Source organism: Oryzias latipes, chromosome 3 (assembly GCF_053564925.1).
Source record: "Oryzias latipes strain Hd-rR chromosome 3, Olatipes_Hd-rR_3.1".
NCBI lineage: Eukaryota > Metazoa > Chordata > Actinopteri > Beloniformes > Adrianichthyidae > Oryzias > Oryzias latipes.
The window spans coordinates 33,130,623-33,361,591 of record NC_136239.1 but is presented as its reverse complement, the minus strand read 5'-3'; the positions used below and the strand labels follow the sequence as shown (position 1 = coordinate 33,361,591).

The window sequence follows — 230,969 nt, the reverse complement described above, 5'->3', positions numbered from 1 at the left end:
TTAAGTAATGAAGTGTATTTATATGTTTCTTCTTTCTGATGGGTGTTTACAGGCTCGTTCTAAACTCTGGGAAAGACAGTGGGGCTCCAGGAGTTCTTCATATCTCCACTTTCCCCCCTTCCAAATAAATACTCTCCCTTCCCTTCATATTGGAGATACATTTGAAACCAAAAGGAGAAGTTCATGCTTGAAGCAACAAACTAATCTCCCTCCTGCCTGTTTCTCTCTTCTGTGTTTAATTGATAGAAATTGCGTGCATCAAAGAAAACACACACTGAGATTTAATGGGCATAAAATGGACATTAGCATTTTAAAGAGATGGATTAACACATTAATCCAGTCAGTTTTCATCCAGCAATGAGATTGGATCCCCCCACACTTTGATGGAGGTCTTATGGATGGCACCAAGACTTTTACATTTTAGGTCTTTACGGGGATGATGAGGATTTCTTTTTTTTTTTTTTTTAGTAACAATCTGCTTCCAGGTAAGAAAGGGACTTTATACAAATTCCAAAAGGGCCGTTCTCTGTTTGTGTGCAGCACGAGGGTTTTCAGTGTTGAAAATTACAGCCCTTTAAGAGCAGGAATCAAGCGAGCTGGATGGAGCTGACTTTTCCTCCATGCTGAACACATGTGGCTTTTCCTCAAAGGGTCACGCTGGATTCCTAAGCAAAACAACTGTACATACGCTAGAAGTCAGTTTATTACCACCACAATATGGTCTTTCTTTGCGATCAAAGTACATCCAGTGTGCTCACGGTTCGTACATGTGAAAGTCATTTGAGCTCATTCTCTGTGAATCGCATCTCCACATCCGCATTGGTTGAAAACTTCCACACCCAACCTCAAAGGTAGAAGATGCTCTCTTACTGCTGTGGATTGTTTTGACATACAACTTGTCAAATCTTGTGGAAGGAAGTGGCTGCTAGTTGGTCCCAGAGGAGCGATAGCTATTTTATGTGGGAGGGACGAGCTCCCCAGCAGTGATGAGTACACTCGTCCTATTTTATGTGCTCTCACACACACACTTATTGTACCAAGGCGAACCATCAAGAGTGACAGAAACCCCTCACTGGTGGTGTTTATACTACACAGAGCTCACTTCATGCCATGTGTGTCCCCTACAGAGGAGCAAGCTTTCATTTCCATCCCCAAACGGCCGCTCCCCCCTTTTGTTTCAGTCATTTACTCCGCAGTTTATACACACAACATGTAAGGCCGCTGTACCTCCATGCAAAGAGAATGTAATGTAGGTCATCAAACAGAGCCGACTGGGAGAGTGCTGTTGTTTTTGAACAGTGAGGCAGCCTCCAGAGTAATGGAGTGATGTTAGCGGAGCAGGGGGGGGGGGGCACAAGCAAAAAAAACACAATGAAACAAACAAAAGCTTCTTCGACAAACTGTTAAGACGTGGAGCGCGCCTGTTTTGGGTGTTGTCACTGGTGGGTAGAGGTATGGAAATGCGAAAACACTGTTTCCTGCCATTCCCTTTTCACCTGTCTGCTGCTCTCTGGTGAATAGTTTATGCGGCCTACCTTCTGTTCACCTTTCCTGTACTTTCTGTCCCATTATCGCTCCAACATGAGATTGCACTCAGGATAATGTTGGAATTTTTGATAACACGAATTGTGAAAATGAAACACTGTTCTGAATTAATAACACAGTCTGGAGCTTTTAGAGCAGACCCCACCCTTTACCCAGATGGAGTTTTATTATTAGTAATATTGCTCTTTCATTCTCTGCCCATTGTCCTGTGCCATCTGAGCACTATTAGGGAAAGCTCTTAGCTTCCTGGACTGGAATCAGGGATGGCTGTTTGCTGAGACGCACTCTGTCAGGATGCTGTGATTTGACGTAATCCCGAATTCCAAACATGAAGGACATCTGAAACAGCACTTAAGGCATGCTTCTCCTCTCTCTGAGCTCCCACTGCTGACATCTTCATACACCTTTGGTTTGCTGTAAGTGTTCAAGTTGAACTCTGGCCTAGGCCGGGCTCAAACTGAATAAACATCATATCCCCCTCCAGGGCAGAGGATTTTCTGTTTCTTTACAAACATTTATGGGCTTCTTTTAAATGTCTTATTTTTCTGCCTCCAACTCACGCTTTTACAATAAATACAGTAACTTGATCAGCTTTCCATTTCCAACACATGTTTACCAGATAAAGAAACCTCCTCCACATCCTCTGCGAAAGATAAAACTCAAATTCCTGTGGCAACCGCTCTGTCATGGTCAGCGGTTTCTTGCCAGACAATAAAAGACACTCTCTCTGCGAGTAGATCCAAAATGGCAACACAAACTCAACATGCCCTCTCCCAAAGTTAGCAGCACACTGCAAAAAGAGGTCGCCTAAAAATAGGAGAACACTAAGTAAAACGCTAAAAAGTAGTAAAATATCTGTCCATGCAGCAAATCGTTTATTCTTAACAACAATAGTTCCAATAAGGGAAAATAAACTGAAAAAAGCTAACTGTTAGATAGAATTGAATGTTCTAAGGCCTAATAATTGTTTAGTAGGCTAGTTCCAAGCAAGAAAAAATTTCAACATTTTGCTTGACTTTGACTTGAAAGGATCATGTGAGGTATACTCTTTTTTTTTTTTTTTTTTTTTTTTTTTTTTTTTAAACTTGTTCTGTCCAACAGCTGAGCAAACAGATTAGAGCTGAAGGCTTTTTGTGTTGGACAGGTTTTACTATCACAAAAAGAGGTTATATAGCTTCAAGAAACTAGAGTGTAGATTTGTATAAACCCCTTTTTGTCGTATTATTTTTTATTTATTTGTTACATTTAGTGTGTGTGGGGAGGGAGAGGGGAAGAATGTGAGGGGAGGGTGGAAGAGAGTAAAAGGAAGAAAGGTGAAAAGGTGGGGGATACAAGCACTGATTTGACTAAGTTATTAATTTAAGCTGTAACAATTATACCAGATCTGCTGGAAAGACGAATGTTACATCAAAGGTGAAAATCTGACACTAAGATGAGCGAGAAAAAAAAAAAAAACTGTCCATCAATACACTGTAGGTAAGGAGGAGGGATGAAGCAGACAGGGAGCAGTGTGGAGTGTGCACGTGCACGTGCACGTGGGGGTGGAGATACATGCATGCTGCCGACGTGAACCGTGTGTTCATAAAGGGAGCCAGATCCTACCCAGCCAGACAAGCCAGACCAGGAGAGGGGAGGAGAGCCCCCCAGGCCAGAAGCCCCCCCAGCATCCGGACCCAGGCAGCCCGGGAGAGGGAGGAGGAGGGGACCGCCCACCCCACCAGCCAGGCACAGAGAGGGCCCCCCTACAGGGGCCCCCCCAATGCCCAGAGGCACAAGCGAACCCAGTGTCCGGCCCCCAGGCCACAAGACAGGAGCGCTTAGCCGTACCAGGCGGCAGCCATGGGGGCCACCGGGCGCCGGACACCGAGACAAAGGCCAGGGACGAAGCCAGGGCCCCCGGAACCCAAGAGCCGGCCACCACCCGACCGGCGCCCCGTCCCCGCAAGCCAGCCCAGGCCCGCGACCTTAGCAACCCAGGGATCGCCACGCACCCACAGCCACAGCCACCCCCCTAAAACCCTACGCACTACCACCCCCCCCGCCATAATATCTGACCCCCCCTCCCCAACCCTCTCAGTGCCCTCCCCTCTCTGTGATGGGGAGGGAAAGCCCCAGAGGGTCCCAGCGAGCCAGCCCCCAGGTCGGTCCTACCCATGCACTCACACACACATACTCACAATCATCTGGTTACCCTCCCTACCCCCGCCGCCAAGCAGCAACCCCCCCCCCAGCCGGCCGACCCCCAGCGCCGCATGCCCGACCCCTCCCGCAGCCGACAGGACACCCATAAGCCCGGCCGCCCCGAGAGGACCAGGCGGGTGAAGACCGGCCGCCCCCCCCCCGACCCCACCCATGTATGGAGGTGTGGGAGTGCTGTGTGTGTGCTGCAGGTAAAATAGGAGGTCACCAGTGTGGGGGGATCCACCGCTGCCAAGCCGCAAAGCCCCCCACTCCGGAGTCCCTCTGTGAGTGGTGTGTATTTGCTGTGTGTGTGCTGCTAGCATGCAGTGTGTGTGTGTCTACAGAGGAAGTTAAAATTGTGGGGGGGCCAGCGAAAGGTGAGCACGGATGTTTCACCGTGCCCCCCTCCACCAGACCCTCTCCACAAGGCCCTAGATGAATCAGAGTGTCTAATATGCAAGTAAAAAGCGGGGAGGAGGGCGGGTGCCAACGAGAACCCAGAGAGGGGCATCCCCAGTGAGCCCCGCCAGCATACCCCTCCCATCCAGATCCCGGGGCCCTATGTGCCTGTGTGCAATATTTGTTTGGGTGAGAGCGGGGAGGAGCGGGCGGATGGGCACAACCGGGGGAGAAGGCTCCCCCGAGCGACCGGCCCCCCAGCCGGCCGCGGTAGGCGCCCCCCCTCCCAGAGCGGCCGGGCAGCCAGAAACGCCAAGCCAGCCGCAGTTGGAGGCCAGAGCCTCGCGGCGCCGAGAGACAGCCAGCAAGGAAGGGTCCCGGTGCCAGAACGGGGGGGCAGGGGGTCCAGCCCCACCATTCATACCCTGGCCCCCCCAAGGACTAGCACACTGCCCCCCCAGGCCCCCCCCCAAAAATAATAATAATAATAATAATACTAATACTACTACTACTACTAATAATAATAATAATAATAATAATAATAAAATAATTAATATAATAATAATAATAATAATAATAATAATAATAATAATAATGAAATAAACCCACCCAAGTGAACCCATTAACCCCTGCTGTGACTGCGGCGCCGACCCCCGGGGGGCCAGGCCACGCGCCAACTACCGGCCACGGGCGAAACACCGGCCACGGGCAGGCGACCCCAGGCCCCAGAGCCCCAAGCCCCCCCCCCAGCCCCCGCCACGGCGACCAGCCACCCAGCACGGCACCCGGCCGCCGTTCCCGGTCAGCCGCACTGCCTACCCTGCGCCCAGCAGGCACCCGCCCAGGAACCCCTGCCAAGTTGCCGGCAGAGTGTGCGCCCCCACCACCACCCCACCCAGGCAACCAGAGCCCCGAGCCGGGAGAACGACAGGCCCGGCAGAGCCCACCCCCCCAAACCCACCCCGGCCCACCCAACCAGCCAGGACCCGGCTCAACCTATCACCATCCCACCCCCACTAGGTGATGTGACTAACCAGCTGGAGCCAGGGAGAGTCTGAAGCCGACAGGTTTTTTGTGGAGGACATTATCTCTGAACTAATATGCTCTGACATGAGGTTTCTGTAGTGGTTGATGCTAAGATTATTTTTAGATTTCCAGTTTAGGAGGATAGTTTTCTTTGCGATACATACAGCGGTGAGAACCATATAAGCCTTGTTAGATTCCATGTTGATGTTATTCAGGTCACCTAATAAGCAGAATTTGGGGCAAGCAGGAATCTTATGATTAAACCAGATTGATAAATCCTCACAAACCTTACGCCAGAATGATTGGACAGGTGGACAGACCCACAGGGCATGCAAATAGTCGTCTATGTTGTTACCTATGCACTGTGTGCATGTAGCAGACTGATTGAGACCCATTCTAAATAACCTCTGTCCGGTGTAGTGAGTTCTGTGGAGAATCTTGTATTGAATAAGTTGCAGATTAGGGCTTTTGGTCATATTAAAGGCATTCAAACAGATCTGTAGCCAAAATTGATCACTAGAATTCAATGATAGCTCAGACTCCCATTTTGTCATGGGTAAGTAAATGGTTTCATCTATGTCTGATAACATCTTATAAATTTTGGAGGTGAGTTTGGGATTTTTAAGGTCCATGAAATGTATTACTGTAAGGGGAGGGTCTAGGTCTATTTGGGTCAGGCAGTATTTAGTGCTTATAGCTGATTTAAGCTGCTGATATTCTAGAAATTTGTTTATATTAATTCCATAGGTTGAGGATAACGTTGAGAGGGACATAAATTTTCTATTCTGAATTATATGCTGGAACTGCTCGATTCCTTTGTTCTTCCATGAAGCAAAATGAAACATGTTATTGTTAATCAAAATGTCAGGGTTATTCCAAATGGGGGTAAGTTTACATGGAAATAATGTGAGGCCGTTTTTTTTAAGAAAATCCCACCAGGCTGTTAAGGATGAGCTGATGTTTAAACTTCTGAAGCATTTGTGTTGTTTAATTTTAGAACTGAAGAAAGGTAAATTAGAAATATCTAGGTTATCACAGAGATTTTGTTCAATGTCTAGCCAGGATTCATCCAGCACACCAGGATTCAGCCATTTTTGTACATAACACAATCTGTTCGCGGAGTAGTAGTCCTGGAAGTCTGGAAGGCCTAGTCCTCCTCTATCTTTAGGTTTTTTAATAGTTTTTAAACTAATCCGTGGAGGTATACTCTGACGTCATCCTTAAAGCTACTTTGTAGTTTCTTACAAATTCTCTTAAAGCAATGCCGTAATACCACAACAATGATACATAGCAACTCATTGAAATGTGATCGGAAGAATTCAGACATGTCAAAATAATTTTTAACGTGATACACATTGCTTCTCACTGTTTTCCAAACAATCTATATGTCATTAACATTTATCAGCACACCTTCTTAGCTGTCTTCTTGCTAGTAACCGTCCTGCAGCGCGCCTTTACAGGACCAAAAACGTGAGTAAAAAGTGTTGAGCCTGACGTTGACACCGACCTTAAAAATTTGTGAGCGAAATATAAAGTTTGCCTCTAGTTGCTTTGCCCCGCCCTCGTAATTCCTGACCAATGATGGAAGAGATCTTTAGTCACATGGTTTTGTTCAGAAGCTTTAGTCCCGACCAGCAAAGTCCCCTTCACGGCATTCTGAATAAAGACCAAATGCAAGGTTCCGGATTCGATCTGGACCAAATTAAGCGGACCAAACGGTTTGAATGCGCCCTTGAATCAAGTTTTTCTGTGACCAAAGGTGTGGAGAAATAGATTTGGACTCATTTGAATGATAATTTCTTTATTTCTAGCTCCTAGCTGGCAATGAGACACAAAATGATATTGAAAAAAAGCTTGAAAGGGTGTAGCGCAAAGAGAAGTCCAAACAACTTAAAAAGCTGTTAAAATATTTTGAATGTCGAAAAACAAGGTTTTAAAACTTTGCAAATATCAAATAGTTTCCAGGTCATGAAATATCATGTCTCAGATTGGAAACACAAATCAATCAGGGTTTACTTCTCAAAAAGGAAATGTTACCAGCGATTGGATGTGATGACTAATAGAAAATATTCGCCCGACAGCAGATAATGGCGTGAAACGCCCTCAGAGTTCAGCCTTTCTCTCAGTGCTGGGAGAATAATTACACTCATTGTATCTGCTGCCTTATCTGATTCCCATTAGCAAACTGAGAGGCAGCCAAGGCTCTTGGACGAGAAGGACAAAAATTTACATCGCAATGCTTGTCTCTTCGTTCTCCTCAACCCGACTTTCAACTGCCTAAAAAAGCTGCTGGTGAGCTCAGATGCTTCTGAACCTCATGATAAGGATCAGCACGAGTCAGACAGACGCTGGGCTGAGAAAAATCCAATTTTACACGAGAGCTTTCAAAAAAGCACGACATCTGTAATTGAATGTAGAGTACACAGATGAAGTGATCAAAGCAGAAAGCTTGCAACGTTAATAAAAATAAACAGAAGTGCATTTCTGTTTACTGCCAGACAGGTTGAAAAAGATGTTTTATCCTATTTTTTAATTGGAATCATAATCAGGGGTTTCCCCTTTAAAAAAAAAAAGGATAAAAAATTACAAGCCTGCAAAGGAACAGAATATGATTAGAACAGTCATTGCTTGATGTGTATGTGTACTGGTGTGAATGTGCATGGAATAGATCCATCCATTCCTGATGCGGCTCCCAGCAGTCGACAGCTCTGCCAGCCGTTGTCATTTTCTGGCAGCCAGATTACTCTTGGGGTGGCATTTTCACAGTTGTCAAGTGAGGATTTAATGGCCAATTATCCTCAGATAAATATATCTCTGCTGAGGAGAGGGAGACATCGCAGGAGTGGGAGACTATTCCTTCTAATTGTGGGCTAAAGAAAGAGGAAAACATGTCTGGTCAAAGCCTCAAGAGATGGGCTGACTTCCTGCCACTTCATCATCAGCCGAGAAGGCAGTTGGATCCTTGGAATAAAATCCAGCACACAGAAAGAAAAAAGAAAAAAAATCATGTGTTGAGCTTACGGCACAAAGCACACTGTCATCGTTAAACAGGGTGTCGCCATCCTCACTTTGACCATAGCCATGCTGCTGATGGCTTTTTCTTTTTTCCACAGTGCTGTTCATGACAGGAAAGGAAATTACTTACTGAAGACAGTGTTTCAAGTACAATGGCTGAAATATGGGAGTCATAGGGATGTGGAAAGAAAACACAGAAAACCAAACTTAGCAACTCGCTGATGAAGTGTGAAGGTGACACCAAGGAAAAAGACGGCAGCAGAGCTCTTTCCTCCAGCTTTCCATAAGCAGTATTAATAATTTTACCATCTGTCATTGAAAAAATTAAAAATCTACAACTTCTAAAGAAGCTTAAATCAATTAATGAGTTTTTGATATCAAAAGAATCTTTTATTCTCAGTCTATTGCTTAAATTATAGTCAGAGAAGCCTAATCTGTTAGATGAGAACTCCAGTTTGTGCAGCTCTCTGAGCATTTGTTTTTCTTTAAAAGTGACAAAAACCTACCAGTTTCAGATTCCACTACTTTACAGACATACAAGTCAGTGTTGCTGGCAGGTTAGCAGTACACACTGTCAATCGGGATCATGGCTTAGAGGCTGAGCGGCCTGAGCCAACATCAACTCAGGTTAATGACAGTGACATTTTCAGTGGCTGGACAGGAGCAGAAGATGTAATGTTTCCCTGTTGGCACCAGGGTGTAGTGATTATCATGCTTGGTGGCATGGATTGCCCCCCCGCCTCTGACACAGGGAATAATTTAAACTCCTGCAAAGGTGAGTTTATAGACAGGCAGAAATAGAAGATGAGAGTTACTCTGTTCAAAGGATGCATCTTTAAATCCATTGCCATTGTTATTTATGTTTTGTCATTTTAGATATGCAACAAACAATAAGTACATGGATGGCAGTCGTAATAACCCTTTCCAATTCTCCTTATAAAACATCTTTACACATTATACACATTCTTTCAACTACTGTAATTCTTCAACCCTTTACTTGATCAACATTAATCAGCTGATTCTGTCGCAAAGAAAAGCAAGTTTGCGCCATTATGCAACACTTTCCACTGATATACAACACATTATGGGTGTAGAGACAATATGAAAATTAGTATTTCTCTGCGTGAGAATCTGATGATTCACGTTAAACGCGTAATCGGTCAAAGAGTTACGGTACGTCAAAGAGCGTAGAGTTAAAGCGTACCATCCCACTGAAATTTTTGACTTATAACTGCTGTTTTAAATGCATTATATGTTAATAATTTTTATTTATTTCCTTGGACCTGTAACCTCTTTGCAACATTTTTCCCAATGTGCATAATTTCAAATCAAATCAAATCAAATCAAATGTAACCAAATGTTACTGAATGTAATCAAATTGAATGTAATGTAAACAAATGTAAATTAATGAATTTGAATTTAATGTAATTCAATGTTACGTGAAATAGCAGAACATATAATATAATACAATACAATACAATAAAATACAATGTAATGTAATGTAATGAAATGTAATGTAATATCTGAGATTTGGCAAAAAGGAAAAAATAAACCACTGGATTAGACTGCACACACTATGACTCACAAATGTTGTGAGACTAACTGTACAGGCTCCCTTTAATAGTTTTTTCGAAATAGGTTTGTGTTTTTTGCATTCTCTGTCAGCTAACAAGCTACATTGCTTAGCGGCTGTGATACAACCACACACAATTTTCTCTGCTGCGCATGCCACAGTCTGAGCAAGTCAGAGCAGGCGCCAGACATATTTCATTCACATAGCTCATCATATTTACTTTGTAAAATGCAATTCTGTGGCATTAAAGAAAATTGAAATCACTGGCCAAATGTAATCTTCCTGTGTACTTTGCCTTTTTTTTTAAAGCTTTTTATGCTTGCGATGCTTTCATAAAGGCTGCTTGGTGGTGTGGTGGTTAGCACTCTCGCCCCACAGTGAGAAGACCCAGGGTTTAAAAGTCCTTTCTATGTGGAGCTTGCATGTTCTCCCTGTCAAATCAAAAATTGCTTCATAGGTTGATTGTCAACTCAAAATAAATTGCTTCTTGGGAGCAAATGTGGGTGTGTCTGTCTGTGTGTGGCCCTGTGATGGACTGGTGAGCTGTTCAGGGTTTATTACCCCTAAATAGCTGGGATAGGCCCTAGCAACCCCCGTGACCCCATACAGGACCAAGCAGAAATAGAATATAGACACAAGATTTCATAAAATGCTGTTTTGATTTATGCCGTTCCTCATTAGGAGGAAGACCCTTTTCTTCTAGGGGTTACTAGTTAATTGAGTGAGGTCAGAATGACTAGGAGGAGACAAACTGTAGCAATAACATGTTTACCCTGTAAGAACATTTTCACTGAGACGCACTCTGTGATGCAAATGGGAGGTGGCCTCAGTGTAGCTGATTATAATCAAATCCAACACTTTCTGTGCTTGCTGCTACATGGACTGTGCAAGCTGAACCATTCCTGGGTACACTCCATTTCCCTTTCCCCTCCTGCCTCCGCTCTTTATATTTGCATTATCATCATTGACACTGTAATGATTGGTGTGATTATGCATGCAGACGGGGCTGCGCACGGCTGTGTTGACACGGTGTTGACAGGCTGGCGCGGTCACATCTCTCCCACCGTCTCAGGTGGGAGCTCTGGTTATGCACAGTTTTCATTTAGATTCGATTACCGTGATGCACGCCTTATGGGTGTCACTTCTCCTCCGCTTCACAATTTGGAAATATGGAGTGGGCAGTAATTGTGCTACCTGGATGCAGAAGCCCTGGTGGCAAATCAAGCAGTGGGTAACAAACTGTCTGTCTGCTTGTCCCTAGCTCATTTGGTTAGCCTCCAGTTGTCACAGTGTGCAAATTAGCTGGCTGGGCCTTCAAGAAACCTTGCTGCCTCTTCCCGCCCCCTCTGTGCAACGGATGCCTGTTATGTCCAATTAGACACCCAGTAGCTGTGATTAGCGCATATGAGTTCCAGCTCCATCACGAACACCCCATGCATTTGCTCCTGACGTCCATATCCGCATGCAGAAAACAACTGGCTTCATTACCAAGGATTCTGCTCACTCAGTAGTGTCTCCATCGGGATATCGTCTTCTTTAAACCTCCCATGTGCCTTCATGCTGTGCAATAATAAGCTAGAAGCTATGGGCTAACAATTGAGAAGAGCTGTATATATATATCATCAAATTAGCATCACCCTTGATGTGCATCAGCCTTTCTTAAAGGTAAAACACTCGAGCACAGGTATCATTCTACCAAACGCTGTTGTTAATATGACGCATGGAACTGTGACACATATTCCCAAAGTAAAAGAATCTGTTGGGAACAAAGAGATCACAGTTCCCCCTCTACGGAACAGAGTGGATTCTCTTCTTACCAGTTTCAAAGCCTTTGGGTATTGCATATTGCAAATAGCCTACAGCAGTGCAGTTATGCGGAACAGAATGGAAAAGCACACTGGTTTTGGTTGGTTAAGTACAAAATGTCAGATGTGTAGTGTTTACAGTCACACAGTTGTTGTTATTTCAGTTAGTGGATATTTGTGGCACATCCTTCGACATGGCCTGACCCAAAGAAGCTGCATTACTCAGGATCTGGCCACATGTGAGCCACACATTACTCCAAGCTGTGCCGGTCTGTGACCACCGCTGCTCTTAAACTGCGGCGAAAATAAAGGCAGCAGAAAGTTCAACGTGGTGTCTGCTTTGTGTGCAGTCATGGTGGCCTGCTGCTGGATGCTTTCATCATATCTCTTGCTGATGCCACAGTACCCAGAGGGGGCGATGTCACGGCAAGGTCAATGTCGAATATGAAAGAAGAGGTGGCGGGTGCCAAGAACTTGTGGGGAGAGACAAATTTAACCAGAAGTGTTCTGAGGTTGGAAGCAAGAAAGCACCATGTGGCAAATTTGCCTACACTCTTCCACATCAGGGCTGTATTTTATGAGCCAACAATGGACCCCAAGGTTTAAAGATGTAGAACCTCAGCCACATGCTTCCGTTTATGTATCTGTCACTCTTTTGTTTCGTCTCTCTGACTATCTGGAACGCAGTCAAATGGACAAAGTGATCTGTGAACAAAGGCAGCACGGGGATCCTCAATGTGACGCTTACTGCTCAGAGCAGCTGTGGAAATGTCAAACAGGGCTGAGATGAGAGAAGTGTTGCAAGTAGGATGAAACTGCTGACACCTCATTTCCTTTCATTCCCAGTTTTGAAGCTACTTTTGTCGCAGAATGTTTTATATATGTGTGCAGTGCAGGCCCTATCTCTCGTCACTTGTGCCTTTCACCTAACATCAACCGAAAGAACCAACACATACTATCACGCAAACGGCTCCTTGTGAGCCCTTTTTGCCGCCTCGGAAGCATGATCTTTGTTTGAACCTGTGCCGTCTGGATCTCTCCAAATTTACTTTTTACTTGGGGTACAGAAGTAAACGCTGTTTTTCCGTCTTTTTCACGTATGAGTGTGTTGCGATTGCCGTCTCTGCTACCTCTATTCTTTCTTCCTGAAATGTAAATCTCATGTTTTAAAGATTTCTTTAATGGGAATCAAAGTCTAAATATTTCAATGCATCTATTTTATTATTCAGGAGACTCACAGGCATTTCCAGCCATCTGACTGTGAGGAATCCATGTGCCTCACGTCTTAGTGATGCAGGTACATGGCTTCAGCTGGCAATATTACAAGGATTAGCATGGCATATGAAATATTTAGTGGATTTCTTCTCTCCACCCATCTAAAACCCAATAAATCAAATGACTGCCAAATGTCATTAAAGTGACGGTCTTTGACTGGAAGAAGAGAGAGTCCCTTTTCATATTCAAATTTGGGGTGAAAGAAATGAAAGAGCAGAGAGGTTACTTGGTTTAGCTGACAACCCCAGTGCCCTGATGTGGTGGTGAAGGCTCGTAGAAGGGCAGATGGAAGCAGGAAGAAGTAATAGCGGGGCGCTGTGACAGGAAAGGTATTGTCTGACGTGCCAGTTGGGCGTCCTTGTGGCATTGGTCTCTTGTTGGCACCGGCAGTGCGTCTGGCCTGCTGTTTTGATTAGTCTGCGTTGCTTTTTTTCCCCCCTTTTCCTCTCTGCTTGCTTCTTCATTTTTTGGCTGAGGTGTCAGTTCACGCCGGATCACACGCAGAGGCCGGTGGGACAACCAGCTGTCTCTGTCACCAACTGTCACCGGCATTGTCTCTCTTCCCTCACTGGCTGAACAGATGATGGACATCTGAATGGCAGCCACCATTCCACCCCCACCTCACGTCTGCCTCAGCATATAGAGGAAACATCGATATTCATCGTCTGGCCCACCCACCTCTACCTTTTTCAGCGTTTTGACTCATTCATATGTAAACCCAACGATAAAACATATGGTGTTAATTTGCAACAAACCAACAGTGACCCGAGCAGCCTCTTTCACCATAGTGAGAGTTAGTAGAAGTCCAGCACCTGTCTGTGTTTAAAGCCCTGCCTTATTCATTACCAGCGTGTGCTGGCACAGAGTGTCAACAAAAGCACAGCAGGCCTGTAATTTGCATTCCTGCTACAAGGTGACATAATGATGTAAATTATCAAAGAGAACTCATTTCTTCATGCACAGGTTGTTGTAAAGCCATTTGCGTTAGTCTCTTGAGACCATATAAGAAAATCCTGATAAACGCTCAAGGGCGCGTTTCTAACTGAACCCCAAAGGCAAATCAGCATCAAATGTGTGGGAACTCAGTGATTGGCAGCTGTCACAGTGTCCACGCCTCATCAGGAGTGATGACGCTGATCTAATAAGTGGAGCAAACTTTGATTTCTCTTTGCTTAGATCAGTGGAACAACACGTAAGGTCACAGCGCAAGAGCAAGATAGAAGAACAATCGTGGAAAACACAGCTGGATTAAAAGAGAACACTGTTGACAAAGTTGATATCCATTATACATCAAACTGATAACACTCATTTGGAACAAGTCAAAGGTGTAAAATATTCATGCGGAGCTGTCCAAAGTTTTTTTTAAGTTCCTTTTCTTTCCTCCTTCTTCTTCTCTTCATGTTGACTTGACTTTCTTCTCCATTAATTATCATGCCCAGGAGGTTTTTCAGGGAGAGGAGCAGCCATCAGGCTGAATCATCTTGACAAGGCGGCATGGCCCAATTACACCAGTGCTCCGCCGGGCTTTGATGTGGCGGAAAAGAAGAGAGATAGGGGCAAATTGCACAGCCGTATTATGGTAATGATCTGATTTAATCCTGCCACTAAACTTTATGTAGCTTGTTTAAAGAAGATGCTAACGCTAATTACAGAGGTGCGCAGAGGTGCGGGGTGGGATCGGGTGGAGAGGACTGTGCCGAGGGGCTTGCGGCTGCGGCGCTGCTGGTGGGAGTTTTGAGCCAACAAAGTGCAGCTCATAAATGTTGTAAATGAAAATGAGACAAAGTGGACTTATTTCTGTTTAATTATAGATTCAGCGCCGGTGAAAAGGTCAGGGGTACGAAAGGGCACGTGTTCGTGCTCAAAACCGTCCGGGCGACTGTTGCTAATTAACTCATCCGAAGATGGGAGGTTTGAGAGTAGTGGTAAGAGAGTGAGACATGAGGAAAGGGAGACACAGGGAGGGGGCAGAGAGGGGTGTTACAACGATAATATCAGCCTGTAATTAACTTGTCACTTCAATTAGAGACCCTCAGATTGGAATTGTCCTGGGTTGTGGCGCCGGGCCTTGTCTGTATGGTTAATTAGACTGACGAGTAGCCTCTCAGCTCCTCACGGCTCTCGACGCCGTCACGCCTGCAGCAACTTGGTTGATTGTTTCTGATGAGTGACTGGCAGGAGGAGTGCATCAAACTTCAGCGAAAGGTGCATGACTGATCAGAAGAAAACAGACTCCTTTTGCGTTGTCCGCAGCGGCTGTCGTAGCTTTAAGCTCGCGGCTACATTTTCTTTATCAGCCTTAATGGTTTGTGACTCCGAACGCATCAGAAATCCTAACAAGATGATAAAATTATCCTCAAACAAGATGACAGAGGAGCAGCGGCACCGCTGGTGCCTGGTGAAATCAGTGTTGATGTGAGCACACCTGTAGACGCCTCCAAAACGTTGGACAAGTAATAAATAATTAATAACGAAATGAAGCGGGACGGTAAAGAGAAGAAAAGCCAGTTTGTCAGACCACAAGCCTTTAGTGCCAGTGGGGATATGAAAGCGGGTATAAATATCACACTGACAAATTACAGACTAGAGAGCAGCCACAAAGCTTCCTTGTCGGAACAAGCCTATCTTTGATACTTTCTTTTATTTTCATATGGAAAATCGTGTACACATCAATAGGCAGAAAATAGTAAACATAATTAGCAGGTTTGCATTAGGCTAAGAAAGACATCAAAGACATTGAGCAGACTTAAATAGCGGTTAAAACTTGTTAAATGTGCGAGCTGAGCTATAAATACACAACAGAGATGGTTGCAGTGAGCGGATCGGTGTGTCCTCTGTGTTACCTTTCTCCTCCGTGAACATGAGGACATCTCCTGGGATGCTGAAGGCCTCTTTGTACAGATTCATCATTTACACAGACAGTTGTGTATACTATCACAGCTCCTTGTGTAACTCTTTGAAATTTCACTGTTAGGCGAAGCTTGTTCTCGTGAAGAACTTCTGAGGATGTGTCAGGCATTTTGACACAGGTATCAGCCGCACCGGGCCAAGGTGGATCGTTGTCTCGCAGTCTCAGAGGAAACTTTGACAGCTGCTGTTCCACTACATACTAAATGTAGTCATTTATTTCACAAAACAACTCTAGATGTTCAAAGTGCTGCTAAAATATTCAAATTCTCATGCAGGGCTTTACTTACTTTTGTCGCAGCAATTCCATCAGATGAATCTTTTCTTTTTATGTCACTGGATTCAAGTCCCAGTCAGTTCCATTGTTGTAGTGACTTTACATTCCGGATGGACTGGCACTGTGGAAGTCCAGTTGGATTATTTAGTGTTTAAATTAGGGGTGGAACGATTCATTTCAACAACGATTCAATTCATAATTTGTGGTTGCCGATCCGATTCATATGTGATATTTGTTCATTCTAAACTAAAGTCCGTCCAGGACATCTTCAGCCAAAAGTTCAACAGTGTGACTCATACCTGCAGGTACTGAACGGTGCGGGCAAATTTTTCCAGATTCCTTGATTTTCTTGCAAGACAATCAAGTGTAAATGAACTATGTGTGCAAACAAACAAGTAAACAAGAATTACTGGCAAATCCAGTCATATTTTAGTTTCAAGAAGGTCAGCTCACTGCTGTTTTTTCACATCGAAATGATACAAGGAGAACATTATTGGAACGTTCCACCTCACTGTATGGTCACGTCTTTGCAATCCAAATGACGTTTTCCAATATTGGTTATCGATTAATCTCAGTTTGAAAAGATTTTTAATGATTTAGGTCAATTCAATTTGATTCGATTAACAACTTGCCTCAGACAGATCGATCTGGTGGGATCATAGAAATAGAAATTTATTCATTGAAAAATTGTTACACCCCTAGATAAAATTCTTGTTTTCTTTATCCTTCCAAAGTTTTTCAATCATCTATCTGTAGCCCTGTCGTGTTTTCCAATGAGATCAAGGAGTAAAGTATTAGAAACGTTTTGAAAAACGGCATTTTCATCTCTAGCTATAATGCTGCTTTATGTTATGCATTTACACATATTATATACGTATGCACTCACATAGAGGAAATTCATAAATTAATACCAACTTGGCTTCAAAAGAATGATTTGAAACAAACTAAACTAGGAAAAAATGTATTTAAAAACATACATACAGTTACAAATGTCAACCAGTGCATCACAGGATACTAGTAAGAGATGGTCAGGTGTTACGTGGAGAATTTCACCTAAGTTGGTTAAAAAAAGCTGTTATGTTTGCCAGGATATCAGCTCTGTGTTCATCTAAACCGGTCCATGTTTCAAACCGAGTAGGTAGAAATATGAAAGCTCATAAAACATTTTTTTTATTTGATTCTTCTTCAAGACACTTTGATTAGAATGACTGCATAGCATCAATTCAGATGAGAGGGTTGGGTTTTGCTTATTTTCATGTTGGGGCTGTGATTTTTATCAAGAAAAATGTGTACTTTGACTTATAAAAGGGACTCAGTTTCACACCTCAAAAGCATGTATTATTCCAAAAATATTTACATTTTATTTTGATTGGTGCAGATCGATGTAGAATAAAGAGACATGTTGATGGATTTCATTTTTCAACCCCTTATAACCACAAAATAAAACAAACCAGGTAAAAAAAATAGATAAACAGGTGGGACTTTTTCACCAATGTCCTGCTAGAGACAGTTGCATTGCATGTGCTCTTGTAGAATCATATATGTTTATCATAATCGTCTCAGAAAGGCCTCAGGTAAATTTAGGGTTTATGTTAACATCGTATCATCATCTGTATTGATTTTGATTTGCCCAAAAAATTGAAAAGGTAGCAAAGGTCTAAAGTTTTGTAATTTTTTGTTAAATGGAGAAATGTTTCATTTTGAGTGTCTTTTAAAGGGGGGTGCATGGTAGTGTACTGGTTAGCGCTCTCGCTTCCCTGGTTTGAAACCCGGCTGGAACCTTTCTCAGTGGAGTTTGCATGTTCTCCCTGTGCATGCGTGGGTTTTCTCTGGGAACTCCTGCTTCATCTCACAAAAAAATGCTTTATAGGCAACGGTGTCCCTAAAATTGCCCCTAGGTGTGTGTGTGTGTGTGTGTGGCCCTGCAACAGACTGGTGAGCTTTTCATGGTGTTTCCCTCCTTTATCCAACAGTAGCTGGGTTGTGACCCAACAGAGATTTAGCAGGTTTTTAAAAAATAGATGTCTTTTAAAGGGCCAATCAGAAATTAAGCTTAAAATGTTGCAATTGTCATGTTTAAGTTTATTTCATGGCCAAAATTTCCAAAAGCTTCAACTTTTCGTTACTTTTTACATCTCTTTTTATATCAGTAATCATCTGCATTGTTTGTGACTCACCTCAGATAAACTGACATATGTTATCTACAAGAGTTTTTCATGAATTTTTCCTGGACTGATATTGTGAAATTCCCCTGCTGGACTGTGTTTTGAGCCATTTACGAGCCTGGAGTCACTAAAAAGTCCAATATGTGAACTTTTATGAATTAAAAGAAATTTTAATATGAAAACTGGTGTTTTTTGTGCTGGCAAAATGACTAAAAGAGAGAACATCAAAAAATAAAATTCAAACATCTGACATAGGGTTCTACAATTCACCATCATTTGTCAGTTTAAACTGGCTGCAGATTCGTGGATTGATGGACTGCTCTCCCTGCTGAGCAGCTGGAAAAAAAAAAACAGGAACTAGCTACACTCGTGTTTAAAGCAATGTGAGCGTCTGCCATCAAAACGTGTCATCTATTTGAGGTTTTGTTATCCGGTCAATGAAAAAGTCTTGGCCTTGAGGGCAGGGGTGGTGGTTGCACCAAGCCATGATGAGGCTTCCTCTCCTCTGCGTGTATGTGTCAGCCTGTGGCCTTCAGAACTAAAGCCCAGCGGGCCTCTGGAGACTTGTTCCCACCAATGCTGTCATTACTGGAAAAAACACAAACGTTGTGGTTTACAACATTAAAAACACACCAAAAAACAATGTTTTTTCTTCTTGTTAAAGCCAGACAGGGATTGTGTTTGTACACATCTTGGAAGTTATCCTAGAACTGAAATGACCCATGAAAGAAATTGCTGACCAATCAATCAAATTTGGCAGTAACAAGTGAGGAAAAACATCCTGTGGATTTGGTTTCAACACAAAAAAAATAAATGATTCTTTTGTCTACCATGGCACAGACTGCAGGAATTCATTGTTCTTTTTTAAAATTGTTTTTCTTCCCTTCAAATCTTTGTTATTTTTCTCCATAAGGAGGGCTGGAACTTTTAGAGGTTGAGATTAATTGTCAGACTTGTGTGTTTGCGATGTAGCGGCCATTTTTTCTGCTATATCAAACAGAGCACAAGTGACACAATCAAAAGAGAAAATTGGCTGCTGAACACTGGTGCCAACCTCCCACCAGAGGCAAGGTGGGTTTCAGTGTCTTGCCCAGGGACACCTTGACTCATGGGTGTGCAAGGTGGGAATTGAACCTGCAATCTTATGACCGTGGGTTGACCGCCCTACCGCTGCACCACGGCTGCCCCCTTTTGCATTTTGTCAAAGCAGGGCATATTGCTCATTTTTATTTCTGTTATGGAACTACGGACATTAACCCTTGTGGACTTGGGTCATCTAGACCCACAAAACAGTGCTCTGACCCTTTTTCTTCAATGATTTGTGATCTTCATTGGTGTCCATGGATTACATGAAATCCTCTCCACGTTTATCCACCTTTGTCATGGTAGGAATAACACGTCAATGTAAGGATCGGGTCATCTGGACCCCATAGGATAGCACAAGGGTTAGAAGTATAAAATTGCGGAGATTAATTAAAAAAACAAATAAAAGTTACAATAAGCATTTGTCAGATTTGCAGCATTTCAATTTTTTTTAGATCTGTAAAGAATCTCAATAATCCATGTAATGAGATGAAAATGTTTTTTGATCCAGTCTAATCCCAACACATTTCACTGATTGCAACGAAGTAAGTGGAGTATAAGAGGACAGTAGACAATACTTTGAAAAAAATGTCAGCAGTACATATCTCATTAAATATATTTTCCGTACAATAATAAAAAACTGTAGCAGGCCAGATACTGCTAATCAGATGGAGAACGTGAAGTCATCTTTAAAAAGAATTTCTGTAGCTGTTACACAATCAAGAAATACAAAAATAGCAGAAATGTATGTAATGCAAAAAAAAAATGCTAATACATTTATTTTAGAGGTCAAACCAAACATTAACCGGTAAGTAGAATCTGTGTTATTTGAGCCACTCTAGTTTCAACCCCCACCATACTTTCCTTTGCCTAATCCATGTATAATTCAAAAATGAATGTTTTTAGAAAACGAATTGAATTATTTAATTTTAGGACATAACTTACAGTACAGAACTTCAGATTTGTTTCTTTTCACACGTTCCTTATTATTTTAGTAGTTAAGCCAGTTGCTGTGGCAACAAATACAACTTTGTCCTAGCTTTTGGCAACTTATGCAGTCAGTCTAAAATAAATGTAAAACGGTGCACAAAGAAAGTCATTCAACCCTCCATATATGTCACTCATATTTTAATAAGTTGTAAAAAGTATTTTCAAATATTCTTTTCACTCTTAAAAACATCAAAGAAAGGCACTAAAAACATACATTTTTATGTGATTCTTTTACGTTTTTCTGTAACCCTGAAGGTTGGTAAGAGCCTGAAAGAGGCGGCGAGTCAAACAGCTTATTCTAGACAATAACTGGAGTGATGGGGAGCATAAAGGCTCAAAATGAGATCAGCACAAATGTTATTTTAAACTGGGGCTCACCCTAAAGTTTTGTGGGGTCCCGCAAAAATATAGAGCCGCAAATGAGGCGTGCAGCGACCATTTAAAGCAAAGAGGCCATTCAAAGTGCTCTGAAGACTGCAGGGCATTAAAACAATAAAATCCAAAACTACAGAAGAAGAAATACGTTAACTTTTGGCAAAAAAAAATATGGGGACAGAGCTGGCTATTTCAGGCCTATTCCAAGGTCTGTTTATCAATTTTTCATAATAGTCATCATAATGCATCCATATGCAAAATTATTTCAAGAAAGTATAAAGATAATCCGAAATTTGTCACAGATCACAAACAGTGCAGGGAGACTTTGTGAGTTGACGCCCCGCGTGCAAACTCTGTCTGTTCCTGCAAATGTCATTGTCAGTATGCACTGACACAGCATTCCTGCTCCAGCGAGGCATAAAACTGTCCCACTAAACCTGCAACATAAACACGCTGATAAATTGCATTTATATGCCAACAAGCTGCGACATTTGCTGACACCAAAAATCTTTCTCCAGATCTACTGAAGCAACCGTTCTCATTATCAAGCAGACAAATGAGCTGCACTGCATTGTTGATGAAAAATACACAGACACTGATCTTTGTAAAGTCTCTGCACTTGACAAAGTTAAGAAACTCCATTAAGGGAATGTGGAAACAAAAGGAATTGCATTGAATGAACTGCAGCAAAGGTCAGAAAAGGTCAGTTTTTCCTCCGTTCCTAGAGGCACACCTGCGGGGGGTGAAAACTTCAGGCCAGGGCTCTGCCAAAGCTCCAGGGGATTTGGAACAAATGAAAAGACACTCTGAGAAGAGTAAGCAGGAATTTCTATAAAGGCTAATGTCCTAATTAGACCACAAGAGTTAATGGAGCTGATGACTGAAAGTCAGACCGCCAAATCATGACAAAATGACATGAAGGGGTTCACTCAGAGTCCCAAAAAAACGCAGCTCATTAAGCATGAGGGTAACAAGCTCATTTCCTAAGTTTGGAGACAAGGTTTATTGCTAAAAAATAAACTCAGAACTTTATTAAACATAGGTGTGTCCAGCAGACGGCACATAAAATTATATTTTGTTTCCTTTTATGTATTCAGATATGCAAGCTAGTATTTTTGCGGTGTTATTGTATTACTGTGAAGGCGCACTGGAAAACAATTAGAGGATTTACTGCCTACTGTCAAATAAAACAGCCTGTGACCTCTGGGTTCACTCTGACATTTTTATAAATCTTTGCTGAGACTGATTTATTTGAGGACCTTCAAACGGGTCACCAGACAAACAGTGAATTTGCTGAGTTAAAGATGGCCACAGTTCTTTTTTCATACACCAGCCTATATGGCTCCTTTGGAGTTAGTTAATCAGTGCTGATAATGAGGTAAACACAAAAATCGTTGCTGCTCAAGAAGCAATCAATCCTAAAAGTAGGATCAGTTCATAAAATATGTTCATATAATAATTGATAAAACTATTTCTATTTATTTTAAAGATGTTCAGAGTGGGACTTTAAAGGTAGCTCAGGTGTGTCTTGCAGTTCCCTCGAGGCTCGTGCGGCCACCTTAAAGGACGTCATGAAAATGCAACTCCCGATTGTCATGTGAGTGGTAACTGTATCGTTAGGTATTTATGTAGGACAATAGGAGCTGCAGACACTTGATGATGTGTGGGTGATGCTGTCATTTGGTGTCGCCACAATCTAGTCATTAATAAGGTGCGCGTACTGCTCCTCGGTGACTACGCACAAAGGCTGCACACGTGGGTTGTGCAGGTAAAATCAAGGTGCAGTTAGGATACTCGCACAAACTAATTTGTCTAATTTCCTGATTTCTAACAGCCAGACTGCGTGTAAGGAGCACACACTTATCACTGGATCAGCACTAATGGGCTTCCTGCACAGTGCAGAGCATTCAGGTGGGTTAAAAACAAAGAAAAATCTGTACTACACCCCTGGGTCCCACCAACTTCCCCCCTTACGTGTTGCTTAAGTGGTCTCTGCAACTTGTCACCCTCAGCATGCCCGTAGAAAAAGATGTGCATGAACATTTGAGCCTCACCGGGGTTATCTACAATCTTAAAATCCATGTGCGTAAAGAAACCTGAGGTCAACAGGTACAGGTTTAACTATTCTCCAACAGCCGGTATTCAGGGCAGTTGTGACTAAGGTATAAGAATTAACAATCCCAAGACTGGTCATCATCCTGCACAGTAGTTTCACTTGCACACAGCAATGACAGCAGACTGTGCAGTGAGATTTATGTGAAGGCAAGACAGTGTCCAATAGCCCCACTGACCCAAATTCTGCTTCAAAAACACATCTTTGCTTTGCAATTTCAGTCAATGTAGGGCGGCAGGACGGTTTAGCCAAACTCAAAATACTGTTTTAGATCCTAGCTGCCCACATATGCGCAGTGATGCTGGTTCTAGAGTTTAGAGGAGTTGCTTCAGCTCTTTGTTGAGGCTTGCTTTTGCTGCACAGCAGGTGCCCTTTCTCACGCTCTCACCGGGACCATATGGGCCCGTCAGGGTCTTAGCTTCAGCCCGCAACAGACCCACTCTGTGCCAAAGCCCTGTCACACCTGAGTATAGAAGATCAAAGAGCCCCGCCGTGCCTACAACCACACAGCCGCTGCACGTGCCAAACGTTCCTTCTCTGCTCCGCTTCCTTTGCTCACAGCACATGTGTTTCCAAGGTTGACCATAATCCTTCGTTTGCGAACATCATCAGCATCAGAATTTATAGGGAGTGACAGTTCTGGGAATCCTCTGTTGTTTCATCGTGCCTTCTTGTTGGTTTGACTGTTGGTCTCTTCCCGTGTTTTGTTTTTTTTGTGTTATTTTCTGCTAAACAGCGAAAAGTTGCACTTTCCGACTGGCAGCTTGAAGAGAAAGCATCAGCGATTCCATGCAGCCAAACCGTAACCAGTTAGGCATAATTGTTGTTGTGGTTTCCACTTGTAAAGCGATGGCTTTGGCCTGCGCCGGAGGCAGCTTTCCATACCAGCAGGCCCAAACAAAGGATGGTTTTCTTTGCAATGCTGAATTAAAACTCCAAATTGGGCCTGTTGGAAAGATTCCACTGATTCAGGAAGAAGTAAAAGAAAATGCCCGTATTAAAAATATCATAAATTTGTGTTGTATCTCAGCAGCAAACACAAAGCAGATAATTTTTCACATGCTTTCACTTTGGGATGCTCCCTACAACTCAATGGAAATGATGCTGGTTTGAGACACAACCCAAAATCTGGTAATGTGGAATACATTTAATCCAGATTAAGGCACATTTTACTGATCTGCATCTGATACTAATCTCTCTTTATTCACAAACTGAATGGGCCTAATCAGGCTAGAAACAGGTCTCTGAAAACCACTGTCTTCAGAGAACTTAAAGCACAAACATGCCTGGAGCAGATCATTTAGGATCGTCTATGAGCTGTAACTGGATTCTTGGTTCCTCCGTCATCCTTTGGCCGCCATCCATTTGAATTGTAAAAATCCGAGTAGGAACCCTGTTTGCCTATTCCAGATGCAGCTGTGTGCCCCGAGTAAACTATAATTCAGTTGAAAAATAATACATAAAAGCTTGCATAACTGATCTTCACTGTACCATATCAGAGACGAGAGCGAGGCCACACTTTTATTTTATGATGCAGATGTTTATCAGAAATGAGACGCAGCTCCTTGGAGCTAGAAAGCAGCAATGTGCCGCTGTTGTTATCTGACTGCCAGATGCAGCGGCCTCAACCAAATGCACTGATGACAACTGTTCAAGATGGGCAAACTCACCGCTAACATGTCCCCGAGGTCAGAAGTGAACCAGTCCTCCAGAGTTGCTTTCAAGATGTTGCTGCATGTGGGAATCGAAATACAGATCCGGTCTACCAAAGCTTTGACAAAAGGAAGTTCAGATGGACTGTTCTGGAAAAGGTCTGATGCTACGTGTACACTACACATGTGTAGGGCGTTCAAGAATGCGGTGAATGTGAGTATGTGGATGTGTCTTTTGCATTTGGTGTTAACGCAGGTCTGTCGCTACCCGATACCAGCGCATGTGCTCACAGTTGGAAGAGGTGAAATGTCAAAGCTATGTAAATCCCGAAAATCTCGCTCCAGGCTTTTTCTTTCACAACCCTATTCCAATATGAAAGACTTGGTGTCATATAAAAACTGTAGCTATTAATTTTGCCTCCATGATCCATTTTTTCCAACGGCCAATACTTTTGTGTTTGGAAAGGACGCTATGCATCGCTCACTAGCATATCAGAGTCCCTGATTGGTCAAAGTTCAACTGGTTTTGCATGTAGATCTCAAAGACGGCTTAATAACTTGTGTAGGGAGGTGTGAATGAGAGAGTATTGAAAACGTGCATGTGAGAGCATTTACATAAACTTTTCAAAGAAGTCGCTCTAATGCGCGTTTCCCAGTCAAGTGCGAACGTAGCATAATAGTAACAAACCAACAGGATGAAATGGTTTGATTCTTCTGATTTTGTTTTTAAATTTCGGAAAATAAATAATTAATGTTACACTTATTAGAAGATAGCATTTAAAAATGTATGCCCTTCATGGTTCGTCTGTTTAACTGAACCACAGGTCCCATCTTGCCTCAATACGATTTTTGTTTGGTTTTAACTAGATTTAAAAAAAATATTGAACACTATATTGGATGTGGATTTTCTTGTGATGAGAAAACAAAAATAAAAAGTTCCAAAAAAATAAAAATTGTTTGCACTGAAATCTGACTTTCAACTGGTATCGTGAGGACCTGAAATGCTTTTTGGAAAAGAAGAACTTTCCGACAGCACGGTCACTTTCTTTTCATCAAGCTGCTTTCATCCCCTTTATGTCCAAATTATATCGGTCGTATTTATAGATTCCAGAGGGCAGACCAGTTCAAACACCACAAACCTGGCTGGCAGAAAGGACTCCGAAAATTAACTTGTAAAACGTGGACATGGAAAACGAACACGGGGCCTCTTTCTGTGGCGTTTTAATTAGACATTCTTGAACCTAACACGACAAAAAGAAAGCAGTTAAAAGTCTCGCACTCTGTAAATTGAAGTCATGTAACCATGAATGTACTTTATATTCCATGCAGTGAAAAGCAGCAATATGAGGAATTATTGTGGAAAGAGCTTTTTTATGCTATTGTTGTTTTTTTTAATTTTTTTTTATGGAAACTATTTTACATCATTTATGTCTCAAAACACAAGCAGCTTTGCTGAGTGTCGGGGGAGAGAATTAAAAACTTAAGAAGTCTTGCACAACAGTTTTGCTTGATATTTTTGTTATTTTATTTTATTTTATTAACATATAATAAAAAATAAAACAAACACAATAAACAAACAGTGATAAAGTGCTAGAAAAAAGAGTGGGAAAGAAAAACACTTATTTATTTACAACCCCAATCTTACTAAATTGTATGCATACATTTTTATACATTAAACATATGATCGTTCTTTACAAAAACAAAAAATGATTAAAGAAAAAACAGAACAGAGATGAGCATCAAGATACCAAAACAACTTCACAAATGACATAATGTCCATAAATTGTCCCATGAGGCTTCTCATTTTCTAATTTACACATTTCCAAGATTATCAGTTTGTAGCCTATATATTTTTTCTAATTGTTTTACATTTTTACTCATTTTGATATGTTCCTCTATATTTTTCCACAACCTCCCCCCGACGGATGCGGGTTGTCTTTACACAAGACCATTTAATGTCATTTTTATTAAGGTGTTTTCAGATGGGAAAATCTGTTGGTCCGGACTCAGTTCGCTTAATTTGGTCCGGATCCATTCCTGAACCCTGCATTTGGTGCAGGGTTTGGTGGAGGCACGCTGCAGGACGGTTACTGTCAAAAAGACAGCTAAAGAGGGACGCTAATCAGTGTTTATCACATGTAGATTGTCGGGAAAACAGTGATGAGCAATGTGTATCAAGTAAAAAATTGTTTTGATGAGTCTGAATGCTTTATATTTGGGCGCGACTTATTTTTTCCTTCCTTTCTACTCTGATTATGTCGGCTACGGTGGCTGTTTTGGTTCAGTCATCGCACTCCGGAAACAAACCGAGAGCACCTCCAAAGATGGGTCCGAGAGCGGTTACTGATCCCGGACCAGGGTGCGCTTGGATTTATTTAGACAGAAAATTTGTTCCGGATTATCGACGGAAACAAACTCTGGTCTGCTTTTTTATTGGACCAAATGTGTCCAGTCTGAATACACTTAGTAAATATTCTCCTTCTCTTTCCGAAAACTGTTTTTGCAAGTTCTGTGGGAGTAATTTTCTTTTAGCATTATAAATTATTTAGTTATATTATATTTTATTATATATTTAAGCTTCAATCATTTTGATGTCTATAATAAATTACTGGTGTGTTCATAATATCCCACTTAATGAATTCTTCTTATGACTTGTTTTGTTGATATGGATACCACACCAAAACAGGCCCTGTGAAATAAGTCAACAATTCTTACAAATTGAAACATTTTCTTTAAATAAGTAAAAAATCTTCCAATGGGGTAAGAAAATGTGTCACAAAGACACGTTTTCTTGAACTAAAATTGTTTTACTTTTAGGCTTTTTTACATTGGAAGGGTGGCAAATGAGAACCTCAGAGTGGGCCACAATACAGGGATGAAGCAAATAATTTGAGGGGATCAAAAATTAATTTTAAAAAATCACTTTTGTTATTTTTGCAATGCCTAAAGAAGTTTATATTGACGAATTATTACTTTGTATCAACAATGATGCTAATATTGACTCCAATATTGGGGGCAAGTTGGAGTGGAAGCTTTTTGCTAGCCCTCCTTGACCCCCTACAGGTCCACCCCTGGTAGGGTTGTTTGTTGGTGTCTTCCCATACCTCAATATACTCAATACTTGAGGTAGGGCAGTACCAGCACACAATTTTCTTTTCAGCAAATATGATGCAAGTGTCAACAGTTACATTTTTCATGGCACGAGCAGGAAAATCAAGGAGTCCGAGTCAGAGTATTACCAGAAAAGGATTGTATCAGTTGTCAAATAACATGTAGCTTATGTTCCTCTAGGAAAGGGGTTGTCATCTGTGCCGTACCAATAAGAACCAGAAGTTTTTAAGGGCCGTTTTGCAATAGTGACAACATGTCACTCACTGAATCAGCTCTAAGTCTCTTTAATGTAAAAATTAACCATTCTCTTCATGCCAACCACAGTGGATTTGAGGGTGACTGGGCTACATGGCTCTGCAATGCTTCCTTCATAATTCAATAAGGATCAGTTTCACTACAGAGACTGCTGGCGTCAGGGAAGGGAAATCTTTAGAGCAACACAACTCAGAATGAAGTGCAAATACTGAGGCTTGCCGAAAGACTTCGATTTTGCTAGTCATGCGCTCCGTGTTAGACTGGGGTTGAGAGGCATTTGGGTCGCCGCCTAATGTGTTCATGTTGGCACTCGCCGTCTCACTCGAATGGGGGCCAGATGTCTCTTTTTTAGTTTTTTTTTTCTTTAGCTGAACCATAGACCTTAGCACAGTGGCTCAAAGGGTGTTTGAGCTGCTCCAACAACCACAAGAAGTGCACGCACAAACTGGCACCACTTAATGAGTCCCACAATTGCTTCAAAGAGAAATTACATGCATTTAAACCTGTCTTACACATCACACAGAGAGGTGCAGGAAAAAGTGTCTATCTTCGGCGTGTTGCAGGATAGAAACCACAAAGACAAAAGTCAGCCATGTGTGAGTTATTATGTGCACATTGCATTCCCGCTGATGAGAGCAGCATGTCCAACAGGAGGGGTGAGGTACTCTTTGACCAGCATATTTGTATGATACCACACTTTGGAATAGAAAAATCAAAGGAAAACTCATGAACAGCAAAATGTGACTGTAGTCTGTCTCTACAGGACCAGGCATGGTAAATAATGGCGGTTTCAGTTGGCGGTTGGAACCATCAAAGCCTTCATCCCAGGTGATCACTAATAACTCGGGAGACTTGCTCAGTGCATGAAGCAGGCGAGGAAAATGTCTGAGGTGCTGAAAGAGAACAAAGAGGGCAGACTGTTTTTGGCATGTAAAGTACAGGGCTATAAAGCCCCAAGTACAACACTTTTATTGTAAAAGTTGCTGCATGGCTCATAGTTAGAACAGAGGGCCACCATGTCCCGACAGCTGTCCACAGCTGCGTGGGTGGGTAAAACAGTGGCAGTGACACCAGCTATGACATTCGACTTAGCTGATGTGCTTGTCAGAGATGGACTATAGACACAAGTGCTCTGGTTCCGTCAGAAGATGACATACATGTCTGTGTGTGCTGTGGCAGGTCGTGTAGCATTTGTCAAATTTAATTCCTAGAAACTGAATACATGCAATGTGAATTTAAATTAATGGAGCTGCCATACTTTTTTGACTGGGACAGTATACCCCACAGCCTTTTTTTTTGTCATTTCCCCTGCTAAATGAAATAGCTGATTGGAATAAATCCTTAATTAAATAGATCTTTTTGTTTTGCTTGACAAAAGGCCTAATTCTGTCTCTTTTTAGTAACTGGATGAGTTGCAGTCAATGTCAATTATTTTGCAAACTGAAAAAAGCTTTGTTGCTGCCAATGCGATATCAGATGTAACACGTCCCGTCTACAGCAGAATATCTGTTAAAACTGTCTTTGTAAATGTGTTTTTAAGGAATTTCTGACATATATTTGATGTGAAATTATTATATGGACTATAATCCATTGTATTGTCTTTGCTCACAGTGTTTGACAAACTTGACAAAAGTACTGTTTTTGTTCTGTCAAAGTTTAAACTGACCTTGTTGCTGCTTTAATCACAAAAAGAGTAAAACAGCTATTAAGAGAGTTTTTGGAAAAAAAAACAAAAAAACTTTGGATTTCCTGTGTCTTGCCATGCTGTCATATCTACCAGCTGGCTCAAAGATTTGACTTCAAGGCTGCAGATGGACCTTAATGACTTCCATTCGTCCGGCGTGAACAGTCACTTCCATCGGCCTGGAAAAACCGAGGAGCTTGCTGGAGGAAGTAACACCTGGCTCCCTGGAGCCCCATTGTGGCCCCTGCACAGGGACAACTCGCTTAGTGCCACGCCGAGCTGCACGCGCAGCACTTAGCTGCAGCCTGACGGATGTTCAAGTGTGTTACCATAACGACCAGCTACGCAGATGATCTGAGGCAAGTGGCGCTTAGCTGTGACATTTAAACGTGTGTGTAGGTGAAAGTTGGGGCAAGATGGGAAAAATGGCACGAGTGTGTGTGTGTGTGTGTGTGTGTGGAAGAACGTGCTTTGATTGTGTGTCAAGACTAGCAGGGTGAAGTCAGGTAACCTGCCACTAATAAATCATTTTGGACTTACCATATGCTTTACAGACAGCCCATCTTTCTTTGGCTGTTGTTGTAAAACTAACAGCCCCGTGAAGAAAAGTCCAGCCAACACGTTCAGTGAAACCCACACATGTGACATGCTAGTTGAAATATTTGATCATGGAGGTGGTGCCGTCTCACACACACTCTAGCACGCCGCATCAACTTCACAGACCACCGTCCTCTCCCACTGTGTTAAAAGTGCAGGCACACATCTGGAGGGGCTGCTTCAGAAAAGGCCTTCCTCATCATCCTCAGCTCCACTATAAACTCCCACCTTGCTCCATCCACAATTATTCCACACTTTTTGTTGCTTATGCAACAAAGCAGTAGCCAAGCCAGATGACAAACAGACCCAAGCTGTAAATTAAGGCGTATTCCTTTTTTTAATAGCTTGCACTCTCGTAATGTTTGCCACTAATTTTGTTCTGAAAAAAAAAATGGCTGCAGTGCTCTTTTCCCAGCTCATCACTCATTAACACTAAGTTTCTAAGCAACACAGAAAACATTGTGTGTACCCAGAACAAACACAAGCGTTTCTACTTTGTAAATCAGTTTATGTAGTGCAATTAAACTGTCAGCTGTTCACACTTTAAATTTATAATTACGCAACATTTCTATTGGTGTTGTGCATCTTCATGACCTAATTTAGTTATCTCAGCTAGCACTTAGTAAGTGAAAATACTAGTAGGAAAAACATTCAAATATTTACTTAATGCAAACTGTTTTTGTTGTAATACAAAAAATGCTGTTCAATTATTTGGTTAATCTGTTTTATTTTTCACTGTAAGAGAGAAACAAAAAAGGAAAGTCTGAATTTCTTCAACAGTAAAATCTGGCATGAGACAAACCAGAAGGAGAAGGACAAGAGGAGAGGAGTTTTCCCCCAGCCCAGGGCTTGTCACTCAGCCATACCCAGCACTGGTTTAATCAAGCAGGCATGCGGCCTGGTGTGGCAACTGCCTGGATGCATAAGTAGCTACACATCTTGTGGTTTCCCCTGGTTTAAAGCAGGACGGATGCGGCGTTGGTGGCAGCCTGTCTTAGCTTGTTGCTGCTTTGTTTGTTTTGACAGTCAGCTTAAACCCCATGGGCAGGCCCTGGATGCCCCAGCTGATTCAGAATCATACAATCTTTGGTTTGCAGGGACGGAAATAAAAGCAGCAATATTATCCATGTGTGCAACTTTGGTGCACAAAGGAATTCAAAAGTGATAAATATTTTTGAACATGAGGATTTCCTTCTCGTATGGCATTAATCAAATGTTCCCGGGTTTTGTCTTTTTCCACCTTTTTCGGTATAACAAGTGTTCCTCCAAGCAGCATATCTGTAGAGGATGTCAGTAAAGGACTTTGTAATGTTCGTGAACATCAGTACTTGGTAGACAAGGAAAAGCAGGCTTTGAAACGGCTCCCATTGGAGGTGCTAACTGAAAGCGGACCAGCAGGGTATTGAAAGCTGCTCATTTCTTCAACTTTTTCCATATGTAAATCCACGTTCCCTTCGGGTTCCATTTCTCAGCGAGGTATCTATATATGGAGCCACTTTATTAAGGACAAATCCTCTTTAATGTTCTTGTTGGCACAGAAACGGCTGGAGCAGAGATAAAAATGGGGAAGCAATCTGCACCAGCTGTTGAAGTATTAATACAAAAATTAACTACTGTGTGTTGGTTAATTGCTTTCTGCTTAATGTGCTTTCAAAAGCCTTGAGTCCTCTTTTCTGTTACACAATCGCGGAAGCGGCGGGGTATAAAGAAGCCTGTGAAATTAAAGATTCCATTTAAAGGAGAGCGCCCTCCTTCCCCCCAGTTCTTCTCACGGCTCAGCGGTCATAATGGACTCATGTGTTGAATAACCAAAATGGTCACATTAGACACCTGCTACTGTGGTGGTGGCAGGCACAGATAGAGAACGCTCTCAGCCTGCAGCAAACACAAGTGCCGCTCATCCGTCAAGGGCTCATGCAAACATTTCCACAAGAGAGACTGCAAGTTTATAACGCTCCTATCCGGCCCATTCCAGCAAACCCTCGCCCACACAGCCGGCCGAGTGACGACCGGAGTTCAAACGGCACAGCTGGTGCACCCGCTTTAACTGCCATGTGTTTTATTTGCTTTATTATCTGTTACCACCTCGCTCCTCAGATCTACACTGACGGAGGCCACATGGAAACAGTTTAGATCAACGTGTCCCTTTACAGAAAACAAAGGGAAATTTTTTCCTGGCCTTCTCTTAAAAAGTCGCAGCTCTCCTCTTCTGGGGCCCATACATGCTTGGGTCGTACACCCAGAGCACTTAATTCCACGCCGTAAAACCCGTAATCAGAGTCAGATGAGGTGGGAAAATTCTGATGCATTATGTTTTTATGGTTAATTTGAGGTTATTTGTGCATGATAAATAAGAAAAATAATGAGCTCCAGGCGAAAGTGCTGAGGACACCGTTTGATGTATGGACACTTTGCAACAATGACTTCACTCCAGAGCACTAATCTCTACACAACTAATAAAAAGAGAAGGATTTGTTGCACAAACATTTTTTTCATCGTTTCTCATTAGATGGCCTACTTGTACAACAAATATTGAGGACAGGACTAGAGTTCATTGTCAGGCTACAATCTGGATCTTTTGTAAAGGAAAATGCTGCATCAGAGACCCAAATGACATGTGAGAGGTCAGTTGGAGGATCGCAATGCCAGAGCAAGGAGACAAAAAAACAAGGAAAAGACAAAGAAAAATTTCAACTGTTTACACAATTAATGTCAATTCCAGTGGATTCTGAAGCGGAGAAAAGCAGCTTTGTGCTGATATGCAACACTTTGCAATAGTGAAGTGCTTCCCATGTGTGTCCAATTCCAGGCCTTGATGGCTGATGTCCTACATGTTTGCCAACCAGCCTGCCATTGAATGTCCTTATTGGCTAAACACACCTGATCGAGGCAGTGAACACCAGATGAAGCAGAATTTCTTGAAAACCAGCAGGACATCTCTGCTGTGGGTTTTGACCCATAATCCAACCCTTTATGTTGCATAGTGGGTCAATAATAAAAGCAGCATCTCTCTGTGTCAGAATCAGCAAATCCGAATTCTTTCCCTACCCTACTGCTTCTCCATAACCCTACATTTACTTACATTTAGCCCTCCAAGTAGAGAATTATGGAAAAACAGTGTCTTCGAAATCTGACGACACTACCTTACGATGTCGTCATGCATGGTCGCCGGTGAGCTACGTCCGGAAAGAATTTGGATTCAGCCTCAGAGTGTGTGCTATTTAGATGATGCAAACAACAGCTCAGGTGTTAAAGACTCATTCCAATGAAAATAAAAACGTTTTTCTTATAATGAAGGACATAAATTACGCTCAAAATTGCATTTCTGGGTATTTCTTTATTCAAGTTCCTGCCTCCCTGCAGAAACTATATCCTAGAAAATGCCACAGGTTTTTTGATTTTGGCTACAAATAGCATTACTCTAATTAAAAAAAAAAAGAGCAAAAGATGATCAGTGTGGGACTTTAAAGCGTTATGGGCACAATTGAATCCTGTTGTTCTCCAGCAAATATTCATATTTCCAAAAAAAAAGAAGTGAGTTATCGTAAACACATAAAAAACTCCAAAAATATATTGTCGAGAGAACAAAAAAAGTAAACAAATCATGAATATCAAGTAAACATCAGGACAAATGACCACTAAACCGATTTTTAAGAGTTAGAAATTCCAAAAAATATTTTAAAAAAAAGGTGTCTCACCAATCCTTTTTTGGTTATTAATAAGATAGTGAGAAGTTGCACCCCCTCAATACTCCCCTAAACTTTGATATAGCATATGTAGCAAACATGGAGTCTGTATCTTTGGTGGAGCGTCACCTCCTCGAACTGTCATTAAAGCTCATGTCCTCAGGAGGCAAATGTTTTCTGTGGAGGAGCTCCTCCGATCAGAACATGGATTTGCTCTAAAATATGCTGCTTTTCTTGGAGCATCATGAATAAATAAAGACTGACGAAAACCTTTTGCGTTCTTTTTACCATCTTTCCTAATGCTTGTGCTCTTAAGATGCATATTGTGGCATGCATAAAACATCCTTTACAACCCCCCCACACACACACACACACACACACACACTGATTCTGCAGCTGCAGTGAAGGATGGAGGAACTGTGTGCTTCAGAAAAATAAAAAATAAAAACAACTTTTGATGCAAAAAAACAACACAAGTTTGCGTGAAAGTACGTTACTCCTTAGTTATATGACACCCTTTCCCATGGTGCCTTGCTGGATAAGCTGCATTGGCATCATCAGAGTTTACGTTGATTGAACCCGACTCACCTGATCTTTTATCCATCCAGTTGTCACAATTGCCCTTACTGTAATTTTTTTCTCTGGCATTTTTCACTTAGCATTCAAAAGATTTAATTAAGTATGTTTATTCTGCATTTATTGCTTGCATGCCAGCAGTTGTTTGTAATTAGCTTATTGCTTTTGATCTGATGTAATGTGATAAAATGCCTGGGAGCGGTTCTGGGAGCCCGCTTGGCTGGAGCAACTGGGGTGGGCGCAGCTTCTAGGGCCTTACTAAAGCACATCCCATTGTCCAAGCGAGAAAGAAGGAGGGGTCAGTCAGAGGGGGAGTCGGGCGACTCGGGTGAGTGGCTGCAGACAGAGGAGCAGGGGGATCGCTGTCGGAGCAGAGGGAGCGACCACCCCCCAAGATGCCAGCATCTTCCAAACCTCCTTGCCCTCCAGAGACCTGTCCTTCACATGCATTTGTAATTACACCCCTGCTAGCCCTGCCCCAATCCCACGAAAACTCCCGCAACACCTGATACCCACAGGTAGAGTGCCACACCAAGGAGCGCGGGGTGTGGAGGGGGGGTTTGCTTTGGAATGACAGAGCTCCAAAGCCCCAGGGTCCGCTCAGAGCGACTACCATTCTGGCTTGGCCACCCACATCATTCAAAGAGCCCGAAAGACAGAGGCTGATGATCTGTTTCAGACAGAAAGAGCTGTTTATTCATGGAAAAAGCTGATTGTTGTGCCCAGCCACTGTTGTGCATCCAAGTCTAAACAATAAAGCACAAAGAGCGCAGGAGCTAGCTTAAAAAAGCTCAATAAATTTGGACCAGCCTGAAAGGATGGATGCTGCCTGATAGTTTAAGGACAGGCAATCCTTTTCAAGTACCTTCTCTCATCAACAGAAAGATGAAGTATTTGGCTTAAGTATTGTAACAATAGGCTGAACAATTAGTCTCAAGTGCTGCCCATCTCAAAGGGAAGGGACTCAAACATGACTTTCATCCCATCAAATGGACCCCTTTTCTGCCCCTTTCTTCTGCTTTCCAGGCGGGTGAAACAGGCCTTCAGTGCTTCACAGGCTGTTCTGTTTATGAAAGAGGTCACGGTGCCACATATGGCCAGCGCGTTAAAATACACAAGGCTCTTGCAGCGGCTGCTAAAAATGTATTGCGGCTGTCTGTACATGCGGGGATAAAATAAACTCGGAATGTTTCAGCAAGCAGCGCTGAGAATTTAATGATTGAGTATTTGGAACTACGGTCAGATTTTCACAGGAAAAAGAAAGCAGAAAAACACACATCTTCAATAGTCCAACGATATTGGGTTAGACGTCAGCAATATGCACAGTTGTTTGACTTGGCAGGGCAGGACGGGCAGATTTGCCCAGGATAAGTGTGTGTCACACGGCATCTGACAGGATAGCCGGGCCGCAGTAAAGCCGTAGAAAGGTAGCGGTAAAACTAAACATATGCTATGACAGCCACAGGCGGCTCACTCGAGCCCCGAAGTCTTACCAGGAAAGGGTTGTCCTGAAAAGTGGATTTAAGAAGGAAAAAGAAAAAAGCATTAGCAGCGTCCCTCTCAAAGCAAACCATTAAGCGCCACTAATGTCTGATTATTTTTGGTGCAACTTCGGTGCTTATTTCTTTTGGCTTTGTGGAGCTCCTCTTTGGCTCTGTTGCACATTTGTGGTTCTATTTCACCTCACCAGCAAGCAGACTCTGTGTTTAATAAAACAGAGGTTAGAGATTACACCGTGGATTGGATGGCATTAGGAGCAATGCCTCTTGTGGGTTTTATGATCATCACATCATAAATAAAACCTCTTCCGACTCTGAGAAGCAGCCTACCTCGGTACAAAGCTTCTGAAGGCACAGAGAAGGTCAAAGAGTGATAGTGGCATGAATTTGGGTGTTTTTCTTACTTTTAAATCTGTAAGTCAATCATCTTTTGGTCTTTTAATAATAATTATGCAGTTTTTAGAAAACAAATTAAAAAAACGCGTCGTTTTCTAGGATATAGTTTATGCAGAGCGGCAGGAGTTCATTAAAAATTTGCCCCTGAGTTGTGGGTGGGACTGTTGCCGTGGAGTAAGTCCTACCCCATTTCCCATCATCTATCCATTTACATGATCTTCCACTAGCTTACAGCCCCTCATAACTTCAACCTGACATTACCGGTGCAACAAAAATAGTGAGCAATCTTGGAGCTATCCAGCTGTGCAGTTTTGAGCCAGATGCCAGCTCATATGAGGAAAACAAAGACGTACAAGAATCAATTTCTCTGCAAGTGGATGCATCAGAATGGAGCTGAGCAGGGAGCTTGTGACCCGACGATTGTCGCACCTACTTTACATCACGACTAGAAGTTTTTTCTAACTTCCTTTTTTTTTGGCTACTCCTGATTCACAACTGTTTTAATAAAGAAATACCCTGAAATGGAATTTTAAGTAAAAAAAAAAAATTCCACAAGTACACCGTAAAACACCAAAAACACATTTTTTTTCATCAAGTCTGGTTTTCTGTCACTGCTGTGACATGTAGTTTGAAGCCCATTAAGATGACTGTTGTTGTAAATTTTGGGTTCTATAAAAAAATGGAATGAATTGAATTGCAGCAGAAAGATGGTGTCTACTTTTTTAGAGATATGATCCTTTGTTACACCGAATAGTTGTGGGCAATGACCAACCATAATTCCATCTCCTGCGAGACAATTAAAAACCCCTCCCACTGGCTTTTCTCTACTAATTGCAAGGGCATGGACCAGCAAAACATCGTAGAAGAAGAGGGGTGACAGAGTTGGAGAAAAAAAAGACTAAAAACACGTGTAATGAGAAAACACGTGGTGTGTAACTATTGGAAGTCATCAACAACAAAAAAATAATAATTAAAGTGCAGGATGAAGAAAAAAACTCCTGAAGCTGTCTTTTCGTGGCTTGGAGACCACTGTCATCATGTCTCAGGAATTAGGCAAACATATGCTGGTCTGCTGCTGTTGAAACCGAGGCGCCTTGCTCAGGCTGCGGTTTGGGAACATGAAAGGCTTTGTGGGATGAGCAGGAGGACTGGCTCTAATTCAGGGCCTCATTGCCAGGGAAGCTGGCAGTGAACTCCGATTGTGGGACAGGGAAAGGAATTTAGTTACATATTCCAGCAAGGACCACAGCTCCAAACAAACCAAAGCAACAGGCTGCTTAGAAAACCATTCTGTCCGCATTCAAACCCCCACCACCACCGCTGCTGCTCTGCAGACGCGGGACTCACTCAAGAGCACCTGAATGAACCCAAAAGGAGGCCAAGGAGGGCAAATATGGGGCAAAGGAATGTGGAGCAACACTGAATTGGAGCTTTTCTGATGAGATCCAGCCCCGTGCAGGGCTTGGGATGCTGGCAGTGGACTCCCTTATTTGGACGCAGAGTTTGGAAAACAAAGCGTGCTTTGTGTTTTCTTATTGCAGCCACTCACTCTCCAGCATCTCTCTCTGCAAGGATGCTCTGGGGTCAGTGTGAGATGTTAAAAGGAAACAGAGACCAAGCAAAAATAATAGATTCCCAAAAATCTCCAGGCTGCAATTTTCTCTGGGCTTAACCCACCATGCCATAACTGTAACCTGATCAACTCAGCAAATTGGATAAAACCGTTTTGCTTCTATCTTTACGCAGACGATGCAACCAAAGGCAAATTCATCCCAATTGCTCTCTAAGAAGGTTTTTTGGGGGATTTTCAGGCAGGCGGGGATCAGATTAATCATGTCTCCGTTAAGAGCACATGTGATTATGGTTGACTGTTTACACGTTTTCTCAGATGTGTTTTCTGTGCCAGGACATGGTGGTAGACCCTGAAACACATTCAGTCACTTTCTGTCAGTGGGAAATACAGATGTGAGACAGCTTCTTAGTGTGTATTTAGCTTCTTTTTTTTTTTCTAGCTCCACTTAGTTGAGGCTTAGCGTGTCACATTTTGCAAATAATGCATCATTCACTACATTAGAATTGTGCAAATGAGATAAATGTAGCTTTCCTCGCATTAAACCTTTGCTCATCTCATAAGCAAAGCTTGATGTGATTGTTGATATCACACCCAACCAGTGGGAGGCAGCACAGACTGGAGCATAATAGGATTAGGAGTGCAGAAGCTTGCATGCAAGTTTACATGGAGGGTGAGTCACTCAAGTGGTAAAAGATGACCATATCACACATCTGGAGTGCAGTCCTAAATGGTCTGTGGCAGAGGGAAGGACCGGGATCGGTGGCCTGAAATGTTGGGACATGTGGCATGCAGAGCGGATAGCAGACCGCATCTAGTTTCTGCCTGTAATCCTCTGCCTGAGAGAACTGTTTGGTTTTGGTTAAAGGCACTGTTGTCCCACATTTTCATATACTTCTAATTACAACATAGCTAAAGCTGGGCTGCAGCAAGCATTATTGTTGTTCCTGTTTGTTGACATTACATTCTCCTCCCACACAACTCACTTGTCACACAATAACACACACACTCGCTTTAGACACATATAATCAAAACTAAGTGATTTACACCCACCGCTGCATGAGTCCACACACAGGAACGCACACAATACATTTAAGATCCCTTCAACTCACAGGCGCAAACACACATGCGTTGGGAAAATACACATCCGTCCACAAACTGATCAGCAGAGCTGAGCGGTAAGCTCAATTTAAAGACACAAATGTGTTTGGTGCCACTCACAGATTAGCAACAACCACACTGGAAACCAAAAAGCACCATGTAGACGTTTGGATGAACCGGAAATCACAACTTGTCTTCGTGTGAGAGAAAGTCAGTGCGGTGAAAGGACGGGTATGTGTCACTTATGCGTCGCATACCAGCTGCACCTTACAAATAAGTTACCGCCAACTAACTGCTAGCAGACATAAACAACTTGGTGAGATGGTTTAACAGTATTAGAACAGTTAAGTGAGAAGCTCTGAGGAGTGACGCAGAAATAAGGTTGTGTCAGGTGTTGCACTTCTTAAGACATACTTAAAAAAAATCCTCTTGTCTTAATCTAAAACTATATTTTAAATCATTTGGCACAAGATATATACTCACCAACCTCTCTGCCACGAATTCTACATCAATAAAAGTAGCTAAAATATCAGTTTAGACTCTTTCAAAGTTGAAATTCTCAAATATGATATTTTTGATTGTTTAGGTCATAGTGGGTGGTGCGATGGTCCCAGGCCCTAACCTAACTATTTAAAATAAATGTGGGTGTCGATGACACTGACATTTATGAGAACGGGTCTAAATACACACTGTACTGTGTGTGCTGCAACTTCTTAGTCTATAATTTAATGCTTGAAATTAAAAACCCCACTGCTGTCTCACAGAGAGCACAATTTACTGAATCAACGTCTTTAAATCAAGATCTTGCTTTTGTGACAGACTTGTGTCTCCCGGAGGAATCTGCCGTTCCAAACCACAGTCTGCGATCCCCGCGTTGTTTTCCCCTCCCAATCACATGCTTTATCTCCAATTGCTGACTAATTACCAAGACCAGAGGTTTATGGGAAGGGCCCCAAAATGGCAGTCTGATGTTTTTGTGGTTTTGAATTCTGGATGGCTCTTATTTTTTTTTTTATTATTCTGTTTTATTGTCTGGTACATTGTGTGAAACTGAGGTCAGATGTTAGATAGGTCAAAACCCGGTCATGTTTTTTTTCTTTTCGTTTAAGCGTTTCTAGAACCACTATAAAAAACTAAGAAACGACATTTAGATCCATAATTTATGACATTAGATAACATGGCATCCATTAACAAAAAGTGTTGCAGGATTATAGAATACATTTTTGAATTTGAAGGACAGTTGTATCCTTTTGAATTAAATATCACAAAACCACATGTTTTAAAGTCTAAAAGGAATTTAGAGAGCCCCGAGAAACCCAAGTTCTATTAAAAGTAATACTTTATGCCAGGCATGTCCAAAGTTTGGAACATGTGACCCGTGTTAAACTTTCCACTGACCTAAAATTAACAATATGCGACCACCAGAACAAGTCTACAGTGAGCATTAAACCGTGAATAATATGTAACATTTTATACAAATCCAGATTTAATGTTGAAGAAAGTTTTTTCCAGGTAGACATTTTACTAATTTTATTTCTGGTTGGCAAATATGAAATCCACAGTAATTTTTGGTAAAAATGTATACAGATGTATTTTTGTTCTATGTGGAAAAATGCAAAGTATCCCATTGCAATAAATAGTTCATTTAATGTTATTCAAAAAGGCTCTGAGTGGTGGGTTTTGAATCTAGAAGCTTTTGTCTCAACATAAAAGTTAACATTTTTCCCTTTACTCTGAAAGAGGAAAGCCTCGAGACAAAGTGAAGCCAAATCGTCCACATAAATCACAGGTTTTCTTCTGTGATCTCTGACGCCGTGGATGAAGTGATCTCACGACAGCCATGCTGCAGTTGATGTGCGTGCAAAACACCACAGGTGACTGACTCATACAGTGAAGAGACACAGTGTGGTGAGGTATCGCTGATTCTCTCAGACAGGGCGGGAGAAAGAAGGGGACAGATAAAGGCCTCTGTTCAGGATAAAGCAGCAAATTATGAAGGCAGAGTGTGTCATCTCATTCTCTGCTCCTTTCATCATAATCTTCCCCGCTAGGATCGGAAAAAAAACTTACTGAAAGACATCGAACCCGCAGCCTGAAACATCACACTGAGATCTACCTTCTGCCTGCTATAAAGATTAAATATCACTATCTGAAAATGAGACGAGGGTGAAGAAAATCAGATGTTTGGATGAAGACTTTCCTGCACACATGTGAGACTTTGACCACTCAGGAGTGGCAACTCTGCCGTGCAGCTGCTAGTTTCTAGTCTCTCTAGTGACTGATGGGATGCATGCAGGAAGTCACAAACTGAAGAAAATTCATGTGAAGCACGGCAAAAATGAATGAGGAAAAGCAAGAAAACTAAGGTCCCCATATTTGACTCTGTTTATTTTAAATCATTGTTGGGGGAAAAAATGAAAATAAGCTCTTTTAGAAGGTTTTTACTGTGGAATTAGTGAGCTAAAACACAGTAAAATTAAAATTCATATACTTTTAGAAAAACAACACAATAAAAAGACCATTTCTATAAAAAATATAATGATATATTTAGCATTTTCAAGCGGTGGACACAAAAAATAGTTTTCAAAATTTAAAGTATTCTTGTCCGTAAGATGAATGGCTTTAAAGTTTTCTGTACTTTACAGCTGTGTTTGAGCAGCAGTCATTTTTCTGAGTGGCAGGACAATTATTTGCCAGTTCGGCCTGACACTTGGCTACCATCCATTACAACAAAATTGTTGCCTGCCTTTAACATAATTATATTTCTGTTGCTTTGATTCCAGTCTAAAGTAATAAAACACTTCAAGCCCAAACCCCAAAATCTATCCTCAACTACAATTAAAGTTAAAAGTGCAGTTGTTTTATGATAAGAGCTGCAGGGTCTGTGGCCACCAAACCCACCTGCTTCTGATTGGCTAGCAGCATGTTATTTTCTTCTCGCACATAACCCAGCATGCATTGGAGTTTATTTATTGGAAATTAAAAAAGAAAAGAGAAAAAGAGTCACTAATCTGAGTTCGGTTCAGACAGCGGACTCCCTCTACACTCACACAAACACACACACACACACACATCTGTGTACCAGCTGAGCAGGGAGCAGTCCCACTGTTAGGCTTTCACATATCAAAGAGCCTGGGGTACTTTGGCACTGCTGGGATAGTTGTCCTTTTTTACAAAAGACAAACAAGCGAAGAGCTTGGGATGTGGTCCAAAGCCGTCTTTGACACAGTGCTGAAATGAGGATTTGGCTCTGTGACATACAGTGTGATCTACATGTGTAAAAAAGCTGTGGCGCCCTACTTTTAGTATTATTTTGTGTGTGTGTGTGTTGTCTGTTGGCTATGAAGACTAACTTTTTAATGAATTTAAACTACCTATACACCACAAGACTGAATCAGATTTAAAACCATTCTGTGACTTCACACTATGGGCTGCAAAACACAGAAAATATTACTCTACTAATGCGATTTGACTGATTTCAGAAGTCCGGATGTTACCCTGGAAGATCAACAAAACATCAGTGTGTCACGAAACACTAAATTATCCCACAGTTGTTGGAAGCTACATTAGATTTGAACAGATAACGATTAGTTTAGCATATTGCAGCAACAGAATCCATCATCAATGGTGGTATGGTAGCAAAAGTTGGAACGTAAACAAGTACGGCGAAAGATCAATGCACTTCTGTGCATGTTCAAATGATCTTGAAAGACATTGTATGCAACACACAGAAACAAATCACGTCCATGTAATCCGTGCACCGCAACACAAAAGCAAAAGCACTGCTTTCAGCAAATGGAAACAAGGCCCATCTGGGATCAAAGCGTCGAATGTGTTTCGAACAAGCTGAGGCCGCCAACCCAAACAGACACGCAAACATATGTTGCTCTCCATGCAAAAGACATTTCATGTTGGATAAAGAATTATCGCAACATTTAATCTAATCTGAATCCACCCATTGAACAGTCCTCCCAACCAACAGCCCATTTGGGACAATAATGGCAAACAGCCTTGAAAAGTTGTTTGCTGCAGTGTAACGAATGAGATGTGCAAAAAGACATTATTTTGATGATAAACACGATCTATTCATTTGTTTTGAGAAAAAAATTCACAGGAATTTTGGCTTTTTGCACTCACTTAGACAGGACCTGAGCTTCCATTCCCTCAGGGAAGAAACGTGAGGAGAGCAACTCTGAAATGAAGCAAAGTGTGGAAGACAAGACACTGTCGACCAGACTTAACCTCAGAAAGTGGACCTGGAGCATGAAGCGCCTCAGCTCTGCCATTAACCACTCTGCCATTCAAATCGTATTCCAGTAATTAAAAAGGAAGGCGGCCTCAAAGCGAATATAAGGAGCTATGTATACAGGAAGTTGGGTGTGAGTTCAACTTTTCAACCAGTGTTAAAAGCAGCTGTCACCATCAGCACGTTTTGCGATGTCGGCTAATGTAGAAATGAGGAAAAATGTGAATGGATAAATAAACACAGGCCGGCGCTCGTGTCAGCGGTCAGACTGGTGGGTTTGGATAAACGCTGGGCTGTCAAACCAACTCTCAATGGCCTGCCAAACTCGAATCAGTCTAGCATTCATCAGTTTCACGTTTATTAGTAACAAATGGACAGAGTAATGCAGCAAATGTGCATGTAGCCAATAAGATCGGAGTTCAAAACAATAGATCTTCATTAACCCAACAAACGCTTCGGCGGCTCTTATGTGCTGTTTTCCCAAAGTATTACCACTGTATCACATGTCATCGGCCCGTCCTTACTGTCAATGTTGAATGCTCGCAGTTAATACGCTTTTGACTGAGCTCAGACACAACAGTCACACACACGAGACCCTAACCTGGAAACACTGACTCAGGAGGAAAACATGCACATGAAAGAACAGAAAAGCCCATATAAAAATCCTCTAATGTAAAACAGCCTCCATCAAAGGGATTCTTTTCAATATTTGCTGAACTCTTACATATCATATTATTGCCTTATAAGCCATTGTTGGTCCAGGCACTGTTTGATCTGCAGGGCAGTTTTAACTCGGGGTAATCAGAGTGCTAATGAGAGGAGTTGGCACTTTATAAACACTGCAAGAATCAGTGAGAAGGAGGGGGTCACCCTGGGTCATGGTGTCCACCTCAGCTAGAGGTGTTTTTGGAACATCAGCATATTTCAGACAGTCGTCTTTGTTCAAAGTGACGTCCATTCTGAATAATTCTATCAAGATGAACAACTGTGCGATGAATCTGCAGCACGAAGCTGAGTGGGAGGCTTCTTATGACAAAAAGGTCACGTCTCCCTCCACAAAAGGCTTTTGCTCCAGATGAGGACGAGGACGCACGCAGAGATTGTATGCTTCCGTATAGAGTTTTATGATGTCTTTCAGCCTGACACTGGACGTGAGATTTAAACGGGGGCTCTTTTGTGCGTGAAAAGCTCATTTTTAATGGGTTTCTTATAAAAGTTCTTAGTGATCATGGTATTCTAATCACAGCAATAGCAAAGCTCTTCGTCCTTTCGATGTCTGGAAAAGATGGCAAAGAAGTGTACTTATTTTTAAACTTAAACTAAGGCTATCACTATTACCATTCACTAACCCAGATGGCTCTTTGCTGTTGTGATCATTTACTGAGGATTAATCAAAATTATTGAACAGGGTATGGATTTTACTGAGCCATTTAAAAACCTTTTAAGCCTTAAATATGAGATTGCAAAAGTGAAAAGAAAAAATACTTAGAAATTTTAAGTCAGCATGAATATAAATGTACTAGAATGGTAACGTTTTGTTATAAATAATCTTGCTTTATGGAACGTGAAAACGAAATTATATGTTTTATGTTTGATTCTTTTTATTTTATCTTAGGGTGACTGAGTTATTTGTTTGGACGTCAATATAAAAATACCATGTTTTTTTGTTTTTTTAATCAAATAAAATATTGTTATGCTGTTTAGTGGGTTGCCTGAAAACATGTTTTTTACAGTTAGATTTTTAAATTTTTATTTTCTAAACCTAGCATATGACATGGAGAATTCTCAATCATAAGTGTGGTTTTTTGCTGTTTAAAGGCCAATCTTTTCAGGTTCTAGATAATTCATAACACAAAGTTAACATACTACATATATACTGTATGTTTTTATGCTCATTTATACTCATTAGTATTATTTTTAATTGTGTATCTTCAAGTTACTGATACCCTCCCATTATCTTCAACCTGTTTTCCTATTATCCAGTGACCTCTGACCTAAAAAACCAAGAGTTCATTGAGCTCAGAAATCCCATAGTTAAGTACTTACAGAAGCACCAATAATTATGTCATTATGTTCAAAATCACTTCAAATCACCCTGTTTGTCCAATGGTGTATGGTTTAACCAAAGCAGGTTTGTCTATGTGGGTTAATGTGTTGAATTGCTCACGTGTGATTGGCTACAACCTTTCACATATAGAACAGGTGAGTGTTTTTGTGTGCTTCAATATTGCATCTAATCAGGCTGCGAGTGATAGTTTGATTTTTACTTTAAAGTGTTATATCTGTAAAATTCAAGAAAATTAAAAAAATTAAATTAAATTTTTAAAAAGTTCCTGGAAATTCCAAAAATAATGATTTAGGGTTCATATTTAGATTGTTTTTAAAACAATTTATAAGAGAAAGCAACATTTGAAATGGTCAGTCGAGACATTCCTACTTCAGCAGATTGTTAAGTTTGAGATGTAAGTCCAAAATGTCAATAAACAAAGAAATAAATAAATAAGTAAATATAAGCTTCATAATTAAATACAAAGTTTCATATTTCTTTCTGTTGTGTTACCGTCTTTGCCTTCTTTTAAAATGTCTCATCGCTGTTGGTGAGCCACAGTTTTACACCGGTAAAGCAGTGAACCACCATGTGTGAGCCACTCAAATACCCCTGACACTGCCCAGGAGTGACGTGGGAGTGCTAAACGTGATAAAGGGGATTGACTTAAATACAGCAGTAAAAAAGAAAAAGCCTTTCCTGAAAAAGGACATATTTGTTTGGTGGGCTTAAGCATATAACTTAAATAATAAAATTCCGGTTTTGATCTAACTAATATTGCCTGCAAGGACTTCTTTGATGTTAACTCAAAGCATCGGGCAACAATCTGCTTTAAAACACTGACAAATAACAGCTTCCTCGGGCAAAACCTCGAAGGTTACCACGCAGAGAAGGCACATACCTGCTCCATACGCTCATTCAGCATGAATAAAAATCAAAACCAAGCTTGTCTTTAAAGAGGGGGGGAAGCAATGCTGAAGACAGGGATACTGGGATTGGAACGTCCTGTTTGAAGTTCGCAACAAAACCTTTGGTAGGAGTCTTGCACATTGCAAGGGAATGCTTTTACGGTGCTGTTTTCAGTTTTCCTATTAGTTGGCCTCCTTTTCTTTATAACCACAAACTGATAACGGAATAATAAAGTTTACGGGGTGCAATTGAACCTCCTGCAATGCATAGATCTTCTCAAAGGAGCCCTTTGTTTTGCAATTTTTTTAAAGCATGTAAAATAGTTTGAAACATGCGGAAAAAGATGATCCCAGAGCTCTGGTTTCAATGTAGACACAACAAAATGGTCTCTGTTCCCGTCTGTTTTAATGTACTCTTGCACTGTTTTTTTAATGTTCATTATATCACTAAAGGTTAGCCTTGTCAGACGGGTCATCCAGAACTGATGCAGAGCTCTGTAACAAAAAACATGCACCCATTGTGAGTGCAAACACATTTTCCAGATCAGTTGAGAGGAATATTTGATGACAGAAGAAGTTCAAAGTGATTGTGTTGCCTCTTCATCACAGAGGATGCCACATCAGAGTGTGTACAGGCGTGACCTTGTCTTATGCCAAAGCCCACGGGTCAGCAATATGGGAGAGGTGCCTTCTTTACAGCCTGATTTACTGTAGGACAAATGGCAGGCGCTGTGTAAAGAGCCTGTTCCTTATGATTGCTCACAGATCCTCTGAGGTGAGCATCAAACGAAAATGATCCAAAGAAAGTTCCTTCTATTTGACATAATCCCTTTCATGATGATTGGCAGTGGGAACATGTGAATAATAGTCTGATTCATTTCCAATGGTAACAAGCTTATAACAGGACATGAGCTGAGAGCAGTATTTAATCACACAGACAGACGTAGATTTTGATATCATATCAATATACTTTGAAAGGCAAAAAGAAAATCAGGCCAAATGTGGTCTTATCTACATTGTTTAAAATTGTCAGATGAAGTGGTTTAGTTCTTCTTCAGAGTGAATGTGAGAGAATCTAACATGCATTTTTTTGTTTACTTTTTTTGTACCAATTGATTTTCAAACAAATCCACATATTAAGGTAGGTCTATGGTATTTGATGAAGGAGAATTCTGTTCTTTTTGTTGTGTTTGTGAACAATGACTTTTCCCATTTTCGAGGTGAAAGCCTGTTATTCAGTATCTCATGTCCCAAAAGCTTCAGTCAAAGGAGGAAGAGATTAAAAACTGATCATTTCACTGGCCTTCACAGACTAAAATAGCTTTATTATGAAAAACGGTCTGGTAAAACCTTTTAAACAAAGCAGCAACCTATGGTACATCTTTGGATTAAGTTAATGGTTTTAAAGTTAGGATTTGTCTCTGAAGTTGAAACATTAATTACTAAATAACCATCTATATTACGGTAGTTGTTTTAATACTTTGGCTTATCTAAAAAAAAACACATGGTGTTGGTAAGGACACAAGTGTTTCATCTACGTTCAAGTCTTTATGCCTCTCTTATGACTTGCTGCTGGATGCATCATCAAAGCCTTTCCTTCTATCCTAAATCTGAAATTTGAAATCGTTCCACATACCTTTGTTGTTGAGCTTTTAAATGGTCTGAATGATATATATTTTGTGGGGGGAAAAAAAAGCTTTCGAAACGGCAGCACATATGATTCTTCTATGAACACAGACACTTTCCCATCAGCAATGAAATGAAAACGTTTCAGCAGCGACGACTGGACATAGTAGGATTCTTGGCTGCCAAAAAAAAAAATCCCTGTACAGTACGTTCACTCAAAGAACTTCAGAGGTTAACATGTGAGCCAAAGATGATATAAGCATACAGGTGACTGACAGGAGAGATATGTGAATGATAGCTTCAAGCATAAGAGAGACCCAGAGTAATGATGTACGGAGGTGACAGAGGTTGGATGTTGGCAGATTTTGACGTTGTAAGATTATAGAAAAGAAACTATTTACAACATTTCCCCTTGATAGTAGCTCTAAAAAAGTACTATAGTAACATATGTTGCTGCTAAAAAACACAGACAAGCCAGCACATGGATCTAGTTTTCAGAAAACCTTTCTTAGAATATTTTTCAAACACATTCTTCCCTTACAGGACAAGGGAAGAACAGAGGAAATGTCCACTATAAATAGGAATCAAAAGAACCCCCATATGTTATTAGAAAAGGATGGCGGACACGCTGACATCTAAAAAGCCGGAGAGCTTTTGACCATTTTACAAGACAGGTGAAAGAAACACGTGTGTTAAATCTCTGTACTCCTTCACTTGGGTCAGCTCTACCATAAAAGAAAAGAGATTACAAATGGAACTAATGAAGACATTGATCAAAGTCTGTAATGGTAATATCCAACAGGTGTTTTCAGCCCCCTGCAAACATAGCCAACATCGTTTCTTCTGTGAAATTCTCATGTAATTCACATGTGCTCTGATGGGAACAACTGACAGGACATATTCCAGCACTATTCAGTTTGAAGTTTTAAGCAGTCTGGTTCAGCTCTAGGGGAGCATGTGCGTGTGAGGCAGAAAGTCACACAGGAACTGAGAATTTATGGTGCCCTTTGACAATCTGTGGTGAGTTGAAAAGGGCCCACACTACTGACACATACTGATGGAAAATCAGGCACCTGGATTTGAGATGCAATCAAATTATGAAAGACGAATGCTGGAGCATGCTCAAAGCGTATGTGCTGCCCCCCCCAAACCTAAATTGAAGGGATTGCTTCCTTTCATTAAAAAAAAGGTGTAGAAAGGAAAATTAAATTAAAGAACATTATAAAAGGATCATAATGAAACAGTGCACTTTATTCAATAATTTTATTATAATAGCCATTACAACCAAAAGTATTAATACAATAATATACTTTATTTACAACTACAATAGACCCATATGAAACAATTTTAAAACAATAAAATAAAAATACTACATGACAGTAACATGTAGCTTCTAACTTTAATATTCAGAAAAAACGTTTTATTAATTACTGGAAAGAAAACTATAAAAAAAAATACAATAAAATAATAATAATAGTTAAACATTTTTCCAACCTAAGTAGATCCATTCAAAAAAACAAACAACAGACAAACCTATTTATTTTTGAAAAACCTATTAAAAAGTAAGCAAAAACAAACACACACAAACACATTTTTCGCTCACTGACCAACCTTTTTTTTATTAAACATTTGCAAAATACAATACACAAAATCAACAAAATTTATAAGAATTTAATACAGTTTTGCATACAGAATAAAATTGTTTGACAATCTAAACTGTTAACTTTATTTTTCTTCCAAAACTAGTGTTCAATTATAACCGAATAAAACAAATCACAAAAGAAAATAAATAACTAAAAATAGAAAATTAATAAATCAATAAAAGGAAGAAAAAAATGTGAAATGCGAGAGTTAACTTATGTCACTAAACCCATAGAATTACAGATGTTAAACGTTTTTACTCACTGACCAACCTATGAGTTATGTGAGGAGTTGTTTTTTTTTTTAATTTTTTTGAACAATTGCAGAATACAAAAACACAAAAATGCAGCAATTATACAAATATAATGTACAATGCAGTTGTGAATTCAGAATAAACTTGTTATAACAATGTGAGGAGTTGTACCCGCGCCGCACCTGCGCAGTGCAGCATCTCAAGTTTAGGAAAGCTACTTCCGCCGCGAGCACTGGCTCACTCTGGGATTTGTAGTTTACTCTGCTCCGCTTTTCCGATCTCCTTTACGAATCGTCGCCGGACAGAAACTTTACAATGAAACCCAAAACGGTTCGCTGTTTTCTGAAACAAACCAAACCAACCCAAACGACCTGCTTTTCTTGTAGGGTGGAAAAAGTCGAAATCCTCTTTATTCGTGTACTACAATAACCAATGTCTCCCCAAATGAAGGCGAAGCAGTGTAAACACAACTCCAGGAACATGAAAAGATCGGGTGACAGTGAGGGGGAGAAGAAAACAAAGGTATTGATAGCGTTTTTCTCCGTAAGGTGTGGCAGATTTCTGAGCCCCGTCGCTCGTTGAATGTCTAACGCTCCCGGTGTGATGCTGCTGGCCGCATTTTGAACGCTAGAAAGCCCCAAACGTCAGCGCATACCTCACCTTGCCTGTGTTTCCTTTTTATTGTGTTTTCCATTTTTCCCCTCAGTCCAGCACAATGAAGATTTACAGTAACAGGGGGAATTGTGTTTATATCACGCACGCACAGGCTGGGAGGTGCAACATTATAACGCTTTGGACACATCTTTTCTTCGACATGAATCGTTATTTGGCAGAACATGAAACACATTTGGATTTCAAAATAAGACGACAAAATAAAGACACGACTATATCAAGTTGATGTGGGATGCAAGTTCAGCCAAGTGAAGGATGAAGATAGTAAGTCTTTAATTGTGTGACAGATTAGTTAAAGCAGCACTGCAAACAGTAGTAAGTTTGTTTGGAACGGATTTGTGCTTTAGAGGTAACCACACATGCAGGGATTATGCTCATATTTTGCTGTCAACGTGGAGATCAACCAATAGCTGTCATAATACTCTCAATTCCTCCTCATATGCAAACAGCAGTTGTCTATGGAGTGCAGAAAGATGCATTGGAAACCTTTGAGACTCCAGGATTTTTGCGCTGACTTGATTTCAAGCTCATCTCCAGTGTTGACCCCACTTCTGTCGCTTATGGAGACAAGGTGCACTTTCTGTGCACGTCTCCCCTGCACTTTCTGGCAGAAAAGTCGTCTCCGTTAGCGTCTGCCTGTCTGTTCCTCCTCTTATCTCCCCACTTGGATGCTGTCTGCTGTGGCACATGTGTATGGATCATGTTAGACAGCAGTGAAACTATGTAAGACGTGGTTCCTCCTCCTGTTTACGAAAGCAGCTGTGGCGGCCAGATGAGCGGCTCATAGGAGGAACTCATTCCAGCTGGCCTCCAGGCCATCAGGAAGCACAGCACAGACCCAAAGGCTTATCTTCCCCTCTTTCTAGATAAATAAAGGGAGATATATTGCAAAATGTCGTTGAAAAATAACAGTATGACTGTAGATTAGCCAAGGAGCAGCCTGCATGGATTTTTGGCACTTTTCATAACATTGGTGGTTAAACATTTGGGCTCCCAAGTTTACACACCTGGGGTGAATCTGAGGAAAAAATGTCTGCCCCGACGCTTTTAATAAATTCGGCTTAAGATGGAAGGTGGGCATGAATTAATTTAAAGGAAAAATATATCCCTTTGTTCGACCTTTTCTGTAAAACCCAGCTGCACAGTGGTTTGATTCAGCTCTCTCCTGACATTTTTATGTTGTTTTTTTGTGCAGTTTGTTTTAAAACAGACTGTTTTTGTGGTAACGATTTCGTGGTTAAAAATGAATTATCATGAATTAATAGTTAAAAACAAAACTTCAGCTCTTCAATGCAGTTCAAACAAAACTTCATCTGGTTTTGTGAATATTGCACATTGCACATTGGACCTGAAGGTACTCACTTTCAGGTCCTTTTCAGTCTTTAAAGACCCACTCTGGTGCTTTTAACGGGTTCTTGTGGCGTTTTTCTTATGAAAAAAATAGTTCTGCTCAAAACTGCATTTCAGAGTAAGTCTATTTCTTTATCAAATTGATGTGAATCAGGAGCAGATGAAAGAAATGCAGTTGGAAAAGGAGTTTTTTCGTGGCATAGAAAATATGCTTGGTGGGCTATAAGCTCCCTGCTCCAAACTCTTAGCCACACTGAGAGAAATGGGGGGCGGGGTTAGTCCATGCCAACAGTCCCACCCACAACTCTGGTGATTTTTTTAGTGAAATACTGCCACTACAAAAACTATGTACTTAAAAAAAGACTTTTCTTTCGTATTTTTGCCTAAATTGTTTTCATTTATCTTCTAAACCCATTTTTGTCCCTTTCGGGGTCCCTATCCCGGCCACTCATGGGCGAAGGCAGGGGACATCCTGGACAGGTCGCCAGTCTGTCGCAGGGCCACAATCACACACCCATTCACACTCACATTCACACCTATGGACAATTTAGAGTAACCAATGAACCTATGGGGGTGGGAGGAAGCCGGAGTCCCCGGAGAGAACCAAAGCATGCATGGGGAGATCATGCAAACTCCACACAGAAAAGGTCCCCCATTGGTGATTCTGTTTCAGAGAAGCTGGGACTTGAACTGGGGGGCCTTCTAGCTAACCACTGTGCCACCGTGCAGCCCAAAATGGTATAATTATAAAAATAAGAGTGCTGAGAACACTTTTAAAGTAGATCAAATCATGATCAGAGTGGGTCTTTAAACACAGTTTGCTTGTGTACATGTCACTCTGACAAAAGCATTCATAATTCATTCATCTAAAAACTTGTGCATACTAAGAAAGTGTTATGTAAAGTGTATCTATTTATCTAGTTAACTATTTATTTTTACCTAGTAACTATATACTTCAGTTTTGCAGTAAGGAGAGGAATATGAGCTCCAGTGGCTAAAGGCCTAACAAAAAAACAAAAAAACAGTCTCTTTAAAATCTAATCATGGTTTTTTTCACAATAGCAGCAATGTTTGATGCCAAAGAAAGAGAGAATTGTTTTAAGTGATATAAGACAGAAGTAGTCTGGATGCCAAGGGGTTGGTAACCATCACGAGTTTTTTTCTGCAAGTTTGGTATTTGTTAAAGGTTGAACCTATGAGCCAAAATTCAACACATGCAAGAGTTTTATGTGATGTTCAAATCATGAATAATGAACTCATCCTTTTTACTTTTACCTCCCCTTCAAGATCTTCCATTTTTGTGACAGTCCCCACAGTTTTGGTTCAACTGAGAGCATTTCATTATGTTTGATGTTTTTTTTTTTTGTCATCACAGGATAAATTCCCACTCATGCCTAGTGTGGAAAAAAAAAATAGCTTTGACCCTGTCCCTTAACCCGATGTTCTAATGCTGTCTTTGATCCAGCCTCACCAGTTGGACAGTGATGACAAGTAAGAAGTGCTGTGTCGAAACAGGAAGTGTGTGTGTAAGAGGCATCTTAAGTAATGATCGCACAGGGTCACCAGATGTTGTGAGGTCCTGGGCTCGGCCCAGTCCATTGCTCAGATCAGCCTCATTGGTTTTCTCTAGCTGTGGCACCTAGTGCAAGCTGTTTATGGTATTTAATTTCTAAACACTCATTAAAATGGTTTGTGTTTCCCTTGGCAGTCCTGTTAAATTAACAACTGGTGAGGTAAAAGCTGATTATGTAGCCACACACCCAGACATTGTTAATCAATTCTCCCCCCTCAAGATGTTAGCTGGTGAATTAGTGTAAAGAAAACGATTTATGGCAACTAATGCGTATGTCCTGTCATGTCAAGCCTGGTGTTTTAGCAAGAGGTGGGTGTCAGATTCAGCACATTCAGCAACTTTGCTGTCTGCCGGCCATTTTTTCCTCTCTCCAGGCCCAAGCTACTTGCTGCTTGTCCTATTAATGAGTCAATAATGGAGAAATAGTGGTCAGTACTGACATAAAACATGGCAAATGTATACCTAAGGCTGGGAAGCCCATAAGCTCCAACAGAGCCAAATTTACACCTCATCTCGGTGTCGAATGGTGAAAAGGGGAACACGCGGCATGGGGGCTCTCAGAGCTTCATCAGACCCCCACAGGTCAAGCTGCGGCTTCGAAAAATACCGCTATGGTAGATAATGATACCATTACACTAATGGAGCTGGCAAATGAAGGAGAACCCAGATGCCCTGCTTTATTACCAGAGGGGGTCATTTCCTCGCTGCATTCCTAATGGCCTGAGCACATAGTATTGATCAGGCTATCATGCTGCTAATCCTCTACAGAATTACTTATCACCGGCTGGGTGTCGATCCTTCGCGTGCCCTGTGCTGTCGTCGCCACGTGGCGGCTGCTGCTTGTCCAACAGGGACCCACTGGACCACTCACGCCGTCGTGATTTAGAGCCAAGCAGGGATGGCGTCTGGGAGGTCTTCAACACTGAGCTGCTTAGTTCATCGTGTAAAAAAAAGGAGGCAAATGAACCTAACAGCTTTCATTTAATTAAGGAGCACACAGTGATGTGGTCCCTCCCTCTTTATGGCCCCGCCGGCCACTGTGGAGCTTGGAAAGCTGGGAGGTCAGTTGATGTTCTCTCTAATTGTGTTGTGCTGTAAATAAGAACATCCAGCTTTTCTGCTTTCAGCAGCAGCAGCAGCAGTAGGACACAATGAGTGCTTGCTCAGATATAATTACCACAGGCTCTACAAATGTAGTTGGCCATGGCACACCTGCTTACTTCCCGATGCCTAATAGCTTCTCAATACCACTTCTGTACACAACAAAACAGCTCAAGAGGAGATTTTTTAAATTATTCACAGTTTGCATACTTTGAACATGACAGGGAAAGGTTTGCCCTCGGCCTATCGTTAGTTTAAATTAATAGTTGGGTCAAGACTAATTGGCCTGGGTGTGTGAATAACCATCTTTGGTTTCTTTAGGAGGCCCCAGTGTGCATTAGCATCTTGAGGCCATTGAAATTGTGACATCCCAGCATCAACCACCCCTTTTTGTCACCTCTGGCCTTGGCTAATCAAAGAGTTTACCTTAAGGGTCGTATTTAGCACCGTTAGTTAGTGCTGCTCAAGTATCCATAAAGAAGTATTTATATATTTCCATCTGGAACAACCATTGTAGCTAGGAAAACGAGCTATTGATTAATATATTTAGTAATTTCTTTCTGCATGTGCCATCAATTTTGCGGAGACATCCATAAAGGGACCCACGTGATAGTTGACCCAAGCCCTGTCCTCCATTTTTGCTCCCATTGGAGCTCAATGATATACTATTATGAAAAGTAAAATCAATAGATGAATATGAAGTTTTGGTTTGTAATGTAGCGTTGGCCTTAGGCTCCAGGTCTTTCATTGATCCACTGTGTGAGCGTTGGAGGGGGCTGATTTGTCTGCTTCTCGGCTTTTCATCTACATGCCTTTACCTCATCCTGCCCGTTTGATCTTTGCACATTTATGTGAGGTGGCACGTTTACACGAGTTGTACTCGACACACCTTTCTTGGACTCATATCAGTCAAAGCTGGGTTAAAACCTTAGTCTGGATTGCAAGCCTAATGTCAGGATTCAAATCCTTTGCCTTGTCTTCAAATCATTAATTTGAAAGGCTGTAATTTAAAACGAATTCTAAAAGGTGTGTACATCTTACAGGCCTTTTTATGTCTAAAATTGCTTCTTAAACTCTGTAATAGCAACAATTTAAGGAAGTGTCATGTTTAGGATCCTCTCATCAGTAGATTTTTTTGGCCAGTGGTAGTTTAATAATGCATCTTTCTTTTTTTTTAATCTTTGCTTTTTGTTATTTTCCTCCAACATTATGTTTGACTGTGCTTATGGGTATACTATGCATTGTTCTACCTCAACTCTCTGCTCAACTGTATGAGCTGCTTTACTGGGTTATTATTTCTTTTGATATTTTTTTTTTTTTTTTTTTTTATAATTTCATGGCATGCAACACACCACTGCATGTTTCTGATCATCCTACCTGGATGGAACAAGGATGAGCAAATAGTACCTTTGTCCTGAGAGATAGTAGGTACTGGCATCCTTCTCTTTATTGTTGTTTTCAGATGTGTGTTATTTTGCATTACTTTGCTGCAGTTATCTTAACCTTTGGGACAAAGGTAAAGTTGAGCTGAACTGAATTAAAGTGGAAATGCTGAAGCATTGTGATTGCTTTGGGATAAATAAGCCTGGAGTAGATAACTAGACCTTAAGCTACATTTACAACGGGGATGTGTTGCGTGTTCACGATAGTGCCATACACGGTTTCATGAACTCATATGAGAGACTTGATGTCATATGATTCCAGCTGGGCACAAACCTCAATTACTAATTTCTTCTTTATGATTATGTTGACAACAGTTGGCTCTTTCAAAAACAGAACACTACCCACTCTACTCTTTGATGTTCAAGAACGAAAGGTTAGCTTTTTGACTTTCAGGGTCCGTTCAGTATTTGCCTGGTTTGTATGAAGAGCCAGAGAATGGACTTATAAATTTGCGTAACCATGCCTGGATGCGAGGGTTTCCAACGGGGAAGCCCGAAACGCGGGTTTATGGGTGTTTACATAGACTTTACATTGAAAGTGCATTGGTTGCTTGAACGTGAGTTGACGCGGCTGTGTGAATGTATCTTTACGCTGTCTACCATGTCATAGTCTACTTGGATATTTTTGCCTGACAGAACCAAAGCCTTTCACAACTACAAGTAAAGTCATTTAAGTAACATAAATTGTTGGTGACAAAATATTTAAAGTTTGTTTCATCTGACTTTTCTGATTGTTCATATTCATCATGCATTTCTTATAGATTCATGATATCCAATCTGAAAGAAGCCACTTTTATTCAGTCGGTATAACAAAGACACACTTTAAGATTGAATACTAAATACATTTATTCCAAAAGTACCAGATTCCCCACGGCCTTCAAATTTGTAAAATAAATTAATTTCTCTAATGAAAGCAATCACCAAATTTACCCAAACTGTCCTTGACAGTTTCCCTGTCTGACAACTTCTAGTGAACACCTCATATTAGTGTTGAGGCGTAACCCACAGATGTCAATAACAAACAAGGCTGTAGCATGGATCATTCAAACCAACAGCACCAGCCTGCAGGTTCAATGAGGTTACATCCACTATGACCTGCCCAAGTACGGCTCGTCTGTCATGCATGTGTCCTGTCACGAGCAAGACATATAATCATCAGTTTAATCAATAGATGGCGGTGGCTCATTGGACTGGTACTGAATAAACATGGGGATGACCCACTAACCCCTTGCTCAGAGGCTGGAGCCTCCAGGGGGTTCATTAGCTGCTCAAGGCTATGATCCACATGTATTGTTAGTTTCATGTGGCAGTCTTTGGTATTGTGATGATCCTGTGGTTGTGTATGTTTGTCAATATGTCCTTTGTAGTCCTGTAGAGTGACAACTTGATTTTTGAATGGATGGTACCATTCCAGTAACCATACCATGCCTGTGTACTTTTCTTTACATCTGGACAAGATACAATTTAGAGGTTTTTAGACTTGTTTCGTGTCACAAAGCCAAGTGCATTCTGTAGTAAATTAGTTAACTGCTTCTCTGTTTTAGTGAAACATTTACAACAATAATAAATAAACAAATCGAACTTTTCTCTTTTAGAACGACCTACCTCGCTGCTCATAAAGTCAAAGCACCGACCGGTTACACCTGGTTTCAATGGAAAGTCCAAAACCTTTAATTTACAAAAGCTGCAGGAGATCAGTTTCACAAGAAGCTGTAAATAGTAAATGTTAATTTAGACAAGATGAAATATGTTCTATAAATGCAAGCAGTGAAAGTGTGTTTAAATCTACGGCACAGGAAGAGGGTCATTTTTCACACATAAAAACAACAGAAACCTCTTAAACACCATCTCTCTTTGTTATGACAGTTAATAACTCATGACAACTATTTTCTGAGAATGGAAAAAGGGATTAATTGGGCTTTTTTTTTTGGTTAATTCTATTAAAATAGTTTAAATCGAGGTAATGGGTTTTGATATTTTTACTGTAAATAATTGTAGTACATTGGACTTCCTGTTGAAACTTGCAAACTGAAATATTTATATGTTTCTTTTGAGCAACAGTGTGGGCCCAACCTCTATTGTGGAGGGTTTTCTTTGCAAACCTTTCTGTGTTGAGGTGGTCTGTTCATGTCTCAGTGATTTCTTCACTGAGCCTCTGTGTTTTGTTTCTTCTTCATCAGTCTAACTTTTTCTTGCATATGCGAATGAGCCAACGACAGCTTGAGTGGCATGCTGTCAGACAGGCGATGCCTTTCCAGTGGTGGAGCATCAGCCCTTTCCTCTCAGCTTGTATGTGTGAGGGTGTGTGTAGAAAAGTGGGGGGGTATTGTCAGGACGTGACCGGCACACTTTGTATGTTCTTCTGGAGACAGGTGCTCCTGGGCGAGCACTGGTGCATGACAGTTGCCTTTCATCGCTGTCTTCTCTACACTTAACCCCTGACCAGCCCTCCCTCTTTCCCTTTTTTCCTCTTCTTTTCTCTCCTCCCTCCATTTTTTTATTTTATTTTTTTTATCTGCGCCTGATCTCTTCTCACGGCACTTTCTTCACCCATCCTGAGTGATGGACTGGGAAAGCTGGTAGGCGGCTCTTGTGTGTGGTGGTGAGGTACCGCAGACTCGTCACAAGCCTAACGCTGTCAGGCCTCGGAAATCCAGCTGTCCGGACCAAACAGAACAAACACGCTCTCGTTTCCACACACGCTGAAGGCCCACACCGCAACTTTTTGTGCAGCAGTCCGTAATTCCATCCACCGGCGCTGTCAAGCACTTGATCAAACGTGCATAAAGAAAGGAACCCCTTGGCTGATTCCCATCCTTTCTCCTCCTATCATAATGTAGGCAGATTTTCATTCCTCTGCCTGCTTCTTCAACTGTGTTTATTCAGATGAGCCTGTCTGGGGGGCAGGGGGTCACATCCACTTGGCTGGCTAAAATGGTCCTGAATTGAGGGTTGTCTCAAGTGAGATGGAAAGAGGAAAAAAAAAACACCAAGAGGGGTTAGGAGGTGCTGCAGAGTGGTAATGTCAGGGCTGTTTTCAGGACTGTTTGTGTGTGTGTGTGTGTGTGTGTGTGTGTGTGTGGGTGGGTGTGTGTGTGTGTGTGTGTGTGAGTCATGGCTGGGGTAGGGGTTAGGGAGTTTGAGGGTTCACTTGTCAACCCCTGTGTCATGCTTGCCCTGGCCCTGTTATGTAGAGGGCATCCACTGTCATTTGTTTCAGGACTGTTTGAAGTGCTGTGAGCCACAGAAGCATAAAAAGTAGTCGGCATACCGTGAGCCTTTTGGTGCGTTGATGTGCCACACTTAAAAGTGGAAACTTCCACTCTTTAACAGCTTTTTAAATTCGGCATTCTAACCATTTATTTATCTGATTTTTGCTTTAGTTTTTGCATTTTTGTTTCTTCAATAAAGTTGATCCCCTGGTTTTTGAGGCACACTGTATTTATTGAAGATTCAATAATTCCCTTTTCCCACGATTCGGTTGTGATTTCACGATGTTGTTTCAGTTTGATATATGATTTGTTCACTACAAAAGAAAATACAAATCAGAAAAAAACATTTTAATTTGACGATAAACAAGAAACAATTAAAAATCTTTCAGCTGGCTTGTACGAAGCCTGGTTTAATGTAATAAAACAATCATTAAAAACAACATTTTGCATGGGGTTTCAGTGTAAACATACTGGTGCAGTAGGGATGCAACAATTCACCTTCCCCACAATTTGGTACCAACCTCATTTTTTGGTTCGATAAATTATTTGTGTATTATAAAGCAACAACGAAAAATTTGGAAGAATCTGTTAATAAGTACGTATCAAAAAAGAAAAACTTCTTTTTAGATTTAGCGCAACACATGTTTGACACTCTCAACGTTAACTTACTTAGCAGTAAGTATGCAATGATACACTTTCCCCATAATTTGGTTCAATAACATATAGTTTAGTTTTAAACCAAAGCTTTTGAGGTTTTTATAAAAGTTCTTCTGTAGTACATGAGTACAGGTATGCGTGTGTTGTGGCTGACACTGAAATCCCGCACCCTAAACGAAGGGTTAAGGCCCCTTATACTTGTTGTTAGTTTGTCAGGGAAGACGTGAGCGCCGAGCACGCCATGACTTTAATCCAACAACAGCTCATCAACCAAACTGCACTCCAGCTATCTGTGAGCGAGTGGACCCCTTCCTAGCTGCCATTGTCACATAGGAAAGGGGGGAAGCATTGTCACATATGAGATGGACTCATGTAAATGCAGTGACAGGCTAGTGTCTCGGCTGACTGACGGCACAGAGGGATTGAGCTAATCTGAGTGACTGATTTGAGGCGCGCAGCGGCTCGGCTGTCCCCATAACTCCTGAGAAATAGACAGCTTCTGCAGAGTTATCTGTGTTTGTAAGTCCTTCTGCTGCACTGGGATGACAATAGGGATTAGTGCCAAGGTTCTTTAAACTGTTTTCTTTTTTTTATTTGATTTTTGGGAGGGGGGAGGGCCAGTCTTATCGGTGGCTCAGCAGCATGCTGCCACAGCCAGTTTTCCTTGACTGTCAATTAAAGAGGGGATCATTAACTTCAAGGGTATAAATGTTCTAACACTGGTATTACGTTGGGAAGCTAAGTCTCTGACAGATGTTCCAACTTTAATTCTCCACTTGTTTTTTTGTACTTTAATTAATTTATGTATCACTATTCGGGTTTTAAATATTTTTTTCTCCTGTCTGCTCTTTGTTAGCCTGTAATCTCCGCTACCATGGTAGTCGCAAAGACGTTGGGACTTGTCACTCGCCAGTGTTTCTTATGAGGTTCAATCGGCTAATGCATTCAATATCGTCACAAGTGAAAGGTAAACAGTATCTAATGGCACATGTGTTCCTGCCCTGCCTCCATGCAGCCTGAAGGCATTAGGAGGAAGGAGCAAAGGATGCCTGCCGCCGGTTCTTCATGCCTTTCCGGAGGACCTAAACCACCAGAATGGTGCTTGATAAAAACAAAACAAGCTCAGTACACGTGTGGTTTTTTTGGAAGGTAAACAAGAACAGCACACCACTTTGGGGTTTTCTTTTGGAAGCCTTGTTGGTGGTTGTGAAGCATCTGCTTGACAGCTGCAGTGGGATACTAAAGGAAGGTGTACGCTGTTGGTAGTTACATAGAGAAAGAAAGAAAGAAAACTAGAGGCGGAGAGACGTTAAAGGGAAACTGGAGAGAGACAGACGACAGAGACTGCTAATGGGCAAAGTCTCTTCAACCATTGCCATCACCACCGCCGCCCCGCTCTTTTATGACAGCTATTTTCCTTTGTTCTCTCCATCGGCCTACTCTCTGCTGGGGATTTGTGACAAGTTTTTGCGGGCTGATCAAACGCCGTGGTGACACCTGATTAGGATATAGCGCATGTTTACAGTTGTGCTCGGCGAGGACTCCCCCTTTCCTCAGACAACAAGGGAGACTTCACCTTGACTAATTAAATTTGCACCTGCAATGCCAGCTGTGACAGCCACTGGAGGGCTGCATTTATTTATGCAACTCCATATATGCTTCCTATGACGTTTATGAAGCCTGAGTGCTCATCTGTTTACTCTCCGTGTGGCTTTCCCCAGAAGCTGGCATGGTTGGGTTCATGTCAGCCATGATGTTAGGGCGACGGACCAGGCTTTATCCTCGGATGCAGGTGTTTCAACCTGCAGTTGAGGAGCCGATCTTGAATGGAAGTTTGGGCTCAAACTCAAAAAACCGTTAAAACTCAGATATTCCCTATGTGTAGAATCCCATATGATTAAAGGCTATATGCATCATTTAGCTATAAAGATCACAGGCTTTGCAGTAGGGTTCGGTTTCGCTGGCAAAGTATTTAATCAGTTGAAAGGTTTTGTTTTTATTGTCAAAACCTTCTACTGATAACTCCTGATTTCAGCTGATCAAAGTGGAAAATGTCATTACAAACTTAATGAACTCTTACATTTAGAACAAACATAACATTTTCTTTGCCAAACCCCTCCCAAAAAAACAAAAAACAGTTCAACACCACAACGTTAGCATATTCACCAAAACACCCAGCCAAACATTTTGACAGAGCGCTCTCTAACAATCAGTTAGTAATATAAAGCACGCTGTCATTTTTAAAAAATAAACAAATAATAATAAATAAAAAAAGGCTCTTAGGTGTGCCTTTTAGTGCGTAAAATACTTGTTTTTCAAACCTAGCCTTACTTTGGTGAGACGACATGAACGTATTAGTTACTTCTTCTTTGTATTTTCACATAAAAGATAGAAACAAAGTTGACTCTAGCTGTATTCACTGTTTTCTGGTATTTTGGCAGAAAACGGTGAAACCTGTTGGGCGTTAATGCAGTATTAAAAAAACTTTCTGTGGTAGCCGGTGAGTGATCTTGTTTTATTACAGCAACCTCTGTGTACTAATTAAAACAAACTGAATTCTCTACCGTCTCTTGGATCCTTTTGATCTCATTTTGAAAGGGCTTTGAACCCTTGTCTAAAATAATGTGATTTGTGTGTTCCGCGCTTGACGCGTTTGTGCTTAATAATGCATTAATGTGGATATGGAGGACGCGTGTGCTCCTGCACAGTCTGCCTTTCGGAGCCTACGTGCTTGTATCTATGTGAATCACTGCTGAGAGTGGAATAGGCCACAGAGGAAGTGAGCAGGTCATCAGTCACCCAGGAGCCCGCAGAAGGCTGGTAATTTGTGGCTCTGCCCCCTTTTCTCCCCACAACTACTCTCTACCTCCACTTTGCCCCCTCCCTGCCTGAAATTGACCAGGCTCGACTGCTGGTCATGCTGTATTACATAGGTTAGATGAAGTAATTATTTCTAGGCCACTGACTACAAGCAAGATTAATAGTTTTTGAAACAGCCATAATGGAGGGCTGACCTGCCGTGACATAAGCATTATTTCATGCTCACCTCCACTCTCATCCTTCTCACCTTTGGTCACCAGCAAAGTGTGATTTATACCTGGCCTAATGAGGGGAGGAGACCCAGAGGCTCTGGGCCGGAGATTTCCAACAAAATATTGCAGTCCTGAACGCAGACATACGGCACGGATAGTGAAGTCACCTGAAGATGATCCGGCGTTCGCATTGTTCTTGTTGTGAAAGCCACTTTCTATTATTAACCCCCCCCTCCGGCTCTTTGCCCCCAACCGCTCCACATCTTGCAGACTAGAAAAGGGGGAAGAGTTGTCACTAGGTGGCACTTGGACATCATAATATCAGATCCTCCACTTCTTCCTCCCTCTATCCTGCATTTTTCACATCCCCCCCCCCTCCTCCCCTTTGTTCTAAGTACACCTCAGATGTCAGTGGGATTTATTTTTACTGGATGAGGGCTGTGTGTAATGCATTCACCTCAGTTCCAGCCAGCTGTTAAATGTGGCGGATAATGGTCTGGCCAGGCTCGGCCCTGTTAACTCCTCTGATTGGCTGTAATAATTAGCAGAAATCAACAGAAACTGTGGTGCAGAGTGTTTGGGACGTTGTGACCCACTGATGCTCTGAGCTTGAGTCTCTTCCAACTTCCTTACATCCCCCCTGCATCTCCAGGCCTTTTGTCTGTTTTCAGCTTTAATATTAACCCCTAATTTAAATGCATGCAGACGGTGTGGAATCTGCAGTTAGACTTTTAAATGGGTGGTTTGTAAACCTCCAGAATGTTAATCTGTCACTATTCAGACTACGAGGAATAGTCAAAAGGATTAAGGCGTTCAGCTCCTGGTAGAATATTTCCTTTTGTTCAGAATGAGTGAAAGAAAATAAATAAACAAAGAAGCGCCGTCTGTTGCACTTCTGGATTTTTTTTAAAGCTGTTATACTAAACTCATCCACCTTGAAATTCCAGGAAGACTGTCTGGCTATTGTGTAAACAGCCACACATGATACTGAGCCCTCAATTCAATATTAATCTACCATTACATTATAATGTCATTTTATCTGGGTCAGAAACTACATGAGAAAGGATTAGACCTGTCCCAGATGTTTTGATCAAATCTGTTTTAATCCATATGTTTTTCGAGTGGCTTGAAAGATTTTTGCAATTTTAACTTAGACCATCGCTTTAGCTTGGTAATAATACCATATGCAAAAAATCTGTTTTAACAAATAGGCCAACAGATAAATCCAAAGGGATCTGTAGGATGCACCCCTCCTCTGCCCCTCGCCTAACGGGTCATTATCCAGCTCTCAGCAGCAGAATCAACAGAAACCTACATAAAACAGGTGAAATGATTCGAAGAGATATTTAACTTTAAATTCTAAATATTAACATCAAACAAGGCAAATTTCCAGCAGCATCAGATTTAAAGTCAATAAGCATTTTTTTTCAAATAATAAATATTGCACCAAACAAATTTTCTAACCTTTTTAGCCAAATTTTGGATACATTTTCACAAAGTTCGTTAGCAAAGCTTTAACCTTTTAACTGCATCACAGTGATAATATAGTTACGGTAAAATTTATAGCATTTCGAAAACTAACTGTGGTTGTTTCTAGCATTATATACTGTATGAAAGAGATGTACCTCAGAGTTATGCTAAAGTACAGCTGTAGCATTTTTGCAGGCAACTTTGTATGAAATCTCATGCTTAGCATAAAGTAATAATAAATCATGCGCCAATTGTCACAAGTGTCAACCAATCAGACCTGATTTTGCTGTCTTAGCACCTCAGTTACTCGTCTCTTCCAACCCATCAGGTCGGATTGCGCCTCGCCTTCATCCCAGTTGATGTACCAGACTTGGTCGTGTCAGGAGATGATCTAATATGGAGTGGAAAGGACACAGAGCTGAAAATCGTTGTTATTTGAAGAGGTTCCTTGTCAAGAGATGGGTTTGATCAGACATTGCAGCTGTACACAGAGCAGGGTCTTTGCACTATCTAACAGTGGTACTGGATTAGAGACACAAGCCACTTTTCCTGTGATCAGTCACTCACACACTGAGACATGCGCTGGGACTGAAATCCTCCTTGTGCTCTCGATCCGCGTCATGTTCATGCTTCTTCTGCATTAGGGACTGTATGGAAATGAAGAGCAGTACAGTTAGAAATGATAACACACCCATCCATCTTTTTTCCCAACTCAATGAATCCCTTCCGGAGTTGTGGGTTTGCTAAAAGTCAGAGTACACCCTGGGCAAGTTGCCAGTCCAATGCAGGGCAACACAATCACACAAAAACTCATATGCACATCTAGGGACAGTTTAGATACACCATTTGGCCTATGAAGCATGTTTTGGGACTTTGTTTGGAAAGCAGAGTGCCCGGAGATACCCCACGCATGCATGAGGAGAACATCCAAACTCCAAACATATAGGTCTCAGTTGGGATTCAAAACCTGGGCCTTCTTGCTGTGAGACGACCGTGCTAGCCAATACACCGCCTTGCAGAAATCCATCCAGTTTTCAAAATGTTGGTAACTAGTGAACTGTCCAGGGTGTACCCCGTCTTCGCCTCACGATGGATGGATGGTAATCTTTGCTCTGTAAATAAAGATGTTCAGCTGCAGGAACACAAAGACTGTCTCAGAATAAAAATAAAGGAGCACAATGTGTTGATTATTTTCTACAGCTGGACCACCAGGAATCCCTCTGATTTGTGACGTGTTTAGACAATGGCGATGTGTGTGAAAGCTTTGGCCTTACACCTTTTATACATTGTGAGCTGCTAAATGCTATTGAATTGTTTACTGTCGCGAATCACAAACCATTCTGTGACCAGGTGTGACCACCAACCACCCACTCATCTATCCATGCTGCTGCACCGCCCTGAGCGATGTGTTGGTCTACTGGGGTCTAAAGAGCCTATCGCCAGCCTCTGGAGCTGGGGATTTTAAACGCTCCACCTGAATATTGATCTCTTCTGCCTCGCTGAGCCAGTCAAGCCCAGTCTGCAGAGAAACACTCTGAGAAAGAGGGCAAGATGGAAAGGGGAAGGGCAATCTGGAGGCCTCGGCCTCTGGTTTTCTGGTCTGTCCTTGACACTGCCTGTGGGACAGGTCCAGAGGACGCCTACCGTTGTTGCTGCAAATGCTGCATCCAGCTTCTGCAGTTGGTTGGCCCTCCCAATGGGCCAAGCTGCACTTTGCACGGATATATTGATTTTTTTTGGAGAGGAAATGAAAGTGTGGCCGGGTGGTGAGAGCGAAAGTGGGAGGGAGGGAGAAATGGAAGAAGCAAGGGAGCTTCTAAAGCACTGACTTCTCCTTGACTGCACCTCGGGATGCGACAACCCTGTTAGAACAAGTCTCTGGCCCTCTCTGGCTCTGCTCAAAACTGCTAATCACAGTCCTTCAATCAACACTCCACTCTTTCACCCATCTCTCCTCTATTCTTCATTTTCTCACTCTTTCTTTTGACTTCCCTCAGACTGATCTGGACCCGGACTGAATACCAAGGGAATGCGTCTACATTAAAACTGGCCATTCCACATGGAAAGCAGCTGACCTCATGAAAGCATGTTGTAATTTGAAGGTGAAAACTAAAAAGCTTTTTCGATCGACACAATCTTAATGGAAACCTTATGGCCCGGCCACAAACTAACAATTAAAGCAAAATGGGTATCAGTGGTCCTTGCCAAGTGTTCATAGTCATGTGACATTGTCTTTTGTGCCAGTGAGGCTGCTAGTTGAAATCCTGGAAAAGTGACCACTTAAATATACCCTTGATCATTTTCTAACATACTATCTTCTTGAAGTGTTTATGACACATTCACACCGGACACGTGATGTGCGTTCAGGAACGGGCTAAACACGGGTTTTTGAATGCGTACGTTTAGGCCACAGTGTTGACACTAGAAAAGCAGGAACGGTATTCTTCTTTTCTTCATTTTCTTCTGTACTAGCACAGGTCTGCCACCTACAGTTGGAAGAGACTTGGTGCAAAGTGTTGAAGTGGTGCAAATCTCTTATTCTTACTTTTTCTTTCATAGTCATATTCCGTTATATGAAAGACTTGGTGCCATATAATTCCAGCCGGACACAATTATTAATTTTTCCTCGATGAACAGTTTCAAATTTGTTGGCCCTTCCTTAAATGAAGATGGACACTATCCATATGTCACTACCAAAACCGAGTTCTTGATTGGTCAAAGTTCAACGTGGTTTAACTTTTATTATGCGTTCAATGGCGTGTTTTGTCGTAGAGCCAAAAAACAGTCATTGAAACTTGTGTTTCAACGTGAACATGAACGCAAGAGTTTCAAACGCAGAAGCCCGGAACTTGTATTTACAAGCATTTGCATTGACTTTCCATTGGAAGTGGTCGCTTGAATGTGCTTTGCTGAGGGCAGTGTAAATGTAACTTTAGTGTGAAGGAAGGAGCACATTTTCAGTCCATCTCTTCTAGATAAATTTAAAGGTTATGTAAGGCATGCCTCTGCAGATCTCTGAAATCTCCACTCTCTCTTTGTCTTCGTTCTCTCTGCTTCCCTCCAGATTTGACACCAGCTAAAGGTCACAGAAACATCTTTTTCCCCCTTTAAGGTGTAGATAAGTGTGAAATAGATGTTGACACCACAGACACAATGAAAAGCACTTAAACAGAGTGGCCATGTGCCAACCTGCCTGAGTCGAGCTTCGTGCATGTGTAAATACTTTTAAATGAGCCTGTCAGATGAAGTGAGAGAGATGGGAAGTAAAAAACAAAAGATGAGTCCAATACTTCTTTTCCTCTGTCTGACACATGCACCCTCACACCACTACATGTTTGGAGAAAATATTGAAAAGTGATTTTCAGGGAATAGGTTCTTACAAAACAAATTGCTTCATGGGCTGTTGGTCTGGTTCATTGACTGTATATGAAAACTGGATCGAGTGACCCCTTCCGTCTTGCGTTCCAAACTGGAAGTGTCTGTTGGTCCCAAAAAGCCAAAATCCCATAGACTTCTATTAAGAAATAAACAGCTATTACTCAATCATTATAGTTTTCAGAATAACCATTAGCAGTAACCTCTGCTTATGGAGTCCCAAACTGTTTATAATTAAATAAATAAATATGACCTTGTGCAATCACACAATCAACCAATATATGTCTCATAAATATATAAAAATATTGATTTTGAAATCTCAGGTTCTGAAAAAAGCCATAGAATTATAATCATATTCAATAGGATTAAAAATTAATATTTTAAAATGGTGTTTTCAAATTATGAACAGGTTTTTAAAGCAAAATGAAATATATTTAATAATATACTGGCTAATTTAAAATCTGTTTGCAGGTTTTTCACAATTTCATGATCTTTTTATATATTTATGAGAGATATATTGGTTGATTTTGTATTGGCACAAGGTCATATTTATTTATTTAATTATGAACAGTCTGGGACTCCATATCTGCTAACTTTTCTAACATATCCTAATTTTTGTACGATATTTTTTCTGTGGTGCAAATTATTCCAGTTATAAACTAAGCAACCAGATGGATCAGTGACAGTATGTGGTCACACTTAAAGTATTCTAGGTGTTTATTGATTCCTACTTTTAAATGGTTGGGGTGTGGCCTTCCAGCAGGCTTTTGCCTGACAAGGGAGAGTGGTTACCTTAGAAATACTGAGTCAGATTAACTTGAACCAATCACTGCCTAATGACGATTTCCGGTTCCAACATCTGTATCATGAAAACATTGCCACTGAATTTACTTAATTTCTCTGAAACCGGAAGTAAGTTATTTTCTATGGGTGACGTCTCCCTCACTCAGTCTAGTTTTCATATGGTCTGGTTGCAGTCTCTCTAAAAAGCTGATGGTGAGACAGTGGGGTGCAAATAAGTCCAAAATCTTACCTTCTTTAAGGGATAAAACCTGGAGTTCATGTTGCTCCATTTCTGTTTTTTCTTTTTCAGAGGCTGCTATTTCGTTGTCTCAGCAGTGTTTTGTAATCCACTTTTGTGTGTCCATGTTTTGTTAATTCCTGTCCACTTGTCTGCCTCATCACCACACTGTTTCCAGCAGTGTCATGGACGAGTGCTTTTAAGAAGGTTCTTGTACTCTGGGGGCACATACTTGGTGACAATGAAAGTTGCCTTGTGCATCTATGTTTGTAGACCTGATTAATGACTGGCAGTGATTCCCCACAGCTCTGCTAATGTGCTGAGATCAGTCCTATAAACAGACTGTGAAAGGGTCTACCAGCGTCAGCCTTTGAAATGACGGGCTTCTCACTCAGGTAGATGGATGGAAATCGTCTTATATTAATGATCATGTCTCCTGCCGCCCTGTCATATGGTGAAATGAACAATGCAGCCTTTAGCCTGCAACAACAATTAACGTGTTGGAGCCAGCCTGTCTGCCATTTGTCATCACTTACCCCACCCTGGCACCGACGCTGAACATATCTTGAGCATTTATGTTAATATATGTTGAAGGTTCACGCATTTGAAATGTATGCTGGCTGGGGTTAACTGCATAGCATTGGTTTTCACTTTCCTGTGTACATTTGTTTTTGTCTGTAATACCTTAAAGACCAACTGTGATGAAAATTGTGTTTTCAACATGTTCTCATGGCATTTTTTTTCATGCATTTCAGTGTATTTCAAATTGTTGTGAATCAGGAGCAGATGAAAAAATGCCATTTGAAAAAGCTTGTAGTTATGACGTAGAAGCTGCAGTCGGCAGGGCAGGCCGCATGCTCTTTGCTCCGCTCCATTCTGATGCATCTGATCTAGGCCTGCACAATAAATCGCAAATTTATCGTTATCGCAATATCATGCTGTGCAATACGCAAATCCCAAAAGACGATGAAAATTGCAATAAATGGTTACCTTAAATGTGCTAAAACAATCTTATGGCGGCTTGAAGCATTTAACAAATCAAATAAATCCAGTAATGCACTCGACCAATCGGATGGAGCCCTTTTATCTTAGATGTTTGCCTCCTATGTAGACCAAGGTTTTTTGGACTATAATTTAAGTTATGTTGAGTCTTATTTAAATTAAGGTGTTTCAGTAAAAAGGAATTCATGTTTTTGGTTGTTTTGCTATTTGTTCATGTATCGCAAGTTATATCGTCATCGCAATGTTGATAACTAATATCGCATATCGTGCAGCCCTACTCTGATCCAATGACTAGATCCATGTATGTCTTTGTTTTTCTCGTCTGAGCTGGCATTTGGTTTAAAACTGTACATCTGGATAGCTCCAGTATTGCTCACCATTTTTGTTGCACCGGAAGTGTTTGGTTGGGGTTGTGAGGGGCTGTAAGCTAGTGCTGTTTAAACAGTTGGATGATGGGAAGTAAGGGGAGGCTTACTTTGCACCAAAAGTCCGCTAAGTGCGGCTACTAAGACGCAAATTTCGACTGAACTACTGCCGCTCTGCAGTAACTATGTCCTATATTTTTTGATTTTGACAAAAAACGGCACAATCCAAATTTAAAGACTGCTGGGAATGCTTTTACAATAATTCAAGAGATAATTGGAGTTGGACTTTAAAATGAAACAAAACAAAGCATTGAATCGACAATTGATCAAGAAAACATTTTCAGATCAGTTTTCCATGAGAAAGACAGAAAATGTGAATCTATTGTTCCCCCTGACAGCAGTTTGACCCATCATGACACTGAATCCACAGGCGGAGGAGAATATGCAACTTCAAACCCCAGCTTTATCAATTCAACAAAAATTAACTTTAAATCACATTTTACCTGAAGCAATTTTAAAAATGGAGCCTTACGGCTGAACTTTGCGCCCTGGAGTCCAATTCAAATTCAATGTTTGGTTCTGAGCCGAAGTAAGGCGATGAAAGGTTACACATTACCAAGGCCCCCTCTCTCAGGTCAGCTCCCACACAGTCCAGTTATCCATTTAGCCCTTTGCCCAGTTAGCCATCACACTGAAGGCTCTCAGCTGATGCTCCGCAAATAAATGAAGGCCTCAAGCAGCAGCAAAATAAAACTTCTAGCCCGGGTTGACGTCTCTTTATTGTTATTTTGTTTTTGTCTAGAGTGATTTAAATCAAATGAATTAGCACAAAACTTAACACTATACAGCCTGGGTAGTTGATCTTAGTATTAAACCTTCTATGTTTTGAAATAAAACTCCAAAACCCCAAACTTTTGTTCAGTGGAATTGGTCAATTGTGCATCATTTTAGAGACTACTCACTTACATCACAGATAAGACTTTAGGAAATAGTTTCATGTATTATTTGCTGATCCTAAGACTTTTTGTGCATGACGCATGCAAACTTGAGGAAAGGGGCGGGGCCTTGTCTGTCTATGCACCCAATGTTGCCTCACACAAGGTTCCTATATTCCTCTATCTGGTACCAAACAGAGCGTGAAGGAAGCACCTTTGATGTACGCGGGCAGCCTGTCTTTTTGAATTTGATGTTTTATGGCCAACTCGTCAACGTTGTTGATTTAAGCTCTGTTTTGCAGAGATTGACCAGTTCTGAAACCGGTGACAAGCACCTATATTTAGCTGTTGAAACGCAGCGCTGTGTTACTCCGTGGTGTCTTATCATAATTCCTACAATTGCAGGATGTTTGCACATTTGGTTTTTAATTCTTTTAGGATTTACGAAGGTGCTTGGCAAGTTAGAGAAATCAAAATAAAAACATTTGCTAACATGGCTGAGTTGGAAGAAACTTGATTAACTGCAGATACTGTTGTAAATGTGACAACTAGATTTAAATTGGTGTAGCGCTTAGTATTTAGAACTAACCTCCAAAATTCTGGCATCTAGTGATTTTTAATATTAAGTCTTGACAAGTCTAAGAGCTTCTGTTGTCTCTTAGTAATCAAAGCAGACATATTTTTTAAAAAACCTTTGTGGGGTCTAAAGGCATGAGACTGCCGTCTTTTTTCCCCCCTTCAGCTACTTTAAGTCAAATTCTGGACATTACTCAACTCCATAAAAATCCCTTTGAAGAAATTGTCCAGTTAGCTTTTGCCAGATGTGAAATAAATTTAATTAATAAATACTGCACATGGTACAAGGTTTGATATCTCTTATTGGCTGAAATCAAAAGAAGCCAATTGAGTTTGACTTCAGCAAATATGTATTTTGTGTGATAAAACAGTCCATCTGAGGAGAATAATCCCATCAAGGAAGAGAGAGATTAAAAAAACAAACTTCAGATTTATCCCCCAACACAGATAGACTTACATAGCTGCAGCGAAGTATTATAAAATTCCTAATCTTATTTGTGGGGTCTTGAGTGGAAACCTTTCTTGCACCTCTTGAGTTTTCCTCAGAATTAAAGAAGGCAGCACAGCACTGATATTGGAAAGTCCATCTGCTTCTAAAGGCTCTGACAACGTCTTGCCTTTGTCTTTATGTTTTTTTTTTTAACCCAGAGGAATTTCTTAGTAAGCTGATGTATTTGACACATGTGTGACAGCTTTGGTTTGAGGCTGAGGCATCACACATGCTACACTAGCAGCATATTATTCAAAAAGGACATATACAGAATGTGTCTTGGACTTCAGCCACCTTTTTTTCCCTTCAAAGCAGATATCAATGGCATTACCTATTTGCAAATTTTCATAGTAAAAAAACAAACAAACAAAAAAACTTGGAAAGTCTGCATACACAGTAGATTTTGCTGTAAAAAAACACACACAGATGTGTTGCTAGAGCAGACTTTACCTCCATATCTCCAGCTCCTGCCAGATTTTGACACCAGTGGATATGTCAGCTTGTCAATTTTCTCCCACTGCCTTTGACTGCAGTCTGACCATGAATAGTTTATGTTGTTATGTTTTCCAGGTTCCAACTGTCTGGTTGTGTTTGTTCCAGAATAACTTGGAAGGGCCTTTACACTCTTCTGCATTCTTTCAGAAAACTTTCAGCAGGTGTTGGGTTGTTTAGCCTAAGGTAAAGAGTGAGCCCTGAAGGAAAAACTGCCTCAAACCAGACACCCTCTTACTTCTACCTTCTCTGATACAGACCTGTTGTTTTTTTTCTTCCTCATTCCTGTCTTTAATGCAAATGCTTTCACTGCTTGCCATCTTTTTGATCCATCCTCTGTTTAAGTCAGGACGCACAGCCTTTTATAACTGGAGTGTAATGTTTTATGAGCAGGAGGTTTTGTTGAACTCTAAGAGTCAGAACATATTTTGGCAAAGCCGACTTCCATATTCCCTGCAGCGCGCCATAAGAGCTCTTTGGCAATTATTAGCCAGGAAGAATGTGAGGATGCATGTTATAAACGTCACGAAAATATACACACTGCTTTTTCATCGTAAAATGTTACAACTGCTCAGCTTGTTGATGCTGGAGCCATCTATCCAAAACTCTAAGAATGAAAGAAAGACACAGGCGTTTCGGGGACACTTTACGTTCCTCATGCTGAAACAAGAAAGTTTGTGAAAATTAATGTGTATCTATGCAGATCACAGAGCTCAAGTTTTCTACGTGGGGTTTCATATTTATTTCAATGATGATGTGCGGAGAAATGAAAGACATTTTGATACTTTTAAAAGGTTAATATAAATGATCAAAATATGAGACATTGTTAAACAATTTAGCCTATGGTGTTCAATGGACTGTGTTATAAAGACAAGAAGGTAAGTGTTGGATACTTGTATAGTGCTTTAAAGTCCCATTAGCTGTCATTAACCCCTCAGTCTGAACCCTTTAGTACTGAGCAAGGCATTGGGTTCCATTTGGGTAGTCTTTGGTATGACTCGGTTGTGGATTTGAACTCACGACCTTCCAGTCTCAGGGTGGACACTACCAAAAGGTCACAACCTTTGTTGAAAAGCTTTACAGTCACATTATCATTCACTTGCCTACACACACATTTACACACTGATGGCAGCCAACAATGGCACCAACTTATAACTACCAGGAGCAATGTGGGGTTCAGTGTCTTGCCCAAGGACTCTTTGACACATGGGCTGCCAGGGTTTGAACCCAACCTGCTGTCTTCCGATCAGAGGTTGACCGCTCTACCTCTGTATCATGGCCTTTATGTGAACAAAGCTCAAGCTAACTCCATGGACTTTAATTGGAGTCTGTCTTTTCCCTTTTTTTTTTTTGACTGACAAATTCTTTTAAATGTTTTCTTCTATGAAGTTTATTTGTGTTTTAAAGGTTCAGGATAAATAGACCCTTCAATCAGGTGACAAAACCTTTTCTGCTTCTTAATCTATTTCCATGTGCTGTGTTTTCACAGAGGCGTAGGCTATTAAGGGAGTTGGGAGACCACAAAATCCCCTATCTGGGGCCTTCAAGTCGAGGCTTTCAACAACTGGTGAGTCAGTTTTACATCTATGTAAAGCTACATCTGTTTTCTTGAAATAATTCAAGTTTTTCTTTTACTTATACTTAAGGATACAGCCAAGTGAAACGTTTTGGCCGAAGCTTAATAATAATGAAAACACTTGGTTGAATACTGAATAGTGACCGAATATCAAATGAGGATTTTGAGTTTTTTGGTATTTTTTAAATATCGCAGTAGTGGCCTAGGATAAATTTTACACAACTTTTCCAAATAAAACTAATGTTTATTTTCTATTTTATCTTTCAAGCCATTCCAGTAAGTATGCTAGTGCATTTCATTTATATAAAGCTATGCCTTCACAAACATCGATTCCTTGCAAATTCTTTCCTTTTTTCAAACACGTTGGACGTGGAAGGAGTGCTGCTAACACTGCTAGCCTTCTTTTTTAGCCCACGCAGACGTATCTTTCTTGCATTCCTCATACTCTTCCAGGTGTTTAGCTTTGAAATGCTCAATTAACGCAGATGTGGTTAAGGTTTTGACCGAGGAACCTCCTTGGGACAATTTCGTTTAACAGCCGGTGCAAACTGCAATCTTCGATTGCTGTCAAGCACTTTGAATTATTTCCACTCAGCTGACATTTTGAAGTAGGCTTTAGATTGCAGATGCACGTTGATTGCGTCATTGCTCCACGCGCCACCATACTGCCTCATTCCCACTGAAGCCGAACATTGTTTTTTAGCAATATTCGGCCAAATAAATTCTGTTGCCGAATATTGGGTGCATCCCCAACCCTTTAACTACTGTGCCCCTTCAACCGTTGATGCAATTATTTCAATTCTAGTGGATTTTGAAGGGGAGAAAGACAACGTTATGCTGATATACAACACTGCTCATCAGTGAAGTGCTTAAACAATCAAGACGAATAAGCTGATTGTATAAGGGGGAAAAGTGACTGTGCGCTGTTATGCAACACTTCATGTTCGTTAAGTATTGCATAACAGTGGAAAGCCAATACGAAAAGCCAGTTTTCTCCGCGTCAGAATCAGCAGATTCACGTTGATCCCGTAAATGGTCAGAGTTACAATATGTCAAAGAGCGTGTGTTATTTAGGTGTTATTTAGCAACATCTTGGATGTTAAAGGGTTAATAATGATGTTTTTTTGGGGAGGGGGGGTTTCTTGTATGATGTTTGGACATGAGTGTACTATGTTTCCCAGTGGGATTCCAGTTATTCCGGCCTGGTGTTCCGGAGATCATGCTCATTGCCTACTGAGCTCCACTGCCGGGTGCAAGCTGCTCTTCTCACCCTCAGAAGGAAAGGCTGCCTCCTGAAGGATCTGGTCCGTGTCCGTGAGCGCGATGTGTTCACCGCCGTGTCGAGAGCGTTGTTTGGAGAGCCGGGACACACCTACCGTTACCTGGAGACCCGGTTATTTGCTCTCCCTTGGCACAGTGAGGACAGCGAGGTCAAAGGACACAACTGTTGTGACCCTGATTTAAGAGCTGCCTGCAAAGCATTATGGGAGCTTAACAACTTTTTCTGCTCAGATGTGTCCCAACTAAAAGAAGGTGACAAGCTAACACAATGCGTGAAGGCAGAGGCGAAACTGGGTGAAGAGATAGACACAGAGTCTAAACACAGTGAAGACTCCAAGAACAGTGATGGAGGGGACTCTGAGTCCAGGCAGAGTGAGGAGGGGGACACAGAGTCCAAGCACAGCGAGGAGTGGGACATTGAGTCAAAGCACAGCGATGAAGGCTGCTCTGTTTCAAAACAAGGAGATTGGGAGGCAGAGCTCAAACCTGGCAGTGAGGAGGGAGAGAGCTCAAAAGTCAAACAAAGTGAAACCAGCACTGCACCAGTTTCAGAACACAGAGAAGGAAAATGCCCCAGTTGGGCAGATGAACCTATCAGTGGGAAAGAAATGAAACGTGTGGAAATCGAGGCTCAGGAGAGGCCTGTGGCGCAGCTCAAGCACAGCCTTTCAGATTACCACATTCAGGATGTAGAGGATCCTGTAAGTGGGCAGGGCTGTTCTCAGTTGACTCCCCCGCAGGTGTGCACTGGTCCAGCCAAGTTTAATGTCACCTTACTGAACTACATGGACCCAGCAAAGACGAGCCATCTCAAAGAGGAGCCATACTACGGCATGGGGAAAATGGCAGTTGGATGGCACCATGATGAGAACCTGATCTCTAATTCGCCAGTGGCTGTTTACAATTATAGTTATCATAACGACAAAGGTAAGGCCATAAATTTGCATCTCAACTCTTCAAAAACCTTCATTTAACCCTTTAGTCAAAATTTAGGTTGCTAATCCTTTGGTTTTTAACTCTCAAAATGAGGACTCACCTTCTCCAATATCCCTCCCATCAACTTATCTCAGCTGCTTGATGATGGATCAAATGCAGCTAACCTTGTGTGTTTTGGCCCTATAGCTTTGCTGCAGCAGATGTAGACATGGCCTCTAGTGAGGCAACCATCAGATCCATCTTTGCGATAGTGTCTGGGTATTATCAAATGTCATCACCGGTTCGCTGCTGACAACCTTATCACCACCAATACGTCAGGAGATCACAGACATTTGAATCTGAGCTCTTAACACCCCCTCAATGGGCTAATCTAACAAACAGACCTTATCGCACACACTGCATCTCATCTAAATCATTTCCCCAAGAAATGATCGATGTGCAATTATCTGATATGAAATAATGAGCCCTTCTTTGATAAGTGTTCCTAGACTGTACTGTATGGATGATACGATGTCTCCTAATTACCGAATTCACTCTCTGTTTCCAGAGAGAGCTGATAGCATTTGGTGATGGACTTGATAGAGAGATTAGGAACTTTGCTTTCTAGATAAAACTAAAAAGGAACTGCGTGACTCAAGGCAGCTCTATGAAAGTATTTATTTTAACTGATGGCACACATTTCACAGAGGTCATTTTGGATGTTCACAGCTTCAAAATTTATGTTTATATTTATTGTATTTATTTACATGATAGAGATGTCAAAAGGTGAAACTCTCAGCAGAGATTTTCAGAAAGGCCCTATGTTTCATCCCACCTTTTATGAATCTTTTAGATAAATTAATTTAAGTCTTGATTCATCAAAAGGCTAGATTAAGAGCAAAACGCATTTGTTTTATGGATAGTGCTACATTTATCATTTATTTCCGGTCCAGCTCAACCTTCTTTGTTTGCTCTTCTTAAGGAAAGCACCTGCTAATGAGATATGCTTTGGAGAGTGTTCACAGTCATTTTAGCTCTGATTCTGTGAAAAGAGCCTGGAAATGCTTAATCAGTCTAACAGCTCTCTCTTCCATTGATTGATTGATGATTGATTGATTGATTGATTGATTGATTGATTGGTTCATTCATTCATTCATTCATTCATTCATTCATTCATTCATACACAAAATGAAAATAACCCCAGGATTTATAGATAGACAAATACATGCTGTTGACCCAAGAACCCGTTAGGTTTAGACATAGATTTATGTTCCAGTTCTTTACTCTGAGCATTCCCAGAGGCAGGATCTGACTTTTAGCAGCCTCTTACATAAGACTTAAAATTGCAACTGGTTAGGAATTTTGAATACACCAGTCCCTCTACCTCAGGCCTTAGTCACAACTGTCCTGTGAATATGGGGTGTCTGGGGACAAAAAAAAAGGAAACTTGCATGGGGCACATAGGTGGCCCACAGGAAATGGCAAAGTCATAGACCCCTCTGTGAGCCGTAGAAAGAAAATGTTTATGCACATTTTTTTCTATGGGCATGCTGTGAGTGACAGGTTGGAGTGAACACTCATCATGCACGGGTAAGCAAGAGTGAACTAGGTTAGATGCAGGCGTGTTGTACAGATTTTCATTTCTTCAACCCCCCAAACCTTGTGTACTGTGCAAGGGGCTCATTAGTATTGTTCAACTGATAAGTGTAAGCTTCTTGAGGACATTAGACAATCAGCATAGTTTGTGTACATCCTACAAGCACTTACATGCCATCTGCACAGCCCATGCGTGCAGCATTTGCAAGTGGTCAATGAGTAGCTGGTGCGCACACTTTACTAACGACAACAGCATGACATAAGAGAACCACACAACACCTTCCCCCGTAGGTCCTAAGTGCGCGCAAAGAACACAATCTTTACAAATGCTTTACAACACACTTACCACATGCAGCCACAGCAGCCACTCCTGTCTACGACCCTGTACGCGCTTGGACAACCCAAACACCTGCAGCACTCATATGGATCAACCCCCGTTGTTGGTGCATGTCTAAGGCTTTACCTTGACCCAAGAAAAAAACGTTGGCATTTTTCTCAGCTGCTCTGATCTAAAGGAATCTGCAATAGATGAGTGTTTTCTGGAACATATTATGGTCCTCCACCATTGGTCTTCCACCTTTGGGAGTGCTGTCATTAGCTAGCTCTCTGAGCACAATGGCTGGAAATTAAGTTACTATTTATCCGTGCTGAGCAAAGGAAAAGGCAACCACGGGGCAGAGAGGCCCAGAAAGTCTTTAGTATTGATTTTGCTGAAGGGTGTTGGCCAGCCAGACCAAATCTTGTTTTCTTAGTATTCCATGTAAGAGTGGAGGGAGAGAGAAGATCAGACGAGGTGGTATCAGTGAACAGGTTCTTCAACAGGAATATCTTAGATGCTTTCCAATAGCACACTCTCACACACTTACTAAACAACATCAAGGGCTTTTATCCAACTATTTCCTCTTGCACAGCATAATGATACAGCAAGGATCCTGTGCTAACAGCCGATTTAACCACAGCAACACATATGGTCTTTGCTCCAACACTAAGTGATTCTCACTTTCTGGAGACAGAGGGATGAAAGGGGGATCAAATTAATCGCTGCTTCTTAAACTTAACTTAAACTTTTAAATTGTTTTCTATCCCTTTGTTAATAAACAGCTATCAGATTAGTCCAAGATTAGCAGACATAAAAATAATAATAATAGAAAAAGAGTATATATTGTGTATGCCTTTCCAAAATGAAGTAACAATATCGCAGCACAGAAAATGTAAGGTAAATACAATACAAGTGCACTGAGCTGTGTATGACTGACAGGGGAGAGCAGTGAAGGAGGCACCGGCGAGAAAACGTGCTGGAGGATTGGGCTGAAGGTAGCCTGGGACATCCACACACCTGGCCTGATGGTGCCGCTGGAGTCTGGAGACTGCTACTACATGAGAGGTACCGCCGTTTCACCATTAAAATGCACACCGAAAATACACATGTTAACACGGTGGTCACATGGCTTCGCCGCGTTCGACTCCGTGTCTGAATATGGAGGAGGGAGCACTTACATTACTCTGTGTTTTAGTGTTTCTTGTACTTTGTCCCAAATGACCCGAGCCATCAGGATGCACTTTACTTTCCCTTTCATGCTCTGCCCTCATGTGCTAATTGTGTGTGCAGGATGAATGAGACTCAGGCATGTGTGTGAGTAAGAGAGAGAAAAATGAGAGCTTACCTGGCCCCAACACAGAGTTTTAAGGTTCCATGAAATTGTGTGCATTAGAGAGGTTAGAAAAACCAAATGTTATTTTTTGAAGTCCTGTGACCCGTTGCCAACGACTTCTCTATGGGGAGAACAGACAGCAAACCACGGGGGTGTAAATCATAGCTTAATGCTTTTGGCTGCAGCAGACACCTCCACCCTTCTCTTTTCTGTCCCATGGGTCCTCCCAGGCTTTCTCATATTTTCTTAGTGCGAGGACATTTATCCACATCACAGCAGAGGTCTGTGTTCAGAGGTACTACGAGTGAGAACCCCTGGCTGGATAGATGGGGGATTTATTACTTCAAAAAGGCCCCCTGCTTTCTTTAGTATTTAAGGATACACATAAAATACAACATTATGTTAACCCTGCCTTTAGCTGGAACTGTTGGAACTATATTTTAAAGAAGGAAAAAAAAACTGATGTCGTTTTTTGTTGAAGATAATAATGTGTATTATTTAGTTCAAATTACATGTTCAAAGTTGTTGAAGAACATGGTTGTCTAACTGTAGTTACACATACATCAATATGTATGCGTCAATCAAAAATATTTAGTTTGAATATCTAAAATTTTTCAAAAAGTAATTTTTGGAACAGTTTTAAACCTTTTTGAAGACAGACAACTTGACACGTAGGACACAAGGTTTTTACTTAGGAATTTAAATTGTTTAACTTAATTGATACACAAACGTGTTGATATTTACACACTTGACGCACTAAAGACGCACAAAATTGACCGCACTAATTAACTTTAATTTTTTTTGTTTAAAGCTTAAAAATGGAAGAACTTAGCTAAAACAGCATCCAGACAGTTTTATTTGCATATTTAAATTTTCTATAGATTTATTGCATTTTCTTTTTTACAAGTTAAAGAGCTAATTTAGACCAAATTTGTTCTATATCTATCTATCTATCACATATCTAATCTTTTAGATTAGATATGTGATAGATAGATATTTAAAATCAAACTGGCAGGTGAGGCACATTGAGTGCACAAATCCTCAGGGAGCTTGAAAGTAAGTACTATCGTGCTTTTTATAATTTATATTAAACTTTTTTTTTTAACAAATAATAACATTTAAAAAAAATCAGTTAAACAAAAAAAAACAAAAAACATAAGTTTCCATGCTTTTTTACGGGTCTTTTCTTCAATTTTAAGTCAGATATTTAGAGTCTTACAGCAGCTGTCAGACAGGCCACTAAAAATTAAGTAGAAATAGGAAGGTTTTAATGATTCCCAGAGTGTGACCCTTTTTGAAGAAGCTGTTTTCATGGCAGAGCAGCAGAGTCTGTACCAAATATTCAGCTTGGCGGGGCTTGAAGCCGACCTCCTTTAGCAGGATAAGATTTACAATAGAACCGTCAGTTTCGGGCCAGCCATGATAATAGAGTGATGGGCTGTTGTGCAGACCATTCTAATGGGACTTGACTGTCGCGGATCAGTGGGGATTTATGCTCCACTTGGTGAGTACGCCCTTGAGAGGCCAACTGCTCTGCAACGATAGCAGCTCTCACAGTCCTCGGCCGTCTGTTGCTTTGTTGGTCCACCTGAATTAAATACTTGGCACAGAGCGCAAACATGTGCAGTGAACTATAAATTTACACAGCTTGCGTGCGCAAAAATATACATGCTTTTGCACGAGCACTTGCTCAAACTTTTTCCATCATCCTAAATACTCCAAGACAAAGCAGCCAGGACGGAGCAAAGTGTGAAAATGTATCGTCGCGCCGTTTTTTGTTACGCACGCCCTACGATAAGCAGTTTTGTGGTATTAAAAGGGAACTACAATGGTGTATAACCACAGACACCATTATGTATTTTCAGCACCATTTGTCGGCGGCTGGCCCTTTTGAACTGCTAATGTCTGAGCTGCTGGAGGCAAATTGAATCACCATCATTTCCACCCAAATGGAATTTCAGTGGTTAAAGAAGAACAATGCAAGTCTTGACACCAGGCCTGTTCAATAATCTGATTTCCAGTTCCCAATGCACAGGGGGACCGGAGAAAAGAGTTGACCCAATATATTTAAAAGCCTGCTTCCTGGAAAAGGAGGACAAGTGGCAGCAGGCACAGGGGTTGAAAGAAAGATAAATATTTATTACAGTTATCGAGTTTGCCTTTACTCCCCCCTGATCCCACTGACTGCCTTAGACGCGCCAAGAAAAGAGCAGATTGATGGAGATAATTTGTTATTGGATATAAACAGTTTTAAAGACGCAGAGTAATTCTGCCCAGAGACCTAATCCTTCACGATCTCATCAGGGTGAAGAAAACACCGGCAAGTTGTTTTGTTTGTCACTGCCTTTTTTTTTTTTTATCCCCTCCCACCAAACAATAATATCTTCCTCCCAAAGCATTTGGCTGTTTGACTTTCAAATCACAGGCATTAGCTGGTGTACTCTTGCTCAAGGCGGGTGTAAATATGCACATGTGCTGTGAATGACAGCTCTGTCATGGCTAAATTAATTACTGGTATGAGGCAAATAATGGCAGAGCTTGGAAACATCTATACACACAAAGAAACACATGGAGGGATACACAGAAAACAGCACAGAGGCCTCTTTGTAAAGCTTGTGTGATATTGGACAAATGTTTGTTGTTATGGCTCTTCCATCTTGACAGATTGAGCGAGATCTGGTTTTATTTGCTAATTAAAATTACAGTAGAGAGGCGCTCATTCACTTCCACTGGGTGCTGGACCGAGCGAAATCTGTCCGAGTGTACAAGCTGATTCAGTCAATTTCACTCCGTGCTTTTCATCTGTTTTCCTGTTGTCGTGTTTGCTCTGTGAGAATTATAAAAAAAAAATGTAAATAAAAATCGCACAATCAGTATGCAATTGATTTTGTCCTCTTTGCTGGTTTGAGTTGTGATGGTGGTCTCTGTTTGCTAGATAACCTGAACAGCACCCACCAGCATTGTGTCCTGGCTGGAGAAACTGCACGCTTCAGCTCCACACACAGAGTGGCCGAGGTGAGACCGGAAGGAAAAATATGTTTGGATGCCAATAAAATGCTGTATAGTGTGAAAGCAGCTTATTTTGATTAGTAAAAGTATTGCTACTATTTACTGAAAGGGGAAAAGAAACAATATTTTGAAAAAGAAAGTTAGCTTAACTTACAATATCTTGTCCTTCCACCGCACGTTTTTGCATTTTTTATGTATAGAAAAATCCGACCTTTTATTTTTAAAGGTTTTTTATTTCCACATCTAACTTCTTTTTTTATTCCCTTATGGTGGTTTAGTTTCAACTGTGGTTCTGTCCCACTCCCACTAGTGTTCCCGTGGAACTCTGACCTACATCCAGTCCCGATGCCAGGAGGCCCTCTCCAATCTACAAACAGACCCGGAGACAGGATCCCACAGCCTGCTGACCGTGCAGCCTATAACTCTACAGAACTGTGAGGAGATCCACAATGAGGTGTGTGTTTTGATTTTATTTGCTTTTATTTGACTCACGTCTCCAAACTGGCATTTTTGTGGCACATATGAATCTTTTTGCAGTCAGCTTTTACTGTTTATTAGTACGCCAAAGCTACATTACCCAGGTCCAGACTGTATTTGAACATACCTCCAGCACATCAGACAAGGGAGGTGGGCCACACACGACAGCTGAATATGCATCAAAAGGGTTTTATGCGAATGCACGGCAGTCTTTGAAAGTTTCCATGTATTAGTTTGTGTCGACGAACCTCCGTGACTCTATCTGAGTTGTCCTGATGCTCTAATCCTCCTCCATCTGGTACTCCAAGGAGGTTAAAAACAACTAAGAACCATCTGCAGATATGAGGAGGACTTAATCCAGACAGCATCCCAGAAATCGTTGAATACAAAGAAAGCCTTCTCCACATATAACATGGATAAACATCTAATTAAGGACATGGGTGTATTAGAGCGAACATGTATTTGTGCTTTTTTCATTACAGGGATTTGCACACCTGTAACGTTGCAAATCCAGTGCACATGCAAATAATAAAGCCGGGCGATTGACCTTTGGAAACAAAGACCATCTACATAACGATCGCATGAATCTGGCTCTAAGTGAAGCTTTTAGTCTGACAAATGATCAAACTTTAGATGAACATTTCTGAGAACCACACAATGTTACAAACTTTAACTGTTGAAATGTTATGGACGGCATTAATCATAGTTTAATTTGAATTAGAGACTCTTCTCAGAGCAGATTGATGGAAGCTTGCCAGTTTCCTGCCCTCCACTTATCTTGTTGTTTCTGCACTCCTCTATCATCTCCAATGTGAAATCCAGGTTGTTCTCATTTGTCCTGGTCTGTGATGAATCGTTCAGCAGGAGCTTCTCCATATGTTTCTAAAAATGGAGTTGTGCCCCCATCTTCCTCAATGCCCCTCTTCAACCAGAACAATGAGTGATGCTGGTTTGGGGAACAGAGGGATAGAGTGAGGTCAACGTGAGGAACGTGGGGGGCTTGTCTGCTGAACCATCAGCTCAAAATGTTTGCGTGCCGCAGGCCAACAGTTAATATACCATCTCACCTCTTCCCCGGTTTACACCATGCAGAGAAAGGGCTCACCGTAGTCAGGACGCTCAGCAGGATGCCATGACAGATGTTTCTGCCGTGAGGTTGTTTAAAGGTTGCTGACCGTATTAATTAAAGAGACAATAGGGCCGTCTGCGTTGGGAGAACTGAGTGTTTGTTGAGCTAGCAACACCTGCTAACTTGCCACAATGCGGCGCCGGATTACCGAGCGTAGGCCTTCGCCAAGAGAGCAGGTTTCTTCAGGAAAGAGGGGCGCTATTTATACGAGCGCTGATGTGTGTATGTACGCTTTAGCGAGGAAGGGATGCTCTCTGGGGCTCTCGCCGTGCTTGGCATTCGTTATGATCGATGTGGCCATTTGTTTGGAGTTACCCGCGAGAGCAGAACACCCACTTAAATGATGTATTGTTGGCAGAGTTATTTATGATGACGGCCCACTTTGGTGCTGGGCGGCTGCATATTGCACAGGTCGTGTTTGACATGAACGACCGAGGAGTGAACAAGCCTGAGACATGCGGGCAGTCTGACCTGAGCCCCGCCTTTCGGGTCTATGTTTAAAAAGTGCCGCACGGCACGCTAGTGCGGTCTGACTCTCCGCTGATGTGGTACAATGGAAAAGTGACGGGGGCCTGACATCTGGCAGAGGAATCAGCGAGAGACACGATGATGAAGTGGAGCTCATCTCATTAGAGAACTATCGCTTACTTTCAGTTGGGTTGAATGACAGAAAATCAAGAAGTGAGGTAATTTGAAATTGTATTTCTTAATCGTGATCTCCTTCAGTGTCTCTTAATTTGACCTGCTGTCTTTGTCACCGGCTCTGGCGTTCCCAGCATCGCCATGTGGCCCCCTTGCATGCACCTCTTTGGCTTTGAAGTGCTAATCCTAGACGCAAATGTCTTGTCTCATATAAAGCCACTGTGTCTCTTCCCAGGTGGGTGTGTGACAGAGTGCCTTGAGGGACCCCCTTTAATGATGCTGCCCCCCCCACCCCCACAGTAAATATTGAGGGGAGGGACAAGGTTTTCCCACATGCTCGACCAGAAAGTAAACTGTGCAGAAGCAGGTGTGTTTGACCTTCCAGTGTCCTGTTTTCAAGACCAAAATGCCTCCCCAAGGCTCTCGGGTCTTTTCCTGCCTTTGAAAACCCTTCCTGGGGGGCTTAAGGTGGTGCTATCATTGTAATCTTCTAAATGACCTCTGAAAACATTTTCCCATTGTAGAAAAATGCCACATGCAGTTTAGACATGCCATTTCATTGACCCATTTGTTTACACTTACTTCAGTATCAAAATGCTTTATTTTATTTTATTTCTTTATAGAAAAGTGTTTTTTTTTTTTTACTTTGGTAGAAATGGTTGCTAAAGCTCCTCTTGTCAGTACCGTAATCACATCTAATGATCAGGCGGGGATAAATTAAGAAATTGAATGAATGTATAAAACTTTATTAATACAGAAATTTTAATGCAATCAGGGTACCAAAAAACTTCACAACTAAAAGAGAGATTACAAATAATGATTAAGAAGAAAATTTAAAAAAAAGCGTAAAATTGCTAAAAATTCTAAAATACATAAAAGACGGAAAATAATTAAATAAAATGAGTAAAAGAAAATAAGATGCCACCAACTACTGAGTATTAGAAGCCATCCTAAAAGTTTTTAATAGCCGTTTAGAACTGTCTGATGTTATGCTCAGTTCTGTTGGAATATTATGCTAATAAAGAAAGGATTTTTAACCCTTTTTTGGTGGTTCCAGTGTTACCTAGCATATATATTTCCTTTAGTAAGTGTGTGACCAGGAAATCCTGGCTGCTGCCAGAGGAGGCCTGGACAGGTAGACAGAGGACGGCAGAGTGGGATCGATCACACTCTCATCAGCTCCCACCTCAGGGCCCTGGCGTGGAAATTGATTGGAGCCGCTCTGGGAATATTGTGAAGGTGTAGAGAAAAAAAATTATGCCTCATTAAAGGCGGAAAAAAAGTCTTTCTCGGTTTTAACTCCAGAGTTGCCACGGTGGGTGGCCGCTGCACTAATGTGGAGCTAATGTGCAGTTAGTGTCTCCATTACCTGGGGAGATGACAGGGACTGCCGCAGGGGGAGTCACAAGCTCCCCTCTCACCCCCCACCCCCCACCCCACCCACCACCATCTCAGAGACTTCTGTGTTTTTTGAGCCGACTTTCGATCTGTCTGCCTGCATAGGTGGCATTTAGTCAAAGCTTCTCTGCCTGGCAGCTCTCAGCTGGGTGGCGGGACTCCAAATACCAAATAGCCAGTTGCTTTAGATGGCCTGCTTTGTGGCTGTCGCTGGCCTGCACGGTGGGGGACAGGCAGCCATGTCAGCTCAAAGCAGAGACACAGGTTGGTTTCTTCTCACCAAAAGGGCTAGAAGGAGGGACGGCCTGAGAGAAAAAGGACGTCCGATATTGCTCTCGTGGCTTTGTTGTGTGTTTGAGCTGTACTGATCGAAGCGGAGTGGATTTGGAGTGTGTTGAAGGGGGCCATAAAGGATGACATTTCTTTGAAGGGGGGGTTGTATGGAGTGAGTGAGGGGCTGCTGAGCAGTGCCACTGGCTGTGTATTCTCCCTGACATGCCACAGTCCTTCCATGTCACCCCTGCTGTGATCAGAGCCCTTACAGAGTAAATGGCAGGATGAGTCTGTGCACGGCGCCGAACCCACACAGTTTGTGTAAATAATTTCATCCCCCTTTTACAAGCACAACTCACTTTAGCCGGAAAAACAAAATATGCGAACACTTGAGATGTACTTTCATAAAAGAGAATCTGGACGTCGAAGCTTGGCTTATGTTCAAAGTTATAGACCGCTTTGACTTCATTCGAGTCAAAAGGTTTCAGTCATGCTGGATGTTTGAAGTCATTAAAGACTCACTCCGATTGTGTTTTTAAAATGTTCTTGTGGCATTTTTCTGATGACAGAAGACACAATTTAACAAAATTAAGCTAAAAATGCTTTCTGAGTAGTTTTTCATTCAAATTGTTGTGATTTAGGAGCAGATGAAAAAATGCCAATGGATAAGAGCTTTTATGTTAAACATAGAAATACACTGTGCGGGCCACTAGCTCCCCAATCTGAGGTTTCAGCAACATGGATGGGAAGAGGGGATGGAGTGGTCCATGCCAACAGTCCCGCCAAAAACTCAGGGACGAATTTCTAATAAACCCTCGCTGCTCTGTAGAAATTTTGTCTTAGACAACAACTTTTGATTTGGACTAAAACGGCATAAATGTAATCAAAAGAGGACTGGGAATGGATCAATAGGTGATTGGAGTGGGTCTTTAATTGAGTTATAATAACTCAGGCTCAACGAGATAAAATAATAAATAATTTATGTTAGTCTGCAGCAAAACTCCTTTGTCACACAGATTTAATAATAATAGATATTTAAAATGTAAATTACATGGATAAAAATAATTTCAAAGTCAGGCAAGTTTTTGTGACCCCATAAAGTTTTAAAGTGTAATTAGTCCAACCTATCAATAATTGGGAAACTATTTGAAGTCAAAATTACCACAGTTAAAAAAATGTTTGTTTCCAAATAAATATTTTTTATTTTGCTTACCTGCTGAATAGTGTTTAAACCTCACTAAAGGTTTCTCAGATTTAAATACTGAGTAATGCACTGCTAGAGGAACAATGAGAAAAATAGTTTTAGACAATAAACAAAATCCCTATTTGATGTGCAACTCCATTGTGTGCAGCAATATTTTGTGTTGTACAGTTATCTGCGTGGAGCTCAGGTGGGGAGTGCATTGTTTTGCGTGGATGATGCTTTGTAGGACGTTTTGAGGGAGGGCAACTCAGCATTCGGGGCAATCTTTGACACACACCCGCACTCGCGTTACAATTTTATGCAGAGGCATTAACAAAGCTGCTCACGCTCTTCCAGAAGCAAAAACGTGCAGGGACACAAACGCACAGCTGCATTTACAATACAGGTCCAAACTCATCAAACACACGCTCAACAACACACTTGGAAGTGGCGGCGTTACACCTGGCTACATGAAGCATCCTTGCGAGGATTAAATCAGCACTTCAAAAGAGCGGGAAACAAAAACACTCCCAGCGGAGGAGAGGGGAGCGGCTCGGCGGCAGATACTGTCAGCTCCAGACGGAGCAACAGAGGAGGGGAAAAGGGATGAGAGACGGAGAAGAGGAGGAAGAGGGTGGAGTTTTCAGGTGTGCTGACTGGATTGAATGTGTTGTGTGGAAGCTGACACATTTGTATTATTTGGGTGAACTTGCTTTCTTGCAGGTTCCTACACTGCCAACTGCACTGCATTTTCCATCGATGCCATAAAGTCTTAAGTCAACATTTTAATGTTTTTATGGCCTTTCTGCTTAGGAAATGTAAATGTTTTTGAGTGCATATATGTATTTGCCATACAGAGAAATACAAATACTTTACCTGGTGATTTGTAAAGTTGTCCTGGTTTCTACTAACAGCAAGAAACGCTGTGTCTAAGGGGCCTTTTTGTCTTGTGTGTTTTTGTGTGTGTACGTGCATGATCGCGTGTGCCTTTACGCAGGTGGAGTTCGAATGGCTGCGACAGTACTGGTTTCAGGGCCAGCGTTACACACGCTTCTGCAGCTGGTGGAGCGGACCGATGGAGCAGCTGGAGAAAGACTGGAGGCTCATGGAGAAGATGGTAAAACTCTTCAGACACACAGCCGCCTTTCCTCTAAATATTTAAAAACTTTTTTTTTTCTGTGCAGTTTAAATTCAAAAGGCATTTTTTTCATAGATAAAAAATATATATTATGTTAGCCACCTTGATAAAAAAACGACAGTCTGCAAATATAGAGGAAAAAAAAAGTGCAACTTATAAAATCAGCTTTAATATTTTTAAAAGATGTACGGAGAAATATGAGTGAGTTAATAAGATGACTAGATGAGGCAGAAACATACAGTTAATATCATATTTTAATCCTAAAACAAATAATTAATCATGACATGAACTTTTGTGATATTTAAAGAAAAAAAGGATGTATTTCTTTTTACCCAAAGCACTTATTGCTAAGATGAAGATGGGTTTTATGATTTTTCAACATTTTCTCCAGTTGTAATAAATCCTCTCAGATTTCAAAACACCCAACGTGTCTAAACTTTTGCGTCTTGCTTAAACTAGATTCATGATCAGCCTGCGCTTTAACTGACAGTATGGATTTTGTAACTTCTCGTCGTGTTGCATCAGTGAGGACGTGTAATCCATTCACCTGCCTTCTATGGATATAAAAAATTATGTATATGCATTGTAACTCACGGTCATAAAGACTTCCGCTGAAATATCCAACTCATAAACAAGTCACAGATGTTTTCGGAACATCGATGTTGCAGATTCCTGCCTGATCTAACTGTCACTCTCCACCCAAAGGCTCTCTATACATTCTTTCCTTCTTGGTGAATAGGTGTCAAAGAGTTTATGCTCCAGGGCTTATGCTGAGAGGAAACAGGCCGTGTTTGAACAGCTAGGAAGTGGGAGCAGCAGGGGGCACTCTTGTACCACTGTAGCTGCAGCCGGGGAGAGAAGCTGCTCTCCTCTTCCTCCCTCTCTGTCTCCTCGCACTCCTGCCGCCTCTGGGAGCTCTTCGTCTCTGTCAGTGCCGAGCGCTGAGCAGTAATCACATCTAATGCTCAGGCGGGGATAAAGACAGGGGCTGCAGGAGAACAGTGCCGCTGCTGGCGACGCTGCTCAGCTCCAGTCGCAGCCTCTCTCGCGCACAGCGGAACAGCCTGGTGGAGGGTGGCGGCGGTGGTGGTGGTGGGGGGGGGGGGGGGGGTTAAGTAGACACAGACTAAACTCATCTTGAGCTCCACCTCTGGGCCCAGATGAAGGCTGCGATTCGGACCTGTTTTTAGAAAAAGAGCTTCAGTAAAATGTTTTCCTGTGTCCGTCCTTTCTCTTGTGTGAGTGCTGTGCACTTTTGTGCTAAACTTCTCTTCTTCAGTTTTGTGTAAACTTGCAAACACTAAACCAAATTAAGAATAAACCCTTTTTTTTGTGTTTCCCATTACAAAGTCATCCATAATTTATGACTCTACATGTAACTTAAAAAAAAATACTTTAACCCCAACCCACTTTATTAATTTAGTTAACACAAAAAGGTCATTATCCAAAAAAAGAAACTGTCTTTCGGACAAATTCATATTGAATTGATGCAAAAACAATGGAGTGCTGAGCAGAAAAAAAGAATGATGTACGATGTGATGAAAGACAACGTTATTGCCTTTGCTGGCAATATTTACATACATGCATCGACCTCTGATGTGCTGATGAAAAGCACTTCGCAGACACGACTTATCGATTTCCCTTTTTGCAGGTTCTGATAGCTTATTAGATGTTAGATTAAAAGACATTTTTCCAAATGACTTTGAGTCATTCAAATGAAGCGACTCTCCCCTCTTTGTGGTCTTTATTGCAAAACTGTTACTTCTGAAGCCGTCAATTGACAGCATAGTGTAATTTAGTGAAATACAAGTGACCCGCTGTGTGCAGATGCTGTTTACCATTCATTCATTTTGATATTTCCGTTGCCTGCAGAGTTTATTTTAATACTGCCTTATTTTTTTGTCAAATCTGATATCTGCGTGGGTATTTTAAAATAACAAATATATGTCTATTTAAATAGGCTTTATAAAGTGACAATGTATTGTTTCATATGGTGCGCTGTAGCAATAAAAGAGCCTATTGTTTTATCCTGCTAAAATAGTAATACAAACCGCCAGGCTTCCTCTCTTTATTGTCATATTTAGCAGCAGTGCTGCAGAATGCGCCGGGCTGCGTTTGTTAGTCCGTATGAAGAATATTGCAATATTGGGGGACTAGCTCCTGTTTATAGATACTGTCTCTCCCTGGGGCTGGCTCTCTGCTCCTCATGCTGTTGTCATGCAAATGTTCATCCTTCCATTTGAATGACATTCTGATAAAATACATAAATAAATATAGAAGAATGGGAAACACTGGCTTGCTGGCATCTTTACGGCAGCTCAGCTCAATCTTTTTTCTTCTCCTTTTTTTTCCTGATTTTCTTCCCTTGAAGTAAACAGTAGAGAATTATCTCCAAGTGGACTTTGTTTAAATGTTATAAAGGTTATAAAGGTTGCTTTCTGTCAGCGGAAGAGGAGTGGAGAAGCTTTAGGATTCAGGGTTTTGGGGGGTTCTCGGAGTTTTGCGCTCCCCCAGGATTCTGCTATCAAGGCTATCATACAATAGTGACATTTCTTTAAACTAGCAACGCTGAATATCTTCCATCTGGGTGACAATAGAGCGGGAGCCTTGGCTTTATGCAGAATATTTTAAATGCAGCTGTTTCTTTTTCTTTTTCCTGTTTTTGTGGTGGGGGGAAAAGCGACAGCACTTCTGTTAGACCCCCCCCCCCCCCCCCTCCTCGTCCTGTGTGTGTGTATGGGTGTATCTTTTGCATCCATGTGTGTGCCATTGATGTTAATGTATGCACTTGCCGTGACTTTAATTGATTTAGCAGCTCTGCTTGCACAGTACAGCTTTTTCCCTAATTTGTCACTTTCCTGACTTCTGTGGTTGCTCATCTCACAACTTCAAAAGCGGCAGAGGCAAAGAGATTTCAGTGCACGCCGCCGTCTTCTTCTCCACTCATTCCTTATGTTCTTCCTTTCTCTTGTTTGCAGCCTTTCTAGCCCGTGCCATCTCTGTTTCTTTCTCCCACTTTCTCCCTCATTTGACAGGGGAGCGTGCCTCGTAGATGGAAGTCTTTTCAACGTGTATCAAGGAAATTAATCTATTTCATAAAGAAATGGGATCCACTCAGCTGAATACATTTGTATACTTCAAGATGTACAAAACAGGAAGTGGTATCAGGGCCACGTCTTCCTCTGCTTCATTCACCCAGCCTGTCAGTCCTTGTTTTGGTCACACATGGATGCCCATAGTACAGATACACTTCCAGACAAAGTTTCCTCTCTCTGGTTCATAATAAAGGCTGGCTTTTTGCATGCCTGCCGGCTGGTGCGTTTGTGTGGAGATGCGCTCGGTGACCGTTTCATCTTCTCCCCGTCGCTGTAATAACAGTCCTCGGAAACAATCTGGGCACCGCATTGGATGGTGGCACCGCAATCATACGCCGGCTGGCCCGGTCGCCATCAAGAGCTGATTAGGTTATCGAGCAAATGCGTCGGAGAAGGGTTGGAGAAGGAGCGATGGGAGGCATTGAGCTGTAGGGAGAGTCAGAAACACCGGCGGGGGGAGGCAGAGAGATGCAAGAGAGGGATTGTGTGTGTTTAGGGGGTGGGGGGGTCAATGTAAATGTTATTGCTGTGTGAGCTCATTTGATCAAAGTCCTGGAAAGGTTAAGCGAATCCAATCTGGTTTTGTATGGCAGAGTGGAGACACAGGCGCTGGGGAAGAAACCCCCAGGACGGAGAATGGATTATCATATTGGCTCTGGAGGAGCAGGGGCCTCCGTCGGACAGTTTACTCTGCCCGTAATGCGTTTAGACAGCAATTGGCCTTAATAACCTTTATTGACTTCAGCGGGTCAGTGCCAAGAATCTAATTATCAAAGTGTATCAATTTCGTTGGAGTTTAGAGTTGCACCGCTCAAAATAATTATTTTAAGGTCGGGTTGGGGCAATTAATCCTCTCTCCGCTTATTTGATGGCTTTGTAAAACATTATAAATGTTACTGTTTCCTGTTGTGCATGTGCCCCTAAATAATTTTAGGGAGTCTGTTCTGAGAGTTTGCTGATCCAGAAGAGAGAAATGGAGATTTTTTTTTTTTTTTTGAAAACCAGAGGCTCCAGCTAAATACAGTTGGATACTTGCAGTCATTTTTCTCCTTCGCTCTGAGTTTCACTTGCACAGCTGGGCAGAGTTTTATACGCACACATGGAACCAAGATTAAAGTGTGAACTAAGCAGTAAACTGTTTAAAGGGCAATTTTATTACTCATTATGAAGACATCTATTATCTCTTTCATTAAATCACATTCCAATTCTGCATGGCGTTGTCTTAGATTTAAAGCTCATTTTTACTTTAATAGATCTTTACATTTATTGTATTCTCTCTTTCTTTATATATATATATATATATATATATATATATATATATATATATATATATATATATATATATATATATATATATATATATATATATATATATATATATATATATATATATATATTTATTTATTTATTTATTTTTTGCACATACTATACAGGCATCCACATGCAAGTGAGTCATTTGTTTTCATCTGAGTCCAGCAGGTGAGTGTGTGCAAACCTGCAGCTGCACAGTATCCTCACCCCTGACAGTCAGTGTTTGCTATTACCTGGACGGAAGCAGCTGTTTTAACATTATCGCTGCACATAGACGAGAGGGCTAATCCACACCTTCATTATCGCACGGCCTTGTTTACCAGCAGCTCTGTTTAAGCCCGGCTTGCTTTGCCCTATTTAGGCAGAGCTGAATAATAAAAAAGAAATTACTCAGAGATTATTGTTATTATTCATTTAAAGAAGAAATATGTGGCTGATAATACATTTTTACATCGTACGGCAGGTCTGAAATAAAAATTGAAAAAAAAAAAAAGAAGCAGGCAGAGACAGAGCACGGAAGTGAGTGAGGTAAAGTTAGCAGTGCAAAGGTATTTGCGATTCTCTTTGAAGTCCCCATTCAACAGGGTAAGCTGAATTTTCGGCGGTGCCTGATAGTGTTTCTGTGTAAATGCTTAAACCCCTTTAGAGAATTTTCATGGGCAGATATGCGGTGGCTTGAAGGGAGCGTTTATGTTACCTGGAGCCCGTGCAGCCCGCAGCTTTGTACCTAAAGATGTTCACTAGTGTTGAATGGAATCCCTCTGAGGTTTTCTGGGACAGAATCTAACTGCAACATCGCTGCAAGCCAGAGAAGGTGGAAGGGTGTGTGTGTGTGTGTGTGTGTGTGCACGGGTTTAACCCTGTCAGTTATTTGTTACAACAGTTGCATCCACATACATGTGTGAATAGAGATCTAAAAGGAGAAAAACACAGGAAAAATAACACACTGCTCGGATACTTTGACTCGGAGACATGCATTTCTGAGACCACTATCTCTTTAGCATATTTAAAAATGTCCCTAAAAGCCTACTGTATCTAACTTGATCAATGTTTTCTGCCCTGTAGTTCATCATCATTCCACTAGAGGCAGTAGAAGGACTTTTCCTACTCATCAAATTGGCCGCTTCCATTTAATCTCAAAAACACTTTTGTCGTTAATTTTGCTAATTCACAAAATTTTATGGTAAGAAAAACTAATCTATTGTTTTTTCTTTGTTCTTTTACTTTCTACAATTACCTACCTAAACAATTGAGCTATAAGTTATTAAATCACCCAAAATATTATACTTGTGCTATCTATATCTCATTTAAAAAAAAAAAATCATAGGTGGTTGTTGTTGTTCTTTTTTTGTGGGGGGGGGGGTGTCATCAAAGGGTTGAAAGAAATAACTAAACTCTAGAAAAATATAATTTACTTTGATGAAGTAGGCTTTACAGGGGTAGTGAGTTAAATTTTGGAGTTCTTACTTTTTTGTTTTCAATATTCCATGTTTAGTTTTATTTCGATGCGCTTTTGCTTAATAGAAGCTGCTCAGAACCAGCCAGTAAAGGTCATAATTGTGTGTCAGTGAACTAAACATGACCTCAGCTCTTTGTTTATTGATTTTCTGTCTTTCAAATTTATTACATTCATTGTTCACTTTTATTTATATTTCTTTTTTGTAAAGTAACAGTTTTCTTTCAAACCTTTCAATGGTTTGTTTAGATTTGGGTCTCAATGACATAAAATAAAAACTTATTACAAAACTGACATTGCACCACTTCCTGTCAGCTACAGTGCTTTTTAAGGTTGCTTTTATTTATTTATTTTTTTTGCTCTGGCATTTATTGACAGCAGTTTCGGTAATTAATTTTGTTTGTCAGTGAATTGTGATGTTGACAGTGTTTTTTCTATCTCGGTGGGCTTTGAAGGCAGCTTGTCTCGTCCTTTTAGAAAACAAACGAGCACTTTACAGAGGCTGATCTGCCTTATCCTCTTAGCAGCTCCTTCAATCCCCGCATTTATTTATTTACTTACTTATTTACTTCCTTATTCATTTACTTACCTCTGTATGGATTCAGTTTGATTTCTCCCCCTTCTCAACCCATCAGCGCCCCTCCTCTTCCTCTCCTCATCCTTGGCCCCGATCAGCAAGATAAGCCTTCAGAGGAGGAGAGATAACATCCATTAAAGTGGTAAAGAGGAATTATGGGGCAGCCCAGATTAATCACTGCTCAGTTTAATCGCATTCAGTGTGGACGGCGGCGTTGGCTGCAGGGCCCGGCTTCTTCCCGTGTCACACCAGTAGAACGGGAGAGAGGGGGACATAAAGGAAGAGATGCATGCATGAAAAGTTATTGTTGAAAAGCACTTTGATGGAGGATAAAGTAGAAAAAGATGAAAGACAATTTTCAGAGCAAATCCTGCCCCTCTTCTAGCTGATGAGAGGCATTACTGCTAACCAGCATTTGACATGTAATGATTCCAGCACTTTGATCCAGGTGTAATTGTTTACTATTGCAGGCAGTCTTGTCACAGACATTTAGATATTAGCACATGCAAAAGAAAATACTGTTTTGTCAGTAAAAGCATTGAAAAAAAAAACCACTTTTTTTGTTGTATGGAAAATATGACATTGGATTATTTAAATATCTCTCCTGTTCATAAATCACAATATACATATTGAGACTTGGTTCCTCACTCAGTAAATCAAACTGAACCAAAATAGAAATACCATACTTTGAACTGTGTGTATATACTTTTAATAAAGTCACTGGAATCTGAGTCTGGAGCTTCACCAGGATCAGAACTCGATATCGTCCTTGTTTCTTTTTTATTCTTTCTTTTTATTTTTATTTTTTTTAGATTGCTAGCTTCTTTTCGCATATATTTGCCCAGTTCATAATCAAAGTCATAGCATCACAGGGCTCTACATGTGCCCACACATAGTGAAACAATAAATGAAATCAGTGAATGAAAATGACAGCTCTACCCTCGAACCTCAAAGAAAACAACAAAATAAATTTGAGTTGAATTCTAATTAGGGACAAAAATAGATTACACCTTTTTAAGGTTTCATTAAGGCAATCTGCTTTTCTTTTGTACCCTTTTTCTCAAATGTAGTAAAAACCCTGCAGGATAAATTGATAGAAAACGGCATGTGTTATAATTGAAACAGAATGTGTCATGAATGAAGCAGAAAAGGTGGGGGGCCCGCTGGTTAAACGGTTCGGTTGGTCCTGGGCCCCTCAGTATTCTGAACGCAACACTGCTGCCACTTCTGTGATCATGTGGGTTAAAAACATCGTAAAGCTCTTTGTATAACCATGAAAAGGTTAAGAGGACCTGCACAAGGTCAGAGTGTTCTGTTTATCTCTGATGTGTGCATAATGAAAATTAATTCTATGAACAGTTGGTTTGAAGATTTCACTGCTGATAATACACTGGAGCATTGATTTTAAGCCTCCTATAATTCAGGAGATAAACAATAGAGATGTTCTGATGTAAAAACTCTGTTTTATTGACAAATAGAAAAAGGAAGAAGATCCTAGATGATAATAGGCTCTTTTTTTGGAGCTGACATGGAGAGGATTTGGGTTGTTGGAACAGGGAATTGAGATAAGGAAGTGAGGTTCTGGCATTGCCACGGATCCAGAGGGAGACCGATGACAGTCAGGATTTCAGTTCAAATCAGGGTTTGTGAGATAAAATAAATAGAAGATATGAAAAGCTGTTGCTGCAAACAAGAGGCTGCGAGGATGGCAAGAGCATTGAGGAAAGTTTTCAGGTCTTCAGGTCTTTGGAGCATTGAGGAAAGTTTTCTTTTTGCATTACTGTATTCTAAAGAAGGCATGAAAAGTAGCAGAGCTCAAACATGAGGTGTACAAAAACTTTTATTATTCTTGAAACCACTGCTCTACTGTTTCTGTAGATAGAGCGATTTAATGGGTGTCGCTAAATGGGTGAGATGTAGGACAGTGTAATTAACGCAAGTCCTTTTGCAGGCCCCGCCTAACTCTGCTGGGAGTGCCAGATATAGCACTCATTAATTCCTATTTGTGTGTAATGAGAGGGTCATGTTGGATGTAATAAATGGCTCTTTTATTTGGGCGAGAGCTGCAGGGCAGCATCCTTTCTTGGCTAACAGTCTCATAAACACCCTTTAGCTGCTTTCATCAGCCTCCCTGGGTGAGAAACAATCACACACACATCGCAGTGTAATAAAAGTGGACTCTTTTCTCTAAAGACATGGACAAAAAAAAAAAAAAAGAGAAACTATGAACTTGTTTCTTGTTTTTTGTAGCCAAATCGTCATTATTTGATAGAAGTCTGACTCTTTCGAGGTTTATTTCTAACATTTAATAAACCACATTCTTGATTAGAAAAAACAGATAAAAATCATATTATCTTTGACTTTTTTTGCACTACTATCAATAGATAAAGCAGTTGATCTTCTTTTGTTTTTGCCTGGTTATGTTTTTCAAAGAACAGATTGTTTGAAAAATCCTCCGGGGCTATTTTCAAATGCTGATTAAACACAGCACACTTGCAATAAAAGTTGGCTACTGAGCATCATGGTAATTTGAAAGCTCTTTTGAGGAAAGATTAAGCTAAAAATACAATCACCCAGCCAACACAGTGTCATTAAAAGAAGTTTACGCTGCTGGAGCTTTGGACGTGCAAAGTACAACCAAATCCAGATTTTTGTTTCATTCTAGTAATCAGGTCCATGCTGTAACTCAATCCAAAGTGCACTATATTCACTCCTAATTCCCTTTACTTAATTAGATTGTATCAATGTACTCCCAACATGTAAGAGTGTATACAGCTTTGTTGCACACGTATTATTGAATATAAAAGCTATTAGAGTGTCTTTGACTTTCTTGCCAGACTTGCATAGACAGTATCTTATGAGCATGAATCCATAATCCAGTTATATGTAACTACTTCATGCCATTGTCTTTTACTGTACAGCCGATTGCTATGAAGAGATTTCTTTAAGGCAATATCGATGCTAGGCTAATTATACACAGGAAAGCCTTAATTACACTTTCTTCAGTGTGAAATAAAAGCTCCAGGACTTGACATTAAAAGATTCAGAAGAGGGTGATTACCCGTAACTTAATGAGTTTTACAATAAAAATGAACCACTTGAATATAAACCTAGAGTAAAATCAGAAACTCCTACACCGATGTCACATAAAATAAAACTGTGGAGATTGTTCCAACCTTAGCCAGCCACCTTTGACTTTAGGGATATATGTTTTACTTTATAATACTTTTTCTCCCCTCTACAGCCTTGTTGGTGATTCCCATTTATGGTACAACATAATTGCAAAGCATCACCATAGTTTCCAGACAGAATATAAACTTTTTAATCATCTAGAAGTCAATTAAAACTGTGGCATTGATGTCTTTAAATCCCCCAAAATCATAGCCAATCCTCTAAAACAAAATCCTCCTTTGCAAGCATGTCAGGATGGATGGAAAATATTTTTATTACTTTAGCCTTTGAGTAGATCTGGGGTATGATGCAGTTGTGCAGCCAGGCTTTGGGTCCCAGTCAGCAGAAAGCCTTTTACTGCCAGGAGAATGAAGCACTGATTACAATCTAGCTTGAATCCAGACTCAGCTTTCATATATTGAAAAGGAGAAAGGGGGTTTTTAGAGTGCCAAAGGTGCTTGAGTGTCGCGCTCATCGCAAACATCTCTGTCCAGCTCTGTCTTCATTGTTCTGAACTAGTCAAAGTGCCTCTCAAAGGTCCCTTGTGATGGATGGATTGTGCATTCATGGCAGTCTGCTCAAGAGTTTGCACAAGTGCATCTATAGCCCCTGTCCCTGTGAGCTCATTCAGGCTGTGTGGTTTAGTCATTAAGCCAACTGGGGCCACACTCCCTATGATGAGAAAAAAAAAACCCATGCACACAAAACAGGTTGGTGAATTTTGAAGTGATATTGGTCGGTCTATTGGACGATGACCGGACAACAGATTTTCCTTTTCTTCACATCACCAAAGCAGAGCAACAATAAAAAGTCTGTGAGTTCTGCTTCATTTGACCCTTAGCAAAGCATATGTCCATCTTTCCTGCTTGCATTCAGAGAAGAAGATTTACTGCCCTAAAATCCAAAGCAAGCATCCCTGCCCACTTCTGCGTTACAAAGCCTTCAAACAAAATCACTTGTCGGGTTTTTTCCGTCTCTATTTCTCCCAACCTTTTGTCACTTCAAACATGTTCCTCTGATGTTTCAGACACATTTTTCTAATGTTTTACACTCCATATAATCTGCTGTGTGCAGCAAAGCCTATTTTACTGGCTGACATAATTGATGGTGCCTAAGACCTTTCAAAGGTCAACCCAGCAGAAAGACCTTGGGCTCTGTCACCATGGCGATTGCGAGAACACATCAACACACCCACATTTACCCTCCCTCCCAAACACAAATGCATCTTCACACAACAAAAGTAGAAGTCTTTTTAATGACCATCAAAGAAAAGGAAGGAAACTGTTTTTTTCTTTAAAAGAAAAAAATATTTTTACATTTAGTGATTTAATAGAAATAGTAAAATGGGAATTCTTTAGAGGGATATTTAAAAGAAAGAATTATTGCAAATTTTTGTTTTCTTCTAACCCTTTTTAAGAACTCTCTGAAATCAATCCTCTATAAAAAAATTTAATTGTGAAAATTACTCAGTCACAGAGATCATTTAGAAAACACAAAAACAGACAAAGAAAGAGCTTGCTTGTATCATCTTAGAGGAAATATTTTTATGGAACCAGCTTCTCTCATTTTCTGCTCTGTTTCCTCTGATAAATCAAAGGTGGCGCCGCTTCAAAGTCTGGAAGACAACCTTTACCTGCAGTGTTGATGCCATTCATTCCTTCCACATACACATCCCCTTGCAAAAACACACACAAGTTTGCACATGCACACTCCCATTATCAACCAATCTCACATAATGGAAACTGAGTAAATTTAATTTCAGATATGCCTCAATTTTGAGCAATCATGTGACAGCCGGCAGATTGCAACAGCAACGTGCACGCGGAAACACACACTGTTATGACTTTGAGTCTATTGCCACCAAAAAGTTAATGGGCTCTGGCATTTTTTCTCCCCAAGTTAATATAAATCCTCAGCGGGTAAAGTAAAAAGTAGCTAAGGTGGCGCACACCACATAAACACAGATCTCTGTAAGTTACCTTGGCAGTACCTCAATTCTTCTGTTGTTCATATCAAAAAGCACAAGTAATCCATTACCGAGAGCAAGATGCATTAACCCTTTAACCTCCAACGGTCAAACTGAGGCTTATTTGTTTAGGTATTAAAAACTCCAGAGAGATGCACGTAAAAATATGTCGATATTCACTTCCAAGGCCATACAAATCAGATCAGCTGAGTTTAAGTTGGGACAGATGTCTGTGTTTTCAGAAAACTGGTCTTTATGGGTTGAGGTCTGATGACATGATTCACTGGCCTCTGTGCAGCTGGATGCCTGCACTTGTTTACCTGTCAAGTTTCTAATTCTGTTAGATATTCCATATCTCTTTTTCAACATCAATCAATCAGACATGACTTTGATGTAGAAGATGCAAGAGATGTGATTGAAAATGATTATTGTGACACATGCAGCCACTGTAAGTCAAGAGCTGCCAGCCATGGCTCAACAGGCACAAAAAGGGGATGGATTACTAGTTAGCACCATGCCTTCCTCCATATGGGCACAGGAACACGTTGGCAAACAGAAGGACGGTGTGTATGTGTGTGTGTGTTTGTTCGTATGTGTGTGTTTGGTGTGCTGGCTTGGTGCTTGGTTACACATCCCATCAGCAAGGAAAATGCCAGTCTGTTAGACAGAGGTGCTCTGTGGGAGGAAAGACACCATGGTGGCAATTTAACACCAATCATGAGCCACATATCAGGACTGTTTCTGTGTTTGTAGTGACTTTGTTTACCTTAGTTGGCTGATGGTGGCCATCTGCCATCATTGGTCTATTATGGTGCAAAAACATCCGCTGTTTACCAAACCAGTTAATAAGGGGAGGTCAGTTTTGGGATTTATAGCATTCGACTGTAGAATATTGTCTCTTTTACAGTTGACTAGTAAGCTTCAGAGTATTTTAGGTCACCCGTTAAAGTCACTTAGACATTTCAGGGTGTGGATTAGTTTTACTGAAGCTCAAGTGGGCAAGAATTACCTCAGTTATATGAAGTGTAAATTTGTTTTTACCTTCCTGCTTGTAGGATTCATAGCTCATGCATCCAGAGGCAACCCTTCGGTGAAGTTATACACCCTAATGCCCAACAACTTCAGATTTTATTATTCTGTGTTGATTGAGTGACATGTCGTTATGTGATAGAATAGACAGATGCTTGTTGGTGTTAGGATATGGTCGAGGCGCGAGGTGTTAGTGAGTTGCCCCAGGCTGCCCTAAAGCCAGCCTTTGCTTGGAACACTATCATCACTTCAGTTCTCCAAAAACCAAAACACACCTTAGCCTGGCTTCATTTTGTTTACCTTACCTGCTTTAGCACAGCAATCAATTTTTTTATGCCAATCTGAGGCCAAATTGACAGAATTTGGGTCATGAAGAGGGGGGATCAAGGTTCTTGTCCTCTGTTTAACCTCGGACTGCAGCCAGGGTCAGGAGGACATCTGTGGTCATCATCAGGTTGATAGAGGTGGATACTGAGGACAGCCACTGTCATCAAGCGGTAAATAAAAGGAATGAGGGACTGAATCATGCTAACACAGGCCCGGAGATAAAGGACCGTGGTCAGGCTGAGGCTGACCAGTAAACAACCAGTGGGGTGCGTAAATGGCCTGGAGAACAGCCTGGGGCTTAACCTGAAGGACTCTTTCACCACTGGAGCTTCCAAACACAAGATACACACATTCTGGCACGCAATCTTCCCCTCACATGTTTGCCATTGAGAGCACGCACATGGTTTTAAAGACACATGCATTATCAAAGATTTTTAAAATAAACTGCTTTTGTATACATCATTTGCAAACGTGTTGACATAATTGAATCTATTACATGTATGACCACATTCTTTTTTGCTAAGCATCATCAGGCTTGGGTAACACCTCTGTCAGTGGAGCTGCTCGAACCCCGACTTGTAACTTAAGAGAAAGCTTCAATGGAAATTATGTTTTTGGTGTTTACATGTTCTTGTGGCATTTTTCTTATAATAAAGGACATATGTAAAGAAAATTAAGCTTAAAATTGCATTTCTGAGTATTTCTTTATTCGAGTCATTGTCCATCAGGAGCAGACAAAAAAATGCAGTTTGGAAAAAGCTTGTAAGTGTGACTAACCTGTCATTGAAGCTCCTTATTGGATTAACGCACCTGATCCAGGTAATCAGCAGCATATGTGGCAGGGTTTCTTAATAAAATAGCAGGATATCGGCCCTCGAGGCCTGGATTCTGTGACCTCTGATGTACATCCTGGTGTTTCTTGTCCAAGCTGACGTGTGGCTCAGAACTGGACAGCTGGTTAGCTCCAATATTGCTCGCCATTTTTATTACACCGGTAATGTTAGGTTGGGGGTGTGAGGGGTTGTAAGCTAGCGGGAGAGCATTTGAACAGAGGGATGATGGGAAATAAGGGTGGACTTACTCCGCGCCTTCAGCCATCAATTCAAAGGTGAATTTTGAATGAACTCCTGCCGCTGTGCAGAAACTATGTCCATTTTGGCTTCTTTCATTTTGAATTCTTAATCATAATTAAAAGATAACTGGGAATGCTTTAAAAATCGATCAAAAGATGATCAGAGTGAGAAGATATATTGAAATAATATATCTACAGGTTTTAGCTTACCTGCAAATCACATGCTTTTTCCCGTGGTGCTCTAGACATGGGTAGTTCTGCATTCATAACCAGCATGGCAACATGATGTAAAGCAGCTGAGAATGTGATCCAGTCTAAATCCACTTCCTGCTTCTTTCTGTGCGTGTCACTCATCCCAGGAGGACAGAGTTTGATCCAAACTGAAAGACACAATTTCCAGTGGGAGTACAGCTGGCCCTGCCTCCTCCTCCTCCTTCTGGTCACTGTAATCTTTGGTGTCTCCTCAGAGTCAGGTGTAATCAGTCACACGCGACTACATGTTTTGACACCTGTCCTGAGTGCTGCAGAGAAAGTAAGCATATTACTCTCCTCCTTTGGAAACGCACAAACAGATAATCAAAGCTATCGTCACAAGAATTAAGACAGACAGGTGGATTGTCAGAAAGGGATTAAAAAAGTGGGAAAGGGAAAGAAATGAAGGTTCCTTTATATTGTAGGACTTTTTTTTTTTTTGAAGAGGAGGCTGCATGACTGGGGAGGGAAGTCACTGTTAATGGGAAGAAATGAACGCGCCTGACTGGTAGATGTGACAGGAAGAGACTGTTCTTAACAAGGCGTCAGAGTCCGTCAGTGTTACAGATCCATCACTTCTCAGAGGCTCAGCAAAGGAGGGGGGAATGGGGGGGGGGGGGGGCATTTAAGGATATCCAGAAAGGGAGAGAATCTGTGATGGGTAGAGAGGAAAAGGGAGACAGTGAGAGGGAAGAGGGATTTGAGTGTGGCTGACAGTGCTGCATTTAATTTGGGCTGCCAGATCCTTTTTCATTTGACTCCGTCTCAACCAGCTTAGAGGCTGCGGAGGACTTGGAGGCGAAGGTTTTCTAGGATGTCTACGATTAGCAGTGATGTGCCACGTCACACTTTAAGCTGGCCTGTAATTCATGTTCAACAGGGGGATACTCACACATTACACTGTGCTGTGCAGGACGTGATTAATTGACTCACACTCTAATATTGGGTGTAATTTGCCCATCCTCTGATGTGAAACTGACTTTATACTTTAAACTGACTTTACTACGCTTGCTGTGTCCCGCCGTCTCAGGGATGCTAGAACTGAGTTTTGACTTTAAAAGCTGTTTTATTTTGTCTAGGTTGCTTTCATGATAACTTCAGGTAGTTTTTTTTAACCTAATTATATGGTCTTTAAATACTTCAATTAAGATTAAGTCCAAGTGCATTTAATATTTTAATATCCTTTTTTTGGTAATTTGGGCTTTTTTTGAGTTAAAAAACTCAGAAAATAATTTGATATTTTTTTCTCCTCTTGAAAGAATTTTTTAAAAATTCGACTTTCCATTTATTTTTGTTCTCCACCGTACAGACATTATCGTAAGTTCTGCCGTGTAAACCTTCTCTCCATCTCCCCTCCTTTTTTTCAGACTAAGCTTTTCCTGGCCACAGTGGAGGAGGAAGGCCAAGAGGGGGAGGGAAGAAGGGAAATGGCAGAAACCCTGCTGTCTGCCTTGACGGACAGACACCAGCAAAGACAGACATGGAGAGACAGGTAACACATAGTACCACCAACTTTGTTTCCGCCGTTACTCTGTGACTGATGCTTTAGACAGGCAAAGAATCACTAAGAAAACTAAGCCCTGCCTCATGTTTTCAAATGTGAACACACACACATATCTGACAGTGTCACTGGGGCATATTTTTTTGCTGGTTAGCTCTGTCGCATAACAGCTTGGAGGGGGATTTTATGTTTGATATTTGCAATTTCTCCACATTGATGTGTAGGTTTTTTTTTGTGTGTGTGTGTGTGTCTACTTGCCTCTGACTGGGATGGGCAGAGCAGATCCCTGCAGGACATCAGCATAAAACCAGTGACAAAATGAACAATTTTAAACGTTTTATAGTTAATGTAGCCGGTTTGGAAACACATTCAGTTTATTTTGTTCTCTTCAAAGAATGACTACAAAAAACAGGCTGTGTTTTGGTCTTTTTTACAATATAGTTGAAAATAGACACAGTGAAAAAAAATTATTGATGGATAGCATATTACCAAAAAAAAACCCAATAACAATTACATGAAAAACAATAATCAGCTTTTTTTTAAAGCTTATTTATTTTTTAACTTGTCCTGTCCAACAGCTGAGCACGCAGATAGCAGATGAAGGCCTCTTGTGTTGGACATATTTTACTAATACAACAGGGGTTCTGGATCTTCTGACACACAAGGTGTGTATTTGTATAAACCGCTTTTGTCATTTAGGCTAAACTTTACTCATATTGATTACATTTGCATTCGGAAGAGGCCAATATTTGATTGCAGTAAAAGTAAACATTTTAGCATAAAACATTTTAATAACACCCCCAACTCTGACACTAAACTTTAACTGCTGTAAGCAGGGTTTTTATTCTCAATTAAAAAGAACAAATGACAAAAAGTCAAAAAAGAAAACCTGCAAACAACACATAATGACTCTATGGTCATTGTGGGTTTAATAGGTTTAACAGAAACTCTTGGTGTTCAGAAGTTCCCCGGCACGGTTCAGATCTGCAATTGGAGTTTGAAGAAAAGTGGAGGTATAATTGTGGCCAGCATAATGATAAAGCTCAAATCATCATGCATGTTTTTTACACTTGTGGGGCTTGTAGTTGATAATGCTTCAAGTATCGAACAATATCTTGATGCTCTCTACATGAAACTTTATAGACAGCTTCACAACACTTAATCTAAAATAGGCCTGCACAATAAATCGCAATCTTAGCGTTATTGCATTATCACGCTGTGCAATATGCATATTGCAAAAGACGGCGAAAATTGCAATAAATGGTAACTTTAAATGTGCTAAAACAATCTTATGGCAGTTTGGAGTATTTAGTGAATCAAATAAATCCATTTATGCATTTGACCAATCGGATGAAGCCCTTTTATGTTGGATGCTGGCCTTCCATGTAGGCTAGTTTCATTTGGAGTATAATTTAAGGTATGTTGACTCTTCTTTAAATTAAACTGCAGTGAAATGGAAATTATGTTTTTGGTTGTTTTGCTATTTGTTCAAAAGTGAAATACAAATTTAAAGTAATTGAAAATAATTCAGGCTTTTCAAGTTTTTCCTACTTCTGTTTTTTTCAACACACACTGCAATTTTGGCGGCAAAGGAAAGCAGTAATGAATAAAGAACAATACTAGAGCTATATAATTATAAATAATATCTAGTCTTTGTTATCAATCTTACAAACAGAAAGTGTACAATGTATCACTCCAACAACAGGCCAGACTTGCTTGACAACACATTGGAAAACTGCAGAAGGCTCCACAACAACCTTCAAACTACGATAAGCAAAGTTCTTTGATCTGATGAGGCAAACATCGAATTATTTAGCCCCAGTTCCTAATGGATGTGTGAAGACGCCAGGCGCTGATCATTAACACGTTAATACCATCCCTACAGTAAAATGTGGTGATAGCAGCAACATGCTGTGAAGATCATTTTTATTTAATAATTTGGTGACAGAAAAGGCCTGGAAGACTTGCAGTGAAAGAGGAAACATGGCTCCAAAAAGGATCAAATACAGAACATCGTCCAAGAGAACTCTGGATTTTAGGCTGAAGTCAGTTCTTTTATTTTAACACAGCATTATCCAAGTTTAACACCAACACAGACAAACTATCAAGGGGCATTTACGGCGTGAACTCTGGATTTGTATCAAACGGCAAATGTGCCCGTGTCAACTTTCTTTTTAAACTTTTTCTTACTAAGTGTTAAAATCATTCTTAAGAGTTTAATTGCTGTCATTTAAAAGCCCATTCAGGAAGTTATTTTTATTATTTTTCTCACTGGTTGAGAAGACAAACGGTTTGCTTTTGCAAAGTGGTTCCAAAAAAATGTGAGCATCATCAAACCGAATAATTGGGAGCTAAATATTTTTGCTGATGTAGAGACAGCTCTGATTCCTTCTAAAGAGCTAAAGTGAATTCCACAGACACAGTGGTCTGTTTTGTAGTCCTCAGGCCTGGCAGCTATCACAGCGACACGTGTGTCTTGGATAAGCCCACTCACTTCCTTTCCTCTAGATAAGGCCTGAGAGCGCTGGGATTAGAGCACCGGCCATTCATTTAGATAAAGAAGGGCCTCACACTTGCAGCTTGTGTTATTTAAGTTCATTTCTCTCAGTCACCGTCATTTTAGTGTCAGCAAGAACAGACTCAAACCCTGCCGTATTTGTATTCACCAATGCAGCATTCACATGAGCTTCTCTGCTTATTGTCTCTTTTAGCAGATTTGACCTATGTGTCAAACACAGACAAACACACATGTTTTGAGGCAGATATGTCAAAGACCCTAGAGAAAGCAAAACACTTGAAATTCCTAAAAAAAGGATCTTTTCTTTTGAAAAAACTATGTGCTAGCTTCCAGCTGGGGTGATGCCCTCATCTCTCTGCAGAGCCCGTTTGTTTTGAGATGTCCCCTCTGGTTGACCCTGCACTATGTCCCCTCCAGATGAGCCTTGTAAACAGGCTGTTTCCACACACCTTGCTGTGCTGTGTCGACGCTCAGTTCCTCACAGCTCTGATGTGGGTCCTTCTCTGATAGCGCATTCCAGCCGCATGTGCTGAAAGCTAGAAACCATCTCACCATCAGTTTTGACCCCCCACCACCAACAATGCAATGGTACCACCTACCCACCGTGTCTAACTCTAGACTTTGCTCAGCCCACACCAACATCCTCACAGCAAGCAGAGGAGAGCAGGAAATGTTCAGTCCTTGTCAGCAGGGCAGGCAGACGTTTACTCTATCAGCAGTGGAAGACTGATGAGATTAGCTTTGGTGCAGGGCAGGCCCCTTGCTATATGTTTGAACTCAAGCCACTCCCGCAAGCCTCCTCTTCTCTTTACATCCATTTCATGTCCGTTCTTAACCTTTGCAGTCCCCACTCACAAAAAGAACAAAAAAAAAAAACTTGGGGTCGTCCTGTCAAGTGGTTGTCAACAGATAACATTTGTGCAAAGCTAAACTCAAGACTATGGGCAATGTTAAGTGGGACGTGCTGGTGCTGATTAGGGATTTGCTGTTATAAGGGTCAAGGGTTGGTTTGCTAAGTTTTCTGCTGCTCTTTCTTTTTAAGAGTTCTATTTAATCTATGAAAAAAAACATTCAAATTCCTGCTGTGCCTTTGGCTTTCATGTTCTTATGCCAATGCAAGCGAATGGCACAAAGAAAAAATAAAAGGTTTAACTCATACCAGGGACACATAAACATAAACAGCTACCTCTGATTTATTATGTTTGCTGACTTTTGTGTCTTAAACGCCAGTTAAAGGTGCTCTTTATGTCTTAAAACTTGGGCTTGCTGGCTGCCATTTTCTGTCTCCAGGGCATTTTTAGCACAAGCAAGCAGGAAGGAAAGAAGAATTGGACCTGGCGGCCAGTGGTTTCTCACTAGTGACTTATAGGCACTCAGTATGAGCGATGCCTCGACTCTTGGTGCGAGAAGAAGCAGTTCCATTCATTCAGCCTGAGCCAACAAAGTTATGAGAGCTTTTTTATTCTTATGAGCTTTTCTGGTAACTGGGTTTTCCCGATGCACATGGTGAATTCTTTGATAGATAATGCCCTCCCCGTCCCTTTGGTAAATGCCCCATGAATGCCCTGGAAATAGATGGATTATTATGTGGGTGGGTGACTGTAGTGTGTACAGCGGTTCAGTGTGCTGCACAGGAAGTGCAGATTGAAAAGCAAGACGCAAGACTCCTGGGAGCACATCTATTAGGAAAGGAAATGGCACATCTCAGTGGGACCACAGATATTTAAGGTTTTAAGAATTCATAGATCATGTCTCACATGTGGGCATATGCATGTAATGCAGAAGTTATGCTTGAAGACAATCCCTTAGTCCATCATTTTTCTAGGTTTGTTTTGAAAAGTGAAGATTTTACTTTGGAACATTAAAGGCAGCTTGTTGTTCCACTATATCCTATTATTTTATTTTGTCAAATCCAATTTTCCATCTGGTTTAAGTTTGGAAATTTTGATTTACATTGTGTTTTAAGTCTCCCATCTTCCCAATAGCTGTATGTCAAGGCTCTATTTTTTGGCTGAGGATCAAACTAGTACCCTTTGTCTTGGAGAATTACCATTCTTGCCTCCCCTCCATAGTGTCTTAATGAGATACCCCATTGTAACCTTCACAATTTTAGAAGTCACTCCTTCTCAGTCCAGCAGGGGGAAAAAAAGACAGCAACAAAATAAGCTTTGTCACAGTCTGCAAGAAAACACTGGAGTGAACAGATGCGAGTTTTGTACTGACCATGCAAACTGCTGTAGGCTTTGTAAGGTCATTATATGATAATGAAAATCATTACAGAATTACATGGGGGTTTAGGACATGAGAGCAGCAGGGAGGGGAGCGGAGGGCCACATCGGGTTTGATAAATGGACTGTGAAGGTGCCCATCTGGCCATCTCTATGGCTTTTTCTTCCTGCTCTTTTATCCATTCTTGTCCTTTACTACCCCTCTTTCATTTGCCTCCTCTGTTCTCCTGTGGGCCGGTGTAAGAGTGAGCAGCCCTGTAGTGAAAGATTAACAGAGTGCAAGCCCAACTCACCTCTTAGGAGGAGAAAAGAAGGGTGACAGGCAGAGGTGTTTATGACCTAAAACAGCATTTTAGCCTGACTTGGCAAACCTTGCCCTCCCATTTCTCAAATTTAAAATGGGAGGAAAGAAGGCATTGATTGACCTTTGGCATCGGAAGCAGTTAGACCGCTCACGGTGTGTGAATTAGCTCAGTTTGGAGGCTTGGGGTGGTTGCACTTTGTACAGAAAAAAAAGAAAGTCGGTTTTACTTTGTGCCAGACTCTGAATGTTCCTTACATTCAAATGGGAAAAGGCTCAGAACTACTACTGGAATCAGACTTCTAAAATATTTCAGTCTTTTCGGTTTATACCTCGGAACATGAAGGTGGACCAATATGTAAGACAACTTCTGCACAAACTTATTCTAGGAAACTGTCAAACGATTACAGATTTAGTCTGTGAAAGAACCTTTTTAGGTTTTATGTTCATTTGAATTCTCTGTAGAAATGAAGGGAGCAGATGTCGTCTTTCAAATCAGCCTTAGACTAGTTTATTACCCAGTCAAGGAATAGAAACAGTTTTAGTTTGATCCTTTTTATCTTAAAAAAGATACTTTGATTATTCTAATCCAGTATTTATCAGAGCTGCCGTGTGGAATTGACTTGTATGGTCATGTTAAACTTTTTTTTTTCTCACAAAACAATAACAAAAGAAATGAAGAGATTCTTTATAGCCATATAGATAAAAAAACAAAAAGCTTAGTCATTTTTGCAATATTATAAAAAAGAAAAATCAGATAGTACGTCTCAAGATAGATTTTTGAGGAATGAAGAACTTTGGCCTTTTTAATGGGAAAAAAAACGGATCCACACTACATAGATTACTGTGTCACTGTAGTCTCACTGTCAGTGACGTCCAACATCTGTTGCATGAGTTTGTTTCTTTTCTCCAGATTTTGAAGATTTGATGAGGTCTTTATCCTTAGACAAAAGGAACATCAGCAGACATGGCAAGCAAAGCCAAAGGATGGAGGAGGAGGTCCACATGTCCACAGCTGCACTCATCACTCGGCTGTCCACTCTGACCCATGACCTGAGGGGGTGTTTTCCAGCCTCCATTTGCTTTATGTTTCTTTCTATTGTCGTCATCTCTTGTCCTCACCTGGACAGACTGCTGCCACACAAAAAGTCCATTCTGTCATCAAAACCAGGGGTCACCAGGGGCCACAAAGGGTTATGGGGGTTAGGGTTGTGCCCAGTCAAGGACGACCTCACCAGTGTTGTAAGATACCAACTGCAATCCTGTGGAGACGCATAGCGACAGAGAAAAGGAGGAGGGAGACATTCGTTGGCTGGCACTTCATTGCTATAGTGGTGACATTTCTTTTGTAGTTACTGTGACAGACCACACCCCAATTCCTAAACACTGCTGGGAGAGGGAGTGGGTAGACAAAAAGAGGCCCCGTCATCCCTGATGGGAGTTGGGAAGAGTATGAGAATCTCATCCATGATAAAGGTGGATGGATGTAGCCAAAGTTCATTCAAATTTTGTGCATTCCAGACAACTTTGAACAGATACCACTGCTGAGCTAGATGACTGTTGCAAGCACTGCAAAAATTGTTTACTAATTGCTGTTTGAAGGGAGTGGTTAAGTGGTAAATACGGTAGCTGAAAAGCAGCTTCTAGGATACAAAGAAAGATAACCAAAGCTAGCTAAGTCAAGTTGTATACAGTAAGTTTATGTCATTGGAAAGCAAGGTTATGAGATTTTAAACTAAAGAGCGAAAACTGAGCCAGAGGTTGCTAAATCTAGAGGTTGCTAACTTTCTGAGTAAGTTTCTTTTATTTTTCCCAGTCTATTTTTCACATCTTACTTTGTTTACAGTGTATTTATTGCATTCCCTTTTGTTTATTTTACGAAATAAAAACAATTTCCAACACGTGTATGTTTTAGGAACAGAAGAAAATGTCTTTTTCAATTGCATAGATGAAGGGGATTTTTGGACTGCACTATAAACCGTTCTGGGTATGGTCAAGCAGTTTTGATTCCAGTTTGAGGTGATAGGTTATTCACATCTCCCAGATAGCAATACCACATTTTCCTCTTGATCCTTCCCACTAAAACAGCCCTGTTTTGAAAGCACCACAAAGGCAGCATGCTAATTTTGCTATCCCTGGCATGAGAAACCAACCTAAGGTTTTGTGGCTGCACCCTTGTTTTACTTTGCCTCAAGGGTTTGTTCCTTGCAAAGGTGGGTAAACACCTGCGTATGATTGGGGGGACCCATCCACTCTCAGTTGTGATCGCTTTTTCTATTTTGTTTCTGTTTTTCCTTTGAGTCACATAGTTTTGCTGCCATCAACATGGCAATGTTTACTCAGTTCTGGGCAGTGACGGAGAAAACAAATAGGGACATGTCATTTTGCCTCTTTCAACACCAGCCAGCCTGTAATTAACGCAAGCACAGTGGTTAGAATAAGATTCTGTCGTGTAATTTGTCTGTCTTTATCTTAAACATGTCTGTGTGGTCCCTGAGAGTGGGTACATTTGTGCTGCAAGATCGCCCCTGGCTTTACTGTTTGTGAGATGTGTGTTCAATTGTAAATTATGAATTCTTTTCCCAAGCACCCACCCCTGTTAAGCAATCAGTCAGTTATGCGTGACATGACCCGACCTCAGCAGAACCTTGCAGCTGCGATCGTCTTCCAATTTCAGTTTGCTGCAAGGCTGGGAAGTGCATCAGAGTATGTCTTACTCTTGAAAGAATGTGCTTTGAACAAGATGACTGATGATTCTATTTCTCTACCTTCTACTTACTGTGCAAACAAGTTCTACCCATATAAATATGCACTTACCCCTGTCTTGTTGGGCTCTCAAACAAATCAGTAATTAGCTTGTGACTTACACGCTTTCTCTCGTTCTGTGGTCAAGCAGAGGACTGCTAGGTTTTTAAAAAAATGCCCTCGTCTTTATTACAAATCTCTCTTCATGTGTGCCTTGAGTCACTATTTAATTAGTTACAGGTTGTTGTTTTTTTGAGAAAAACTGCCATTTTATAATTATGCGTTTTCCAGGAATAGGCTTACTAGTAAGTGGCACTTTGAGAGAGAAATAAAAAATAAAAACGTAGTTAAAATCCCACAAACATTTAAACAGACTTGTTGCAGACACAGTTGCCCATTAAAGACGGGCACTTTTAATATGAAAACATGATTTTTGCTTGGAAATGAGCTGATGAGGTGGTTTGAGCCTATGTTTCTGGTAATCATGCAGCCAGTGCATTCCTTCTGATTAAACCCAGCATCCCAAAAAAAAACTGAGCGTTATTGGGTAAAGATGTGCATTTGACATGTAAAACACTAGGGAAAGAATGTTTTTACCAAAAGGAGTCCCTAAATTTGTTTTGTTTTAGGTTGAATACTATTTGTCTCCAAGCATGTGACGCGCCTTGAAAATGCACTCAACGCAGGTTTTTGATCTCGCATTTAGCCCGTGGTGTTCATTCTCGATGAGCAGGGAGGGGCCTATTCTTCCTTTCTTTTTTTTGTTACTGTTTACTAGTGCATGTCCGCCACCTACAGTTGGAAGAGGCTTTGAGTGAAATGTCAAAAATTAGGCAAATCTTGTGAATCGTAACCGAGGCTTTTACTTTCACAGCTCTATTCCGATGTATGAAAGACTTAGTGTCATATAATTCCGCCCGGGTTCAAACCAAAACTATTAATTTCTACCCCATGATCAATTTTCAAATGGTTGGCACTTCTGTGTTGAAAGGGACGCCATAGGTCATTACCAAATCTAACGCCATAATTGTTCAAAGTTTGGCCTGGTTTAACTTGCACCATGCGGTCAATGGACATGTAGAGTCAGAAAACGGTCGTGGAAACTTGCATAGCCACTTGTGAACGCGAGAGTTTTGAACGTGTAAGGCCGAAACACCTTTACAGATGTTACACACGTTTTTGAGGGGAGTGGAAACGTTTTAAAGACCCCTCAGCTGAAACCTTTATAACCTTCTCTGCTACTGATTGAGCATTGCCGTTGTGCCGTGTGAGCTAATGAGTAGGAGTACAACCATAACACAAAATACTATGGACGTCCGTAAACTTAGAATCTGCATAACAGATGTTGGAAGTTTCTGTGTTTAGTGACGTTGTAGGTATGTATTTAAGGTTAGTTATTTCTATACTACCATTTTAAAATCACAAATCTAACATCAGTAATGATATGTATGGGGGTGTTTACAGACACACACAGGCATGTTATTCATAGATTTACTACACCTGCAGCCACTTAAAAGCACGCCCCCCCTGACTCCATATAAGCACATTTTTCTCCTCTTTTCTTTTAATTATAACCTACACTGCTGGAACACTTCATTTCATTGCAAGCATATTGTCTCTTCAAGGCTGACAGGCAGGTCATAAATTATCCTGAAGGTGAGGATGGAAGTTGGAGGAGATAGTTATGAAAATCTCATCTATCTGCCGTAGCGGCCGCAGCTGCTCCTGTCACATGCCGTGTGCTGAAGGAATTACACCAGGTCAGCATGTGTATGTGGGTGTGCTCCTCAGTTTCTGCATATGCCCAGGTATGTGAATACATGCAAGCAGCTACAGTGTGCAGAGAAATGGAGACACGGGTCTTTGTACCTCCTCACATTCGTGCCTGTGCCCGTGTGTCGCTTGGCCACTATGTACAGCAGGTTGGCCAGGTAAGACCTGCCTGTCAGTGTGTGGAACATCTCTGGCATCCTTGTCACCCGAGAGCCTCCCAACTCTGCCCTCAAGCAGGGAGACTAGGCAGGGGGACAAGCTCGCAGGGTGGTCCCCAAGCTGTCTTTGTTCATTACCGCTTTAGAGACAGGACGGTGCCAGCAGGTGGCCAGACCTTTAGTCCTTACCTTCTGTGATCATCTGCTGCTCCGTTCTTTACATTTGTACATGGGAGGACATTCAAGTACTAAAGATATAAAAGAAGTCAGTGGAAACCCATGACCTCAGCAGGAAGATGCATAATTTAATGAGGAATTTGCGATTGCACCAGATTGAAGCAATGTGCTTGTGCATGCACATCTCCAAATGCCTATTCTTACATATTTACACAAGTTTTGCATTTGGAAGAAGCTGGAGTGCTGCTGTAGCATTTTCTTGACACTGTGCAGAGCACTTCTTCTCGACAGGCATCCATTGAAAGCAGCAATTAGTGAGAAAACACAGTAAAACTCTGTCCCTCTTCTATGTCAGTCTACAGTTTCCTGCAAAAATTCTATTAAGGCTGGAGCTGTTAATTACAATTCTAACTAGCTTGCCTCCTGACGAATGGATTCCTTCAGACGTGATGTAGGATAAAAGAAATATCAGTGATTTCACTTCCCCATACAAAAGCTGCCTCTGAAATGGGTCATCAATCCCATAGTGATAAATGTCTAGTGGAGTAATGACTCTCTTATCGACGCTGGATTACTGCAGATATTTGTAATTATGTAGCCACACAAGTCCCCCAACAGATGTTTTTGAGCAGGCACAATATTGAAGCCTTGGTTTAGTGCTAAATGGGAACTTTCTGGAAATAATAGGGCTAGTTAGAGCTATTGTTTCGCAGAAGACATTGGTGAATCAGAAAATCTGAGTCTTACCATAAGTGGGAAAGGGGGTAGGCCCTCTGTTACACACATACAAGCTCACATTAATGCAAGTGCACACTCCTTTATGAACTGCTAAATACACAGCTTGAGATTCATCCTTCAGGTATTGCACTCTTTGGTCACACGAATGTGAGAGCCAGAGGGCTTCTCTTCTCCTCCTTCTCCTTCTCCTTCAGCCCTAGAGGTAGCCCCTGCTACGCCAGGGGGAGCGAAGGATTCACTTTAAACTTCTATTTCTGCTATTTTAAGTCAAAATTCACTTGCAGTTCTGGACTTTTTTCCCCCTCCTCTTCCAGCTCTCATGAAATCACAATGAGATGTATTCAGCCTGAGGTGTAGCTCTATTCACGATGCAGTTTGACACTAAGAAGCAATGCTCCCTTCTGTTTTCAAAATGCACCTGTACAGATGGACTTCTGACAGGTCGGTATCACTATTAAAATAATACTTTCCTGTACTGACAGTTAAAGCAGTTTGATGCCAATTTAAAAGAGAAAAAAAAGGCCAGAATTTCTTTTTTGTTTTGTTTTTTTCCCTCAAAGATAAGTATATACAGTACAAACGCACAGGCATCATAGAGGAAATCCATCAGTTTAGTCTTTTAGTTCACAGCCTAGGTTGGTTGAGTTTTATGTTTTGTCTCCCCAAAATATACAATTACTGACCCATCATTAGAGAAAGTTAGTTACCCATACAGGCATACAGAGCCTGTCCGCCACTGACAGACGTGGAAGCAGATGCAGCCAGAACTGGTAATGGCAGGTGATTATAAGTGGCACATGTGCCAAACTAATTAAACCCCTGGGTTGACAGCAGCATTTGGTAGAACTGGCATTCTGGCATGCCTGGCATTAGAGTAATTGTAGCAGCGGCACATTTCACCTGCGAGACTGCGGCTAACAGCATCATTTATTTTACAGCAGGCTGCACCGGATGTTTAAACAGAAGCCAGTCTACTTTAGGCTTGATGTGTATGGCAAACATTGGCAAAGATGGGGCAGGTCCTTTCTGACTGAGTCCCTTTCACCCTGACCACATTTTTATTTTTAATATATTTTAACACAAAACATGGTTGAGCATTTATACACTCACTGGCCACTTTATTAGGCACACCTATCCAACTGCTTCTTAACACAAATTTCTCATTAGCCAATCACATGGCAGCACCTCAATGTATTTAGGTAGACATGGTCAAGATGATCTACTGCATTTCAAACCAAACATCAGAATGGGGAAGACGGTGATTTAAGCTTTTTCTCAAAGCTTTTAACTTTGAACGTGGCATGGTTGTTGGTGCCATGACGGCCTGGGCTGAATAGATTTTCACCCACAACCATCTCTAGGGTTAACAGAGAATGGTCCAAAATAGACGGAATATTCAGCGAGGGACAGTTCTGTGGGCAGAAATGCCTTGTTGATGCCGGAGGTCAGAGGAGAATGGTCAGACTGGTTCCAGCATATAGAAAGGCAACAGTAACTTAAATAATCGCTGGTTACAATCAGGGTCTGCAGAAGAGCATCTCTGAACGCACAACACGTCCAGCCTTGAGGCAGACAGGCTACAGCAGCAGAAGACCACACTGTGTGCCACGCCTGTCAGCTAAGAACAAGGAACTGAGGCTAAGATTCACACAGACTCACCAAGTGCGTAAAAAACTGATAATGCACACTTCAAAAGCCATTAACCCGCTTATACCATGGTCACTTACAAAAGAAATAAATAGTAACCAGTTTTTAGTCCTTAATTCTTGTTTTTTTTTCCAATTTGGATAGCTTTTCTCACAGAAAGCGAGCTATTTGTTATGTGGCCGCACCACGTAACAAATAGTCCACGCCGCGCCACCGCTGCTGTCAAGATTCAACGATATAAAGTGATATATATATGCTGATCTTTCTGATGGGTTGAATAAAGCATCAGTTCAGAGAGAAAGTTCACCTTTTACCGCTTTTTTTTGTCCAAATGATGAAGCAAAAGGCTGTTTTGAAGAAGCCAGCGCAGTGATACAAAACATTTAAGCTAGGTGACCGGAACTTCTTTTTTCACCGTGCGGTTATCATGTGGTATATCACTTTTTACTGCACACCCAGCAGCCGATCAGAATCGTGTTTTCACCCGGACCATGGTATACATATAAATATATGTATATATATATAATTATTCATGGTTTAAAGTGAACAGGTTTGACTTTTGTGGCTTGATTATACCAAACAACACATGCATAGCGCTGATTTTGATCTTACAGGTTGACCTGGTCCTTCTTGCCCTCTGCAATTCAATCCTCCTATATCAGGTAGACAGTAGGAGACAAGGACATGTGGACACTTCTTCAAATTTTTTCAGATTTTAGGTCACCATTCCTCCAGCTGGAGGGTTGAAGGTGTGAATTCTCCTCACAGAGGTCAAAGCAGTGCCAGGAGGGCAGAAGCTGTAGCAGGAGGCTCAGTTTCTTCATTTCCTTGTGCACCTTTCTCACCACACACGTACAGAAACACACCTGGAGAGTTGAGCAAGAACTCAGACCGAGCTGCACATTTGTAAAAACTAGACTGGCTGTAACTGACTAAACTGATTCATGTGATTGTCTTGTGCTGTGAGGCAGGTGTGGCAAAGCCAGGTGCGATCTGCGCTGCATCAGAAGGTGTGCGCGTCTTCACTCGAGGCGAGAGGTAAATCTGCTACAGTTTGTTATTGTGGTGTAGCAAGCTGGGTTATGAGAGGTATTTAGGACCGTTGCAAGTGCTGTCAGATTTATAGCCTGTGGTGTGGCATACGATACCCTTTCATGCAATCTCCAACCGAGACTAAGACTACTGCACTCTGGTGTTTCCATGCTGTAAATCACAATGGTGACAAATCACCCCCCAAGACACAATTTCCCAAGAGGCTGCACTGTCTTGTCCATTTTCACATAATTGCCTTTTAACTTTACTGCATTTACAGTATATCACTTGCTCAACCATCAGTTGCTTCTTTTAGTTTTTTGTTTTATTGCACACGCTCAGATTGTGTTGACTCTTGATAGCTGCCGTGGTAGGATTGCTGTAGAAGAACTAAAAAATCAGCTCTTTGAAGGCTGAGCTAAGTGGCCGATGGCAGCTGATAACCGGGGTTTAGTGGATCCTCATTATGTGCTGTAGCAAGCTGATTAGAACATGGGATTTTTGTCTGCATGTGTGTTTGCGTGCGAGCTTGTGAGGATGTAGTCAAGTGCCCGTGTGTGTCTTTTGCATTTGCAAGCTTCTTGTGCATGTGTGAAAGTGTAGGCTTTGGGGCTGCTGCAGTGTGTTATCTGTTTTTTCAACCTTGTCATACTAATTACAGTTCTTATTTACTTACATTTTCTTTTTTGTTTTGCTCCTGATAGGCATCTGTGAGAGCCTCTGTCGAGGCTCTTCTCATTAACAAACTGATGATGTGTGATAGGTCTATCTTGTGGTGATACAGGGGAGCTTTTCCAGAAAAGAGGTTATGATACGGATGTTGTCAGCTTTTTGAAAGCACAAGGAATTAATGCTCTTGTTATCAGGGATGCTGTGATTGCAATTTTGGGAGTCAGTGTTGGTGAGGAAATGCTTTATGCTCAGATTAAAACCAAACGGAGAAAAAAAAGCATTTACAACTGCTTGTATCAGACTTTTATTGAATTGTAATGTTGCCCTCGGATTATCCACTGATGCCTAACTTGTTGAGATTTAAGACAATTTGTGTTTCAGTTTCCACTGAAACCATCTTTTTTAGATGTATAACTGTGAACATGACTCAAGTTTTTCTTTTTCTTTTTTAAAACGGTTTTCATTACACTTTATTTTGGCCACTCAAATCCTTTGTTAAAAAAAGCTGCAAAAAATGTTCCAAAGCTTGAGTTCCACTTCAATCATCTTTTTGTCTTTTAATGATGATTATGCCGTTTCTAGAGCGACTCAAAAAATCTGTGTCGATTTCTGCAGAGCGACAGCGGTTCATTTGAAGTTCTCCTTTCAGTTGTGGGCTGACCGTTGGCGTGGAGTAAGCCTGCCCCATTTCCCATCATCCATCTGTTTAGAAGCTCTCCTGCTACCTTAGAGTCTCTAACACCCCCAACCTACCAAATGAAAATTGAAGATATCCAGCTATAAAATTTGCTGGTGCCAGCTTAGACGAGAAAAAACAGACGAACACAAATCTATTTTTCTGCAAGTGGATACATCAGAATGCAGCAGAGCAGGAAGGTTGTAGCACCTATGTCACTGCTATGAACCTTTTCCAACTGCATTTTTTAGCCTGCTTTTGATTCACAATGATTTGAATAAATAAATACTCAGAAAAGGAATTTCAAGCTTAATGTTCTTCATATATATCTATCATTATAAAAATGCCACAACAACATATTGTAAACATCAAGAACACAATTTCCATTGGAGTGGGTCTTTAAGCTAAGATGCCCGTCTGAAACTGATGGTTTCCTCTGCACTGTCACTCATCACCAGTCATCAGGCGATGCATAGACCTGACCACACCTTAAAATGGTGTGGGCTATTTGAAAGCACTGTTTCTGATTAACCAGAACCTTTTATTTCAGCTTGGCTGCTTAGAATACTATTTCCAAAACAATTACTCAAGAAGCCGGGATTTATACAGAGTCTTTCAACAGGATTTGTAAATAGTTAAACTGGACAGGAAGCTTTGTGAGGGTACATGGTGGGATGAAAAGGGTGGGTTTTCGGGTGGGGGATTAGGAGCAGGTGATTGGTTTTATGTGAGTGACTGATTCCCAGACACAGTACACAGTGCATCCTGAATGGCTAAATGGCATTTATTCAGCCAGTTAGTCGGGGAAAACATATGGTGCCATTTGGAGGTCCAGACTGGTGCATGCTGTTCTCCTGTAATTAGACTGGCCCAGCAGAGCAGCTCCATAACTGCTTCACGATAACCATCCTATTGCAGCCTGCAGTGCTGCTGCCACGCAGCTTTGGCCGTAGGACAGGACCAGCACACCGCATTACACATCCTGTTAACACACTGTTCAACACCAGTGAACACTGGTGACGCCAGAGCCCTGGCAGCTGCCTGTCTGCCCAGAGCCAGATTTACTGTTCATGTGTCATGGCGCCAACCAAAAATGTGCACCGCGCCTTTTATTTATTTATTTTTCTTCAGGTATTTTGCATTAATTTTTAATTTTAGTTTAGTTAGTCAAAAGTTAGTTGACAGGGATGTTTTAAGCTTCATACTGGTCGATTTAAATATATTAGACAACAAATTGTTTCTTTAATCAGCAAGTCTTCCAAGTGGAGAAAGTTAAAGTATATATATATATATATATATATATATATATATATATATATATATATATATATATATATATATATATATATATATATATATATATATATATGTGCTACTTTTGGGAAAAAAAATTTTAATAGGAAACTGTATTGACTTTAAAGATGCCCTCTCCACAGCAAGACCCTATTCACTGAATACTGCCAAAATTACCTTAATTTTGCCTCTACTTGAAAAGCAAAAGTCCAAGAGATTTGTTGTTTGTTTGTTTGTTTGTTTTATGGCTGGAAATAGTCAGGCATCATGACCCCACAGTCATATGTGCAGCACATTCATGTAGTTGTATATTGTAGTACATACTGTCTTTGACCAGAATGGGCTGTCTGCATGGCTTTCTATTCTCTTGGTGTCTGTTCTAACAACTCTAGCATTTGAGAGCACTGCTATATTTGCTTATGCTGCCATGTATTTTTTAGCAGTGGTTAAGACACACATCACCAACAGTGAATTATGCATTTGCCTTCTACAGTGTACGTGCCTGTTTATAGCTTTAGTGAAGGGAAATTGAACTACGTTTTCTTCTGCTCATGACACTCAAGGCCCAGGCTCCATTAAAAGAACACGGAGCAGGCAGTCTCTAAATGCACTGGTGGTGGATGTGGTATTCCCTTCTTACAAAGAGAGCCAAGCATAGGGGTAGGTGTTCGACAGGTTCTGACGGCAAGGTAATAGGATTTCCACCTCTCCAAAGGGACTGACTGAGGTGTTGTTGTAGTATCCTTGTAAAAAAAAAAAAACTGTCTTTTAATATGTGAATGTGCTCATGTTTGTTAAAAGGGATGCGGTGGAAGAGATGAGTGACTGAATAATTCAAAACTGGCATGTCTCACAAAATGATGCAAACCTGTGCATGGATTGTGACTGGGAGGAATAGAGTGTTGCAGTAAACACTGCCTAAAAGGGTCTCATGCATTATAGACAAGCCTTTTGAAACTGTTTTCACATATGCAAATGGAACACACGCAAGCAACGGTTTAATACAAATCTCTTCCATTCACTGCAAATCCAAATGAGGCATTTGACTATTTATGTTTATATTGTGCATGAGACTACTAGGGAATGGTGCAAGGTGTAGGTCGAATACAATAAATGACACAATTCTGCTGATATCAACGTTTACTTTAAAGAATTTCCAATAGAAGCCTTGGCTCTGCACAGCAGCTGTGTCCTCACAAGCCTTTTCTGGACAGGGGGAATAGAGTGGAGAGGATGAGCATCATTAGATGTGTCATCGAAGACACCTATCTTCACCCACTGCTCTATATTTATCCACTCGAAGTCTCTAACAGGCCCTCGGGTCAACAGATTGCGTCCCTACCTGTCAGCTCTGTAGCGAGCGGATCGGACATATGCCGTGGATAGAGAACATATGAAGCAGTGTGGCCCCTTCTCTCCTTTTTTGCTCCTCTTTGCCTCACCTTGCGTTCAGATACATTTGTGATTGCAGGTTTTTGTTTCATGATATAGACCTGACTTGCCAAGCTTGGCTTGATAGCAGCAAATTACTTATTTATAGAGTTTGTTCTAACCATCTCTGTGAGGTAAAAAATGATAAGCTAGGCCTGTAATAAACAATCTCGTAAACAGCTCTGCAACTCAGCCTTCAATGGCCTAAGGGCCTTATAAGTGCTTTATAACATATTTATTGCCCCTTTAAAGACCCAGGAACTTTTGGCTATAAGTTACTGCAAAACAAATTTAACTGTAAATGTTTTATGTGTGTTTCCTTTTTTTTTTAAAGATATTTTACCCATATGATTAAGTGTTTTTTTTGCTTATCTAACGTAAGGTTTTTCTAAAGACATTGTGACATAAAGGAGACCTACAGAATATTCAATACGGCTATATTAGTGTGCTCAGTCTGGCATGAGAGAACCAGAATTCATTACTTTGTTATCCAAAAGCACACATCCACTCAGAACAAACTTAAGGACCGGCATTGGAAATACAGTTATTTGATGTTGAATTTCTCTCTATTTACAGTGGGGTGCCCGAATAAACGCACTCAGAAGCTGCAAAGTGCACCATGACCTGTGACCTCTAGGTATTTGAAATGTAACAGCAGGACTTACTTTGAAATAGAGAAGGGGGTGTGCTCATAGCCAATGTTTAAGTCTTGATGTGATTTGGAATGAAATATAAAAAGGTCTGTTTATCTGCTCTTTCCTTTCTGTGGTGGAAAATTGCTGGATATACAGAAGGACTTCACCGCCTGCAGCGGTTGGAAAAAAGGACATTTTAGCTTTTGTTTTGGAAAGTAAAAAATAATCTTGGAAGAAGGGCTGCAAGAAGTGTCTTCTTTTTTTGTCACAGTTGTTTACCATGCAGAGTAGAAGTATCACTTCAATCAATTTCAGTTCAGTGTTTTTATAAAGCACCATTTCACAAATGAGGCTGTTTCAAGGCACAATTCACATTAGCCTAGGTTTTTAATAGTGGGTTCTAACAGATCAGTCTGGGTCTTTATATGCAATTTCCATCACAAAAACCCCCCTCTCCATCTAATCCGAAGTTCCCTCTCCTCAGGTTTATAAGACAAACTTAGGAGGTAAAGACATCTACCACTGGGTCAGTCCTTTTTCTTCAAATACCTGTTCTGATCTTTATTCTAGATTTAATTGTCAAAAAATATATACAGGTATATATTGATAAAATACACCCCATTTCCGTGATCAATTACTGTATTTGTTTCAGCCCAGAGGCTGTTGTAATGACAGTGTCTGTTGTTTTTATATTATTTAAGCACATTTACCAAATAGATCTTAACAATTTAGCCATGAATAGAACTGGAAATCCATCTGTTTCCAAAGATTTTAACAATAGACTGATGGATGTGTCTATTAAGGCCAGGAGACTGACAGGCCAGAAACATCAGTAGCAAACATGCCTCATATGCATTTAGACTTATTTCATCATAGACAGGTCTATACGAACTAAATATGCATTTCTTTTTGTATGTTCTCTCAATTTTCTATCTAAGCTTTGGTCAAAAATGTGGTGTAAGTGTCATGAGATTGCAACATTCAGAGGTTCAGCTGTTGACAGAACCAGATCTGTACATGACTGAGGGAAATAGACTTGGTATTCCACTGACATTTTACTGTGATGGTACAAAGAAATAAAGATTTAACATGCATTCCTATAAAGTGGGATGCTGGCTGTGCTTGTGTTATTTTGCTGTAACTCATCAGAGTACATTTTTTTCCTTTCACATATGTTTTGTTTTTAGACCACTCAGTTTGCAGTGAAGGCACGTGTTGTCAACTTGAGAGGCCCCAATCCTAATTATGCCTATAACCACTAAGCCTGACAGTGCTACTCAATCCTTTTGTAAGAAATACAATCCTGATTCGGGTTTAGCATCATTGGACCACTAGAAAGACCGGAGCACTTTGCAGGGACTGCTGCAATGTTTGAGAAGTCATGGGGTTTGTCACGTTCCTTCACTTTCAAACTCGTCACTTTAAGCTTCCAGTCAGTAAACATATGCTACCTCAGTTATTAATGTCAAAGAGAATCTTAAAAAACACTTCATGTGCTTCACTTACAAACTGCACGTGTGTGTAAATTGCTGGGCTACCATCCTGTTTGCAGTCTACTTTCTCCTTGTCTCATCTTGTTTTCTTTTGAGCTGCTGTTATACATCTGCTGAGAGTTTTAAACTCTCAACTGCAGAAAAATAGTTACTTGCTTTAAAAAAGACGTGTTTTCTTTGTTGTTTTGGGGAAGTTTATAATGAACAATCAGTTGTTTACTGTCTTAAAACACTTGGGTTATTTCTTCAACCCAAATGGTTTTTCATGTTGGGATGTATTTTTGGTTACAGTTTGGAGCAATACAAATTTTCTTGTTATATTGGTTTCATTTTAACCCAATGTGTATTTTTTTTCCTGGTGTTTATTCCTGAGTTATAAACCAGATAAAAGTTAGCCCCTCTTTCACCTTGGAGTCAGGTTGAAAACAACTTAATAACTTAACAACAAAATAACCCAACTTGGGTTATTTTTAAGTATGGAGTTTTTAGTTTGAATGGTTATGGGTTGGGACATAAGCACAAGTACCTACAAACTTGTTTTTCCTCTTTGATCATCTTTCTTTTTCAGGTGTAAACTAAAAACACTTCTCATTTGAGAAACTGCTCTCCGAAACTGGGCTTTCGATACCTACTTGGTATGCTTCTTGGAGGATAACCTGTGGGTTTCGCTTCCCAAGCCCTAATCCCTTTGATTAAGTGCCAGGGCGAGATAGCTTGACACTCAATAGGCCCTTTACCTTCCTAATATCTCCACTGTTCTGGTGATGAAAGCACCGTTCCTCTGAGTTCTCAGCATGTGAATCATTCGCCCTCCTCAGTCTAAAGACTCCTCTGCAGATAACTGTTTTCAAACTTTTAACCACTAAACTCCTTCATTTACTTTTTTCCTTGTCTCATCCTGTTTCAGGTCAAGATGTCCTCAGTTGTTTTGCTTAGTTTTATGTGTTAAGATTCATTCCAGCAAAGGCGTATTGTGGTACAGGACTTCTCCCTTCTTGCCTCCCTTTAATGGCAGGGCCACCGCCTCCACAGATTAGCAAGGTTCAAAAGATGAGCATACAATAGGTCCTTGACAAACTACACTTGAAGTGGGGAGATGCCAGAATCAACCCCTTTCTTGTAATCAAAACTGAATGTAAAAGCAGATAATTTTTCTGTTGCAGATTACATAGAAAATGAGCTTGTGTGATGGGAGAAATGCTAAAATATTTAAACCGCAGAGTTTTTATTGTCAAGTTGCTTTAATTGGCTGAGTATTTCCAGCTTTGATGTGTATTTTAGTGCAGCTGCCTAAAGCAACCACCTGACTGAGATGGAGATAGGGAAAAAAGACACATCCTAAAACTGTCTGACCCTTCCCAGCACACTGTACCTCTTTGCCCACACTGCAAAGATAAGAGGGCACTCTGACATACTTCTGAAGCATCTTTTGTTGTTTTTGGTTGATAGATTCTGACTACTGTTATCTAGTGTAAAACTCCCCAATATGGACACTTACAAACACAGACCTAAAGTCCAGTGGGAATTATGGGGTATGCCGTCTTATTCACATCTAAAAAAAAAGCCACAGAAATGTATTATATATAAATCAGAAAAAGATGGATGTTTCTGTCTTTTCTTAGAGCGGTTACTAGGCGCAGTACCTAGTCTAGACCTGATTGATGTTTTTTTTATTTTAAACTTAGTTAAATTAAGAAAATATTTAGTTAATGCCATATTAAAAGTGAAAGACATGCCGTTTTTGCAGTTACCACATTCTATCTCCAGAAAAGAGCTTGCAGATTTCGGCTTCCACTAACCAGTTTCTGATTGACTCTTAGGTGTAGTGTGTTATCATAGCTTGTAGCTTGTTTAACAGTCGATTAACAGCTATGCTGAGAACGTGATTAGGCTACCTTTTGGTCTACATGCTGATCAATCAGTGATTCCTCTTCCAACTATCATTGCTCTCTTGCATGGCCTGTTGTGATACTGATCCTGTGGCGTGATCTCTAACACCACAACGGTGTCCTGTGGCTTCTGAGTAATGAAGAATCAGCTACCATAGGGGTTGCTGCTTCTGTTGCATGCATGTGTGTCTGAGCCTTCCGTTTGCGTACTTGCTTTGGTTCATGAATCTGTACTCAAGATGGGCTCCATTACTTCTGTCACTGAGTATCTCCTAACTTCTGTTGCATTCATTATTTATTTCTTACACCGTATATGTATTTTGTCGGGGGTTATTGGGGCATACATAAGCATGTGTCACGGCCCTTTTCACAATCCCTTATGTGCAAATCCTACCCCCATCCTTGCCTTGCCCCTAGCACGCCCAGCTCAGAGTTCTTCTGATTGCCATGAAGGGATTTGGGCTGGATGGGCAGACCCTGACTGGGCTCATTGCTTTGACTGGCATTGGCTAAAGCTGCCTTTGAAAGCAGGAGCGTTGATGAGCGTCTTCTCTGTGGAGCTTGTGTAGTCACTGCCTCTGGGAGGGACCCTCACTAATACCCAAGCATAAGATATAGAGCAGGAGGCAGGGATCAACAGTCACCCCTGGCCATACACACACTTACAAAACACACATACATGCACACACTCTCAGTTGCACAACAGGAAAATACTTCGAGTAAACTTTTTTTACTTCTGTTCGTGCTTCCTTCTTGTCAAAAATGTGTCATCCAAACTGCGCAATCACTAATTTTGCCCCTTTCAAATGCTGTAGAGGAAAATTCTTGCCACAAAAGACAAACATTTTTGTTGTTATTTGTCAGATTGCTTTGACATTTGTAGCTAGTGAAGGCAGAAAGGTGTCTTCTGAAGGCGTATGTGTGCTTGCTGTTTCACCTTGTCCTTTCTGCTCTCATAAAACACCTTGAACATGATAGAAGACAAATTACAGCTTCAGACACAGGTGTCTCAGTACGTTTTTTGTCTCTCAGCAGGCCCCCAGGGTCCACTACCTATGTTCCACAGGGTTGCCTGTGACATTGAAGCTGTCACCAGTGGGACGCCTGAGGGCCAGCCTGCTGCTCTGAACAGGGTGGCCCTAAGTCTTTGATGGCCTGTCCCCTTAAGCAAGGAGTCTCCAACTTTGGATGATGGGTCTGCTCTCAATTCCCCTGACCTCTAGCCTTAAACTCTGTTACCCCTTGACTTTGCTATCACCTTAGTCATGGGAATAGACTTGTCCACCATAAGCATCTTCACAGATTAACATGAAATTGTAGCCTTCACAGCTTCATCCCTATTATGCTGATAAGAGCAAGTTAAAGCATGGAGACATCCGTCTTCTTGACTGCCTTCCTTTACTATCTTCAAGCCCATGGAAAAAAATTCCAAGTAACACTTGCTTTGTGTCAGAGGCTTGAAGATATGTGCTTGTCTTTCATAACAGTTGAATGGCTTTAGGCAAAACAAGCTCATTTTGTGTGAAAGAGAAAAAGAAAGACAGGGAGGAAAAGAAGTAGCAGTAAATTACTGATAAGTGACAGTCAAAGCAGCCTATCTTGTGACACTATCAGTGTGGAATGGAGGCCTGCTGTGTGTATGTTAACCCCCTGAAAGTTGTTGAGGACGGTGAGTGAAACACAGGTAAGTATAGAGGTAAGGAGCGTACCTAGAAAGATGGCAGAAGTACAAGCTTTGCAAGTTTTATTTTTCACATTGAGTTTGTGATCTTTATTTCTCTCCTGTCTCTTTTTCATATGAATATCTTTTTATATTTTCTGTTTTCAACCTATTTTATTTCAAAAATTCCTTTTGAAAAGGTCATTTTTATGCCAAACTGGCTACTGAGCATTAGCCGGAGTTCTGGTTTCAAGGCTTGGCTTCCAAGGAGAGACCCAATCAACCAAAGGAAAACATGGATCAGCTCTGCTCTACCAGACCCAACCTGTGGTTTACCTCTTGAAACAAAACCACACTCCTTCATTCTCGTCTTGTTTTCGTGGTTCAGCCTATGTTACTTTCTTGTTTCATCCACTCCCCCACCTCCTGCCACAACTCTTTTCTTTTACAACCAAACTTGATCAAAGTTGATTTGGCAGCTGCGCTGTTCTATTCAAATCTGTCATGAATTGTTGAACACCACAGCCAGACTTCACCATGACAGCTTGAGAGGATTGAAGGCCTGGTGTTACTTAGTGTCATTTCCTACAAGCTATCATATCTTTATTCATATAAAAACAGACTGTGGGTAAACATGAAAAGCTCAAAACAAAGCATTTGAGTCAACACTAGATTAGCAGGTTTTAAAATATGTGAATGTCAACAGGTAGTTACTGTACCTCAAATGTGTCTGTTTAAAGGATTTCCCAGAATGGCCTTTTGTGGTTTTACCACCCAAGATTCCCATTTTTTTCCTTTGTTCCTTTGCAACATACAGATTTTTAATACCAAGAAACATTGCTCTTTGTCTCATTTAACTCAGAACCAGTTTTTTTTTATTTCCCAGAGGGATCATGCTCATGTAGCACACTCTCAAGCTATAAACAACTACTTTAATCTGTAAAAGCTTTGATGATTATTGCCATGTTTTTTTAAACTTAGTTTTTAACCCTAACAATCATATGCTGTGGATTCAGATTCATGTTCAGTCCAATTTCTTTTATTTTCTGATGTCATTTCACTGGTCACTGTAAGACACATGTACAATCAAGGCATTTTCATGGAACCTGATAGTAGGCTAGGTAATTTAGACTCTTTTGTGTTTAGGATTTTGGTTAGGAACAAAAAAATGCTTTTCTTTGGATTCAAACATGTATTACTACTGAAAAACACCAGGTTCCAAGTAAATGGGGTGACCTGTGTGCAGATGTGCAGCGATTGACCTCTGATCCGAAGATTGCAGGTCGATTTCTGCCTTGTCCACCCATACGTTGAAGTGTCCTTGGGCAAGGCACCGAACCCCACTGTGTCTCTGGTGGAAGGTTGGCGCCAGTGTTCAGCGGCAGAGCTGCCATCATGTTTGAATGTGTGTGTCCATGGCTGAATGGGAATGTGACTGTAAAGCGCTTTGAACCTTCGAGGAAGGTAGAAAAGTATTTATCATTTAAATTACTAATTTTCCATCTAAAACTTCAGTTTAAAAATAACTATGCTTGCAAACCCTTGTAAAAGGTTTTGCTCCTTTGTCTATATAAAATCACGGTAATGATAAATTATTTTCTTTCTAGAAATACAAATAAATGCCAAAAGTTGTATCCTTATAGAGATTTTCTTTTCATTTTCAACAATTCTGCACACGTTTGGAAAAAAATGGATGTTAACATTTGATTAAAAATGGATTTAGTTACACCATTAAATTAGATTCATTGGCATGCATTACAAGTTGCAATGGTGCCATGGCCAAAAAGTTGTTTGAATTAAACTTAATTTGTTAGAATTGATTGGAAAAGCAAACATGTTTGCATAAGTATATCTTTGATATTCTCAGTCATCCACGTTACGGTACAGTGGTATTCTGTATTCTGGCAGTTGAACCTCAAAATGTAGATCTAAAGGGTGTTTTGGATTTGTTTTTATATATTATATTTTGCATTTGTATTATTTAGATATCGAGCTAAGTGTGTTTTTGGCTGATAGGGTCATATGGTACAAATCAGATTTTACCTTTTAAAAGTCAATCAATTCTACCTACTTTTAGTGCACCATGACTAGACTTTTTTGATAATGAAAAAACGCAAAAGCCTAAGGGATGAAGATATCTCACTTGTAATACATAAAAACATTTGTTTTAATATTACAGGACACTGCCTTTTGCTTTGGAAGAATCCGGCTTTACATTGCTTAGAAGATTCTCTTCACTCAGATGGTGGCTTTGAATCCTGCAAAATTTGGAAGCAGGTTGTAGATGGAGGAGAAGAAGTAGCAGGCACAGAAAGGCTCCTGTCACTCTGACTCTCCTTATTCCTCATGCAGGTTAGATGATGATTTATGGAGGAGGCTCCATGTTGAACCTGAGGAGGATTAATCGATTTTGATTCGGAAAGGGGGAGGCAAATGTTGGCGCCTATCCGATTTCCACTCCTACACCAATCTCAGCTCTTCTTATATAAGTCCCTTTTTGCTAGATTACATAAAAGTGGTCAGATTGAAGCTTACTTTTTCCCTCACTGCTTTATTTCTTTGTATTTTTATTTGGTTTGTTTTCCCAAATGGAGGGATTGTTAAATGGTTTATGCATTTTTTCTCTTCCTGTGTGTTTATTGAAGGTAGGGAATTAGGTTTGAACCAACACCGGAGGTTGTGTTTGAGACTTGAAAGGAAGCCCCCATAGTCCTGGGCCTTTTCGCTCTCATCTCCTCCATCCTCCTTCTCTTTCTCCTCTCGTCTCACACTCGCTTACAGCCTCACTGTCTCTCAGCACACTTGTCACACAGTGGTGCCGCTATCTGCACATTATTAGTTATTACTTTATCGGCTCCCAAAGCTGTCAGAAGACCCCCTTCTGGAATATATAGCAGGCATAAGCCATCAGTCCTCATTACGCTAGACCCGTTTTCAATTTACACCCATCTGCCGCTCACACACCCATGACAACATGCTAATGTGAATATAGTTTTTTTTTTTTTTTTTGTAAGTGTGTGTGCAAACACTTCTATGCAGATGACAGGGCTGCACACATATGATATGAGGACACCTTTGAGGGAAGGCGCTAACATGTGCAAAATAACCTGGTTCCATGTGTGACACCATAAAAGCACCCACAGAGGTCTTTGCATTTGAAGAAAGCCCAGCCTTACGATTTTTTATTTTTTTATGTTCTGTGCTGCTGCTCTCCAGCCACCAGGAGGCAAAGACAACAGTAAAAATCATCAGTGAGGACAGCCTGTGGAACACACAGGTGTGTGGTAAAACCCTTGGAGGCACCTGAGACGGAACAGGGCCCAGCAAGTCAGGATGCTGCATATCTCAGAGATATATGGTGGGGATCAAGATGAGCAGGATAACCACCTGAAAGAAAGGAACATGCGTGTGGGTCTCTGTGTGTGCACAGAGGGGTGGTGAGGTTGTAAAAATCAAGAGCATTGCTTCAACATAATGAATTATGTTTTGATTTAGTCCTTGCATATTTTGCCTGAGGTTGCTGTCATGAACAGATGTACAAGTCAGGTTCTCATCATTACTGTTAGCGTTTGAGTGTGAGCTTTGTGCAAATCAGACCTGCTGCACCAACATGTTGTTGGATGTTTATTACACAGTGCTGTTGCAGTGACTAACCTCCTTGTCATTTGATCTAACAAAGTGGCCACATTAGCACATTCTAGTTCCTGTCATTCTGGGTGTAAAAACAACTCACGTTCCTGAGGCCTACTGTCACACTCGTAATAGCAGTACCTTTCAACCTCTTCTTTCCTCATCAAATACTTTTCTTAAGAAAATTTGTCAGCTATGCGCTCAACAGTTTGTCAGTTACAGGAATTGTCATGCCGTTAGCAAAGACATTTGTGACGTCATTGCCAATGCTTGTTTGAACATTGGGCAGGGCAACAGTACAGTTTAGAAACATTTTCTAAGATCTTTATAGGTCTCATCCCCGATTCTTGCTGCAGGACTCTTTCAACATCATCATACAAGTCATTTATGAAAACAACAAGTAATGTAATAAATTAAGCAGCAGTGCATTTGAATAGAGTCAAAAGTGCTGATTATCCTTAAAATTTTCTTTTATACAGGTGCCAGCATTAAGACCTGTCTTATTGATTCTTGCACCCTACTTTTTTTGTAATACCAGTAGGTTTCTCATTACAATTTAACAAAAACTGCATGGATGAATGTAATTTTTTTCTCATTTTTATTTGAGGTATGAGGTTATTTGAGGTTGCTATAAAACCTTTGAATGAGACAAGTTTAGTTATTTTTGCAGTTTAATTTATATAAAAAAAGAATATATATATATATATATATATATATATATATATATATATTTAACTTAATGAAAAAAAATCAATATCAACATGGTCATATTTCAAATACAATGAATTAGAAATTGCTAAAATGTTAGGCTAAGAAAAGCACTTATCATTCTGTACAACTATTTTTCAGAGGAATGAGTAGCCAAATTAGAAAAGCTTTGGCACATTTTTCCTGTGCTTTATAAACAAAGGACAGAGTTCTATGCTGATTTAAAGTCTGAACTTGATGCTTTACTAATCATAATTCAAACTATAGGTATGTTTATTGTGAATTCATGGGTAATCAGGAGTGGTGTAAAAAATACAATAGCCAAGAAAAACGGACATTGAGGTTTTACACATGGAAATGTTTTAGTCACAAATAGTTACACAAATGTGTTTCGTTATCCTTATACATAAAATATTAGTTTTGTAGTCATATTTCCAGTTCACCTTTAATGAGTGTTTAAGTTCCTGGTCTTGTGCACACAGGACTTTCTCAAACAATGAGTCACATGCAAATCTAAGTGTAATTGGTGTCATATCTGCAGTAGGCTTTGCTTTAAAGATGTAATTCAATTTACAGGAAAGTGGTGGTTATGCAGATTTTTGTTCTACTTGTCCAGTTCTGTTAGTTCAATGGGATTTTAGTCAAGGTTGGCAGCTGAACCTTTGATTGACCAGTTCCTTTTGGTTCTCAGTGATCGCTGATGTACTGGTAAATGGTAAATGGCATCTACTTTTATTGCCCTTTCTACCTTCCTTGAAGGCCCAAAACGCTTTACAGTCACAAACCCATTTAGTCATTCACGCACACATCCACACGCTGGTTGCAGCTCTGCTACCTAACACTGGCGCCAACCTTCCACCAGAGGCAAAGTGGGGTTCAGTGTCTTGCCCAACAACACTTTGACACATGGGTGGGCAAGGCAAGAATCAAACCTGCAATATTCAGATCATTGGTCGTTCGCTGCAACACGGCCCGCCCGTGGTACTGAATTTGTGTATTGAAAAAGTTCCCGCACAAAAAAAGGAGAAGTTGTCTTTTTATTTCCAACTGCCCTTTTCTTATTTGTTAATACAAGTGTTTAACTCTGGCTGGCTCCAACCATTTTAGATTTTTATGATGTTAACAACATAGAAACATATTTACAGCAGGTGTCAGAAGACATTCAGACTTTTCTAACGAGCTTAAAAAACATACCAAAAAAAGCATTTCCCTAATTTATGAATTAAGTTTAAAATGGGAAATAATAAGAGTCAAGAGTTCCTTCTCTGCCCATTGTCTGAGGGATTTCAACAGCCAAAAGTATTTTCCCCTTGATCTCACAACATTAAATTGTTGGTTTTCTCAGAATTTCCTGTTTGTAGGTTTTTATGTTCTGTTCCTACAATAGTTTTGTGGAGGACGCACTCCGAAGAAGGTCACACATAATAACATTTCTGCACTCAAGCCTTTGAAGCATTGGTGTCTCTACATTGGTTATTTCGAAGTAGAGACAAGTCCCCATTTGTCTACAACAGCATTATCAAGAGAATGCAGGAGTATGGATGGCCAGCAGCAACAGGATGGATTTACTAAGTTGCTTTTAGATAGTGAGTTTCAATCCCACATTATGCTAAACAAAATTATGCAAACTCTTTTTCGGTAAGAACAACGCGAAATAATGGCTTTAATATATGCCCCTTACCTCCAGCAAGTGTTTTGTATGCAAATTAGGTGTGATTTCAGGGACGAAGAGGCAGAGTGTCTCTTGCATCCATCCATCTTTTGTTGCCGGGTGGATTAAGGAGATCTGTTATGGTTTGTTAACACAGAAGCTTTTGATTCGAATTGAAACGAAACCATGTGTAGAATTAGATTAAAGACAATGTGCGATGAGTGAAGGACCAGGCATGTGCTGGACTTCACCCGCTTTTACAGCAGCACTTACCACTGTGGTCCCATTGTTTGGCTGCTTTCTGTTATGAAGTGGGTTTTTGTTCTGTTTTTGTTCTGTAATGTGCTATAATAACTTATATAAATCACATTGGCTGAGCCGGAGGTCTTCGGTTTTGGGTTTGGCATTGATGGAAAGCCAGGTTCTCCAGAGAACTTGTGTTCATAAAGTCTTGTGTTAGGCCCGGAAAAGTTTGCAAAGGAACAGTTTTATTTTTTAAGGCCTTTTTTTTCTGCTAAAGGAATAAACCTTATTTTTGCTATTTGTTTGATTTTGCTCTTTAAGGTTCTCTTAAGTGAGCAAACTTAACAGTTCAGAAATCTACAAGCAGCGTATTAAAGGCCAGTTAAAGATGTGAAAAAACGAAAAGTTGCATTTTTGTGAATTTCTTTCTTCTATTTTCTTTTGCTTTGCTTGAACGAGTTTTATTTTGTTTGAAGTTGAAATAATGATTATCAGGTTGCTCTCATTAAAAGCGACTACATAAGCTTCAACAGAAGGCGAGAACATAATAACATCTTCTTGGAAAGTTGCATTGATGTGAGAGCGTGTTTTTCTAATGTTTACTGACCTTAGTGAAGGTGCATGTGCCAGATAGTGAGCAGGCATGATAAATGAGGAAATTGCAAATTAGTTAGAGCCCTTAGTGTGTTCATTACTAGTCAGTGATGTTTCGTCAATAACAAAACGCACATCGTCTTGTAAGCTTTGGGCGGTGCTTTTAGTTGCACTGCTGGGAAATGTCCGTAACACCGTTTTGCATTGGGAATAACTCAAAGCAAAAAGGGGGGTTGAAGAGGGAGGGTTGGGTGCAAAGAGTAACCACTGATTAATTATGCACATCCCTGATTGTGACATGCTATCTGCTGCTATTAATGGGAAAGGATAATCACTCTGGATTGTAATTGCAGAGTCTGAGTTAAGAATTTTCCTCTGTCTAACATCAATCTTCATTCAAAAGACTGTGATTTGGTGAAGAACTTCATTTGCTGTTGAGTCTCCAAGTCGTTTTCAAAAAGAGAAGTGAAGTCTGGAGGAGAAGTGGGGGTAGGAAAGGGCGGAGGTTGCTTTAAATGGTGTCAGCCGTAGACAGGCAAGTTAGAACTGGGAGCTGTGATATTACTGTACACTGCTTGAGGTTATGAAAAATAATTAGAGATCTGTGTGAGAAAAAAAAAGTGTTTTGAGGTATATGAAAGTTTTTAAGCTTTCATTGTGTGAACTTTTAATTCAGCCCTAAATGAGTGCCATTATTCTCACTCACATGCGGTTTTTATTATGGTGATAATATGCAAGTTCTTGAGGAAAAAAACACATTAAAATGTTAAATATGAGTTAATGAGAAAATAACACTCGCCAACAAATTTTAAAACGTCATCAAAACTGTCACTTAGCCATTTCAAGTATTGCAGTTTCAATGAAATGTGTTTTTGCAAATGTGCATGCCTGTCTTATGTCATTTGTGTAATAACCCTGCCTATTATAGAAAAATATAAAGAAGATAAATGGATGGTTTATTCCCCATTTTACCTAATTTCATCCCTTTTTTCATTATAAACTGAAACTCTTTAAGTAAATAAAAGCCAAATTGAGACCAACTCCTTTATACTTATTTTCTGCTTTTTTTTCTCCCCACTTTGTCCAAAAGCTTCCCTGGCAGTTTGTCTAAAAGCTGAAATGAAACGGAGAATGTAATTAGAGGGAAGCAAAACTTTAAGGGGAATTTCAGAACGCAGAGTAATCAGATCCTTGAAAGTAGCTTTTGGTTTGCCATCAGAGAGACTCCTGCAAAGGCAGACTGTGTCAGTACACAGAGTCTAATGGACCTCACTTCTGTAGATACTCCTTGCGTCTTTTTGCTCTACCTTCTGTGTGTGCTTTGCTGCTACCGCATTTTCATTATTTGTGGTTTTTAGATCTAAGGAAGCATTAAATGCAGGCCGTTTGCTGCCCAAAAGACCATGAGGGGCCATTTTGCACATTTATTTGATGGACAAAAGTCAGTGTTAGGGAAATACGAAAAGTGAGAACCAGGTATAACAATCAGGGAATTGGGGGGGGGGGGGGGGGGGGGGGGGGGGGGTTGCGAAAAAAGTAGCATGAAAAAGCTCTGTCCTTTGGCTGTTTTCAGGCCCCTTTTGCACGATTAGAAAAACAGCAAATGCTTTGGAGAGGCACATTAAGTGTAACTGCCCTTGATCTGGCAGTGCTTAGAATGCTGTTGGCATGGCTAATAAACACTTCATTTAGTTTTAATGGTGCCGGCGCCTCTTAGCAGTCTTCAAAAGTACCCTTTATTTGGGTCATTTACGGCTCTTCCTCGAGGAGCACCCAAGGGACGGCAGATCCAGTCCGCATCACTGTCTGCCGGAGCACTCCAGGCTTGGGGAAAATTAATAGCGCTATCTGGGAAAAATAAATAAGTGATGGGCTTTACCCCTTCCAAACAGCCCTGAGAGCTTATTAAGGCCAAGTCAGTGAAGATGGGGCAGAAGAGAAAGAGATTTTAATAACATTTCTTTCACCTTTTAATGAGGGGCCCAGCCAGTTTTTTTCCTCACTTGTATCCATTTTCACTGTTTTATTCTGTTTCCTTGTGCATATTCTCCTCTCTTCAGCCTTTTATATCTGTGTTGTTCTCATACAGTAATTGTAAACACTGCAATTATGGATTGTGTGAGACTTAATTATAGTTTGTAGAGAGCCCTGGGGGAGCTCTGCTGGAATGCTGCGGCTGATAAAAACGCCAGCTCATCAGCACCCCTCCAATGATGGCAAACCCTGACGAGAGTTGACCAAAGGGAACCGTTTCCCCAGGGCCCCCCTAGCCAACGGACCAATTAGTATTAAGCAGGAATTAATCTTAGCGGGACACAGCCACTCAAACAGGTCCTCCCAAGGTGAGACGGAATTAACGTGATTGCCTTATTTGTTATTGCTGCTGTTGTCTTCTAAGTCTGGCTTATAAGTCTCAAAAGACCAGATCGCCCTGTAGCAGACATGTGTTATTCTGCATGCGCCGTATCCAGACACGAGTTGGAGGAAGCTCTCGAATGGAGTAAGAAAGTAAATCAACCCATTAGTTTCTCCTGTATGTGCTTGCAGTTGCCTTTAAAGTCCTTTGAAGAGGGTCGAGGGGATGTTTGTTTCTTGTATTTAGACATTCAAAGCTAAGCCGCATTGTCAGATCCCATCAGGAATAGCTCACATTGTGATCCATGCCCGGTTTGAGTATTGATTTCTAGGGAGCGTGGCTCCATTAAGGTCCTGCTCGGGGCTGTGGAAGGGTCAGCAGGGGAAGTTGTGGGCTTTTGTGACCTCAGCTGCAGTTTACAATCGATTAACTCTAGCTGAGAAGGGGGAAAGTCCTGGGGAAGTAAGCAAAGGGCCCCACATGCGATTAAGCTACATTAGCCCTTTGGTCAAAGCTGTTCCAGAGGTTGCAGTAAGTTAATTAGCACTTTCTTATGATATCAGTGATGACAGGGGGAGAGCAGCAAGCATTGATTTGGGTTTACTCCATTTCAGCCTTGGAGACCAACCACTAAAGCACAGCATATCCTGATTCCCTGCTTTCTAATCAAGCAAAACAGACACCTCACTACCAGGAAGTGATTAGTAAGTACTAGTCCGATACAACTACTTCTCAATAAACTTTTGGTTAATTGTAATTCTAAAGCGGTAGCTAAAGTACATGTCAAAAAAGATTTTACGTATTCCGCTTTAAAATGATTTTTATTCAGATTTGATATCTGTGCTCCTATTTGGGAAATGGTGGTACGTTTATTTTGATGACTTCCTTTTTTGCAAGTATTTTTACAGCTTTGTGTACCCTCTGTTAATACAAAGTAAAAATCCTTGTTTTGCTAAATTATTTATAAAGATGACAAAGGATGATGCTCCTTACAAACCACATCTTGAACTCTCCTTTGTCTTGTTGTTTGTATTTAGTAATCGTATCATAGTTTGCCTGTTGTCTTCTGTATTCCTACCACGTCTTACCATTTCCTTGTCATTCTGCACCATATTTCCTTCTTATCCTGGTCTCACAGTACTCTCTTTGTCAAATGAAAGGTATGCCTTTCGCAGCCTTTGTTCTTCCGTCTTTGCACTACATTGCTCTCAATATTATTTGTTTTACCAGAAGCTAAACTGCGTTACACCTTCTTTTTCTCTGCGATGCTCCGTCTCCGCCTGTCTGTTATTGCTCGAGGCCCAGCTCGGCAAGTGAACAGCGACAGATGAAGCACATTCTCTGTCAACAGCGTTGGAGGGAATTAATCACGATTCAGTAAGTGCTCTGATGAGGATTCAGAGATCTTTGTTAGAGATACAGCCATCAGGTGCATCTGATTCATCATGGAGTGACAGCTGCCTCAGGCAGGACACATAGCCAGGTATTAAGGCTTGTTTAGGAACTAGTGCTTTAGCCTAAGGAGCTGGTGGTCAGAAGTGCACAAAACTTAAAATTAAAGTCTACCAATCTGCTGACTGTTAGTTAGATATGTGGCAGGCTCTGGGATCAAGTAACTAAACATCCCCTAATGCAAGTGTCTGCCAATGTCAAGCACAAACCAGTTTTTGCCAAGAGGAGCCCAATCACACTACTCACTCATTGTTATGTGCTTTTTCCAAAGCAGAAATCATAGTACAACTGGGGTGTCTTTCGCAAAGTTAGTTCCCTGTAAAGGCAAAAATAGAAAAAGTTGAATGAATACATTTTAAGTGGTACAATGTTTTTGCAAAATATTTTTTTTTTTTTGCTTCATTGTCTTTCTTAATCTGTTTTGTTAAATTATAAATTCACAAAACGTTGTCAAACAATAGACAAGAAAGTCTATTAGCAGGTATTGGTGTCTGTTCAGCCAACTTTTTTCGTATCAAAACATTTCTTACTCTTTGAAGAGTCAAAGAAAGATTTTTGCAAAACACGTGTCTTACCAAAATGCAGTCTAAATTATAATAGAATTGACTTATTTCTTATTGTTCTCCTTAAATGTGGTCACCTTTCAGCAAATTCCTTCAGAGGTCGCCACAGCGAATCAGCTTTCCCCCGATTCACACATTGTTTGGTTTTGGTAGAGATGTTTACGCCATATGCCTTTTCCAATACGACCCTATATTTTATCAGGGCTGGGGACCAGCACAGGGAGACTCAGACTTAGCCCCCCTTGTGGCTACAAAGTTAGGCAGTCTTGCCCAAGGACCCACACTGGATGAAGCAAATCGCGCCCCCTGGGAATCGAACCTTAATTTCTCATCAATGTGTTCAAACTATGTACCTTCTGGGCCACACATCACAGTAGATTGGCCACAGAAAGTACAAAGCACAAACTTTTCTTATCAAAATTATTATGAAACCTTTTCAAAATGTTACTGTACGAAGCTGCTACGCTAGCCGTGAAAGCGCCACAAATGACTTTGGTGTATTTTCTCTGAGAGAAAGGCAAACACTAAACAGAGATTCATCAGACTATTAGTGAATGTAGAATGTGGCCATGTCTTCACATGTCTTGAAAGAAACTCATCTCCTTTGGGAAGATAAAACCATATAACAAATTTACCTTGGAACAAATCTGACATAAGATCTGATAAGAGCTTAACCCTGAGGCCAAAGGACAAATACGTAACCATAACAGGTTGAAAAATAAATATTCTTTTAAAGTCATACAAATTATAACAGCTATGCTATTGAGAGTGCCTAAATGATGTGTGCTTTGTGTCTGTGCAGAGCTGCACATTCCTCAGGATAATTTACAACATGACTGCAAGGAGCTTGTTTAATCCTGGAGCCCAAATGAAAGCGTTTGTGGCATATTGGCATATTTTTCTTGTTAAGCAATGTTTAAGGTAAAGATAGACATGGCAGTAATTGCAGGTTTGACTGAGGATTGGAGTTTAGTTAGCAGACATCAACACTCCCACTGCCCTGGGAAGAAAATGAGAAGAGAAAGATAATCTTGCAGATAAAGCATAAGAGAGGTATGTCATCTACTTAGCTTTTTCACAGTTGGAGACTCACATGGATCCTGCTGAAGATGCAAAGTAGTTTCAAAGTACGACAGGAAACATTTGAGAAGAAAATAAACAAGAAAGGGGAAAAAAAGAAAGAAAAAAGTAACTGGGCCAGGAATTAAGAATGAGGACACATCAGCCTGTAATAGCGGTATGATAACAAACACAAGCCAAAATTAGTCTCTAACAATAAACTGACAGGGGTATGAAAACAAGCCTCTGTGCATGTTGTGAGATTATAATGAGGCATTGATTGTTTGTCCTCAATTTCCATTTCAGTTCTTTCTCAAATAGAAAGCAGACACTTGTAAACATCCATACCTATGTCTTTTCTGTTCCCATTAGCTTTCCTTTTTACTTTTCCCACATTTTATTGAGAATTAGAATCCAAGGACCTTTGTCACTTCCTGTTTGTGGGAGTTTCTTCCTGTTTTCCTGACCATGTTCTGGTTGTCTGTTCCTGGGCTGCTGTTTATTGCCTGGGTTGCAGCCATCTGAATGCTGCAGTCCTTTGGGATGTTTGTTTGTGCTGCTTTTTATTATGCCACTTTTTAACTGCCATTGTGGCAAGACAGGAATGTGCCATTGCTTGTTGTTGGCTGCTTGAGCGAGAAAGCCCAATTACCAGGGGTCTCAATGCCTGCTTACCATTGCCGTCAAGCTGCATGTGTGTGTGAGGAGGTTGTTCTGGTGAGCAGCTGTCCCAGGTCCCACTGGCAGTGATGGCAGGGGATGGTTATGGCTACAGTGGTGACAGCAAGGAGTAAAAAATAGTAGACAGGCTCATAAGGGACTCCCCATGTGTTGCCACCCTGGTACTACTGAGCAGCCAGCAACCACTGTCTGCCTCCTTACCACCAAACTGCTATCAGATGTGTAAAATCCCAAATTTTACTTTGCAACCGAAAGTCTTACAGTTTGTTCAATATGTGTGGCCAATTAGTGCTGGTTTTATGATCCTGATCTATAGATTATAGTCTATTACTCCTTCTTTCCTCATGTTGACCATGAAGCACAGTTAGTGACTCTTCCAACTGTAACAGTGGTTCTGTCTGTCACTCTGTGAATACACATCATTTGTTTTTTTTAAACTGATTTAAATGAGTTACAGTAATAATTAGACCTAAATAATTTGGCTACAATCCCATTAAAAAGAAGAGTGCACACCTTGAAGGAACTTTTACACTTACTTGTTTTAGTTTGTTGAAATCATTATGAACGTCATCCCTCCATTAATTGCTTTTGTCATTAATCACCCCAAGGAGAACAGACACTAACTTTGGTTTAGTTTAGTTTTTATAACCATAGATGATGCAGATGACCAGTGCATGTACCATAGGGATATATCGTTACCAAGGTATCCAAGTATAGATACCCACACATCAGCAATGTTGGTGTTGACTACTTTAATAAAGTGTTGATTACTAATAATAAATGGGAAAATAAAAGTGCATGTGCATTTTGGTTATTAGGTGAGTGTGTTTTGTGCTGAAACAACCCCCAGCCCACACCTTATTGAACTGCTCCATCATGCACGTGACCAGAGGAGCTGCAAGTTGTCCGTGTTACCCTTAGCAACAATACAGTATGGCATGAGTTGGTGATTATATGAAGAACAGTTTTTTTTTTTTAACCATGTACAGCGAAGTTGTTACCTGGCCAGTTTTTGATGGTATTTTTTTTTAGGATAATAAATCATATGCTTGAAAAAAAAATCACTAATAAGAAATTACCAGCAAAGTAATGAGTATCATATCAAATCTCAAAAGTGTGGTATCGCCTATCACTAGTGAACCATTGCTAACTTTAGCACTGGATTCTCGTGTGCTTGGATTTTTAATGTAAAAATTAAAAAAAAACGTAATGCAGTCGGTTTTTGATATGTATTCATGTGTCATTTAATAAAGCTTAATTGAAACTAACAGAAATTCTGTTCGCCAAGTAACCAGTGGTGGCTTGTCATAAGGGCAGGGATGCTCAGTTTAATTTAGTCTGTTTAGTTTAAGTTTAATATTCTACTATTGAATTCTATGCATTTTTGATCCTTTTGATTGTATGTTTACTTTACAATTACCGGTACTAAGCCCATTGAGGCGATTTTTGTGAATTTGGGCTGGACAAATAAAGTTGAATTGAATACAAGAAAATAAGTTTTTTTTTCACACGAATGTTACATTACAACAGAAATAAACAACAGCCTGATTTTAGAAGTATACATATTCTTTTTTATTATTTTTGAATGTGAGAGTGCATAGATGTGTGATTGTGGCAACCTGTCCAGGATGTCCTCTGCCTTCGCCTTGCAAGTGACCAGCATAGGCTGCGGCATTCCCGGGACCCTGAAAGGGAAGAAAACAGATTAGAAGATGAATGAATGAACATATTCTTTTTTACCTCTGGAAGATGTTTTATAAGGCACCTAACATTAGATCATTTCATTTTAATGTAGAAATTGGGCACAGGTGAGGTCATGCTCTTTTGATTGACAGGTAACTTATCACACTCCAGCATTGTAACAGCCTTACTAGACATATTACCAAAACTGAGCGACTTTTTTTTTGTTTTTCTAGTTTGGACATGTGTAAAGGTCCCCGTAGCACACAAATTTAAAAGAATTGACCTAATAGAAAGCGACTGGTCACTTGACAACATCTACTTTTTACTCCAACAATACTGGGATAGGCTCCACCAGAATCATGTCAATTATTTTTTGATAAAACACACTTGAATCGTTGAATAAATTAACAGACGGACAGAAGGATGATTGGGGCTACATCAAGCAAACTTCACTCATAAAAGCACGCTTAGTGTTGAAATGGCTTCTTGCAGTTTGTTTGTAATATTTGCAAAGTTATACAGCCTGCTCAAGATTTTGCATTCCTTTAGTTCCATTGGAGACACATACATATATTCTTTAGTAAATATAGATCATGTATATGATTTTTTCCACTGTGGGCAGTGTTTGTTGTGACACAGAAATGCCTGGCTCTCTGTCGGTTTGGTATCCAGCGTGGCAGCGTAGTGAGCAGTGTCTAATGGAGCCTCTGATGAATAATGAGTTCATACACTGGTAATGTTCTGTGCCGAGTAACGGCTGCATTGGTTTCTGTCCTGTTAACTCTGCTGGTGTAAGATTGATTGTGGTGCGCTCTCCAGTCATACAAAGACACTTCATTGCTTGGCAATGAAAATAAAGCTTCTCCCACTGAAATGAAGAGCAATAGCAAAAGCGCGAGCCAGTCCAGCACGAGTCCTACAGAACAATCACATCCTCATGTCACAGTGAATGAGTGACACACCATGAAATAAGCACCTTTCTAAAAAGACTTGTTTGTTTACACATTGCTGGTTTCTAATTAAAGTGTAGCAGTTTTTTTTGCTTCGTTTAAAGTGAACTTTAGTCGGCCAAATATGGCCTCTCACCTAACTTCGAGGTCCTCCCCCAAGACTCTCCTTCAAATTACACGTGACACTGTGAAGAAACATCTAATAGAAGTGTGTAATGGGCTCTGATGACAAACTACACGGTTGAAAGACCATGTAATCTTTGCGCAATTAATTAAAGTGTGTCCTGTGTGAGTGTGTGTGTTATCAGTTTTTTTTTCTCACTCCCTTTCTCTCACATGTAGCCTAACCAGATGCCACCAAATAACTGAAATAACGTAGCCTGTCAAAAGTAAAAAATGAAGACCCAAACACCTAACAAAGAAAGGCACTTAGAGCTGGCAGAGAGAGGCAGATGCGGGGTTGTTTGTGCTCCAGTGCTTCTCAGTGTCCCGGTAAGGGGCCTCCACAGCTCAACATCTGTACTTCCACCCGCCTAATTACCCACAGCACCCCTGCCCAGCCGCTTCTGAGTCTGTCACCAACGCAAGGCCTGCTAAGGAGACGATGAAGGCTAACCATAAAGGGATATTTTCAAAGGACGGAGACTGAAGTTTAGACTTTTACATGTTTTATAGTTGATTGCCTGATTGTCAGTGATGCTCAACTATGATGCATTTAGTCATTTCTAACATATTTATAGGCGTTTGCCTCACTTTTAAATGAAAATGGTTAACCCCGATGACAAGGGAGCTCTCAAGTATAAAGGAGACAGTCTTTTGATTTCTTTTCACTCCTTTATTGCTTTGCTCACATTGCTCTCACACTTAACTTTTCTCATTTATTGTTTTTATTTTAGACACCACAATATTGATTTGAAGAGGGAGAACAATTAGGTCCGTTTTGGGAATTATTCCTCAGTCTTCCCCTATTTTCATCACTAAATGGGAAATTTGCCATGCTTTGTGTAAGTTTTGATGGGAGCTATCAGTTTGGAGTTGCTTGTGCCATTGATTTGATTAAAGGCATTACGCATTGTCTAATGAGTTTTACACATGGCTGAGTGGTGAATAATCACCCAGGGATTTCTGACCCAGAACTCCTCTTCACACACACTCCCTCCTCTCATTTTTCTCACTTTTTCCCGTTCTCACTCTCTTGGACCAGACACTTTGTAGTTCACTGAAGAGCTAACGGAAATCAATTGAGACCATGATTTGAAGAGTTTTCTTCTTTTTTTTCTCTCTCCTTTCCCTTTTTCCTCCTCCTCTCACGGCAAATTGATTCCCGGGCTTGTTTTGTTTTAATATTCATTTTAGCTAAGTGTTCGGTAAATGTGCCGAGAGTATGAATATTAGGTGTCAGGCGTCTTTGCATGAGATCAGCTTGGAAAAACAAAATTTTACTTTGCTGAAAATTGTCTGGCAATTAAAGCGTATTGGGTGTAATAAGCAGTGTCTCTATTGGGTGTTTAGCTTTATCGAGCCTGTCTGGAGATGGAATTCATACCTACTGCTCCCTGAATTGCTGCACATAAAAGATGGACTGAATATGTTCCCAGAGAATATTGCCCTCTCCAAAAGACCAATCCGTCTTGCTTAGGGAGGCAATCTTAGGTGCGGTAGATAAACTAATATTTGTGTATAACCTCAGTCAGACAATACAAATGATCGGATGATTTTTCATCTCCTTATGCATACAGGGAAATATGAAAAATTGAGGTTTAGGAATATTTGCAGGGTCTGTGAGGCGGCTGGCTGGGCCGCCGAGTGCCCTGGGCCACGCTCCTCACCGACGACTTCAGAGTGAAGAGTGATGAGAATATTATACACGTCTGTTTCCCGTCACTCCCCATCCTCCCCTCCCACCTTCTTCATTCTCTTCTCTCAACACGCTAATTCATTTGGCCACAAGATTGAGGGAGAGCCAGTTATCAAGGTAAAATGAGAGACGCAGCAGTTCGTTGGCCATCTCTCTGGCTTATCTTTGACTTTAGCCATCTGTTCACCATCTATGATTGACAGTCCCGCTGACATAAATCTCCCACTCTCCTCTGCTCCTTTTTATTGTCCCTCCCCACTGCAAACCGAGACCACTGCCATCTCTTGCCACCCACACAAGTCTTCCTCCTCTGGCTTCCAGCTTTCACCCAGCTAAAAATTTCTCATCAGGTTCATCTGCTGGTGTTACGGGACCAAACAATTCATCACATTGGAGAGCTTGTGGGCAGATGGGGGCGCTCAGTCACTCCTAGCAAAGAACTTTTGTCATCACATTTTTGGAAGAGAGGATCTGCTGCACTACTAATACTCTATCCATGAGATATATATTCTAACAAGGCATCAATCATCCTAAATGTTAAATGCCAGAACCAAACTTTGTTTCAAGCAGCATGTGTATTAGATTTCTCAGAATCTTATACAAGCAGCTTCACTTTATGCCAGTCTTGTTGTTACACTGAGCAGCCCTTCAGAGCATAGTAGGGAATGTGCTCTACGAGTGTCAGTCAACAAAAGGGCATGTTTTGCAATGAGACAGAGTGCATCTCGTCCCCCCTCAGATACAGCAGCTCGGCCTTTTTCTCTGTCCTCACCATGCCTCGAAAAAAAGTGCTGAATCCCAAAGAGTCCAGCCGTCAAGTACAATTCCCCTCACCAGCACTCCCTGACACGGAGAAGGACATTTACCCCCAACCTTTCCTCTCCTCCCCTTCAGATTTGGGAGTTTTTATTTTTAGATTATTGCGTTGGCTTACGCCAAAGCCTCCATGTTTTCCCTTGAAAACCTTTCTGTTTGCTCTTGATATTTCTGCATTATTTGCCTGTGCCCTCCGCTTTTCAATATGTTTTTTTTTCGCTCCCATTTTTTATTTTATTTTCTCCCAGTCTTCCACTATATCCCTCTCCCACCCTTTTTTCACCCTATTTTAGCTTTACTACAAAGCTAAAATAGAACTCCACCCGCCTCCTGTTCATGATAAATCAGGGGTGTGAGCGGCGGCACTCGGTCGGAGGCATCAGTCGTGCAGCTGATGAGATAAGCGGCGCTCATCTCCAGCCCTGTATGGAGATTTATTGGGCTGGGATAAGCAACAAGCTAGCCATCACTCTCAGCCAAATAGACTCCCCGCCTGCATGTGTTTATTCTTATTGCACTGCCACGACCACTGGCTCTGTCAGGGGTGGAGTAGCCCCCAGAGGCCTGCTCCGTGGTGGAGGAAGCCTAGCCCTTCTCTCAGGATCATTACCTTCTATTAAATCAAGAAAACAAGGCTGCACAGTGGGGCTCTGAGTGACACTGATGGCCAAATTTTTCTCTATCTGTGGGGACCACATAGGCATATATAAAATAAGGTTATAGGATATATTGGCTCATCAGATCCGATTGGTGACTGTTTTTGAATTTCCAAGCCCCTCTTGTGGCACGCACACATAAAATTTCTACATATTTCCCTGCCTGTATCAGACAACTACCTTTATTTCAGAGTCAGAGTTGCATGGTTTATAAAACCAAAAGTGCATGTTCACTGTGCCCTAAATTTATTTCAAATATTTATTTATTTTTCCTACTATTTAAAGTCATTGTACATCAATTGACCCAAAATCAAAATAGTATTTATTTTATGAAAATTTAAATTTCTAGTCACTGCTCTGCAAGATCATATATCTTCTGAAATAATAATAACAATATAATGACAAAAACAAAATAATGTATAAATACAAAGATCTGAGGTAAAATATGATGCCCATATATCAATTAAATGTTTTTTAATTTGAAGTTTCATGACGACTTTATCCTCTACTACATCCAATTGTAAGATAACCTAAACCTTTTTATTGTGGTTTCTTTTTACTTTAATACCTATAATCATCTTTATTTAGCCTTTATGTAAATAAAAAAAGATTTCTTTAGATAAATCTTTTGATCTCTGGTAAAAGCGTTTCCAGTGGTCTTTTAATTATAATTTTGCAGTTTTTAGCCAAAATAAAAAAAAAAAACTGTAGCGTTTTCTAGGACATCATTTTTGCAGATTGCTCGTTCATTGGAAATTTGTCACTGAGTTGACTATTGGCATGGAGGAAGCCCTCCCTGCTTGCCATGGTTTATCTGTTTACACTCTCCCACTAGCTTACAGCCCCATTACAACCCCAAACTAATATTACTGGTGCAATAAAAATGGCGAAAACTATAGGAGCTCTATGAGTCAGATGCCAGTTCAGACAAGGTAAACAAAGATGTACATGAATCTGTTTGTCTGCAACTGGATGCATCAGAATGGAGCAAAAATGGGGAGCTTGTGGCTTTGTGTTGTAGGTTCTACATCACTGCCACAAGTTTTTTTTTTCCAACAGTGTTTTTATGTCTGTTCTTGATTTACTGCTATTTCAATAAAGAAATACTTAGAAATGCAATTTTAAGCTTAATTGCCTATATATATATATATATATATATATATATATATATATATATATATATATATATATATATATATATATATATATATATATATATATATATATATATACATAATTTATATGTCCTCCATCATGAAAAAAATACCACAAGGACATGTTAAAAGCATAAAAAACACAAATTTCATTAGATTGGGTCTTTAAGGTTCTGCTATAGCAAAAGCAATCCTAAACAAATCTGAATTGTTGGAATCCTGTTTGTTGCCCAATACTGTCTGGCAAAGGCAAAATTGTTATGATTGCATTTGCATGGTAAAAACCAAACATAGCCTTGTTAAATGGACTGATAAACTGCAAAACTATAACATTTTGGTAACTACTGATATAAAATGGTGGAAAAACCTTGCAGGCTTTGCAAAAAAATCATGGGAGAGAATTTTAAAAAGCAGCATTAGTGAAGGGCCTCAAAATAAAAAGTAAAATATAAAACATGTAAAAATCAGAAGGTACTTTAAAAACAGAGTAATAAAAACTGCATTTAACTCTTTAACAGTTATTGGAAAAAAACGTTTTACTTGCGAATGAATCATCCTTTTTAAGTAACATGTTAGTCAATGGAGAAATCTAAAATTCTCAAATAGTTGTTGAACAGTAGTTGTCAATAGAATGCTTTGATTTCTATACAGAAAAACTAAAAAAAAAAAAAAAATAGCCCTTTGCTAATCTGTAATTACTGCAAGAACCCATTGTATTCTATCTCACGGGGAGATCATAATGGCCGTTCTTCAACTACAGTTAGATTGCGCTACTTCAGCTCCAGCTGCTGATGACAGCATTAATAATATTAGAGCCCAGAGGTCTAACACATTCAGCATTGGCCGGCTGGTGTCAGACAGGGGTGGGCCGGGACGTGCACATCAGACATCCACCCCTCCCTCCACCTGCCCTGTTGATGGCACAAATACATACACTCCAATCACGCGACAAGATCTCTGCAAATTGCTTTTACCCTCCTCACCCCACCAGTGTACACGTGAACACTCATACTCGCACAAACTTAGGCCTAGAGGTGGAGGTGTTTTTTTCTTTTTCTTTTCACCACTCAGGTTATATTTAATCACGGCTGGTGGATGAGGAAGCTTTTCTCTTTATGAAAGGTATTAGAGCAGCACTGTGTTTCACTCAGCTTTACACTCTGCCCCCATGCTTTTCTTCCCCTGACCTCTGTTACCATGTGCCAGGGAAGAATTTGATAAAGTGACACCATGCTCCCACTATCCCTTCCTCATGTTTTCTCTCTCCACTGCTCAGTTCTGTTCCTAATAGTGTGGCTGGCATATCTGGTCTCCCTCTCATCTCATCATTGGGGTCGCATCTTTGGGTCGCCCTCTCAACCTTTTCACCAGCACTTGCCATGTCATTTATTTTGCTGCTGAAGCAGCCAACGAACCAAAAGGTCTGATTCAATCTCTCACATCCTCAGGCAGATGTAGCTGACAGGGTGCAGTGGCACTTGAAAGGAGAACAGCAGGGATTTACACTGCAAACATCAGGCCCCTGCGTCTTGCACCTTTCTTTTTCCCTTTTTGCCAACCTGAACTTTTTCTTGTGCCATTCACTGTTAACCCCCCCCCCCCCCTTTTTTTTTTTAAAGCCATGGAGCTGCACTCTGAGAGAATATTTTAGAACAGTACTTTCTTTTTGCATTCTTACAGTATGTGACTCACCCCAACCTCTGTACTTCTTCTATTTGAGGGCCCAATTCTCTTTGATTGAGCTAAAGTTAGAGTGCGAAGCATTGGGAGGGCACCAATGGGGGGGTTTACACATGCTTTCAACACTTTGAGAAAGAGGGGATGCTCTTCATTCTGCTTCATGTTGCACCCAGGGACTCTCCCCACTTCTCTTGCATGCATCAGCAGACACTTGGTCATTAGGTAGATTGACAGTGATTGTCTTGCTTGCAGAGCTGAGGCAGCCACTGCTCAACTCAGATGCCTGCTTTGAAATGCACACATATGGATTTTGTGGGGGTGAACAGAATTAACAGAAAATGTTACAAGCAAGGGTAATCAATAATGTGTGAAAGAAATGGCGGATAGTGTGGAAATCACATTTTGGACAGGTTGCTACAGCATCATCGATTGCATGAAGAGTTAAGCGGCAAGTCTTCTTTTTTATCTTAAAGGGCCGATGGTCAGTGCGTCAGTGCTGCTCATATCCTGCCCTCAATAAAAGTCAAAAGGGGAAACAGGTGGGATGTTAAATCAGGTATGATGACCTCTCAAGAGTCTGATTTTTGACTTATAAAATAACAGAACTGGTTGCTGTCTTGTTGTCAGTATCATAGACTTTACCTTGTATATTTTGAGATTGCAGCAGGACTTCTTTGCTTACTCTGAGTTGTGTGTGTGTGTGTGTGTTAGAAGTGTTTAACAAAATGCTTTACCAACCATGTAACTCACATACTGAATAAAATTGTTGTAGCTGCTGCTCTCTGAGCTCTAATGAAGTTTTAAGAATAGAAGTGGGACATTTTGCCGTTTTCATCATCACTAAGATATATAGAAAATCAAGACGTTCCTATTTTATTACCATTATTACTATTAAAGGGCCAACATCCTGCAAAATCGACTTTTCGAGCTTTTAAGTGTATTATAAATGTTAATTCCCCACAAAAAAACAATGGTATTATGATCTATGCACCTATACATTCCTCCAAAACCCTGCTCTCTGAGCACCCCCCCCCCCCCCCCCCATCCAGGAAAAACAAGTGTAACAGTACCGCCCCCAGCCTAAAACACACACCCACTTTCTCTGGGAAGCTAGCAGTGATTGGCAAAACACTTATTTTATTTTCACAATATGCATATCCATCTTTGCAAAAGTTCCGATGTTTTTAGTTTTCGTGGGCAAAACGCAGACACGCTACGAAGGCCTGCTCTAAGGTTAACGTCATGAAATGGGCGGCACCCACAAGGAGCGAAAGGTGGGGCCTCAGAGATCGAGTCATCTTACTTCCGGGTATGAAATGAGCTTGTAAAAATAACTCATATGTATTTTTTTATTCATTCTTAAGTGTGCTAAAGGTAATATAGTATTATATATATGGATATAGTTTAATGTGCAAAACCGGGCACTTATAAGAACTTTTTGATAAGTTTAGATAAATCTTTATCACTTTTTGTAACAGTGCACCATATTTATTTAAACTAAAAACTGGCAAAAAAAAGAATTTTCATAAAAGATTTTCTAAGACTTTTTGGCAATAGCCCTCTAATGGCCTGTTGACCACACTGTACATTGGTGCAATGAGGAGGCCTCCTTTTCACATTCTGCTACTTTGTAATCCCTCACTCCACACATTTTACTGCTTTAATGCGCATATGCAGGCAGACTAAATTAGGCCAGTCCCCTTTTAATACCGCAGAGAGGGGAGAAGCAACCATTATGAATTATCCTTAATTACAGCCATTTCCTAAACTAATAAAGCTGCAAAATCTTTACTGCAAAGGTTAGTTTACCCAGCATGCATAAAAACCAATCCATGTGTGTAAACCTGTGTGTGTGTTTATGCGTGCACATGTGGGTGTGCATTCAAGCGTACACACTTGTGATTAGTGTGTTAAAAGTGTGTTATTGTGTGTGAGTGGAGGAGAGCTGCCTGGCTGCCTGGCTGGCAGAACCCATGGTCCCATTAATTTCACGTGGGCTCCCTATCACCAGCCACAGATGCCTATAGACACGTAAATGAGTCTCCTGCGAGCAGTGGGCCGCCTCAGCCCGCCAGCTCGGGCCTAATGGTGTGGAAAGCCAGCGTATGTGACGGCAGGAGATGAGGGCCTTATTTACACTGGCAGACATTAGCGGACGGACGCTGATTCACTGATTAACACGTCAGCCTCGCTAACATCTTTCTCCCATGCCTCCAATAACTGCGTCTCTTTCTTCTGTGCTTTAATTCAAACCTCTGCATTCATAATTACACACATAAATACCCACAAAAATGATGCATCCAGTCTCACACTCTCCCCCTTTTTCCTTCCTCCCTTCAGATTTGCTTACCAGTCACAGACCCATTTACATAGACGTATATACAGTACAAAAAGGACCAGAAAGTACACACACACACAATATCCAGTGTTGTAAATGTGTGGTGGCAGGCTGCAGAAAAGAAGGAAGCCATCTGTGAATGATAGCTCCTGTGAAAAGATAATGTTTCTCATGCAGCGCCAAGTGAGGCGCTGATGGAAGAAGATGACTTTTTGAATGGTTAAGTGGGTAAACGTTAGATCATGGCCACAGCACTCCCATTCGCCTCACTCGCCATCAATCCCTCCTTCTCTTCTTTCCTCTCTCCCTCGCTCATCCCTCCTCTCTTTTTCCGTCTACTAGATTGTTTATTGAAAAGGCACGAGGAGGCCACCGATAAGGGAGGCAAAGCTAATGCCATGATTTGTGTCAGTCACGGCGTACAATTTGTTACAATTGCGACACTTATCGCAATATAATATGTTTATTCTGGTCAATTAAGTGGCACAGGAAGACTCCTGCATTTGAAGTGTCACATGCATGATGGGACGGGGTGAGAGCGATCAAAGGAAATGGAACTAATCTAATTGTAAAGCATCTCACACTGCTGCCACCTCCATTGCCTTGCTGTTGCCAGTCTGCCTGTAAACTGATGTATTTTAGAAGAAAAGAAAAAAACACACAGAACAGGTCCAAAGATGTTGAAATGACTCAGTGCTGTTCTAAATGATTGATTGTAAAAACAATGGACATCAAACGGCATTATCAATTTTCATAAAAGCAATTTGAAGCCAGGTTATTTTAGCACCATTTGGTCATCACCATCTTGGTCCTTTATGGTATAACTGGATCCTGGCCTTTTGTAAGATAGGCAAAAGATTGGACTGAACAACCCAGACTATTTTGGAAGACATTTGGTTTGGTCATTTTCGGGTGAAGGGTTTAAAGCAAATACATTTACAACATTTAGACTCAATGTTACCACACTGATTTTCAAAAATAAGACAAGTACAGATCATTTGAAAATACCAATTTGACCTCTCTATTTTTAGCAAGCCTGACAGTTCTTCTCAACAATGCCATGAGAATTTAATTGCAGTGTTGACCTTATGTTGATTCTGTGTATGACAAAAAAAAATGATTCACTAATTAAAACTCATTGACTGTATATGGAGAACTGGAGTGAGTGAGTGTGACGTCATCCATAGAAAATGCCTAACTTTCGGTTCCAACCAAATGAAGTCAATTCAGTCGCCCATTTTTCCACAATGTGTCCGTCACCTTGTTGGAGCCAGACATCCTCTAAGCTGTGATTGGTTAGTCTTAGTGCAGTAGTGAACATGTTAGAAGGCCACTGAAAACAGGCTCAAGGGAATCTGTCGGTCAAACACTTAAAATGTGGCCACCTTTTTTTTGATTGGTCTGATTGGTCAGTTTATAAATTGAATAGCTTGTGCTACCTAAAAATAAGAGGTAGCAGAGCAAGAATGTTCTTTTTTCTTCTGACAAATATAATGACTTAGTTATAACTGTTCATTTCTCAACAGAAGTCTATGGGTTTTCAGCTTTTTGGGACCAGGGTACTTCCTATTTAGAACGCCAGGGGCCACTCTGTCCAGTTCTTATATACAGTCTATGTTAAAACTCTAAAACTACACCCATGTGTAAACACATTTACAGACATTAGTAATAATTTTTTTTTTTTTAAACAAGTCTAGAAGTTAGACTAGAAACTCCCCTATATATTAGCGCTATTTCAGCCTTGCAGCTGAGGGAACACATTAGGAAACACATCTGGACATTGCAGCATGACCCAGTGAAGAGTCAACATAAAAACAAAAAAACAAGGCAGCCAGTAAAGACAGACTGTGTTGCAGACCAGTGCCTCCATCGATCTGAGAGGGTTCATTAGGTAAGTGCTGACATCACAGATTGATGTCTCTTTAAACCAGTGCCTGCCTAGGAGCTGACAAGGAAAATCAGCAATATTGACTTGCTTAGTGGCATTTGTGTGTGTGTGTTTGCGTGTGTGTGTGTGCGTGTGTGTGTGAACATACGTGTTTATGTACCTGAGGAGTGTCAGTGCATGTATGTGCCTGTAAGTTGAACAGTTGTGTGTACAGTCATTTGGAACAGAAATGTGTGCTTGTGTGTTGATGTGCACTTTTTTGGATGCTGCACTGAATATAGTTGTCTTTGATGGCTCCTTGGGTTTAGGTGTTCACTAATGTTGCTAGTTATACACTCAGCCATGCGGCTAAGGAGCCTGTCAGCCTGTTTCTGCTTTTACGCCACTATCCATCTGCTATCGCAGAGTACGAAAGAGATGGAGTGGAAAATGGAGATGAAGAGTAACGGAAAGGGTGGAGCAGCCAGACAGGGACTGGATAGAATCTCTCGCCATTTATATTTCATCCCCACATCAAGGAACTTTGTTTGGTAATTATGTCATGCAAGTTGCTGACTTATTTTCAATCCAGAGAGAACCTTGTCTGGAGCTGTTTACATTTGCAGATGCGGATTTCCATACTTGTTTTTGAGGAAGAAGAGACAAAAAGTCGTACCTCTTAACGACCCCAGTCCCTCCACCCTGTAGCTGTCGATTGATTTGAGATGTTGTTTGTATCTGATGTGTTTCTCTAATTAAGATCAGGGGGGAATTATTGGCATTGAGCAGCTCCACAAATGCATCGACTGGCCAGAATAAAGAGTTAGGGTTTGCCAAGATGATGCTAAAACAAGTGACAGGAGCCAAACTGGTCTCTAATCATGTTGGTGGCTGCTTGAAGATAGAAAACATTGGGTTTAGCTTTGCTCATATCGTTCCTGCATCTTTTGGTTCCATTTTCCCCTCTCTTATTGCAGTTTCTCTAAAAAATGTATTTATTTGCTGCTATTTTGCATCCTCTTTACAAGAGGTGAAGAATTTCTGTGCTCTGATAATCACAGAATATAAATGATCATCTTTAGACATGACACGTACTCAAATGTGAATAAACTCATTGATCACCTCTTGTGGAATTTCAACTGACCATTTGACATATTTGAATACATACATTTATTAATTTATTACATACTGATCTGGTTTTAATGTACCCAATGTTGAATTTCACTCACACAAAGATGTAAAACTAACTGTGTAGAAAGTTTGTGTGAATTTCATTTTATTCTGAGTTGAGCAAAATGCAAAGTAAGTGTTAGTACTGAGAAGTGTGCGCTGAAAGCACAAATCCCTTCCAGGCCATTGCGACCGGAGGCTTAGTGCTATTGGCTCCCTCCAGGAGATTAAAGAGAATAATTGCCAGCTGATTGGTGCTTTAATTTTTCATGGACCTTTGATGTACAGGGTGTTTGTTTTACCTTTATCAGCAGCTATAATAACAAGAACAAAGTTTTATTCACCTGATTTTTTTTTTTCATGGAGCACAGTTTTTACTCTTGGTATTTTTTCTATGCAGAAAGTTTAAAAAAATGTAGATATGAAAGACAGATTACTTTTTCCACCAGTTGTTATGAACATAAAGGTTTATTTTTAATTTTCTGAGTACATTTTTGCTTATTGTCATGTAAAATCGTACTGATTTTACACTATTCTGTCAAACATTTCACATCGTTTTCTATTTTGATGCAAGTTCATAATGAAAAACATATCACTTTAGGCATTTCTGCATTTTGTTGCACGAGTCAAATACTTTATTGGCTCATGAAATGAATTCATTTCTACTCCACACATGGTTATCCACTGTCTAAATATGGGAATGTTCCACTTCTAACCCCAAAAATAGCTTTTTTGAAAGCTTTCTGGAGATAAAGAGGTACCAGTTGTGCAAGCTCCTCCCAAATCAACAGTGACTGTGGCTGACAGTCTGTGCTCATAGCTTTGCCTGGTGACACTAATCTCCTCCAGTAGGTGAACTTTCTCCTGGTTTTCAATCTGTTTGTAGGTGTGTGTGTGCTGTCTGATGTTTGCAGTTGATGTCTCCTCTGCGGTTCCGCTTTGGAGAACCAGGAACGGTGAGCTTCTCATGGTTGTCACTTTGAGGTGGGAGAGCAATCATTTCCTTGGACAACAGTCCCATCCTCATCCCCACTTCCCACCTGCTGGGATTAGTTCCTCTCACTGAGAAAGTTTGCATCCAAAATATTTACTCCTAATTTTTTATTTCTCTAGGTTTTTGGATGTTCTTTACATGCTTTGCCATCCCGTCTCTGTTTCCCTCCTCCTTGTTTTCCCCCGTTCACTGTAGAACATTTTATTACAATTGTCAGAAAGAGTAACAATTCTATTGTGGGGTGATTACAGCGGGTGTTTTGCCCACAGATCACCAGAGCAATTAAAATCTGTAAATAAGGCTACCCATGATGCCTCAGTCAAAACAATGGGGTCCCGTAGGAAGTGCATGTTTGAAGGAGAATTGCAGAAGAGTTTCTCTTTGACTCTCTCTCAGCCTGTCTCCTTTTATTAATTAGGAGAGGCATATTCATCCCAAGCAGCGTTGTCAATGGGCAGCATTGCACAATCACAGTGACACACATTTCAGACACAAGACAAAGTTGTTTGCTTTTGTGTAAGATCTTGTGCTACACTTTGTTTTGCACGATGACAAAGGGAATGCATTCTTGAGTGCCACAGTTTTATGAACAAGGAAAAAGGAGTTGTCATTGTTGTCAAAAAACAAAACAAAACAACATTTGCAGATGTGTGGAAATGAATTATGCTAGAACTAAAGTTAGTATTACTTGTAGGGGATTTTAATTATTGTTAAACATGCTGATGTCATTTGTGCAGAGATAAATGCCATACTAAATGAAATGTTATGTACAAGTGTCCCCATCCAATTATCTATTAATATTTTTCATGGTCTTTTAACTTCTGGCAAGTCTTCAGGACTATATTTCTTCCACTCACTTGACTGTGCATCCCATTTTAACCCAAGTAGAACATGGAGAGAGTTTCGACAGGTAATGAAACATCCCTTAAATTTTGCGTTGAAGCGTTAGTGACTGAAAGCGTTAGTGACTGAAACCATTAGTGCGAAAAGTTGGATACATTTAACTTTACCCTCATAACCTGGTTGCGCTCAGCTATCTGGTTCAAACTTATTTCAAAAGTGATGCAAGCACTCCAAATACTTCTTAATGTTACTTTCTTGTTTTCTATTTTTTTTTTTTTTTTTTTGTAAAGACAAAAGAGTTCTTTGTAGTTTTGTGGGAAGACATGTGGAACATGTCATGTATTTCATGTCAGGATGTGTGCGTACTGCTTCCGCAAGCGCCCTCAACCCGCTTCATGAATTACTCACAAGTGAAGTTTGGAGCAAAGGAACCAGATAGACAGAAGGAGGGACTGTGGGAGTATCACAGCTCAGCTCAGCATTGTGATGCTGCCAGCCTCCATGGGCCTCACCAGAGGCTATATGCCTTACCAAGATCCTGTTTACAGTCAGCCAAAGAAGCTGCCAGCCTACCATTTCCATATTAGTGCCTGCAGACCTTTGCGGAAACTAATTTCTCTGTGCCGGAGATGCACCATAATGCTGCCTGCTCTGTACTTCTCACTTGTATTTTGAGTTTTTCTCTTTTGTTCCCATTTGCTTTCATTCCATTTCATCCTACCAGCACGCTCTCATTACTTTGTTTCTTTTTCACATCTTCAAGAGAGTTTCACTTTTCATTTTTGCAGTTGCTGAGATGATTTTATTTTATGTTTGTGTGGCAATGTTTAATGAATAATAAACATGTAAAAAATAATTTTCTTTATGTAATTGTCATTTGTTTAGCTTCAACAGTTTCTTTATGCTTTTAGAATGAGTTTTTATGCTAAGTCAACTTTTCTATTTTCCCTGATACATCTTCATTCAAACCCATCTGTACACGGGCCAGTAACCTTTAATATTTTTGTTTCTACTGCCATGTGTTTTCTGAGGTTTATTTCCCCCCTTTTTCCAGCTTTAGCCACTTGTGTAGATGCCATGTTCCAGTGCCTGTACATCAGTGAGCATCTGCTCTTTCAACAAGGTCCCCATGGCCTTAAATGTCAGACCAAGCAGCTGCCAAACAAGCACATTGTGCACAAGGCTTGTTCACCCCCTCCCATCCATCCACCTCTTGTTCTGTGATGTTAACTGTGATTGAAAGTAAGTAACAGCAAATAGAAGAGGGAAGAGAAGGAAGGTTTTTTTTTTTATGTGGGAGGTTATATTTTTTCTTTGTGTTCCTGAGTAGAGTCGTGCTTTCCTTCTCTCTATGCTTGGCTGTTGTCAGGGCCTCTTACTATAGTTTAGGTTATTATTATTTTCTTTCACTCCTCTATGTTGCCTTTTATGCCCTTTTGTGTAAAAGCCCACTGCATTGGGAAGTCATTTGTACCCTGACCACATCTGGTTGATGTGCTGCAAACTATCAGGGGACAAAAAGATTGTACAGGTGCATCTCACACAAATCAGTGTAAAGGCATACGCTGAATATGTCTTGTTGTGTTCTTCCGGACCTTATGCACTTAAGTCACTACTTGCATTCTAACAACTTCAGCATTGTGGATTCTTTGTTGCACTCAATTGTGTAGATGTTTCAACAAGATGTCACTGGATGGCTGTTTCAGAGAAGAAGTGGTCTTGTAGCATATGTGTCTTTTTGTGTGAGCATGTAGCAGCAGGATAGGTGCAGTGAAGCAGAAGAGATAGAGGGTGAAGAAACAGGCAGGTAGCTCCCCAGGAGGGGCCTGGGGGGCAGGAGGCCAGGGATAGCCCCTCTAGCTCCCTCCCAGCACACTCTGCTCTGCTTTCAGACACTGCTATTGATTTATCCTGCAGATAAAACCTCAAGTTAGCCGCTCTGCTAAGTACTGCGCTTTTCACATTTTTTTCCTCAAAAACAAAGACAGGAAACTGCTTCAGAGTAATCTCAAATGACATTTCCTTAGATTCACTTCTTACTTTACCACTCATCTACCTCATATCTTTTCCTACTTGGATAGAGCTTGTGGGAACCATCAGGGGGCACTGTGTGACATTAACTCCCATTTTTAAAATGGCCCAACCAAGATATGACACAATTCCATATTGTCTTCTCATGTAGTATTTTCTTATCCTTCTAAGACTGAAGTATAAAGCAGGAAGTTCTCAGAACACATAAATCCAGGAACTGTGAGTAGCAGACATGCAGGTTCTCAATCAGTTCATCTTTATCTTAAAAATTTGAAATTTTGTGGAAATTCATGCATGAAGTGGATTAGTCTAGACAGCAGCTGTAAATGTGTCTGTATTTTGCTGCATGTGTTCAATGTGTGCAGTGGCGTGTAAAGTTTGAACCTGACAGATGTAGATGGAAGCCAAGGCAACTCTTGATCAGCTTAAGAAGGTTCACCTCGTTGCCAAAGTTTTGTGTGATCGGAAGTCATTCAGGAGTGCCTTAGTTTTCTTGCTGCCAGATGGATGAATCAAGCCTTCAAAAGACTTCACTGGTGACACGTTAACATGAGCCAGGCTTGCTGGAGAACTCTGAGTTTTGAGCTGTGACAGGTGGCAGCTGTAATAACGTGGCTATGCAGCTCCGCTTGTTTCATGACAAACCCTAACCCATGTTAAGAAAAGGAAATTGGCAGCTGCTTGACAATAATTAAAACCAGTTTTAAGGATGTGAGAGAATGATGTTGTAACATGTCTTGTATTTTTAATTAAAACACCTTTCTCTTAGTCATCACAGGTGTCCCACGGGTGGGAACAGGTGCAAAAGTAGAACCATAAACATCAAAGTAAAGGTATGCCAAAAGGCTTTGGATGAAATGCATTTTCCCACTCTTATAGCTGCAAGACGGTATGTCCTTTGTAAGAAGTTCCAGCATGATTTATAGCTAAAAATCAGAAAACAGCAGTGTCAGACAAGATAATATCAGCTTGTCACAATGTTTGTTTTAAGTCTTGTTCCTCGTCCTTTGTCACTTTTTTGGCAGTAAGCCTGACTTGTTACTACGAGTTAAACTGCTTCTTCCTCAAATTAAGAAATGGATACTTTCATAAGCAGTAGTACCGGTAATCACAAAAAATACCCTTTGTGTGTCTTAAAAATCAAGGGTTAAAAGTAGCTTAACACTTCTGGCTAAAAAACCAATGTAACGACTTTTACCAACTTTTATTTGTTGAATCTGCCTTCAGCGATTATAAATTTTTCTTTATTTTTCCGCTGAACTCACCTTTCCATAAATTAGTTTATGTCAATATATCAAAAGACTTGTTGCATTCTTTGAGTAGTTTCTTTTTGTATTCTTTCTTGAAAGCATAGCTGAACTGCAAAATGAAAAGGCAAATGTGTGGTTGGAAAATATGTTTAAAGTAATGCCAGAAGAATGAGACATCCGTTTTATAAATACCTACACTTTAAACACATCAGAAATATTTGCTTAACCGGCCTATTATCACACTGATAAAATGTGTTGAAGAAAAGTTAATGAACACTCTTTCGTTTCTTCCCCTTCGTCTTTGTATGTGGCTCTTCCAAGGAAAAGTGAATTCAACAATGAACATAACTTTAAATAATGTGAGTTGTACCATATAGAACTGTCTATTGCATTGTTATGTATATTTCCTTTTTGAATTATCTACAGACTGGTACAAGACCTAGGCAATATAACATAAGGGATGACAGATATAGACAGCTTTTATTTATATACAGTTGATTCTGTTTAATTTCTATTACATTTTTTATAGATCTTTGCTAAATTTGAGCATTTCTGCGTTGGACTGGTGACCTGTACTTTCGAAAGTAGTTGGGACAGGCTTCAGCAACCCTCGTGTAGAGGACTAAGAAGATTAATGGATGGTTAAATGGTTGTTAAATACTCAAAATGTTCAGATCTACTATAAATATTGCTATATATCTCAAGTTCAGTTAGAGCAGAGTATGGTTATATGATATGATTGTGGTTCAGTAATTAAGATCATAAAAAACACACTGCTTTCAAGAGAAAATGAAAGAAACTTGATTGCTTGTAAAGACAAGCAATTAATAGCAGTAGTGAACGTCAACGAATGTGACAAAGGTGAATAATTGAAGATATTGTTGATTACTATCAAATTAAGTACAACATTTCCTGTATAACAAATGGTCAACAGATAAATCTGTTATGAAAATGAAATTATGCACACAGCATCTGAAAAAAGGATGATTGCATCCGCTGTCATATAAATATGTGTGTTACATGTCAACCTCTATACATTGTATTTGACTCTAAGACACTTAACTTGCTTTACCTGCAACATGAACTAAAAAGACAGGAACTAATTGCTGGGACAAATGTTCCCAACTGCTGGGTTTGTCTGGGCCCAGTCCAGGTCCTGTTTATCTCAACCTCTCTTGGCAGTCATACACACAACACACATGCTGTGCTCTGATTTAACCAGAGGCAAAGCCCCTTCAACCCCCACACTCTGTCATCAAAGATTCATAAAGGCAAGGTTCTCAATGATTTTCTGTCTCTTCCCGTATTCACAGCTTGTTGTCCTCACCCTCCCTGTCTCCTGCCAGTCAGACAACGGAAGTCGGGCGGAATTATGGCTGAAGTAGCCGCTGGCTTTCTGTGTGTGTATGTGTGTGGGTGTGTGTGCTTTACCGGTAGGCATTAGGTAGAGATAGAGTTGCAGCACGTGGGCAAAAGGCCAAAGGGGACAAATGGACAGTGACATGTTGATGTTCTACTAAAAATGTTGAGTCTCCCATGTGGGTATAAAAGGAGTCAGACCTCACCTTCTCTTAACAGCTTCTTGCACTCTTGCTGCCACTTTTTGTCTTTCTCCTTCACCCCCAGAGTCCTGTGCATTCATGGTGCCAGCTTCTAAACTGGATCTAAAACTAGCTCAATCAGAGCCCAAGTTACCAGACACAGGGCACACCATCTGTAGCCCTCGGAATCCTTCCGTGTGTGCATGTCCGTCGGGCTATGTGTGCAAGTGCGTGTTTACCTCAGTATTCATGTGTGTCAATGTGCATGCAAGTTTAGAAGCCTGGATGCATGTGTGTCTGTGAACTCAAACCACCGTGCCTCAGCCTGTTAGTCTTGCTACTTACCAGGCTTAGCCAGATGAGGGCCACTCAGCCCGGATCTAATTCCTTCGGCTGTGGCAGCACTTCACTCCTGGCTCATTTTGCCTCTCAAGTGTGCATCTGTGACCTTGGCTGACATCAGAGGGGGTTAAACTGTGGACTTGGAGATGTAACCACAGTGATTGAGTTGTAAGCTAGTTTTTGGATCAGAACTTCCACATGGCCATCTGGGTTTTATGTGAGGCTCAGGAAGAGGTTATCCCTTTCTCACTCCCCACTGCTAACCCTGGATCAACTGCAATGGCAAAGAATTTAGTGAGAGGCCTCCTTACTGAGATAGATAAGGCATAAAAGTGTGCTTGTGGGTTGGAAGAATATTGTAGGGAGAAAACTAATAAATGGTTTAAAGACTTGTCCTTGTTACCACTTCACTCCCACTGTTTTATTATGCTGATCACTTCTTAAAACATTCGTCTTTGTTGTTTTTGTGGAAAATAGTCTAAGCCTGTATAGGCTTCAATGTAGATCCAATATTTATTTATTTTTATTGATAACTGCATAACAAAGGGTGAGGAAGTACTGAAGACACCTGTGTTATGCATACAGACATTAGGATTATTTAGTTTCATAATTGCCATGTCAACACAAAGAAAGTACTGTTAAGTTATTGTTCACTACAAACACCTGAAACCTTTTTTGCAATGAGTCATCTGCACCCACACCTAAATTCCATTTGCCAATTCTTCTACAAGCAGGTACTTTCACTTTCATTCATTCCACAGTTTCTCTGTCTGACTGTTTTCTCTCTTTGCATCCTGTTTGGTGCAGATCCTTTGGGCCCAGCCTGACTGACTCAGTTCATTAGAAGAGATCCCCAAATAAACTTAGACAGTAATGTAAATATCAGGCCTAAAAGAATGATATTTAATATATATTATACAGAGACTCTTTGACGACTATTCTCAGTAATATGTGTACTAATTCTTCAGTTTTAGTTTTCTGTTGCAGCAAGAACAGTTTGCTGATTATAATTCAGTCCCCGCCTATGCCCAATTTTATAAGGTGAAATATTTATGACTTTTTTATTGGGCTATGTTTACTTTCATTGGTTTACAGAGGCTGTTGTGTGATCGTATCTTTAGGAGTGTCAACACTGACGGGGACTTTTCATGTGCAGTTACACCTAAAGTGTATTTATTCAAGTTGTTTACTGTACTTAAAGATTTCTCTGTACATTATGTTCTTGGAAACGGTTCAAAGACAGAAGCAAATGTTTTATTTTATTTTATTTTTTTTACTGTTGAAGTAATTTAACACATACACATCCCTGAAACCCAATATCTGTAATTTGATAGCTTAAATAGTCAATCACATTGGTTTGGATTACTGAAAGTGTTTACAATGTGACATTGACTCCATTGGAGCTACAAGTCTGACTTGTAACTAAGCCATTTAAGTTACAATAGACTATAATTATGTAGCTCAGCTATTGACACTAGGAGACAGGTGGGAACTGCGCTTTAGTTTGATTGACCTCATCACGTGACTGCGGTCAGGTGTTGCCCAATGATTTTGCTGTGTTGCTGTTGAGGCAAGCCTCATCCATCACCAGCTGTATTGCACTGTTAAAATGATATCCACCAGGCCCCCAGACTTGGCCTGTGGGGAAGGAGCTTGTGAGGCATAAAAGGCTAAAGGGTTAAAAATGATCTTTGTACAGGATCATTCTTACAAGTTTTCACTGCAACAGCATGCCATGCAAAACCAAGAATATCGTGCTCCCAGTGCCGCAGTAACTATCTTCCTAATTCCTTACCACCAGATTTATAGCCTGCCAGTTCCAAGATGTGAAAGAGAAATCATTTGCAGACATATAACCTTCTTTACCCTTACCATTTAGTCCAACTATTGCTTTAATTTTCTCCAAGGCTTTATAAATTATAGTGTAATCAGCAAAAAACTCAAAACCCTTCTGAACAGATGCTAATAAGTCTTGCTTGCAGACAAACAAATGTTGGACTGTGGTATTTTTTTCCATGTGAATCTTGTTTAAAATGCTGCTTAAAACTAGAAGGAGATCTAGATTTGACATGTTTATAGGGGTAAATATTGCAAGACTCGCAAAAAAATTTTTGCTGGACACTCCCAATCTTTAGGTTTGATGTTTTATTTATTATTACTATTTTTTTTTGTGTGAATGACACTTTAAACAGCCACAAGTGGCAATAAGGGCCAAAACCCATAGCCCATCTTATTCCTCTCCAGGCAGCCTGGAGCATTCACACATATACTGTCTCATCGTTTCCACACCCACACATGCTCTTTCTGTGACACAGGAACAGAAACACACACAAACCGAAAGCCTTCAAGGGGTAATCTGTCTCTCCACCCCTTGTCGGAAGAATAAATGGCTGGGAAGACCCTATCTAGATGTCCCCTCTCTACCTCTTTTTTGTTTTGTTTTCTTCTCTTTTATTAGATTGTGATTGCATTCAAACAATAGGTGTCTGCTCGTAAATTTTGCGCCTGTGTTGACGTTAGGCCACATTCCATTGCATAGCCTTGGGAAGAGAAAGAGCAGGCCAAGGTGTTTGGTAATTTGTTACCCTGTTAAGCACCTAATGGATGTCCACCTGGTTTTCCTGCGAGCAGTAGCTTTGGTTCAGCCTCTTGCCTCTTTTGCACTTCCAGACTGCAATAGTGTTTTATGGCCTCCAATTATGAGGGCTGTTTAGAGAATACCTGGCTGTGTGTGTGTGTTTTCTTTCTGTTACATCTGGTTCACTTTGCTCCAGACAGGGCAAACAGCCAGGCCACATCAAACACTGTAGGTAGAACAAATCTTTTTTTGGCAGACTTTTTTTTAACACTACGTACGGTGCATATGTCCGGGATAACCCCATAGTCGTGTGCCTCCAATGAGCTAAAGATGCCATTAATGAAGCTTGCTTGTTTCATGTGGTCTGCAGAGCAGTTCAGACAGCATCTGGTAAGTTGGAGACCTCACGGAGTCTGATGAAGAGACTGCCTTACCCAAAGCTCCCCACGCTCTCTGCAGAGTCATTGTTCCCAGCTGCAAAGGAGTCATAGCGGCACGTGGGTGTAGAGGTGGGAGTGAAAAAACTCAAAGTAGCGACCACCTTGTCTCCGAAGCCCCCCTCTTGCTAATGCATTATTGCATGGTTTTCACAACCATTAATTAAAGGGGAAACGAGTGCATCAGATGTTAGTTTTATTAGCCAGGGCTCCTTAGAGGGAATCAGAAAGAAAGGAACATATGTGAAGCATTTGATGATAAACCCCCCCCCCCCTCCCTCAGTCTCCACAATTGCCCACCTCACACACTCACAAAGTGTAGAGTCAGCAGCCGTCTCCAGACACAATAGCATTTGATTGATCCTTTGGAAACAGTTAAGACGGCGACCTACCCACGATTTCTTTTTGGAGGGGTGGTTCACATTTTACGGCACCTAAAGTTTAACTTTAGATGTGGCAGTAACTTTATTTACAAAAGTTATGAGACCTGAGACAAAAAAAAAAAACACATGAAAAAAAAACTGTCTGGATTCATTTTTGATGGAAGGTCATGGTCAAACAATGACACCTCATTGGTTGGCTGCATCAAAAGTGTCATCCTATTATCTTGCCCAGTGCAAAAGGATACTTGCACAGATGAATGCAATCTGTCTGTCTCTCCATTATGCAGCATAACTGCAAGACAGCAAAAGACAGATGTACTAAATCACTCATTTCTTACAGAAGATTGCGTACACACAGAAAGTACAGGGATAATATACTTCTGTCATTCTTCTTTTTCCTTAGGACGTGATTGCATGCCTTACCTTCAGGGGTAGGCTGATTTATGAGACACATGCCTGTTTTTTCATGACTTGTTTGATTGCATTCTCGTCTATCAGCCACTAAGGCTGCCAAAACCATAAAAGTTCACACCTGCATTTTCTAGACAGTCAGATGAGATGCAGCCAGAGCATGAGGAAGTTAGTATTCTTAGGTACTTTCTACCCCTTAGATCAGTAGAAGCATCTAATACAAATTCAAAATTGGCAGGGCTGATTGATTGATGATATATCCTGTGTACACTGATACATGCTATTTTTTTTTTGCATGTCTTTCCCTTTGATTTGCTATTTTGTGTTGATAGAGAGCAGCATAAAAAACTATGGAAAGTAATGTTTGATCCTGTATTTTTTTGTCTTTCTATTTGTTTTTTACTGTGGCCCTGAAGAGCAATTCAAATCGACAAGGCAAAAACATATTACAGATCATAGCAACAATCAAAAAAGCAAAACAAATACCGTAATTTCCAGACTATAGAGCGCACGTGATTATAGGCCGCAACCATTACATTTTTAAAGGATGAAACATTTTGTACATACAAGAACTGCACCTGTCTATAAGCTGCATGTGCCCACATTGAAACATGTGTTGTAGAATGAGGATGTGCTGAAACCTTGCGCTGCGTGTGTAAGAAAGAGGAGGGAGCGGGTACAGCGGAGGGAGGGGAGAGCGCGTGCAGCGCAAAAGCAAGCGTTCTCACTCACTCTTGCTCTGCTCCGGCCCCTTCCTCTTACACACACAGCTAGCTGACACACATACTCATTCTACAACACCTATACAGTTGGTTCATTAGTTAGATAGTTAGTTGTTACTGTTATTTGTTAAGAAAGAATACTGCGTTGTAATTATTACTTGTACCGATATTCGTTTGCGAAGCAGCCGCCGGGGGATTTTGTGTTGAGGGGGGGGGCGACACCATAACTCCTGCTGCTTCATCACTGCATGATCAAAAATCCCACCCCGTCACAGCTCTATTCCAAACAGTGCATGTGACGCAGCAGTAACACAGAAGCAATACGGTAGTAACAGCACTAACAGGGCTGATTAAAAAAAACATACCATTAAAAGTCACCGAGAGCAGCAATAACTTATAGGCGCGCCTCTGCGCGACACGCGCCTTCTGTGCACTGAAACCATGGAACTCTTCCTCCTCAGTGTCAAATTGGAAAAGCGTCAGATATTCTTCGCCACACTCTCTCTGTCTCCCCTTCCTTGTCGCTGTCCTCATCCTGAGGTAAATTCACTCCTAAGCTTGTACTGTCCTCTCCGTCACGCAGCAGACCGGCTTTTCCAAACCCGTTGGTGATGGTGGACTTTTTCACACTGCTGCGTCATATGCATTTCTTCTTGCATTTTCCATGATGAGGGTCTGTTCGTGCTATTCATCACAAAGCAGGAATTTACATTACACTTGCGTCTTCCTCGACACATATACTGTATTCCCCCGTCTCACTCTTACATTTTCTGCTGGAGCGCCCCTAGCAACCGTTAGAAAAAATGCATTAAAAAAAGAAAAGAAAAAGCATACATTAGCCGCATCATTGAAATTTTAAAAAATTAAACAACATAAAAAAATGGAAAAAGTAACTATTATGGGAAATCACTGGTTAGACGATGACAATAAGTTTTAAAGAAGAGGGAAAACAGAAGAATGAGCGATCTTTAATAGTGACTGTAAGAAGCTTAAAGAAATATTGTATGTGGAAAGATATTGTCATACCAAATAACTTCCACTTAAAAGGTGAAGAAAGTCGTCATCCAATCAGGGATGTTCCATAACACCTACCTTTACCACTTTCTTATTTTGTTTCATTTTTCGAATTTCGTTTTGATTTCTCTAAATTAATTTTATTTTCTGAAACTTTGCCTTTTTTCTGGTGTCATTTTTTGAAAGTGTGTTTTGCTTTTTTTGGATTATTTTTCGGTTTACAGAAATTTGCTTTGATTTTCTATTATACAATTTTATTTTTTGTATCATTTAATGGGCTTTTTTTGTTATTGTGATCTTTAGTATGTTTTTTGCGTTGAGTGATTTGCGCTTCAGATTTACCATAGTTTTTAGAGTAAAACTAAGTACAAAGTAAAAATTATTTTTAACTTCCAACAGATATTCAACATGTTTGTTCTTAGATGATGTCCTAAGTCAAGCTATCCACCTAGTCTCCTCCTTTGTGGTTACAAATGACCTTCTGTAGCAATAATGTAATAAGTGTTGTCTCTTATCTACATTCTCTGGGTTCTTTTTCACTTGCCCTGACACAATTGTGCATTTATCAGTGTAATTGCATAAGTCGGAAGCACTGATGTTGTCTATTAGGCGGATTTCCATCCTGTTAAGAGCACAGGGCCTTTTAATGTATGGCCCTGCTTGAGTGTACTGCTACACAATTACACACCGAGCAGAGATTGAGTGGGTTGATGATGCTGATGATTGGGATGGTAGTGATGGCTGTGATGATATTGGACCACCCTGCACTCCTCCAACAAGCCCTTCAGAAAGAGTCTAAGAGTAAAACAACAAAGTGAAACCGAGGTTAATCATTTTATTTACTCGCTTTTCTCTCCCTCTCCCTCTGCTTTTTTTTTTTTTTAACCAAGTGATGAAACTCTGACCAGAGAGTCGGGTGGGAGAAAATCGATGGGGAGCGCATTACAGTAAAACGTATTGATTAGGAGACCTGTGAGCAGTGTGTTGGTCGCAGAGATGGTGGAATGATGCAATGCTTAAAGGAATTTATCCTTTGACTTTTACATTAACCTTTTATTGACTGCTTTGCCTGTCCATAATTAACACTCACTTTAGCTAAAGTGGTTAGTTTGAGCGCAAAGGGGGTTTGGGTCCTTACTGCAGGGAGGACCATGGTGCTCTTGCCCCAGCCGCAGTTCAAGTGCACTGCGCTGCATGGAGAGTAAGGCCTCTGTGGAATAAAGGCGATAGAATCCTAGATACCTTTCGCATTAGCATACCATTTGAGCAGGGGCTTGCCAGGCTATAAGGTTTCAGGGCAAATTGAAATGAGTGATTGTATTGCCAATCTCTCTTGACCGAGCGCCAGATGGGATAGTTAGGCCCATATCTGTCTGGGGTTAATCCATTGGAACAGGCTGGACTCACAAACACATACTCTACCACTTTAAAACCCCTCTCTACACGTACACATGCACACCTCTTTGTCTTTGACCTTAACTTTAAGGTGCACTGTTCTGCCATGGGAAAGTCGTCTGGTGAGCCTTGTCTTTACGCCGCTGTGGCTTACACCGAAAATCTAGCACGAGCCCCGGAGAGCTTAACGCGCCTCGCTCGGTATTGACTTTTTGTTTTGTTCCATTTTAGCAGTCAGGGGGATGGCGTTGCGAACAATTCTAGACTTTGTCCAAATGTGTGCTAAATTACCTCCACTGTATTATCTTTGATAGTCTTCCAGTATTGATATCTCCTATATCTGAGATTAACCAGTAGGCCTCTATTTTCATCTATTGTTGCGAGATCCCTTGTCAGATAAATGCAACATCTCTGTTGAAGGCAGCTTGGTGTGGTGTGATGCCTTTCAACATGAGCCAGAGTGGCAGAAAAAATGTGTTTTCTCTTATAGTTAAGTGGCATGAATACTTAATCAGACCAAATCAAAAGCTTGGGTCTCCCTGCTCTGTCTGTGGGATCCTTACGCTGATGTCAGCAGAACCACACAGTGTGTGTCCATGTGTGTGTTTTCTTGGTCCATTCGCTTGCACACTATGTAAATATATATGGCAGCCTTGTCCTACTCCTCCTCCAGCTCCCTTTCTGAAATGGTGCTTCCTTTAATTCGTACCCTAAATAAATGATGAGAACATTTAAACACACAGCTCGTCGCAAAGCCCCAAGGTCACCTAATCGTATTATTTATGAAGTGATGTGCTACATAATGGTACTTAGTGCATGTTAACAGATGCTATTATCAGGCCCTGATTCAGAGCGCTGAAGATATATTGGACAGTGGATGTTAATGCTGCTCCTCACCACCATAATGCAGCAGCTCTTTAAAGGGCTAACCACACCAAAATGCTGCACTTAGGCCCAGAGCCAGTTGAACATTAAGTGGCTCTCGAGAAAATATATAACCACAAATTGTGGCAGCCCCCAGCTGTCCCCTGACAACTTAGTAACATCCCCTCATCCCATCCATAACCGGCCCCCTTCTGCTTCTCTTCGCTTTTCTGTGTCTTCTCCATCCCCGCCTCCAGTTGATGGCCACATGGTGAAGGTGGTTGTCTCTGTGCTTGTGTGTTTGTATATGACTTGTTTCAGTCTCCTTGGTGGGTGTGGATGGGGGTAAAGAGACATGACAGACCCTGGCATAATGACTGAAGTGGGAAAATGTCCGACCATGAGGCTCTGGAACTTCCCGTTCACAAACACACGCTCAAACACACAAATGCCATTCTCTACGTCTCCCTCATGCACCTCAAGGTCAGAGGTCACTTCCATCTGTCAGGAGGCAGAGGGAGGGCAGATTTTCAATGACAGCAGAGAGCAACACAGAGTCACAGCAGTAAATATTTACACAAGTCTGACAAAAGATGTGGCCAAGGTCTGCAGGGGTTCCAAGTACTGTAGAAATTACAGCTGACCCCAGATTATTAATCACTGCTCCGCTGTAACAGCAACTACAGATAGTGATGTTCTCCTGAAAGCATCCTGCCGTGCTTCACTATCTGTGTGAAGTGAGTGAGACATTTATGATGCATGATACATGATATGATATATGATATCATGCCCTCTCATCACTTTAACGCCATTCCAAGCCATTTATGGCTTTAGAAACACTTTTCCTACACACCCTTTCCTCCTCTGGAGCATTGTTTGTCCTGTCAGCTTTCCTGGAATAAAAGCACATTTGCTGTTACCATAGTAAGCAGACATAGTCTAGGCAGTCATATCAACAATTCTAGATGTCTATCAGGCTATTTTGTATACACAAATCAACCAAAAAGATAAATGTCTGGAGTCCTGTCCCACAGGTTTTAGCTGCATCATTATTCGTCAAAAAGATAATAGCACACAACCAAAGGGGTCATTTCTGCTCAAATACATAATTCTGATTGTGTTTTTCCTGCACAATAATTCACAAGTTTATCATCGTCACGATATCAGGCTGTCCGATACACACTTTGCAAAAGATGGTAAATGGTAAAGATAAATGGTTTCCTTAAATGTTTACCAGCCAAAACAATCTCATGGCAGCCTGAAGTAGTTCACAAATCAAATAGAACCCTTCACACACTTGACCAATCGGACGGTCCCCTTCACGATGTTGACCAATTGAACGGAGTAATTTTTTGTTAGATGTTGACGTGTTTCGTTTGGAGTATAAATTAAGTTATTTGACTTATTAAACGAAAACTGTTGCCGTTAAATGGAAATGACATTGAAGTTGTTTTTTCTTTTGCTATTTATTCATGTATGGCAAGTTATATTGTCATCGTACTGTTGGTCACTAAGATCAGTTTTCCTCATATCGTGCAGCCATACTAAACACCTGCCATTTTCTAGTGTGTTAATATGAGTTTCGTTGTAAAGATGTGTATCTATTCTATCTATACTAAACAATAAACTTGATCCCTTTTGAAAAATATCCCAAACATTTTTTTTTTCTTGAAACAGTTTTATTTATGTCGTGAAGAGTTTGTTGAAAAATCTGCTATTCTGCTGATGTGTCGGCCTGCCGGCTTTGATGGGAGGGAGGAGTTAATAGGCTTGTCTGTTTCCTGTGTCCTGTCGCCCCAGGTGCCACTCCAGTTTGGCCCAGACGTTACCCCCCGAGGAGGCCCCAGTGGACCGGCCCTTCTGGGGAGTGGATGACCCCAGCATGCCTCTGCCCTTTGATCTGGCTGACATCATCAACAAAGTGGAGTCTCTGCTCTGGAGGTGAGCCCAAAATGCTGAAGTCCACAAAAATATCTTCATACATAGCATGAACTGAATATATATATATATATATATATGTGTGTGTGTGTGTGTGTGTGTGTGTGTGTGTGTGTGTGTATGATCAGATTTAGAAGAAATTCCCATTTAAAAAAAAAAATCATTGTTAAAAATAAAATGAACCAAAAGAATATATAAACCTGTTCTGTTTTTGGAAAAAGAAAAAAAAAAGTTTACCTCCACAACTTTTCTATACTGAGTGCATGAATATGTATCTATTACTTTTGCTTTATGGTAAAGAAGTACTGTGTCACAGGTTCATATGTGGATGTGTTCATAGGCTGGATTACAGAGAATTACAGTGTCATGCTGCTCTTTTCTCTGCCTTAACAGAATGTAAAAAAAATGGGCAGAAGACACGAAGAACAGGACGAGAAAAATAAACCCACCAGCTTTCCTGAATGGCCCCCCACAACAGCTGAGGGGGGGCAGCAGATTCAAACGAGGTGGATTACATTACGATTGCCGCATCAGTACCACACACCCCAACCCAACCCACATCCACTCCCCCAGTTGACCCCTGCCCCCCCCCCCACAAAGTTGGCAGCCAGGACAGCAGAGCCCCACCCTAGGTTCACCATAGTGCTTCATTACCACGCTAGCAAGTGCAAAGCTTCGCACCAAGCTCTTAGTCAGAGACCTCTAAGGAAAACATAGAAGGAACCTGCATTTCAGTGTTAGCGTACATTGCGTAACTATTTATTATTTCTGTGTACACTTAATCTCATGTAACCCGGACACGCTTTTATCTATTGATTGACTCGTTCTCAGTAGTTCAGCTCATACAGATATTCTCTCTACTTGTCGCACAGTGTTATGATATGGTAGAATGGTAAGGAAACTCCCTTTGCTCTCATAGTATTGCATACTTCACTTGTGTATAGTGGAACCTCCCACCCCCCCTTTCATTGTGCTCAAAAATGGAAGAAGCCTGAAGAGACCAAAGAATGAAAATGATAAGAAAGTTATGAATGTCACTGGTCGGAAAACACGAAGAAGGTGTTGTTTAGGGTGCAGTGGTGTGCTTGTGCCATAGAGATGTGAGAACATGTGTTTCTGTGCAAATATCCGTGTGAATATACGTTGATCAGTCGGTGGCTCGCTCTCCCACAAGAAGTGTGGATGAATGTGATAGTGCGTGTGAGCCTGCGGGCTGCCTGCCAGTTGTTTGTTCTCGAATTTGTGCACACGGAGAAACGGAGTCTCGACGCAGAGCTCCCTCTGCTTCTGCTCTGATGAAAGGCGGCACTGATAGAATGACCCGGAACACAACCGCCGTTTCTCATAATTACAGCTGTTCAATCGCTTTTAATTACTCTTAAAGCGTGTAGAGCACCACATTCCCCTGTAATGCTGCGGGCCATCCGAGGGAGCGAGAGAAAGATCCGGCGCTTCTGACAAAATCCACTTTCAAAAACAGCTAAAGAGGGCGGAAAAGGAGGCCGACGTCAAAGCAGTGTAGCAGCCTCTCGTTTGATTTTTCTCTCTCAATCTAGTTCATGATGAAGTTGAGACGCTGTTTACTATTAAAAATGCAGAATGCACTCCTTTTTTTACTTCTTAAGTTTTTTCCAAGATGTTAATAGTTGCCAAATGCTGTTTTTTCTTGCGTCTCTTTTTCTTTGCGCCTTTGTTGTTTGTATTTGTCAAAGATTTGTTTGTAGATCGGCAGTAGTGTTGACTTGTTTGAATCACTCTGTGCTCCCTGTGCCTCAGCTTGTCTGTTTGAAGCAATAGGAATGGCAGTAAATAAAAAAAACATTGTGTTTTATCCAATGGCCTGTGTCCTTCTTATTTATTCATTTCTAACAGTAGCACACAATAAAATGTTTTTACACATCTGTGTCGGAACTCATTATTTTATCACATTTCTCTTGTTTTAGACAGATTTAATCATTGACATACCAAAACAAAAAACATGTCTAAACTTTGTAAATGTTAAAAAAATCCTTAAATCGTGAGCTCATTTGCTAGAATGCAGGCTATTTTTTTTTGGGGGGGGGAATATTGCTTGTATAGACTCTTCTCATTAGAAAGGGGAGAAAAATCAAAAGAAGTAGCTGTGAGTGTGCCATAGGGGTAATTTTAATTTGCATAATCAGTTTCATCTCCTGACTGTATCCAGATCTTTTACATAAAATACTTATTCTCATCAAGAATGCATTTTCATCAGGTATTCATTCCCCCCCTCCCCCCACATACTGTTTTTTCCTGTTTTTTCCCCTCCAAACTTCAAAGACGGAGCTGAGTTGGAGTTATTCTCTGCTGCTAACCGATTGATGGATGGATGGATTGACTGAGCGATGTCTCCCTGTAAAGAAGCAAAGAAGCACCCGCTGATATTCACCAAATCCTCCTCACCTCCACACACTTTACTGACTGTCATCCTAGAGGTCACCTGTGTTAACTACTTCCTGTAGTGGCTGAGTGACTGAGTGATGCCTGAGTGTGGAACGTTCTCCCCTTAGGGGTCGACTGGAAAAAAAAAAGGGCCCCACTTGAAGAGACAATTACACGGCGCTGGTGAGAGCCACAGGTATGCATTGTTGTGACCGGGGTCAGCCGCCAGCCAGTCAGCCAAGCCACCTTCAATTAGGCCAACAATGGGTGCAGGGAGAGATAAAATAACCAGGTGTGTGGTGGGGAAAGGTATCGGTTTGGGGTCATATCCAAGTCAAATGTTTCAGTGTGTGGCTGGATGGATGAGCTTCACTGAAGTGTGGATGAATGTAATAGAACTAAATCCAATAGTATGTGTAAACTAGACTTTGATTTTGGCAGCTAATCAAAAGACAATAGGTTATAATTTTACCCTAATAGGATTTAGTTTTGTTTGCTTGTGGTTTAATTGCACATTTTCAAAAACACAACATCTGAGAGTGAGTTTGCACTAATGACTTTATGCATGTAATGTATATGTGGGTGTGTGTGTGTGTGTGTGACCAAAGCGTCCCTGGCAGTGTCAGCGGCCTCGGGGCCAGAGAGGCAGAAGTAATTGTAGAAGGAGGTAGAAGAGCTGAAGATAGCATCGCAGCTCTGGGGCGGCTGTCAGCAGGGGGACGGGCCGCGCTCGTTTGTCACCAGCAGAGACAAACACCACTCAGCACCAACAAAACATCGACTTGATTGACTACATGTGAAGCAACACAAAACCCAATGTTTGCAACTGTTAATTACACTGAAGGTCATAAAAGAGGCAGAGTGAAGAAGTCTCATGTCAGCATGCATTCAAGGTGGTGCATGAAGAGACTGCTGCAATTTAAGCTGAATCCTTTCTCGCTACTTATTTTACTCCCTGATTTTCTTTGTTTATGTTTTCCATAAAGGCTTTTCAGTTGCTGTACACATATGACAAGTGTATGTTTGATGTAATTTTGCTTGGGGCATTGTCAAACATCATATCTTATTTTTCTACAAAACGTGGACTTTTTCTAATTCAAATAATCCACAAAGATGGCCAAAAAACAACAACCTATTTGTCTTTTTTTTAGAAAGAAATATGACAAAATATGTCACGTTTACATGCAAAATACATTAAAGTATGCATGTTGTGCCTCTGCCCAAAGTTTTTAAATCTTTGCTTTAAGTATAAGCTGTGACCTCCATAGGCGAAAACTACTGCTAACAGATTCCTCTGTAAGTGAGTCTCACACATCAGTGTGATGATTACCCTTTTTGGGTCCTTCACCACCAGTTCTTGACAGAATGACCTGACCACATTGGACACAGCAGGAGAAGTTTTGCCACGTCAGATGGGTTTGCCTGCAGCCAAATGTACAAGCCATGCCATGTTCACCCAATCTGCCCATGAGGGGCATTGCTGGTGCCATCCTTTAAGCTTCCCTTTTCCTGTCCCTGAGGAGGGTCGTCGCTCATTCCCCTTGGCTGTATTTCCTGTTTCGGAGGAGGGTTGCTAGTGCTTCTCCCCTTCATACCTGTTCCTGAGGATGGGTTCAGATACCCCTCACAACAGTCTGGCAGCACGAACCCCAAATGTTTTCTGGACTTGTTTTTGTGTTGTTGTATTTGGGCATCTAGAATCTGCCGTTTTGTTTGGTTTGTGTCAGTTATGTCATGGTTTTGTTCATGCTGTGTCTCTCAGTCACCAGTTTCAAGTTTATCATGGTTCACAGCTGTCTTCATTTCAGTTATTTTCTCAGTTTACTTAACCCCTGTGCTATCCTAGCCACGTTAACATTGGGAGTTGGGTCATCTAGACCCCATAAGACAGTGCGCTAATCCTTTTATCTTCAATAATTTGTGATCTTCACTGGTGTCCATGGATTACATGAAATCCTCTTCACCTTTATCCACCTTTGTTATGGTAGGGAGAAAACGTCAATGTCATCTGGACCCCATAGGATAGGTTAAGTGTCTGGTTTTCAGTTCTCTCATCAGGTCAGGTGCTCTGGTCACTCCTTGTTGCTCCAAGTGTTTTGTTATGTTTCAGTTCATTTATTCAATATTTTAGGTTTCTGCCAACAAATCTGGTCTCCTGCATGTTGGATCCTTCACCACCAGTTCCTTACAATCAGTCTGAGGTCAAACATTTTTCAGTAAATTTGAGTAATTTTTTTAATACTCGTATTTCTTATTTTAATCCCTTTTTTGACATGGATCCTCCAAATCAAAATGGCACAACCATCATGTCTCACAGATTAAAATTGAAGAACGTTTCTTTCTCTAATGGTTTAATTTTTTTTGTCCTTTCAAATCCATCCACTCGCTTCAGAACCCGGTTTTTCCCTTTCGGGGTCATAGGGCTGCTGGAGCCAATCCAGCCACTGTTACGGAAAGGTGGGTGTGTCCTCAACAAGTCACCAGTCTGTTGCAGTGCCACACACTCATTTGAATGTCTTGGGGCAAGGTCCCTGCCAGGATTTGAAACCAGAGACTTCTCGTGGTGAAGTGAGAGCACCAAACACAACGCAGCCTCTTTTCACATCCAAACATTTTTACATTTGTTTCAAACTTTTTGTTTGTTTTTGAAGAGTTGTTGTGTTGTGTTAATGGAAATTGTGCACAATTCCTTTTTTTGTACAGATTTTTTGAACCTGTCTTGAGAAGAGTATCTTCACTAAATTGTATTTTAGCTGCTTGTGTTCCTGTGTTTTCTGGCATAAAAATGGCTTTCCAAACTCCCTGATGATGCTGTTGGTGTTTAAGGTTAATTTTGAGCAGAAATTAATGTTGGCTGTATTTAAATGCTATATATGGATTAATAATTCACAGCCTCTGTTTTTAACTTGTCTCATCCCCTCTTAAACTCGTGTCTAAATAAAGCAAAGGCTTTCCAAACTACTTAAACTTGAAGGAACTCATTCTGTAAGCCCTCAGTCTCTCTGATCGCCGCTGGCATGTTTCCTTGCCCCCCTCCTTCATTTAGTATTAGAGTAAGGGTGAGCTGTGTGTGAGTCTTGATGCTGATGTTGATGTGGTCAGGATCCTGGCAGCTGAGCTGCTCTGATGAACAGAAGCCATGCCATGATGAGTGTGTGGACTTAATGCAGAGCAGTCAGGAGGGAGAGATGCCTCCCAGATCAAACAGCCATCTGATCAAATGTGGAGCATGTTTGTGGGTCGCTGCTAAGGCCCTGGCTCTGGTGACCGGCAGCCTCAAAGTCATCTGTCCTGCAGGATTTTGGTCTCTTTATTTTCAAGTCTCTGTTAGCAGTCAGCAGCAGCTGACCCATTTCTCCCATTTACACCTCTGATTCATGCAAGGTTTCCTCATGCGTGAACGAGGAGGGGATGCAGACAAAGTTAGTACCTCGCAAAGAAAATGCCTGTTTGGTATTAAAGATTCCATGAAAGCAGAAAAGCAAAATACTTTAGCAGACTGCTTAGATTTTTTTGGGAAGTTGTGTTTATGGGGGGAAGAGGTAGGAAGTTGTCATTGAGGAAAACGTGACCTGCTGTCACTTGATTGAAAGACCCACTCTGATAAAAATTGTGTTTTTAACATGTTCTTGTAGCACTGTTCTCATGTCAAATATAAAGAAAATAAAGCTGAAAAATGTTTTTGTATTTATTTATTTAAATGGTTATGAAAGCTTGTCATCGAGACACAGAAACTTCAATATCCCTCCCTACTCCGCTCCATTCTGATGCATGCACTTGTAGACAAGCAGATCCATTTACGTCTTTGTTTTCCTCGTCTAACCTGACATCTGGCTCTAAACTTTACAGCTGAATAGTTTCAATATTGCTCGCCATTTTTGTTACACCGGTAATGTTGGGTTGGGTTTTGAGGGGCTGTAAGCTAATGGGAGAGAGTGTTAACAGATGGATGATGGGAAATGGTACGGGCTTACTCCACACCAACAGTTTCATCCACATCTCAGAGGTGAATTTTCTAATGAACTACTGCCCCTCTGCAGAAACTATTTCTTTGATTTTGGGGTACAAATAGCATCATCGTAATTAATGGACCACTGGGAATGTTTTTAAAATGGATGAAAATAGGATTGGAGTGGGTCTTTAATGCTCCAGACATATGCTAGTTTATCATGTTTAGCTCCTCCCACAGTCGTCAGCCTTTTATCCTCTCACCTGTCTACTGTCTGGTTTCCCCAGAGTAGCAGTGAAGCATCTCTTCTCATACCTGTCCTCTTCTCTTACTGTTACCATCGTTTTTAGTGGCCTGCTTTTCATATCAGCGGGATTAAATGGATCGTTTTTCAGCGTTAGCAGAATCTCCGCCAAGTGATCTTGATGTCAGGCCAAGCGTAATTGAGTCATCTGCATCTCATCTAAAATGGATGAAAGGACTTTCTGATATTAGCCCTCCACAATGTCCTCTTAAGAAACACACACAGGCTACACAGTCAGCAGAAAGAGAAAAAGCGTAGACTAATATTGCTTTTAAAAAAAATAAAAAATAAGAAAAATGACAACAGCGTTCTTGGATCAGTCTGATTTTGTTCGTTTGAGGTAAAGAGACCTGCTTGTCAAAAGTAACTGTGACCTCACTTGGACTGATGAGAAAAAGTGATTTCACTATCTTTTAATATTGAGTGAATTTGTCCTCTGTGAATGTATTTTATTCTATTCTATTCTATTCTATTCTATTCTATTCTATTCTATTCTATTATGTTCTGCCCCTTACCATTAACTTGGAAATGGACATTGTCATCAAAAAAAAAAAAAAAAAAAACTAATAGCAGGACAATAAAGAGACAGTGAACAGAAATTTTATATTGGATACTGACTAGAGACAGTTGGGACAGGTCTGTCAAATTGTCTGCTTTCAACTTCAATAACAAACGTTAATTTTAGTTGGAAGAGTGTGCAACAGAGACACTTTATAAAATTTATATTTTTGGCCAAAGTTCCTTTGAGTTGTATGAAACAAGGGAGCATTTGCTGAGACACAGAAAAATCAATTGATTTCAAAAAGAGGAGACAAAGCTGCAGATGAAAGTGAGATACGAAAGAACAAGAAAAGAGGAGCCTACAGTCTGAAGGAGAAGGAGTAAACGGGATTTGGCTGATAATTCCAGTTGGAAAAACAACAGTCTTTACATTAAGTTCAAATTTTGTATGATAAGGTTGTGGACAAGTCAGTTCCACTCTTCTGTGTCTGTTTTTGTTTTTGTTATTCATGTTTAATAAACGTCAGAAGGACAAAATTGTGTAAGCCAAGATATTTAGAGGTGATATTTGGGTTTAAAAGAATGAATATGATGTAGAAGAGAGATTTTATTTAAAGACTCACTTAAATAAAAATTTTGTTTTTAACATGTTCTCGTGGTATTTTTCTCATGATGGATGACATGTGTAAAAAAAAGAAAAAATGTAAGCTTAAAATGGCTTTTTTGAATATAGAGTATTGAGAATCAGGAGCAGATCAAAAAAGGCCATTCGAAAAAGCCTGAAGCACTGCTATAGTTAGCGCTCCTACCAATGCATCCATATAAACAGATGGTTGATGGGAAATGGGGGAGACTTACTCTGTGCTAAGAGTTTCACTCATAATTCAGGTGAATTTCTAATGAACTCATGGCACTCTGCAGGAACTATGTTTAAAAAAACGAGAACAAGCTAAGAATAGCATAATCATAATTAAGAGACCACTGGGAGTGCTTTGAAAATAGACCAAAAGATGATTGGAATAGGGGCTGTTTGGGTTGCAGAAAGGTGAGGTGCATTTATCGAGAGATGCTTACCTTATCTACTCCAACCTTGTGGAAGAATTGCTGCCCAGCCCCTTTAGCACACCCAGAAACACACACAGAAAAACTGTCTATCCCTAACGCTGCTGCCCCTTGATTGACAGCTCCTCAAATGAGTGTCTGAGTAGCACTGGGCTCTGGCCCTCCTAGTAAGTGGGCCGTCAAATTACATCCAGGGGACCGGCTGGCCCTCGCTCCCCTGGCAGTGGAGATCTATTTATTTGTCTGTTTATTTGCTTGGTTTAAATATTTGGTGGGGGAAAAAATATTGAATTTTTGTCCCCAGGTCAAAGTCCCTCATATTTAGTTAATAAAGAGCAGAGGAGGTTGTTTGCTCAGAAAAGTGCAGAAGAGGGGACTTTATTTAAGGGTGTCCTCAGAGAGGGAGCCAATGACCTTCTTCTCACGGAGGAGAAGGCTGTGTACACTGTTCTACGAACTCACTCACTCCATCAGCCTCCGCTCACACATTTCCTTCCTCCTGGCTCCCCCGTCATGCTCTATCCTTTCTTTTCCTCTTTGCAGAATCCCTCTCTTATTTCTCCCTCCCTCCCTGCTGCTACACCTATCTTCCTGCAGACCCTGGCTCTATTTGACTGGAGTCCCTCTCTGGATTCCCTGAGCTGCATCCAGGTTAAACTCTTAATTGCTTCGGCAGTGGGTGGTTTAAGGCGTTGGCTCTCTGCAGCTCAGCCGGTCCCTGCGCAGGGGATAGCGGGGTGGTCGAGGAGAGCTGAGTTGCTCTGTTCAATTGGTGTTTGCTTGCAGACGGCGCCGGGAGATGATAAAGACTTATTAATAGATGCTGGAGATGACCTCTGACTGCAGCTCTACAGCAGGCTTATCCTGGATGTTGGATATGAGGCATGATCTATGGATGTGGCATCTATCTTCCTGTCTGCCTGTAACATCCAGAGTGCCTGTCTGCTGCCCCCACTCCCTTCCAATATGGATAAACTGTATGTTGAGGGCTAAAACACCCTCCCATCTTGTCACAGACAACCACAACACATGTCCACGTTGATCCACGATCCATTGCTACAGCTCAGCCAAGCCTCGCTACTTTCTAATGCTTTTCTGTCACTACAATAAAACCTGCAGCATGCCAGCTCAGCTAATCAATAAGATCAATGGCATATGGCAAACACTTATAAACATGTTGACAGCTGTCAGGCCCTGTACTTTGACAGAAAAATATTTTGTTGTTGTTGCTGTTGTGACAGTTGACTGTGTACTGTCCTTCAAGAGGCAGCCATGATGCCTCATTTGGAAAAGGCTGTATACGCAAGTTAATCCCCCCCTGTTGGAGAAACTCCACCCCTCCTATTGATTCTTGTTTAAAAAGGCTATGGGTAGTCAATACCACCTCTCATCACCATCTGTCTCTATTTACTAATAAATAAAGTGGAGTGCATTGACTGGTTGGGTCGGGCCTGTAAAAGCATGAATACTAATGAGTGCTGGGCCTCTGCGGCCAACGGAGGAGGGAGAGGAGGACAGCCTGCCTCTACAAACTGCACCTCTGTCTCCGAGAGTCTCTGAAGGCACGGCACTCCAATCACAGTAATTGCCCACTGGTCTAGTTGTTGTTCAACATCGCTCATCAGACGAAATGCGGTTTCACTTCAGCTGCATAGATTTTTCTCCTCGGTTTGCTTGTATGCTCATTCCAGTGCTGTTTTTTCCTCCCAGAGTAGTGTGTAGGTCAGCTCCAAGGGTCTTGTCCAACCATTTGTCAGATGAGCCTGTAAGCGCTGCCTCACCACTCTGTTAAGCTGATCAATTTCAGATCATACAAATGGGGTCATTAGGAATCACACAACGTCGTTTCTCTGTGTAAAATTGTCTATTTCTGTTGCATTTGATGACAATAAACGACAAATAAATGTATGAAAAGTTATGAATCATGACCATATTTCATACAAGGTATAATAGATACAAACACACATATTCACACAAAAAGGCTGCAACATCCATTTAGTCTGACACTGGTTTCCTGAGTGAAGGAGCGGTGTTGATGTGTGGAGGCTCTCATAGCTCAGCATAACACAGTACTGCTGTGTCAACTGTGACCCTGGCGACCCTGCATGAGCCGCAGAATGGGCGCTGGGGTCGCTGTGCGACTCAGGTGAAATGAGGGGTCGGAGGTCAGCTGTCCAGTGTGTCAAGCTTGCTGATCAGGAAGTGTAGCCTCTCGCTTCAGGGAGTACACAGAGAGTGTCATGTTTTGGACACATGCTCGCGCTCTGACATAAATCTTACACGCAGCAAAAGCCCCTGCTTAGTTAGAGCACTACAAAGAGGCTGGACTGTTTTTTAACGAATGGCAGACATTTGTATTTTGAATAAATATATCAATTTATGTACCAAAGAAACGTACATTTATCGAGATAGCTTCCCTAAATAATACAATTCTAAGAAAAAAATAAAACCCTACTATTCCCAAACTAAATTGGTAAATTAAGATTCTTTTAGAACAACTTTGTCTCCAATTAAAATTTGGCCAGTTTTGTTAGTTACTCATTTCTTTTGAAAGGATGCAGTCAAAAGTACTTCACATACTTTTGTTCTTAACCTGCAGTGTATCATAGAGAGTCAAGCAGTGCAAAGGTTCATGTTTGTTTGTCCCAACCCTTGCTCTCTATCTACAGCTCAGTGCCTTTCCTAGACACATCCAAACGGGCCCCCTACCTCTGGTGTGCTGAGGCAGCCCTTCCTTCCATCCTTAACCCAGAGTCTTGGGTTAGAGAGCTCACTGTTGTTCTGAGCCACCCCAGCATCCTGGTACTGCTATGAAGGGAAAACAGCAGCACCGCAGTAGAGTTTCCTTCCCCTGTCTCTTCTGAGGAAGGCTCTGCTGGCTGTCCGGATCAAACTGGCCCACAGTGTGGTGCCGAGTCCTCTCTGAAAACAAGAGCAGGCGCATGCATTAAAGACTCACCACAGGGGCACTCGTCCTGGAAGTTTTACTTTTCAAAAGCCCAGATCTTATTATTACCAGGGGAGTTTGTGTGTGTGTGTGTGCCTGAGTGTGTGCACATGTGTTTCAGGCTTTTTCAGATACCTTAATGAAACGATTGAGAATGTGAAACAGCACTGAATGTGCAACTCTTCATCTGCAGACACTAAAGCAAACAGAGAATCATTTTACCTCTGCACAATGGGTGGAAGTTCTTCCAAGAATCCTTTGAGATTCATAAAAATGTGAGCTATGGGACATATTTATTCCAGTCCAGTTTTGTGGGTCAATGTCAAAACTCATCAGATCTCTGACACAGGTTAAGAAATTGCATCCGGTCCATCCTTAAAAAAGCAAAATAAAATACATAATGTCCAAGTAATGCCTAGAGCATTTTTCTTAAGAGTATATATATTTAAAGTACAGTAAACCCTTGTTTTTCGCGGGGGTTACGTTCCAAAAAGAACCCGTGATAGCCAAAATCCGTGAAGTAGAAACCTTTTTTTTTCTTACAATTAATATACAATTAAATACTCTATTATACATTGAAAAGAAAGAACAAACCATTTTACAGGCTCGAGCATTTGTTTCACAAATAAAAGTACTTTAGAAACAAATAACTTCTGTACTGTATTGTCAAATAATAATTTGAATCATCAATGTGAACAGAAGGCTTCAAATTGCGGAGATTAGCCCCGCCCACCGCGACCCGAGTAATTGGATTAAACGGGAGAAAATTTAAAATGATTATGAAAAAAATACAAAGTAAAGCCGGACAAATAGTGACTCTGGTGTATTTCACTGCTCTTCAGACTGAGCTGCTGCATCCTGACTCCGCTCTGCAGAGTTTTCTTCTGTCGAAGCCCGCGGTGCAGGTGTGTTTGTTCGGGGGAAGAACAGAGTGATAGGCAGTTGCTGTCGCTCTTTTTTCTATGGTTTTTAGAGAAACTCGAAATTGCAAGAGAATTTGCACGTACATAATGTAAATTTGGCAAGCTGTTTTACGTACGTGTACATATTAAACTGCAACGTTATTGACGCACAGGTAGAGAAGAAGCGGAGTGACTTTTTAGCCAATCAGAATGCAGAACACAATGCACAATGCAAATCCGTGAAGTAGCAAAACCGTGAAAAGTAAACCGCGTTATAGTGAGGGATCACTGTACACAAAAGTACACAAAACAAACAAACAAGCATAAAACATCTTACTGAATAAAAGAAGCCTAAACCAAGAAAAAATGTCTCCATCACGACCTTCATACAGGCGTAAGTAAGTGAATTCATGGGAGCTCATTATAATAAAGAAAACACAATGGTCTTTGAACAAACGAATACAATTTTGCTAAAAATCTACTTCAAACATGGTGTTTGACTTGTTTTTGATCAAACTAATAAAACAGGCTTGCATAAATACAATGGTGGTTGCTCAACCTTCTGAGACGAAGAAATGATTTGCGTAGATGTCGGTGAGACTTTTGCCGTCTTCAGAACTCAGGTTTGAGGAACGTCTTCTGTAGACGCCATGTTTCAGCTCCTTCATAAATTCATAACAAGATTGAGATCTGGGCTCATGGAAGGTCACAAAATCCCCATTGTTTTTGATATGGGACAACATTGGGCTTTCTTTGACTGTTCATTCAGTTGGAAAAGCTTTTTTGAGACAGTCATAAAAAGCTGTGACAGAGATCATACAAAATTATTCCAGAATGCCTTTAATATTCTTGATATTTCTCTGTATCTTTTTTTGTTGCACCTTTGACACAGTGTCTTAAATCTGTGCAGGGTACATTGATACAGCCTTGTGACAGTTCAAAAATAGGCCTACAATCACTACTCTGGCTTTCATCCTCCATCTTTTTAAGTCCATTGTACCGTTTTAGTCTTCTTATACACTTATTTTAGTCATTGCTGTTGTTAAGGTTTGCTGCATTTATAACCACGATTGTTTTGATTTTTTAACTACAATTGGGTAACCATCACCTGTTGTTAAGTATGAATCTAAAAGTCCCACAGAATGCAAGTTCCTCTATTCCACATCACATAGACCTTAGTGATTTGTGGTGAACGTCTGTCTGTCTTTGCAAAGCTCTTACCAAGAGTTTTCTTAGATTTGATCTAGAGCTTTCAGTGCTCAGAGACCGATGCTGTGCTTCAATGATAAGACATCTCAAGCTCAGCTTGTCATTGGTTGTTGCAATGGCACTTTTACTGGCCTTGAAAGCTATGAAGCTTTTATAATTATATTGAAGGAGGGTAAACATTTATAGATGTGAACATGTAGTTTTTTTTTGAGACAAAAACTATACTGAGTTCAACAGTTTGATGGTTCAGTCACCATCTAATGTCTGGAGGTGTCTGCTCTGCTTCCTTTATCTTCCTTTGTTTTGTTTTTTTTTCTTTTGAGAGAAGAAGACAGAAAAAGAAAACAGGCCTCCTTCACTCTCTTTGCTCTTCTCCCTGTCTCTTCTCCGTGCTTTTTTCCACCACTCACCCTGTCCAGGGAGTCATTATTGCTTTGGTAAAAATTTCATAGACCTCAATACCTTTGCACACAGCCACCTGCCAACTGCCTCTCTTCTCATACACAAACTGTGGACAGGCAGGTCAAAATGAAAGAGAGCAAAAGTGGAGGTGTTGGAGGAGGTGGGGAGAGACAGGAGGGAGAGGATGTTTGCTCTTATTTCATGCCTTCAGTGTATTTTGATCAAACTTCATCACAGACAGTCATTTAAAAATTATAGCTAGATTCCTACAGTCTTTAGTACACTCTTGTCAGACGATTGATGGCAATTTCTTTTCATTTGTCTTTTTAATCTGACACCGTTTTGCACAGAAGCACAAAAGCAGCCAAGAGATTGGGCTTCTTATGACCTTGAGGACGCCTGGAAGCAGCAGCAGCAGTCCCTGCTGTCTCTTTGTCCACTCCCAGCTTCTTCAGCCCCAGCGGTTGATTTCACACAGGCTGGGGAATGGTCCTTGCATCACCTGCAGTGTCTTTCTTTCTTCCGTGTCTCTCTGCTCTCTTCACATGTCTGAAAAGACTCAAAAGCAGCAGCTCCAGAGATGAAAAATTCAGCTTGGATATAAGTGTTTAAAGTTGTTCAGAGTGGATAGTTGGTTGCCACAGAGCTTTGACTTCATAAATAAATGGACAACAGTGGCCCCTATGACTGACTTAGTCTGCTCTCTATATATATGTGGCTGTGTTCTTGGTGTGCCGGCGGCTAAGTCATGCCAGAGAGTTCTGGGCCTTAAATATGGATAAGCTTGGCTCCCTCTGGACGCACCCTGTGTTGTCAGTATAATGCTGAATAAAGCTGAGCTCTGGACATGTCAGGAGAGATAGAATAGAGGAAACCATACAAATATGGAAAATTATTCGAGGTGTAACAATTCATTTTAACAACGATCCAATTCATATAATAATTTGTAGTCAATGTTATTATTCATAATTGATTTCGGTTCATTTTGAATGATCCGATACATTGACCCAAAATCGATCCAGGACATCTTTAGCCAAAAATTCAACCAGTGTAACTCACAGATAAATACCTGGGTACTGAACAGTGCAGGAGAAGTTGTCCAGATTCCTTGTGTTTCTTGCAAGATAATTAACCGTCAATTAAATTATCTGTACAAATAAACAAGTAAATAAGAATTAATGTGAAATCCATTCACATTTTAGTTTAATAAAGTTCAGCCCACTGTTGATTTTCTCATCAAAATAATACAAACAGAACATTATAACATTTTACCACACAGTAAGGTCACATGTCTTTGCAAAGTACAAAGTGTTTCCACACATTTGACTGGAATGATGGACTGATTATTTTTTGCTTTCATCACTTCTGTGTTATATTCACTGTGATGCACTTCTACATCATAGTAAAATAAACCTAGCATGCCCCAATCCAAATGGTATTTTTCAAGATCAATATAATTGATTCATTTCATTAAGAAACACATTTTTAACGGTACATGCTAATTCGATCAACAGGTTGCCTCAGACAGATCCATCTGGTTGGATCATAGAAATATAATTCAATTTATTGATGAAGTCGATTAATCGTTAGACCCCTAAAAACTATCATTTAAGATCCACCTCTCATTCATCCGTAGATGGTTGTTAAATTTTCTCTCACTTCAACACCGCCTCATCAGGAGAATCAAACCTGTTGCATGGGAATCAACCAGACCCCCACTGCTTTCTCCCAGCTTCCTAGATTTCTATCTACCGAAATTCTGGCGCGGCTCTTCTTTCTGTGGCGAGGAAATCTTGACTCTTGGTGTTCTTTGAGTTTTTCAGTGTAAACACGTGTTCTCAAATTTGCATTCCGGCACTGGACTTTTTTTTTTTTAAACCAGGAAATGAAAAGAGTCCGAAACAAATGCCTTGGCTTCTGTTGAACCCTTTAGTAAGCAGCGGATTGCCAACTGTGGCCGCGTTCTTGCATTCCCAGAGACCCCCTGGGATAGTAACTCTCCAGGCTTTCGCATGGAGAGCAAACAGTTTCTCTGTTTTGTTTAAACTACCATGAAAGAAATCTTTCACAGAGCTGGACGTGTATAGGAATTAGAGAGATTGAAGGATTTTATTTTCCAGATATGAACCAGTCCATTTGGGTTTCATTTGTGTCAATAGAGATAGGGTCTTGGTCTGGCCAGGCCATTTAGGCTTGCACGTTAATCTGCAGGTGAAAAGAGGCCTGTGAATGTGATAAAGACGACCTTGAAAACAGGTTTGGCCTCTTGAGCAGTGAGTTGAGCTCAGGTCATGAACAATTTGTGCTTCATTGATTTTGTGTGCACCTCAGAGTGTGTGTGCGTCACACTGAATATGCAGAATGAGCCGGTGGACGTGTAGCAGCAATAGGAACTGGTATGACACAGGTAGTGGAGCATTACTGATATGAACTGGAACTATAATGGGTCCTGTGTCAGGTGAGAAAAGACCTCAGCTTCACTGATTTTTTACCACGGCACAGGGCTTTGGAGATTACTTCTGTACAAGAAGAAACACTATTTAGGTCACTCAAATTATATAAAACTTTTCTTTCTCGCTCCTGTGCCACACACGCTCCCTTCTGTACGAAGCTGCTCCATGAAGGACGTGATGTGTTCATGATTTGTTCACCTTGCACACACATACAACAGACTTTGTTATTCTGTCTGCTTGTTGCCGGTAGAGAATGGGTCTTGTTAGCTGTCAGGCACAAGGATCCACAAAGCTTTTCCATCACTTATTGATGGAGATCCACTAAATTACAAACAACAGAAGCAGCAGCAGAAAAGTTTTCTAACAGCCCTCTCACACTTCACTGTTTCGGGCAAATACATAAAGAAAAAAGAGAATGAGTGTCATGAAGATCCCAGATGCATTTTCTTTTATTTCACTTTCTCTTTTTTTCCCTGCCTGTTATTCTTTGGTCAGGCCCTGTCTGGTCTTGCTATTATCCTGAGGCGTTATCAGTGTGTAGCTGCCTCTTCAGATCATTGTGCGATAAGGGCTAAATAAATTGAATGCTTGGCTAGTGGACATAGGTCAAGCCTTGTTTCGGCCCTGTTTTTTCGTGTGTTGCTGTGTTTGTCTGCAGGGGAAGTGGAGGGGGCAGCACAAACTAGCTCTGCACTCTAATGAACTTATTGATTTCAATTCCAGGCCCGCTCTTTGGCTGCCTGATGCAACTGAAGCCTTTGTCCATTGCAAGACATGAATTAGTAACTCTTGATGTGGGACTTTCTCTGCTGCTCTTTCTGGTTTGCTGTGCTCAGCTCTCACAGACAGGCCGCCTTCTCAGAAAGGCTGTTTTTAAAAGTCTTAAAAGCCTCTGGGGTTAGATGGATGCTGCGTCTTTGTGGGTGTTTTCAGCGCGGCTTAGCGTCCACCTGTCTTTGACAGAGATGGAGCTACCAATATTACAAACTCTGTTGGTGTGTGCATGTGTGCCAGTAGTGGGGCCACTGCTGAAGATGCTGAATGACCTCTCAAAGAGAGTCAGAGAGCAGCTGACAAGAGTGGTTGTGTGTCTATGAATCCATAACGCTAATCCATATCCAGTGTCACATACACAACATGGTTTCCTTACTTCTATCTGGAGATGGGCTCCATACAAGCAGAGGTGAGAGGAGCACATTCCCTAAAATGAGAGGCCAACAGCTCTGGGACAGGAAGCCTACTGGGTTGGCCCTAAAGAGCACTGTGGGAGCCTCCAGTGGACCCAGTACATCCGATATCCCTGATGATGTCTACAGGCTAAACAGTCAGAAGGTCCAGTTGCTATATCTAGATGTGTAACACCCCCTCCCCATTCAGAATTTGATACTCTGGGAATCACAATGACAAGACTGTGAGCGCTGGTCAGTTTTCCAGAGCTACAATTGGAGTTAGTGGCTCCTCAGAGCCAGAGAGAGAAACAGAAAGACAGAGTGGGAAAGAGAATTGATGCTGAGTAGCGCAGGTTTTAATAGGGCTGTCAGAGTCATATTGTTTATGTCGTGTTCCAGATTAATCCATTCTTCCTTTATGAGCCTCAGCCGCCACCGTAAATTGCAAACACGAGGCCAGTCCACTGCTGAGTTACGCCTCGGGGATCCATGCCACACATGGACGGAAAATAAATCATTTCCTCTGGATTTAAGGCCGGGCAATACCTGAGCCCTTTGTAAATAAAGCCATAGATGTTTTTACACCCCCCTGTTTTCTGTCTCCTGCCTCCGGGGCTCCTATTGAATCTCAAAAGAGACATGAGAGAGTACGAACAAGCAAGAGTTGAAGGAAAACTGGGGGAGAAGAAGGAATGACATTCCAAGAGAGGAAGGATGAAGAACTTAAAACTGGGGTAGGTTTACCAAACAGTCAAGTGTAGTGAGAGGATGTAGATTCTGGCTGGGCTGATGCTCGCATCGAGTGATGCTCCCCTGCGCTTCTCCACAATGAGATCTGTCAGATTGTCTGAACACAGAGATGACTGTAATGCAGGAGTGTAAAAACCAGCAGGATGAGCCCGCTCAGTTCAAACCCTGGACACCGCCTGTGTCTGCTTGTATCCTCTTTTCATTTACATGGCGTCTGACTCCGAGGAGTCCTGCCTGGACGGACAGAATGCAGGAAGTGGACAGAACGGCAGAGATAAACGCTCATCTGCCAGTGGGGATGGGAGTGTGCACGCTGCTCTGTCAGTGCTTCATGAGTTATACATGATGAGCTATGTGAAAACACTTCCTATGTAGGGTGTGCATCACCCCGCTCTATTTCATCTTTTCTTAACACCCCCTCTCCTTTATTTTTCTTTCACCACTTCTTTAACTCTGCCGGTGCTTTCAGGAGCTCAAAGTATCCTTTTTCTTTTTTCGTGACAAAGTACTCCCTGGTTGTAAAATGTTAATCAGTGGCAGAAAGCAGGACAACACAGCAGCTTCCAGCTTTTGGTGGGAGCTGGAAGCTCTAGATCTGGCCGGGGGTGATCCTGGCCTGCTGTACATGAGCATGGTCCACGCTGACATCACAATTCTCCAAAAGCAGCATTATCTTCATTTTTCTCCGCCGTTCAGAGTCCAAAACAAATAAATACATAACTGCAGCCATGGAACCAAGCCTCGATTAATTCATTCTTAACACAAGCGTTTAACCTATCCATTATTCATACTTTCTACAATGCCAGGGGGGCAGAAATCAGTGTATCCCTCACCCATATATCTGCCCAGCTACAGAGAGGATGATGCATTATTCAGACTGTGCCAGGCTAAAGAGCGCTCTGCCTGTTCTCGCCTGCTGGAAGCAGCCATCATCTCACTAGGACACCTGTCTCTGTAACTATCTGCCCTTTACTGGCCTGCTGTATGTTGAATCATGACCATTCTTTATTTTATTTCCAGACTCTTTGTTGAAAAATCCAGTTCAGTTTTCTACTGTTTGGTGTGGGTTGCAACGTTCGATCTCGCCCACATGATACGTTCTTTAGGAACTAAACTTTATTAAAAAATTCTCAAAATTTGTGTTTTCTTTATAGGCCTGTTAAAACCGTCATTCTTCTTTAAGCATGTGAGTCACAATTATCCAAAGTTACATTTTATTCAGATTTTCTTTAAGTATCCATTAAAGAAAATACAAATCCACACAGAACCTAAATTTCCACAACTTTAACATTAAAGTGTGTGTTTTACCATGTGTTGTTGTTTCCTCACCTCACCTCTCAAAACTGTTTGCAGCCCTCCTGGTGAGCCTGACTCAAACTTTTAAAGCCTTTAGCTTATAGCCTGAATTTATTTTTTTTATTTTTTTGATGTGTAATGTCACTTTGAGGAAGAAAGCAAATTCTTTGCTTTTTTTCTTAGTGTGTTGACTTTCTGTCTCCACTTAGACAAACCACAAAAACTCCAGCAGAGAGATGAGATGAGCCGTCGGGTCGATCTGAAGGTCCTGATCCGCGGTAGAAGACAGCACTGCTATAAGAACTTTGAACTTTGCACCGTTTGACTTAGGATATTATCTGTGTAGCACATTTAGCTGAGCATTCAACTCACACAACCCCTGCCGTTACTTTGAATGCAAGGCAAAACAAAACTGTCAACTATATTCAATTGCATAAAGCAGAATGAAAGCAGATCTGATCGAGTGCAAAAAGCTCTGTGCAGGTTTACCTGGATTTTGAATATGATTTAAATCATACAAACTTCCGGTCATGCTGAATTTCTGTCAAAACAGCTTCATTGTTTCACAAGACTTGCTGTCTTAAATTTGGATATCAAATCAAAGATGAGTTGCTTTGTATATGAAAGGACAAGTTGGTTTCATTTCTTATTTAAAATCAACTCCATATTTTGATCTTTGTAAAACTTAAGTTGCAGCAGGTGTTCGGCAGGAGCAATGATAGCCGCAGGGCTTGGAGCTACCGTGAGGCCCCACTGAGATTTCCCATCATCCCTGCAGTCTGGCAGCCGCTTTTCAAACAGCACCCCTTCTGAAGTTGCCCTTGGTTCTACATGTGTAGCAGTAATTATGAATGAGGGGGACTAAGATCTGTACAAAACCATCAAACATTTTACAGCTTGCCGCTATTGTAATAAAGATCAATAGACGCAGTATCGGTAGTAGTTTTAAAGGAAAGGGAGGTGGTGTTGAACACATTCAATGTAATTTTTCCTTTCTTCTTTCTTTCTTTCTTTCTTTCTTTCTTTTTTCTTCCTTTCTTTTCCATTGTGTGGAATAAAGTCAGATTAAATGTCTGGGAAGTAAGAGTGCCTCATACTTTGAATTCTGTTTTTTTTATTTTCTTAATCTGTTCTTTATTAAATGATTGGGTAAGTTTCTTATTTTACTTGATGGGAGTGGTTGTTGTTTTCCTTGATACACTTTTGGATTTCATTTTTTTTTTTTTTTTTATGCCTCCCCCAAATATCCAGCACGGTGTCCCCATGCAGGAAGGAACGGTTCCGCAGGTCGTTCATCTCAACAGCTGTGAGATTGTACAATGCCACAGTTTAAATATGCATGTACAAACCGGTTATCATACATCCATAGCTCATCTGTATATTCTGTGTTTTTACTTTATTTATTTAATTTTATTATTGGGCATAACATATGTTGTGTCGTAATAGTGTACATAAGTTCTTACTTACTTTTTACTTTTTCTATTTTTGCACATTTTTGTATTTGTATACTTGCACATTTTGGAACACCCCTCACTTTTGCACATTGCTGTCACTTTTCTCTGCGTTTTGGAACTGCTGTGACAATTGAATTTCCCCAATGTGGGATCAATAAAGAATATCTTATCTTATCTTATCTTATCTTATCTTATCTTATCTTATCTTATCTTATCTTATCTTATCTTATCTTATCTTATCTTATCTTATCTTATCTGATTCCACCTGATGCTGTCACTGGCCTGAAATGGCAAAAGTGGATGATTGGACACAGACATTTTCTTTTTTTGTTCTAGAATGAGCAAGGCTTTCATGGTTTGGGTTTCTTTGCCTTAGTTTTTGCTTCCTTTTTGTTTCTGTCATGTTTGAGTTCTGTTTCCTGTTTTATTTTGAAAGGTTTCCTGTTATGTCATGGTTTTGAGTTTTACTTCCCTGGTCCCAATCTCTCTTGATCATGTTCACCTGTGTCTTGTCCGTCCTGTTTGTATTTAAGTCTTGTCTCTGCCTTCCTCTTGTGCGGGGGGGTATTCCAGGAAGCATGTTTAAACTCCCCTGACTTTAAGCCTGAACTCTGGCTGAAATCCGCCTGAACTTGCTTATTCGGGGTATGTCGGTTCCAAAAGACCGGATATGAGTTGGCGTAATTACGCCCGACTTGGTAACCCTGGGTTAATGCACGTGCATGTCAAGTACATAAAGACATTCTCAATGGATCGCCGATTTCTGGAGTCACCATGGAAACGCGTGGAAAAAAAGAAAGCGTTACACTTTAGTGAGACGGAATCTGAGGTTTTAATGATGGCGTATGAAGATTATACGTCCATCAAAAAAGTAATACGGCTGCATCAGCAAAAGAAAGAGTTTCTGCTTGTAGTAGAAGAACAGACAAAGTAAACGCACAAGTTTTTGATCTTATTTCCATTTTCCCTGTGACTCATATATATATAACTTTTTGCCACCTTAAATGAATTACTTCTATTGGTAACAAATAATCGAGTTAAATTTAATCAACATAATTTCTTACGTCTATAAAAACACAATAATTGTTTATACAACTCAAATTTATGTATTCATCTAACTAAATGTCATATTATTCCAATTCAATTAATATTTTTTCCATCTTAATTAATTATATTTCTTGATCTCTCATATGTCTAAGTTTGAGCCGGCAGATATGCTCATTTTTATAACAATAAAAAGGACGGGAAAAGAATGCACGTTACGCACAACTTCAATAAAGAATTTTCCATCTATGTCACTATAGGACTAATCAGTAAGGGTGGAATATAAACTCATCATCCTCTATTTCACTCTTACTCATGGTGCAGAGACATAAGCACAGTAGGACTAAACAACTCAGCAAAACATGGCAAAACACAGTAAAACAACTAAACACATTTGGTCAAAAAGCCACACTTATACCAAAATCCGTCCAGACAGGCAAAGCAAATGGTATCCCACAATCCTTTATCGATCTAACAGCAGGACCAACGTTACACCTACTTAATTGAATTAATTTGAATGAAAGTAAAATAACTGTCTGATATCTGCGTGTTATTTTTAAACTGACTTAACAAACAAATGAGTTATCTTAACTGAAGCAAATAACTATGTTAGATAAAAGTAAAAAAGTTTAATTTTCCAACATCCATATGTGGTCTTTTCACCCTCTCACGGTGGAAAAAGTATTATCTGAGCTTCTTCATCCACTAAATCATCTTTAAATCGACACGCCATGCTGCTTCACCTCTCTGACAACAAACTAAGCTTCAACTAAACCTGCTCCCGACCAGGTTATGTTCAGAGCATGAGTTGCTATGGCAACTTGACCTACCCTGAAACATACCTCCATTTCTGGAACCAAAAACTGAGGTTATCAACTTCCTTAGCCTCAAACTTACCGTGGGAGCTAGCATAACCTGCTTTCTGGAATACCCCCCTGGTCCATACCATCATTTCTATGACCGTCTTCTGCCCTGTTTGTCTGTTTACCTGATTAGCCCACAGTAAGTTTTGTTTGGTTTTCCTGCTCAGCTGCACTTTCGGTTTGTTAATAAACCCCTGGCCTTTGAACCGTGTACCTCCCGTCTCTGCATTTTGGCTCCTTCGTGCTCATCAAACCTCGAACCTGACAAAGGCAGTTGTTTCTTAAAGCAGAAAAGTTCATCAATGAACTGTTTAACGCTTTAGTTATAGTGTTGACATTCTTTGGACTACCTTAACTCTTCAACAGTTTACTCAATTAACATATTTCCGACAGATTCTGACAAGAAGAAAAGCAGCTTTGCACTGATATGCAACACTTTACAGTGGTGAAGTCCACATTAATCAGCTAATTCTAACACAGAAGAAAAGGGGCTTTGCGCTGTTATTCAGCACTTTGTTTGTAATCTGTGCAAAGCCAATACGTACATTTTTTTTAATGGTTTATTTCAAGCAAACAAATAAGAATAATACACAAAAACAAAACAATCATCAGTTAAACATTCATCAATGACGAATCAAACTTAGGATACTTAGACATATTGATAAATATTGCTTAAAAGGGAGTGGAAGGAAGCAAATAATCCCACCCTGTTCCACCGTAACCATTTTATTACATGATTTATCATTATCCGGTTCCAAGCTTTTATCAGACAGAATTAAGAATCCTGAAGTATCAATAAAGCACATGAAAAAGATGAATTATTTAAACGATGTAAAAAATAACTATTTTAGAAATCAACATGGCAAATGCAGATCAGTTATGTAAAATATATGCAGGTTATGTTACTTATAAAAGTCATGTATATGATTAAAAAAATACTATATCAGTAAAATAGACATAAGACTGTTTCAAAATCTGCATAGCAAAATCAAGTAAGTAGTTGATCAAGTATCAAAGGTTAAAATATGTGCAAAATTATGTTACATTAGGATAGGTAATGTTGCTTTTGTCCGGGTCAGAATTGGCTGATATATGTAAGCCATCAAAGAGTTACGGTAAGTCGGAAAGCACGTTTTATTTAGGTGACATTTCTGGTATCAAAAGATATAGAAGGATGTGATTATTAGAAACTTTTTTGTTGCAGTTGCCCTGCTTGTGGTTCCATGCACACACGTCCCTTCCACCAGTTAACCTGCTGGAGAAGGAGCTGAAGGTGTCTGTGAATTTGCAAACCCTTTCATGTCTTTAACTCTGGGTTGCAGGGACCCTAAGGTTAACCATGATCAATAACGTAGGTGGAAGGCACTTTTGTTTCTGGACAACCCTAAGACATCAAAAGTACCTTTTTGGATGATTTTTGGCTATAGAATTGATGTGAGTTTGTCTGCTTCAATCTGATGATGCTGAATGTGGTGATCCTGGAAAATAGGGGTTGCAGGTGAGACAGTCGGTATTTTTTTTTTTTTTATGCTGAAGCTTCTTGTTTGGAAGGAAAATGTTAGGCTTTATGTAAAGACCACTTGAGGGGTTTTGATTGCTCTTTAGTGGAAGTTGATGAAATAAAGACTGATGGATCTGAGGGTGAAGGACAGAATTTGCAGGTTGTTTGCTGTCAGACCAGTGTGAGTCCTGATGATATTGATCAGGATTCTGAAACTAATGCTTATTGTGTAGTGGTCAACCCTCTGCTCAGTAAACATCTTAATTCGTGGATGAAATTCACCTTTTTTTGGATGATTTTAACCTTTTTTGTCTCAGTTTAAATAAAAGATCCGAGGTCTAGTCATTTTATTGGGACTGTTGGATTTTTGCAGAGGTCTGCTTTCCTTGATATAGTGGATGACAGGCAGTTGTAGTCTTAAGAAACCTGTGACGGCATTAAAAAAATGAGATATGAGGAAAACCAATAAAGAAACTTTGATCTTTGAGAAGATGGGCATGCATCACAAGGTGTTTTCTATTTCAAGTTGAGTTCCAGTGTTTCTCTTTTAATTCTTTTTGATCCTTCCTATCCCCTCCATGCACATATTTGGGTTTGGCTCTCTTAACATCAGTGACAGAAAATGAAAAGTGTTTTTGAGACCCTTAAGCCTCAGTTTAGACAACATTGGCATGACCAGCTTATTCTGCATAGAGACTGGAAATGTCCTATTTTACTGAAGGGGGGGGGGGACCTCACCTGCAGTCTTCCATTTCCTGGAAACCTCGAAAGATTTAAATTCTTAAGTCATGAAAAAAGGGAGCCCACATTAGATCTCTTTTTGTGGGCTGCATTCAGATGGTCCTCAGACTACAGACAGCCTAGCGCCCCCATATCTACCGTGCACGATTGTTTAACATAGCCAGGCTCCTCTTGTGGAGATTTTGGTTATAGCAAGCTCTTGAGCTGTTTTTTTTTTGTTTTTTTTTAAATGGGAAGTTTTAAGTCTGCATGAGTGTCAACTGTTGTTTCAGGACTGTGGATTTAAAATATATAATTATTAATATATATATATTTGTTCTTTGTGGTTTTCTGGATTCTATTTCAGTGACAACAGCTTTGACAGACGCAGGCTTAGCTGTGTTGTTCTTAGAGTTTTTGGGACAACTTGTTTTCATTAGACCCATTCTTCTGCCCAGAGTAGTGAAGGACAGAATTGGAACCATTCTGGTGCAATGAAGACATCTTGGTCATCTCCTGAGTCGTTGCTCAAGTGCTGATGCTGTGTATTTCATTTTCCATCTTTGACTGCCAAATGATCGGAAGAATCATGTGGACAACTTCCTTATTTGTTATAAAGAAGGAAGAAACCTTTTTTACGGTGGCCAAGAAAACGCTGTGTGTCAATGTCAGTCATTCTTAATCTCTGCAGGACTTGAAAGTCTCAAAATAGACAGTTACATGTCTCAAGCTGTACTCTGAGAAAACACTGGTGGTCCTTGCACAAGTTGTCTTGAAATGCTGCCCGCTGATCACTCGCTGAATTACATACAGTACCATGGCAACAAACAGATACAAAGCACACCTCATTCCAACTCAGTCAGGAAGCTGTGAATTTTGTGGGGCATTTGAAACTTTTGCACATTTTGTCATACAGTGGTACAGGTGAAGAAGTCCGTTCTAGAGGTTTGGTGTCGCAGCTGGGTGGAGGTATTTTCCTTTCCTCTTTTTGTTTCTGGTTTGATGTATTTTGTGAAGTAATAAACCTGTTCAAATTATTATTCGTTTTCTCTCTTCACAACCTTTTATCTTCCTCACAGGGCTACATGGGGTGCTTGAAGACCCATAAACTTATAAAAATCAGCAATAGAATAAAACATTCTCCTTTTCTTTGTTTTAGCCTGTTGTTTGGGAAGGGTAAAGCCCAAACTGGTCTGTGTAGTATTATGTTTTTGTTTTTATTGATTGAAAGGAAACATGTGTGTCACATTTACAAAGACCAGCCATTTTAGAGTTGAAGGAATCGTTTTACTGCACTAATGTCATGCCTTAATGATGGATGTCATTAAGGCATCCATCCTGTTTTGTACTGGTGGTAGTGTTATCATGGTGTGGGAAATATTTATCCTGACTATTCTTGACTTTTTTCTGGTGACATACACCAAGTCACAAGTTTACATAAGCTTAAAATGGGTATCTTGAACATTAGAGCGAGTCCAAATTTTGTTCAGAGGAGCAAATTGGGTATATTGGAAGACTCAAATCATGTACACACAACTGAGTGGTGTTATCAAATCAGTATTAAACAAAATGTGTATGGAATGCTTTTTTGAGTCTGTCAGAAAGCTTAATAATCTTAAAAGCAAAAGTGAGTATTCACTCTGTTTGTATGTTGTCCTATTTGAAAAAGGGTTATTTTTTTTCCGAAATATTTGAGTTTGATAAAAAGTGGGTTGTAGATGTAAAAACCTGTTTTGGGGAAGAGTTAGAGTGGCTCCAGTGAAGTTTAGGTGCAGTAAATTCACTGTGATCAGATGCTGCTGCTAAAGTTCATCATATTCTCACTGGCCTCGGCAACGTGCGTTCGAGCGACCACTTCCACTGAAAGTCTACCTAAACACACGTACATGTATATGCCCGTTTCGGGTCTTTCGTGTGCAAAACTCTTGCTTTGTACGCTGCTACGCAAGCTTTGAAACAGTTTTCAAAATCTACATACAAAACACACGACCTCTGAACAACAAAGGTAAACCAGTTGAACAATCAGGGATTTCGGTAGAGACATATGGGTGGCATCCTTCTGATGGAAGTGCCAACTGTTTGAAAATTGATCATGGAGGAGAAATTAAAAATTGCGGTTTGTGCATGGCTGGAATTATGAGTCACCAAGTCTTTCATATATCAAATTAGAACTATGAAAGAAGAATCTTGGAGCAAGATTCATGAGATTTACACCGCTTCAACATTTTTCACCAAGCCTTTTCCAACTTCGATGCACTAGTATCAGGTAGTGACAGTGCAGTGTGAACACCAAATGCTAAAAGCGCATCCAAGAATGGCGACTTGTCGTATTTCGGGCAGGCACTTGGCAGTGTTTTACAGGTTACTCCCCTAGGGCGGTCAGTCAATTAACTCACCTGCCAGTGTCCTATTTAAGCCCAGGTGCGCAGTTGTTCATTCTCTTTCTTACCTTCAGCGCTCATTCTTCGCCCCTCCCTCCTCCCCGGCTTCCACCTGTGGGCTCCGTTGAGGGAGTTTTTGTTACCCGAAAGTTTTATGGAAAATTATCTCATGGAATTGAACGGAGCCTTATGCCAAACGAAAAGGATGTGAATGCCAACTTAAAGAATGTTAAAATTAAGTATGTGAAATAAATATTTCTTATTGCAAGAGTTGTCTGACTGAAATGCATTTTTTTGTGCATTTTTGAATGTGTGACACATGTCTGGTGGCAACGTAACATGAGGGTAAGCTAGGATTTACACTCTCAGCTAAAGAAGGATCTAGAGACAAATTCAGTTACACAATTAGTTATGTGCTTCAAATGCTTGCACTTGTGCTTGTTTTGTAAATCTTTCTGAAATTTACACCCTGAATTTTATGAGAAAAGGAAAAACTAGTTGCTAGTGAAGGAAAAGCAAGACTGTTGAAGCTTGAAACGTAAATTCTGCCGTAGGGTACAGGACCTAGAATTAGGAATTCACACAACTATTGCATACACACCAATAGATGTGTGTTTGCATCCATCTGAGTATTTCAAGAGGCACACACCAAGCCCAAGACAACCACACGGACTCATGAACACTCACACCTTCCTCACACTTTCCACAAACCTGGCAGAGATGGAGCTGCTAAAGCAGACTCTTCTTGTGAGTTGAGGTCATTTGACCAGGCTGTGAAAAAATGGAAAAGCTCCAAATCAAACAGCATTCTGTCTGACAGGAGAAGATAAAAAGGCTGTCAGGCTCGCCTCAGAACAAAGTAGCTCCTTACTTGTCTGGCCCACAGCAGCTTCCTGACAACCAGTGATGCAATGTTAAACCAAGACGTGGGCAAACTGAGAAAAATGTTCAAAGATTTTCCCAATAGCAAAGCAAGCTGACATGAAAAATGCATTGTTATCTTTAGATAGAGGATAATATTTGTTCAAAGGAATTCAAATTATCATAAGAACAATAATTCTTTTAACAAATAATAAATTTATAACGTGAGTTGAAGCTTTATATATTTAAAAAGGGAACTCGACTCATACTTCCCTTTTTTTTTGCTTTGCTACAATTTCCTGTGTTTTTTTCCTTCTATTATTTGTGCCACATGGTGTCATAACAGCTAAGAACAGGCGTAAAAAGGCAGTAATCTAGAATTAATTTGCCGTTTCAGGATTTACGCACCTTGTACTCATAATGTCAGCCATGAACTCTTGAGCTTAACCCTTTAACACCTGAAAAGTTGCTGGCAATGCATAACATACATTCTTCTACCATAACTCTTTGACCAATCAACGTGAATCAGTTGATTCTGACGCAGAAGAAAGCAGCTTTCAAATTGGGGCCAAGCCGCTTTTCTCCGCTGGAATTGCTTAACTGTTTGAAGAGTTACGGTATTTGAAAGACTGTCAACACTGGTGCTGGAGTTCTGGTGTAAAATGGTAAAAAAGGAATGCATGTTGCCTTTTTTTTCCATCTGAAAATAGTTTGGGGTTTGTAAATGTTTAAATCAAACTCTTTATATACCAACATCGCAAATGTCTGAGACCTTTGAAAATATCTATCAGGTCTGATCCTACCTAATGGCTGAAGTGAATCACATGAATTGCACACGGATCTGAGTTGTTGCACTTGCCAACTGCCCCCTGTCATAATAAATTATATTTTTGAGCTCTTCTGTGTGAGTGTAGACATTTTCCACACTGATCTTTGCTGAAATGAAGGTACAGTGTGTCATGCTGATCCACACAGGGCATTATGAAGCCCACTCACGCACTAGGACTTTGCCAGTGTGATGCCTTTCAGCTGTGATCTGCGGCCTCAAAGCAAAAATATGACTGATGAGACTTTATCTCTGATGCCTCTTTCATGGTGGAGTTACATTCACAGCCTTGTCAGTGAGTGATTAATGGATTCAAAATGACATGATGGCTGGGATAACAAACTGTGTACTGTAGAGGGAATCAAGAATTTCTACTGAGCCCAACTGAGTCTGTTTGTGTTGATAAAGACTAAAACATAATCTGCAGCTTATTATATGGATATTTCATTTCTTTGAAGAGAGTTGTGGATAATTAATTGCTTTTCTTTTTGTATTACTCGTTCAAATAATCTTCAGCAATTGTCCTTGGTGGTTTACAGCTTGAGGAATGAACAAAACTGGATAACAAGAGTCACAGAAATGTTTATTAGCCATTAAAAAAAGTTTTTACTAGTTTTTATTTAGTAGGAGGCATAAGAAGGCTTTAACGGGGCAATCAATGGGGTTTGGCATTTAACTGTAAGCTTTAAAAGGCAACCATAATCTGGCTGCATTGTTTTTAATGACCACATCAGCTTCTTGTGAGGATAATCATTTTATCAGATAAATGAGGGTTTCTAACACTCTTATCAGCTGTTCACTTGCAGATTTTCTTTTTTTTAATCCTTCCATTCTGTCTCATTTTTTTAATTGATTTTGTTACACAGAAGAATAAGAAGCTTTCTTTAAGAGATAAAGCGTCTTTGAGTCCAGGCCATGATCTGTAAATAAGGATTTCTGCTCCAGCGTTTTTGGCCACAATAAATTGACGTTCTTATGCACCATTTCTAAATTCCTGTGAAGTGCAAACTGATTTTGTTTTTCTACATTTCTGAAGCTCCTGCTCATCAAGTGTTTCTAAAGATGTCATGTGTGTAGCAAATATAGCCTCAGCTGAGGTCTGGGGATGCATGTTTCTGCTCAGAAACGCTTCCACATATGTCCCACTTCAAGGCTCAAACCAAATCTTGTGTACGAGGATCACAAATGTGTCAACTTCTTTCCCTGTGTCTTTACATCATTTTATAATGTGAGCTCTGCTGGAAAGTGGACCCTTCAGATTATCCAAGCACAGAGCTAGGAGAACCGTAGAAATTTAAACAAGTAAAAACAAGAAATGTTGAAGCATCAGTGTTGTGTTGGACTGTGATAACAGTTCATCTAAAAAGACCCCCTCCCATCCCTCCGATCACCCCACAGGAGCAGGAAAGCTGTTTATTCCAACTGCTCCAAGCAGAGGTCCTGGGGTTGATGCGGCTAAGTTGCATGTGGTGAAGACAAACACAGTGCTATTTAGTCTGCCAAGGAAAGCCACAGTAAACAGCAGAATGAAAGCAGCTGAGGATTTTTGGGGGGCTTTTTTTTTCTTGTTTTTCATTTAAATTACTTTGTACATACTGTCACCTTGGTGAAATGTGTCCATCCACCCACTTTCTAAATGTGCCTAATCCCTTTTGGGGTCACAGGGTTGCTGGAGCCTATCCCAGCCAGTGTTAGGCAAAGGCAGGGTACACCCTGAGTGGTTCACCAGCCTGTTGTGGGGGCTTTGGGGAAATCATTTATTATCTATTTCTCACAGATTTCTTTTAAACCACTTAACCAAAGTTTCCCGCTACATAATACTGTTCGATCTGAGGTTTTGCCACAAAACTGGTAACCGGTACTGCACAGGTTTGATAACATCATCATGCAATTAATGAAAATACACTTTCTTCCCAGTAGATAAAGAAGTTTGCATGTTTCTTGCACATTCAATAGGTAACCATAATAAAAGTTGAAAGAGTATTTATATGAAGTAAGGACACAACTTTCATTTATGTCGGTCAATTTTTTAATGGTGAGTCAAAGACTTGGGTACGAGCACCGGATGAGGGATTGCAGATCCTATGGTTTGTCAAACCAACAAAAGCCAGTTTAACAGTTTCATCATGTTTTGATCTGTTGTACAATCATTTCCAGTGGTCTTTCAGTTATGATTGTGTTAGGACTGTTGTTTTCTAGGACATTGTTTCTGCAGAGCGGCAGGAGTTCATCAGAAATTTGCCTCTGAGTTGTGGGCAAGACTATTGGTCCAGAGTAAGCCAGCACTCATCCCTTTGTTTACACTCTCACAGGCTAACTTACAGCTCCTCACAACCCCAGCATAACATTACCAGTGCAAGAAATATAGCAAAATATCAAAGCGATCCAGCCGAACAGTTTTGAGTGAGATTCCAGCTAAGATGAGGAAAACAAAGACGTTCATGGATCTATTTGTCTACAAGTGGATGCATCCGAATGGAGCGGAACAGGGAGCTTGTGGCCTGCAGAAAGGCTCAGGAACACAAATTTTATGCCTAATTTTCTTTATATATGTCCTCCATAAGAAAAATTCTTCAAGAACGAACTAATTACACAATTTTTATTGGAATTGGTCTTTAAACACTCCTGTCACCACTCAATCATTCTCTATCCCTCTCTCTGTCTCACTTTTCTCTGTTGTTGTTTTAATAACATTTTGCATCGCTTTAAGCCGTTTATCTTTTGTAGTTTTAAGTATCAGAAAACAGTTTACCCAATTGGCACATATTTTCCTAAAGTATTGACTATGAGCATATTCAACAGACCTCGACTTGGGTCAGGTTGATTTGTTCCTCCAACAGATTATGGTAACTAGCCAAGCTGACTGTATGAAATTGGTAAAGAATGGTTAAAATTTGGCCCAACTGGGAATTGTGAGTGAAAAGGTTTATTTATTGAGTGTCACTGCTGAATTAGAATTAAGATAAACCTTTAATCATGCTTCTCTTCTGTCCTAATATATCACATCCACAAAAGTAAATCAAAACGTCAAATTTCATTGGCTGACATTTACACTTAGGGTTTTTTCAATCAAAAAGTGTGATATCCATTACTGTTGGATATTTGGTGTATGTGCTCACTTGCACACGTAATTAAAAAGCAAGCTATCCTTCTGGAATGGCATTTTGAACTGCTGTCGGCCGTCAGACCTTGGAATCCCTTTTGGTATGGTGACATGAATGTACTCCCATCCTGTCTACAGGCACCTGTCCAGAGGTGAGAGGTCATCCTGTTAGGAGTAATCCCCACAGTAACTTGAGCAGAGAAGAGGATGGTGGCAACCAAATGTGCAATGGTAGACCACGCTGTCTCCTTAATACTCCCACTAATCACTTTTTAATTGAATTCCAGCTAACATGTAAAAACGTGGTTCACGTTTGTCATTTAATTTTCCTAACAAATGTCCCTGTGATCCCTGTAAAGTGATCTACCATTGTGTCGTCTTCAGCTCAGAAACACACAAATGGGCTGCACTGGTGTCACAATCATTTTACTTAAAAGATCAAATGTAAGTACGGACTATAAAAAATAAAATACAAATTCAAAAAGTTTTAAAAAACACTTTCATTGAATCTTATGTAATGAAGAATCTCTACATTTACTTTAAGTTTCTCCTGTTGGAAACTTACTTATGTTTTGTCATGAAAGGGTTAGAGTTTTGTAAAGTTGATTTCCATTCTGGAATGTAGCTTCAGTGTCGGTGTTGTTGCAGCTGAATGTGAGTTTTGGTGGAAATGCTATCATTAGACATCTTTTTTGGTGTTGGTCTTTTGACTCTAGTTTTGCATGTGATATTTGCTTTATATTACACTTTCAAGGTCTGTGAAATGCTACTGAGTTATGCATAGGCTACTAGTCATGTCACTTTGTTTCTCTTTTGTGACCAGTGAGTTGGTCAAAGTAATTTTTGGAACTACGATCCAGAAGTTTCAAACGTTACATAATGTGAAATGCGTTTTAAACCCAACAGCTAAAGTTTTGTTTGTGTTGTTTTGTAGAATTCTAGTGGACATGCGCTAGTTAACACTAACAGTAGAAAAAATAATAAGAAGCCGCTTCCTGCTTGTCCAGTGTGAACACCATGGGCTATACTGGTGTTCCAGAATGAGAATTCAGCGTGTCCCATGCCTAGTGTGTCTTAGCTTTAAAGTCAAATTTCATTCCTGCTTTTACTGGTTTGTGTTCTCTTTTAAGCGGAAAACTCACATTATATCATGACTAATTGGTAAGATCAGTAAAGAAATTGAGTGTTCACCTGTTTTATGTATAGTTTGAAAAACTGGATGAAACTCAGGTGCCAATAAATCCCATCATTGTCCTTTTGTCATCACACGATGTCCCATTTCCAAGGTTCATGTTTAGAGTTTAGACATTCACAACACATTTTCAGACGTCGCTGTCAGTTGTCAAAAATATAAAGAGTGTAGCAAACACAAGATCAGAAATGTCACAGATTAGAGCTTCAAAGAACCTTCATGGTAGGTCAACAGCCAAAGCCTGCTTTATGAATCATGCAGAGCTCCAAAGGGATTTCTGGGTAAATTCTTGGAAAAAGTAACCAGTTGAACTTCTTTACCACTTGTTGAGCAATGTTTAATCCATCTTGTTGTCTTGTGAAGAATGTCCTGAATGTGTTGGAGGTCATTTCATCAGAGAAACTGACTCCTCATAATCTTGGCCCCTGTCCATAAGGCTGTATGATCTACAGGACTGATTGTGAGCCTTTTATTGGTTTTTCTTCTTCCTTTTTATACCATATTGTACAAAATTTTTTTTTAAAAGACATCTTTTATTCTAGTTGCAGCCCTATTGTGAAACTAAAGACGCATGATATGACAAACGATTGAAAATATGAAACACAAAATTTAAAATGAACCAGAAGAGAAAACATTAATGCACTTTTCTTGAGAACCCCCCTTTTTTATTATTAATATTTTTTTTACTAAAAATCAGCTCTTTCTTTTACACTTACACTTGAAGTGCTAACTTTGTCATGTCATCATTTTGGTAAGTACCAAATTGTTGTGGAAGAAATTTCCATTTTGGGCAAAACAATTTTAAAGCCATTCATTCATCTTCTAACCTCGTTTTGTCCCTTTCGGGGTCATGGGGCTGCTGGAGCCTTTACCAGCCACTCATGGGCGAAGGCAGCGTACACCCTGGACAGGTCCCCAGTCTGACGCAGAGGCACAATCACACCAGTACATACTCACATTCACACCTAGGGACAATTTAAAGTTACCGATTAAAGCATGTTTTTAGATAGTGGGAGGGAGCTGGAGTCCACACAGAAAGGTCCTCCATTGAACCGAGGCCTTCTACACGGTGGCGCTTACCACTTCTCCACCGTGCAGCCCTATCAATTGAAAAAAATTTGAAAAGTAATTTGTTCAAATGGAAGTGATGCAGCTTTCACCCACTGTTAACACACTCAGCACTTCTATACAGGCGAACAGTCCACACACTGTACCTCTAACTCTCCTATCTTTCACCAAAGACCGACTAAGGTTTAAAGTCTACAGCTGATTTGCTAGTTAGCCAATGCTGATTCAAAGGCTCTGCGCATAGAGATGAGCTTGCGATCAGTGTTGTTTTGTTTTTTAATCTGCGACATTTGATCATTTATAGTACATTTCGGTGTTTTGGAAATGACTGAAACCAATGTAGTCTACCATCATAAATAATAGATCACCATTCAGTCATCCAGATTTAGATCCCAATCAAATAGGCAAGAGAAGAAAAAGGTTTTTCACCCAAACAAAGGGTTTCACATCAGTGTGCAGTTGCGAGCACAGTTCAGATTAGCTTCCGTGTGCAGCTGTCACCGAGCCTGTTGGACATCCTGAACCTCAAACACACCAACCAGCAGAGATTAGTGTGCCATGTCAACCCACTGCTTCCACAGATGGCATGGATGCTTTTAGCCTACTCCCTGTAGACAGCCGCTCATTGATCTTTCATACTAAACTCCCCTCAGCATGACTCTTGATACTATTTTATTTATTACTCTGGCATTTACTATTAAGGCCAATAAAGTTTGACATGTGTGGATTGTAACTGTAGGGGGCACTGTGGTTTGTGTGCAACATGCTGGGATTTGGGGGAAGGATTTATATCCTGGCAGCTAGAACTGTCACCTGCCATTATGACTCCCCTGTCTCTCTTTCTTTTAGCCCTCCCCAGGTCCAATTCCACCCTATAATTCACTGGTGTTGTCTCTCACCTTGACGTACAGCTAGTAAATGTGTAAAACATTCTGGGGGGATTTGCTACAATTTTAATAAAAATACATTTCAGGCTGTTGGGATGAAAAAATACAGATATCAGTTACTGGTGTTTAAGGATCCTGGCACTGACTACAGGATCTCCTAAGCTCCAGTCCAGAGTCCTCTTCCAAAATCAACATAGGGGACAAGGCAGTGATTTGGAGAAACGCGGTTTTTAGTTTCTGCACATATTTTCCAAGGGTGTTGCACTCACGCTGACCATGATGATATGCATTCTGGCTCCAGTACAGGACATTACCTGTGTGAGTGTCGGGTGATATCCTACCTAATTACTCTGGAAAGCAAACAGAGATGCTTTTTCGTTGAGTTTTCACAGAGCCCTAAGCACCAGCAAGTTTGTTGTTCCTGTGGTAAAACGTGATCTTTCGGCTAATGAAGGACACGCTCCGTTTCCTTAACTGATCAGCCCACTTGTATTGACCTCTAGAGGGAGCTCAGTCTGCTTTTTCCATGTTTTTACTGTAGTGGGTACTGGCAAGAGTTTAGGAGAACTTTTGTGAGTAAATACTGATTTATGGCTTGAGCTTGAGGTGTGCATCTCTCTTGGGGTAATCAGCCTGCCTGGACAGAAGCTTATGTGAACAGTGGCTCTCACACATCACTGACACTCTGCCCAACCACAGGACCAAGAACCACTGATTAGAGTCCGCGGTTTGTGGTGTGTGAGTCTTATACACACACCATAGGAATCTGAAGCCCTCAATCACTGGATCTTGGTCCAGTCCATGCCCCCGTGTTCCACAGTGGAGTGACGTGCCGCCTGCAAAGCGCTCATTAGATTTGATGTTTCACAAGCAGAGCCGGGATAGTAAATCGTTCAAGTCTGAGTGCCGTTATAACTGGGTCTAACAAGCCACTCTCTGTCTACTTTATTGGAATTAAAAAGTGGATTTCTTGTAGTTTTCTTTTCAGTACCTCAAAAACAATGGAAAGCAGTATTATAGAAAAACAACCAAGTGTGTTTTCAGGTTTCACGCCCTTAGAGGTTGACAGGAATATTGTTAAAACAACACAAACACTGGATTTATGTTTTTGAAAACATTTGAAAGAGAAGGTGTGCTATGGGAAAACTGTCACTCTCTGAGGGTGCTATGTGATCCCTCATCACACAGTCAAGGCCGCTGCTCCAGTCCCCAGCAAAAGGATTTTCTCCCCAAGGTCCCACTCGTAAATCTGATCAGTCTTTTTTTTCAAAAGCTACTTCTAAGGTCCTCTACGCCATGTCTAACTACCTAGTCTTTTGTTTGCTCGTGTTTTCTTTTTCCTCTGTGGATCGGCTGGCTCTGACCGTGTAATAGAGTGCATATTGGCTAAGCGAGGCAGCCTGCTGTGACCAGATCAGATGTGTGCTTCTGATTATGAAACTCCCTTTTAGTCACTGACAGACATGGTAATAAATGTGTCCATAAATTGAATTTGGGGCTTTTGAAAAAGAGCAGGAATATCTAAGGAACATTTTAGCTGATTGTATCCAGCCGACATGGCAGCCCTTCAGTGGGATTCTGATGGGGGGGAATGATCCCAGTGCGGTGAGTTTGGAGAGACGGGAGTACAGGGCGAGTGGCATAACATGAAGCCAAGCCAAGCAAAATAAAGACCTCTTTATTGCTAATAAGAAAATGATTTGATTAACTTTACACAAGGAAAAAGATAAAAAGACAGTTGCAAGCAGTCTGCATGTCTGCTTAAAGGTTTTTTGTATTTATGACAAGTCTATTCATATTTTCTAAAAGCTCAGTTTTGGGACTTTTCAGTGATTTTAAAAATACGTTGTTTTTCATTTATGGTCAATTAAATACTGCCTTTTACAGGGACACTGCTTTACTTTGTTGAAATGATGTTGAGAGTAGAGCAGACAGGAAGAACACATCTTTTTAACTTTATGTTTGTCGGGATAATATGCAGAACACGCTTCAGTCATAGAATTTTTTCATCCTTAACAGTTTATATGACTCACTCACTGTACAGAAATATTATGTTTCAAGTTGCAGTTCCTGTTTTGTGTCTCCTGTCCTGTTCTTGAATCTACGCAAGCACAGTTTGAAGAACAGAGCAGGAAATCTACAGCAGGATGTCAGAGGGGTGAAGTTGAAATAAGCCAATAGACCAGAAGACTTCGATCAGCTCACCGTTAGCAGCATTCTGCTAGTTTCTTCTAGGTTTTATGCTGGAACTATTTTGTCTAAATCATGTGTTTGGCTGTGCTCTAACATGCTAGCTTATGAGATGTGGAAGAAGAACACAGAGACACTTTCTTTTTTATATGGGAATAAATTAGACTACAGCCGCACTGGCTGTGAAACATCCCTTTTTTCCAAAAATGTGAATTTGGAATATTATACACTTGAGCCAAGAAGCTAACACACAAGACCTACAAAATAAACAAATAAACAAATGGATTTCAAAAAGAAAAAAATGAAATTTGTTATATATTTGTATATTTGTTATGCATTTGTTAAAGCGGGTTCACTCTCGTTTGAAATACCAAAAAGAGCAGAAACATTTTTCTTACTGAACATGAATGTGTTTAACCCAGTCAAGTACATAAGTTCTCATAACCGTGTGACACAAAAGTCAGCCATCAGAGCCTCACAATGTTTACCAAGCCTGTCCTTTTGGGACTGACTTCTTCAGAAGTTCTGAAGCTTCTTGCCAAAAGACAACCTGAGTCAGAAGCCGTCACGCTGTATTTGGAGATTCAGAAATCTACCATGATGTTGTGAAACTGTTTTTACAATCCACATCAATCTCTTGGCAAGAGAAAACAAAAGTTTATCATCTGCGTTTTGGCCCTCACTTTTCTTTCCCATCTTTCCATTTAATTTTCTTTTATTTATCTGTCATTCACACTGTCTGCCTCTCTTTCTTGCACCATGTGTCTATTCTGCCTTTCTTTGAAAAACTATGATTCACTGGCTGTGATCTCTATGAGCTGTCTCCTTGAAGTCTGTGTTTCTCCTGAGTGTGGCCACAGAATGGTACTTCACTTATATTCCATGTAATTTCCTGGTTTTTATAAGGTGCATTTAGTCGGCCTACAATGGTGAGGACTGTTCTTTTCTGCAAAGTTCAGGGTGTCTGTCTCTTCCACCACAGCTTTGTACATGGAAACTATTATCTAGGATGGGAATGTGCCAAGTTTGAACCACAAAGTGTGTCTTTTGATAAAAACCGATAAGAGAGTGAAAGAAAAAAAATGTGACCAGTTTTTTTTTCCAATGAGAAACCATGATAATGCAACAAGCCTTTTGGGCATTCACTTGAATACCATCAATGTCGTCTTAGTACAAAGTTATGTGATAATCCATAAAGAAGTAGTCTTCTCTAATGACTAATAAATATTTTAAAGGGTTGTTTAATAAAAGCATAAAAACGAAGCATGTAACTCTGAAAACTAGAAGTAGATTTTTTATTAAGCTACAGGAAATCCTGCCAGACAACAAAACTCCTCTCCTATAATTCTCCATAAAAAACTAAACCCATTTAAATGCCTCCACCTGTGTTACCTTCGTACCACACAACACTGCAGACCAGCTCAATTACACTGTTATTCTACTTATGCCTCTCCCTCATTCCATTTTAGCCTGTCAATAAAAAGAAACCAATAAATCCCTCAGCCATCCCTCTGGGTTTGGGATATTGGTGTTGGATGGAGCTGTCCCACCAATGCAGCTGAACAGACATGACTCTCAAACCCCCCAAAAAAGCCCTCCTCACTGCCCTCACTTCAAGAAACCAACATGGTGAAAATTACATTTTGGTTGGGAAGGCTAATAAATCTCAGCCAAATGTGGCTGTGGAAGTGGAAAAGAGGCCCTTCATGGTGGCTGTAGTCTCACTGATGTGGATCCCATGTTGGGGGAAAGGGGAAGCCACATTAGAGGAGGTTTGTGTTAGCGCTGGGTAGATGAGGTGCGAGGGGAGTCGGCGGGAGGATACACGTCTGAAGTGCTGCTCGATTATAGGGGGTGATAATGTGCACATGCTCCAGCCATTAGTGTTCAGATATCAAAGGTCTCTTATGATTATTGCAACACGAAGATCATGTCTGCTCAAAGTGCGAGTCTCAACTCACCTAAAGTTTTATCAAAAGAAAAACTTTGCTTTTCTCTCAGCCATAACTTTTATTCCCCAAAGCTACATAAAGCTAAACATTGAAGAATTACCACATTAGCAGTACTTTTGGCTGCCTCTCTTGAGTGTGGGTATCCAACAACAGATACTGGCTTTTAGAATTACCTTGTGGCTTATTCTGACTTACTTCAGCGTCTCCGCATGGATGATCTCTGCTTGTTTTCCATTTCTGGGTCCGACTAGATGGGAACAAGCTCTGACATCAGCAGCCTGCCGAGGATAATTAAAACACACATCTACAAATCTGCCAGCAATTACTGCACCCAGAAACATTTGGTGCCACTCACAAAACTTCACCGAAAACGGCTATGTTTACAATGTTAGCTTTTCATTTCTCGGCGCAATCCCACAGAAACAAATAGTGGTTGAGGCCTTGTTTGATACAACGCCGTTCATATTTATTTTGCCATTTAAACGCTAGAAAAATGTAGGCATAAGGAGACACGATAATGGAATCCAGATTTTGGCTTTATTTAATTTGTAGCTCCGCACAGAGTCATTTTACTTTAGATTATAGCCCTATGTAAATTGTGCTGTTTGTGTCTCTCAGGGTTGTATTGTGTAACTGTACTGCAACCCAGTCATCTGGATGTGCTTTTCTGTCTTCAACAGAGCACACTCCTTATCTCCATCTCTCCCGCAGCCTTATGATCATGTATTTCATGTATTTTGCCCAATCACAAAACCAGCAAAGGAGGCCATTTGTATGCAAATGTAGAGAAGTCATATAAAGTTCCCCATATCGTTTGCATACTACAGAGAACACAGGCAGACATCTATCCATGCGAATCCATTAGATGCTGTTTCTCAGATTCAGTTGCCTCATAGATGCCGATCAAACAGGTAATCATGAGACTCGTGCATATTGTTAGCATAAAAATGGCTTGAATAATGGCGTGTATTACTCAAATAAACCCAAAAGGCAAATGTTTAAATACTAAATCTTCATGACTTCTATGCAAGTGGTTGTAAATTATCTGATTCTTAATATTTCCATGAAAGCGAGTCTTCGTGAAAGAGTTCCCTTTCACAGGATCTTTCAGTTTGCCTATATATGTGGGTCGTATAAAGTATTTATTAGGAGTCTGCTTGCAGTAGACAGCTGTCACGGGTCTACTCTTTTCGAGAATCAGGAGGAATTCTGTTGTGAAGCCGTGCTAACAGCTAAACAGAATGGGCGTCATCACAGTTGCTATTCTTTAAAAGGACAGAGATCCCAAACATGTCATTGTGGTTTGAGAGAACGCCAAGTTCAATTCAGTTTTAACTGCTCTGACTTTTTAAAAAATCAGCAGGGATGTGTGCTCAGCCGCTGCTACACATGAAAACTAATTTGCAAATGGGATTTAGCATTATCTGGAACCTCAATAACATGCTTTAATTGTCGTTTTTGATGAATTCCTTTATTGATCTGTGTTTATCTATGCTTCTTACTTTTACTAATCATGAAAATAAGGCCATGCTCTCTCTTCAGGTTAATTTGAAAAACACTGTTTTTGGATACACAAATGTTATGCAAACCTTGCAGAAAACATTCACACAGTAATTTGGCCCTCATGGTTTTCATTTTCATCTGTCATCTGTTGTCTTAAAATAGCACCCACGGAAGCATTGGACCTTTTGTTAGGTTTCCTGACAAAAGGTTGTCTGCTTTAAGACTAGACCTAGAACCTGTAGTTATATGTAGTGTAACCTTATTTAATAACTTTATTTAATAGCCTATCATTTGCTCTACACTTCCTTTTCCCACAAGAAAAAAAAACTTTATTTATCACTGGCTTTCTTCCAGAATACTTACGGTTAAGCCCAATCAACAGTTGCTGAATGTAAACAAGCAGGAAGCATTTTAAAAGTGTTTTCTTTAAAGCTCAGCCAGTATATTTTTTTGATATTTATTGTTTACTCTGTTATGCTCCCAGGTAATTTTAACTGAACATTTTTGTTGCTTTTCCTGGGAACACATTAGTGATCACCTGCTTCACAAGAAAGTATTCTTTGCCCAAAGGGAGAACTCCACCCATTAACAGGTGTCAACAAAAGTAAACTGTCAGGCCTTCGTGACTCATAACCTGTTGGAGTCAAGCTGTTATCAAAGCACAATGGAGAATTACAAACAGACTGATAAAATGTGACACTTGTAATTCTTGGACAACTGTGAAAACAAGGTTGTTTAGTCACTTCAAGTGCTACTTGAAGCATGAGGAACATGTCAACTACAATTTAGCAAGTATTTTGTTTTTTGTGTGGACTGACTAGATTTTATTGTATATCTAAGAAATGTAGATTTAAAAACACATTTTTTTAAGTCGAGGCATTCATAGTCAAAATGCATGTACAGAATTTCAAAATATAGGTCAAAAGCTCATTACCTTTCCTTAGATGTCAAATCAAGCTATATTTGTAAAATAAATAAATAAGCACTTTAAAGTTAAGAACAAGAATGCAAGCAAAATAAAACAATTCAAATTAAAACCAACCCATATGCCCTCCCCTTCCCCTCCATTGACACATATACACCATGACCTCACACACTAGGGCTGATTCTGAATTTATTCCCTACCCCTAAGTTTAGCCCTAAAAGCGGAAAGATTTAGAAAAATTGTGCCTTCAAATCCGGATGTTACTACAACTCGATGACATCATCAATAGTCATCCACGTTTACGCGTAGCTGCTGGCGCTTGGAAAATACAAAGCAACATCAGTTTTAGAACTTTAAAAAGTCATGCAAAAACAAAAAGTCAGTAGTTTTTAAATCTAAACATAAAGAAATGCGCATCTCCTCCGCGTCAGAAGCGCAACGTGGATTACCCTACCGGCGTAAGATCCCTAACACTCAGTCGCTGCAACTCCTTAATAAGACAATTTCGAACACCGCTAAATTTCCAAATGACCCTACAATTGGAGCAATAGGGAGGAGCCAGAGGGGGTAGGGAATGAAGTTGGATTTGGACAATGAATGGACATGTTTTGATGCCTGAAATTATAAAAGAGACTTATGGCTTGGCCCTCAAAGAGTTTACTCCACCTTGCTGTGGGATTGCTTTAGTTTCTTAAAAATATTTACAATAGGAAAGTGACAGACAGTCCTTCAATGCCACAAATCTTGTCATAAAAGTAAAAATATTATAGAAGTGGTGTATTTTCAAGGGCCTATAGGCAAAATAAGCATATTTGGTGAAGTAAATGGTTCCACTCCAAGTTGGATCCACTTAATTGTAGAGATGTTGGAGCATACAAAAGTGTCATGATATGTTTTTACAGCTCTGCATGAACAGTACATCTGGGTGTGTCACTCTGAGAAGGCCAGGAGAACAAGCTGCTGCATTGGAGAAACAGTGGAGGCGTAAAGATGATCCCTAAGGGCCACTGAGCAGGGGCCCTGGAATCAGAGGAGAGCAGCTTCTGAGGAACACCTGTCTGTCACTGATGGATTCCCTCCTACCAAGCCCCAGATGGAGCTTGGGTGAAGTGGGCCCCATCATAACTTCCTCCTTCATCCTCCCCATTAACGCTAATGTTTTTTTTTAATGTCTTAACCCTCTTCCGCAGTATTCCCTTACCCAGCGTGTCTGGCATTCTGTTGGGGGACTGGATGGTGCCGGAGGTGGAGAGTGCAGAAGGGGGAGGCTGGGACAGCTTAGTTGGATGGCCAGCTGTGTGCCAGCAGAGTGCTGAGGCGAGTGGAGAAAGGCCCATTATCTCCCTCACGCACACATTCTCATGCCTTTCACCCCCCAAAACCTGCGAAATTAGGCAGACAGTTTCTGCTAAAACCATCACTCATCCTTATATACATGCATGTGGTATACCCTTGCACACACCCACTCTTATCCCCACACACATACCTATTTTGAGTGCTGCATTGGGAGTTATTTTCCTTTCTGTCCCTGCTGTCTTTTCTGCACACTCACAGAGGGCCCAAGAGCCTTCATGCCATGTGTCACTGCTTCTGACACACAGAACTAAACAGTTCATTAGAGCATGGGTCGAATCATCCTTGCACACAGTCTTATCTGTGTCCAGCTGCTGCGCGATCGGCTGGGCGCCTCTCACTGCTGGTAGGATATGAGCAATTAGCAGGAAAGACCTTTTAGCGCTGCCAGCTGATTTGTGGCCAGCTTCTGCATATGCCTGTAATTCACTCTGACATTTCATCTCCTCACTTGTCACAGTCTTTATTGTGTATTACCACAATGTAAACAATAATGATGAAGTAATAATCAAATCGGAGGCAATTCGATCATTTTGTTTTCCCCCCTGCGCCAATGTCCACTGGTTGAACCTGTGGGAGACGGCTGATAAGTGGAGGTTTTTTCTTTTTCTTTTGCGAGGTGGAGGTCTCGAGAGGGCCGGCGGAGGCAGCCGGGGGGAATCTTCCCAAGTCAGCCCAGGGGAAATGGATGACAGTTACACTATCCTCCGGCCAATTAACTGTCATTCTAGCTGTTGGTTTAACTTGCTGACCTTACCTCTTCTCTGTTGTTTGTCTTATCATTTCCGGAAAAGAGGGCCTCATCTGTGTATGTAAAGTGGAGCTGTGACCTTCAGAGGAGAGGAACAAAGGTCACAGTTCATCCACTGTATTTCTTTTGCGTGACAGCAAATATGCTGAGGAGTCTTCCGGGAGTTTGCTGTGTGACGGCGGAAGGAAGTCCTGTGGGATCGAAAGAGAGGTATCTTTTATTACTTCCAATTACTCCCCAATCTCTCGCTCTATCTACCTGTAAAATGACATTAGATATGCCTGTTCTCATGCTCTTTTACAGATGAAGGCCGTGCTTTACTGTGATGAGCCACATGGGAATTCAAGGTCCGTACTCCTTGCTCCTAAAATCATCAGGTGACTGAACGCATTTGCAGCGCCACAGAAATAAAGCTAATTTCATGAAGAATATAGCGCTGCCTTTGTATTTGAGAGGAAGTGTTGACATTAGTAGGAGGAAACTAAATGCAGCTCCCACCTTTGTCCGTGGCCAAGCGTAGGTTTGTGGCTGATGGGTGAATAGGGGTACAGTTCCAGTGAGCGCTGCTGTCTTAGCATAACAACAGAAGGGGTGGACGGTACGGTGACAGGGCGCCCACCCTCCTCTGCTCAGAGAGAGCCTCTTCATTGTGACCGGTCGCTGCTTGGGGACAAAACTTTCAGAGTCGACTCAGCTGGAGATGGCAGGGAGCATTCAGAGTTGACGCTTGGCTTGTTCAGACACTTTTCGTGTCTTTTTGTGTCTCACAAGAGCCAACTTCCTACTTCCCATCCTGTCCCTGACAGGAGATGGATAGACTTTTTTTTTTTTTACCTTATTAGCCTTTGACAAGAACTGTTCCACCCTGAACTCACCCTCACTGACATCCTGATTCATATCATAGTAAATAGGTACTTGGTATAATTATGTTGTATGACGTCTGACACTAACCATGTTATTTGGAGTTAATTGTATGTTAAGCACTTCCTCTTTATCATGCAAGTGAAGCCATGTTGTCTTGTAATTGTTTGACTACATAATCTAAATCTGTCAGGTCAGATTGGAGCAATAATTCTAATCACCCTTAATGATGATGTGGATGACTCTGTATGTGACAAATTATCTTCTTAAATCTTTTTGAGGCTGCCTTTAAAAACAGTTTTGAACACCTACAAAGCAAAAGTTTGAGCTAATAAAAATGTGGCTAAACGTTCCTGCTCCATAGTGCATTTAGTTGTCTTATTAATGACAAGGTACCAATGTGTCCAACTGCCAGTGCTGAATTACTCTGCGGCCCGGCTTTTTCTTTCCCTGACGAAACGGCTGAATGCACGCACTACACACACTAATAGCTCTTGCCATCTCTCATTTCCATGGCAATGCCATTATCCGGCTGTGAGGTGTCATGCTGGAGTAGCTGACAACAAGTTTATCTAAGCACAAAGAAAGTTGAGAAGAATGGAGTACTTTCTTTGACTCCTCTTTTCCTGGCTTTAGCGTGTATAATTTCATAGTCCCCGTGGAGTACGAGCAGGCATGTCACTCAGCCCATCCCTACATGATAGATTGGGAAAGCCATTCTTTATACACTATGGTTAAAAAAAAACAAGGTGATGAACACTTTGTCTGAGCGTGCAGTTACTGTTTTAGCACCACTCCTTCCTTAGTCTCTCCTCTGCTTCTCCCAGACTTTATCGTGATCCAGCACCTCTTTTTTTCTCCTGTCTTAATATAAAATGTGTTTATTTTTTAAATTTTCTTGTCAGTTTTTATAGCCAAATGCAATACTGCAGTGTTTGCTGGGACTTCCTTGGAAACAGGATCTCAGCTCTCACTGCTAAGTTAAATTAAAAAAAGAGAAATGCAGAGAGTTCAGCTGCTTGTCAGTATTCATTAATAGTAGCGGATATTGGATTCCATGCAGACACATTACTGCAGACTTTCCAGCATGTGGATTGTGAAGACTATTGGCTGAAGTGAGGGGAATCAATAACAAGGTTTACAACTTAGACACTGGTAGGCATCATCATTACACAGCAAAGCCCTCTCACCTGCTGTTATCGACCTCCCTTTCAGGTTAACATGCCTCGGCTGGTGATGTCATTCTGTATGGGTCTGCGCATCCGGTCTGCAACAGCAAAGCAAACAGAACCCGTCTAGGTCGTGTAGTAATGTGCTGCAGCATGAATATCCATGTTTGAGGAAATCCCATGCGGTGGTCCATTGCAAAATAGAGTGCGGTGATAAGTTTGAGCGGCCGTGTCTGATGCTGGTGAAGTCTGTTGTTTCTGTGTCCTGCTGATAAGCAGGTGCAGGCCAAGGTGGCTTAACAGCTTCCTGTACATGTTTTCTCCCACAGCATGCCAGCCCTTAAAAGCTGTGTTTAGCAAGAAAGCTCCTGAAAACTTTGATTTATGCACTTAAACGTGTCTTTGCATGTTTCACTTTTACATTGAAACACGATGAGATTTGCTCTTGAGTGCAAAATCTCTTCTTTTTCCTATATTTTTAAAAATCTTTTTGAAGTAATAAAAGTAGTGGTGCATTAATAACTTCTTTTTGGGGTTATTTTACTAATAATTTAACAATTCACTCAAATAAAAATGCAAATGGCACCGTATGAAAAGGCTACAATATTTAAATCTGTTAAACTAAAAATAAATCATGTTTTAAAATGCTTTCTTTTACTATGACTTAAATACAAATACCACCAGGTTCTCTGCTTATGTGGTATTTTCATGGATGCATGTTAAACATCAGCAGAGACAGTTAAAGAAAAGCATATTAAAATGAGCTGACATGGACATCTGTTTTGGATGTTTACTATCAATTTTGAATTTTGGGTGAAACCTTTTTGCCATTACTTTTTGCAGCGCAAAATCTAAAGCAGAAAGTAGAAAAAAGTCAAAAGTAAAATTAGTCAGTGCAGCTTCCAATCCAGGATAAATTCAGGTGTTGACATGAATTTGTGTCAATATGGTGCATTTGTTAAGCTTATCAGGGGTGGACTTACCATTAGGCAAAGGTGGGCGAATGCCTTAGGCCCCTGAATACTTTGGGTCCTCCAAACTGAGCATGTAATATAAATGTATAAAATAAAATTTCCGTGCCTATTATTATTTAGAGTCCCACTCCAATCATCATTGGTTTTAATGCTGTCTTTATCCAAAATAGGAAAAAGAAAGTTGTTTTCCAAGACTCCCTAACCCTTTCTGCAGAGCAGCAGTAGTTCATTAGAAATTCTGAGTTGTGGATGAGACCAATGGCACAGAGTAAGCCTGCCCACATTTTCCATCATCCCTGTTTTGACATTGATGCTGTCTAAAAGTGGCTAGGGAAGAAGTTTTTTGACAAACGTTTTATCCTGAAAAATGATTAATACAACCACTGCATAGGGCCCCATGTTATCGTTTGCTTGGGTCCCCCAAACTGCTATGAGTGCCACTGTGGATTATAAAATGAACTTTCCTTAAAAAGTAGTTAAGCTTTAGTGATTTAAACTGAAATGGCAATGTTTAACATTTGGCTAAACTAGACTTTTTTTCACACACAATCAAATTTCTGCAGTTTTATCCTCAGTTCTGTCTTATTTAGCACAGTGTTGTGTGATCTCTGTGACAGGTGAGTGCTTTTTACCACTTCGGCTTCAACACAACTAATTACAATGTAGCAGGGCTGCATATAGGAATTTTTTTTCATCAGTACCCATCATTTGAAAAATCTTTAGCAACCATGTTTAATGGTCACTGCCTCCATCTTACTTAGCTGTAAACTTTTAATGGCAATGGGAGTCAGTCTGTTTCTTTATGTTGCCCACAAGAGTTGTTGTACGGAGTTTCATACGGGCAGGCAGAGGGAATAAAAAAGAGCTTTGTGTTTGTGCAGCTCTGATATGGAAGTGATGGATACAGCCTGTTGGAGGCAGTGATAATGAACTGAAACTGAAGGGGAAGCAGATCAAAGAGGGGGACAGCTCCAGTGATCATCGTCAGACTTTCTACCCACCCCACCTCCACCACGCCTTCGTTTACATTACCATTATTAAAAAGGAAAGGACTCTCTTAATAAAGTCTATTAATCACACAAGGGGAGTCGGTTCATTGGTTCACCTTCTCATGGGGGGCTCTAATCAATCAAGTTTGCTGGTAATGTATTCATGGGCGATGTAAGAAAGGACTTGTTTGACAGTGTTCCAAGGAGGAAGAATTTATTAAGCAACCAGCCAATCCTGAAAAATCGTGAACCCCACCTTTACCCCCGGCCTTATCCTCTAATCTGGTCACTGTGAATGAAAGGGCCTTCATAATTTAAGTCTGTACAAATATTAGAAGCGTCCAAAATATGTCCTCTCATTAACGGTGATGAGCGAAAGTCGGCGTATTGGCATTTGTCAAATATGCTCGGAGTGTAAAGGCACTGTTGTACAAGGCCTCTGCTGTGTCGGGTGATGTAGAGACATCACTCTTGTGCTATCCTCTCAAAAGCTGGAGAATATGGGTCTTATTAGTTCACACAAGGTGGCGAAATTCTGTGCTACACCGCTGACTAATGTACAAAGCTGAGAAAGCCCATGGTTGATGGTCTGCTGGGCCTCGGGTGGAGGGGGTACATCAGCCCAGCAATGCTGTGCAGCTGTTACAGCAGCTTACGAGGCACAGCCCTTAATTTATTTAACTTCTTCAGTCTTCATCTGCACAGTAAATACTTTAAAGGGAAATTGGCGGAGCAAAGAGATGAGGCAATGTGGCTTTTCCTCCAGAAACTTTTAAAATGATTGTTAGAAAACTTCTTAAAAAAAGACAAAAAAGTTTCTGCAAACTTTCTTTGGCAGGGATTTTCTGAGTAATCAAAAATGTCCACACTAACTGAAACATGTGTGAGACAGGGAAAAAAGAAGTTAGGAACAAACACATACTAGAGCTTAAATGTGTTTTATAGAGGAGGGGGCATAAAAAAGCCTTTGCTTTGTCCTGAGGAGTACTGAAAGGAGGCCATACTCGGCTTCAAAGCTGCATTTCCATAATTGCTCTGTAACTCTGGCCTGTATGGAGGATCTGAAAGGGGCTGAGAAAAGCATAATCTCTCAGCTGGGTGAACGGCAGAAGCCCTGTTGCCTCTCCCTCTGGCCTGTCACCCTTCGGCCCCCTACCCCACTTGTTGCTTTTTGGATGCAGTGAAAAAAGTTCTCCCTCTAACCTCCGTCAACAAAAAGCATGAAATCAGCGCCCTCCCTTTCTCTCGCTCCAGCCCGAGAGAATGTCACTCCTTCAGGGTCTTTTGTCCTTTACACAACTTGGTGAAGCACAAAAAACCCCCTCTGTCTCCGTGCTCCCTGGCTATTCTTTAACGTGTAGTTGGTGCACTTTTAGTCTCATTCTTGCTGACGAAAGTGCCGTAAAACACGTCTTTCAGAGTGAGGCCGCTGCTGTAACCAGTTGCTGTGAGGGGCAGCGACCTGCAGGCCTGCATGTGAAGGCATATTCTGGGGCATGCAGGGTAGCAAGCGCAGCCTTGTGCTTGCAAAAGAGCAGCATCAATGTTGGCCTGGGTGTGGTGTGTGTGTGGGGGGGGGGGGGGGGGGGGCTTCAGCGGTGCCCCATAAAAGGATTAGAGAGCTGCACAAAGACAGTGGGCCACTTCTAAGAGGGGCTCGGTCCACAAAGGACTTGACATTTGTCTGTCTCGATGGCAGGAGGAGGTGTGGCTGAGGCGCCCAGGCTGGAGGAGGAGGAGAAGGTGGCACCGGCGATGGAGCTACAATGGCTGAAAGGGTGGATGAGGTGAAAGCACAAGAGTGACCCTCTATTTGCGGCCACCTCCTTTTTCTCAGGGCAGCGGGCCCCTCCACAGGACCGTGGTAGTGTTTATTTACTCTACGGTTTCTCATTCACACAAGATTCTCTGATGGCTCCATTGGCCAGACTCTTTCAGCTGTCTGTTCCTGCTGTCCACCTCTCACTAGATCAATGCACGCTGCAAAAGACAGATTAGTTCCTCTAGATTCCTATTAATGATTCCATCTTTTTCAGATTTTTCCTTTCCTAATAGATGTTTAACAGTGCATGGGTCCTTTTATCTTATTTCTAAGTGTCTTAAAGGGAAAAATAAAGCAACAATAGTTGTTTCTCAGTATGTCATAAGCAAAGTTACACAAAACTGAGCACAAATGTACTCGGTCGTATAATTTCCCCCTATTGTCTTCTGAAATTTGTATGTAGAAAACAAAGATGGGTCTAAAGTCAGGTTTTATCTGCGAACTCTAATATGTATACCTTTTCATTGATCTTTATATCTTTAATTTCCTTTTATATCAGTACATTATATATATATATATATATATATATATATATATATATATATATATATATATATATATATATATATATATATATATATATATATATAGATATAGATATAGATATAGATATAGATATAGATATATATATAGATTAGATATAGATATAGATATAGATATAGATATAGATATATACACACACACATATATTTGTTTTTAGACAGCTAAGACCCCCAGTGTTAGGTTTTACCCTGAATGCTGCCCAAGCAACAGAGACAAGCAGCGGAGCTGATCTTGCTCATTAGCACAGACAACGACCACTTTTATGTGTGGGGAGATAAAAATGAATTAAACGTTGTGGCCCCTTTGGAAATGGTCCCCAAGTAGCTCTAAATAAAATGGAAGCTTATGCATTCCGCTTACTCTTTGTAGCTTTCAAGCAGGTTGGACATGACGACATAAACAGGCGCGATTACTTTGTTTCTTCAGAGGCATTTTAATCCCTAATTTCATGCACTGATCAGATGAGAGGCCCTGAGCTCTATAGACTTGATCACTGGCCCTTCAGCTGCATTTCATCTGAATCCTTATGATCAAGAGGGAGCTTGTTGTGGGCCCCCCAGGAGTAAGCATCCTGTTAGCCGTGCGCAACATAGTTTCTGCGCGCCATGCCCCTTCGTTGAGGACTAATTTATCTAATATATTTATTTATTTATTTAATTGTTCATAAAAATAATGTAAATTTGATTTTTCATTTTTGTATTAATACTATCTTTGTTTTTATCACATTTCTAGCGTTTTTATCGGTTTTTATAAACATGGACATTTTGCGCGTAAATTGTTATTTTTTACGCAGTGAACAAACGTCGAAGAGGAGGCGGGGGGAATAAAGTTCAGCAGTCAGCTGGCTGGTGCTGCTTATGAATATGCATCTCACGGTTACATGGGGCTCTCTGAGAAGATAATTGATTAGACAGGAAGGCAACATGGTGGGAGCAGCTCCAAAAGCCCCCCTCCTCTCCACAGCTGAGCTGGGCTTTGGTTGACGCACAATCTCAGAACCTGGAGAGGATATCAGCGCGCTCGCCTGAGACTGTCCTGTTCAGTAGACTCCAGGAATGCGTGACTGTGCGTGTGGCTGTGCGTTATTTATGTTTTAAATTCAGTGACAAAAAATAATTAAGTCGGGTAAAAAGTTCTATGATAAATGTTGAATTTCGTTTTAGATGGATATTATTTTGCCCGACTTTCTTAATTGTCCTGAAAGCTTTTCTCTTTTTTAATGTATTTTATTTCTTAATGTTTTACTTTTGTTTACCTTTTAAAAGTAAATAAAATGCATTCGGTTCTACGATTTTAAGCCATTTGCAATATATATATATATATATATATATATATATATATATATATATATATATATATATATATATATATATATATATATATATATATAATTCCCATTAGTAGTTTTGTTATTTTTTTATTTTCAAACAAAATTAACATGAACTGGATTTTTAAGTTGTTTTACCAAACGCAGTTCACTTCTTTGAATTGCCTGCGCCAGATTGAAACAACGCATCAGCACATAAGCTTCAAAGGTTTACAAACGCAAAATGTCACGATCGAATTTAGCATTGAACTGGTCAATTAAGTCAGAAACGGACCAAAAATGGGACAGTGAGCGCACAGCGTGTGTGTGTGTGCGCGCGCACGTGTGCTGAACAGACGCCGACAGCCTGGGACTGTAGAGGGAGCTCCAACACTAAGTTTACATAAACTTCCCCTGATAAAAGCTCACACATGCAAATGATCACATCAGCGGGCAAACAGAATAAATGATGTTATTATTACTTATACAGCCGCTATACATTACAATTACACCACAGAGGAGCGCAGGTTGGGGAAAAAGCCTGATAGATGGAGGGAACAAGAGCGTTTCAAACTGTGGAGGCTGCGCTGCAGAGAACAAATCCATCTTCACAATTAAATGAAAAATGCTCCAACATTCGTTCATTACCTAAGTCTCCTTTGAAAGAAAAAAAAATCTTTATTTTAGGAGAAAATTAAAGAAAGAATGATTCGTTTTAATGCGACCGCTACGCCTCTATAGGGATAATCCCACAACATTAATATCCAAATGTATGCCGCAGCTTGGGCTAATTAGCCTTAAGTCCTTCTACTATAAACGTGTGATAAATCCCCCTCGAATATTTACTCGTCACTGCCACGGAGGATGAAGTCTGTGCCCGAGGCTGTCCACTAACACACACACCAAAACACACACACAGAACCCCAAAGCAACGCACTTGAAGCTGCAGTGCAGAATAACATCCAGCATCAAAAGCAGCTGTCAAAACGCTCCCACCGAAAAACAGCATGGGATTCTTTTCTTTAAGTTGCAGCAGTTCATTTATTAGCCAAAATATAGACTTTCTTGTACAATTTGGTTCACAAGTATGTACATATTCTTAACTTTATATACAAAACATTTTAACATCGAATCCTCACAGAACTTACAAAAAAGGGACAAAATAAAGAAAGAAAACGCACAGACTACAAGTTCATACATTATTACATTAGCAATTTTACACAGGACATGCTTACAATGTAAGTAGGATATACAGAGGTGTATAATTCTTATTTTACATTCCATATTTCAATTCAAATTAAAGGAAGAGGAGAAACAAAGCACAAAGGTGACGGGAAATAAACGATAATTGAGGCCTAAAATAATCACAGAAGAAGGGGACAAATGAATGCATTAAAATAAAATAAAAACATTGAAAAATGAAAAGAAATCCACCCCTAAAAGGTTCTGAGAAGAGCTAAAACACAAAGTGATCTAAAAGTGACTGTTGCCTTTCAAAATGAAGCTTGAATTAGTGGCGAGCTCATTTGCATGACCGAACGAGTCAGGACTGACGCAGGCCTTTCCAAAATAACACCAGCGCGCGCGCGCAGGGATCCAGAACTTCCAAGACCCAACTTCGTTTGGGTAAAGGCGGCATTTAAAATTAGAAACTTTCAAAGGACGTTAATATTAAAATTCAAAATTTGTCATTAACTGACAGCGTCACAGTCTCTGAACGGGGTGTAAAAGCTGTTTTCCCCCTACAACCTGCTTCCAAGGCACTAGATCGTTTGGAAACTGTAAGAAATGTAAAATCTTTTTCCATCATGGTGTTTATTCAGTTTGTTTTAAGTATGCAGGGATTCGTGGAAAACATCAATTAAAACAGAAGTGTTATGTTTAACCAACATTTAAACGGGAAATGTTTTTTTATTACTTAAATTAATTGTTCTTTCTAAATTGTCCAAAATATTTTTCTAAACAGACACACACACACACATACACACACACACACACACACACACACGCACACACACACACACACACACACACATGCACACACTGTCATCTAAGAGTTGATTTGTGTGGCCTCAAAAAAAAGAAAAAGAAAAAGAATGAAAACAAATTTATGAAGGAGAAGAAGTGGGGGCAAAAGAAAGAAAAGAATCGCAGATTTTGGATGAGTGTCTTTGTTGGACTTTTTTTAGTTGTTTACACATGCGCGTCTCAGTGTCGGGGACATGTACCTGTGACTGGAGTCTCTGAACTATGACTCTTGTCCTCCGTTTGCCTGCTGCTGCTGTAGAGGGCCAGGCCGGTGGCTGCGGCCTGGTTTGCCAGTCCCAGATAATGATTGGAGTTCAGTAAAGCCAGCTGGTGCGCCGAAAAGGCTCGGTTCGTCCAGTTCTGGATTTTCCCAATGGGACAAGAAGAGATGAGTCTGTGGGGGGTGATTAGGGTCTGAGCGGCCGGTCCTGCTGAGTTGCTGCCGTTTATTTGCGGCGATTTGCGCGGATTGTCCGGGGCCGTGGCTGTCTCTGCCAAAGACCAGATCTTTGGCTTCTGGGCCGGGGCCGGGTTGTTCTCTGAGGGCGGGGAGCCCGCGGGCGCCGGGTTCAGTTTGAGCTGCTCCCCGTTCGGCTGGGACGCTTTGATGTCCATAGAAACGTGGTGATGATGGCTGTGGAAGTGCTCTCCTCCTCTCTGCGCGTCTCTGTCCTTCCCCACAGCCTTTAGAAACCTCTGGTCTGGTCCTTGTAAATCCTCATAGCCGTCAGAAATCTCCGAGTCACTCCTTCCGTCCAGTTTGCTGTCTGAATGCAGGTCATCCTGGTCGTCCAAGTCGTCCTTGTTCTCAATATTTTCCGTGTCGATGTTCTCCAGGTCGATTTCCTCCTCATCCTCCCTCTTGTCCCCCTCCTCCCCCTCGTGATCGCTCGTGTAAACATTCCCCTCTTCATCGGTGCGGTTCCGCGGGGCCCAGGTCATCTTGTTCTCCTTCTTTAGCCTCCTCCTGGCGTTGGCGAACCAGGTGGACACCTGGGTGAGGGTCATTTTGGTGATGATGGCCAGCATGATCTTCTCGCCCTTGGTTGGGTAGGGGTTCTTGCGGTGCTCACTGAGCCAGGCCTTCAAAGTGCTGGTGCTCTCCCTGGTGGCATTTTTGGGTCTGGACGGGTCACCGAACTGATATTGACCATATGGGTAAAAAGCGGGGTGGTGGTGGGCAAACCCGGGGTGCTGGACGCCGGGACTGTCTTTCAGTTCATACTGAGCCCCCTGCAAAGACAAAGAGCCAGAGGGGTTAGCAAGAACATAAGACACTTACTTTGGAATTGTTTAGCAGGAGAAAATAATCATGTGAAATGATGATTCAAAGGAATAAAACTGCACGAACTTCTACTAAGAAAGTAAACATTTAATGAATTTATTTTTTAAATAAAATCTCTGATAAATAAATCAATATTTGGACTAAATTGAATTTTTTTAAGCCAACACTTCACTTTTCCCTTTAACTTTCGTAGATGATTGTCTTTGTGGAAGGCTGGTACTTCAGTAGCAGACTGTACCATTTTCTTAACTCGTTGTTAGCATTTCTGGAAATTATGCACAAAGCAGAAACGTTACGCTCGACGTGTTAATGCGTCACTTTTTAACAGCCAATTTTCTCAAAACGACAAAGTTCAGTGCTCCGAAAGTTTGGCCAAGAAATGCGCACCGGAAAAAAAAAGAAAAGTTCCACTTATTTTCAGCAGAAGTTGAGGAGAAACTTAAGAGGAGACAAAAAAGAGAGAGACACTCACCAGCTGGTTGAAAATAGATATATCGTTTGTGTAAGGGAGGAAGGCTCCGTAGCCCTGCGCGGCTGCGGCGAAAGGAGATCCGTACATAGTGGAGAGGACGTTGGAGAGTGCGCCAGACGGACTGAGCTCTGTCCCAGCTCGGGCATTGCTGGCGATCCCTTGGCGCTCCGGCGGGTATATCGGTCGGATGTACTGATATCCCAGCTGAGGGAAAGACATGTTGGTGGCAAAAAAGAGGGAAAAGTCTGCTGCAACCTCACAAAGCAATGGAAATTGCCTCGATATCCACTTTTACAGTGTGAGCATGTGCGCAACAAAAGGTGCAAGCACGGGAAGTCTATATTTCCTCGGGAACAGCCAGTGTAAACGATCCGGTTGCGCCCCTTATTTCTTCCTCCTTTTCTTCTTTCCACCCTCACTTCCCTATTGATCTGGATGGACTAAGGTCAGGTCCTTACAGATTGCTTTAGATTATTGGGACTCCCTTGCTCAGATTGACATTTCTAGTCGTTTAGAAGCCCCTCCTATTTCTCAAATCTCACCCCTCTGCTACAAACTGCACACCAAACAGCGCGCGCGTTCTCTCTCTCTTCTTCCCTCCCTCTGCTCCTTCCATTCCTCCCTCCCTCCCTCCCTCCTTCTTTCTCTCCCTCAGATAAGTGCAGACGTAGCGAGCTCTTATTTGAATGGAGTTTCAAATCTCATTTTATGGATCGCCAATCTATTTCATGCGCTAAATGAGCGCCTGTCCCGTCACCGTTTTTCGGGAGGACATTTGGACATTTTTGCCACAAAAGCTAAAAAAAAAAGTTTTAAGATATATATTTTAATTATTTTAAAATGATTTTTTAAATTATAAAACTCTTATGATTTAAATAAAAAAAATAAAAAAAGGATACATGTCATTTCTTAAAATAAAAAAAGTATATTTGTAAGTACATATAAAATAAAACATGTACCACAAAAAAAACCAAAAAACTAATAGTAAAAACTTCCAAAAAATCTATCTGGTCCAGAATCTCACCTTTCCCCTTTCTTTTCCATGATCCCCCTGTTCCTCTGCTGCAGTTTGGAGGAGTCACGGACCCGCGCAAAAGCGGAGAAAAGTCCTTCTTTAATTTGGGACATCAAACGGCTCGCGTGCAAGCGCTCGACATCAAAGAGAGCCGTTGATGGGCACGTGACGCCGTTAATGAAGAGTCGGTGTAATGTGGCGACAGTGATAGCCTGACTGATAAACATTTCAGTGGATTGGGATGGAAACATGTTTATTCTGGGAAACAACATTAAGATTCCAAGTAACTTAAATCAATAGAAAAATACAAATATTACAATAATAATAATAATAATAATAATAATAATAATAATAATAATAATAATAATAATAATAATAATAATAATAATAATAATAATTCGTGACAGATTGTTCCACGCACGGCTTAGATTCAGAAATAATTTGGGGATATTAAAAGTGCTACATGGTTGATCTTCTGAAGAACAACACGCTCTTTCAGACAGAGCGCGATTTGAAAATTTGGAGGCAACCTGGTCTTTCTTGTAAATAATGCGGATTAAAACAAAACAAGAGAGTCAGAATTGAATTTCCATGAATCAAAAAGTGTGTGTGTGTGTGGTGAAGGGTAATCATAATCGCATTTCGACCCGTCTTTGTATCAGCATCTGCTTTGTTAATCGTTTGCAAAACAAGCGCAGAAGTTAAATTATTATTTCACGCACCGTATCCGGATCTAAGCCTCAGAGTCTTATTGACAGCGCCATCAAATCCCATCAATCTCAGTTCAGGTCTGATAAAACCATCAGGTTTTCCAAGAACCCTGAACTTGTCTAAACCTTTAATCTGCTTTGGAAGCCGATAGTTATCATTGTCTGGGAGGGATAATAGCAGCTATAATTTCTCATATGAAGCTACCCATAAGGAAACGCCTTGCTTCAGTAAAACTGTCCTAAATCAGTGTGTGTGTGCGCGCGCGTGTGCGTGTGTGTTCCTCTCCGACATATAACAAACCCGGATTACGGGGTTATTAATTACAGCAGCATGCTGTTGCCATCCGACCGGAATGGTAATCACTACGTGGCAGTCAATAGCAGTATGCTCGCGCTCCACACGCACGCGTATGCGCGCGCGCCTAACCCACAAAGTGAAGGAGTTAAGACTTGAAGTGGGAGGGGCGGAAAGTGGGGTGGGGGGTCCAGATAAAATAGATGACATATGGGACGTTTAGATGCCGAGAAACAGAATAAAGAGAAGCTGGAAAAAAAAAAGAGAGGAGAGGCTCAGTGAGAGTTTCCAGGACAGTCTGGAGGTGTGTGCCGCTGTCCGCGCGCCGGATGGACACGTGTCTCCTCTCTCCGGACCACGCAGAAGATCAGGCACCAACCCACCCACCCACAGCGCCCCACCCTAGCCGCAGGACAGTGCCTGATTTATTGCCTCCAATCAAACGCCCCACGCACCAACTTAACACTTTCACACCGTCCCGGGAAAGCGGCCGCAGTCATAAAGGGACTATTCTGCTGCGCCGGGCGCGCGCGCATGAAGAACCTGCTCAACAACAAACTAACTGCGGTTTGACTACTTCAAAAGCAAACACACATTTTCATGACGTAATTACACGTAATTATTATTGACGTTATTATTAACATTATTATTATTATTATTATTATTATTATTATTATTATTATTATTATTATTATTATATACTGGTCAAAGTCGCTTTTTCAAACTTGTGAAGGAATGCTGCGAGTGCCCTGTTACCAATTTATTTGTAGATGTTGTTTAAATTAAAAAAAAGAGGGTAAAATACTCAAGTGACTTCAGGGCTGTTTTTGTGGAGAGCTCATTGACGGTAATTATGCAGATGACACAATTTCACATTCTCATACACAAACACACACGGCCTATCGCTCAACATCCTTACGCAATACACAGAGCGCCAACGACACGTCGCCAATGATGAACCGCAGCTCCGCACAACAGGCGAGATCAAAGAGTCCAAACAGAGGCACTGCAAATGAAACATTCTGATCCTCTCCACCACGCATTTCCGTCTAAATTAAAATGGATAAAACAAAACAATCACTTTTAAGACAGAATCAATTTTAAGGGAGCCATTGCTGCTTGTGCATCAATAAATTAGGATGAGGTATGAAGATTTGGAAAGAAAACAAAACAAATGACCCCTGAATGCTGGTGCTGGTTCAGACATTATTTGTGTTACTTCTGATTTCCTCTCCTTGAAAAAAATATTATAAAATGGGTTAAAATGCTGCTAAAATTTCAAAATGCCCTGTCGTGGAAATGATAAAGCCTTTTCAGTAAAAATACAATCAAAGCTGGATTAGCTGAGCCCCAAAAATAAAAAAAAATGTCAAAGTGTCAGAAAAATACAAAAAAGAAAGACAAGAAAAATTCAAATTAATCAAAATGATCAACAGTAATCAACCCATTAAGACACAAGCAGATAGTTTTTGCTATTAGCATAACAGTCCATTATGTTTCACAGCAGGTTCAAATTTAAATGATTTGGTAACCTAAAAAACCAACTGTGCAACACATTCAATCTCTAAATATGCTCTTTCAAACTCATGTCCCATTAGGGTGAAATGAAGGGGCAATAAATCTAACAGTGTTAAAAGAACAACGAAGCTTAATCCAATAAATGAATTAGTTTCTAAAATTAATTGTTCTTAGCGGCAGAAGCAAGTGTACTTTGAAAATACATTTAAAGTTTAATTTTTTTTTACTGTTAGCATAATTTAAATAGTGTGATTTTAATTACATTACACCAACCAATCATGCATAATAAATTGATAGTCTAAGTTTGATTTGCATTAGTGGCAAAGTAAAGCATTTTGGAGCCCTTCCTTTTGCTCACACTACTTGGAAACAAATTAATAGTCAATGGACTGCAACTTATTAGACTGAGCTATGACAGTGGATCAAAGCGTAAATTAATGCATTACCTTGCAAATGTTTCACACTTGGCTGTTAAGTTTAGGTTGCCAGCTACCTCTATATTTAAACAGTCAATCAGGTTGAACATTGGCTTCCAGATCCTCGCAGGTTTATCTTGTTGCATGTGGAGCCAGTAACTTTTTCCAATCATATTTTCTTATGTTTTTTTGTGTGTGTTTAAACCTTGTAGACACATTTTTTTTTTTTTTTTTACTGTTTATTTCATCCTTGTGAAGGACAGGTCAAATGTATGCAACACTGACTTCCACATCCAAAATAAACTATCTCAGTTTTACGCTAAAGAGACATAAAAAGACGCCCTCTATACGTTTTCGGAAGG

The 230,969-nt window shown here is 40.8% G+C and overlaps 2 protein-coding genes and 1 long non-coding RNA gene across 5 annotated transcripts; 2 read left to right on the top strand and 1 right to left on the bottom strand.

Moving 5' to 3' along the window:
* Positions 1–49,850: 49,850 nt before the first annotated feature.
* Positions 49,851–173,122, top strand: fto (FTO alpha-ketoglutarate dependent dioxygenase). Of its 3 annotated transcripts, XM_011493353.4 has the most exons (10): positions 49,851–50,099; positions 73,832–73,909; positions 75,100–76,126; positions 78,969–79,094; positions 82,298–82,377; positions 82,682–82,825; positions 88,471–88,590; positions 104,235–104,359; positions 171,149–171,289; positions 171,680–173,122. In XM_011493353.4, the coding sequence occupies exons 1-10, from the start codon at positions 50,010–50,012 to the stop codon at positions 171,684–171,686; spliced, it is 1,938 nt and encodes a 645-aa protein (XP_011491655.1). In that variant the 5' UTR covers positions 49,851–50,009; the 3' UTR covers positions 171,687–173,122. The 3 variants fall into 3 exon arrangements, with proteins under 3 accessions (XP_011491655.1, XP_078801437.1, XP_078801438.1); XM_078945311.1 differs by lacking the exons at positions 171,149–171,289; positions 171,680–173,122 and adding an exon at positions 137,231–137,282; XM_078945312.1 differs by lacking the exons at positions 171,149–171,289; positions 171,680–173,122 and adding an exon at positions 110,329–110,465.
* LOC144991214 (uncharacterized) lies at positions 84,526–84,889 on the top strand. Its single transcript, XR_013655190.1, has 2 exons — positions 84,526–84,663; positions 84,855–84,889. It is a non-coding gene; the product is annotated as an uncharacterized LOC144991214 (long non-coding RNA).
* Positions 173,123–223,881: 50,759 nt separating the features above from the next.
* Positions 223,882–227,186, bottom strand: irx3a (iroquois homeobox 3a). The gene is made up of 2 exons (XM_011493347.4): positions 226,654–227,186; positions 223,882–226,129 (listed from the first exon to the last, which is right to left on the bottom strand). Exons 1-2 carry the CDS (start codon positions 226,870–226,872, stop codon positions 225,077–225,079), a joined length of 1,272 nt encoding a protein of 423 aa, XP_011491649.1. The 5' UTR covers positions 226,873–227,186; the 3' UTR covers positions 223,882–225,076.
* Between the last annotated feature and the right edge of the window lie 3,783 nt (positions 227,187–230,969).

What these genes read in the sequence shown, in the direction of transcription:
- fto (XM_011493353.4), top strand. Translation starts at nt 50,010, where the DNA reads ATGTCTCCCCAAATGAAGGCGAAGCAGTGTAAACACAACTCCAGGAAC. An exon ending in AGGGGGAGAAGAAAACAAAG is followed by an intron (nt 50,100 to 73,831) that starts GTATTGATAGCG and finishes GTGTTTTCACAG; the next exon opens with AGGCGTAGGCTATTAAGGGA. An exon ending in AGACAGACATGGAGAGACAG is followed by an intron (nt 104,360 to 171,148) that starts GTAACACATAGT and finishes CTGTCGCCCCAG; the next exon opens with GTGCCACTCCAGTTTGGCCC.
- irx3a (XM_011493347.4), bottom strand. Translation starts at nt 226,872, where the DNA reads ATGTCTTTCCCTCAGCTGGGATATCAGTACATCCGACCGATATACCCG. An exon ending in TATCTATTTTCAACCAGCTG is followed by an intron (nt 226,130 to 226,653) that starts GTGAGTGTCTCT and finishes TTGTCTTTGCAG; the next exon opens with GGGGCTCAGTATGAACTGAA.